This window comes from Trichomycterus rosablanca, chromosome 10 (assembly GCF_030014385.1).
Source record: "Trichomycterus rosablanca isolate fTriRos1 chromosome 10, fTriRos1.hap1, whole genome shotgun sequence".
In the NCBI taxonomy this organism is placed as follows: domain Eukaryota; kingdom Metazoa; phylum Chordata; class Actinopteri; order Siluriformes; family Trichomycteridae; genus Trichomycterus; species Trichomycterus rosablanca.
The window spans coordinates 21,145,720-21,434,077 of record NC_085997.1 but is presented as its reverse complement, the minus strand read 5'-3'; the positions used below and the strand labels follow the sequence as shown (position 1 = coordinate 21,434,077).

The 288,358-nt window shown below is 39.0% G+C and overlaps 1 protein-coding gene across 1 annotated transcript; it reads right to left on the bottom strand.

Moving 5' to 3' along the window:
* Window positions 1-97,265: 97,265 nt before the first annotated feature.
* cdh12b (cadherin 12b) lies at window positions 97,266-259,145 on the bottom strand. The gene is made up of 11 exons (XM_063002942.1): window positions 258,888-259,145; window positions 218,753-219,047; window positions 198,591-198,710; window positions 190,121-190,288; window positions 189,435-189,622; window positions 145,874-146,127; window positions 137,484-137,620; window positions 115,527-115,648; window positions 112,170-112,287; window positions 106,626-106,877; window positions 97,266-97,980 (listed from the first exon to the last, which is right to left on the bottom strand). Exons 1-11 carry the CDS (start codon window positions 259,143-259,145, stop codon window positions 97,451-97,453), a joined length of 2,442 nt encoding a protein of 813 aa, XP_062859012.1. The 3' UTR covers window positions 97,266-97,450.
* Between the last annotated feature and the right edge of the window lie 29,213 nt (window positions 259,146-288,358).

Below are 288,358 nucleotides of genomic sequence, written 5' to 3'. Positions count from 1 at the left end.
CTCCAGTGTTGTGGCACTTATTGACCATCACAAGTGAACCACCCTGGAGAAATGAGCTGCCTTTAAAAACAGAGTGAGTGGCGTCTTATGAGTGTATGAATTGACGCCGGGCGTAAGCTGGGTCAGTAAGTGGGGTGGCAGCCTCACTCTTTACATAGCCGAGAATTTGGTTGTCGCAAGCTGGTGGACTAAGCAGCTGGCCCTATTGTGACAACCAGTTTTTATTCTGATTCTATCCCTTTTTTGTGTATTTTCTCTACAAGCTGAATGTGAATGTTTTAGGTTTACTGCAGTAAACAGAATAACTGCTGTGATAAATAAAAAGTGTAAAATTATATTCTTTACTATTTTGTAATTAACCATGTTAAAAAGAGAGTATTAATAATCATAATAATAATAATAATAATAATTCAGCTTGGTGCTTGAGTGGTGCAGTGGTCTTTTTTTTTTATTTTTTTTATGCATTTTCTTCCCATTTTCCTCCCGATTTAGTGCACTCAATTTGTCTTCCGCTGCTGAGGGATACCCGATTGCATCTGAGGAGAGTACGTCGCTGTACACACCCTCTTCCAACATGTGTACAGCCCTCCTCTTCTCACCCCTGCATTCTGCACAGGCGTCTCTTCCGCCAATCAGGGTCCTTACACAGCGTATGAAGACCCACCCACCAACACATAGTCCGGCCCTCACCCTGCAGATACCAATTAGTATCTGCTGCAGGCAATGCCAATTATGCCCGCCGGATGCCACCCAGCCGACCGGTGGCGACACCGAGTTTCGAACTGAGGAGTTCAGAATTTCAGTACAGTACGCTGATATCTGGGTTTACATCTCAGCAGTGGCGTCTACACGAACATGATTGACTACATTTGGAAGAGGGTTAGCCGAAGCCCTGGGTATTCCAGGTTATTTCTGCCTCGTGCCCAGTATTTCCTGGTGAAACTAGCCCTGCCATGACCCTCTCCAGGAAAAGAGTGGTTGATGAGGTAAAATGTTTCAATGGCTGTGCCTGTGTACACAAAGTGCTGTCCATTAAGACCTAGTTTGATGAGTTGGGTGTGAAGAGACTCAAGACTTTCACAACATTAAACACATTTTGGGGTGAATTAGAATGCATATCATTGTGTATTATTGTCTGACCTTGCATATGTTCTTCAGACAGAATGGCCTCATCTTGTACGAAGTTTTTCCAGAAGACTCGATGCAGTAATTGCTTCAAAAAAAGATGAAATAGGCTTTGGAATAAAATGTCCAACAAGTCTTACATTGGTGCCCATATTTCTCTAATTTTATAGTGTGTGAGGACACCACACATCACATCCAAAGGTGACAAATGGCACACAACAAATTCGGTCCATTAATTTCTTTTATTTCATTTTTGTTTGGTGGCATTAAAGCATAAAAGAATAAAATGATCTTTCTGTCTAAGGCATAATTCATCACCTTACAGAATCTGTCTCCTTTGTCCTAGAGTCTATTGATCATGTTCTTTACATTGCTGTAGTCAATACTTCATACATGGTGTTCTTAGGTTTAGTGTGTGGCTGCTTGACCATAGAAAACCAAGCCATGATTTGCTGACATTACTCTCTGTCACAGATGATTTTATCACACCATAAGCTTTTGTGTTAGCAGTTGCATCTGAATGTGGACCTGGACAGCTTTAAAGCAAAAACTGTTGATGTGTTAAAATGTTGGAGAAAATGTTGACAGTACAACTCATTGTAAGTGTTAGACCTAAGAAATAACATTGCTCTATTTTACACTTGGTACTAGCTTAATTAGTGAAAAAACACACAGTGTCATAAAGTTTTGTTTAGATTAAACACACACTGGCATCCTTGACTATGGAGCGGAAACTCTGTGCCACTTTGATCTGACCTTCAGCCAGCCACTGAATCACCAGCTTCAAGCAGAGCCCTTGTTCGACTACATCATCGAGCTACAGCAGAAGATAAGGAGTGCATGCACCAGGTAGCAAAGGAAAATGCAGAGGCAGCAAGAAACCACTAGCAAAAACCTTACCCCAGCCAGTGGCGGTCCCAAAAGCACTTTCTTTGTGAGGAACTGGATGTTAGGTGCAACCTAAAGTCACTACACAGACTAAAGTATACTATAGACATAAATCAGGAGAGGAAGAACTTTGTGAATCCCGTATGGGAAAGCACTCATGCAGAAGAGAAGGTCAGTGTTTGAGATGCCTTTGTTCAGTCTGAGTACTACAACAGCTTATATAGACACTGATAGCTCTAAAACAGGCTTAACATTTCGTTAGAGAAAATTAGATAGAAAATTACGTTAAAACATGAACAGAACCAGATTAGAACGGCTCTGTGGTCAGTGTTATCTGCAGGAACAGAAGTATGTGTTGCAAAATGGTATGCTCAGCTTAACGGTCAAAAAGTCCAGCACCACAAGTATATGGACACTCAAAATGTGTAACACTGAACATCAGCGGGATGCTGCCTGGGACTTGAGGGGAGGGCACAGCGATGTCATGCTGACACATATGCTTATTTGTTGTATATAGTTGGTATGCTAATGAATGTTGTGAGTGTTAATGTCAGTTTTGTTAATCTGCCATCTGTGGGTTTGCTGGTGCTTTTGATTAGTCTGTGCATTTTAGTGTGTGTGTGTGTTTGTGTGTGTGTGTGTGAGAAAGAGTGGCTTAGTTCTTAGAAATAGAGCACATTTTTCTTCTGCCATAAAAGAGCATTTTTTTCTCTATCAGCTGCTCAGTAGAAGCAGAAATAAAGTAATTCAGTCATTGACTCTATACAGTCTATTTAATCCTCATGTTATTATATACAGTGGTTCTTTGAAATTCAACATCAATTGGTTCTGGGAGTGTCATTGAGTTTTAAAGACTTTAAGTTTCAAGGTATTTTTCGCATAAGGATGTATGTGAAACCTGTTAATATGTTCCATGGTTCTGTGAAACTGCATATGTTTTATAGTTTAATGTTATATAAAAGTTAATGAAGTTGGAGTAAAAAGAGTCCATGTCTCCAAAGCTCTGTCAGACTCTGTCCATACACATGACAATACCCCTCCCCCATTTCTTCACATCAGCCTTTGAAAAAGCAAACTGAATCACTGAGTAAAAACAACTTAGTAAACGACTCCTTTCAAATGAATTATTCATTGGAATCGAATCAGGGAGCTGTGCTCTTATCTATGGTAAAGATTTATATGTTTTGCTCACTCTATTTCATTATGGTGTCATGCGTGAACAACTCCATGGATCAGTGCATTTGATTCAGAGATTCAGTCGTGGTTCAGGCCTTGATAAACAGCTGTATAAACCAATTAGAACTTCCAAATTCACATTTTAGGTGGCATTTAAGTTGTTCCTCTAATCCAAAGCAATACATGCTAATGATTTTTGGATTTATCCAACGTGTGTTATTTAGGTGAGCTGGTAATGAAAAACTCTCTCTTTATTGGTTGTAGAAGTATAAGCAAAAGCTTAGTTAACAAATTACCAGTTTCAGCTTTTTATCGCAAAAGCTGAGAGAATAAATTATCCAAAGATGTTTTTGTTAGTTAGGTGGAAAAACACAGTTGGATGTGGATTTATATTTTCTGGAAATATTCTGGAAACATACAAGATGGCCACCAAGAAGAAAAACAGGTGGATTATATCCCTAATGGAACAACACACGGATATAGATTTGGTCTCAGTTTGAAGAAGAGAAGCTCAGGTAAGCAGCGGTTATGATTTTGTGCTGCTGTGTGGTTGATCTGGGTCGTGAATAATTTTGACATGGCAGTATGATATCCTGATTTTCTAAATACTACATCATTCTTTTTTGCTGTATTTTAATGTCATGTAATGTTGGCACTTTGTAATGTTGCCATTCCTTTTCACCACACTTAAAAGATGTTTTGGCACAGAGGATACCTAGTGATTTAGTGTTACAGGATTCAAACTGTCTGCAATAAAAAAAAGTCAAAGTAAATGTAAGGAACACTGCATTTTTATTTTATTTGCATTTTCCATACTGTCCCAACTTTTTCTGATTTGGGGTTGTATGTAGGGGTTGAATAATTTTGACATGGCAGTATGATATCCTGATTTTCTAAATACTACATCATTCTTTTTTGCTATATTTTAACGTCATGTTTTACACACTTGGTTAAATTCATGACAGAACAGGTAGCCACTGGTCACACAATACTCATCAGTTCACAAGTTTAGTGTCAAACAGTCATGGCCAATTTTGTATCTCCACCTCACTTGTATGCCTTTGGACTGTGGGAGGAAACCGGAGCTCCCGGAGGAAACCCATGCAGACACGAGGAGAACATTCAAACTCCACCAAGAAAAGACCCAGACCGCCCCACCTGGGGATCAAACCTAGGATCTTCTTGCTGTGAGGCGACAGTGCTACGCACTGAGCCACCATGCCACCCGTTCTACTTGGGTTAAGATTGGTGTGTCGTTGAGTCCATCCATGCTGTCAGTGATAAATGATCTTTTGACTGCTATTGACACAGCTCAAGCACCCCCTTGCACCCTGATTAGGATAAGCGGCTTAGAAAGTGAGTGAGATAATAAATATACTATTAAGTACTTCTAAAAATATTTTACATAATATTATTCACTACTTCAGAGTTTGAACCCAGAATGCAGACAAAACTGAATTCCCAGTGGTAAATGTATGTGTGGTACTTTCAGTATAGATGTAAATCGTTCTGTGCCAGAGGGTTAATGATTTCTAATAGACAATGTTCATGGCATCAATTTTTTTATTTAATTTTTTCTATTTTATTTATGCATTTTCTCCCTTTTTCTCCCGATTTAGCCTAGTCAAATTGTCCTCCGCTGCGGTGGATCCCGATTATGTTCAAGGAGGGTATATTGCTGCTCACACGCCCTCCGACATGTGCACAGCCCTAGCAACCCCCTTCTTTTACACCCGTGCTTTAGTGGATTCGCACATGAGGCTTATCCACTTTCTGCACAGACACCTCGATCTGCTAACCAGGATCCTTGAACAACCTTTGAAGACCCCGTCCACTTAGTTCGATGACCAATTATTGTTTGCTGTTGTAGGAACTGCCAATTGTGTCCGCTAGATGGTGCCCAGCCGACCGGTAGCAAAGCCGAGATTCGAACTGGGGTGTTCAGAATCTCGGCACTGGGGTGCTAGCAGAATATACACTTGGCGCTTGGCATCTATTTTAATTCCTGTGGGTTTGGCTTATACTATGTGTATACGTCTGTGGCTTAATTTGTATAAAATTCTCCTTGCAGCCATGGTGTGGCTTATTCAGATTTTCTTGCTTGCAGGAAAATGAATATGGGTATAAAAACAGACAGTTTATATATTTTTATTCCAGCTAGTGATGAAAGAAGAAATCAAACTTGGCTGGAACATGACACTTGTTGTCCTGCATGGCAAATTCTTGGCTTGTCAACACAGCAGGCACAGCAATTCACGCTATATAAGGCATATGTATCTTGCCAGCGAGTTCTTTTGGATGACTGATTCACTTTAGCATAGACCCCTCAGCTATAGTTAAGTAACAAATCTGTCACAGTTTATATGTTTCATTTTATTCTGTAATCGTTTTAGACATGCACTGACAGTCATATTACACTATACCATGAGACACACATATTCTGTATACCTTCGCTCAAAAAGAAACAGAATCCTTGCAGAGAGACACGTGACTATTAAAGTGCTAAAAAATGTGCCACTGAAACCCCTAGTTGGCAGTTTTACAATGTGTGCCTGGCAGATGGTGTCTAAATTTATATCAATATAAATGTGAAGCTGTCTATTGCCTGTCCTTTTAGGCAGTTCAAATGCTTTGAGTACAATCAAGTATAGCATAATCAATTGGTTATGATCTTCAGGCAAATGACCTATGCAGGCTGGCATATGTGTAAAGATATATATTATATAGTTATATATATAATATATTGTTTTATTTATTTTATTATGATTTTTACATCATGCTTTACACACTTTGGTTACATTCGTAACAGGACAGGTAGTTACTGGTTACACAATTTTCATCAGTTCTAGTCTTTAATGGCAAACACAGTCATGGACGTTTTTTTTTACTCCAATTCACCTCACTTGCATGTCTTTGGACTGTGGGATGCAATCGTAGCTCCTGCAGGAAACCCACACAGACACAGGAAGAACATGCAAACTCCACACAGAAGGGACCTGGACCACTCCACTCGGGAATCAAACCCAGGACCTCGCTGTGAGGAGACCCACCAAGCCACCCTCAATATATTAATATTTTAATCTATTCATCCCACACTGTTTCATCTATCTGTCCTTCTGTTACTTCATTTTATGATGCACGTCCTGTGCCTATGGGCAGCGTCATGTGACCACTGATGAAGATCTCAAAGATGACCAACTCCAACAGCAGCAATAGATGAGTGATCGTCTCTGACAAAGTGGACCAACTAGGTAGGAGTGTCTAATACAGTGGGCAGTGAGTGGACACAGTATTTAAAAACTGGTAGCAGGTGTGTAATGAGGCAGATTACAACTCGCCACTGAGGCATCAAATGCAGCCCTGCAGCTGCATGAATTGAAAATAAACCCAAAATGCTGGCAGTTTGTCTGTCTACGGTAATTTCAGCAAGACAAGTTTTAACCCAGTTAGATCTGGACTGCAGGCAGGCCATTCAAGCACATGCACGGTGTCTATAAATTCACGCTATTGTAGCACATCAGAAGAGGTGAATCATTTAACATTGCCTATGGAATATTGGCCAGCTTAGGTCTTGTATCAAGCACGAATTGACAAAAATTCCACTTCCAATTTCATAAAATGGCAACAATACACATTCTCAGTTCCCAAACCATTAAACAGAATAATTAACAGGAAAGGTGATGTAACACAGTGGTAAACATGCCTGTGCCCTAACTGCCTGTGTGGTGCAAGCATCAAATTCTAAATTTACAAAATACAATTTGGTTATGGAAACACTAGGGATCTTTTACATTTTCAGCATTTAGCAGACACCTTTATCCAAACTGACTTACAGTCGTGTGACAGTATACAGTGTGAGCAATTGAGGGTTAAGGGCCTTGCTCAAGGGCCCAACAGCAGCAACCTGGCAGTGGTGGGGCTTCAGACAGCAACCTTTTGATTACTAGGTCAGTACCTTAACCACTAAGGTACAACTTTTCTTTCTTACCTTTATCTGCTAAACAAATCACATATTCTTATTTTTATTGCATTTTATAAAATGTCCCTACTTTCTTATTTGGAAATAGTGTTTGTACATACTGTATAATTGGATCTAAGCTCATTAGTAAAACACATGCTTAGCATTTTAGATCTGTAGGAGTCTGGGGTGGGAGGAATCTCTAACTGTATCCTTTAATACTTGTCTGTAGGGGCACATGAGTAGTTCATTGTCTTTTGTGTCACCTGACAAATTGTGACAGTGTCAAAACTGCAAACAAATATAAATCAAATATTGAAGTTGCTTTGATATAAAGTGAACAGTTTATCAAGGAATGATGTTTAAACTGTCTGGTAGATTTTGAAAAAGTTTATGTTTTTTTCTGCTTCTTCTCTTAATAGAACCTTTAAAAACACAGTACTTTACCCAAACGCCCTCCCAAAAACTATTTTCCCATCCAATGCTTGCTGGATCAAACAATAAAAGAAAACTGCCAACATGATCTTTTCAGCAACACTGGATTGTGAGGTACAAAGAGAAAATGACTGATTTGTAACAGGTAAAGGGGGAGGAAAATCAATGAGGCTAGTGATTTCACTTCAAGGTGATTCAAGGTAAAAGCAAGGAAACTGAAAATTCACTCAATCACAACCAATATTCCATAAATGCACAGAAATATCACAACTAATGTTCAGTCACAGTAGTTCCAGAACATATCCTGTAAATACTGCAATATTATTTATTTATTAGGATTTTAACGTCATGTTTTACACACTTTGTTTACATCCATGGCAGTAATGGTAGTTATCCATTACACAAGATTCATTAGTTCACAAGTTCAATGTCAAACACAGTCGTGGACAATTTTGTATCTCCTGTATATACCTTACTTGCACGTCTTTGGACTGTGGGAGGAAACCGGAGCTCTCGGAGGAAACCCATGCAGATACAGGGAGAACATGCAAACTCCACACATAAGGGACCCTTACCACTCCACCTGGGGATCAAATCCTGTACCTTCTGGTAAAAGCAAGGAAACAGAAAATTCATTCAATCACAACCAATAATCCATAAATGCACAGAAATATCACAACTAATGTTCAGTCACAGTAGTTCCAGAACATCTATCCTACATTTATCCTGTAAATACTAAACTTTGGGACAAAATCCATTAAGATAAGGCACCAGTCCACTTTAGACACAGCAATATTATTTATTTATTATGATTTAATGTCATGTTTTATACACTTTGGTTACATTCATGACAGAAACGGTAGTTATTCATTACACAAGATTCATTAGTTCACAAGTTCAATGTCAAACACAGTCGTGGACAATTTTGTATCTCCAGTTAACCTCACTTGCACGTCTTTGGACTGTGGGAGGAAACCGGAGCTCCCGGAGGAAACCCATGCAGATACAGGGAAAACGTGCAAACTCCACACAGAAAGGACACGGACTGCTACACCTGGGGATCAAACCCAGGACCTTCTTGCTGTGAGGCGACAGTGCTACCCTCTGAGCCAGCAAGACACAGCAATAATATATTTTACCCATACTCAAAATATGTAACTATGTCTTTCAGTTAGGTTTGAAGATTTATTATGTCTATTTCAGCCACACTTAATGCTTACAAATTTCATGTTCGTCCATTTAAGCCGGAATTTTTAGATACATTGAAGGTGCAGAGACAAGGCTAGAACTGTGAACATGAAACACACACAGTGCACACAGGGAACAAAAGGGGGAGCTACACCACTAACATGGATTGCTAGGCTAAAGGCTATGCTAAGCTAAAAGCTATGCTAAAGCTAAACACTAACTAATACATGGTAACTAAACTATCATGAACTCTTAACTGTGCTAAACAAGGAATGCTAAATTCTACCCAACGTTTAGCTAATTGCTAATATGAACACGAGGGGCAAGACACAATGGGAAACACCAAAACAAGGACAAGTTTATACTAAGGTCAGGCTAGTACAAGGAATATGGATATCCAGAGCACTCAATGTCTAGGCTACAACAAGGAACAGTAATCTATGTCAGGCTAGAACAAGGCACATGGACTGAGACTATTATAACAAAGGACATAAATCTTAAGGTCAGGGTACAAACGTGGACTTGAACATCAAGGTAGTGATGGGTCGTACTGTGCCGAGGCTTCGGAGCGTGTGTCGAGAAATCTAGGAAGTCTTTCGTGAAGCGCGTATCGAGGCTTGCTTCTTTAAGAACAAGTGACGTCACGGATGATGTGTGAAGCCTCGCCGGTTCAGGAAGTGGTTCGAGTACTGGCGCGATTTATGAGCATATTTAAAGCGCCATGAGTCCCAGGAAAATGTGGGTGTTAGTTCTGGAGTTTTGCAAATTTATCTGTGACAGAATTTTTTTTTCATGGAGCCTGCTAAGAGGAGAAGGATTTCCCCTGTATGGCAACACTTTGACCAGATTTCTCCAAACAAGGTATTTAAAAATGCTTGTTAATATAGAAATGTGTTACTACTGTAATATTCACAAGTATTATTTTTTTCTATTCCAAGGTGAAGTGTTTGCTGTGTGCCAAGGAACTGGGGTACAACAACAACACATCATCTATGCTGCGACATTTTCGTGCTTGTCATGAAAATAATGAGGGAAATACAGTTGGACCCAGCCAAGGTGGGTATGCCTTTCCATTTCCTATTTATTCTAGACAACCATGATAATAAATACAATGACATTGCTGATACAATATTTATTAGACATGACTATTGCACATGATTATGTAATTACGTTTTTATAAATAACTTTATACATTTGTGAAATTACATATATACAGGTATACAGCTATTTTATTGGTGATTACTTTTTTCTAAGACAATGAGATAATTCTAATCTAATCTACCATGCAGTGAACAGAAAGGAGGTGCTGGATGAGGCTTTGGTCTCCATGATTGTTAGAGACACACAGCCATTCAGCATAGTCGAGGATAAAGGTTTCAGGGACTTTGTTGCAAAATTGGATTCAACTTATGTCCTTCCTAGTAGAAAGGTACATGTGAGCATATAGATAAAGTATGGGTGTAGCAATTAAATAAACCTTTAAATAAAAAAATTTTTCTTACTTTCTTCATTTAGACTATAAAGGCTATGGTTGAGGCCAGATACAAGCAAGAGAAAGAGAAGGCCAAAGCTGAAGTCCAGAAAGTTCCTGCAGTCAGTTTGACAGCAGACATGTGGACATCACTAAATATGGATGCCTACTTAGCTGTAACATGCCATTTTATAGATGGTAACACATGTCTGAAGTCTACACTACTTAGTGTAGCAAAATTCCCACAGGCACACACAGCTGAAAATTTGGCATGTGTAAAATCGTCCCTTATTGAACAGTGGGGAATAAAATCTAAAATCACTTGTCTAGTTACTGATGGTGCATCTAATATGATTGCCTGTGGCAAAGAGCTGAAGTTGCGTCATGCTGTGTGCATTGCTCACACCCTAAATCTGATTGTTAAAAAGGCTCTTGAACAAACCCCAGTGCTGGCCACCATCCGTTCAAAAGCAAGGAAGCTGGTGGGCTATTTTAGAAGCAGCACAACTGCTAAAGTTAGTAACATAATTTTTGTTTTAATTTGTTACACATTGATTTGAATTGCTACATATGTAATGTTGTTTTTTATCTTTAAAGGAGAAGCTGGACCTTGTTCAAGAGCACATGGGAAAACAAAAAAAGAAACTTATTCAAGAAGTAGAAACAAGGTGGAACAGCACTTTTCAAATGTTGGAGCGATTAGAAGAACTCAGGGAGCCTGTGGGGGCAGCTTTGGCAGGCTTACAAACTGATAATACTGCACTGACCTCTGAGGAGTACAGTCATGTCTCTGAGTGCCTGTCCATACTGTCTCCTTTTCATGAGGCCACTTTGGAGTTGTCAGAAGAAAAACAGATATCTGGCTCCAAAGTGGTGCCTTTGTTCAAAATGATTGAGAACATGCTCCAGAAAGAGGCAGCAAAGACAACAGGCCCAGTAGCTAAGGAACTGGGCGAGCACCTCATCAGGCTACTTAGGGAAAAGCTCTACAAATGTCAAAGCATGAGCATTTTTTCACTGGCAACACTGTTAGACCCTAGGTATAAGACACTCGGCTTCTTTAGCCCAACAAAGGCAGATGAAGCAGTTAAACGACTTACTTCTGAATGTGCAAATATAATAGGGTCTACACAACCACTGTCATCTCCAGCTGCAGCTTCAACTTCACATGATACTGTATCTGAAAGACCTGGTAAGTATGTATTTTGGTTTAAAAAATTTTTTTGCAGTTATGACATTATTGATATATTTCATTTTTGCTTCTCAGGTAACAAACTGTGGTGTCATTTTGATGCATTGTTGATGGAGTCCAGAACAACTCATAATGTCACTGCTGATGCCACAGTTGAAGTGCAGAGGTACCTGGCAGAACCGAACATCAGCAGAGCAGAGAATCCTCTCGAGTACTGGGAGAGGCAGAGGGGCATACATCCACACCTTTATAGGCTTGCTGTGGGATATTTGTGCACCCCTGCATCCTCAGTACCATGTGAAAGGGTTTTTTCAAAAGCTGGAGAGGTCCTATCAAAAAAGAGAAACCGCCTGAGTCCAAGCACAGTGGAAAAAATACTGTTTCTAAATAAAAATGAATAAAGTCCATCTCACCAATATTCACAAACACAATCCTATAAAAACACCACTAAAATTTAAACATGAATAGACCTATATTACTTTTTCCCACTTAACAAAAATCATGTATGAAATCATGAATGAATGGATGGATGGATGGATGAATTAACCACAGAAAATCATATTAATATGTTTTTATTTCTATTCTTGGCAGTGATTATTCCCATGTTAACACTTGCATGGGAGGCAGGGGTCATCACATCAGTTGAAATGACAATAATAGTTTTGACCAGTAGGGGGGTTTGTGTGCAAATGAAGCCTCGAGAAATGAACCTTTTCTCGAACCAATTTGATGGAAAGCGTCAAGGCTTCACGAGGCTTCATCAGCCCATCACTACATCAAGGTTATATTAGAGCAAGCTACAACAAGGAAGGTTGTATCAACTTTATACCAACAACTGTCAACCTTGAGTATGGGCACACTAACTTATACACTAGACAATGATTATCTAACAAGGAACAGGCGATCATCATGAGCGTGAAGGCAAATTATAAGGCAGGGGTGGAGACTGAGGGGGCATGGAGCATAAACAATAAACAAAAGTCCATGTGCTCTGGGAGCCAGGCATGGCTGGAGCTGAAACAACGACGAAGTAGCCTAGTGGTTAAGGTACAGGCTAGTAATTGAAAGGTTCAAGGTTCAAGCCCCACCACTGTAGGGCTGCATAGCCGCAGACCAGTCAGGGTGCCCATGCTGACCCCTCTCCACTGCTGAAAGCGACAACAATGGGTGCATAAGCATCGGAACTGGACCACAGAGCAATGGAAGAAGGTGGCCTGGTCTGATGAATCAAGTTTTCTTTTAAATCACATGGATGGCCGGGTGCGTGTGCGTCGCTTACCTGTGGAACACATGGCACCAGGATGCACTATGGGAAGAAGGCAAGCCGGCGGAGGCAGTGTGATGCTGTAGACAATGTTGCTGGGAAACCTTGGGTCCTGTCATCCATGTGGATGTTACTTTGACACGTACCACCTACCTAAGCATTGTTGCAGACCATGTACACCCTTTCATGGAAACGGTATTCCCTGATGGCTGTGGCCTCTTTCAGCAGGATAATGCGCCCTGCCACGAAGCAAAAATGGTTCAGGAATGGTTTGAGGAGCACAGCAATGAGTCTGAGGTGTTGACAAGTAATTGAAAGGTAGCTGGTTCAAGCCCCACCACTGTCAAGTTGCCACTGTTGGCCCTTAAGCAAAGCTTTTAACCCACAATTGCTTAGATAACACACTGTTACAGTACTGTAAGTTGCTTTTTCAGTAAAACAGCTCATATATAAACAGTAATTTCCATTAATATTCTTTTATACAGTATTACCAGTTTAAATTAACCTCTCTGATGCTAATATAGATATTTAATAATATATTTATGCTTGTATCCTTTTTTTTTTTTTAGTTTTAACAAACCTCTGTACATACAGTATTGCTGTTTTAAAGTTTCTTCTTTTTTACTGATTAGATCCACGTGTCCAAGCTACAATTCAAAATCTACAATTTATTATTACTAAACAATGTTTAATTCGGTGAACAACAAGTGGTAGTCCTGCTAAGAGGATGTAGACATTTAATTCAGATGCTCGCACTCTGCATGATGCCCCCAATTACTGTCATTGCCACTCTTGTTTTACCACAATCATTCTTGCATTCAGCTTTTTCAGCATCCCCAATCTGTCTCTGGGATTGTCTGCTCTGAGAATTAGCGCAGCACTTTTAATTTATCACCTGAAGTCTGCCAGCAGGCGACAGTCATTTTGACCATGGCCATGTGGCGTTGGCACTGTGGGGGTGAGAAGTGAAGGATGATGGAATGGTGCTAGAGAGGTAAATGAGGCTTGCTGTGGCCGTACAAGTGCAGAGTTGTGGAATGACTTGACTAATCATGTCCTGTCCACTGGGTATTCTTGAGATCCTCTTGCAATTTTGACTGACAGACTTTTGCACCATCTGTGCTTTTGTACTTTCCTTAAAAATCTCTAATTAAATGTTTTTCATTCAACTTTTGCCAAAAGTGGCATCCTAGGGCTTTAGCTTGATTCTTATACAAAATGTAAACATTTAACACAGATTCTTTCCAAAAAGTGCCAAACAGATGGCCTTGTTAGGTTGCATAGAGGCTGATGGTTATTTATTAAATTATTTAAGTTTTAGTTTATGAGAGGATTTGTGGAAAAAACAATACAATAAATCATGCAATATACCGTATATATTAAAAAAATACATTAAAATTACATAATAACATTAATTTTTTTCAGCCACTAAAATAATGGGGCTCATTGGAAGAAATAGTTTTTAGAGCATTGAAATAAAATAATGACTTTTGTTTAAACAAACAAACAAAACGATCATCATCCAAAACTACTTATTTTTGGCTAAGGTTATTTTTGCAAAACATAGCGTCCTTGATGCATTCCTATTTGGCTTAACCATAAACCAAACTAACCCAACTGTCTTTCTAATTGTAATGCTAATTGTTTAGCGTTATGAAATTAAATACAAGAGAAAAATTTAAAAACAAAATAAGGAAAAATAACAAAAACTGAAAAACGAATAAAAAATTTTTTTTCTTTAGATATTTACTGCTAATGATGTACCTTGTTTATAAAATGTTCACATTAAAGTTCCACATAATTTATAGTTTTAAAGGTGTTACACACATTATTATTATTATTATTATTATTATGATTATCATTATTATTATTATTATCATTATTATTATTATTATTAGTAGTAGTAGTACTAGGTGGCACGGTGGCTCAGTGGGTAGCACTGTCGCCTCAAAGCAAGAAGGTCCTGGGTTTGATCCCCAGGTGGGGCGGTCCGGATCCTTTCTGTGTGGAGTTTGCATGTTATATACAAAATTGTCCATGACTGTGTTTGATATAACCTTGTGAACTGATGAATCTTGTGTAATGAGTAACTACAGTTTCTGTCATGAAAGTAATCAAAGTGTAAAACATGACATTAAAATCCTAATAAATAAATATTATTATTAACTTCACTAAACTTGCTTTATAATGATAGCTAGTGTAGGACTTGACTAGACACCTACTTTTTTCTTTTTTACGTCTGTAGTTATAATAGATAAATTAAAGATGTTTCCTCAAAACATTTTTCAAGCTTTTCTTTTTATATTATGTATATATGTAATATATGGTCAAACCTTATGAGAATACAATATATCATCTTATAAATACTGTATACAGTATACAATGCAGTCTATTTTCTGTAGCATTTTGCTAATGCAGGGAAGTTTCTAAACCTTACCAAGCAAAGCTTAACTGAAAAACTTGAGCTTCTTTGAAATAAGGCTGCAGTTGCCATTACTATGTAAATTCAATGACAGAGCTGCAGGCAAAAAGCCAACAATTGATCTGGAAATTGACATGCTGCCACAGCAAGTGCCCTTCACTCCCTCTGAGATAAACAAACTTGAGCTGGAGAAGAAAAGAAAACTTACAATTTTTAACGATGGTAAATTCACTGGGTGCATTGCTTTTAGCTGTGATTTTTGTTTCTTTTATAATATGATAAATGTTATGAAGTTATTTTAAAAAGTAACGTGTGTTTTCTTCACTGCCCTGGTAAGATTGCTATGGCCTTTTGATAAATGTTTGGACATTCTCCCACAGCCAGGTAGGTTTGCTGCTGTGCCATAAGTGTGGAACTTTTGTAGACTATTTCCAATGGTGTCTCTCGGAATCTTTAAGGCAGTGGTGGGCAAACTACGGCCAGCGGGCCACATACTGGCTGTTTGGCTGTTTAATCCGGCCTGCTGAGTATTTACAAAATTGTCCTAAAACCGCATGAATTTTACCTTTTTCCTGCCATACCCTGCGTTTTAAATTGATTCCACTATATGGCGCACGCCAAACACTACCGACCTTTGCTAAAGCCGAGTCTATCTGGTCTACACACAGATTCGTCACATCTGCCATCGCACTGAGCCCTACTACCCCTCTGGAGTCACCTATCGCGCCAGCGTGATCTAACCACTTGGCTGGTTTAAAACGTCACACATAAACCATTAACTTATGTCGAAAGTGCTGCTTTAAATGCTGAATGGTTTTGTTTAGACGGCGATACACCAAGTAAAAACAATGATAAAAATAATAAAAAATACATAAAAAAAATCACATTCACGCATGTGTAAACATGCACATAATATGGTGACTCTGGCATTTCATTTATATTCAAAAATTCATCCTTTAATCACGAAAATAAAGGTTTGAATGTCACCAAAATTCGATACACTGGCAAAAAAGGGTGACCAACAACACTGTTCCCACTGAAACTGAAAAGGTAGGTGGGCAATCTTCTTAGATTTCACATGAGTTTCACATGTAATTTATATTAGTTCCAAACCCCCACCCCCGCACCCACCCAGCCCATCTGTCAAATTTTAAAACCCAGTGTGGCCCTTGAGCCGAAAAGTTTGCCCACCCCTGTTTTAAGGTCTTGGAAATCTTATACACATTACCCTTTTGGTGCAATGACACTTCCTCCTCTCTCAGCTTTTGTGACGGCTGCTTGGTTTTCACCGTGTTTGTAAGACACTTTGAACACTTGGATCTCTGGGTAGTGTTTCTATAACACATCACAGCTGAAGCAAATTAAGTGTCATCATCGATTTTAGCACGTCCAGTTTTTTACCCAATTGCTTTATGCTTCCTCTCCACTGAGCTGACCCCCACCCCAATTGAAGAGAGCGAGACGAGGCGAGTTCATATGCCGATCAGCTTTGTGCACGGAGAGTCATACACTGATCAGCATTATTCGTCGACTCTGTGTAGACGCCATCAACCAGCCAGCAAAGGTTGTAATTCGCTCAGTTATGAGGATTCCCTATCCAGCTTTATCCTACCCTATGAACAACAGCTAATTGTTGTTCATGCAGCCTCCCAGCCCAGCTGGATGGCAGAGCTTAGATTCGATACAATGCATTTGAAATCCTAGCTCTGGTGTGCTAGTGTGCTTTACTGCTGCACCACCTGACCGGCCACTCAAATTTTGTTTAAAATACACTTTACACATTTTATTTTATTTTATTTATTTATTTATTTTTATTCTTGTTACAACACTGAATTTCAGAGATCAGTTACAAAATCTCCGAACTTACTTGTGCTTTCATGTGTGGATAAACTATAAAATTATTTGCATTAAATTCCATTTTATAACCTGAACCAATGTTTAACACCTTAATAATGTGAAATTTAAATGTGCTTAGCCACCCACTGTTTTCTATTATAAATCTACTCTGTTACAAGTCTGTTGCATCAGGAGACAGAATATAGAATTTTTGTGTTAGACTATCTCTCTCTCTCTTTATTTAATAATTTTAATAATGATTTTAATAGTCTAAATTTTTTAATTTGTGGGTTTAATTTGTCATGTTCATCAAGTAGTTTTGAGTAATTTGTTTTACTCTTGGCAAAGAATGCTTAAAACAGCAGATCCAACGATGATTTACATAGTGTCACTTTTTTTAGTTGACCTTTATTGCTTTAATTTAGCAAAGTTTAAAGCAGATACTGGTTTCTAATTAACAACAGTATAAAGATAATGTGTTAAATGTTTTAACTATATAACTTTTTGTTTGTTTGTATGTATATGTATTTAATTAGAACTTTATTAGGTACACCTATCTGCTCAGTGCAATTATTGGTCATTTTAAAGCGTAATCCTACTGTACAGATAAACTATGGGTGCACAGTTACTGAATGCAGCTTTTTGTTACACTTGTCACCTCCCTGTATCTCATTTATCAATGAAAGTGGCCTCTGTAAGATGTGCTTGGCTGGTGAATGATTCTCAGCACTGCAAAGACACTAACATGGTAATAACATGGTACAGTGTGTTGTTCTGCTATGCATTTATTAAATGCAGCAGTGTTTTGGAATTTTTAACTACTGATTGCACTTACTGAGCATTTTTTTGTATAACAAAATATTTATTTATTATACAAACCTTTTCTTTAAGTTTGTTAACTGGTAAATGTTTGTTAACTTTTGCTAAATGATTTGAAGTTCAGTCAAAAAAATAATCATGTAATTGAATGTGTACCTTTATGAACAAGTTACAATTATTATTATAAATATATCTGCTATACTTATATACTTCACTTTATTTATTCTCATTCATTACCCATTCATGTAGCCACTTTAGTCACCTTCATTACTCTGTAAATACATATTACTCTATACACTGTACAATCATCATTATCTGTTTAATATCAACATTATCTGTTTAATATTCTTATATGTCTCTTAATTTCACTACCTGGTTACTTCTGCACTGAACTGTATTATATGTATATAATCTCTATCTTGCACTTCTGGTTAGATGCTACTGCATTTCGTTGGCTTTGTACTTGCTTACTTTGCACAATGACAATAATGTTGAATCTAATCTACCTGCAGGGGTCTAGTGGAGTTCATGCCTCAGCGGGTCAGGGCTGTTTTGGCAGCAAAGGGGGACCAACACAATATACATGTGTATACAATGTATACATGTATGGTATATATATATATATATATATATATATATATATATATATATATATATACAGTGTATCACAAAAGTGAGTACACCCCTCACATTTCTGCAAATATTTTATTATATCTTTTCATGGGACAACACTATAGACATGAAACTTGGATATAACTTAGAGTAGTCAGTGTACAGCTTGTATAGCAGTGTAGATTTACTGTCTTCTGAAAATAACTCAACACACAGCCATTAATGTCTAAATGGCTGGCAACATAAGTGAGTACACCCCACAGTGAACATGTCCAAATTGTGCCCAAAGTGTCAATATTTTGTGTGACCACCATTATTATCCAGCACTGCCTTAACCCTCCTGGGCATGGAATTCACCAGAGCTGCACAGGTTGCTACTGGAATCCTCTTCCACTCCTCCATGATGACATCACGGAGCTGGTGGATGTTAGACACCTTGAACTCCTCCACCTTCCACTTGAGGATGTGCCACAGGTGCTCAATTGGGTTTAGTCCATCACCTTTACCTTCAGCTTCCTCAGCAAGGCAGTTGTCATCTTGGAGGTTGTGTTTGGGGTCATTATCCTGTTGGAAAACTGCCATGAGGCCCAGTTTTCGAAGGGAGGGGATCATGCTCTGTTTCAGAATGTCACAGTACATGTTGGAATTCGTGCTTCCCTCAATGAACTGCAGCTCCCCAGTGCCAGCAACACTCATGCAGCCCAAGACCATGATGCTACCACCACCATGCTTGACTGTAGGCAAGATACAGTTGTCTTGGTACTTCTCACCAGGGCGCCGCCACACATGCTGGACACCATCTGAGCCAAACAAGTTTATCTTGGTCTCGTCAGACCACAGGGCATTCCAGTAATCCATGTTCTTGGACTGCTTGTCTTCAGCAAACTGTTTGCGGGCTTTCTTGTGCGTCAGCTTCCTTCTGGGGTGACGACCATGCAGACCGAGTTGATGCAGTGTGCGGCGTATGGTCTTAGCACTGACAGGCTGACCTCCCACGTCTTCAACTTCTGCAGCAATGCTGGCAGCACTCATGTGTCTATTTTTTAAAGCCAACCTCTGGATATGACGCCGAACACGTGGACTCAACTTCTTTGGTCGACCCTGGCGAAGCCTGTTCCGAGTGAAACCTGTCCTGGAAAACCGCTGTATGACCTTGGCCACCATGCTGTAGCTCAGTTTCAGAGTGTTAGCAATCTTCTTATAGCCCAGGCCATCTTTGTGGAGAGCAACAATTCTATTTCTCACATCCTCAGAGAGTTCTTTGCCATGAGGTGCCATGTTGAATATCCAGTGGCCAGTATGAGAGAATTGTACCCAAAACACCAAATTTAACAGCCCTGCTCCCCATTTACACCTGGGACCTTGACACATGACACCAGGGAGGGACAACGATGGGGTGTACTCACTTATGTTGTCAGCTATTTAGACATTAATGGCTGTGTGTTGAGTTATTTTCAGAAGACAATAAATCTACACTGCTATACAAGCTGTACACTGACTACTCTTAAGTTATATCCAAGTTTCATGTCTATAGTGTTGTCCCATGAAAAGATACAATGAAATATTTGCAGAAATGTGAGGGGTGTACTCACTTTTGTGATACACTGTACAAGCTGTACACTGACTACTCTAAGTTATATCCAAGTTTCATGTCTATATTGTTGTCCCATGAAGAGATATATTGAAATATTTGCAGAAATGTGAGGGGTGTACTCACTTTTGTGATACACTGTATATATAGTATATATATATATATATATATATATATATATATACAGGTATATACAGTATATATATATATATATATATATATATATATATATATATATATACAGTATATACACATACACACACACACATACACGTATACCAAAAAAACCCAGACTGTTGCTAACATTATTCAGGGGTTTGTTGATAAACACCAGAATAAAGTTACGCTCCTTCCGTGGCTTTTTCAGTAATCAGATACAAACATCAATGACCTTTGCATTAAGTTCTAGAGTACAGACTGTGAAATAGATCTCTACTTTTGGCAATTCCACTGTGCACTTATTTGCTGCTTCAATAGGAAATAGAAGCCGCTAACAACCCTGCTTTCAGTGTGCTTGTATGTTTAGAACACTTAATGCGATGTCAAATATGCTGTTAGAGAAAGGCTCCTTTATTATAGCAGGGTACCTTTAAAGGTCAATCTCCTTCTGTTCTGGGTAATTACCGGTCAGAAATACCTTTGTATAAAAAAGCAATAATGCTTTTTATAAAGACTGTAAAATGAGTATGAGGTGAAATATTTTTTTATTTGTACTAACTGGGACTCAAAAACTACTGATACAGATGTTGCAGATGTTTAAAATAAGTCAATGTGGAAATTATTTATAAAGGTTTAATTGAATGACAGTTACACATTAGAAGCAACTTACAACTGAACAGAACCCAAGCAATCATTAGGTCTGTCTAAAAACCTAGGAAGCTCTCTACACAGACTGCATTTCACGTCTTCCTGTGCACACTCCCGAAAAGAAGGCTGTCAAAATTTTTTAATACCTTAAAATGCTGCCTACTGAGGTGCCTTAATTCTAAGTGATAATCTGACTGAATAATGAGGAAGCATCCAATGCTTCCTTAGCGGTAAAGGAAGGCCCAGAATTCAGTGCGGCACAATGTGTGTCTCACAAAAAATTACAAATATGTAAAAAATGTTAGCTGGCATGGCAGCGGGTTGTGCCACCTCAGCCCATTGGTTTGAATGGCCTTAGGCTAACTGTATTAGTTTAGTTAGCGATCGTAATTGCTGTCTAAGTATTGCATCTAAATAATCTGCCTTATAAGTTTGATGTCTTATTAGAATCCTTTTAACTTAGACAGCTGCCTAAGTAGGCAGCAAGGCAGCTCACTACTGTTTTTAGATAGACCCTTTAGACAGTGCATCCAGAAAGTATTTACAGTGCTGTGACTTTTCCACATTTTATGTTACAGCCTTATTCCAAAATGGATTTTTTGGAGTCCGATCATTGCTCAGGCACCGCTCATCACCTGGCTAATGCCATCCCTACAGTGAAGCATGGCGGTGGCAGCATCATGATGTGGGGATGTTTTTCAGCAGTGGGACTGGGGCGACTAGTCCTGATAGAGGGAAAGATGAATGCAGCTAAGTACACCGAGATCCTTGATGATAACCTGCTCCAGAGCGTTCTGGACCTCAGAATGGGGCGAAGGTTTACCTTTCAACATAACAACGACCCAAAGTACACAGCCAAGAGAACGAAGGAGTGGCTTCAACTCTGTTGAGTGGGACAACTCTGTGAATGTCCTTGAGTGGCCCAGCCAGAGCCCAGACTTGAGCCTGATTGAACATCTCTGGAGAGATCTGAAAATGACTGTGCACCGATGCTCCCCATTCAACCTGATGGAGCTTGAGAGGTTCTGCAAAGAAGAATGGGAAAAACTGCCCAAGCTTGTAGCATCATAGTTATGTACATGTTATATTTTTGTGTTTTATTTTTAATAGATTTGCACAAAATTTCAAACAAACTTTTCCACTTTGTCATCATGGGGTACTGTGTGTAGAATTGTTTATGGAAAAAATGAATGTAATCCATTTTGGAATAAGGATGTAACATAACAAAATGTAAAAAAATTGAAACGCTGTATATATATACAGCGGGGAAAATAAGTATTGAACACATCAACATTTTTTATCAACATGCTTTTTCTTCAGAAATGGAGTCTTGCGTGGTGAGCATGCATAAAGGCCATGGCGGTTGAGTGCATTACTTATACTTTTCTTTGAAACAACTGTACCTGCTAATTCCAGGTCTTTCTGAAGCTCTACGCGAGTGGTCCTTGGCTCTTGGACAACTCTTCTGATTATTCTTTTGACTCCTCTGTCAGAAATCTTGCGAGGAGCACCTGGCCGTGGCCGGTTTATGGTGAAATGATGTTCTGCCCCAACGGTGCTCACTGGAACATTCAGAAGTTTAGAAATACGTCTGTAACCAATACCATCAGTATGTTTTGCAACAATAAGGTTGCGAAGGTCTTGAGAGAGCTCTTTGCTTTTATCCATCAAGAGATGCTTCTTCTGTGACACCTTGGTAATAAGAAACCTTTTTGTAGGCCATCAATTAGGACTAAACCAGCTGATATTAATTTGCACTGATAGGGGCAGGATTGCTTTTTAAATACTGACAGATTTCAGCTGGTGTTTTGGCTTTTTATGCCTTTTTGCACCTCCTTTTCTTCATGTGTTCAATACTTTGTCCCTGTGTCATTTCACTTTATTACACATAACTTAATTTTTGGACTTATTTGTTTTGACTGCTTTATATGTGTGGATTACTTGGGTTGTTACCAACATCTGGTGAAAATTTCATGTCAATAGTCCCATTAGAAATACATTTACTGAGAAAAATGTTGATGTGTTCAATACTTATTTTCCCTGCTGTACAATATATATATATATATATATATATATATATATATAGATAATAGGTAGATAATTGGCCACTCTAATTTGGCCTTTGGTGTAGGTAATTCAGTTAATAGATGAGTATATGGTGTCCTGCAATAGACTGGCCCTGGTCCAAGGTGTGTCCTAGCCTTACACCAAGTGTTTCCAAGTGCCACCACATTTACTGTGACCTTAAACAGACTTAATTGCCCTTTACATAATAATTATAAAAATATATAATGATTGGATGCATGTATAATCTGCTTTAGACCAAAAAAGTCCAAGATAATTATTTATCCATAAAAGGTACTTTATCAGCTCAATACCAGTTTAAATTCACATTAAAGCTCTTCTTGTCTTTGATGTGGCTCTCTAATGGGCTATTAATGACAAGGACATTAGTACGTTTATAGAGACAGCATTGGGATTGAGATGCAGGTCTTGTCTGTATGGAGAAAACAGTTTGAACAGAGTTTGCTGAAGTGATGCTGAATTGAATTGACAGTTTTGATGACAGAGGAAGTGAGTGGAGCTAATCAAATAATGATGACCATTCTCACCTTGAACTTCCCCCAGAAAAATGACATTCCAGCCAAGACCTTGGCATGCCTGTTTATACATGACACAATTAGTGTAAAAGTATTGAATCAATTATTTCTTAATTCATGTAATTAGATAGGCGATTTATCTCTTTTTTACACAGGCATGACTATGGGGATTCATTCAATCAAATATTGCACCAGTGCTTTCACTAACAGCAGATGACTACATATGAGATTTATTTATTTATTTATTTATCTCAATGTACTAATATGCTATTAAGTTCTATACTTAAAGTCTAGAGCTTTAGGTGTGGGAGTCATTACATCTAACAAATATCCTGTTAGCTCTCATGGCTTTTTTTGAAGATGATTAATTTCCAAGAACTACTTATCCAAGCCATTGTATTGGGCCTATGTTGATTAACCCAATGTTTTATGTTTTATGCTTTAAGCTGGTTCTTTTACAGCTCCTAAACCCCCCACCCTCAATCCTCCACTACCTTGACTAGTTGCCAGTGTTCCAGATTACACCATTAAATGAATCCTTGATGTGTGTCAGATCAAAGGCTTCATATAGTACCCCGTCAATTTGGAATGATCTTCCAGCCAAGCACATTCTGGACCAGGATCTTATCCTGGAGTTCCGCCACAATCAGGCAGGTCTTGGAACACTGAGAGAAGTTCCTGGGGAAAGAGTGGGGAGGGGGTTAGTTGGGGCTCTGTAATGGGTTGTTAACCTTTGTCTGCTTTATCTTATAGCATGAAGCATAGACTGGCCATAGGGGCTATTTAAGGAAACCCAGGTGACCAGTGCAATGCTGAGTCATTGAATTAATCATTCTAGTCTTACCATTTTTGATGTCAATTGTGTACATTAAGCTTGTTTCGCAGCTGGAGAAGTAATTTTGTAAGACCGATTAAATCCTAAGGATGTGTCAGTTCCTTGATTCCTCCCTCCTTGTAAGCGGTGTGCCTGGTTGCCATTTAAAAAAAGCTGTAAATTGTTCAAAGCTCTACAGTCTAGCATTAAATCCTGCCCCAGACAGTGCATTCACATTTTCATTCTTCAAGTTTTGTTCTATTCCCCCTATAGTCTCCCTATTTGTTTTTGATTGGGACCACAATCAGTCCGGTGTTGAATCTGTCAACCCGTGTTACAGTCATAGGGTGTCAGAACTGCTCAGCCTTGATATTTGTCTCTATGCCTTATATGAAGCCTCCCAAATGGGAAATGTTAAATCCCCCTTTGAGCTATTGCATTTTCTTTTAAATCATTAAAGTTTAAACCAGGCCTTCAGGGAAATTAACAGTGGGAAAGTCCACTGAGCTTTGGCCCAATGCCAAGAGATTTATAGTAAAATTCCGGCAGAGTAATAAGGAGAGCAAAAATATTAAACCTACTTAATGATACACTTGAAATTAAATGTAAAAAAATGAAACTTTCATTTATATATTTATTTTATTTTATTTATTTATTTTATGTATATAACAAATATGAATAAATAAAAATATATTACATTTTAATTTTTAATTTAATTTTTGTATTTAATTTTTCACTTTTAGTAAACTGTGAACTGTGGCTGTACAGTATATGTATGTGCATGAAGAAATATCTTAAATACAGCACTTGCTTTTTGTTATAGCTATCTTTGAGATGTTTCAGTCTGTTTCAGTCAGTCTTCGTTGCTTTCTCTTTTTCTTAAAACTACTATACAAATTCACCAAATATTACAGACATTACCAAAGTAACCCCAAAGGTATGTGGATGTCTGACCATAAGCCTGTTAGACATCCTGTTCCAGGATATATATGCTCTTCTGAGAAGGTTTTCTACTTTTCTACAAAAGTGTGCCAGGCCGCTCAGGTGGCACAGCGATAAAAACACATGCTAGAACACCATAGCTGGGATCTTGAATACATTGTATCGAAAGGCTGAGAATCCGCATGAAAAACGATTGACCTGTTGTTCATATAGGGGTGGGATATTAGGCTGGATAGGGACTCTCTCATGACTGATGCAGCTACGACTTCTGCTGGCTGACTGGGGCGCCTGCACAGAGAGGAGGAAAGAGTGCGCTGATCAGGGTCTCTCCGTACACAGTGCTGATTCGCATATGCACTTGTCAAGTGTATGTGACAAGATACATACGGCTGCTACGGCTGTGTCAGAGGGGGGGTAAGTTAGCTTTGTTCTCCTCAATTAGAGCCGGGGTGGCATTAGTGGAGAGGAACCATGACGCAATCGGGCAATTGGACGCACTAAAATTGAGAGAAAAGAGGGAGTAAATGCATAAAAAAAATACAGAAGTGTGTAGAGTGTCTGTTACAATATGTACCCACCGTATTAAAACAAAATCTATGAGATCAGGCAGTGATGCTGGATAAGACATCCTACCTTGCCATCAACATTCCAAAAAATGCTCATTGTGGTTTAGATTAGGATTTTTAGTACAGGGGCAAAATCATGTTGAAATAAAAAGTGCCCTTTCCAAGCTCTTGGCACAAAGTTTAAAGCATATAATTTATTTATATAATTGATTTTATGCATAGGTTAACAAACAATGTGGCTGAAACACCTAAACTTAAAAATTGTAAGTGGCAGTATAGTGTATCTTAATAAATCTTAATAAATGAGAAATGTAGTGCCGCTCAGGTGGCACAGCGGTAAAAACACACGCTGCAACCAGAGCTGGGATCTCGAATACATCGTATCGAATCTCAGCTCTGCCTTGCCGGCTGAGGCTGAGCGGCCACATGAACAACGATTGGCCTGTTGTTCAGATGGGCGGGAATAAGCCAGATATGGGTCTCTCTCTGTCAGACTGGCGCCTACACAGAGATGAGGAAAGAGTGCTCTTAGGGTGTGTCTCTCTGTACACAACGCTAAGTGGCACAACACTCATCAATGTGTGGGTGATAAGATGCATACGGCTTGCTGCCCATGTGTCGGAGGAGGCATGGGTTAGCTTCGATCTCCTCAGTCAGAGCAGGGATCGGCATAGGCAGAGAGGAAGCATGATGCAATTGGGCAATTGGACGTGCTAAAGGGGGGAGAAATGCATAAAAAAATTAGAAATGTATTTGAGACAATTAAATGATGTAAACCTGATTACTTTTGTTAGCATTTAGCATCATTTCCCACTGTGCAGGGCACGATAAACTGCATTGTCAGTTCATTTGTCTTTCACTGACTTTTCTTGTGATAGAGAAAGATGACATTAGGAACAAGAACCTGCTTTACAACAAGCAGAGACATTGGCTGGTTGGGGCCAAACATCAGTTGCAGGTCAGAATCGACTGATAAATGTTTTTAACCCATGCCAGACTAGGTGGACTTTGTTTTTTGGCCAAGTTGTCTTGGTTTTATCATGCTGGCCTAATAACATTAGGTCGGATCCCCACTCAGACAATGGGAGCGTCTCATCTCCTCTAGCAGGCCTATTATTCCGTGGTCCCATATTGTGCCCCCCTCCCTTAATGGAGCCTGGATCAGTTAATTCGGGAGGCTCAGTGGCCAGAGCCTAACTCCAGAAATGGGCCCCCATGACAAGACACCACTCACCTTTTTATCAAAGATTAAACAGGGGCAAGTATCCAACCCAGAACCCCAGAAGCTGTGCAGCACCAACAATACCTGCTGCATCACTCATACACTGTACTTTATTAAAAAAGAACATGCTTGTCACCTAAGGGATTGTGTTTACATTTCATACAACAGTATGTACCGTATTAACACTACAGGAGCTTCTGTTATGTATAAGCACATGTTAAATATAGTGAAAAGCTATTCTTGATCTCTTTGTTATTTATTTCTTCTTTTCATGTTCTTTAGGTGAAAGGTCACTGTATTGATTTATTTTAAAGCATGATTTAAGTTGAATATTGATGAGTGTGGTCTTCCCTGGCAAGAAGTGACCTTAAAGGTTTTTATCCTTTTTTTTTTTTTTTCTTTTTTTTTTTTTTACTCTGTATAAAAATATGCTGATATTAAATGTACAATCAGCCACATTAGAGAATTATGTGATACTGGTTGCTGTATCAATAAATAATTTGTACAGAGCATAATATTTCGCAAGATGCTACACTGGACATTGGATATGTATAGACCAGTAATGGAATCCATGTAATAAACGGCAAGGTCATTCCACTAATGTAAAAGACGGTACAAAACCAACCCATGAAACTATTTATATGGTTTATTATTTAGGTCTTGGTGCAAGCATGCAATATTTGGAAGGATAAATAAGATACAAGATTAATTACTTTATAAGCACACAATAAATATCCAAAATTATGTGAACTCCTCTAATTAGTTACTTTTGGTATTCTGGCAAAAGCATTGCTTGGTATTTTCCAAATTCAAGTTTTGCTAAAGCATTCCTTTTTAGCTGTATGTGCTGCTATTGTAAAGTTCAAATGTTTATATTTATGACAACGCAATAGTAAAGCAATAATCCATTGCAACACAATAAGAAATTTGCAACACAATAAAAAACTTGGGCTGCTACTGTGTATGGCACAACACTTTTGGACTCTAGAGCAGTGCAGTGATACATTAAGCTTTGCAATGTATGGTATATTGAATAGGGCGGCATGATGGCTCGGTGGGTAGCCTCACAGCAAGAAGGTCCTGGTCCTTTCTGTGCAGAGTTTGCATGTTCTCCCTGTGTCTGCGTGGGTTTCCTCTGGGAGCTCCTGTTTCCACCCACAGTCCAAAAACATGCAGCCAAGTTAATTGGAGACACTGAATTGCCGTAAAGGTGTATGGGTGTGTGTATGGATGTGTGTGTGTATGTGTGTCTGCCCTGTACTGGCGATGGACTGTTTAGGGCATCTAGGGTGTTACTGTGTGCCTTGCACCCATTGAAAAGCTTGGATAGGCTCCAGCACAACCCGATAAGCGGTTAAGAAAGTGAGTGGTTTTTGAATATTAGAATATTTACTTAGTGCCAAGCACTTCCATTAAAATTGTATTGATCCATTGACTAGATAAAAATAATGGCACCTCTTTCACAAAAGTTCACGATGTTTTGTCAGAGTCTCAATGTACAACATCTCAAAGATATTTTTAATGCCTTTTTTTTTGACAAACTGCTTTTCAGGTACTTTATCTAGTAGTCATGGAAGCTGATAGGAGACGAGCATAAGTAACTGCATTCCAATACATTGTGTTATAAATATGTGACAAATTAGGGATTTGACTGATCCAACACTTATCCCAATATACTTTATAACTGTTGGCCATAAAAAATAACTACATTTGTTTAAAAAAAAAAAAAAAAGTAAATAAAAAAATAAATAATAGTAATATGGGCACTCAAGCTCTAAAACACACTAGCCCACTGGGCAGGCACCTATACAGACTGTCACGTAGGTTCTCACACAGAGCCCGTACAAGTCCCACAATCAACAAAACAAAATGATGGCGAAGTCTTTTATATTCTTTAAGGATGATTTATTGAACCACAGCCCTTAATCCACAGTGAGTTGTGTAGTCCAAGGTGAAAAATTAATCCAGTGAAAAACACAACACTACACTAGTTACAACACTAGTTACAACACTAGTTACAACACTAGTTACAACACTAGTTACAACACTAGTTACAACACTAGTTACAACACTAGTTACAACACTAGTTACAAAAATATATACAAAAATCCACTGCGTACAACCAACTGTCTATTGTTAGCTTCACTTAACTCCAACTAATCAAAAAAAAATCTTCTCCTAGGTTGGTGGCCTTTTATATCCTCTCCCCTCCCCTGGAAGAGTCCAAAAGTCCAACAATTAATTATCCTTAAACTAACAAACATAATCTCAGTTATCACATAACATATATTCATACACATAATATACTTAATTAAGTGTGGTGATTACATCATACCGCCATTTACACATCAATAAAACAGTCTTTTAATATGGGCATAAAATTTCCCCCTCCAAATGGAATTGCCCAAACCCCTATTTCCAATCAGGCAGTTATTAATACAGCCCAGCTCCCCAGCTCGGGTCCTTTAGTTGAAAACCCGGAAGTTGCCTGCACAGATGAGGAGTAACACAACCAAACAACTGGCACTGCACTGACAGGATAAGTGAAATAAACTGTTTCTTTGTTATCAGCATGTGTGGTGTGGTTTCTTTATGTCTATAATATTTATTGTTGGTATTGCTGTGAAGTTATCACCGATGTAGCCGATAGCAGCTAGTCCATGTGTGCACCCATGTTACTGCTAATGCTAACAGCTAGTGTGTTTGCCAGGGACTGTGATAGCCTCTCTGTCACACAGACACATGGCAGAACAAGGTTCAAGTCGAGAGACCTGCACAGGGGGTGGCTAATCGCAGATAGCAGTGCGTGGCTCATCACACATGACACTGCACTTTGTGAGATCCTGCGGTGGCAGGTAAAAATAAGCGATCTGCAAATGCATGCATCGAAGGAGGTATGCGACAGCCTCGGCCCTCCCTGATGGGGGTTGGGGTGGCAGCAGTGACGAGAGAGATAAACTCCAATTGGCCACGACTGGATTGGGAGAAAAAGCAAAACAAATTATGATTTACTACAGCTAGTGATTTTTCTGTGTTTGTATGAAACAAAAATGTGAGAAGAGAACCCAAACTGTCAAATATTGCTAAAGATATATTTTCAGACGGAAACGTTTGTATCAGCATAGACTTAAAGACTGCTGTGCAAAAATTTAGCTTCTGCTGCTGCTTTTTCTTGGTCCATGATCTGCGTAAAAGTTTAATCATGCTTTACAATTGTGATTTTAGAGCAGATTTGTCTGTTTAATAGCTTAATTGACTATGTATATGTACACCCATGGTCTTGTGGTTATTTATTTATTTATTAGGATTTCATGTCATGTTTTACACACTTTGACAGGACAGGTAATTACTGGTTACACAAGATTCAATAGTTTACATGTTTTTAATGTCAAACACAGTCATGGATGATTTTGTATCTCCAATTCCCCTCACTTGCATGTCTTTTGACAGTGGCAGGAAACCGGAACTCCTGGCGGAAACCTACACAGACATGGAGAGAACATGCAAACTCCATACAGACAAAGTCCAGACCACTCCACCTGGAAATCGAACCCAGGTCTGCTGTGAGGCGACAGTGCTACCCACTGACCCACCGTGCCACCCTGTTCTGTGGTTAAACTGAATCAGAGGATCATGCTACGAAATTAAATTAAAGTACACCACACCACACCAAAGACACATTTACTGGAGCTGTGCAGCACCTACATTACTAGGCTTGTACCTGAACAATTTCTTTTAATCTTAATCCATCCACCAGTCAGATTATTGACAGGTTATTAAACTGCAGGTAAATTAGGCTATTTAGAGCTAAAATTATTTTGCTGTTGCTGTTGTGCTATTCAAAGTGCTTCATTACAGCTGAGGATTTAGAGGAGTATCAAATAGTCAGCGCACACAAAAGGAGGTAAATGAGTTGAGCGTATCCTGCTGGCTCGCCCATTGAACACCTCTGCTACACACAAGGGCAAATAAATGGAAGAGTAGGGGGTGGAATAACCTAATTATGTGAACACAACTTAATTCACGTCCAACAAAAGGGCAATCGATGATAAGGAAGTGCCAGAGAGTGGCTTTGACACCAGTCAATTGGTCAGTGTCCAGCACAGATGGTGCGTGTTGGCACACAGTCAATTGAATTAGGTAGTACAGTACCTCGTTCTCTCACTTTTATCTGTATTTTCTTTTTTTAAAAAGAGAAGGTGGAATGAAGAGACAGACTGGTGTTATGCAGGAGCAGAATACTAAAGTCAGACACCTCATTGTGAAATCTTACGCCTGTATGGAGGTTGTGATTCTGCACCGCTCCTATACATACGCATAGACACGTTTGCTGAGAGGGATATTGTAATATGCAGCACCACCAGCATTACATTCATCTATTACATTAGAAAACTGTCAAATGGGTGGAAATCATATTTGGCTTATACCAAAACTTTTATCATTGTGTGGAAAAGCCAAATTAATTAAGACAGTATTAAATTACAGAAATCTGAATAAGGTGCAGCGATGTCAGGAAATAAAATTCAATAGAGAATAATGATGCTTCAAATCTAATTATACCAAAGCCACAAAAAATCCTCATTTCTAAATGGCTTGCAGGTGTGTATTAATTCATATTAATGTGTCATAATAATGCCATGGATTTAAACCTAAGTTTCTTGTTTATTTAATTTGTTAAATAAATAAATAGATAAATAATAAGTAGGCTTGTACAACCCCAAATCAGCAAAAGTTGGGACAGCATGGAAAATGCAAATAATAATAAAAAAATGCTGCTCTAATGTTGCTCTAAGATCTCAATGTACTTTTCTGCATTAATGCTGCCATCACAGAAGTGTAAATGACCTTTGCCAAGGGCACTGACACACCCCATACCATGACACACCCTGGCTTTTGGACTTGTTGCTGATGACAGTCTGGATGGTCCTTTTCATCTTTGGTCTGGAGCACACAGTGTCCATTGTTTCCAAAAAAGACCTGGAATGCTGATTCATCTGACCACAATACATGTTTCCACTGTGCGATGGTCCATTCTAGATGCCTCTGAGCCCAGAGAAGTTGACACCGCTTCTGGACATGGTTAACATAAGGCTTCTTTTTTGCACAGTAAAGTTTTAAGCTGCATTTGTGCATGTGACTCTGTATTGTAGTGCTTGGCAAAGGTTTGCCAAAGTAATCCCTTGCCCATGTGGTTATATCAGCTATTGTTGAGTGGCGGTTCTTGATGCAGTGCCGTCTGAGGGATCAAAGATCATGGGCGTTTAGCTTAAGCTTGTGTCTTTGGCCTTTACGCACCGAAATTCCTCCCGATTCCTTGAATGGTTTAATGATATTATGCACTGTAGAGGGAGAAATATGCAAATCCCTTTCAATCTTTCTTTGAGGTACATTGTTTTTAAACATTTCAATCATTTTCTCACACATTTGTTGACAAACTGGAGATCCTCTGATCATCTTTGCTCATCAAAGACTCAGCCTTTCTTGGATGCTGCTTTTGTACTAAACCATGATTACAATCACCTGTTGACATCACCTGTTGACATCACCTGTTTGGAATCACATAATTATTCAGTTTTTTCACCTCATTACTAGCACCAAATTGCCCCTGTCCCAACTTTTTTTGGAATGTGTTGCAGGCCTGAAATGCAGGAATGGAGGTATATTAACAAATCAAATGAAGTTGAGCAGATAAAACATGAAATATCTTGAGTTCAAACTGTCTGCAATCAAATAAAAGTCAAAGTTATATTTAAGTTTAAGTTTTATTTTATTTGCATTTTCCATACTTTCCCAACTTTTTCTGATTTGGGGTTGTACATCTATTTTCTGCTGGGATTTGCAAATGGTAGGCTATAAACAGCATGTGTTTGGTATTTGATTGACAAGAGTGAAATCTGATCTGTTCTTCTGTCCTTATAGCAAATACGCCTTAAGGTTTTGGTGTGGTAAATTGAGAAAAGGTCTTAATAAATTAGGTGATTAAAGAAATATTATCAAAGCCCTGTTTTAATAAAGTTAACCTTGTAAGGTAAAGGACTAAGGCCTTAGGCGAACTCCAGTATCTCTGAGTGAGACTGAAATGCAGTCTGTGCCTGTTGGTGTATTAAGACGCCTGGTACGGATGAGATCATTGCACCTTTTTTTTTTTTTTTTAATAAAACATTTTCTGGCTGAAAATCATGGTGTCTAAATAGGGATGAAGTTATGATGTATAGAAACTGTTTCTTGTATATAATGGTATTGAAATGTATGAGAAAGGAGGTGCGATTATCTTACCCCACTAGAAAGGCTATAAAAATAGGTGTTTTCTGACCAGTACTTTGCATTTCTCCAGATTGATGCCCATGTTGTATTTATACTTGAAATAAAGTTTGGAGCTTTTTTTTCTCTTTAACTAAATCTAGTTTCTGGAATTTTTATGTAATAAATGCGTTATTTTATTAAGTGTGGCGTAAGTAATTGGTGTCTTTGTGCCATGACAGTTTCAACACTAAAATGCTTTTCCACTTAGTACAGATATAAAAAAGTTTTTTTATTCGAGTATTTTTAGCTTTAAGCTTGATCCAGTCTGGCCATTATTATTTGACTTTAGATCAACAAGGCATGTTTACCTGTTTCATTTACAAGTTTCATTTACTGAGGGCGCTAGCGCACCAGAGCTGACATTTTGAACTCGTCGGTTCGAAACTCAGCTCTGCCATCCGGCAGGATGGGTGCCTACACAAACAACAATTGGCTGTTGTTAAAGGGGGTGCTGGACAGGACCTCATAAGTGATGCAATTATGACCTCTGCTGGCTGATTGATGGTGCCTGCACAGAGACAAGGGATAATGTGTTGATCAGGGTGTGTCTCTCTGTACTCCGTAAACAAAGCTGATCCACATATGAACTCGCCTCGTGCAGGTGACAAGATGCAGTCGGCTACTGCACACGTGTCGGAGGAGGCGTGTGACAGTCTGGCTCTCCTCAATCAGGGCAGGGGTCAGCACCAGTAGAGAAGAAACATAACGCAATTAGGTAAAAATTGAACGTGCTAAAATTGGGAGAAAAAGGGACAAAATGCATAAAAAAGTGATACAATTATGACCTCTGCTGGCTGATTGATGGTGCCACAGAGATGAGGGATAATGCGTTGATCAGAGTGTGGCTCTCCATACACAAAGCTGATCCACATATGAACTCGCCTCGTGTAGGTGAAAAGATGCAGTCGGCTACTGCACACGTGTCGGAGGGGTCGTGTGTCAGTCTCAGCTCTCCTCAACCAGGGTGGAGATCAACATTAGTAATGTGGAAGCATAGTGCAATTGGGTAATTGGATACGACTAGATTAGAAGGAGACTTGGGAAAAATGCAACAAAAAGTTTCATTTACTAAATGTTTTATTTGTTTTTAATATGATGTGTAACCCCAAGAGATCAATACTTCATTTGTAGTTTAAATTAGCCTTAATTACATCAATACATTAATCTATTAGTACATTGCTATTTGATGCAAATATTAAATAAAGCTTTTGATTGGAAATTCCCATAGAAATTCCCTCAAATTCCCACACAAACATACCAAAATGCTGTAAAAAACTTTCCCAGAAGAGTAAAGGCTGTTATAGCCGCAATGGGGGGTCCATATTATATTAATCTGTGCTGTAACTGTGCTTTGTTCACTGCATGTCAAGCTCTCACAGCTTAGTGCTGTGTGTATAAAGTGGTGTGTGTGTATAAAGTAGCAGCTCAGGGTTGATAGCTTCAGGGGTGCAGCTAAGATGGCATTTTTATCAGTGATGTGTTATGCATGCAAAACTTTCAAACTCAGGCAGAATATCAAACACAGGCACAGACAGCATATTCCTTTTCAAAAACTAATTCAACTTAGAATGTCACAGTAATACTAATGCTGTTGTTGAGTTGTATACCATTTTACCAAAACTGGTAAACGAAATAAATAGACATAACCCACAGCCGTGGCTATACAAATAATCACAACTGTAGTGGGGGTGGGAATGGCAATCTGGCAACCACTGGAGGAATAAACATAAAATAGAATACAATGCCTTTATTTGTCATATATACATATACATGCGTACAGTACATTGATTTTTTTTTTTTAGTATATCCCAGCTTGTTTGGAAGCTGGGGTCTGAGCAAAGGGTCAGACATTGTATGGCGCCCCTGGAGCAGACTGGATTAAGGGCCTTACTCAAGGGCCCAACACTGGCTGCAAAGCACAACCTGGATTTAGACAGACAACCTCTAAACTTAGCCATGCACTTTAATGCTCATTATGATTTAGTAGTACAAAATGTAGTGTGTATGTGGGTACCAGCAGCTCAGTACTGCCAGTACTGCACTCACAGCTGGGACAGATTAGCATGCATCAGCAAAGCACAACAACACTAGTTGAAAAGTAAAAAAAAACAGATGAATCAGCAATATGACAAAAATACAAAGTTAAAACAGTATTCACTATCTATGCTGAATTATTCCAGCACTGTATCCAGAAAAACAAAAAACAAAACATTTTGGAAGGTGGATGAAAACTAAGGTACCCAAAGGGAATCCATGCACATATAGGGACTTGTAGACATTGTTTGGATTTGAGGATCGAATCCAGGTTCATGTTTCTGCAGCACTCACTCTACTAATAGCAGCTGTTACTGGTAACTCAGTAAATAATAATATTTTTTTTATTGGAGAAAAAAAGTATGACTTGGGTGAACGTGTGGCTGCTGAGATCCGAGTTTGAATCTGTTGGTAGGGATTTTTTAATTCTGCTGCAATTGATGGTTCTGCTGGCTGGTGGAATTCATCTGCACAGATGGTGAATAATATGCAATAATGTGCTATGTGCATACCAGTTTAACAGGTGAAAAAAGTGGTTGGCAACTGTGCATGTGTCAAAGGGTGTGTGTGTGTTTGGTACAGGGTAAAGCCAGGATAAAGGCCTGTAGTAGTGGAGGAAAGACACAGCTGGGTAAATGGACTAGATTGGAAGAAAAAGGAAAAAAATGCAGAAATAAAAAAGGACATGACAGGGTGGCACAGTGGATAGCACCGTCGCCTCACAGCAAGAAAGCTTTGGTTTGATTCCCAGGTGGAGCGGTCCAGGACCTTTCTGTGTGAAGTTTGCATGTTCTCCCCATGTTTGTTAGGGTATTCTCCAAGTGCTTCAGGTTTCCTCCCACAGGTCAAACACATGTAGTCAGGTTATTTGAAAATACTAAATTACCCCTAGGTATTAGTGTCTGTGAGTGTGTTTGCTTTGTGACAGACTGGCAACCCTTGTACCCACCGCAGCCCTTTAACGCAGGGGCGTCAAACTAATTTTCACCAAGGGCCACATCTGCATTATGGTGGCCCTCAAAGGGCTGATTGTAACGTATCCTCTGTGATTGCAGTCTGCCTTTTAAGTCCTGGACAAGTTATTGTTTTTCTTGGAGGCTAAATTCTGTGTTTGGTGTCAAAATGCCAAATTTATACTGTATATTTATAATGTATATCTACATTCATCACTTGTCACCACTTGGAAAACCACCTCAGTTAAACACTAATGTGGAAACACCATCTCTAGTGGTGGGATGTGGTCACTTTGTGGGTCACAAAATCGGTATGCATTGTGAGAGATGCAGTTTATGTACGATTTTACAGTGTATTTTAAGACAATCATTTGTGTTTAAAGCTCTCGCAGGCCACATAAAATGACATTGCGGGCTGGATTTGGCCCGCAGGCCCCGAGTTTAACACATGTGCTCCAACGGATAAAGTGGTGGTAAAACAGACAATGAATGAATGAATATTTATTTATTTATTTATTAGGATTTTAACATGTTCTTCACATCTTGATTACACCCATGACAGGACAGGTAGTTACTGGTTTCACAAGATTTAATGTCAAATTCACCTCACCCAGGACCTTCTTGCTGTGAGGCGACAGTACTACCCACTGAGCCACCGTGCTGCTCAAATGAATGAATAAAATCCTGCAAATGCTTTTATTTTCCAATATTTTTTTGATTTGTAGTTTAGGAATCAATTTACTGAAAACAAAGAAATGCATTGTAAATGTGTAAGAAAATATGCACATTAATCGTTAAAAAACTGACAAAAATAAACTAGTTAGTAAAATAAATTCATTAATAAATAAATGAGTTTTAAGAAACCACTGATGCAGTGTTCTGGGAGGCTCTGGCCCTTTTTGTTTTGGGATCATTTTGTCTGATCTCTCACTAATATAAAGGTTCTGAATCCAGTAGAAATAGCCCCCTCACTCTCTCTCTCACTCACACACACACACACACACACACACACACACACACACACACACACACACACACACACACACACAGGAAAACCTGAATCAAGAGTTGTTTCTTACTCTCTAGTGCATTCTACTCAATGCACAAAGACATTTGAAGTAAACAGCTCTTGACGAACACAATGACATTTATTTTGTGCTATGAAAAGCTAATTACATTTTTTCATAAGCAGTTCAACTTTGCTTTGGCATTTGAATTTGCCACCCGCTGCATTTGATAAAATAGAATCTGGAAAAGAGCCACTACAACACTGTAATATGTATCTGTTTCACCAAAGAGCTGCTCTCTCATTAATTTTGTAAGGAAACAAGAGGCATAAGAGGCACAGTAAATGAACCAGCTCAATTAAATGTACTTTTCTAACACATCAGGTTATGTTGATAAGTATGTGCTAAAGTAACAAGTTGTGGCTATTAATAAATTGGGTAAATTTCAGTTTGAGGTAAAAATTCAAGCAACCAATAAAGAGCACGATTCATTAGCAGTGGTACTCAGTTTTTTCACAGAGTGCTGGATGCAATTTTTATACCAACCATGCTTAAGCTTTGATATATAGATAGATGGATGGATGGATAGACAGACAGACAGATAGATAGATGGACAGATAGATAGGTAGATAGATAGATAGATAGATAGATAGACAGACAGACAGACAGACAGACAGATAGATCCACCGCCGAAAGCCCCAACAATGGGCACATGAGCATCGGAACTGGACCATGGAGCAATGGAAGAAGGTGGCCTGGTCTGATGAATCACGTTTTCTTTTACATCACGTGGATGGTTGGGTGCGTGTGCGTCACTTACCTGGGGAACACATGGCACCAGGATGCACAATGGGAAGAAGGCAAGCCGGCAAAGGCAGTGTGATGCTTTGGGCAATGTTCTGCTGGGAAACCTTGTGTCCTGCTATCTATGTGAATATTACTTTGACACATACCACCTACCTAAGCATTGTTGCAGACCATGTACACCCTTTCATGGAACGGTATTCTCTGATGGCTGTGGCCTCTTTCAGCAGGATAATGCCCTCTGCCACAAAGCAAAAATGCTTCAGGAATGGTTTGAGGAGCACAACAACCAGTTTGAGGTGTCAACTTGGCCTCCAAATTCCCCAGATCCACAAACAAGTCCGATCCATGGAGGCCCCACCTTGCAACTTACAGGAGTTAAAGGATCTGCTGCTAACATCTTGGTGCCAGATACCACAGCTACCTTCAGGGTTCTAGTGGAGTCCATGCCTCGATGGGTCAGAGCTGTTTCGGCAGCAAAAGCGGGACCAAGACAATATTAGGAAGGTGGTCATAATGTTATACCATATATGTAAATATGTAAATCTATCTATTTTAGCTGATTGACTAAACAAGGTGCTAATTCTTGGCAGTAATGCTTACACACTCTCTAATTAAAACCCAGGGACATTTATGATTAGCCCGTCAACCTACTGGAATTATTTTGGATGAAAGGAAACTAGAGTACCTTGTGGAAACACAGACATGCCAAATCTATAGGCAGTAACTGCAGATTATTAAACCCCAGTCCCCGAAGCTGTGCAGAATCAATTGTAACTGCCGTGCCAACACACCACCCACAAAGCAAACAAATACAGTACAATGTTAACAAAGGTAAGTTTTCCAAAAGCACTCATTACTGTTTTCACATATGCTGTCCTTCTCATTTTTATAAAAGCTAGGTAGCAGGCATATTTGTTGAAAATATCCTTTTTTTCATGAAGGATGAAATACACAAAGCAAGGCAGCATAATTTAACTTAATGAGGCACAAAATGACAGGTGTGCATACACAAAGGTTTTTCCCCACTTTGGCGTGACATAACACCCTCTTAAGCTAGCATTTTGCTGTTAATGTTTTGCTCTGGCTGTCACACTCCATTTTGTGACACATGAGAAGACTCTTAAGAGCTAAACAAGAAAGAAATCTTGAATTTTAATGCAGCCATAAAACTGATAAATGTTGGTTGTGCAAACATATGAATGTTCTGAAAGTTACATTTACTATTCATTTTGCTGAAGACTCTGGGGGGTGTTTGCCTAAGAAAGCTTTTAAAATGATTTGAATTGTAGGACAGATAGACATATTTAAATACAGTAGACCCTTGGGTTACGAACGGTTTACCATATGAACATTTTGGGTTCCGAACGATCTGTTTCAACTTAATGTACGAACAAATTTCGGATTACGAACCGAAATTTGCGAAACACGTGACGTCACGAAGAAGTTGACTCCAAACGTCTCTCTCTCTCTCTCTCTCTCTCTCTCTCTCTCTCTCTCTCTCTCTCCCTATATATATATATATATATATATATATATATATATATATATACATACTGGTGCTGGTCATAAAATTAGAATATCATGAAAAAGTTGATTTATTTCAGTAATTCCATTCAAAAAGTGAAACTTGTATATTATATTCATTCATTACACACAGACTGATATATTTCAAATGTTTATTTCTTTTAATGTTGATGATTATAACTGACAACTAATGAAAACCCAAAATTCAGTATCTCAGAAATTACTTAAGACCAATACAGAAAAAGGATTTTTAGAAATGTTGGCCAACTGAAAAGTATGAAGATGAAAAGTATGAGCATGTACAGCACTCAATACTTAGTTGGGGCTCCTTTTGCCTGGATTACTGCAGCAGTGCGGCGTGGCATGGAGTCCATCAGTCTGTGGCACTGCTCAGGTGTTATGAGAGCCCAGGTTGCTCTGATAGTGGCCTTCAGCTCTTCTGAATTGTTGGGTCTGGCGTATCGCATCTTCCTCTTCACAATACCCCATAGATTTTCTATGGGGTTAAGGTCAGGCGAGTTTGCTGGCCAATTAAGAACAGGGATACCATGGTCCTTAAACCAGGTACTGGTAGCTTTGGCACTGTGTGCAGGTGCCAAGTCCTGTTGGAAAATGAAATCTGCATTTCCATAAAGTTGGTCAGCAGCAGGAAGCATGAAGTGCTCTAAAACTTCCTGGTAGACGGCTGCGTTGACCTTGGACCTCAGAAAACTGAGTGGACAAACACCAGCAGATGACATGGCACTCCAAACCATCACTGACTGTGGAAACTTTACACTGGACCTCAAGCAACATGGATTCTGTGCCTCTCCTCTCTTCCTCCAGACTCTGGGACCTTGATTTCCAAAGGTAATGCAAAGTTTACTTTCATCAGAGAACATAACTTTGGACCACTCAGCAGTCCTTTTTGTCTTTAGCCCAGGCGAGACGCTTCTGACGCTGTCTCTTGTTCAAGAGTGGCTTGACACAAGGAATGTGACAGCTGAAACCCATGTCTTGCATACGTCTGTGCGTGGTGGTTCTTGAAGCACTGACTCCAGCTGCAGTCCACTCTTTGTGAATCTCCCCCACATTTTTGAATGGGTTTTGTTTCACAATCCTCTCCAGGGTGCGGTTATCCCTATTGCTTGTACACTTTTTTCTACCACATCTTTTCCTTCCCTTCGCCTCTCTATTAATGTGCTTGGACACAGAGCTCTGTGAACAGCCAGCCTCTTTAGCAATGGCCTTTTGTGTCTTGCCCTCCTTGTGCAAGGTGTCAATGGTCATCTTTTGGACAACTGTCAAGTCAGCAGTCTTCACCATGATTGTGTAGCCTACAGAACTAGACTGAGAGACCATTTAAAGGCCTTTGCAGGTGTTTTGAGTTAATTAGCTGATTAGAGTGTGGCACCAGGTGTCTTCAATATTGTACCTTGTCACAATATTCTAATTTTCTGAGATACTGAATTTGGGGTTTTCATTAGTTGTCAGTTATAATCATCAATATTAAAAGAAATAAACATTTGAAATATATCAGTCTGTGTGTAATGAATGAATATAATATACAAGTTTCACTTTTTGAATGGAATTACTGAAATAAATCAACTTTTTCATGATATTCTAATTTTATGACCAGCACCAGTATATATATACAGTGAGCCAACATTCGGACAGCGGGCGGTGTTTTTTCGGTGTTGTCTTTATATTTTGTAAAATTCAATATTAAAATAGCCCCAGATAAGGTGCAGAGAAAGCTTAGTGGTGAGAAAATGATGAACTCTATTACATTTGTTGTTGTATAATTACTCCTGCCAGTAGCTGCCACTGTGTATCAAACAGAGGGGACAGTGAGTGAGAGAGAAGAAGGAAGTCCGCTGAGTAAAGTATTCTTTCTTTCATGCAATTACACCTACAAAATACAACACTATTGAAATAAAGAAGGAAATAATAGAGAAATATGAGAGTTATTGTTGTTTCTGGTAGATACATTTTATAAAAAAAGAAGGAAATTTATTATGGTGTATGATATAGCACATGTACTGTACTAAGATGTGTGTTTTTTATGTACAGTACTGTGTATTGTTGTTTATTATTATTTATTACAGTATTATATATTCTATAATTTAAGATTAAGGGAAAATATAGTTGCATTTATAACAAAAAAGACCATTTAAGACATTAGAAGGGTTAGGTAAGAGGGTGGTTTGGGAGGTCTGGCACGGATTAATTCTACTGACATGATTTCTTATGGGAAAAATAGGTTTAACTAATGAACATTTTGACTTAAGAACAGCCCTTTGGAACCATATAAATTCGTAAGTCAAGGATCTACTGTACTTACATTTGTGGTCAACATTATCGAGACCTTTGATTATTTAGTATAAAAAAGGCAATATCTTCAGAGATAAGTGAATATGTACCAACTTTATTTCATTTGAATATTTTAATGGCATGTCCAAATACATTCCAAAAGTTGACCTGTCTAAATACATGTAGTCAATAAAACATAAATAATAAAAAATACATAGATAAAAAAATATAGTATGACATGGACATGATGAAATTCACCCTTCCTTAATACTTTGTTGCCCAAACTTATGGCAGTAATGAACATTATTATTATTATTTTCTTTTTTCTTGCGCAATAGTTTCTTCCACTTGTTTACCACAATTCTCTCACACTCTAATGCCTGTAGGGTTCCTTTTCCCATAGCAGATTACAGTTCTCTTCAAAGATTTTAATTTGGATTGAGATCAGAACTTTCCAAAAAGTTGCATTTTTTTCCAAATATCCTCCCAATCTAGTCATATCCAATTACCCAACTGCATTACACTGCATTCTACTGATGCTGATCTCCACTTCTAAATGGGGGAGCCAGACTGACCCCCCACAATGGGAGCACATTTTTGTTCTAAAATGCATCTGATTTAATTGTACCTGTTACACATTCAAGGCTTCCAGTCCTGGCAAAGCAGCCTCATAACATTATGGATCATCCACAATGTTTTCCTGAAGGTAGGGTGCATTTTTATTTTGGTTGTCTATAGATTTAACACTGGTGAACATTGCCAAAGAACCTAAGTTTGGTTTCATCTGTCCATAAAACATATTCCCAGAAGGAGTGTGTTTTTGTATATGTAAGTTTGGCCTCTTTGGCTTTTGCCCACAGAGCCCTGTTTTGTTCAGTAATCAGCATGACATACTTTGGATGTTGTATGTGGTTTTACCACATTTCAGACCACTTTTTGTAGAGTTATCTTATCAATGTTACTCTTTCCACCATGTCCTGAAAGGTCCTTGACTGTTCCATGAGTAGCAAACCTCTTGATAACATTTAGAACTGTTGAAGCCAGGATGACATGGTCTTTGGAGATAGTCTTGTACCATTTAAACTGCTTGTGCTTGGTGATCGCAACATTACTGGACAGCTCAGACAGCTCTCTTATGTTTGCCATTATGAACAAAGAACATGAATAAAATTGCCCTTTAAGCATTAAAGCCACCATTTCTAGACTAATTAAAGTCCTGTGAGCACTGACAATGTGGGAACAGGTGAGTCTAATTTCTAATTAATCACAGGTTAGTCTGATTTTGTTGTAATGTTTTAAACTCAACAAAGGGTGGCATTATTTATGTCCTAGCATGGCTTTTAATTCTGTATCCTTTTTTTCCCCACCACATTTTTTGTATCAAACATGAGTATTAAATGATCTATTTAATATTCAGAAGTGATAACTATGCAAACTTTACAGATTTTTGGTAAATTATGTGACATTTTGATCAAATTTGCTGCAAATGTACAACCCCACAATGACACCTTAGGTTAAAGAGATGAAATTTGTATAGGCCTCTGGGCCACACAAGTAAATTGCCCTAACCACTAAAAGATATCATTAATCATGTGCTAGACTTTCTCTTTCCCATTGGCCATGAGAACACAGGTCAGAGCTATAAATTTCACCATACTGCAGTCACTTCAGACAAAATTTATTCCACTGGGTGCTCCGGTAGCCACTCACCTTTCAAAAACACGCTTGCATGTTGTGAGTGAGTGATTTGATAGGTGAGTGTGTGACGCCCTGCAGTGGACTGGTGTCATGTTAAGTTTCAGTCTTGCAGTCGGGACCAAACTAAATAGTAAAACTATTAGGCACCCTGAGGAGACCAATGTGCAAACATAAACCCTAATACACAATATACACGATAAGCGTATTAAGAAAATATTTGTAGTGCTTTTAATGACAAACTATATTTGTTAAATATAAGCAAATTTAGGAACTGCTGCATGTTCACCACTAAGGCTTATCACCTTTTATTCAAATTACACTTTTAATTATACTAATACTTGCAGTTTTACAAGTGAAAATTTTGCTGTATATAGGACTTGTGCTGCTCAGTAGTCTGTTGTCGCCTGTAACGAATGGCAAACACATGACCTATGCTAAACACTAAGCTAACCACTAACACTAATCTAAACCTATGCTAATGCTAAACATGAACTAGACTACCACAAGACATGAACAAGACTAAACAAGACTTCTGAGCAAGGGCAAGAGCACGAACGTGAGCACAAACCCATGACCAGCAAAATCATGACATGAGCCAAGATATAAGTGTGAAAACCAAAATAGTCTCCACCAAAGGAGTCACAGCTGCTTGCTTAACTGCTCTGAGCATTTCACGTACAGTGAGGTGCAGCTGTGGATCATTAGCAGTAGACCAATCCTAATGAGGGGGCGTTGGCTTGACACTGAAAACAAACACTCCACCAACATGTGCTCCCAGAGAGAGGGGCGTGGCACATAAACAATATGGGAGCACAAAGAGGCTTGATTTGTGACATCACCATTGTCTGATTGTGTTCTTCATGATGCACCATATATTTTTAATAGGAGAGTCTGGACTGTAGGCAGGCCACTCAAGCACACACACTCTGTGTCTACGAAGGCACGAAGGTTCTAACTTTTGCAGAATGAGGTGTGGCATTGTTCTGCTAAAATAAACATGGGGTTCCTGCAAAAAAGACAGCATATGTCTCTCCAAAATACCATAGAAAGCCAAAATGATACTTCACGTATTTGCAGATCGCTCATGCCACGGACACTGATACATCCTCATGCCATCAGTTTTTTATTATTATTTTTGGTTGTTTGCAGTCTTGCATTGAGAGGCAATGTTTTTATCTGTATGATTATATATGATTATATATGATTATATATGATTATATGTGATTAGGCTTGTCCCTTCTGAATAAAAGTTTAAGCGATGTAACAAATTACAGTTTTTTGTTTTATTAATTGCATGTTTAGAAAGTGTCCCAACTTTTCTGAAAATGGGCTTTGTATATACAGATACAAATTCTAGCATTTTAAAAGAATAAGTTTAAATAAATATTAACATAAATTACATTTATAAAATATTATCCATTCTTTTGGGCCCTCTTGTGGTTATCAGGCCCAGTGCAACTGCCTGTATTGCCAATGGCTAGATGTAGTTTTACAAAATGTGTTAGCTTAAATGTTTTATTTATTTAATAATAATGTGGAAAAACATGCAATAATAAAGAAAAACAATTAGTTATTTTATAGCACTATATCTGTTAAATGTAAAATGTTTCTTTTTGGTTCTAAATACAATAAATAAATAAATAATTTAAAAAAAAATAATAATAATAAAAAAAATAGTTACTATAGTAACTATTGAATTTTTTTTTTAATTTTTTTTTTTATTATTATTATCATCATTATTTTTTATAATGACACATATGTGCACTAGCCTGGGATCACAGATCACAGTGCAATGCCAAGCATCAACTGAAATGGTTCAAAGCACATCACTGGACTTACTGTACACTCTAACAGTACAGTGGTACCTTGAAACTCGACGTTAATTGGTTCTGGGACTGGTGTTGAGTTTAAAAGGCGTTGAGTTTCAAGGTATTTTTTCCCATAAGGATATATGGGAAACCTGTTAATGCGTTCCGTGGTCCCATGGAACTGCATATATTTTAGGCAAATGTAAAATAATAGGGTTGTTTTGGACACTTATATACTGAAAATAACACAAATATAAAACAGTTCAAAATCAATATAAAAAAACAATAAAACCAGCACTTTACTTCTTTAGTGTTTCCTTACGCTTCTTAATACCATATTATGTGCAGTAAAGGCGCATTTAAATGAGTAGTGACAAAATAGCTTTTGCGCTTTTTCGCTTTTTTTCACCGTTTGTGCACCGCCTGTAAATGTGCCTTTACTAAACGGAAAACGGTATTCCAAGAGCGTCTCCACATTAAGAAGCGTAAGGAAACAATAAAGAAGTAAAGGTAAAGTGCGGGTTTTATAGTATTTTTATATTGATTTTAACTGTTTTTCATTTGTATTTCAACTTCATAATAATTACGTTTAATGTTCCTGTGTTGTTCTTTTAGTACATTAATCCACGTTAAGCTTTATTTTTTTACGTTAAGCATTTTAAACTTGGAAAAGGTGATTCTCACTGAACCCCCAGCTATAATGCAGATTCTCATATTTGCATTCTGATGATGTTTCACCGCACCGAGCGCTGAACAAAGCGGCTGTTCATTGTTAATTTAAAATTAAAGAAATAAATGTTTTAAGGCTGAACACGTCGAGTTTAAGGGTACAGATTTCTCCACGAAGGGTGTCGAGTTTCAAATATTTCGAGTTTAGGGGGCATCGAGTTACAAGGTACCACTGTATATATGTTCTCTGGCAAGTTATAATCACCGTTTGGCAGGATAAACTTGATGTAAGCAATTGTATACTCTGGGCATGAATTGGAATGTCTATTGTGAAACATGCTTTTTGTGCTGCCCAACCTTACAAATGCACTTTGGACTAAATTGTGTGTAAATCTATTTAGGTAAGGAAGATACAGCATGTATAAACTATACATGTACACGTAACATGAAACTGTTACAGGAGGAAAAGCTTTAAAAATGCAGTCATATGCTTAAAATATGAGACCTTATACCACCTTACAGGTTGATCGTTTTAGAGGTGTTAAGCTAAAATCGGGAGATGCATTTGACTGACAGCAATTTTAAAATCATAAAAAAACAGAAGTGAGTTTATATGTAATCAGTGTAAAAGGTGACTAATGAGCCAGCTGTGCAAACTGACATTACAGACTTATCAAGGTTTTGAAAAATACTCATATTAAAACACATTATATGTCTTACTAAATCCAACAAACATGTAAATATGATAAAAATCTGGGGTCAAAATGAAGTGTATGCCATTACAGTTGTAACACCTGGGGCCTAACAGTGGCTTGCTTGGTTGAAGCCTTGTGATTAATTTGTGTCCTGTCCTTGGTACTACTGCCTTGTGCCCAGTGTGTCTTGGTGGAACCAGACCAGGACAGAGTGGTTGATGAAAATAAAATGAAAAAAAGCAACACCCATATTTGATCCTGAAAAGCAAGGGCAGTGGTAGCTTAGTGGTCAAGGTAAAGGACGCGCAATCCGAAGGTCACTGGTGCAAGCCTTGAGCAAAGCCCTTAACCACAAAAATGCTCAAATAGAGCATGTATTTTGTCTCAATTGTAATTTGCTTTGATTAAAAGTGTCTGCTAAATGCTGTAAATTAAAAAATACATAAAAATAGATATATCAGAATAGAATTAATAAGCAATAATAAATAAATGTTAAAAATACATTATATGATGTGTTTAAAAGGAATCAGCATGGAAAACAACTGAGATAATGGCATTCATCAACAAACAAGCAAATTCCATTAGTGACACAATGAAGTCTCTTTTTGCTCAGCCAGCGGCTATATGTATTTAGGGTGTGTACACATAAAAATCAGCATTTAATGAAGTGAAACTTGACAATGCTTGCATTTTTTTTCACATACACCATAGTTGGTTTAGACATTGTTTTTTGGGAAAATGACAATCTGACAATCATTTACTGACAATCATTGGGGGACAAAATGTGCAAAATTGATTGTATTTCTAATTCTAGGTCTAACCTGATCATGCCTATTATATTCAATAAATTTTTCCAATTAAAGTACAAAGCAGGCCGCTTAGGTGGTGCAGCGGTAAAACACACTAGCACACCAGACTTGACATTTCAAACTCGAAACTCAGCTCTGCCATTCGGCTGGGCTGGACGGCTATATGAACAACGATTGGCTTGTTGTTCATACAGGGAGGGAAAAGCCGAACAGGGACCTCATAACTGATGCAATTACAACCTCTGCTGGCTGATTGATGGCGTTTGCACAGAGTTGAGGGATAATGCGTTGATCAGGGTGTGGCTCTCCGTACACAAAGCTGATCCGCATATGAACTCACCTCGTGCGGGTGAAAAGATGCAGTCTGCTACTGCACACATGTCGGAGGGGGCGTGTGTCAGTTCGCTCTCCTCAATCGGGGCGGGGGTCAGCACCAGTAGAGAAGAAGCATAATGTAATTGGGTAAAAATTGGACATGCTAAAAATCAGGAGAAAATGCATTGGAAAAAAAATTTAAGTGCAAAGCACTATTAAAGATTTATACATGATTATTAAACTTCAACCCACAGCCAGCGGAAGATCCAGTCCCCTGTACATGGCACCCTACCTATATAAGTATCGGTATTCTATTTTTAAACATCCAAAATTATTCTATTATAATAAATTTAGTAAAAACTCCTAAAGAAAGTGTGAAACTATACAAATGACAAAAGAGGGTTGGTCATTTGGCTACCAACCCAAGCCGACAAAAACACTACATAAAGAATAAGCAAACACCAATGAAAATAATAAAGGTGCAAATACTACAACACAAATTTGATTAACACAAAGACACAGCATATAAGGAGCAGTGACTTTGTGTTAAACAAAGAAGTGACAAAATTGATGGAAATCTTTTAATTGCCATATTGTTACTGCACAGTTTTGAGCCCAATATGAAACATCACAGTTATTAAAGTATATGAGATAGTCAAAGATGCAAGCCATGCAGAGAAGAATGCATTCTATGAGCAACAAGAGGATGCCATTAATAAAAGTTCTGGTCACAACATTTTTATGGTGTCAAATTTGTGGTGTCATAAATGCATAATGCATAAAATCCAAGGTTTAAAGTATGTAATTGGCTGTCATGGATTACTTCTTTTAAACAAACTACAATTTAGCTACTTCTATTGATTTGCATAATTAACTTCTGTGTGGGAAACATGTAATTTACCAACAAAAATATCCCTAAGAAGTCCAGGCAAACACCTACTTACTTACTATCAACCACTTAAAAATTAGTAAACTATGGCAATTAGCTTTTTAGATGTAATATGTGACCACTAACTTCTGATGACATCTGATGATTATCTTTGGTTGAAAGGCAAGTGCAAGCAAAAACCACCTTGTCCTCATGTGGAAAAGATCAAAGATCATAAATCTGCTTTACAATTTCAAAGACAATCACTGAAGTTCAAGCAAGCTATGACCATAAGTGCAGATGAGGTGGACAGATGGCAAAGCAGTTGACATAAACATTTTCCTAGCAGTTGAGCATAAACATTTTCCTGTACATCAACATTGTCTTGTAATACACACTCTTGCCATATAAATCATCATGGGGCAAATGTTACAGTATCATGCCCACTTGCCATGGCGGATAAATGAATTGGTGTTAATTCGCTGCAGCTGGGGGAGATCTTTAAATACTGTCTTTTTTGGCTACCTAGCTGCTATGACATTGTAGCATGTATGGATAGACTGGATGATGTTTGTGTATCTAAGACACCTGCATACTCTGTGGTGGCATTTTTATTTCCTCTTTCCTTTCTCTTTTTTTAATGGAGGTTGGAGGCTCAGCTGGTATTGCAGTGACTCTCGTCAGAGCAGAGTCTACCAACTGACGCAGCCCACAAAACAGTGTACATCCATCCCTTGGGTCCTCTCATAAAGGTTTTGCCTCTGTGGGGCAAGCACATGGCCACTTGAGTTTTTTCTTAATACATCATTTACTACATTAAGACGAACATGCATTTTAATTTTCTTTAATTATGATCAGTAAATCAGGACCTTAGTGTAGGCACTTGCATCTTCTGTCAACATTAGGCACAAGTGGTGTGAAAAGGCATTTATACCAGATGAGCCGTTAAGACAATAAAGACAGCATTTGCATGCTGGAACCAATGCAATTGCAATGCAATATGATTTTTTTTTCTCCTGTTTCCATGTTCGAGGAGATGGCAGGTAGCAGCTGGCTAATCATGTCTGCCATGCTAAGGGCATTTTAATCAACAAGAATGAGCTTCACAGGCATGCACATGATAAAAGAGTGTGAAACAACATGCACATGCACACACTCATCCCCACACTCAGTGCTATCTAGGGTCTGCTTATTTGCATGGCTAATGTCCAGTCGTGATTTCCTCAAGTGCTTTTTTGTAGGCCACTAGGGCATGTTGTGTTTTTTTTTCACCCACAGTCGTTGAGCACAGGCTTTCTCTGACTTTTCCCTTTTGCCTGCTATGAAATTAGAATTCAGGATTTTTTAGCAATTGCATAATTTTGTCACGCAAAAGGTTCCAAAGTTCATATGCAAACCTTAAGGAACCTTATGTTTCTTCTTACTATTTTTTATTTTATTTTATATTTATGTATTCCTTAAAATACAAGAGGAGGACAGATGGCAAATCAGTTGACAGTGTGCAAAGAGATTCAGAGATGAGACACAATGGCATCCCTCAACCAACATTTTCCTGTACATCAACATAAAACAGCAAAGGACACATGTTACAGTACCATGCCCACTTACCATGCCATAATTCGCTGAAGCTGGGGGAGATCTTTAAATACTGTCTTTGTTGGCCACCTAGCTGCTATGACATTGTATTGTACTGTATGCTATTCACTGCTATGCAGATGACACACAGCTGTATATATCAGCCAAACCAAATGATACTGACACAATCAGTAAGATAGAAGATTGTGTAAACGACATAAAAAACTGGATGTCGTGTAATTTTCTTTTACTTAATTCAGATAAAACTGAGGTTTTACTTGTTGGCTCTAAAGCTGCAAGAGACAAGTTGTCTAACCTGGTGCTAAACTTAAACACGTTCTCTGTTCACTCCCAGCCCAGATGTAAAAAACTTAGGTGTCACAATAGATTCAGATCTCTCATTTGATACATACGTTAATAATATTACTAGAGTTGCTTTCTATCATTTGCGTAACATTTCTAAAATAAGAAATATACTATCTGTTAATGACGCCGAAAAACTGATCCATGCGTTTATAACTTCTCGGTTAGATTATTGTAATGCTCTTCTAACAGGATGCTCTGGTAGATCCTTAAACAAACTCCAGTTAGTTCAAAATGCAGCAGCTCGAGTGCTAACTAGAACTAAAAAATTTGACCATATTACTCCTGTTCTATCATCTCTACACTGGCTGCCAGTTAAATTTCGCATTGATTACAAAATACTTTTACTAACTTATAAAGCGCTACATGGTCTGGCTCCACAGTATCTGAGTGAACTTATTAATTACTACAACCCAGCGCATCCACTTCGTTCACAAGATGCAGGGTTACTTATAGTTCCTAGAATTAAAAAGGTCACGGCTGGTGGAAGAGCGTTTTCTTACAAAGCTCCACAACTTTGGAATAATCTTCCTGCCTCTGTTCGGGATTCGGACACAGTCTCAATGTTTAAGTCTAGACTGAAAACATATTTATTTTCTCAGGCTTTTGATTAGTATAGACAAAGACGCAGAGCTTGGGGGTTCTTGGTCATAGAAACTTGTGGTGATCAGGGATGTTGGGTTGCTGTCGTCCTGCCTCTCTTGTCCGATCACTCAGGTTTGATGACGGTGGGGAGATGGGCGCTGATGTCCTGTGAAAGCCTTCATGACCTTGTTACCTGCTTGCTCTCCCTTTTAGTTATGCTGTAATAATTAGGGCTGCCGGAGTCTAAAACTCTCTGTAAAACTGTTTGTCAACTAGCATTGTACATTATTAACTACATTCTATGTTGTTTTACCCCGAGGGCATTCTGATGGAAACCTGTTTACCCGCCGAGGTTAAGGATTAAAGTCGAGACTGCCGGGACAACGATGCTGCTCCTGTCAGATGTGATGGGTCTGGAGTAATTGCAACGACAAGAAATCACTACAGACTTTATTGAAGACTAGAGCGGATAACAACTCTATTATTATTTAATTGTTTATTTATCTATTTATTACCAGTTATAACTTTTAGATCATTTAATTCTGTGTTTGTATGATTTGTGTAAATCGTGGATTTATTTAAAGTATCCTCCAGGCCACCCAAGAAGGATGGGCCCTGCTGAGTCTGGTTCCTCTCAAGGTTTCTTCCTGTAATTTTCAGGGAGTTTTTCCTTGCTACAGTCGCCCTCGGCTTGCTCAACAGGGGTTTTTGTATCTGTTGGTCCTGGATTTTGTAAAGTTGCTTTGAGACAATGTATATTGTAAAAAGCGCTATATAAATAAAGTTGACTTGACTTGACTTGTATGATGTTTGATATCTAACACACCTGCATACATACACTGATCAGCCATAACATCAAAACCACCTCCTTGTTTCTACACTCTGTCCATTTTATCAGCTCCACTTACCATATAGAAGCACTTTGAAGTTCTACAATTACTGACTGTAGTCCATCTGTTTCTCTACATATCTTTTTAGTTTGCTTTCACTCTGTTCTTCAATGGTCAGGACTCTCCCAGGACCACCACCGAGCAGGTATTATTTAGGTGGTGGATGACTCTCAGCACTGCAGTGACACTGACATGGTGGTGGTGTGTTAGTGTGTGTTGTGCTGGTATGAGTGGATCAGACACAGCAGCACTGCTGGAGTTTTTATTTACCGTGTCCACTCTATTAGACACTCCTACCTTGTTGGTCCACCTCGTAGATGTAAAGTCAGAGACGGTTGCACATCTATTGCTGCTGTTTGAGTTGGTCATTTTCTAGACCTTCATCAGTTTTCATAGGTTGCTGCCCACGGGGCGCTGTTGGCTAAATATATATTTATTATTATACTATCCTCAGTCCAGCAGTGACAGTGAGGTGTTTAAAAACTCTATCAGCGCTGCTGTGTCTTATCCACTCATACCAGCACAACACACACTAACACACCACCACCATGTAACTGTCACTGCAGTGGTAAGAATGATCCACCACCCAAATAATGGAAGAGTCCTGACCATTGAAGAACAGCATGGAAGGGGGGTAACAAAGCATGCAGAGAAACAGATGGACTACAATCAGTAATTGTAGAACTACAAAGTGCTCCTGTATGGTAAGTGGAGCTGATAAAATGGACAGTGAGTGTAGAAACAAGGTGGTGGTTTTAGTGGTATGGCTGATCAGTGTATATATATTCCTGAATTTACACTGATCAGCCATAATAAAACCACCTCCTTGTTTCTACACACATTGTCCAGTTTATCAGCTCTACTTACCATATAGGAGCACTTTGTAGTTCTACAATTACTGACTAAAACAACCAACATTTTTATTAAAAGAGAAAACTAACCTGGCACATTTTCCTTTACTATTTCTGCACTGTGTTGTGCAGTGTGCAATGCATCCAAAAGACCACCACCAGTTTGCCAACTCAATAAATGGACATTTACTTTCTGCACAGAGTTTAAACAAAGCACACATGGTACTCTGTGTAGACTATCTCATATTTCTGCTGCACCTGGTCTTGGCGTGGATTTTGATTGTGGATTAACATACTTTCACAGAGGGTACACAAAGGTGGGAGACGTACTTAGAGTAAACATATTTAAACACATGGAAAATGTATGAGAAGTGAGGTATATCTATCTATCTATCTATCTATCTATCTATCTATCTATCTATCTATCTATATGCTACAGTATATACAGTATATGCTGGTTTTGACAGAACATTCAGTTCTCTGTAAAAACATTTTTACTTGCTTTGTAGATAAGCACTGTAAAAGCTTTTTAATTACAAGGCAGCTACCTAACTAGTCATTATTCATGTTTTTCTTTTTACCAACCACTTATCTCTAACCTTGCAAGGCAGAAAGACACTGGTCGGCATGCCACTCTGGGTAACACACACTCATTGCTCACTTGTATCAAAAAGCAATTTAGAGAAGCCAATACAATTATCAATTATCAATTATCGAAAGGTGCAAAAGCCAACATCTATCCTGGTATAGAGGTGCATGAGTGTCAATAGCATGGGTGACCTTCATATGTGTAAAGGTACTATTGACATGGAGGCGTATATTGAAATATTAGAGTGACATATGCTGTTGTCTTTTACCTGAAATGTGCATATTTCAGCAAGACAATGCTGGGCCTCATTCTGCATGTGCTACAACAACATGGCTTTGTAGACATAGTGTGTGTGTGTATCCTCCTGAACTTGTATGGCTAATCATGAAGAGTAGAATCAGACAACTGTGAACACAGACTGTTGTTCAGCTAAAGCCTTGTATTAATAAAGAGGGGGCAAACATGTCACTTGCAAAACTGCACAATTAGTGTCATCAGTTCCCGAACAATTAAAAAGTGTAATTAATAAGGCAAGTAATGTAACACAGTGAAAAACATGTCTCTTGTCCTAACATTTGTGTGTGTTGCGGACTGCAAAGTCTTAATCTGTTCATTTTTACAAAATAAAATTAAGTTGTTCAGTTTACTTTTATTAGTGTAAAAGAATTAGAAATTAGAATAAGAAAATTATTTCTTGTTTTTTACTGGCTCACAATGTGGCCTAACTTTAAGAAGAATTATAGGTAGTCAGCATTGTGTAAAATGCTGATTTGTTCAATTAAAAGCTCATCCTTCTATGGGACACAGTATAACAATAATTATACCATATATAACATACAATTGCGTAATTTATTTAAAACCCTCTCAGTGTTAGGGGTTGCTCCTTGAGACATTATAGCACTTTTCACATGCATATTCTCTTTGTACAATGTGTTCATTTATATTTTATTGTTCTTTTGAACACTTAAGTAAATACCAGAATGTAGACTTTGGTAAGTCGATTGAAGTCTATACTTCAAACCCTAACCCCCTGTTGTGCACTTTAGGTATGCATCAGAGGCTTGTCGGGGAATTTGGCCATGACACAGAAAAATGAGTGAGTGGGGAAAGTGATGCTTGGTAGCTTCTCATTAAATTAAACAACGCTGTTCAGTTCTGACTAAATAAATTTGTCAATATATGCATCCCAGTTCCTCCCAGCCAGCCTTCAGCTGGTACATAAACATCAGATTTCACAGCAACGCACATTCACAGTTAGATGCACACAATTAATATGAATAGACTGACAATACAGGTCAAAGTGCTTGTGATTACTGAGGTCATTCCAAGCTGCCACTTGAGATGTGAATCAGTCTGAATTAGCCAGACAAAATTCAAACCAATTGCTGTTCAATTTGGATTTTACATGCTTTTCAGTGATAGTGGACTGATGTACAGTATGTTATATTAACCAGATGTTTGTTTCTGTATGATACAACAATCATTAGATAATACACAGAATGGTTAAAAATATCAACAGCAACAACAACAAAATATAAAAAAGAGTGAACAGCTGGACTTGTTATAGTGAACTGTGATGGTACAGTAACACAACTGACCAGTTCAAAACTGTGATGAGCAAACAAATAGATGGATGGATGGACGGACGGACGGACAGACAGATAGATAGATAATTGTATGGGTGGATAGATTGAGTGAACAGCTGGACTGGTTATAGTGAACTGTGATGGTACAGTAACTTAACTGACCAGTTCAAAACTGTGGTGAGCGGATGGATGGATGGATGGATGGATGGAAAGATAGATAGGTGGATAATTGGATGGATGGATGGGTAGATGGATGGATATATGGATGGACTGACAGAGAGGTAGATAGTTCTAAACAGAATATTTCAGTTGGACAATCTAGGGTGTAACTGTATCCAAATTGTCTTCAACCCCAGTTGTAGTCATTTAGTTAGCCTGGCTTGAGTAAGAATGGATGGATGGATGGATGGATGGATGGATGAACAGACACATAAAAAGCACACCCAAATCTTTTTTTTTTCTTTTTACATACCCTCTCTCCCATTTTCTTCACATCAGAACTACTAGCTGAAATGTTGAGTGTATCCTGTTAGTATTCTCTGCCTTCCATCTTTTCCATTAAGAGCTAAAAATAAACTGCACCCATGTGGTCAACTATTTGACCAGCAGATTGGTTCAGAATTACAAGTGCATTGGGGGTGAAATGTTTAACTTTTTGGAATCTCATTCCCTGAGCTGTAAGACAGTTGACAATTGGGGCCTGTCTTGGTGTCCTTTTCTAAATCTCCTGCCACAAGAGCATTCAGTTTGAAGACACGCTTTCTTCTGTCCCAATTTCTTTGGATAATGGCTTGTTATTAAGGTTTTATATAACGTGTGGGGGTTTTGTACGTGTGAAGTGGGAGAAAGGAAAACACTGTTTGGAAAGAAGTAAGCTGTCAATCACTGTCAATAGTACTAAGTAATTGTTACATGCTGAATGACTGTGGTGTTCCATTACATACTATTGTTGTCATCTGTCATTTAATTCATAAATTATTTCAGTAAAATAAGACACAAAATAAATGCTTATAACATAAGGCAGGGACAGATAAATTAAACATGAAGAAAATTTAGCAAGCTAGACCCCTGTCTCTAGTTGTCTTGGGGTAAAACCCTCCATCATGCTTGCTTCCAATAACTATTTGTGATTGAGGCCAATCAGAGCCATCAAAAGGTCAAAAGTGCAAAGGAGAGACAGATGCTTTTCTGCACTCTATCACTGCTTTATCAGCCGAGTATTTCTCTTGTAATACCCCCATAACAACCCTCTTCAGCCATCATCAGGTCCCTCCTCCACACCCATACACACTGCCTGGAATGCTTGATTTAGTCCTCTTGATGGACAAAGCTCAATCATCGTTGGAGGAGTGAGATAGTAAACATGCAACATTATTGACGTGTGTGTGTGTATGTGTGTGCGCGAGTGTGCAAGGGGTGATAGAAAAAACAATAAGGCATGTCAGGATCTTGTGATTCACAACAATGATTACACATACAGTGTATCACAAAAGTGAGTACACCCCTTAAATTTCTGCAGATATTTAAGTATATCTTTTCATGGGACAACACTGACAAAATGACACTTTGACACAATGAAAAGTAGTCTGTGTGCAGCTTATATAACAGTGTAAATTTATTCTTCCCTCAAAATAACTCAATATACAGCCATTAATGTCTAAACCACCGGCAACAAAAGTGAGTACACCCCTAAGAGACTACACCCCTAAATGTCCAAATTGAGCACTGCTTGTCATTTTCCCTCCAAAATGTCATGTGATTTGTTAGTGTTACTAGGTCTCAGGTGTGCATAGGGAGCAGGTGTGTTCAATTTAGTAGTACAGCTCTCACACTCTCTCATACTGGTCACTGAAAGTTCCAACATGGCACCTCATGGCAAAGAACTCTCTGAGGATCTTAAAAGACGAATTGTTGCGCTACATGAAGATGGCCAAGGCTACAAGAAGATTGCCAACACCCTGAAACTGAGCTGCAGCACAGTGGCCAAGATCATCCAGCATTTTAAAAGAGCAGGGTCCACTCAGAACAGACCTCGCGTTGGTCGTCCAAAGAAGCTGAGTGCACGTGCTCAGCGTCACATCCAACTGCTGTCTTTGAAAGATAGGTGCAGGAGTGCTGTCAGCATTGCTGCAGAGATTGAAAAGGTGGGGGGTCAGCCTGTCAGTGCTCAGACCATACGCCGCACACTACATCAAATTGGTCTGCATGGCTGTCACCCCAGAAGGAAGCCTCTTCTGAAGTCTCTACACAAGAAAGCCCGCAAACAGTTTGCTGAAGACATGTCAACAAAGGACATGGATTACTGAAACCATGTCCTATGGTCTGATGAGATTGTTTGGTTCAGATGGTCTCAAGCATGTGTGGCGGCAATCATGTGAGGAGTACAAAGATAAGTGTGTCATGCCTACAGTCAAGCATGGTGGTGGGAATGCCATAATCTGGGGCTGCATGAGTGCAGCAGGTGTTGGGGAGTTACATTTCATTGAGGGACACATGAACTCCAATATGTACTGTGAAATACTGAAGCAGAGCATGATCCCCTCCCTCCGGAAACTGGGTCGCAGGGCAGTGTTCCAGCATGATAATGACCCCAAACACACCTCTAAGACGGCCACTGCTTTATTGAAGAGGCTGAGGGTAAAGGTGATGGACTGGCCAAGCATGTCTCCAGACCTAAACCCAATAGAACATCTTTGGGGCATCCTCAACCGGAAGGTGGAGGAGCGCAAAGTCTCGAATATCCGCCAGCTCCGTGATGTCGTCATGGAGGAGTGGAAAAGCATTCCAGTGGCAACCTGTGAAGCTCTGGTAAACTCCATGCCCAGGAGAGTTAAGGCAGTTCTGGGAAATAATGGTGGCCACACAAAATATTGACACTTCAGGAACTTTCACTAAGGGGTGTACTCACTTTTGTTGCCGGTGGTTTAGACATTAATGGCTGTATATTGAGTTATTTTGAGGGAAGAATAAATTTACACTGTTATATAAGCTGCACACAGGCTACTTTTCATTGTGTCAAAGTATCATTTTGTCAGTGTTGTCCCATGAAAAGATATACTTAAATATCTGCAGAAATGTGAGGGGTGTACTCACTTTTGTGATACACTGTACATTAAAGTCCGGATTAAGAAGACTTGGTGATTACAATTATGTTTAAGGTGTTTAAGAGAAGGGGGTGGCACTGCATTCTAATACCCTGGCCAACCAAAATAAATACCTGAGTCTTGAGGTGCCACAGATTCTTGTCTAAGGAAGGGAAGGCTTGATGGGAGGTTGACGGAAGCCAGATGACAAAGAAAAAAATGGACATTGGGGTGCAAAACTACTGAATAATTTCTTGATGCAGCGGTAGACTGTGTTAAGTAACAAAAGTTTTCCAAAGTTCTCCTGAGCTCATGGCTATATTTATCACAGTAGAATGAGGGTTTCTCATGCAATGCAGTTTGAGATCTCAAAGGTCATGCAAATCCAACAGTGGATCAGGCTTTGCCCTACATAGACTGAGATGTCTCCTGATTCGTGGAATCATTTCACAGTATTATGAACAGTAGATCCTGAAAGCAATTTAGCAATGTTCTTTTTGAACTGAAACACAAAAGTGGTGAGGCATGGCCATTCATTGCTTGTAAAGCCTGATCCTTTGGTGGATCCTTATTTTATACCCAATCATGATTCCCTCACCTGTTACCGGTTTACATGCTTATTGTGGAACACTGTAGCTTGATTATTCTATAAACGTTTCACTCTTGTTTAGTTTCTGTCCCAACTTTTATGGGGTGTGTTGCAGGCATCAAATTCTAAATGTGTTTCTATTAACAAAATACAAAAAAGACAATTAAAAACATTGGAAATACCGTTAAATAAAGATTCAAGAGAATTAACAAATTACATATGCTTATTTTTTTTACTGCATTTTGTCCAAACTTTTTAGAATTATTAGAGTCAGATTTATGAATGGTTTAAACAATTGCACATTCCTAATGTCTCTTAAATCACATATCATTTTAACACTTAGATTAAGGAACAGGCTAATCATAGACTTAACTATGGCAGAATTACCACCTTGGTTATTCATTTGCATACTGGTAAACATTTCTAAAGGGGTGATTAATATAGTTATTCAGATAGCAGTTACTGGTCAGTAGTAGCATGAGGGCTATAGATACAGCATGTTCACTTTTCTTACACTTCCCTTTCTAATATGTAATTTCTAGGGGTGCAACATAGTTTAGTTAATTCTAATAACCAAAAATTACCATGTTTTAAAACAGTATGCACATATTTTTACACATCCAAACACAGGTCGTGTGTAATTTATGTCATTTAAAGGTTGGTGCATGTAAAACAGGATTTCAGGCAGCTGCACCTGTGTTAATTTCCTCACATGTTTTTAGTAATTTGGCTTCACTTACCATGGCAAATGATCACTAAAGGGTCTAAAATTAGCAATGCTTTTTATAAATATGACCCTCATGGGAAATCTGGCTACTGTATGATTTTGTCATGCCTAATTTAAAAGTGTCACAAATGTTTAACTGCACAGTGATCATAAAGCTAATGACCTTGACTCATCCTCAGTAAATGGCCCAAAAAAGAACCCCAAATCCAACTTATGGTTTTTTTTTTGTATGTGTTTTAGCTGTAAGAAAGAAACCACACAAATACGGTAACCCTGTAACTGGAGGTAAGGATCATACCCTTGTTTCAGGAGCTTTTTAGGACTAACACCACACTACTTGCTGCAGCAACATGCAAGATTATTATTGTATTACAGGTTTACATAGCCAGTATGTGGTGTCAGGTAGTGTTTAATAAACTGAAACTATTCATTACTAATATGCTATAATAGAAAAAATAAATTAATGAAATTACATTTTAACACAATAGTGTTAACATTGTAGTGTTGAGCCTGCCATTAACTGACCTCCAAGCAAGAAAGGACAAGAATTAATGTGTATAATCAGAACTGGTGTGATCAAAACCATTTCCATCAAGATAAGAATTTACAATTTGCTATTGTTACTGTGGGCAACTCGGTTGGTAGCACTGTCGCCTCACAGCAAGAAGGTCCTGGGGACGATCCCCAGGCGGGGTGGTCGTGTCCTTTCTGTGCGGAGTTTGCATGTTTTCCCCGTGTCTGTGTGGGTTTCCTCCGGGAGCTCCGGTTTTCTCCCACAGTCCAAAAACATGCAGTCAGGTTAATTGGAGACACTGAATTGCTCTATAGGTGAATGAGTGTATGTGTATGTGTGTCTGCCCTGCGATGGACTGCCGCCCTGTCCAGGGTGTTACTGTGTGCCCATTGAAAAGTTGGGATAGGCTCCAGCACGCCCCGGCGACCCTAACTGGATAAGCGGTTAAGAAAGTGAGTGAGTGAGTATTGTTACTGTTTGCTAAGTGCATTTAGGTTAATCTTACAAAAAAATCTAAAACACTGTAGTATTACCATGATCCCTAGATCCCATAGATTTAGCACTCATAAAACACAATACCTTGCAGTCTGCTCTTTCAAAGCTCACAGTCTGTTACAGTACTACAGGGGAAAAGGCAGCACATGCCACAAATAGGATTTTATAAGCTTATTTGAATTTCAGCAGTACAACTGTTAGTCTCATTGGATAAAAGCGTCATGCCAAAATGCCAAAAATGTAAATGACTTAAACCCTGTGACAGTATACTGTCTAAGCAATTAAAGCTTAAGGGCCATGTTCAAGAGCCCAACAGTGACAACCTGGGTGGGGCTTGAACCAGCAACCTTTTGATTACTAGTCCAGTACCTTTACCGCTTGGCTACAACTGCCCGCCAGAAACTGGTATTCCTAGTAGTATATAACTGTTCCAGTTACAGTGTGATAATCCAAATATCTGTAGCTATGGCCCATCAGCATTAGATGTCACATGATTTGCTTAGTATGTTTTCTGCCTTATCAGATTATAACGCAGTGCAATGTTGCATGTATAAAGAGATATGATTTTTTTTTTACTTAAAGTCTGTTCTGTTTATAGTAATAATCACAGAGAATAAAAAAAGGAAAATGTGTGGTAACTGTGTTTTTAATAAAAATAATTAGGTCATTCATCCAAAGCACCAGTATGAATAGTATTAGCATTAACTGGAAATAAAGAGGCACCTATAGATTGTGTTAATCCTCTCTACAAGCACGAAAACAAACGTGTGAAAGTCTGGACTTGCTAAGAGGTAATCAGTAGATTTTGTCTTTATTCTTCGTATAATTTTTACAGTGCTGATGATTACTTTAAACTTGTTTCAACAGTATATTTTAATCAGTATTCAGTGTCTTTGTGAACAACCTTAATTATGCTAAAATGGTGCTACATAAATCTTTGCAGTCTTTTGTGCAGTTTATAGTAATAATAATGTACAGAATGTGGTGCATTGTGAGACAGCACGGTCAAATTATAATACCAGAAGGCACTTTGTGTCTGGTGTCATAGCAGTAAATGTTATTCTGGGTCTTAGGTCAGACACATAGAGAACATCGATTACAGGGTCAGTAGATACATGGCAGTGATTTTTGAGAGCTGGGGCACAGGGCTGACCTTCAGTTCAACTATTTGTCGCTTCTGTTAAACACTTTCCAGATAGAAGTGTGGCAAGGATTCATAACAAAGCCGGTTACTCTACGGAAATAATAATTTGTAGAAGGATTATCTGGGAAGGTGTTGGTATGTACTTATTGTCTGTTGTAGGCTTGTGTTGCTAGATCGTAACATTTACCAGGTTTTATATAAATAATAACACTGATAAATTAAGGATAAATGCATAGATCTTAAATACTCAATCCCATATATTCTTATTACTCTTATGCAGATCTATGCTATGGTACTTGAACAACACCCAATAAACCAGTAAATTGGCATAAAGAAGAGTGACTTTTTTGGACAGCATTTGAACATTATTAGACTCTACTAATTCTAGTTGTTGCTAGTATATCAATAGTTTTTCCAACTGCAATTGCATTGTGCACAATCCGCACAAAGCCACCGTGCCACCCTACATTCATCTTTAGTAACCATTTCATCCAGGCTAAAGCTGCAGTGGGTCCTAACCTGGAAATGCCAGTGATCAAGGTTTGATAAAGCCAGTTCACAATGCTAATCCATCGCAGGACATCTCAAACTCCTTTGCTTATTTATACTCAATTACACATACTGTAGGCTTTATATTGGGAAGCCAACACACAAACTAGTATAGATGCCAAACAGGGTAACTAGAGGAGACACCATTCATTCATTTATTCATAGTCTGTTTTACCACTGCTTTATCCTATTCAGGGGTTGCAGTGGGTCCGATTCACTGGGCAAAAGGTAGGAAACACGTCGGACACACACACACACACACACACACACACACACATTCATACCTAGGGGGGCTTCAGGCGACAGTGCTACCCACCAAGCCACTATGCTGCCCAAAAAAGAGACACCATGCTAACCCTAATTATGCTGTAGATAAAGGAGGAAATCAAGCACCAAACACATTCATTTGTAAATTAACAGCTTTGCTTATGAATATATTGCCTGCCAAAAATGTACTATAAATATTAAATACATATTGGTACAGCCTTGTAGTATAGCCTTGAATACATCTTGAACCAAGTTTGTTTGTTTGTTTATTGGGATTTTAACGTCATGTTTTACACTTTGGTTACATTCACGACAGGAACGGTAGTTACTCATTACACAAGATTCATCAGTTCACAAAGTTATATCAAACACAGGCCTGGACAATTTTGTATCTCCAATTCACCTCACTTGCATGTCTTTGGACTGTGGGAGGAAACTGGAGCACCCGGAGGAAACCCACGCAGACACAGGGAGAACTTGCAAACTCCACACAGAAAGGACCCAGACCGCCCCACCTGGGGATCAAACCCAGGACCTTCTTGCTGTGAGGCAACAGTGCTACCCACTGAGCCACCGTGCCGCCCTCGAACGAAGTAGCTCACTTTCTTCACATAGCATACAAAAAAATACATAAAGGAGGAACCCTGAGTTCTCTGAGTTGTGAGACACCAACAATATCTTCAGGGCTGCCCTGAAGTCTTAGAAGTTCACCCAATTACGTTATTTTCTGTTCAAATTTAAAAGTACCTTTCAGTAAATATATAAGACTTTCCTAAAATAAGATAAGGTGAAAAAAATGGTGAGAAAAATGCGACAAAAAACATATTACAAAACATATTTACTGAAAGAAAAACAAAGGAGGGACAAACAGATGGTGAGCTGTCATTAGGACCGCCTGACTTAAATATATAATAAAATCACATTGGATAAATGCACTGTATGTTCGCTGAATAATTGTAATATCTGCAAAATGGAAAGTCATTTTTAACAAGAATTTATTTATTAGAAGTATTGGGACATCTTTTATAATTGTAATTTAATGTTGTAGCCACAACAGTTGCTAACAGGTGTAATAAATCAATAAAACAAAGGAAATTATTATACTTTGCAGCAATAGTTAAAGGAAGCACCTGTCCTGTTCCAGTGTTACTGTGCCCCTGTGCACAAAGCTTGGTACTGGTCTATAAAGATATAGAAAAGGCTGGTTTAAACAAACTAGTGGCCTGCACATATCCCTGACCTCAGCCCCATTTTAAACAACACAACATAAAATAAGCAGTGATGTATGTATTTTATGAGCGATCTCTGATTGTGTTTTGAAGGACTTCAACTATGCACTGTTTTGAATTTTTCTTTTTTTGCATTGTTCCCCCAATTTTCCTCCCAATCTAGTCGCATCCAATTACCCGATTGCATTATGCTTCCTCTCTACTGATGATGATCTTGAGGCACTCTGACTGAGGAGAGCTGTGACTAACACATGCCCCCTCCGACACGTGTGCTGTAGCCGACTGCATCTTTTCAACTGCATGAGGCGAGTTCATATGTGGACCAGCTTTGTTTATGGAGAGACACACCCTGATCAACGCATTATCCCTCGTCTCTGTGCAGGCGGCATCAATCAGCCAGCAGAGGTCATAATTGCATCAGATATGACATCTAGTCCAACATCCAATTGTTGTTCGTGAAGGCGCTCAGCCTGCCGGTAGCAAATCTGAGATTCAAACCGACGAGTTCAATATATCAGCTATGATGTGCTGTGTGTTTTACCTCTGCACCACCTGAGCGCCCCTGTTTTGAATTTGAATGTGTTTGAATTTTGTCAGTAGTAATTGATTCAAAAGTATTCAACTGAAAGTAATAAGGGTGATCATTCCATGCAGTTCAAAAACCACCAGTTTTGACTCAGTCCCTGAACATGGACCAGGGAAAGCTGCAACTGTTGTGGCCTGTTGTTGACCAATGTGCCCTATGAAAGTGAATGTTTTGGACCTGAATTTCTGTAGAGTTGCTTTGAGACGTGCTAAACAAGTACATTTGACTTGATAATCATTATTTATTTATTAGGATTTTAACGTCATGTTTTTACACATTTATGACAGGACAGATGGATTAGATATGATTCATCACTCCAAGTTCAGTGTCAACACCGTCACAGATGTTTTGTATCTCCAGTTCACCTTATTTCCATGTCTTTGCTGTGGGGGAAACTAGAGCTCCCAGAGGAAACCCACACAGACATGGGAAGAACATGCACACTCCACACTAGGAATCGAACTCCGGACCTTCTTGCTGTGAGACAACATCGCTACCCACCAAGACACTGTGCCAACCCTTGACAGTCATAATCCTGAAAGAAGACCTGATTTAAAAAAAAATATGTTAAGCAGATTGGCTTAAACCAGGAAGGGAAAGGCCTTATTAGGGCAGTTCAACATTTATAAGCCAACTCAATACTTTCGAAAGGTGGTGCTTAATGTAACAACAATTAGCACAGGGAATTTAACTATAATTAACAGTACTAAAGAGTTTGTCAAATTAGTGCACTACTAATGGAGACATTAGTTGAAGCAGAAAATTGCTCAGGATTGTAAACACTGCATGATATTAACACTGTTGTAAGCTAGCACAGCCAAAAAGTTACCAAATTTTATTGCAGTTAAGTGTGAAAGTTGCACCACATTACATATTGTACAAGAAACCATAGAACATAGTAGACCACAGTAGGTACTGTTTACAGGTAATGGAAAATAATTGTATTGGAGTTATACGTGCTGTTAACATTTGCAAGGTGCCTTGCTTTAGCTAGTATTAGTATTAGCAATTAAAAACATTTAAAAAATGTATGGGTTATGCAGATAATGCATTAAAATGCTACTACTACATCTACTACTAAGACTACTACTACTAATAATAAAAATAATGATAACTAAAAAATGACAGTGACAAGGACATGGTAAGTGCGGCCAGCCATGCTACATGTCACCTCTGCAAACAATATAAGCACTTTCAGACCCTTTGCTTAATCGTGACTCAGACAAGGGGGCAGGCCAACCCATGGGCGTAGGGGAGAAAATGCCTGCAAGGAACACATTCTCCTCTGCGGGAATCAGACGTCTGGGCGACCAAGAGCAGCTGATCACCCCATGCACTTCTGATAACACCGGGTTGACCATCAGTCTCATTTAACCTGGCATCCATCTACACTGCTGCCACTGGAAATCAGATGATTGAAACGTAACCAGAAAAGCTGTAAAAGTAAGAGGGAAACAACAGCTGCTGCTAGAACTCACTGGATAACAGCTCAAGCATGACTTCATGATAATGGACATTGGAGACAAGTGCATCAAAATCACTGCACTGAGAAGGCAGAGGGCGAACCTAACTGACACAGTGATGTACACACTCTCATGCTCCAATGTAGCAGGAACGCCAGCAACTGTCAGCCCTCAATTACTGCTACCACCAGGTCTTTGCCACCAATGACAGCAACTGCCAATTCGCTGACCAGAGAGCTGCCCAGATGGACTCGTCAAGGAGGTTTTGCATGGATTACAACCTTTTAAATGCGGTAACATGTGAAGACTCCATTCCCCATTCACTGCATTGATAAATCACTGGACTGGCTGGATCCACCTGGTACAGCTCACTGGACCTGAGAAGTGGATACTAGCAGGTGCTGCTATTTCCCTCTGCCATGCCAAAATGGCATTTTCATTGGCAAACGACTTTTTTCTCTGGCGAGAATTTACTGTTTTTTTTTCCATTGGGTCTTTGTAATAGCCCATCAACATGTAAATGGTTTAAGGAGAAAATCTTTAATGCCATACTACACACCGAATGTACTGTGTACTTAGATAACCCTTGGTACACTCTACAGACTTTCCCACAGCACTTTAGAGACTCAAAGCCATGTTTCAAAAAATTGAGTGCACTAACCTGTTTTTGAACCCAAAAAGTGCATCCTGATGCAGGAGGTTACATTTCTAGGTCATTGGGTTAATTTGGAAGGATAGCCAAACAAACCAAATTTAGGACTGGCCCACTCCCACCAGCACCCACCAGGTCCAGAGCTTTAATTTTGCTACATTTTTTACCCATAATGGACCTTCAATAGGAGGTCTTTACTGATCATCATGTACTGTGAAATACACTATATGGCCAGAAGTATTTGGACACCTGACCCTGAGCTTGTTAATAACAAACTGTATCAAAACAGAGTGACCTGTATGTGAACCTTTCAGCAATAACACTGCAAGTGACTATAAGTTAAAGGCCTTGCTCATTGGCCCAAGAATGGCAAACTGGCAGGGGTGAATCACTGACCTTCAGATTGCTAGTCCAGTAACTTAACGACTGAGCTACCACTGCCCAGTCTCAAAAAGGTCCTGTATAATAAATCTCAAAGTATTAAATTCTTCAATAGACAGAAAATAACAACAACAATAATAACAAGAAAAAAATAAAGTGACTAAACATTTTGTTGCCTTTTCAAAATTGTGGTCTAAACCATCAAATGTCTACAGTCCACAAGAGAATCACACAGGTCTTAGCAACCACAATTCACTATCAGTACACCAATAAAAACTCCTGATTTTGTTAGAGTGGGATTCCTCCCGTGGCTGCTTGCTTAGTGAACTCAAGCCTGGAAAAAATATAATCTTTTAAAAGATTTGTAGCTCAAATGACTTGTGACAGTGGAGGTCCTGTGTGATTGTAAAGAAAATAGGTTTTACAGCTTACATCTTCTCGAATGAAAAAAGATAGCAAATGATAAGAGTACTGCTATGTTAGATGTTATGGATTCTGTAGGATATGTATAGAATATTAAAATGTGCACTTGGTAATTTGCTTTTAACTGTTCTTTGCTCCAATATTACTGCATTGCTGTTTGAATAGTTCAAAAACGACGTTTGTGTTTAATATACTGTACAACCCCAAATCTGAAAAAGTTGGGACAGCGTGGAAAATGCAAATAATAATAAAAAAAAACACAGTTTCTTACATTTACTTTGACTTTTATTTGATTGCAGACAGAATAAACCTGAGATATTTCATGTTTTATCTGCTCAACTTCATTTCATTTATTAATAAACCTCCATTCCTGCATTCAGGCCTGCAACACATTCCAACAAAGTTGGGACAGTAAAGCATTTACCACTTTGTAATGAGGCCATTCCTTTTCACCACACTTTAAAGAGGTTTTGGCACCGAGGATACCAAGCGATTTAGTGTTTCAGGTTCTATTTTGTCCCATTTTTCCTGCAAAAAAAGGTTTGCCATGTGGTTATATCAGCTATTGTTGAGTGGTGGTTCTTGATGCAGTGCCGTCTGAGTGATCAAAGATCACGGGCGTTCAGCTTAAGCTTGCCTTTATGCCCTGAAATTCTTCCTGATTCCTTGAATCGTTTAATGATATTATGCACTGTAGAGGGAGAAATATGCAAATCTCTTCCAATCTTTCTTTGAGGTACATTGTTGTTAAACATTTTAATAATTTTCTTACACATTTGTTGACAAACTGGAGATCCTCTGGCCATCTTTGCTCATCAGAGACTCAGCCTTTCCTGGATGCTGCTTTTGTACCAAACCATGATTACAATCACCTGTTGACATCACCTGTTTGAAATCACATCATTGTTTAGTTTTTTCACCTCATTACTAGCCATAAATTGCCCCGTCCCAACATTTTTTTAAATGTGTTGCAGGCCTGAAATGCAGGAATGGAGGTTTATTAACAAATGAAATGAAGTTGAGCAGACAAAACATGAAATAACTTGAGTTCAAACTGTCTGCAATCAAATAAAAGTCAAAGTAAATGTAAGAAACACTGCATTTTTATTTTATTTGCATTTTCCATACTGTCCCAAGTTTTTCTGATTTGGGTAATTAAACACAATGTATAATTATTTAAGCTATAAATAATTCATTTGTAATGCATTTTCAATTTCAGCATTGTCAATTTTGTCTTCCGCTGCTGAGGGATACCCAATTGCATCCGAGGAGAGCATGTCGCTGCTCACGCCTCTTCCGACATGTGCACAGCCCTCTTCTTCTCGCTCCTGCATTCTGCACGGGCGATCAGGGTCCTTACGCAGCTTATGAAGATCCCACCCACACATAGTCCATTCGTCCCGCCCTAGCAGGTACGGTGGCCAATTAGTATCTGTTGCAGGCAATGCCAATTATGTCCACCAGCCGAGCAGGTGGCAATGCCAAGTTTTGAACCGAGGAGTTCAGAATCTCAGTGCTGGTGTGCTAGCAGAATATCCCACTGTCCCACTTTTCTGGGAACGCTTTTTACAAGAGTTTGTTTTTTAGGGGGGAAATGAGTGCCTATTTAGTCAAAAGAAAGCATAATGTTAAATAAGCCTGGTTTACAATCACTGTTTCCATTTATCTTCAAAGTCTTCAATGAGGTTGAGGTCATGGCTCCGTGCAGGCCACTGGATTTCCCTTTAACCAAATTTTTCAAACCTCATCTTTAAGGACTTGGCTTAACTAAAACAGATGAAGGTCTTCCTCCCAACAAACAGCTATTATCTATGCTGCAAATTAATTATATCTGCTACAAACAATATGTCTGTTTCAAGTGAACTATTTGATCTGAGATGTGGCTGAAAATAGCAGAAATAAAAAAAGCCAGTTAATTAAAATGTGTGCATTAAAAATGTACAAATGTCCTCAGTTAAACAGTCAGCTCGCTGCCGTGAACTTAGAAACAAGAATGCATTAAGGAAGTTTAAACTTAACATTACTGTTAAGAACTTAATGTTCCCGTGTTCACTGTGAGCTATTAAGAAGTTTACAACCCATGACACTGTAGCTGACCTCCCTGGATGTGGATGTAAAAAGTTTGAAACAAAAGGTTATTCGAATGGTGGATAAAGAACTTCAGTTAACCCCAAACAAATGTAAGCTGACCTGCAGACACAATGTACAACAGTGCCAGCTTGCATTATCTGTCATCATATAAATTTAATGTGATGCTATCATAGCCGATCGCAATGCTGACACTGAGACATAAATTGGATTTTGCCAAAACTTACCTGAAGAAGCCACAATCATTCTGGGAGAGAAAATAGAGCTTTTGGTAAAGAATATCCTTATACTGTTAAAAATAATAATAATAAAGTCATTAAAGAAAAGAACACGTCCATACAATAAGCATAATGTAAAGCCCAATGTCAAAAAGCTGAGTCTTTACCCAGGGTCATGGGACTACCAGCAGCACAATGATCCAAGGCACACTTCAAAAAATATGTGGAGAAATTAATGAATGCTGGAGAGCTTTAAAGTGGGCATCATGAGTCCAGATCTAAATTATATCAAACACCTGTGGAAAGGTCTCAGAACAGCATTAGGAGAAGGCACCCTTCAACTCTGAGCTGGCAAAAGAAGAAATACAGTTACAGAAAGAGGTTTATTTTAACATTTTTACAGGTTGTTTTTATTTAGAATGTTTTTTTTATCTGATAAAAATGATTTATTTTATTTATTAATTATTTATTTATATATTTATTATTTTATTTATTATTTTATTTATTATTTTATTTACATATTTATTATTTTATTTATGTATTTATTACTTTATTTATATATTTATTATTTTATTTATATATATATTAAATTAGAAGATACAAATAACCGATCAGAAATTATTCAATGTTTTATAAATAATAAATTAATAAAAATAAAAATAATTCATGAGTTTTTCTTTTTCTCTTTTTCTCAGATTTCCCCCCCCCAATTTTCTCCCCTAATCTAGTCGTATCCAATTACCCTTGTTGCGTTACGCTTCACCTCTACCGATACAACCCTCCACTGCTGACTGAGAAGCTTCGCAACTGACACATGCTCCCTTCAACACGTGAGCTGTACCAACTGCCTCTTTTCACCTGCACGAGGTGAGTTCATATGCAGATCAGCTTTGTGCACGGAGAGCCACACCCTGATCAGCATTTATCCCAACTCTGCACAGGGGCCATCAATCAGCCAGCAGAGGTCGTAATTGCACCAGTTATGAGGAACCCTGGTCCGGCTTTCCCATCTCTGAACAACAGCCAATCGTTGTTCATGTGGCCACCCAGCCCAGCCGGTTGGCAGAGCTGAGATTCTATACAATGTATTCAAATCCCAGCTCTGGTGTGCTAGCGTATTTTACCACTGCACCATCTGATCATTTATGAGGTTTGGTTTATAAGGTTTGATGAGGACAGTTTTCGTGTAGTTTCAATGCAAATAAAAAAAAAGAAAAGAAATAAACATGCAATTACCAAAGCATTTGTACATTTTAACAGTTTTTGGGATAAATGGTGAGTTGTGCAGGGGTGTCAGTATTGTGGCGTGCAGCTAGCTCGTGGCATTCTCAGATAAAAACAAGCAGTCATCATGACCTCACCCAGGATGCACTGATGTTTACGTCAACAGCCAGCGATGCTCTAAATTCCCAGAATACGACACATTGATGGCTGTAATTGTAATTAAGAAGGTCAGATGTGTCATTTGTACAATTATGTACTGTGAAGGATTTATCTGTGCTGTTGATTTGTGTTATGATGGTGATCATGATGGTTATGTGATTCTGCCTATTTATGCTTTTCGTGTGTGATAGTGTGTTTAGTGGCCTTAGCCCTAAACCATAGCATAGCCACTTAGATCTGGTTTTCCTTACACCTTGATCTCACCAAGAGCAATTTCCTTAATAAAAGAGCGCAAAATGTTTCCTTTTGCCTCGTCCTTCTCTTCATTAATGCTACTAATGCTATTTTTTTGCTATATCTATTTATTTATGCATTTTCTCCCATTTTTCTCCCGATTTATTGTAGTCTATTTGTCTTCCGCTGCTGGGGATCCCTGATTGCATTCAAGGAAGGTATAGTTCCTGCTCACACCTCCTCAAACCCGTGCGCAGTCCTTCACGGAACCTTTCTTTTCACCCATGCACTCTGCACAGGAGCCTCTATCTGCTAATCAGGGTCCTTGCACAGCGTTAGAAGACCCCACCCACATAGTTCGGTCATCCCGCCTTAGCAGACACGGTAGCCAATTATGCCCACTAGATGGCGCCCAGCCGACCGGTGGCAACTCTGCAGTATTTTTGTCCATGACTATGCATGTATAAGCCTAAACCCAGAATGATGCTGTTTAGGGCTTATTTATTTATTTTACTTATTAGGATTTTAACATCATGTTTTACACACTTTGGTGTACACTCATTACACAAGATTCATCAGGTCACAAGTTCACAGACTGTCAAACAGTCATGGACAGTTTAGTGTCTCCAGTTAACCTCACTTGCATGCCTTTGGACTGTGGGAGGAAACTGGAGCTTCCGAAGGAAACCCACACAGACACATATTTAGGGCTCCATCATTGACTAGTGGTTCTCACATGGTTTTTATGCATACAACATGTTTAATATTCTACTACTGCATTATAATTATGTACAGTACACTGTTCTTTTTTAAGGTTGTGAATTACATAGACAAATTAGGTTATTAAAAAAGCTTATTTCTTGGTTGGATCATTAAACAGGTAGATGAAAAATACTCTGCTTGATGTGAATATGTAAATAGGTGGCTGAAGCATGCACTGGACACTACAGCCTTCTCCACTATGATTTATGGCATGACCTTGTTTTGGTATAAGCTGAATATTTATGTAATCCTTCAAATTTTACAGAATGTAATAAGAAATCCTTAATACATAGATATAGATAGACGGAAACTGTTAAGTGAGCAGCCCAAGACTGAGCCAGCTTTCTTGATCAGTTTGTTCAGATTCTTTACATCCCCTGCTCTGAGGCTGCCTCCCCATGAAGATGGATGAATGGATGGTGTCAAGCCAGACACTTAAGTACTTGTAGGTGTCTATCAGTTTTGACCCATGATGGTAACAGGTCCGACTGTGGTCCTCTTCCTCCTGAAGTCCACTAACATTTCCTTAGTTTTGGACACATTTGGGAGCACCTTCCTGCCCATCCTTGATACACCGACCACTACACAATCATCAGAAATTTCTGAAGTTGGCAGAGGTCTGACCTGTACTGGAAGTCAGTGGTGAACAGGGTGAAGAGGAAAGAACAGAGCACAGTTACTTGTGGTGCTCCAATGTTACTAATCAGGCAATCAGACTGGCAGGTTCCCAGCTGCACATACTGGGGTCTTTCAGAGTAGTAATCCAAGACCCAGGTGATCATCGCTTTGTCCATCTGCATGTTCTCCATCTTTTCCCTCATATTACAAGTACACATTATTTTTTACTAAATATAATTTCTGCCTTTCTTAAGGGTTTGGTTTGTTTTTTGGGATTGTACCGTCATGTTTAACACTTTGGTTACATTCATGACAGAAACAGTAGTTACTCATTACACAAGGTTCATCATTTCACAAGTATAATGTCAAACACAGTCATGGACAATTTAGTGTCTCTAATTCACCTCACTTGCATGTCTTTGGACTGTGGAAGAAAACCGCTCCTGGATGAAACACACGCAGACATGGGGAGAACATGCAAACACCACACAGAAAGGACCTGGACCACCCTACCTGGGGATCGAACCCAGGATCTTCTTGTAGTGAGGCAACAGTGCTACCCACTAAGCCATCGTGCCACCCTAAGGGTTTGGTAAAAATCACAATGCAACCTAGTATTAAAGCATCATTAATATTAGATTTAAAGCTTTAGATTTTCCAAATGCTCAAAGCTCTAGGTTTTGTGTACATTATACTTTCTAATCCCAAAACTTCTGTCACTTATTTGTACAGTTTTCAGCATATTGGAGCTGACTTTTCTTGTGATTTTTGGTCAGTAGATGTGGATATCTTGGAGTTTGGACATGTAGACATTCAGCATTTGGAATGTGCCTTACTGTGCAAACTGAAACCTTAGAAACTGCTGCTACAAATCTTGCTGCAGGTCTTTTGCAGCCACTCGGGGGGTTTTGATCACCTGCTTGCTCAGGAATCTGCTGGCAGCTGGTGATAGTTTGCAGGTTCAAAGTTAAAAGAACACTGGCTTCACTACCTGGACGTGAGAGAAAGAGGAAGATGTGCTTCCAACTGTATCTCTACTAACATTCAGTGCCTTTCCTATCTTTTTAAATTATTTTCCCTGTTTGTTAAAGCACACACACGCATTTGTAAACACTTATTGTGTGTTTGATTTGGTCTTTTTTACTTTGAGTTTGAGCTAAATAGAATACGTTTATTTGTCATTTATACACAGGGTTAAGGGCCTTGCTCGGGGGCTCAACAGTGGCTGCATGGCAGAGCTGGAATTCGAACTCTCCAGCTTTCAGTTGATAGCCCAAAGCCCTACCCACAAGGCTACTACTGTCCCTGTACCAATATCCTTCAGTCATATATAAAATAATCTTTTTTCTCCATTAGCCAAATAAAAGCCAAATAAAAGCCAAGATTGGGTAATTCAGACCTTGATTTTGTCCAGTCTATTAACCCCCTCATTACATTTTTGTGTAAGATGGACTGTTGATAGAAAGAATACAGGCTGGTACTTAATGTGACCGACAGAAGCAGTGGGTAAGCTTGGGCAGTGAAGAGAGGCCATTCTAGCAGAGGATATAAACACTCCAGTGCTACAAAGAACCGGGCTACAATGCATGATTGTAGCATGATTGCCCACAGGGTGTTCCAAATGTGTCCCAAGGGAAGAGTTTACTCCCCCGAAGACAGTTGATGTGAAGCGGTGCGGCATCCCTCTCCACACATATAGGTTAGTATCTGAGACATACAACTTGCAGCAGCAACTAGGCTATTTAGCAGAATTTTTTTTTTGCTCAAGGTGTCCTCGCTGATTGCCGCTAATGCTCTGGATTTAAGTCCACCACCGCTAAGCGCTTCAGTCAATTATGTGGAACCGGCAAATCTATATACGAAACAAATGGCACTATGACAAAAAGCAATGGCAGCTGAATGGTGTATTTAAGGCAGTTTCAGCTGGTGGCAACGAGGGCTAAGATGGTGCAGCTAGCTCCTACCTTAGAAGGAGCAGTGCTGCAGACACTCATGGGTCTCCCACCAAATAGGAGCAACAACATGGGGGCTGCTAATCAAGGACAGGACAGGATATGACACACACTACATCAAACATTACACCATAAAGATCAACAGCAAGGTGAGAAACAGGGACTAAGGCTGCCGACCTAGAGAGTATGAAGAAGGTGGCCTGTGGATAATTAGCTGCATTTGTCAGAGAAATAACCTCTATCTGGATGCCATGTCTGAAGCAGGAGCAAACATTGGCAAATTCAAGTATACTTCCAAGAAGCACTAGTTTCAGAAAATCAGGGTGATCCTGCAGGATTGTGACAGTCCTGAAATCAGGGAAGAGCCCAATGTCAGAGCGAGGGTAATTCGAAGGTGGATAGCTGAACAGTGGGCTAAGAAGGGCTGGCAAACAGTTAGTGTAAAAGAGAAGCACCTCTTAAACCAGCAGAAATGACTCTGGGTTTGCCAGTTGTAGCCTAGCGGTTAAGGTACTGAACTACTAATCAGAAGGTTGCTGGTTCAAACCCCACCACTGCCAGGTTACCACTGTTGGGCCCTTGAGCAAGGTCCTTAACTCTCAGTTGCAGTTGCAGACTGTATATTGTAAGTCACTATGGATAAAAGTGTCTGCTAAATGCTGAAATGTAAATGTTTGCCAGGGTGACAACGGAGCAGTGACAGACTTAAAAAAAAAAAAAAAAAAAAAAAAAAAAAGAACACCACCTTTTCTGGTGGAGGTGACCAGGGCTGTGGTTTGGTCAGATGGAACTGGTCTGTTTCCGCATGGCGAAGCTTCAGGACATCTGCAAGGGCCATGGAGTGTGCTGGCCAGATGGCATGTGGTCCTGTACTGGTGAGGGAGAAACCCACAGCAGCTTGAGGTCCCAGGGGCAGGTTCAGCAATTGAGGCGATGTATGCACCAGCGAGAGTGGACCCTCTGGCGAGCCTTGTTATGCTAATGAGTGTTTCAGGTACAGTAGTTACTGGTAATATCAGTTTCGTTAATTAACCATCTGTGTGAGTGCTGTAGCTTTTAGTTAGTATCTGTGATTTGTATGTGTGTTTGATCTGGCCTTGGCATGAAAAAAGCTTGTAGCAGCTTTTCTAATAGAAAATCTTCACTTCATATATTTAGTTTTAATCCTAAACTGTAATTAAAATTAGAACATTCTATTCACTTCTTACTGTGCATATTGTAAGCAGAAATATACTAGTGGTGTTGATGTATTCTGCAGGGAACCAGTCTTATAATTGTGAACAGTAAGTAATAAAGATCAAATTCCAGGAGCCAAAATCATTTTATGTTGCTAGCGCAACAACATGCTAATGAGATTTTGCTAATGGCTCGGCTTTCCCACAGGTGTATTAATGGAATTTTCTTCAGACACATTAAATACAGGCTAGAAATTGTTTAGCCGTAGTGTTCTCACTATTAATGAGCTTTGATTTCTTCTAAATGCTGTCTTAGTGGCTTTTAGAACTTGATTGGTTGTGTTTTTGTTTACAAAGCTGAGAGTTGTGCTTTAGGATAGTGGTAGCCTAGTGGGTAGAGCTTTGGGCTATCAATTGGAAGATTGTCGGTTCAAATCCAGGTCCCTAACCCTGTCTGCTCCAGGGCTGACCCTGTGCTCTGACCCCAGCTCTCCAAAGAAGCTGGGATATGTGGAAAAATAATTTCATTGTACTATACACATGTATATATGACAAATAAGAGCATTCATAATTTTTATATGCTATTTTTTTTTTTATCCCATCCTTGATACACCCGACCACTACACAATCATCAGAACATTTCTGAAGGTGGCAGAACCGTACCGGACTGTACCGGAAGTCAGTGGTGTACAGGGTAAGGAGGAAGGGGGAAAGCACAGTTACTTATGGTGCTCCAGTGTTACTAATCAGGTAATTAGAGTGGCAAGTTCCCAGCTGCACATACTGGGGTCTTTCAGAGATTTGGGATTATGTGTCAAGAAATTCAAAACTTTACATTATTCTTTTACTTTCCAGTTAATTCTGAGCAAAATTCTACCTGTATGTAACTGTCAATGTCTTTTAAACATGCTGTAATAAAATCATATTAATTTAAGTAATTTGAGGTATTTTGTTGTTAAACAAAACTAGTTACCCCAGCTGTATTTTTATAATATATGCACAAATAGATATCTGATAAAACCTTGACATTTTTTAAATGTTGAGGAACGTTCACTCTTGAAAGTACATTATTTAAAAGCAATTTTCAAGTTCAGACTGGGTCTAAACCCACATATTTGGAGAAAAAATAGTGCCCCCCCAATGGCACTATGACAAAAAGCATTGGCAGCTGAATGGTGTATTTAAGGCAGTTTCAACATGAACAAAAATACATTTATAGCGCTTTTCCACCAAAAGAACCATGGTTCTTGAACCGGTTCTGTTCAGGTTATTTCGAACCTTGGTGTTTTGTAAAGAACCGACCCGCATTTCCACCAGTTTTTGGGAGCCAAGCCTGCATCATTAATGGTGGGTGTTACACAGCGAAAGTAAAGAGTAGTGATGTGATGGTGGAGCATGTAGATTACCTGTGAGCATTTGTGCTGCTGTTACAGATGTTCGTTTTTATACAAAAAGCATTGATCAGCTATTGGTGAAAAGAAAATGTAGACGTGTTTGTTGCAGTTGTTGTTTTCTTTAGTTCATTGACATGAGAAGTGTTTTGTGCTTCGCTTTCACCGCGACTCTCTGCGTAAATAGCCGATTAGCTCAGCGCTCGGCTTGACCGATAAACATCATTAAAGTTCCATGACACAAACATCCATCTGAGTGAAATAACCATCAAACCCAGCCTAAAAGCTCCACATGTATCTGTGTTAAGCTGTATTAACTTCATGTGAGGTGGTTCTGCAGCTCGGGGTTTTGAGTCCGTAAAAAGCTTCACCTAAAAAAAGCGTAACGTGGCTGAATATACTAAAAGTACCACACAGGAACACTCAAATTCTCTCCGTTATTACTGGTTATAAGTGCTCTGTGCTGCCCAGATTTATCAGTCATTGTTTTAATACAACAAGCCATGTGTCACTTTTACCACGTTATATCACACAGTTCATCGCTTTGAAAATATCAGCGAATATCAGCGGCAAACTGGCTGAAAATTTAATCAGGTGAACTTTAAAATATTGTAGCGTCGCCAGTGGGAGGGGCCGGCATGGGCTTTACCCAGAAAGCCTTGCGGCCGTGGTATCCAGGCTTACCGTCAGCGTGTATCCCAGTGAAGGGGCCTGGGTGGCTGCGGTGAGGGCTGGATAGGCAGCTTATATATTTGTCTGTTGTATGAATGTATGTGTGTGTGAATGAGTGTATGTCCTAAACCACTGAATGAACTGCCAAAGGCAGCTCACTCGCGGCCCCGACGCTCGCCTTTCTGCTCGCCGGCGCCACAATATGAAACTGCAGCACAAACCCGGTTTTGCAGTTTCTCAAACCTCTACACTGTGAGACGCCCACAGATGATGTCAAGGTTCGCGCTGAAAAACCAAGTATTCTGTGGTGCCAGATTAGAACGCTAGTTCTTTGTCTGGAACCTCTTTTTTCAGTGAAAACACGTGGAAACGGTTCAAAATCAAGTTTGGGAACCGGAACGGAACCGGAACCGCGTCGGTGGAAAAGGGGTATTATCAAATACATATTAAATATGTATCAAATACATAATTATAAATAAAGGGCAGTTGTAGCCGAGTGGAAAAGGTACTGGACTAGTCACTGAAAGGTGGCTGGTTCAAGCCACACCACTGCCAGGTTGCCACTGTTGGGCCCTTGAGCTAGGCTCCTAACCCTCAATATACTGTCACAGTACTGTAATTGAATAAAAGCGTATGCTAAATGCCAAAAATGTGAACATAAATAACTCTCTTTGTTTAATCTGTGAATTAAAATCTAATTTTGTATATGGACACCCTCCTAATTTTAGGTTTAGGTGTTACATTTACACCCATTGCTAACTGTATAAAGAAAATGAAGACTGGAAAGGCTCTATCCTGTTCCAGCATGATTATGTGCCTGTCCCTAAAGAAATGGTTGGACAAGTTTGGCATGGTCAAACTCCAGAGGTCTTCACAAAGCTCTGAATTTAAGCCGGTTAAAAACTTTTGGATTGAATTGGACCATCACTTGAAAGCCAAAAATTCTTGTCCAGCATCACTGATTGACCACTTCTCTTTTGATTGAATGTAAACTCAGAGACTTCAAATCACTGTGTAAAGCCTTTCCAGAAGAGTGGAAGTTGAAATAGCACAAATGCTACTTTGGCAGGATATGATATTGCTTGTAGACTAACTGTCAGAGTCAAAAGCCTAGTTTGGGAGTTTGGCATGCAGCAGATGTGTGTGTGTATATATACAGTGTATCACAAAAGTGAGTACACCCCTCACATTTCTGCAAATATTTCATTATATCTTTTCATGGGACAACACTATAGACATGAAACTTGGATATAACTTAGAGTAGTCAGTGTACAGCTTGTATAGCAGTGTAGATTTACTGTCTTCTGAAAATAACTCAACACACAGCCATTAATGTCTAAATGGCTGGCAACATAAGTGAGTACACCCCACAGTGAACATGTCCAAATTGTGCCCAAATGTGTCGTTGTCCCTCCCTGGTGTCATGTGTCAAGGTCCCAGGTGTAAATGGGGAGCAGGGCTGTTAAATTAGGTGTTTTGGGTACAATTCTCTCATACTGGCCACTGGATATTCAACATGGCACCTCATGGCAAAGAACCCTCTGAGGATGTGAGAAATAGAATTGTTACTCTCCACAAAGATGGCCTGGGCTATAAGAAGATTGCTAACACCCTGAAACTGAGCTACAGCATGGTGGCCAAGGTCATACAGCGGTTTTCCAGGACAGGTTCCACTCGGAACAGGCTTCGCCAGGGTCGACCAAAGAAGTTGAGTCCACGTGTTCGGCGTCATATCCAGAGGTTGGCTTTAAAAAATAGACACATGAGTGCTGCCAGCATTGCTGAGAGGTTGAAGACGTGGGAGGTCAGCCTGTCAGTGCTCAGACCATACGCCGCACACTGCATCAACTCGGTCTGCATGGTCGTCATCCCAGAAGGAAGCTGACGCACAAGAAAGCCCGCAAACAGTTTGCTGAAGACAAGCAGTCCAAGAACATGGATTACTGGAATGCCCTGTGGTCTGACGAGACCAAGATAAACTTGTTTGGCTCAGATGGTGTCCAGCATGTGTGGCGGCGCCCTGGTGAGAAGTACCAAGACAACTGTATCTTGCCTACAGTCAAGCATGGTGGTGGTAGCATCATGGTCTTGGGCTGCATGAGTGTTGCTGGCACTGGGGAGCTGCGGTTCATTGAGGGAAACATGAATTCCAACATGTTCTGCGACATTCTGAAACAGAGCATGATCCCCTCCCTTCGAAAACTGGGCCTCATGGCAGTTTTCCAACAGGATAACGACCCCAAACACAACCTCCAAGATGACAACTGCCTTGCTGAGGAAGCTGAAGGTAAAGGTGATGGACTAAACCCAATTGAGCACCTGTGGCGCATCCTCAAGTGGCAGGTGGAGGAGTTCAAGGTGTCTAACATCCACCAGCTCCGTGATGTCATCATGGAGGAGTGGAAGAGGATTCCAGTAGCAACCTGTGCAGCTCTGGTGAATTCCATGCCCAGGAGGGTTAAGGCAGTGCTGGATAATAATGGTGGTCACACAAAATATTGACACTTTGGGCACAATTTGGACATGTTCACTGTGGGATGTACTCACTTATGTTGCCAGCCATTTAGACATTAATGGCTGTGTGTTGAGTTATTTTCAGAAGACAGTAAATCTACACTGCTATACAAGCTGTACACTGACTACTCTAAGTTATATCCAAGTTTTATTTCTATAGTGTTGTCCCATGAAAAGATATAATAAAATATTTGCAGAAATGTGAGGGGTGTACTTACTTTTGTGATACACTGTATATATACAGTGCCTTGCAAAAGTATTCAGCCCCCTTGAACTTTTCAACCTTTTGCCACATTTCAGGCTTCAAACATAACGATATGAAATTGTAATTTTTTGTGAAGAATCAACAACAAGTGGGACACAATCGTGAAGTGGAACGAAATTTATTGGATATTTTAAACTTTTTTTAGAAATAAAAAACTGAAAAGTGGGGCGTGCAATATTATTCAGCCCCCTTGCGTTAATACTTTGTAGCGCCACCTTTTGCTGCGATTACAGCTGCAAGTCGCTTGGGGTATGTCTCTATCAGTTTTGCACATCGAGAGACAGAAATTTTTGCCCATTCTTCCTTGCAAAACAGCTCGAGCTCAGTGAGGTTGGATGGAGAGCGTTTGTGAACAGCAGTTTTCAGCTCTTTGCACAGATTCTCGATGGGATTCAGGTCTGGACTTTGACTTGGCCATTCTAACACCTGGATACGTTTATTTGTGAACCATTCCATTGTAGATTTTGCTTTATGTTTTGGATCATTGTCTTGTTGGAAGATAAATCTCCGTTCCAGTCTCAGGTCTTTTGCAGACTGCAACAGGTTTTCTTCCAGAATGGTCCTGTATTTGGCTCCATCCATCTTCCCATCAATTTTAACCATCTTCCCTGTCCCTGCTGAAGAAAAGCAGGCCCAAACCATGATGCTGCCACCACCATGTTTGACAGTGGGGATGGTGTGTTCAGGGTGATGAGCTGTGTTGCTTTTACGCCAAACATAACGTTTTGCATTGTGGCCAAAAAGTTCGATTTTGGTTTCATCTGACCAGAGCACCTTCTTCCACATGTTTGGTGTGTCTCCCAGGTGACTTTTTATAGATATCTTTGAGAAATGGCTTTCTTCTTGCCACTCTTCCATAAAGGCCAGATTTGTGCAGTGTACGACTGATTGTGTTCTATGGACAGAGTCTCCCACCTCAGCTGTAGATCTCTGCAGTTCATTCAGAGTGATCATGGGCCTCTTGGCTGCATCTCTGATCAGTCTTCTCCTTGTTTGAGCTGAAAGTTTAGAGGGACGGCCGGGTCTTGGTAGATTTGCAGTGGTCTGATACTCCTTCCATTTCAATATGATCGCTTGCACAGTGCTCCTTGAGATGTTTAAAGCTTGGGAAATCTTTTTGTATCCCAATCCGGCTTTAAACTTCTCCACAACAGTATCTCGGACCTGCCTGGTGTGTTCCTTGGTCTTCATGATGCTCTCTGCGCTTTAAACAGAACTCTGAGACTGTCACAGAGCAGGTGCATTTATACGGAGACTTGATTACACACAGGTGGATTCTATTTATCACCATCAGTCATTTAGGTCAACATTGGATCATTCAGAGATCCTCACTGAACTTCTGGAGTGAGTTTGCTGCACTGAAAGTAAAGGGGCTGAATAATATTGCACGCCCCACTTTTTAGTTTTTTATTTCTAAAAAAAGTTTAAAATATCCAATAAATTTCGTTCTACTTCACGATTGTGTCCCACTTGTTGTTGATTCTTCACAAAAAATTACAATTTCATATCGTTATGTTTGAAGCCTGAAATGTGGCAAAAGTTTGAAAAGTTCAAGGGGGCTGAATACTTTTGCAAGGCACTGTATATATACATACTGTATATATATATATATATATATATATATATATATATATATATATATATATATTGTGTGTATACATGATTATGTGTACTTATATCATTGTGTAAATGTCTTTGTGTTAGAGGGTTGGTCACGGCTGAGCTCCCTAATCTCCATATCTGCCCTGCACAGCATAGTCTCAGGAGTCACCTTTCCCTCCCTGCTGCTCCCCTCTGTCACTCGCAGCACTTTAACCATTATCACCTATTCATTCCTGCATAGACACCATTTGCAGTTGAGTGACAAAAACTTGCAGCACGCAAAAAAGCAGACCCTGTATTTTTGTTCTTTTGTGTGGATTTAGGTACAGATGGATTAAACAAAGTAACCAAAAATGTAGGATTATATCAGTATTGATAAAGCAGGTCACAAGTAGAGTGATGATACAAACCACAACATTTTAGTCAAGTCCAAAGATATTGGCACTCTCACACTTCTTTCAGTTTCTCCCAGAAAACTGTTGCAATTAAGAATGCATTGGTAATTCACATGTTTATTTCTTTCTAGCATTGGATCAACTTAAAACAAAGCTGGCACAAAAAAGTCAAATATGGGCGCTCAGGTGGTGCAGCGTTAAACTCGAAACTCGGTTCGAAACTCAGCTCTGCCATCCGCCTACATGAACAACGATTGACTGTCGTTCATACAGGGTGGGAGCCGCAAGGGACTTCATGACTGATGCAATTACGACCTTTGCTGGCTGAATGATGGCGCCTGCACAGAGAAGGGGATAATGGAGATTAGTGTGTGAGAGCAAGCCCCATATGAACTCGTCTTGTGCAAGTGAAAAGATGCAGTCGGCTACTGCACACGTGTCCGAGAGGGGGGGGTGTTAGTCACGACTCTCTTTGGTCAAAGTGGAAGTCAGCTTCAGTAGAGAGGTAGCGAAATGCAATCGGATAATTGGATATGACTAGATTGGGAGGAAAATTGGGGGGAAAAATAACTCATTGTCAGGTGTACACATACTTTCGTTTATATAGTTAACTACATGTTGTTGTGTGGTCAGAGGAGGGACAAACCACTAACTGCTGGAAAGTCACTGGACAGCCAACTCAATACCACAGGGGATTAAGGGTATGGTTTCTCGTACAGACCAACAAATAACTTGTGTAACAAATGTATAAAAATAGAGCAAACTCTATGTGATCTTTCAGCTTTAACAACAGTCACTCCTCTGAGAAGGCTTCTCACAAGACGTTCAAGTATTTTTGTGGGAATTTGTAACCCATACAGTCAAAAGTGCATTTGTATAGCTGGGAACTGATGTTGGTCAGGGCTCTGTTCAGGCCTCTGGAGTTTCTTTAAAACAAGCTTTTCTTTATGTCTTTATAGATCTTGCTTTGTGCGAAGGGGCACAGTCATGTCAGACAATAAATAAATACAATGAGTGTAACATGACTCACAAACTTTATTGTTAAACAATTAACTTTATTATATAATACTTTATCCTAATTTTTAGGTATGTTAAATGTTGTTTGTCACCATATTAACTAATTTCACCTGACAGAGTTTATAAAATGCAAATAAGGGAAAAAGGTATTAAGAAACAAAGGTTCCTTAATAATAATCTCTATACCCTTGGTTGAAAGCTTTAAATTATTCATGGGATCTATCGACTCAGCCCTAAAGACAGGTGTACAGAGACAAGCTCAATGAATAGAAACACCACAAGGAGCTAAAGCGTTATTGAAACTTTCGATAACAACTGCCACAAGCCCCCTAAGCCAATTTGTAAGATAGAATGAAGGCTTCCTTGCATCAGTTAGCAGGTGTTTAACATCAGAGTGCCTTACTTTGTGTTTCTTTTATTCAGGTGGTTGAGTGTACTTTGGAAGCATATTCCAAATATGCTGTTTCAAGGGTAAACATGAATACAAATATAAAGTCATAGAATGTTTTTCCCAATTTTCCTCTCAATCTAGTCATCCAATTATCCGATTGTATTTTGCTTCGTCTCTACTGCTGCTAACCTCCACTCCTGACCGAGGAGAGTCATCAATAACACACACCCCCTCTGACGCATGTGCATTAGCTGACTGCATCTCTTCACCTGCACAAATCGAGTTAATATAAGGCTTAGTCTCACACGGATCTCCATTATCCCCCGTTTCTGTGCAGGCTCCATCAATCGGCCAGCAGATGTCGGAATTGCATCAGTTGTTAGGACTCCCCTTCGGCATCCATCTGCTGGTAGCAGAGCTGAGTTTCAAACTCACGAGTTTGAGATGTTAGCTCAGATTGCTGAATTATTTAACAATTAATACTCTGTTATGTTGTGTACATTAACAGTTTTCAGTGCTGAGTTTTTAAAGGGTGCTGATTGCCACAATTTGTGTCTCCTTTACTGAAATAAATGACTGAAGCTCCGGGTCAGATTGGCTAGCATGACTGTCAAGTTACCCTTAACTAATTTTCTGTCATTTCTGAGCTGAACTTTTTTAATGAATGACAAAGCATTATTGTAATGCATGGTAATGCATCATTGTGAGTCAATGTCATTACTGTTTTTTTAAAAGAATTAATTAAATAGAATTAATTATGTGGCCCCAAATTAGTGGCAACAGTTTGGAAAGATCACCTTTAGGATGAAGTAAAACACTGATCATGAGCCAGGCCTTCTCGCTCGAAATAAATGCTCATCAGACCTCACGAATGCTCTTTGTCTAAAAGGGCACAAATTCTCATTATTTGTGTGCGTCCACTTTTTTGTAAGTGTCATTAAATCTACTGCAACCCTGACCTAACCATTTATAAAGTACTGAAACAAATATACTACCTTGCTACAGGACTGCATAGTAAAGCTTTGATATGATTTACCACAGGCTGGTATCCATTTCATATTAATGCTTAAGTTACTTCCAACAAAAAGTCATTTCTAGGCTAAACTATTTATTTATTTATTGCTATCTTGTTTATGCATTTTTCCCCTTTTTTCCCAATTTAGCATAGTCAATTCGTCTTCCGCTGCTGGAGACTCCAATCGTGTCCGAGGAGGTTATATTTGCCCACTGACCCCTTCTTATTCGCCCACATATTCAGTGAATTCACGCATGAGGCCAGTATTCGTGCGCGGAGAGCCACGCTGCTCCACTTCCTGTACAGGTGCCTCAGGCTACTAACCAAGGTTCTTACACAGTGTTGAAGATCCCACCCACATTAGTTTGGTCTATTACCCCGCTGGCAGACTTTTAAGTGGCCAATTATGCCTGCTAGAGGGCACCCAGCCAACCAGTAGCAGAGCTGAGGTTCGAACTCGGGAGTTCAGAATCCCAGTGCTGGTGCACTAGCGGATTATCCCACTGCCTAGGCTAAACTATTGCTCATTAATGACAAAGCACTTAGCCTTAACCCTATATTAACCATATGAATTAGACAAAGCATGGACAGACTGGTTAGATTTTGTTGATTTAACATGTCACAATGAATTGAATGTCCTAATTTTGTACTTATTAATATAAAAAGTAGGAATGTGTAATGTCTGGTTGGCAGAAGAGACTGGATGCATGTGCATAACATCTCGCTATTAGGGCAAACATGTAGATCCTAGTAAATTTCCAAAGCATGGGCCAATAAACAGGTGGACAACAGGAGTTAACAGTTGGATTCATAATCAGAAGTCTAGAGAACAGACAGGACTCAAAAGCAGAAAAACAATACACACAGAAGTTTACAGGATGCTAGATGTTTAAAAATATAGATAGTGTGACAATGCTGCAACAAAAGACGATGGCTGTTCGGGTGGCTTCATTTCCCACTACAAAGCTTTAAAAGCTCACTTTACACTTCAAAACCTGGTAAGCTGTCTCTTTCTGACACTGCCACACTTCAGATCCATCTATCTTCCATTATCCCGAAAAAAAAGGCACCCCATCACTACATGATGGGCATTTCACCCTGAAACATCTTAAAACTCATTGCCAAGTATGAACTTTTATGTTCAACTTTTAAGTATGACAGGTATACATACATTTGTGAAATCAAACCTTGAAAAACTTTTTGGAGGGGAGAGCACAAGAGTTCTGGAAGTTCCTACATCTGGAAAGACTGTCCTGCTGACGGTAATGTAGCCACTGCTCTCCTTGCTTGTGCTGAGGTTGCCACGCTCTGCCTGTTGGCACAAAGTCTGCCCTCTCTGATGCCACATAGGTCGCCATTGCTCTACCAGCACACCCAAGCCTTTTGCTGCTTCCAGATGTTCCTCAACTTCTGTCTGGAAAAAAAATACTTGTGATGTCTGTGCTTCCAGGCAAAACCAGACCCAAGTTGTCCAATCAAATAAACACATTCTGCTTCAAACAGAACACATCACTCTATTGATGAACTCATGTCTCATGAACATTTAGATTTATCTGTTAATATATATTATGTGTGTAACATTAAAATGAATATATGTACTACAAGTAAATCGAGGGTGGGACAGTGGCACAGTGGGCAAATTTGTCGCCTTATAGCAAGAAGGGCTCGGGTTTGATTTCATAGCCCAGGGTCCTTTCTGTATGGAGTTTGCATGTTCTTCTTGTGTCTGCATGGGTTTCCTCCTGATGCTCCAGTTTTCATCCACAGATATCAAATAGCTAAAATAAAAATAATTGAATACCTAAAAATGTAAAGCCTTTGCCCCAACCCTAACCTACACCCATTACTTTTAAAATTTCAATTTCATGACTCAGTATCAATTCATGTACTGTAACTTTTTGCAAAGTATTCTACAGCTATGTTGCGGTGTAATGTGCAAATATTCACAAGGTGAGGGGAAATCATGTGACAAAAAGGTAGATTTGATTATCTATGCAAGGTTTAAGAGAGACAAGTTCCTCAGCTAGAACTGAACTTTCGTAGAACTCTTTGAGGTCCCCCCCACTCTCTGCCTTAGAGATTTGTGAACTATGACTCAACTGATGGCATTTAAGCAGACGCCGATCCACAATGTCATGCTGTCAGCACTGCAAATCAATTCTGCCACTTCCTATAGAATCACACCATTTCCTCCGACGCTAGTGATGCATACAAATGTGCACTCTCACACAGAATCTTGGCACCGTCAGGGTGTAAAGAAGCCTGCCAGATCTAAATGAAAGCAAGTGAAGAAAAGAGAAAGAAGAAGATAAGGAAGAATTAAACTGCGCTAGGGTGAAACAAAGAAATGAGCGTCCTCTTCATAGCAGGAAATAAGAAGTAAAACACATGGCCTTCAAACAGTGAGGCTACTGCTGAGCTATAATTTTAGAAAAGAAAAAAAGATCCCACAATTCTTGAAGGAAGTCCTGAGTACCTGGGTTCAATACTGAGCAATGCATGTTCTTGCAGTCAAGAGTTTGTCCTATTAAAGTAAAGGAGCTACAGTTACAATGTTCAGTAATCATTATTCAATATTACACAGTCGAGTCACATTATCATAACCACCAGCTAATATCCAGAGTAACCACCATGTGCAGCACAGACAGCAGCTAGACGGGCTGGAAGTGACTCAATAAGGACCTGGTAGGTTGTCACAGGTATCGGGAGCCATGCTGATTGCAGTGCATCCCACAGCTGCTGGAGGGTGCGTGGGGGAGAATCCATAAAGCAAACACGACAGTCGAGGTGGTCCCACAGATGCCAGTTGAGTTCAGAAGTCAAGGGAAATACATTTACATTTTTGGCATTTAGCAGACGCCTTTATCCATAGTGACTTACAGCAGTGTGAGAGTATTCATTCTGAGCAATTGAAGGTTAAGGGCCTTGCTCAAGGGCCCAACAGCAGCAACCTGGCAGTGGTGGGGCTTGAACCAGCGGCCTTCTGATTACTAGTCCAGTACCTTAACTATTGCCTACAAATCCCTACAGTTGTAAAAGAACTAGGGGGCAAGGGTAGTACTTGGAAGTCTTGGTCGTGCTCTTCCAACCAATGATGGACATTTCTAGCCGTGTGACATGTCGCATTGTCCTGCTGGAAGATCCCATCTGCCCCAGGGAGGGCAATTTTACCCATGGTACTTTTACCCTTGATAGCAACGAGGGATATACAGTATGTGCAGACAGCCTATCGCACACCTTATAAACCCACCAAGCCAGCTCACGAAAGACTTCATTCTTGAGTTACGTGCTGCTGATGTCGAAAGATGGAAGTGGTCATAATAATGTGACTCAAATCTGTATGACAATTAAATATATTCAGTATATGGCTAAAAGAATGTGGACTAATGTATTTAGTGACACCCACTTCTAATAGGTGTGTAAAATCAATTATATAGAGTAAATTGTGTGAGCCCAACTGAATGGAAAAAATGCCTTTAGGACAAAGTGAAACACTGATCATGAGCCAGGCCTTCTCGCCCAAAATCATTGCCTTATCAGATCTCAGGACACACATTCTCATTATTTCTGTGTGTGTCCAGTTTTTGTGGGTAGCGTCAGATCCACTGCAACCCTGACCTAACCATTTATAAAGTCAAGGAACAAATCTAACACCTTGCTGAAGGGCAGGATACCAAATCTTTGATATGATTTACCATTTCATGACACTATAGGCTGCATCCCATTCCATAGTAATATTCATTAAAATGGAACAGTATGTCCAACAAGCTTATGGCAAGGTGTCCATATACTTTTGGCCATATAGTGTAGAATGTTAAAAGTACTGAAAGTTTGCACCTACACATTTTGATGTGCTGTACATAAAGCAGTAGCTTATGTTTTTAATTTTCATCTGACAGTTTTAGTGATTTTTTTGGGTGTGCCCTGGTTGTCAAATTAGTCAAGGCTGTTTAATGCAAAAGCTGTCTGAGAAATAATTCAAAGCAAATCTCATTGTCCATGACTAAATTTCTACAGCTACAAGAGTAATTACTGTCATCAGACTGTCAGACTGTCATTCTTTTTATTTTACAGTAAGGGTTTTGTCATTAGACAACAAAGATTGTAGAGACTGTACTGCACCAGTGCCGATGGTAGAACTGTATATAAGTTTTCACATTAGATGTGATGCTATGTAGCTGCGACATGCCGTGCTCCCTGTAGAACCCCTTTAAAAATAATTAGACACATATTTTAGGACATCTTTGTAAACCACAATAAACTTAATTTTGACAGTTTAACCCTGAACATTAATTAGTGAGGTCTGTACAGCAAAGAGCTGTTTGCTATCAGACTTCACATGGTACCTAATTAGTACACTTGTGCAATTAAAAAAAAAAAACTTTTAAACAGGGTGGAATTAAATGTGTTTTTAAAGTTGGACATCTTAGTTTTGTGTTTTCTTTTTAAAGTTCTAGAGATGTTTAAGCCAGGGTCATAGTCTATGTGTGGCCACCCCATTATACAAAGTGAATTATGATTAATAAGTGATCATTCAAAATTGGCAAAAAGTAGACTGGATGTATCATTATATGAAGAAAAAAAAATATTCATTTATTCTCTATTTTACCACTGCTTTATCCTAGTTAGGACTGTAGTGTGTCTGATTTAGTGGGCGAAAGGCAGGAAACACCCTAAACAGGATAAATTGGTGGTAAAACAGCCAGACAGACAGCCAGACAGACAGGGTCTGTTTGAAAACCTATTGAGCTGCCTTGCTGTCTACTGCCTACATAGGCCGCTGCCTAAGTAGAGAGCATTCTAATAAGTCATCAACTTATAAATCAGGTTATTCTGACGCGCTACTTAGACAATGATTACAGTGATTACACCAGTTTTCGCTTACTAAGCTAAGACAGTTAGCCTCATGCCATTCAACCCAATGAAATGAGGTGGCACAACGCACTAGCATGTCAACTAACATCTCCCTCCGTGCACCGAAAATGATTAAACTGTCACTGAGAAGCCCAAATTTGCAAATAAATGACACTTTTACACGTTTATACAAATTAAAAATCAATGATAATTTATTTACATTTAAAAATAACTCCACATTTGTCTGCCATATTTGTAATCTTTTTGTGAGAAAAGTTGTGCCTCACTGAATGCTGGGATTGCCTTCACCACCTAGGAAGCATCGAATGCTCCCTCATTATTCAGTCAAAACACAGTTCAAATTTAAGGTACTTTACTAGGCAGCATTTTAAGGCATCTAAGAATTCGAACAGCCTTCTTCTTTTGATCGCGTGTAGGATGACGTAAAATGCTGTCTATGTAGGGAGCTCACTAGGTTTTCGAACACACCCACAGACTGTCCAGGTACCTAATTTGACCTGGTGGCCAGCTCCAGTAAGAAACAGGGTTGTTCCAAGCTTACTTACATTTTTTAATTATGGATGTCACTCTGGTCCTGGGAACAGTTAAAACCTGATTTATTGTTTTAGATCATTGCCTTGATGCCTTGTCATAATTTAAAAACAGAAAACCATTACTGAAAACCGTTCCTTAATCTTCATGGTTTAACCATTTGACCTTATAACACCGTGCCACTCAAAGTACTAATAAAATCCAGCATTCTGAAGACATTTGAATGTGTTAGTCCTCGACAGGAGATGCTTTCATCTGGCAGCTCTTCTAAAGTCATGTCATGTCACTATGCCATCATCTCTTTGCGATGGTTGGCTGCACAGATGGGTCACCTTTCTCCAATGCCCTCTGTCTGATGTCACTTTTAGCAGACTAGCCCCTAGTACTGCAATCCACGCCATGATAAACAACTCTTTTATTATGTATGTGGCTTCTGGTTGTAGTTAGGGAGATATTTTGACCCCAAGTCATGACTAATGTTTTCAAATTCAGTCTCGATTCAGTCTCAGTCTCGATTTCCCAGATTCTTCAGCCACTTAAAGCATCCTCCTTACTGTGTGTGTGGTCAATATACACATATGTCCTCTACCAAGCAGATTCTTAACATTTTTACTTTGGCCCTGATACTGGAATTTGACATTTTAACTGTTTATGTTGTCTTGTAGGCATTTTTTGATTTGTTCAGGTAAGCAACGCTATCTTTCTCTCTCTCTCTCTCTCTTTTAATTATAGTAAAACTAAAGAAATGGCTGACAAATGAAATTTCTTTAATCACTCAGGTAAACTCTAAAACATAAAAGATAAATTGCAAAATACTACAGATGGTTTTGTTTACAATGTTTTAGTGTACATTTACTGCCCACTTGCTACTATGATACTGATGATCACAAATTGCAAGCTCAGTAAGAGAACATAATCTTTAAAGAGTATCATGTTGAGAATCATGTATGTTGTGAAAATATGCTACAAATATAGACAACAAAACAAACTTGTGAACTATTGGTCCAATCAAACTTAAACACCATAGTGGAGTCAGTTTTATATAACCTATCTGTCCCTTATTTCTCCTCTCTGTGTGTTCTATTCTCTTTTTTGTGTGTGTTCTAGTGGTAATGACACAATGAATAAATCCAATTTCCAAAAAAGTTGGGATGTTGGGTTTTGTAAAACATGATAAAAAGAAGAATCTGTGATTTTATTGGTTAATTATCTTAAATGTTTATTTAACTGACAAAAAGAAATACAGAGGTACCTCTGATCTTTGTAACTCGACGCCCTTCCTCAAGAAATTTGTACCTTTAAACTCAACGTTTACCTTAAACTCGAAGTGTGTGCAACTGTTCCTTTGTTGACATTTATGCTGTCCGTTTTATTTCAAATAAATGAGCATTAAAAAACCCAGAAAAAGTTCAATATTTGATTATGCTTTGCTATCAATGCAAAATGAAAGCGCACGATAAACAGCAGCACCGTGACCCAGATCAACCACACAGCAGGATAAAAGCATAACAGCTGTTTACCTGAGCTTCTCTTCTTCAAATTAAGACCAAATCAGTGTGTTGTTCCATTAGGTATATAATCCACTTGCTTTTCTTATTGGTGGCCATCTTGTACGTTCCAGAATATTTCCAGAATATCTCACGATTGGATTAGAGGAACAAATGAAATTCCGCCCACAATCTGAATTTGGAAGCTCTGATTGGTTTATACAGCTGTTTATCAAGGCCTGGACCAAGACTGAATCTCTGGATGATCCACTGAGTTGTTTACGCACGACACCATAATGAAATAGAGTGAGCAAAACGAATGAATCTTTACCATAGATAAGAGCACAGCTCACTGATTCGAGTCCAATGAATAACTTGTTTCAAAAGAGTCGTTTACGAGTTATTCAGTTTGCTTCTGCACAGACTGATGTGAAAAAATGGGGGAGGGGTAAATTTCATGTGTATGGACAGAGTCTGACAGAGCTTAAGAGCCAAAAATGTATTGAATAGTGACACTATGAAGTACAAATAATTTATCTTACAATTTTTTTCTGCAACATAATCTGTTTTTTTGTGTTGAAAAGCTTTGGAGACCAACATGGACTCTTTTTACTCAACTTCAATAACTCCAAATCAGAATTAGTTAAAAGCTAAATTGGTGTGGTGATTGTAAACAACATTTGCCACAGGAATAAATTGTTGGTAATGAAATATATATATATAGAAGCACTTTGTAGTTCTACAATTATTGACTGTAGTCCACCCATTTCTTTGCATACCTTTTTATCCTGCTTTCACCCTGTTCTTCAATGGTCAGGACCCCCACAGAGCAGGTATTATTTAGGTGGTGGGTCATTCTCAGCACTGCAGTGACACTGACATGGTGGTGGTGTGTTAGTGTGTGTTGCGCTGGTATGAGTGAATCAGACACAGCAGCACTGTGCCTTTCATTCGGCTTATTTTGTACACAGTTTATGTTTATTTCCTTAATACCAAATACCTTCTTAAATTTACCAAATCTTTTGTTTTTATTTTTTTTGTTGAATCTTATGATAAGTGCACTTTGTCTAGCCCTTATTAGTATCTGGTAGCGTAAATAATTGTTAGGTTCTTATGCCGTTTGATAGGTGAATGTACATCAGTATCAGAACTGCTCAGATGTCCAATAACAGTTTTTTTTTCTTCTGAATTTTAGCCACTTAAAAGACACAGTTAACATGAATTTAAATTCCTATCTCAATTAGCTATACATTCTTTATTCATTTTCCAAGTGGTGTTTATTTAAGAAACTGTATTTTACATGACTCAATCATATTAACTCAGGTTCAGCCCTAAAGAGATTTTACAACATGTACAAGTCCTTATAGTTCCTCACAAAAGATCAATGTCCATGTCCATGTGAGGAGTGAGTAGTTACAAAATCCCCAAGTGTAGTAAAAAAAAAAAAAAAAAAAAAGGTTTACGATAGAGATTAATACACCAACAACCAAGCAGCCTCACAAACAAATAAATAGAAGTATAAATAACATTTAAATAAAAATCTTTGGGCAAACTTGGGCATGTAAAGATTTTTGATATATGTCCCTTCACAAACCCTTACTAAAACTATTTGTCTACCATAGTAATTTAGGTGAAGCCTTAAACCTGCTTTTCATTTATGGGAAGGAAAATTGTTTAGTTTTGTGTGAGCATAAAACAGAATAAAATAAAAGTCGAGGCACTTTTTAGCGAGGTTTTCTTTTCTTTCTGGAGCTTAATCTGTTCTCAAGCACTCAAATCAATCAAAGCAGAATAAAAAAGAGGAAAACTCATTCGTAAACTTAAATGCTCCACAGTGCTCTTTCTATTTTCCTTTGTTTAGTTATTCTTTGATTGTAATAAGACAAATTGGTGTGTGTTTTAGGACATCCTCAGACCTCAGTAGTTTGCACTGTTTAGTAGATTATTTGCCAGGTTGCTTTATGGGTCATTCTTGAAAAAGGTCCAGTGGGTCACACAAACAATTGGTTTACACTTTGCATACCTAGATTTGATCTTACAATAAACTATACAAAAGGACAAAAAGTAGGCTTTTTCCCCTTTGCTTAAAATCATTATATAATCCACTGAAAATAAGATTACCAATGTTTTAAAAATGCACCATATATGTAAAAAAAAAAAAAAAAAAACACTCATTACAAAATCTGTCCCCAACAACCTATGAACAAAGATGGCATAAATCGGTTATTTGATCATCAAACTCTGTTTAGTCGTAGGTTTTTTTTTAGGTTCTTAGTTTTCTATATTTGTCTAGATTAATTCATAATAATCTAATAATAATTTGTAAATCACAACTACATTTAGACTACAATGCAGTAACAGGCTGTCGGTTTTGTGTTTATAAACTTTCTGATGATTATCATTTTAGTTGCATGGGGTATAAAAACTAGAAAACTATGACTAAGATTTTAACTGACAAATTGTTATCAATTGTATTTTGCAAGGGTGCAATATGGTGTTCCTCAAGGTTCTGCTTTGGGGTCCTTATTGTTCTAGTTTTGATTTTTTTTTTAATGTATGTTTTTTGTTGTTGTATCTAGATCCTTTTGCAGTGACACTACAAATTGTGGTCAGCTGCATTCTATTTGCTTTAGTTATTCTACTCCACCTGTTGAATTTGAATTACCTGGACATTAGTTTGTAAAGACACACATCTGGGTCTGTAAGGGTCCACAGTTTACAATTCATTGTCAAGATGAAAAAAACTAGGAACTCAATGAAGTATGGGAAAAACTGCCCAAATCCAGTTGTGTAAAGCTTGTAGAAATGTATTCCAAAATACAAAGTACTGTAATTACTGCCTTAATTAAGGGTCTTAACAATCGTACTATTATAATATGGGTGATTAGGTGTAAACTGATGGGTGAAAATCAGTTACATCTATTCAAAATAAAATTTACAACAAAGTGATGTGGTGATATGTACAAAAAGTCAAAGGGTCTACTACTAAAATCTTGAATTATAATAAAACATAAGAACAAAAGATATAATATATTTCTGGGAATTAAGTTACCTGCAATTAGGTTAATGATTGTTCTGTAAAACCAAAAGCATAATTAAGGACATTGGTATAACACTTGATGCTGTCTCAAAGTTTCATTTCTGTATTATTATTATTATTAATAAATTATTGTTATTAATAATAAATACATATAACCTACTAAGACTTGACAAACCACCTTAAAAGGCAAAAAATAATGCAACATAATGCTGAGAAACTAGTGTATGTTTTTATAACCTCTTATTGCAGTATGTTGCTAGCTGGCTATCCTGCAATTTCTAAATAATTCAGAATGATATAGTTTAGGTTCTTGTGGGGAAAATTAAGTCTGATCATTTTACTCTAGTCTTCTTCAGTTTACACTGGCTTCCTGTTAACGTTTGTATTGACTACAAAGCCCTGCTTACAACCTTTAAGGCCCTACATGGTCTAGCTGTTGCATAGCTCATTTTAATCACTTTTATGCAGGGACTGTTAATTCCTAAGATTTATGCACAGATCAACCAATTTCTAAACACTGTTACATACTGATTTAATGAAAGATTATGCCAGATAATGTTCATGTGTACTGCATCCCTTCCATTCCCCTTTTTACAGTCATGGTAAAAGAGATGTTTACAATCTTATATAAGTAATTTCTTGTGGTGTCTTTAAATATGTGTACATACTAAATAAGGTGTAAATATAGTTTTGTAGTGCACAGACATTTTTACAGCTCAGGCTGTGTAGATACCCTCTGGGTTGACCAAGTAAAAGTATTGCTTTGCACAGTCCAGAGGGTCATATATTTTGTTGATTTTATATGGACCTTACATTCAGTATGTCCAGGCTTGTGTTATATCAGATTTTTAGCACAATCTCTGGTTGGGCTGGAGTTTGCCTAAGGCAAGCTTAGTTATAGGCATATTTGTGATCTGCTTCCCAGGCTGGACGTGGAGTTTTGTGACTGGACAAACTTCTCATGGTTAAGTTTGAATTTTTACACTGGCAAAGAAAGAGACTATTCAACCAACCACTTGATGCATATAAAGCAATTAAGGCATTACACACAAATATCTAGAATAGATTGCATATATATCCAAGTAGCCACGTCTCAAAAATAAGCCTTCTTCACATTCTTCTTCTTCATTTTTGTACATACTCAAAGGCTTTAAATTAAAGCTGTGTCACAAGAGGGTAACTTGTGCCAAAGAATCAATTGTAAATTAGTGCCAAATTAACAACAATCAACTGCAAATTAGCAAATCATATATTTAATATACATTAATAATAATAGTTACTAATGTAGGTGGCATGGTGACACAGTGGGTAGTGCTTTCGCCTTACAGCAAGAAGGACCAGGGTCCTTTTGTGTGGAGTTTGCATGTTCTCCCTGTGTCCACATGGGTTACTTTCCCACAACAGCTCCTAAAATTGTGTGTGTGTGTGTGTGGAGTGCTTTATGCCTTTCGCCCAATGCAACAAAGTTGAATCAGTTCATCTGGACAGAAGTTTGTTGTCGAGATACATTTCGTCACTCATCCAAGTGTCTGAGCTGGTAGTGAATACAACCACCCTTATATGCAGGCAATTTGCATAACGACCGAAGCCGGCCCATTGCTTAGCGATGGAACCGGTGATCAGGTCTATATGCAAATCACAATGTGGGGGTGGCTGAGAGTACATCTCTTACCATCTTACAATGCCGTGACTGGAGTTATACCCCAATCATATGTGAAAGGCACACATGGCCACTGTAATTAATGGTCATTGTGATTTGCATATAGACCTGATCACCGGTTGTTATGCAATAGGCCGGCTTCGACCGTTATGCAAATTGCCTGCATATAAGGTTGGGGTTATTCACCACCAGCTCAGACTGAAGAAGTCACTTGGATGAGTGATGAAACGTATCTCTACAACAAACTTGTGTCCAGATAAACTGATTCAACTTTGTGGATTTGTGTACCTGGATTATTGAGCATGCATGCATAAAGAAAGAATCAGACCCACCATGAACCTGACCAGGATAAAGCAGTGGTAAAACAGACAATGCATGAATGAATTACTAATGTATATGTATGATTATGATGTGTGATTAATTCATAGTTCATAGACACACCTGTTATGGGCAGTGGTATTTCAGTAGGTTCCTGGCTCAAGCCCCGACTCTGCCAAGTTAAGGCCCCACTGTTGGGCCCCTGAGCATGGATTCAAACTCTCATTTGCTTGCATTGTGTTTAATCTTGTTTAACTGTAAGTTGCTTTGGATAAGAGTGTTTGCTGAGTGTCATAAGTGTAAATAAATGCTTTGCCCAAACCTATACATTATATTGTGTGGACTGGAGTATTTTTACCAAGTGTAAAAAATAACCCAAGTCATGACATTTTGAGACATGAACCCATTTTTTTTCTCAGGAATAATGTTTTTTTTGAATACAAACTCAGCACTGAGGTCTGATTATGTCCCATAACACACACTGTAAAGGGAACCGTAACTATAAGAAAATATTACAAAATAAAATATTAAAACAATGACAAGAAAATTACGTTAATAAATAAACATCTGTGTATAAGTCTGAAAAGCAGTCAGCATCAATGTTTGTTTTCAGTGGTGGTGGTGCTGGTGGACGTGATATCTGTCTGACTTTGTGAACATTCTCCAAAAATCCCTGCGAGGGTTTTAAAGCGAGGTCCCCACTCATTGAGGTAATTGTAATCCTCCTCTGTCTCACCGTGTAACGACTCTATTGAACTTAGGCTCTCGGCTACAGATCCCTCACCCTCGTAAGCGTAGGTGGCCAGTGAGTCATAAGGAGGAGCGGAGTTATCTCCGTCATATGTTTGCAACTTTTGGCTGATGAACTTCTGGAGGTCTGAACTGTCCTGTGAGACCACCGGTGGCTGAGGAACAGAGCTGGCCTCTGGTTTAACATCACGCCGAAAGCGGTTCTCTTTGACAGCTTTAGGGTTTCGAAGTGTGCTGATGTCGAAAGCATGGGTGTCCTCCTCGCCCCCACCTTCGTCGTCATAGTGGATAACGTTGTCCCGGATGTCCTCTTTCGAGGTCATTAGCGTCTCCTTTTTCTTCTGCTTGCGCACCCCCATGTACAGCACAACAATCACTGTGGGAAGACAGAAGCGTGTAAACACACACACACATTTTCACATGCAATTTGATGAAATATGTCATCTTTAGGGCTGCCATCAGTGATTATTAAAAAATGACAGAAAATGTGCTTCTCTCTTCTAAACGCAGGCAACAGTCTTGCTTTGTTCTATATTGTTTACAGCAATTTACAAACAATTTCTAGCAGCTTCCCACATTACAAACAGATTGACAGCAGCTGCAATCTTGCCAAGCCTACTCATGATTTGCACTTGTCGTGACTGCTTTGAAGCAGTGCCGCTCCACTTCTCTACATCTTATAAAAACAAACAAACAACAAACTTGATTTTCTTAATCTTAGAATAAATATTAGCTGTGTTTAAAACCACCTGGATAACCAATACCTCACTGAGAACTTGCATGTAAAACTTCTCATTAACAGTAGGCAGAACCAAGAAATATATGTGTATACACCGATCAGCCATAACATTAAAACCACCTCCTTACCACGCTCCACTTACCATATTGAAGCACTTTGTAGTTCTACAATTACTGCCTGTAGTCCATCTGTTTCTCTGCATGCTTTGTTAGCCCCCTTTCATACTGTTCTTCAATGGTCAGGACCCCACAGGACCACCACAGAGCAGGTATTATTTGGGTGGTGGATCATTCTTACCACTGCAGTGACAGTGACACTGATGGTGGTGGTGTGTTAGTGTGTGTTATGCTGGTATGAGTGGATAAGACACAGCAGTGCTGATGGAGTTTTTAAACATCTCACTGTCACTGCTGGACTGAGAATAGTCCATCAACCAAAAAAAAAACAGCCAACAGCGCCCTGTGACCACTGATGAAAGTCTAGAAGATGACCAACTCAAACGGCAGCAAAAGGTGAGTGATCGTCTCTGACTTTACATCTACAAGGTGGACCAGCTAGGTAGGAGTGTCTAATAAAGTGGACAGTGAGTGGACACGGTATTTAAAAACTCCAGCAGCGCTGCTGTGTCTGATCCACTCATACCAGCACAACACACACTAACACACCACCACCATGTCAGTGTCACTGCAGTGCTGAGAATGATCCACCACCTAAATAATACCTGCTCTGTGGTGGTCCTGTGGGGGCCCTGACCATTGAAGAACAGGGTGAAAACAGGCTAAAAAGGTATGTAGAGAAATAGATGGATTACAGTCAGTAATTGTAGAACTACAAAGTGCTTCTATATGGTAAGTGGAGCTGATAAAATGGACAAACAAGGAGGTGGTTTTATTATTATTTTATGGATGATATATATATACACTAAATATAAAACTAGTTAAAACTAAACATTTAACTTACATGTCAAACTTGCATGAGTGCACATGAGCACAACAGTGGTTGTGGTTAAATGGTGGCTTAGTGGTTGCAGTAACTGGACTTCTTCATTAAAAGGTCTACCACTATTAGCCTCTTAAGCAAGGCCTTAAGCAACCCTAGGTTACTTGGATTGTATTATTCACATTGTTGCCTTACAGCAAAAAGGGTCTGGGTTTAATTATTTTGTGTTAAGTTTGCATGTTCTCCTTGTGTCCACATGGGTTTTCTCCAAGTGTTTTGGTTTACTCCCACAACAGCTACTAAAATAGTACTAAGTGTGTGTGTGTGTGTGTGTGTGTGTGTGTGTGTGTGGAGTGCTCCATGCCTTCTGCCCAATAAATCAGACCTACCATGACCCTAACCAGGGTAAAGCAATGGTAAATTTAATATTACCTGGATAATCAATACCCCACTGTGAACTTGCATGTAAAACCTCCTATTAAAAGTAGGCAGAACCCAGAAATATAAGTTTTTTTTCTGGTTAATATAAAACTAGTTAAAACAAGAGAATTGAATATTTTACTTACATGCCAAACCAGCATTACTACTATAACCATGAACCTGAGCACACCATGAACCTGAGTGGTTGTGGCTAAGTGGTGGCTTATGCCCAGTTCACACTACATGATTTTTGCCCTTATTTTCGCTTGCCGACTGGTTGCCGCTAGATGTGGCAGCTCTGAGGCAACTCAGCTCTCGATCTCTATATGTGAACTGCTCAACAACTCGATCCGAGCGGCTCGCTGAGCGCTCGGCGAGCAGACTCAAGAAAAATATCTAGCATGTTAAATATCTGGACCAGTCGGCGACTCAAAATTGTGAAGTGTGAAAGGCGTTGCAAGTGGCAGCGAGTACTATGTCGGAACTACAGCCAATGAGAACGCAAGATACAGGGTGAGGGAAAACCCGGGGGAGGAGTTGTAAAAACATGGGACGGGGCATAATATAGTTTCTATCAGGATACATCGGCACACACACAAGCTTTACAGTTTTTGTGACTTATCGTCCATGGCAAACCATAATACCAACGCTGCATTGCAAAAAAAATATTTATTTGATTTCCAGCTCTCTATGCAGAACAGACAATCCCCGCTGGAGCCTATCCCAGCTTTTCAATGGGCGCAAGGCACACAGTAACACTCTGGACAGGACACCAGTCCATCGCAGGGCAGACACACATATACACACACACACACCCACCCATTCACCTATAGGGCAATTCAGAGTCTCAAATTAACCTGACTGCATGTTTTTGGACTGTTTTGGGAGGAAACCGGAGCTCCTGGAGGAAACCGACACCGACACGGGAAGAACATGCATCTGGAGCCTAAACGCATCACTTTGTAATCCTTTAACCCTTTCCCTACATCTCTTATGTTTGGTCCATTGTGTGCTGCTACTTAAGATTGTCCAGCCTACATATAAAAATTCTGATTAAGTAATAGTTAGATTTAACAGGGCTGTCAGTAATTAAGCCTGGGTGTGTCTGGCTTATCTAATAATTATTTTAATTTAAGGACAAAATTAAAAATGCATATTTTTTGGGTGGACAGTTTGGCTTGCATTAATATAAATATATTTAAAACACAAATACGTTTTTTGAGATTAATGTGAATATTGTGAGGTATAAAACACAGTGGGTTTTGCTTTTCTATTTTTATGTGAGACAACAGCCCCACCAAGTGAAAGATACAGCAATTCTGACTTGCATTGCATACCGTACCTTTGTAGGAGTATAAACGCAAGGTTAGGTAAATAATAATAATAATAATGATGATGATGATGATGGATGATGATGATAATAATAATAATAATGATAACAATAATAATAATAATAATGATAACAATAATAATAATAACACTAATAATAATACTACTACTAATAATAATAATAATAAATTAATGCATCATTTGAAATGTTACAAAGAGTTTTAAATGTAAATATAACCCCTGACAGTGTTATTTGCACTGTCAAGGGTTCTATGGAGTGGATGGAAGACCCAATGCCTCTATAAAAAGACTAAATTACCTGCACATCCTAATACATCCAAAATTCATACCTTATGTTAACAATATAAACATCATGGGCACACCCCCTCACTTGTGCAATTATCTGTCCTAAGTTAATATTCAGTTTCATAAAAGCAGACTTAAAATCCAACGTAATCATATTTGATCATGCTAGATGTTAAAAAGAAACATTAAAACAAAGTAAATAAGTGCACGCAAAGGGCATAATGTGTGCATGTAATTAACCTATATTGTATACATATGGATTGCATCAAAATTACAAATTGCCTTGTAATGTATTGTCACTATGCTTATTTAGTGTGTAGTTTATGTGTGTATGGTTTGGACGTGACAGACATGAAGCTGATGATGTTTTTAATTTGATTGCATGGTACTTTAGTTGAGTCTGTCACAAATGCTGCTGCAAAACTGGAACTGCGTCAGACTCACTAATAGAACATCTATAATAGAGTTGCCCCCCCCCCCTTCCTATTTTGATCTCTCTCTCGCTTTTAATGCAATTGAATTCAAATTCAGTTTAAATCAAAGATAGCTTCACTGGCATGACAAATATGGACATTCGTATTGCCGAAAGCACAATTCAAGATTTAAGAAACAAATAAAAAAAGAAAATAATAATAATAACACAATAATAGCAGTGCAAAAAGTCTCTGGCATGCACCATGTGAGAGGAGCATGTGAGTTTGTGGCAGCTTTGCTACATGAATTCTAAACTTTCCCTTTTTTCTATTCTTATCTAATAATTTAGTTTAGTTACAGGATCAAAAACTGCTACATTTGTGTTTTCATAAGCAACATTATGGTGACAATAGAATAGAATGCCTTTATTTGTCATATATACATATACAGGTGTACGGTACAATGAAATTCTCTTTCCACATATCCCAGCTCATTTGGAAGCTGGGGTCAGAGCGGAGGGTCAACTGTTGTTGCGACCTTGCCCAACAGTGGCCCCTCAACCTTTGGATTAATTGCTCTTTGGATTGCCCAAAGCTCTACCCACTAGGCTACCACTGTCCAATTGTCCAGTGTCAGCAATGGAGTGAAAAATGAATGGTTTTACTGATCTTACAGCCCAGCATCATTGTAAATGTATGTCAGATCAAGCTGTCTCAGTGTAGGACTGTTTACTAGCAGTTGGAAGTGAAATTGGTGTAGGAAGCGTCATGTCTGCTTTACAAATAAGTAAAGCCATTGTTATCTTTCTTAAAGAGGAACATATGGTAAACTGTTTATTTGAAACTGGTCTAACAATAAGTGATTTGTTTTCCCTTGTACTGTCATTGTTTAATTCTTTAACAAAAAAAGTGATCCTGTCAAATGTTCCACCATTTACGAGGGTTCTTCAAAAAGTTTTCTGCACTTTTTTAAAACTCTTATTTATTTAGAATTTTAAAAACACATTACATCACTTTTCTACAGTCACCTTCCGAAGCATACCAGTTTTTAATGCCATCAGCAAAACATGTTTTTGGTTGAGCACATAGCCACTGATGCAGCGCTGCTTTCACATCATCATCATCACATGAAAATCTTCTTCCCCTTAAAACTTCTTTGAGCGTCCAAAAAGGTGGAAATCAAATGGCGCTAAATCCGGACTATAAGCTCTCTCTCAGTCTCTCAGACACGACCAATTACTACTCCTCCCACCCTCACCGTTTCCAACGAAAATGTAAAAGTACTGAAACTTTTTGAAGATCCCTCGTATATGAAATGGAACACTTGAACGTATACTACGAATACAGCCAAACAGTCTGCCTTGATAAACAAGGCATCGGTCTTGATAAACAACTGTTTTAATCAAAAAAAGAATGGACACATTTCACACTTTTATGCATCATTTAAACTAACTAAAGTAATGTCTCCACTGTACTGCAACTATACAGATTTTTCTTTTCTCTTTTCGCTGCTTGGAAATGTTCTCAGTAGGTTAGTTCTTGTATTTAACAAGACTATTTTTGGGTGCAATTATAGAAAAGAACGGAGAGGGAAGTGCACTCCGACCGATTTTCTGCTAGGTCAAGCTAAATAAGCTATCTTCAAAACCCACACGTATAAAACAGAGGAGAGGTTAGTTATAATGGTACATCTTTTAAATGTTGGTGTTTTAAATAGTGTCTGAGCACGCTTTGTACGAAAATAACTTATTTTATTGTTAAACCTCTCTCTCTCTCTCTCTCTCTCTCTCTGATATTCTCCTCATTTTTCTCCTGTCCATGTGTGTGCTGTTGTTGAGTGATTGTGACTGGCAACATTCACAAGGACATAACTGAAAGAGCCTATGGGGCCTGTCTCATTCTCACAGGCACAGAGGCAGTAAGGCATGCCAGCCATTAAACACCTGTGCTGGGAGCCTCTCATCAGGCTGTCAGTCTTTCACAGGAAGACAATGTGATAGTTTGTACTTGATGTAAATCTTTGCTAGGCTACTTTTTTTTACACTGATATACACTGATCAACCATAACATTAAAACCACCTCCTTGATTCTACACACATTGTCCATTTTATCGGCTTCACTTACCATATAGGAGCACTTTGTAGTTCTACAATTACTGACTGTAGTCCATCTGTTTCTCTGCATGCTTTGTTAGCCCCCTTTCATGCTGTTCTTCAATGGTCAGGACTCTCCCAGGACCACTACAGAGTAGGTATTATTTAGGTGGTGGATCATTCTCAGCACTGCCGTGACACTGACATGGTGGTGGTGTGTTAGTGTGTGTTGTGCTGGTATGAGTGGATGCCGATGGAGTTTTTAAATACTGTGCCGATGGAGTTATTAAATACCGTGTCCACTCACTGTCCACTCTATTAGACACTCCTACCTAGTTGGTCCACCTTGTAGATGTAAAGTCAGAGACGATCGCTTTTCTATTTCTGCTGTTTGAGTTGGTCATCTTCTAGACCTTCATCAGTGGTCATAGGACGCTGCCCAAGGGTGAGCTGTCGGCTGGATGTTTTTGGTTGGTGGACTATTCTCAGTTCAGCAATGACAGTGAGGTGTTTAAAAACTCCATAAGCATTGCTGTGTCTTATCCACTTATACCAGCACAACACTGGGAGAGTCCTGACCAGTATGTAGAGAAACAGATGGACTACAGTCAGTAGTTGTAGAAGTACAAAGTGCTTCTATATGGTAAGTGGCGCTGATAAAATGGACAATGAGTGTAGGAGGTGGTTTTAATATCTTATGGCTGATCAGTTTATATATATACAGTATATACTGTATATATACAGTACATTTACATTTTCAGCATTTAGCAGACGCTTTTATCCAAAGCGACTTACACAGTGAGCGGAACACAATGAGCAATTGAGGGTTAAGGGCCTTGCTCAGGGACCCAACAATGACAACTTGGTGGTGGCGGGGCTTGAACCGGCAACCTTCTGTTTACTAGTCCAGTACCTTAACCACTAAGCTATCATATACAGTATATATATATATATATACAGTATATACCGTATATATCTATATACCTAATTCCTGCAAGATCATAAGTTTTAGCAGTGACAATGCCACATCCATTAATGACCCAGAGTCAATGAGGGTGTGATATGTCATGTTCTCTGGGTGAGAGGAATAGCACTTCTCTCTCACCAATCAATGTGAATAAACATGTGACTAGGCACATTCAGCTGATGTATAACACTGCATAAGCAGCAATTGTGAAATGAGAAAGCAGCTGCCTTCACATGACTTATAGCAGGGTTTTTCAACCCTGGGTCGCGACCCTTGGATGGGTCATAAGCCAAAAAAATGATTTGCAAAAAAAAAAAAAAAAAAGCCAGAAATAAAGTCATTTTAAAAGGTACATAAAAACAAAATAAACCTGTACATGAACACCCCCTTGTGGAGGCTTTATTTTACATCTTGTAAAACCACTGTGGGACCAGATCGCCACAATTTTTACTTATGTAATTTTTACTAATTACATACATTTCATTTTGTGTTTGAACTAATGCATTGTTTGTGTTGCATGTGCTTGCCATGTGAATCAGTGGGCGGGAGAACTGGTACAGAACCCGAGGTTTTCAAACACATGCAACATGGGGTGAGGTCCTCAAGTTTGGACAGATGGTTATTAAACAAAACTGCATGAATTGAAACATTATACACATGAATCAACTCTTCTCTACTTACAGATAACACTAATACATTCAGTTTCTCATATAGTCACTCATTGTTGAAGATATTTGTGCCCTCTCCACCCATTTTGGTCCTCTGGAAAGACTTTGCTTACCGGCCACCACAAGTAGACAGTAAAGAATACAGAGTGCACCCCGGGAAGCAACATGGCACTTTGTTTACATTGGTGGAGTGCGTCAGGTAATGCCTAGTTCACACTACACAATTTTTGCACTGATTTGCCGACAGGTTGCCGCTAGATGAGGCAAATCGGAGGCAAATCAGACAAACTGCTGGCCTCAAAGCCACTCCTTCAGGCAGATTCATTCCTTTTTCCTACTTGCTTTTACGCTGCATATCAGCACACAAACAACTTTGACCACTCGCTTCTTGTGTATTTTTGGACATGGTATCATTAAACCACTTGTCGCTTCTTGCATGTGTTTTCATGACAAAACATGATTTGGGAGACCAGACAGACTCGTCTGAGATTCCTCCTGGTGGCAGATTGTGTAGTGTGTGACCCACTATTGCAGATCAGTCGTGTAGTGTGAAAACCACAATGACTTAAAAGACTCCCGATTACAAGAGATCAGGTTGTGTAGTGTGAACTGTACAGCGATCTGAACAACTTGAAAGTCATGTAGCATGAACTTGGGATAAGCCAGAGCTCCACAATTATTTGGGGCTAGTGGGTAGGAGCTAAGAAGAAATAGCATTTAACATACAGTAAACCTGTCAAAGCTAGTGAGTGTAAGGATGTGATTTGCATGTCTGGAACTCCTACCAGACAACCACTTGTAATTAATAAGTTTAGGTCTTCCAGCCATACTCGCTCTTTCTAATATTTCTGGTTTTACTATTTTTTTTCTTTCTTTCTTTTTTTATTATGAAGCCTGAAATTATACCTGCAATCACTATTTTTTATTACCAGTAAGTCAAAGTTATAAATTTAATAAAATTCAGCTCAGTTGATTTAATTCCTAAGCATTATATAAATCTCTTCAAGAGATCAAGAGGTTCATTTTGTAATTTTGTCCTGTAATTGTGCAGTGCAAACACAGCGCTATATAAAGCTGTAATCCTTAGTAATACAAATTTACAGACAGGCTTTTGTCCTTCTTTGGAGATGTCTTACAGTGTACTTACCCAATAGTATAATAATGCAAAGCAGGATTGCAATTAGTGCTCCAGTACTGAGTCCCACTGGGAGGAAGATGGCTTCTGCACTACAGGTCAGCAGGAAGCCATTAGAATCACAGCCACATACACGAATGGTCAGAGTGCTCGTACTGCTCTGTGTTGGGTAACCACTGTCCTCAATTATCACGGGGAGGTGGTAGATCTCCTGAGCACGGCGCCGGAAACCGCTACGTAAGGTTACAATCCCTGCTGTGTTGTCTGAGTGGATACAAGGAAAAAATACATTTACAACAGGTCATTATTAAACAGTGTGAAATATGGCATATATTAAACCTTGCATATTGCATATATGAATCTTTGGTTTGTTAATTCTTATGAATCTCTATTTAACTGGAAAAAATGGAAAATTTTACAATGCTTTCACTGATCAACTTCATTGTATTTTGTAAATATAAACATTTAGAATTCACTGCCTGCAACTAAAAAGGCAAAAAAAGCATTTTGATTGAAACTTACAGAGTCAAGTTACAGTGTTTTGACACATTCCACAATAAGCAGGTGAGTTAATAACAGGTGAGGGTATCATCATTGGGTTTAAAAGTAAGATCTACCAAAGGCTCAGTCTGTGCAAGCAATAATTGGTCGTTATTAACCACCTTGTGCCAAACTTCATGACTGAACTTTGGCTGCAAATAATTTAAGTGTTTTACTACCTACTGTACATAATATTGTGAAGAAACAGAAACCACTGTTAATTGTGAGTGACTATTGGGCCTTTAAACAGCATTGCATGAGTAACTGTGAGCTACTGTGAAAAATATAGGTACATGGGCTCAGGAGTACTTAACACAGTTTGTCTCAGCTTTAAGAAATTAAACCTGAAAATCTATTACACAAAAAGAAAACCATACATCAGTTCTACACAGAAACACTGCTAAGTTCTCTGGGCCTGAGCTCATCTTAGATGGACCAAAAGTGAGTTGTGGTCAAACAAGGATTAAGACATTAATCAGAGACAGGGGCAAAATCTGTCATGTTTCTAATCTTACTATAACTCTAAGTATAAAAAAAAGACAATAAAACCATATTATTATTATTATTATTATTATTATTATTATTATTATTATTATTATTATTATTATTATTATTATTATTATTATTATTATTATTATTATTATTATTATTATTATATGGATAATCAGAAATATGTTATATTTGTATAAATTGAGCAATACATTATAAACTTCAAAAATTTATATAAAAAACTTGGGCGGCACAGTGGCTCGGTGGGTAGCACTGTCGCCTCACAGCAAGAAAGTCCTGGTTTCTATTCCTAATTGGGCGAGCCGGGTGCTTTCAGTGTGGAGTTTGCATGTTCTCCCCGTGTCTGCGTGGGTTTCCTCCGGGAGCTCCGGTTTCCTCCCACAGTCCACAGACATAAAGTCAGGTGAATTGGAAATACAAAATTGTCCATGATTGTGTTGGAGATTAAAACTTGAACTGATAAATCTTGTGTAACCAGCAATTACCTGAATGTAATCAAAGTGTGTAAAACATGACATTAAAATCTTAATTAATAAATAAATAACATTAAAAAACTGACCTGGCTTTCACAATAAACCACAGTTAAGAGTTTTTTTAATTTTTTGCTAAATTATTTTATTTTTAGACTTTAAACTGTGTTTTATTTGGATGTGTGGGGTTAAATCTAGTAAATGCTAGTAAATCTTTAACCTGCATTATCCAATTTATGTGACTGGCATATAGCTCTCTCAGCATAAAAGGTTCTAGAAGAGTTAGCTCAGGCAATGACATCAACCGAGGATTTATTTAGATCTAGGGAAGGAGAAGTCAGACTGTGGCTGAGCAACCCTTTTTAATTAACTTCAAATTATTTTTTCATTAAATCATTTCCAAATCTTGTTAAACATTTAATTCAGTTTGAACTGCCCTCTATTTCTAAAAACATCTGGCTCTTTCCCTGCATAGGGAATAGCATTACCTTTCCTTTCAATGTGACATTACTTATAATGTGATAACATTTTAAAACTGGCACATCAAATGTTCCCTTGTAGGATAAAACAGGAATAAGAATTAGTTTAGTCAAAAAAAATAAATCAAATGTGTGTTGAAGTAATAAAAAGGTGATTTTTTTCCATTGCATCACACCAACATATCATCGATTATTTTCTTATAAACACACCGATCAACCATAACATTAAAAACCACCTCCTTGTTTCTACACTCACTGTCCATTTTATCAGCTCCACTTAGCATATAGTTGCAATTTATAGTTCTACAATTACTGACTGTAGTCCATCTGTTTCTTTGCATGCTTTGTTAGTCTCATTTCATGCTGTTCTTCAATGGTCAGGACCCCACAGGACCACTACAGAGTAAGTATTATTTTGGTGGTGGATCATTCTCAGCACTGCAGTGACACTGCCATGGTGGTGGTGTGTTAGTGTGTGTTGTGCTGGTATGAGTGGATTAGACACAGCAATGCTGATGGAGTTTGCTCCATAGAATAGTCCACCAACCAAAAATATCCAGCCAACAGCACCCCATGGGCAGCGTCCTGTGACCACTGATAAAGGTCTAGAAGATGACCAACTCAAACAGCAGCAATAGATGAGCGATCGTCTCTGACTTAACATCTACAAGGTGGACCAACTAGGTAGGAGTGTCTAATAGAGTGGACAGTGAGTGGACACGGTATTTAAAAACTCCAGCAGCGCTGCTGTGTCTGATCCACTCATACCAGCACAACACACACTAACACACCACCACCATGTCAGTGTCACTTCAGTGCTGAGAATGATCCACCATCCAAATAATACCTACTCTGTGGTGGTCCTGTGGGGGTCCTGACCATTGAAGAACAGAATGAAAGGGGGCTAACAAAGCATGCACAGAAACAGATGTACTACAGTCAGTAATTGTAGAACTACAAAGTGATTCTATATGCTAAGTGGAGCTGATAAAATGTACAGTGAGTGTAGAAACAGGGAGGTGGTTTTAATGTTATGGCTGATCGGTGTAGCTACTTTTACACTGCACATTTTCTCTCAGTGTAGAAATGGTAGCATCTTATTTCTGTTTAAAATGATACTATTATCTTTTAAACGTAGAAGTCATTCCACTTATAGGACATAAAGATGAGAACCATCATCACCGTCACACCTAAGTTACTTTCCCTGCTTTACAGGTGCATTTCACATCATTTTAGACCACCATATAACATCTTTATCAATACATGTGGGGATGTACAGTTTTTATGAGGGCCCATGTCCTCTTTCTGACCTCACAGATGCTTCAACTTACACCTAATGTACAACCCCAAGTTAGAAAAGATTGGGACAGCATGGAAAAAGCAAATGAAGAAGAAAAAAACTTTCATACTGTTATTTCACTGCGGACAGGATGAACCTGAGATATTTCATGTTTTGCCTGCTCAAGTTCATTTTATTTGTGAATATACATTCATTCCTGCATTTCAGGCCTGCAACACATTGGAATGATGGCAATTTAGGGTTAGTAATAAGGTAAGAAAAATAAATATGATTTTAAACAGTTAATGTCAACAGGTGATTGAAATGATTAAGTAAAAAAAAGCAATTATCCAGAAAAGGCTGAAACTTTAAAGGGCAAAGATGGGCAAAGGATATCCAGTTTGTTAACAAATAAAGGAGAGAATTACTGAAATGATAATGTATAAACAATTGTTCTCAATAAAAGATTCAATTCACTTATGAGAGAAGATTTTATGAAAACACTGCTGCACCTGATTCACTCATATTAGTACAACATAGACTACTAAGTTATTACCACTTTATATATATATATATATATATATATATATATATACAGTGTATCACAAAAGTGAGTACACCCCTCACATTTCTGCAGATATTTAAGTATATCTTTTCATGGGACAACACTGACAAAATGACACTTTGACACAATGAAAAGTAGTCTGTGTGCAGCTTATATAACAGTGTAAATTTATTCTTCCCTCAAAATAACTCAATATACAGCCATTAATGTCTAAACCACCGGCAACAAAAGTGAGTACATCCCTTAGTGAAAGTTTGTGAAGTGTCAATATTTTGTGTGGCCACCATTATTTGCCAGAACTGCCTTAACTCTCCTGGGCATGGAGTTTACCAGAGCTTCACAGGTTGCCACTGGAATGCTTTTCCACTCCTCCATGACGACATCACGGAGCTGGCGGATATTTGAGACTTTGCGCTCCTCCACCTTCCGCTTGAGGATGCCCCAAAGATGTTCTATTGGGTTTAGGTCTGGAGACATGCTTGGCCAGTCCATCACCTTTACCCTCAGCCTCTTCAATAAAGCCGTGGTCGTCTTAGAGGTGTGTTTGGGGTCATTATCATGCTGGAACACTGCCCTGCGACCCAGTTTCCGGAGGGGGGGGTTCATGCTCTGCTTCAGTATTTCACAGTACATATTGGAGTTCATGTGTCCCTCAATGAAATGTAACTCCCCAACACCTGCTGCACTCATGCAGCCCCAGACCATGGCATTCCCACCACCATGCTTGACTGTAGGCATGACACACTTATCTTTGTACTCCTCACCTGATTGCCGTCACACATGCTTGAGACCATCTGAACCAAACAAATTAATCTTGGTCTCATCAGACCATAGGACATGGTTCCAGTAATCCATGTCCTTTGTTGACATGTCTTCAGCAAACTGTTTGCGGGCTTTCTTGTGTAGAGACTTCAGAAGAGGCTTCCTTCTGGGGTGACAGCCATGCAGACCAATTTGATGTAGTGTGCGGCGTATGGTCTGAGCACTGACAGGCTGACCCCCCACCTTTTCAATCTCTGCAGCAATGCTGACAGCACTCCTGCGCCTATCTTTCAAAGACAGCAGTTGGATGTGACGCTGAGCATGTGCACTCAGCTTCTTTGGACGACCAACGCGAGGTCTGTTCTGAGTGGACCCTGCTCTTTTAAAACGCTGGATGATTTTGGCCACTTGTGCTGCAGCTCAGTTTCAGGGTGTTGGCAATCTTCTTGTAGCCTTGGCCATCTTCATGTAGCGCAACAATTCGTCTTTTAAGATGCTTAGAGAGTTCTTTGCCATGAGGTGCCATGTTGGAACTTTCAGTGACCAGTATGAGAGAGTGTGAGAGCTGTACTACTAAATTGAACACACCTGCTCCCTATGCACACCTGAGACCTAGTAACACTAACAAATCACATGACATTTTGGAGGGAAAATGACAAGCAGTGCTCAATTTGGACATTTAGGGGTGTAGTCTCTTAGGGGTGTACTCACTTTTGTTGCCGGTGGTTTAGACATTAATGGCTGTATATTGAGTTATTTTGAGGGAAGAATAAATTTACACTGTTATATAAGCTGCACACAGACTACTTTTCATTGTGTCAAAGTGTCATTTTGTCAGTGTTGTCCCATGAAAAGATATACTTAAATATCTGCAGAAATGTGAGGGGTGTACTCACTTCTGTGATACACTGTATATATATACACGTATATACTGTATATAAAGAGACTTACTTCTGAAATCTTTGATGGTAAAGTTCTTGTTGTTTATCTCTTCTGGTGGCAGTTTGAAGGAGAATTTTTGTTCCACCATTGGAAGGTCCTGGTCTTGTGCACTGATGACCTGAATCACCTGTAAATACACCACAGTTTTTTAAGATATAATAGTTGTGGATAGGACTGGGCAGTATGGCCAAAATTTTTTTTTCAAGATTCTGACGGTTTCACTGTATTATTTTTTTTTTTTGTATGACAGAGTGTGGCTTATTCTACTGTCATAAGTACATAGAATATAAAGTTTTAATTTCACCATGTACAGTGTATCACAAAAGTGAGTACACCCCTCACATTTCTGCAAATATTTCATTATATCTTTTCATGGGACAACACTATAGACATGAAACTTGGATATAACTTAGAGTAGTCAGTGTACAGCTTGTATAGCAGTGTAGATTTATTGTCTTCTGAAAATAACTCAACACACAGCCATTAATGTCTAAATAGCTGGCAACATAAGTGAGTACACCCCACAGTGAACATGTCCAAATTGTGCCCAAATGTGTCATTGTCCCTCCCTGGTGTCAGGTGTCAAGGTCCCAGGTGTAAATGGGGAGCAGGGCTGTTAAATTTGGTGTTTTGGGTACAATTCTCTCATACTGGCCACTGGATATTCAACATGGCACCTCATGGCAAAGAACTCTCTGAGGATGTGAGAAATAGAATTGTTGCTCTCCACAAAGATGGCCTGGGCTATAAGAAGATTGCTAACACCCTGAAACTGAGCTACAGCATGGTGGCCAAGGTCATACAGCGGTTTTCCAGGACAGGTTCCACTCGGAACAGGCTTCGCCAGGGTCGACCAAAGAAGTTGAGTCCACGTGTTTGGCGTCATATCCAGAGGTTGGCTTTAAAAAATAGACACGAGTGCTGCCAGCATTGCTGCAGAGGTTGAAGACGTGGGAGGTCAGCCTGTCAGTGCTCAGACCATACGCCGCACACTGCATCAACTCGGTCTGCACGGTCGTCATCCCAGAAGGAAGCTGACGCACAAGAAAGCCCGCAAACAGTTTGCTGAAGACAAGCAGTCCAAGAACATGGATTACTGGAATGCCCTGTGGTCTGACGAGACCAAGATAAACTTGTTTGGCTCAGATGGTGTCCAGCATGTGTGGCGGCGCCCTGGTGAGAAGTACCAAGACAACTGTATCTTGCCTACAGTCAAGCATGGTGGTGGTAGCATCATGGTCTTGGGCTGCATGAGTGTTGCTGGCACTGGGGAGCTGCGGTTCATTGAGGGAAACATGAATTCCAACATGTACTGTGACATTCTGAAACAGAGCATGATCCCCTCCCTTCGAAAACTGGGCCTCATGGCAGTTTTCCAACAGGATAACGACCCCAAACACAACCTCCAAGTTGACAACTGCCTTGCTGAGGAAGCTGAAGGTAAAGGTGATGGACTAAACCCAATTGAGCACCTGTGGCGCATCCTTAAGTGGAAGGTGGAGGAGTTCAAGGTGTCTAACATCCACCAGCTCCGTGATGTCATCATGGAGGAGTGGAAGAGGATTCCAGTAGCAACCTGTGCAGCTCTGGTGAATTCCATGCCCAGGAGGGTTAAGGCAGTGCTGGATAATAATGGTGGTCACACAAAATATTGACACTTTGGGCACAATTTGGACATGTTCACTGTGGGGTGTACTCACTTATGTTGCCAGCTATTTAGACATTAATGGCTGTGTGTTGAGTTATTTTCAGAAGACAGTAAATCTACACTGCTATACAAGCTGTACACTGACTACTCTAAGTTATATCCAAGTTTCATGTCTATAGTGTTGTCCCATGAAAAGATATAATAAAATATTTGCAGAAATGTGAGGGGTGTACTCACTTTTGTGATACACTGTATGTAATAAAGGTTTTGAGTACTATAAGCTTTACTTGGCCCCACAAAATGACACAATATATGATGGAATCAGTACACGTGAAACAGGTGCAATAAATACAATTTTTATTGTTTGTTTAATATTTAAGTATTGTGCAATTACTCTTAACTGTCCCTTTAACTAATAAAATGACATCTGAAAAGTGGACGACTTTAAATAGCTCCGATTCCAGTTTGCTTATAACGTTGAAAGATCGACTAACATGAAGTATTTCTGCCCCGTAAGACCTGAAATCCACTTTTTCTCAACTGTCTATAGAGGAATCGCGTTCTTGCATATGTGGATTGTTACTATGTTCGTAATGTCGTTATATATTATATGATCTGCTGCCTTTTGAAGCCTACAGCTGTTAAAATGAACTATGTTACGGTATGGCAGTATATGAAAAATCCATACTGTATGAGGAATTGAAGACAATATACCGAATATACCATCATACCGCCCAGCCCTGGTTGTGCAGATATTTGATAAAATGTGCATGTGTCAATTACTATTGTGTTGAATTAAATTCATGATTATGGAATCGAAATCATTTTGGGGATCATAACATGTTATGTATAAAGAAATTAAATGAGTGATTTAATGTAGTTACAATTACAATCTAAAACATGTAGGGTTAATCTAATTGAGACAAAATTTAGCTTTAAAACTTGTATGGTACTCTGTCATAATTCTAAGATGCTTTGGATGAGAAAAAAAAAAGCATTTGCTTATTGCTGTAAATACACATCTAAGATAAAAATTTTACTAAAAGATATTAGACTCTGTCCTGAGCTTGGTTTATTATTATTATTATTATTATTATTATTATCATCCTTATTATTTAATTTTTTTTTGTTTTTCAACCATTTCATGCAACAGTAAGCCTCATCTCAGGTTTTGTACATTGCTACGCGTTCATGCTCAGACACTGTTCCACCTCTTTATCAACATCACCTGCTGCAACATAACTGTGAGAACCACAAGTGCATGTAAAACAAAACAATTAGCACCACGCTAATGCATCACTTACGCACACATGACTAACCCATAATGAACACCCATCAGCCCATGCTGCTCCAGCACTTGATCGCTGCCATGTACTTTATCTTCTCGGTGTGCTACGTAAATGTATCAGATACCCCAGAAATTCACCAACAGCTAGAGCTAATTAATCAGAATCCAGACAGAAACCAGACACAGTTAATGCTACATTTAATCAGTGTTATGGTGTGTAAAGTGCTAATGTTTTGCTCACTATATTCAGATGCACTGAGTACATTATAGCTGTTTTGCTCATACAGCAGGTAGGTGTTAACACATGCAAATAATTTGACTGACAAATATGTTTTTGACAGGAAAAGATGCACGTTTCTTCACTCTTCTTTTTTTGTGTGTGGGTGTGTGTGTATAGAATAAACCATTGGAGCCATTGAAGCACACTCACCTGACCTACTTTAGCACCTTCACACACATAGGTCTCGTATGGTATCGCCAACTCTGGAGGAAACTCATTAACATCCAGCACTTGAACATTGACGGACACTTTGCTGGACAGGACTGGATTATCTATAAAAGGAGGAATGGAATAAAGGTTAATTTTACACATTGAGCACATAATTTTAAAATGTATATGTCCAGAGCCATGATTATAATTTTCGGGTATTATTGGGTATTATACTTTTTGACAAAATACATTATAGATATAGAATTTCTCGCAGTAAAAGCAGATCAGTTATATACTGTTACTGATGAGAAGCACTCATGTTACTGGTTCCATTGCACAAACTACAGCAGTGCCTTTATTCCCCATTGTGGAGAATAATAATAATAATTGTGTGTGTTTGTGTTTGTGTGTGTGTGTGTGGGGGGGGGGGGGGGGGGGGTTGATAAAAAGAAACTATCAATAATAATAATAACTTGGTATGGTTGCCCCTATAATGTGGTTAGTGACATGTGAGTGCTCTGTGATAAACTGCTGCCCTGTTTGAAGGGTATTTTTGCCTTGTGAATGGTGTTACACTGTATTTTGTGGCTCTGAACGAGTTAAAATTGTTAGCAAGATTCAATAATGCAAATAAATAATTTAGAAATAGGCACCCAGGTGGCACAGCACACCAGCTCTGCTACCGGTCGGCTGGGCTACAACTAGCGGGCACAACTGGCAGTGCCTGCAGCAGACAAAAAATGGCCACAGAGTCTGCTGTGTGGGGAAAAAAGGGCAGAATAAGCGAATGCAATAGGATCCCCAGCAGTGGAAGACCAACTGGCTAAGCTAAAATCAAGAGAAAAGGGGAGAAATTGCATAAATTAATAAATGAATAATAATTTAGCTATTTTGTTTAATTTGTTACGTTTCAAAAGCAATATTGCCCTGTGAGGTCAGAAACCCATGGTGATCAACATTCCAAATGTCAGAATAGTCCTAATGGCTCTGTGCAGTCCACTCAAGTTTTTTTTTATATAAAACTTATCAAACTATATTTTTATGGAAATCATTTTGTGCACACAGACACAGTCATACTGGAATACAAAAGGGTGTAACTTTATGTTTAAATGGTGTGATTTTATGCATCTTTTACTTTTCATACTCTGTTCTAATAACTGGACTTGCAACATGTCTTGGTGACATGTAAACCTTGTGATTGCTAGCTGATAAACACACTGGACAATATTAAAGGCTTAATAACTGATCAACGACAGTTAACTGCACACCAGATAAGTGTTTGTTACACTGACGCTTGATTATATACATCTAAAGGAACATTTAAAGGAACGGTACAAGAGATCGCTTATACCAGCAGCGATCACGCTGTATAATGCTTCACTAGCTCGGGACACTGAACACTAAACTACTATCAGGACAGACTCATGAAGCATGTTCTAGCACTCTGTTTATAAAGACTATACTACATATTGTTATTATTTACCTGGGGACAGATTGTAGCCCAGTGGTTAAGGAACTGGACTAGTAATAGAAAGGTCAATGGTTCAAGCCCGACAACTGCCAGGTTGCCACTGTTGGGCCCTTGAGCAAGGCCCTTAACCCCTAATTGCTTAGACTGTATACTGTCCTAGTACTGTTAGTCTATCCATCCATTCATCCATCCATCTATCCGCTACTGGGTGTGGATAAAACGACTAAACTAAATTATTAGCGGTTTTATATCCCACTTTTGTGTATGTGTAGAGCCCAAAAGCAGTGCCAGTGTTGCTCAAGTCATTTCTTAAAATTAAATAATACACAAATAAAAGGTGAGAAATAACTAGTATATACATGAAGGAAGTATCAGATGAGTAGGCTCAGGCAAGTACATCATGTGCTATTGTAATACTGACACCATGTGGTCATATGGAGAAAGCTCAGTAAAAAAACACTGTAATGTACTGAACCAGCAACTTTCTGATCACCACTTCAGTACCGTAACCACTACGTTACCACTGTCCTGTATTTATAATAGTGTCTTAAAGTTAGATTTAGTACGCATGCTCCTTCTAGATAAGGCTTATTTCCAAGTAAATGTCCTAACCCTTTCAAGGGGTACAAACTTTGAATAGCTAAATCTAAAGGGGGTTGAAAATACAGCCATTTGGAACAACAATGTAATGTACAATGTAAGTAAAACTGCTATTTTTAACCCTAAATAATAAAGGTAAGTCAGAAGACAGTAGTCAAGAGCTGCTGGACAGACTGAAAACAGCAAAAACAACAGTTACACTATAAACAAAGGCAAAAATTGCAAAACAAGCACCTCTGTTTCATCACCTGGCGCAAAAACACATTTATAAATAAATAAATAAATAGGGCAGATTCACATAAACATTAAGACAAATCAAATATACTGTAGATAGATAGACATACAGACACAGTAGATATTATCATGTTTGTAAGTACCAAACTAATTTAGCACATTATTTATTATATGATGTTCTGATGTGCCCAGATGGTTTATGCTGATACATTTCATTAATTTATTCATTCAGTCATTTATCACTCATTGTCTGTTTTACCACTGCTTTATCTTGGCCAGGGTCATGGTGGGTTACCAGTTACCAGTACATCACAGGACAAACACACACACACTTACATTTCCTCCCACAAGTCCGAATACTGCATGTCTTTGGACTTGTCAGAGGAAACCAGAGTACCTGGAGGAAATTTACGCGGACACAGGAAGAACATGCAAAGCCCACACAAAAAGGACCCTGGCCACACAGCCAGAAAATCAAATCTATGCAATTCTAACCAATGCACCACCCTAATAAATTGCATGCACAGTGTCTTGTGACTGATCAATGAGGCTGAATTACAAGTACACATATTCTACTTTAATATCATTTACAGAATATAATACACATATGTACCTTACATTACTTGATGAACTTTTCCAAGTAAAATATAACCATATAACTACTTAAAGTACAAAACACATGCCTTTGGGAAGGAGGGGTACCCATTTAGCAAAAAATCAAATATACAGTTATGAACTCATAGTTCTGAGTTGGCATTAAGAAGACCTATGTTTGGCCTTGCATTTAATGGTTTGCTGGCACTGCTTTTTTGCTGTATGAATGGTTAATATATAAATCCATTATGCAAACTCCTTGCTTTAGCTACAGACTGCACCTAATGTCACCCTGGTGAGAATAAGAATTTTACATAGAAGCTGAGGTTATTCTATAAGACATGCACTGGTGAACTTGATTACTTACATCTGTGATGCTGTTTGATTCGGAGTGTGTGTGGTGCAGCGGGGGCATGAGTGAGGAATGAACTTTTATAGATTTGATCCGTGATATGAGCTTGTGGTGGCTAAAGGTAGCTTAAAAGAAGAAAAAGATCTATACTCATTCCCGCTGGGGTCCCATATACAGCTAGGACCTTTGGCTGACCTTGATGGAGAAAAGCAATTTTCTTGACAAGATAGAAATGTGTTTGTGAGTTTGTGTTTGTGTGTGTGTTTGTGTGTGTGTGTGCATGTGCTTTTAGTAGTCTTGCCATAACGGAGAAGTATTAGAATCACTTATTTATATCATTATGTCTTTTAATCTTTCCATAATAATATGCATGGTAAATGGTAAAATCACTACCTAAATCACCTAAATTATTTACAATTCTGATTTAATAAACTCATTCACCATGTTTGGCCCAAATTGTGTAAATTTAAATTTAGACATGCCCAACTCTTCCCAGACAGTGGACTCCCCCACATTCATTAGTTGTCAGTTATAATCATCAACATTAAAAGAAATAAACATTTGAAATATATCAGTCTGTGTGTAATAAATGAATATAATATACAAGTTTCACTTTTTGAATGGAATTACTGAAATAAATCAACCTTTTCATGATCTTCTAATTTTATGACCAGCACCAGTATAGAGCTATAACATGCAGAGGAACACGCTAGACCAGCAGTCCCCAACCTTTTTTGCACCACAGACCGGTTTCATATAAGATATAATTTTACGGACCTGCGGAGGTAGGAGGATTTAAAATACAATAACAATACTACTCACAAATGAGCTTTTTTTTCTCTGCAATGAAACGCTGCTCCCACCTAGGGGTGATAGGAGACAATAACACCTGAAATGTGTTGGAAATTGAAACGGTGTTTTCATTGCTTTTTTAGCAATTTATAGATTTTGCGGCCCGGTAATAAATTACCCAGTCCGTGGCCCGGTGGTTGGGGACCACTGCACTAGACTGCAGTATTCCTTCACCACTTGTGCAGGCTCCTCGAGACACCAGGAGTCGCTAATAAATTGGCAGAAAGCTGATACCTGATTGACCTTTCCTTACTTTAGACATAGCAAAATGTGTCTGTGGAGCATATGAGCATGTCATTGTCATTTCTAATACGTAAATCTGGAATTTAGCTATACTAATAATGTATCATTAAATTATAATATTAATATTTGACTTCACTGTGGAGGAAATATAAGTCCACTCTGGAACAGAACTGCTTAAAATCAGACATTAAAAAAACAATCAGGTTTTATATTGAATTCAATTTTGGAAATCAAATGATTATAAGAAGATTTCGGTACAGGATATGTAAAAAGAAACCTGTCACCAGAAATGTCTGTTCCATCTTCCAACCAAACAATAATATGTTTGTGGTGAAGCTCAGTGCCAGCAGTCTGCCAGATCCATTAAAAAGCTGTCAACCCAGGTTATTGGTGCAGTTTGTCACCAGTTTATCAGATATTTCAGACAGATCATAACTCTCTAATGGCTTCACTGTGTTCCTTTCTTTTTTCCTTTTTGGGGAACAGATAATAAAGTTTAAAGCAAACTACAAAAAATTTTTTGATTGTAAAATAAATTTGGTTATACACTGAAAACTGTTTATAAAATATTAAAATAAATATAAGAAAATGTATTTCACATTCTATACATAGAAATTTACAGAATTATTGTGAAAACATACTTAAGTTCAAGGTCAAAATTAAGACCTGCTAAAAACTTAAAAATGTAATAATTTACCTGTAAATACTGGACAAGCTACTTATAGAAACATCATCTTTGGCATTATTTCATGATGTTGTGAATATTCCAAATACTAAATAGTCACTTTACATTTACTCACAATGACTTTGTACTTATAAATGTGAACAAATACCAGATCTAGACAAATATTTTAAACATAAACAAAAATAAATGACAATTAATATGGATTTATGTAAGGGTTAAATTAAATTATTTACAAAGCCATAACAAAAACAAGTGAAAGGTTAATTGAACCACAAATCGTACCCGGACAGGTGCTCCAAGCAACATTATCGTAGACTATTGATAATAAAGTAAGAAAGAAGCCAACAGTTTCTTTAAAATAGCAGTGGAAACAACTGACAACAGCAGAAACAACAGTTATCCAGTAAACAATACACAATTTTACATTTTCAGCATTTAGCAGACGCATTTATCCAAAGCGATTTACAGTACTGTGCCAGTATGTCATCTAAGCAATTGAGGGTTAAGGGCCTCACTCAAGGGCTCAACAATGGCAACCTGACAGTAGTGGGGCTTGAACCAGCGACCTTTTGATTACTAGTCCAGTACCTTGACCGCTAGGCTACAACTGCCCTAAACACAGTACCATGTCACTATCAAGTTAGTTTACATTTAGCAGACGCCTTTATTCAAAGCGACTTACAGTAGTGTGTCAGTATTCATTCTGAGCAATAGAGGGTTAAGGGCCTTACTCAAAGGCCTAACAGTGACAACCTGGCAGTGGTGGGGCTTGAACTAGCGACCTTTTGATTACTAGTCCAGTACCTTAACCGCTAGGCTACAACTGTACACAATAAACTGCACCACAATTATCTTAATCCATACACCCCACAAAGCTAATAAATAAATAAATTAATTAATTAATTGATAAACACGTTTCCAATAGAGTACTGCTCCTTTGCATATGGGACTACAGCATCATAGATATAAAAAAAAGACATTTATGCAATAGTATACTGGAACAAATCAGAGGAAAATTTAAACAGTGTTTGTCCCTCAGAGGCACCTTTGTAAACTTAAAAAACAATTTCTTACTATAGATGGTATAAAGCTGCAATTGTCAAGTTACGGTTTGTTTATCCTTTTTTTTTTTTGAGAGTTACAAAGTCAAAAAAGTCAAATGGGAATATTTTTGTCTGTATATGTTATTTATTATGTATTTATTAGGATTTTAATGTCATGTTTTACACACCTTGGTTACATTCATGACAGAAATGGTAGTCAAACATGTCAAGCAGTCATTGACAATTTTGTATCTCCAATTCACCTGACTGCATGTCTTTGGACTGTGGGAGGAAACCTGAGCTCCCATTGGAAACCCATGCAGACACAGGGAGAACATGCAAACTCCACACAGAAAGGACCCAGACTGCCCCACCTGAAGATGGAACACCCAGGACCTCCTTGCTGTGAGGTGGCAGTGCTACCCACTGAGCCACCGTGCCGCCCCATTATCTGTATATGCACTGCATAAAATACAAACATTTACTACTTGCTTACCCTTGCTCTATCTGTGGCAGCAGGTCCTGGGCATTCGGGTTTAAAACTCAAATGTAGTCACTGTGAGGAATTTGATATGATTTCTTTCCTGGGTGGTTCAGTTTTCTGCCGCCTCCCAGAAACATGCAAAAAGTGGTTTGGCTACTCTAAATTTATCCCAGACATGATGATATATTGAACAGGTCATTGTGTAGTGCAATGACATTTAAATAAGTGTGATATCGACCCACCACAATCCTGATCAGGACGGAGCAGTTACTAAGGAAACAAAATAAATCAATCAACCTGAGTATTAGTATAATCTGTACATTAGTATATTTTAAATATGTATTAATTCCAAGCTGGATTTTAAATAGAGCTTTAACAGCTTTATCTCTGTGCTTTTGAGACAGCGAATATGGTTACACTATAACATCCACTAGATGGTGCAATTATCCGCTGTACTAATATTTTTTTTAATAAATTAAAAAAGAGAACACTGTTAACCTGAAGTCATACAGTACATAGATGGAAAATTAAATAATGGCTTTCCAATGCTATATACAAACAATAGGATCACTTTTTGGCATTTTATTTTCACCATCTCTCTTTCCTCATCGTATTAGTGAGCTATTTTGTATCATAGCAAGATGATACAAGATGTAAGATCATGTACCTGTATATCTTGGCAGCTCAGGGAATTTTACAGCATTGCCAACTATATTTAGCGTGTTTTCAGACCCCTCTAGCGACTTTTTTTTTTTTTTTTTTTAAGCGACTAGCAACAAATCTAGCGACTTTTTCTGGTGTTATTGGACTTTTGAAGACTCTAGAAGATATTCCTTATAGGGTTAATATATTATTTACTACAAAATGTTTTGTATATTGGCTAATATTAAATTTAATTTAATTAAAATCCTACTAAATACATTTGAAATATACAGTGTATCACAAAAGTGAGTACACCCCTCACATTTCTGCAGATATTTAAGTATATCTTTTCATGGGACAACACTGACAAAATGACACTTTGACACAATGAAAAGTAGTTTGTGTGCAGCTTATATAACAGTGTAAATTTATTCTTCCCTCAAAATAACTCAATATACAGCCATTAATGTCTAAACCACCGGCAACAAAAGTGAGTACACCCCTAAGAGACTACACCCCTAAATGTCCAAATTGAGCACTGCTTGTCATTTTCCCTCCAAAATGTCATGTGATTTGTTAGTGTTACTAGGTCTCAGGTTTGCATAGGGAGCAGGTGTGTTCAATTTAGTAGTACAGCTCTCACACTCTCTCATACTGGTCACTGAAAGTTCCAACATGGCACCTCATGGCAAAGAACTCTCTGAGGATCATAAAAGACGAATTGTTGCGCTACATGAAGATGGCCAAGGCTACAAGAAGATTGCCAACACCCTGAAACTGAGCTGCAGCACAGTGGCCAAGATCATCCAGCTTTTTAAAAGAGCAGGGTCCACTCAGAACAGACCTCGCGTTGGTCGTCCAAAGAAGCTGAGTGCACGTGCTCAGCGTCACATCCAACTGCTGTCTTTGAAAGATAGGTGCAGGAGTGCTGTCAGCATTGCTGCAGAGATTGAAAAGGTGGGGGGTCAGCCTGTCAGTGCTCAGACCATACGCCGCACACTACATCAAATTGGTCTGCATGGCTGTCACCCCAGAAGGAAGCCTCTTCTGAAGTCTCTACACAAGAAAGCCCGCAAACAGTTTGCTGAAGACATGTCAACAAAGGACATGGATTACTGGAACCATGTCCTATGGTCTGATGAGACCAAGATTAATTTGTTTGGTTCAGATGGTCTCAAGCATGTGTGGCGGCAATCAGGTGAGAAGTACAAAGATAAGTGTGTCATGCCTACAGTCAAGCATGGTGGTGGGAATGCCATGGTCTGGGGCTGCATGAGTGCAGCAGGTGTTGGGGAGTTACATTTCATTGAGGGACACATGAACTCCAATATGTACTGTGAAATACTGAAGCAGAGCATGATCCCCTCCCTCCGGAAACTGGGTCGCAGGGCAGTGTTCCAGCATGATAATGACCCCAAACACACCTCTAAGACGACCACTGCTTTATTGAAGAGGCTGAGGGTAAAGGTGATGGACTGGCCAAGCATGTCTCCAGACCTAAACCTAATAGAACATCTTTGGGGCATCCTCAAGCGGAAGGTGGAGGAGCGCAAAGTCTCGAATATCCGCCAGCTCCGTGATGTCGTCATGGAGGAGTGGAAAAGCATTCCAGTGGCAACCTGTGAAGCTCTGGTAAACTCCATGCCCAGGAGAGTTAAGGCAGTTCTGGGAAATAATGGTGGCCACACAAAATATTGACACTTCAGGAACTTTCACTAAGGGGTGTACTCACTTTTGTTGCCGGTGGTTTAGACATTAATGGCTGTATATTGAGTTATTTTGAGGGAAGAATAAATTTACACCGTTATATAAGCTGCACACAGACTACTTTTCATTGTGTCAAAGTGTCATTTTGTCAGTGTTGTCCCATGAAAAGATATACTTAAATATCTGCAGAAATGTGAGGGGTGTACTCACTTTTGTGATACACTGTATGTCTGAGATACAGATCAATGGATCTTTCGCTACCTATAGTTTAAAATAATATATAAACCTATTGAGATGTGCTACCACTATTTATAAGAGATAGACCTATCAACATGTGCTAGTACTTATGCAAATTAGGCGATGACGTCATTTAGCGACTTTTAGGGCAGCCAATAGCTACCTTCCTTACTGAGGAGTTGGCAACACTGGAATTATACAATTTTTGATACTTATGCCTAGTTCACACTACACAATTTTGCCCTGATTTTGGCTCGGCGACTGGTCAGCGCTAAATTTGCCGGCTCGGGAGCAACTTGGCGTTTGCTCGTCGATCAAAACTCAGCTCTCAATCGCTATGTGTGAACTACTCAACAACTCAGTCTGAGCGGCTCGCTGAGCACTCGGCGACCGGATCGAGATTTCTAGCATGTCAGATATCTGATCTGAGTTGCACGATTGGCAATGAGTGTTATGTCGAACAGCCAATGAGAACGCAAGATACGGGGTGAGGGGAAACGCAGGAGAGGAGCGTAAACAGGTGGGACAGGGGCGTAATATAGTTTATATCAGAATACATCAGCACACACACGTTTTACAGTATTTCTGACTTGATCGTCCTCTACAAAACATAACACCAACACTGCATTGCAAAAATATTAATTAACCTCCAACTTACTGTAGAACAATCCATACTGTTCGTGTTGCCAAATCCACTTAGATTCATTTATTTTTTCTTCTTGATTTTACGCTGCACATCAGCGCACAAACACTTTGATCACTCGCTACTTGTTGATGTGCATTTTTGGACGTGGTATCATTAAACCTTTCGTCGTTTATCACGTGTTTTTGTAAAAAAAAAAATAAAATAAAAAAATAAAAATAAAAAAAAAATAGTTTGGGAGATCAGAGAAGCTCGCCTGCGATTCCAGTTGGTAATAGATCATGTAGTGTGAAACCCCCTATCACCGATCAGTCGTGTAGTGTGAAATATACACCGACTGAAAGACTCCAGAGTGCAAAAGATTCAGTCATGTAGTGTGAACTTGGCATTATTGGTATCTGTGACTGAACATTCTGCTTTGTTAAAAATAAACACCAACTTATATCATTAATTTATTGTTGTCGAAAGCTCTAATTTTATTTAACATTAACTTAGCTTAAGACCCTTAAATCCCTAAAAAGCTTGGAGTGCTGTGTGTATTCAATACAGTCTTACCAAATTTGTATTATTTAAGCAGAACTGTTTTATGACGATGTATTATTATTTGTAGGTACCATGCAATGCATTGTAAGGAGAAACATATTTACTTGTGTAGTATATTTTCAGTGCACATATCAGAAATGAACATATATTTATTAAAAAAACAAATTATGGGAGGGGGGGTACAATTAAAGTAATTAATACTTTATTGTAAAGTCATTGTTGGCGATTACAACTTTAAGAGACCTGAGCAGCATAACCGAGGTGATTCGGTGGCTGTTCACATTCACTTAAAGTTAGGGAAAACTATAGTTAGATTTATTAACATAACTTTGAGACACCTGCTGTGAAAAATACTTAGCTTTTTGCAGCATCGTGGATGAAGTATAACCAGGTCCTGATGGTATTTCTGTACTACCAAAAGGTTACCAACATCCCTTTGATGGCCTGCAATTATATATTGTTCATGAATTCTTAATAAGACTCTTAATAATGTCTTTTCAAACTGCAGGAGGCAGCACTCTTTATTTAGTTACTTCAAAAGCCCAAAGAAGTGGCTCGATCTCAAAACACAGACCATTCTCGCTATCGAAACATGCACAGGAAAGGTTCACCACATCAAACGCAAAGTAAAACTTAAAAACTGTAACTTAAAAACTTATTCCACACCTTATTCAAGCCATTAAGCCCGCTTTAAAAAAACACACATGCCTGCTTTCACCCTGTTCTTTAATGGTCAGAACCCCCACAGGACCACCACAGAGCAGGTATTATTTGGGTGGTGGATCATTCTCAGCACTGCAGTGACACTGACATGGTGGTGGTGTGTTAGTGTGTGTTGTGCTGGTATGAGTGGATCAGACACAGCAGTGCTGCTGAAGTCTTTAAATACCGTGTCCACTCACTGTCCACTCTATTAGACACTCCTACTTAGTTGGTCCACCTTAGATGTAAAGTCAGAGACGATCGTTCATCTATTGCTGCTGTTTGAGTTGGTCATCTTCTAGACCTTCATCAGTGGTCACAGGACGCTGCCCACGGGGCGCTGTTGGCTGGATTTAGTTTTTGTTGGTGGACTATTCTCAGTCCAGCAGTGACAGTGAGGTGTTTGAAAACTCCATCAGCATTGCTGTGTCTGATCCACTCATACCAGCACAACACACACTAACACACCACCACCATGTCAGTGTCACTGCAGTGTTGAGAATGATCCACCACCCAAATAATACCTACTCTGTAGTTGTAAAGAAACAAATGGACTACAGTCAGTAATTGTAGAACTACAAAGTGCTTGTATATGGTAAGTGGAGCTGATAAAATAAACAATGTGTGTAGAAACAAGGAGGTGGTTTTAAGGTTATGGTTGATCGGTATATACATATACAGTGTATCACAAAAGTGAGTACACCCCTCACATTTCTGCAAATATTTCATTATATCTTTTCATGGGACAACACTATAGACATGAAACTTGGATATAACTTAGAGTAGTCAGTGTACAGCTTGTATAGCAGTGTAGATTTACTGTCTTCTGAAAATAACTCAACACACAGCCATTAATGTCTAAATGGCTGGCAACATAAGTGAGTACACCCCACAGTGAACATGTCCAAATTGTGCCCAAATGTGTCGTTGTCCCTCCCTGGTGTCATGTGTCAAGGTCCCAGGTGTAAATGGGGAGCAGGGCTGTTAAATTTGGTGTTTTGGGTACAATTCTCTCATACTGGCCACTGGATATTCAACATGGCACCTCATGGCAAAGAACTCTCTGAGGATGTGAGAAATAGAATTGTTGCTCTCCACAAAGATGGCCTGGGCTATAAGAAGATTGCTAACACCCTGAAACTGAGCTACAGCATGGTGGCCAAGGTCATACAGCGGTTTTCCAGGACAGGTTCCACTCGGAACAGGCTTCGCCAGGGTCGACCAAAGAAGTTGAGTCCACGCGTTCGGCGTCATATCCAGAGGTTGGCTTTAAAAAATAGACACATGAGTGCTGCCAGCATTGCTGCAGAGGTTGAAGACGTGGGAGGTCAGCCTGTCAGTGCTCAGACCATACGCCGCACACTGCATCAACTCGGTCTGCATGGTCGTCATCCCAGAAGGAAGCTGACGCACAAGAAAGCCCGCAAACAGTTTGCTGAAGACAAGCAGTCCAAGAACATGGATTACTGGAATGCCCTGTGGTCTGACGAGACCAAGATAAACTTGTTTGGCTCAGATGGTGTCCAGCATGTGTGGCGGCGCCCTGGTGAGAAGTACCAAGACAACTGTATCTTGCCTACAGTCAAGCATGGTGGTGGTAGCATCATGGTCTTGGGCTGCATGAGTGTTGCTGGCACTGGGGAGCTGCAGTTCATTGAGGGAAACATGAATTCCAACATGTACTGTGACATTCTGAAACAGAGCATGATCCCCTCCCTTCGAAAACTGGGCCTCATGGCAGTTTTCCAACAGGATAACGACCCCAAACACAACCTCCAAGATGACAACTGCCTTGCTGAGGAAGCTGAAGGTAAAGGTGATGGACTAAACCCAATTGAGCACCTGTGGCGCATCCTCAAGTGGAAGGTGGAGGAGTTCAAGGTGTCTAACATCCAACAGCTCCGTGATGTCATCATGGAGGAGTGGAAGAGGATTCCAGTAGCAACCTGTGCAGCTCTGGTGAATTCCATGCCCAGGAGGGTTAAGGCAGTGCTGGATAATAATGGTGGTCACACAAAATATTGACACTTTGGGCACAATTTGGACATGTTCACTGTGGGGTGTACTCACTTATGTTGCCAGCCATTTAGACATTAATGGCTGTGTGTTGAGTTATTTTCAGAAGACAGTAAATCTACACTGCTATACAAGCTGTACACTGACTACTCTAAGTTATATCCAAGTTTCATGTCTATAGTGTTGTCCCATGAAAAGATATAATAAAATATTTGCAGAAATGTGAGGGATGTACTCACTTTTGTGATACACTGTATATATATATATATATACACACATTTATATATATTTAGGGGTGCACACTCACACACACCCACACACATAATGACATATATACAGTAACAAGGTGAACAGCTTCTGCTGTTACAGTGGCAAAGAGGAAGCATCAAACAGTGCACTGTAATTATAGAACTTCTGCATTGCCCACCATGCACTGCGCTCATCACTGAGTATTGGTCTCACCTAGACTCGGCACTACTTTATAGTAAGTGTGCGAGCGTGCGATGCTGTGTCTCTGATACTCGTTGACTGAGCCAGTTTGCTAAATGGTATGCTAAACACTATTTCAGAGAAAGAGAAAAGAAACTAAAAGAACACTTTCTGCACAGAACTTTAAAGAATCACATAATTAATTTTTAACGTGAGCAGTGTTACCGGGGAGGATTAGGAGGCTGTTTACGTTCACTTAGATTTAGAGAAAACTATAATTAGATTTACTAACCATGCATGCGATTACACTTGTTTTTGGACTCTCCTGAAGCCTAATCTTTTGCTTAGTACAGTGGTACCTTGAAACTCAACGTCAATTGGTTCTGGGAGTGGCATTGAATTTAAAAGACGTCAAGTTTTAAGGTATTTTTTATAGGATGTTTGGGAAACCTGTTAATGTGTTCCATGGTCCTGTGGAACTGCATATAATTTAGGCTTATGTAAAATAATGGGGTTGTTTTTGACACTGAAATACAATTGAAATCAGTTAAAAATAAATAAAAATACAATAAACTTGATCTTTACTTCTTTATTGTTTCCTTGTGTTTCTTAATTGTGAAGATGCTTGATTTTGGAATACCGTATTCCGTTCAGTAAAGACACATTCACATGAGAAGCGGAACAATAGCTTTTGCACTGGCTGTGCCGTTATTTCCTACGGAGTGTGGCGGTGCACAAAGCTTAACGTGAATTCTTGTACTAAAACAACGAGTGAGAAACTTATTAGTGGACAGAACTTAAGCAGAAATAAAAAAGAAAGGTTTAGCGTTTGTATGTCGTTCTTTTAATACATTAAGTCACGTTAAGTCAAGCTTTTTTTTATTGATAAGCATTTTAGAAGTGTTTTAGGTAAAACTGCTTCTTACAAATTCCCAGCAACTCGAGCTATAACACTAGTTTAAAAATGAAAAAGTAGAAAAATCCAGCTAAACATAGATACATGTGGATGCTTTCAGAGTGGATTTGATGATTATTCCACACAAATGCAGATTCGTCTTATATTCACACTTTGATGACGTCTTACTGCACCGCTCAAACAAAGCGCTGAACAAAGCGGCTGTTCATTGTTAATTTAAAATTTAAATAAATCAATTTTTTAAAAAGCTGAACACGTTGAGTTTAAGGGTACAAATTTCTCGACGAAGGGCGTTGATTTTTAAAGATTTTGAGTGTAGGGGATGTTGAGTTACAAGATACCACTGTATTAGAGATATACTGTATTACTCTAGTGAATCTGAGTGCTCCTAGTATTTAGTGTTTGTGTTCAGAATCGTAGGTGCATTCACTCCTACGCCCTCAGTTCGAATCCGGCTCAGGGCGATTCACTCAAGTACTGAAGTAACACAAGCACTCACACGATAAATTTATATTTATCTACATTTCACAGCAGTCATTAAATTACACTCATGAATTGAATGGAAGCCACAATACACAGTGTAGCCTACCTTAATAGTTGAATGTAAACCTAGAACATCCATAAATGATGCAAGGCTCTGTCTCAAAGAGGAAAATTCTTGTCAGTTTTTGACACTCCTCTCCCTCTTACCTGAGTGGTGTTTTAGCCACTTTACACTACGACATCTTGGACATGTTGACTAACTGATTGCCGTAGGATTGCTAGGACCGCCTCATATTGCAAATGAACCAGTAAACGTGAGGCACTTGTATGCTATGTGAATGAAAAATGTTAAATCGCTAAACACAAAACCTATATTTCACAGCAAATTGCATATTACATAGGAAACGGCTCATTTCATGGTCTGTGACGTGATTTTTATTGCTGTGAATTAGGTAGGGTCTTATTTAAATTTGTCTGCACATTGGGTCCAAATCTCATGGTGTGGAATATCATCATTAAGGAAATAAAAGGCCACTCTACATATTCACCACTTTTGTACTATTTATACAAAGATTCTTTAAAAAGTTTCCACACTTTTTTTAACTCCATTTATTAAAGATTTCAAAAATAAATGACATCACTTTTCTACATAATCTTTGTGATGCATTTTTCCCAGCGTCGTATTATTTTAATGCCATCAGCAAAAAATGTTTTTGGTTGAGCGTGTAGCCACTGATGCAGCGCTGCTTTCACATCATCATCACATGAAAATCTTCTTCCCCTTAAAGCTTCTTTGAGCGGTCCAAAAAGGTGGAAATCAGATGGCGCTAAATCCGGACTATAAGCTCTCTCTCAGTTTGTCAGACACGACCAATTACTACTCCTCCCACCCTCACCGTTTCCAACCAAATAATAAAAGTGCAGAAACTTTCTGAAGATCCCTCGTATATATACGATATTTATATATGTATATATAGCCATGATTGCTAATGGTTTTGCTAAAAGGACCATAAAGTAGCAGCTTCACAGAACTATGATTCACACACTCAACTTTCCAACTGACAGGTCAGAACATTTACCTCTGAGCTAACACTGTACTTTCTCATCTGAGATGATTCAATTTTTCTCTCATGATCCGGTTCATTATTTTGTTTATGTTTCCCTTAATAATGAGTAAGGCAACAGTAACATTTTCAGAAATAGGGCACTAGGCTGGTGCTGCAGTAAATCACTGATTGGCTATGTCTGCAAGCAGTGAAAATTCAGAAATAGAGCCACATTCAATAATGTTCATACCTTCATACATTGTAAGTATATCATGTTTGGGCTCAAAAGAGCAGCCCTCCAAACATGGTGAAGTTATCAAAAGCAACTGTACTGACAAGAAGGCTTTGCTTTGGGTCTGTAACATTTTTCATTCAAGCATGGTTTGATTCTGCAAACCTCTGGGAATCTGGACTGATAATTATTGCATGAGTTCTTCACAGCCATTTTCTAATAAAACCAGGCAGACAGGACATTCCCCTACACAAAGTTCATCAGCATTTATATTGTGTTTTAATCATATTTTATTTTGACCACATTTGGTTTCTCTCTATGGCACAGTCTTAATTAAGTCTTGATTAATTCACATCTATAATCTAAATGAATTTACTGATAGTTTTTAAAGGATGATGTCCCAATATTTCAAAGAAAAAAAATAATCAATTCAATAAAAAGAGCAAGAACAAGAAAGGCTCACTTGTTTTTCATTTTCACCATTTGTTTGACTCCCCACACATTTGCTGAACTAACAAGAAAGGTCTCACAAGCATGGTTTCATTAGCAGCAACAAGTATGCTATTTTAGGAAACAGTGCTGACTCATAGGCTCATATTCTACCCTCAGCATTATTATTTGTTATCCTCTAATCTTGCAGCATCTGGGGCTGCACCTGACTTGTGGGGGAAAAAAAAGATAAAATGGGAAGCACAGAAGAGACAGAAAAAAAGAAAAAAACAGAAAGAAAGAATTCAGCAGGTTTTAAGGACACACCACATGCTGCATGACTTTCTGCATTGTAGAGTGGGTGTGAATGAGTGCTTACTGCTAGTTCTTAATTTTAAAGTCTGTTTAATATATATATATATATACATATATATATACATATATATATATATATATATATATATATATATATATATGTGTGTGTGTGTGTGTGTGTGTGTGTGTGAATATGTAATGTAAAACATTGTAATGTAAAATACATTTTAAAATTTAAAAACACATTAAAATAATTTACAAAATAATTTACAAAACAAATAAAAAAAATAAAAAAACACTTTTACCTTGTGTGGTAGAGATGTTTTTTTTTAATTTTTTTTATTTGCTGTGATCATATAGTGTATAGTGTATCTGTTATTGTGCATAACTAAGCACCAGAACTTGCAAAAATGAAGCATAAAAAGCGCCGGCTAGTGGACAATTACTGAACTACTGGTCTAGGTACGCTCCTCTTTTATTAATCAGAATCATCAGAATCAGAATACTTTATTGATCCCAGAGGGAAATTGCAGTTTTTGTTTCTTTTTTAATCAATATGACCAGACATTTGGTTTACCAGATTTTGTCTGTTAAATCCGAAATCCGGTAAATTGTCCGTCAAATCAAGGTTCCACTGTGTGTGTGTCTGTCTATCTATCTATCTATCTATCTATCTATCTATCTATCTATCTATCTATCTATCTATCTATCTGTCTATCTGTCTATCTATCTATCTATCTATCTATCTATCTATCTATCTATCTATCTATCTATCTATCGATACATACATGCATACATACATACATACATGATATTTTTTACTATACACCTGGTAAAAATAAAAGTTCAGTTTGGCCATTGCTAATTTTCCATATATAGTATCCTACAATGTAGAATTTAAATTTAAGTTTGTGTAAGTTTTTTAAATTAAGCCAGACTGTAATGTACATGGTATTATACTAATATATGATACCTTAGTATAATACAATATATAATAAACCAAGCTTACTATTGATGCTGTGTGTTCCACCCCGGTGGGAATCAGACGACGCTGTGTGATACCGTCTGCCCCATAGTACTAGAAAAGGTGACGCTGTGTGTTCCACCTGACCTGTAGTTTAAGGATTAACAGTAAAGACGTCTGGGACGCCTGTCTATGTAAGACAGAGATATCACCATGGACTGTACTATTGGTGACGACCGGTAGTATAAGTTACTTTGTCTGCTGTCAGTCTGTGGGATAGTCTTAGTATTTAGTACTGTAATTTCCCCGTTAATATGTATAATTAATCCCTTATAATAACGTGTATCTCTCTTGTTTTAATTTCTAATTCTCTAAATTGTAGGGTATATTTTACTATATTTTCTTTTAGTTTTCATGTTCTTAATTGCTTATCTCTCTTGTTTTAATTTCATATTTCCTAAATTGTAGGGTATATTTTACTATATTTTCTTAAAATTTTTCATGTTCTTAACTTTTTATCTCTCTTGTTTGAATTTCATTTTGTCTTAATTGTAACTAAATGTTTGCAAGAAGTCTTTCTGAGGTTCTAGATCTCAGGAATGTTTTAATGCTTTTAATTATTATTTTTTTTTTTTTCCTTGCCTTGCCTTGCCTTGCCTTACTTTGAACAGACTTAAGGTGGTTGCAAAGAGCCCTGATCTTACCCTCAATCAACTGTTCTTATAAAACTAAGCCAGACCGTAATGCCCATGGTATTATATTAATATATATTACCATAATATATAATACAATATACAAACAATGATATAGTCATTTGTATTTTACCTGATGTGGTCTGAAACAAGTTTACCTAGATCTTAAGTTTTGGAGTTGGACTTTGGAGCTGGTGGGATTCCTTTTAAGGCATGAGACATTCATGTGATTTTTTATTCATTCACTATCAGTGTCAAGACTAATAAGAAAAAGTAAATATTAATAAATGTGAGCTCCTGACACTGAATGAACAAGTCTCAGTGTAACAGAACTTATACAGACTTGCCTCATGAGTCAAGCAAAGTCTCCCTTCAACCTTTCAAATTAGCATTAGCAAGCCGTAATTAGCATATCAGTGCTATGGGCATAAGAGACAATTAGCAGTACGTGTTATCATGGTGATAAGAGCTCAACTTATAATGACCTCACTGCAATATTCTGGGTTAATAATTGAGGGGTGCTGCATTTGTAATTTTGATTGAGCATAACTACTTTCAAACATAAGAACTTTCTTGACTTCTTAGAGTACTTGAGGAGTGAATGTCACTAAATCTGTATTTATTTTTTATTTTTTTACTTGGTGAGACTGAACTGCAACCCTGTTTCTAATAGCTTTAAAGTTAGCTCTGTGATGTCTAAACATATGACAAGTTAAGTTTGTTTTGTAATTAACATGTGATAGCTGTCTGGAAAGGTGATCATTTCTTTCATAATGTGTACAGGAGAAAGTTGCAGAATGGAGGAAAGTGCATTTTAAACTGCACTTTAAAGCATTCTCTGCACTTAATCAGAAATTCTAAGGCAACTCATCATTATGCCTGGGAAATAGTTCAGGCTAAGTGCTTTTCCAGCTTTGTTCATTAGCTTTGTTTGAGAGACCTTTGTTTGCCTGCCTGGCTTCTTTGGTTTCTGACTCACTGGTGGATTGAGTAGCTCATTGAGTTGCACTCAAGCATTCTTAGGTTTCTTCTTCTAGACTATCTTGTTTTATTTGTTTTTCGTGTTTTCTAGGGTGATCACATGGAGTGCAATGTTTCTGCTCTAGTGTTGCAATCACCTGTCCTCTCTATTATTTTATTAGTTTTATTAGTTAGCTTATTTAGTAATTATTGTTTTCCTGTATTTTGTAGTTGTGAATTTTAATCAAAATATTGTAATATATAATCTGCCTTGGTGAAGTCTCGTGCAGTTGGATTGACTCTCTGATACTGCATGTTTGGGGTTACATGTAGCACCTCTGTCACGGTGTGGTGAATTTTCTGCAAAATAATCACAATATACAGTATATGATGACTATATCATCCATATAGGCTCCAGCATAAAGCTTAGTGAGTGTATAGGGCCTAGCAGGATGTTCTTTGATGTGGGTTTTCTTCCTGGTACTTTTCTACCTCCCGAAAACAAGCGAAAGGAAAACCTGCTGACTATGGCATGTTTGTTGACAAAAAGCTCTATTTTTTTTTAGCAGATCTGTGAGCAGTATGACCAGTTTTACGCTGAAATACTTAAAAACTTAAAAGACAGTACCACAAATAACCTAAAATAATTCTGTACAACCATGGTATGCAGAAAAGTATAAGACATTAAACGATGATGCAAATAGGTTAGAACAGTAGACAACCATATGAGGATCAACTTCAGTCAGACACATGTATACTGAAGTAGAAATTGTGATTCATCTGACCTGGCAACATTTTTTCAATTTTTAACTGTCCTGTTATAGTGAACCTGTACCCACTGTATACACCAGTAGCCTGTTTTGGGCTGATGGGATTGAAATTTGATGTGGTCTTCTGCTGTAGTAACCAGGTTTCAATCCTCTTTTTGCTCAGTCAATCTTGTATCAAACGTATGTGAACATCTGACCATGAGCTTGAGGAATATTGCATCCCTACCACAAGTGGATTTATTTTATTATGTCCGTTGGAATTTGTGCTCATTCAGTCAAACCAGCATTTTTGAAGTTATATAGTAATGCTAGATCAAAAACGGCCTGGCATGTAATTAATGTATCGATTCATCCCAAGGGTTTCACTGGACGTCCTTTACTCCACACTAGTCAAACCATGTCCCTATGTACCTTGCTTTGCAAGCAGATGCACAATAACACATGAGTGTGGTTGGTACACAGGAACTCAATAGTTAGGTGGGGTGTTCACATACTTTTGGCCATATAGTGTATATTTTGAGGGGCATTATTTTGAACAATTCTGTTTTCCTGCACACCTTTCATGCACATTCAGGCTATTTGTTTTATAAATCATTTATACTTTAGCCATGAATAGGATAGCAGACACAAAAATGGATGGATAATGCTGATACACACATTTAATGTGTACAGAATATATAATTATTTTATCAGGGTTTTTTCCCTAAAAATTGTAAATCTAATAAGAGTGTAAGGTAATTAAGGAAGAGGACAGAAAGCAACATGATGGATGGATACAGTTACAGAAACAGTGGAAAAGACATTAAGAAGCTTAAAGACCAAAGGGAAAGTCACAATCTTCTGAAGAAACACTATCAATATGGTTGAGTTGGAAGAGTTGGAATTAAATAACAATACTACTACTACTAATAATAATATGACCAGATTTAAGCTGAAATAAAGGCAGTAACTCAAGAATATTACCACAAATAAATATGCAACCATGGTAAGCAGAACAATATATCACATCAAACCATAAGAACAGTGGGTTAAAACAGCAGACTACCACATCAGGTCTCACTTCACTCAATTATCTGCATGTTGGAGTAGAAATTGTGATTCATCAGACCTGGCAACATTTTTCCAATTTTCAACTGTCCAGTTTCAGTGAGCCTGTGCCCACTGTAACACCAGTTGCCTGTTTTGGGATAATGGGGTTAAAATCTAACGTGTTCAGTCAATCTTGTATCAAAAGTATGTGGACACCTGACCCACCTTGTGGGACATTGCATCACTCTACTTGTAAGGTCTACCACAATCATTTATACTTTGGCCAGTGACTAATAGGATAGTAGACACAATAAGGGATGGATAATGCTGATACACACATTTAATAGTGTAAAAAAAGTCTATAAATAGTCTAAAAAGAGTGTAAGGTATTTGAGGAAGAGGACAGCCAGCAACATGATGGATAGATACAGATAGAGAAACAAAGAAAAAGCCATTAAGATGCCTGAAGACCAAAAGTCACTATCCATATGGTCGGCAAGAGTTGGAATTGATGACAGAGAATAATAATAATAATAATAATAATAATAATAATAATAATAATAATAATAGTAATAGTAATAGTAATAATAATAATAATAATAATAATAATAATAATAATAATAATAATGTTAAGGCATACTTACTAACTTTGGTTGCCACAACTGAAATGTTATGTTGGGCTCTGTTCTCTCTGTCCAAAAGCTCGTTGGTGGAGATCGTGCCAATCACAGGGTCAATGTCAAAATAGCTATCCAAGTCACTCTTCCAGTCAATCGAATACCTATAGACATTAAAAATACTCATTACATTAGGAATTGTTATATACTTATTACCATAAAATGGTAAAAAATGTCTTACACTGAAAACACGAAGAAAAAAAATCATTTATCTAAGTTTGTTAAAAATAAAAATGACACTATAAAGTAAATAATTATGGGAGCATGTTTTAGTAATAGTGAGCTGATTTCTATTACTGTCAGTATTTAAGACCTATGTGGTTTCATGCGACCTGTCATAAATCCTACAAATCTCTAAAGGTGTGTGCTTGAGCTTCAACTGTGGGTAAAACTTAAATCAGTCTAGCAGCTGTGAAAGCCAAAGTGTATAAATTACATATTTTTATACTCATTAAAACCTTTCGTAACCTCTTGTGCCCTGTTAATTGAATCATTAGCATTATGGAAGAGACTATGTTCATCAGGATAGACATGTTACATTATATAAAAAAATTAGGGGATTGATCACACTGTTACCTCAATCTATAGTATACAAAGTTATTCTGAATGATCACATCAATAGACTTTGCCAAATGTTTGGTATCTTTAATAATTGCGCTGAGCAAGTATTAAAAAGGTGCACACAACTTAATATACCATGACAAGTTGGTTAAAAATGGTATTTTCCAAATTAGGGAGACAATAATATACAGTATATACAGATGTAGGAATGGGATGTCCGACAAGCTGTGAAAGCTGTTATACATAAACACCACCCAGAGATATGCTCAAGGTGTGTTGTATCTATGATGAAAACTAAGAAGCTGTTACAAAAGCTGAGGGAGATCCTTTCATTGCATCAAAAGGACAATGGATATAGGAAGATTTCCTAAACCTTAAACACTCCTAGAGACACTAGTGGAACTATTTTCTGGAAATTCTAAACATATTATGCAGCAGCAAACTTGCCGGGCCATGAAAGAACGCCCAAAACATTGTCCAGAGGCCATAATCTTACTAGGATAACAAAGAAAAACCTCCATGTTCCAGCAAAAGACTTACAGGATGACATGATGACTGGAAAAAATTATGATTTAAGAACTTCATGGCCATGAAGCTCTTTCCCAAAAACAGTTGGGTCGGGTCAACCCGAATATGCATTTACATTTACAGCATTTAGCAGACACTTTTATAACAGTGGCAACCTGGCAGTGCATGAGTCTTGAACTGGCAACCTTCTGCTCACTGGTCCAGTACCGTAACCACTATGCTACAACTGTCCTACCAGAATGCCATAATGAATATATGCCAGAATGAATTTGGATTGGCCTGCAGAGTTCTGGAACACAGTTCTCTGGAGTAATGAATTAAAACTGGAACTGTTTGGCCATATGAATCAGCTTTTTTTCATCATGGATCTTAAGCACACTTCTAAGTAAACCAAAGCTTGTTTGAGTACTCAGCCTGGAATATCCTGGAGTGGCCCTTGGTCTTCAAATGTAAATCCAATAGAAAACCTTTGGTGGGATTGAAAGAAACCAATTGCGCAATAAACACAACAGCAATCAAACTTTATTAAGGTTGAAGCTTTTGCACAAAACAAATGTGCAAAAATTCCACAAGAGATGTAACAGAAGCTTGTTGGCATGTACCGAAATCGCTACTTATAAAACAATGTTCCACTATATGACCCTAATGTTTTAGTTCAATATTGTTGTGGCTGTGCTCTCATTTTTTAATTTGTCAGCTCACCATTTCTCCATCAGATATCAATCTACAGTGCTCTAGCTTAATGGTTGTAGGGCTTCAAATGATGAATGTTATACAACACATGCTCATGAAAAATGTAAAAAGAAAATGTTCCTAGAGCAAGTACAAGGATTGTAATCTAATTTTGGAGTTTCTAAATTTCTCTTAAGCACTGGATCAGTCTAATATTTATATAAATGTAATGGGCAAATGGGTCCAACACAGATTTGACTAATTCCTAATTAAATCTGCTTTAAGGATAGTATTTTGATTTCATTAACATTAGCCTTTTGGTTTGGGTAGGGGAGGGGGGTCGCTAATTCATCCGATTTAGTTCCTAATCTGTCATTTATTAACCGCTATTGGGACATCTCTTTAAGCTTTAGTAGAAAAGGTTACATTACCTGTGAGTAAAATTTTAAATTAGTTGTGAATTGTTTGTTCAGCTACTAAACAGATTATATTGTAGTATAAACCATAACTATGTACTTCCCAGGAGAAGACGTTGCCTTGATAGCAACATATGTCTTTTAGTATCTGCTTCTGCATCTATGGTACCTTCAAACATATGCAAGGCACTGACGCACCCCCCTACCATGACAGATGTTGTGTTTTTTTATGTTTTGTTGGTCCTTTTTTGTCTTTATCATAGAAAACATCTGCTTTTTCCAAAAACAAGCTGTAACATGGACTCATCTGATCACAGTGCATGTCTTTCTGTTCATCTGTGATGAACTTGAGACCAAAGAGTTCAGTAGCTTATCTTAAAGAATGAATGATTGGCTTTCTCTTTGATTTAACGGGAACCTGACGTGTTTGCACCAAAAATGTCAGGAACTCACTACACACTTTATCACAGACTGGACTGAATAATGAAGAACTCCAATTATTATTTTGCTAGTTATAACTTTTAGTTTAATTTAATTTTGTGTATGTATGATTTGTGTAAATCCGATTTATTTAAATTATCCTCCAGGCCACCCAAGGAGGTTGGGGGTCCCTGCTGAGTCTGGTTCCTCTCAAGATTTGTTCTTGTAATTTAAAGGGAGTTTTTCCTTGCCACTGTCGCCCTCAGCTTGCTCAACAGGGGTTTTTGGTCTGTTGTTCCTGGATTCTGTAAAGTTGCTTTGAGACAATGTCCATTGTAAAAAGTGCTATATAAATAAAATTGACGACTTAACTCTTTGCACGTTTTAATTTGCATTGCAATGGTTTTCCGAAGTACTCCCAAGCTCATACATCGTTCAGCCATAACATTAAAACCACCTTGTTTCTACACTCACTGTCCATTTTATTAGCTCCACTTACCATATAGAAGCACTTTGTAGTTCTACAACTACTGACTGTAGTCCATCTATTTCTCTGCATGCTTTGTTAGCCCCCTTTCACCCTGTTCTTCAATGGTCAGGACCCCCACAGGACCACCACAGAGTAGGTATTATTTGGGTGGTGGATCATTCTCAGCACTGCAGTGACAATAACATGGTGATGGTGTGTTAGTGTGTGTTGTGCTGGTATGAGTGGATCAGACACAGCAATGCTGCTGGAGTTTTTAAACACCTCACTGTCACTGCTGGACTGAGAATAGTCCACCAATCAAAAATATATCCAGCCAACAGCGCCCTGTGGGCAGCGTCCTGTGCCCACTGATGAAGGTCTAGAAGATGTCCGACTCAAACAGCAGCAATAGATGAGCGATCGTCTCTGACTTTACATCTACAAGGTGGACCAACTAGGTAGAAGTGTCTAATAGAGTGGACAGTGAATGGACACAGTATTTAAAAACTTCAGCAGTGCTGCTGTGTCTGATCCACTCATACCAGCACAACACACACTAACACACCACCACCATGTCATGTGTCAGTGCAGTGCTGAGAATCATCCACCACCTAAATAATACCTACTCTGTGGTGGTCCTTTGGGGCTCCTGATCATTGAAGAACAGAGTGAAAGCAGGCTTAAAAAAGTATGTAAAGAAACAGATGGACTACAGTCAGTAATTGTAGAACTACAAAGTGCTCCCATTTGGTAAGTGGAGCTGATAAAATAGACAGTGAGTGTAGAAACAAGGAGGTGGATTTAATGTTATGGCTGATCGGTGTATGTTAATATTTATCACATGGCTGTTTTTTCTTTAATGCCGACTGAGGTCCCAAGGTCACTTAAATCCACAAGTGATTCCCGGACATTGCCTTATATTATTTGTAAAAAAAAGAAAAAAATAGGAATTAGGAGAAAACATAAAAGTTTACTGAGTCTGTTAGATTCTTACACCATCAAAAAGCACCTGGTAAAAACTGGGTGGGTGCTGACAAAAAGAGATCTGGTAAAAATATCTTTAAAACACTTACAAATCAAAAGTTAGCATGACAGGTGGCTTACAGTACAACAGCTTCAAGCATAACTTAACACTAGTGGAATTAAGTATGTCTCAGTTTTCACAGTGAATATTTCTAGTTGCATCTTTAGTTCATCCCACCGTTTTGTTTACACAACAAAACACAAGTTTGTATCTTTTTAGCTCCGGTTGATTTCTTGTCAGTCTTAGTCACAGAACAGCAATTACATAGCCATGCTAATTATCATCACTAGATGTACAACTTTCATTTACTTCTTAGTGGTTCCCTTCTATTACACCTGGGCATTGTACGGCTCCAGGGCCACATCCAGCCTTTTGGCTGTCCCCAACTGGCCCGCATGAGGCCAGTGGTAATTAGAAATCAGACTTAAATAAGTGTACATCATACATGCAATACAAAAGCATAGTTTTTATTTTAAAGGGACTGTTCTTTATTTTTCAGTTTGTTTGTGTATGAGAGTATCCAGCTTCACCATAATGTGTTGGCAAACAGAAGTGTGAGTGCGATTGATACAAAATGTATGAGTTTTTAACAAGACATAGACTAGACAAGACAAGTATTTATTTATTTATTTTTATTTTTTTGTATTTTCTCTCCTTTTTCTCCTCCTTTAGCAAGTCCAATTGTCCAGTTTGCATCGTGCTTCCTCTCTGTCTATGCCGAACCCTGCCCTGACTGAGGAGATCGAAGCAAACCCACATCCCCTCCGACATACTGTATGAACAGCAAGCCGGATGCATTTTTGCCACCCACACATTGATGAATTTGGCGCCACCTAGCGTTGCATGCGGAGAGACACACCCTAAGGGCACCCTTTCCTCATCTCTGTGCAGGCACCTCTAATCAGCCAGCAGAGGTTGTAATTGCATTCTGACAGAGAGAGACCCACATCTGGCTCTTTGTCCCGCCCCCCCAACTGAACAACCGGCCAATCGTTGCTTATACAGCCACTCAGCATCGAGCCGTCATGGCAGATCTGGATTCGATACGACGTATTCGAAATCCAGCTCTGGTTGCAGCGTGTGTTTTTACCGCTGCGCCACCTGAGCAACAACAAGTATTTATTTACTGGAGTCAGATGTACAGCAGTGTGTTCAGTTTGTGGAGAACAGACCACTGTAGTTAAGGATTAGATTTTGAACTGCCATTACGGTACTAAACAGACAGAGAAATGCAAGAACTTGGACAATGGAGTCACATCGGTCACATCTTGCAGGATGACATGATGGCTGGGGAAATTATAATTTAAGAACTTCATGGCCAGTTACTGTAAAGCCATTCTTTACCAAGAAGCACATGTGTCGGGTTAACTAGAATATGCCAGAATGAATTTGGATTGGCCTGCAGAGTTCTGGAACACAGTTCTCTGGAACCAAAGCTTGTTTAAGTAATCAGCCTTGAACATCCTGGAGTGGCCTTCGGTCTCTAAATTTAAATCCAACAGAAACTCTTTGGTGAGATTGAAAGAAACCAATTGCAACACAATAGCAATCATACTTCAGCATCAGAGCAGGGGATGTTAAGAAACTCAACAAACTGATAAAGAAGGCTGGATCAGTCGTGGGCTGCTCACTTGACAGTTTTGAGTTGGTGGTTGGAAGGAGGTTACTGAACAAACTCACAACCATACCTGACAACTCATCACACCCCCTCCATGACCTGCTAGTCAGACAGCGGAGCACTTTCAGCAACAGACTCATCCAACTCCACTGTATTAAGTAACGGTACAGGAGATCGTTTGTACCAGCAGCGATCATGCTGTATAACACTTCACTGGTTCGGGACATCATTATCGAACACTGAGCTACTATCAGGATAGACTCATGGAGAATTATCTAGCACTTATCTGACAAGATTTATTTGTACTTTAATAATTTTGTACTTTAATACTTTCTGCTTTAATGTATTTTGAGCTGCTGTAATAGCTGACTTTCCCTATGTGATTAATAAAGTTATCCATCCATCCATCCATCCGTCTAACTATCCATCCATCCATCTACCCGCCCGCCCGTCCGCCCGTTAGTCCGTCCGCCTGCCCGCCCGCCCGCCCGCCCATCCATCCATCCATCCATCCATCCATCCATCTATCCATCTATCCATCCGTCTAACTATCCATCCATCTATTCATCCATCTGTCCGTCCGTCCGTCCATCTATCTGTCTGTCTATCTATCTATCCATTCATCTGTCTAACTATCCATCCATCTATTCATCCGTCCGTCTGTCCGTCCATCCATCTATCTATCCATCTGTCTAACTATCCATCCGTCTAACTATCCATCCATCTATTCCTCCATCCATCCATCCATCCACCCATCCATCTATTCATCCATCCACCCATCTATCCATCCATCCGTCTAACCATCCATCCATCCATCCATCCATCCATCCATCCATCCATCCATCCATCTATCTATCTAACTAGCCGTCCGTCCGCCCGCCCGCCCGTCCGCCCGCCCGTCCGCCCGCCCATCCATCCATCCATCCATCTATCCATCTATCTATAATGAGGTTGAAGGTTGGAAAACAGTGTTCCACCATATGATCCACATCTGATGCTTTGCTGGCTAAACTGCAAAGGAACAACTTTTACAGATCCAGGACTGAAGCAGTCCAGACCAGCTTTGTGACATCCAACAAGAATATCCAACAAGGGCTGAAAATCAGCAAATACTGTAATTAAACTCCAAACAAAATAGCAATAGCACTTTGTGTAAAGTTAATTTAAAACCTGCACATTTTGTTCACAATTTTTTCATGAAAGTTGATTAAATACAGAAATGATGTTTTTTTTACTCTGCCTGCTTCTAATTTATACTGGCTGATTGTAAAATCTATTCTTAACACTAACAGCTTATTGAGTGAAATTAAGTTTAGCCTATTGGTCTGGCCTTTCACAACTGTCCCAGTTTCTCATGTGGCCCCATGCAAAATTTAATTGCCCACCCCTGTGCTAAATCATGCTTTATTTATTGCAAGTATATTTGAATATTAAATATTAGTTAATGGGCAGCACGGTGGCTCGGTGGGTAGCAGTGTTGCCTCACAGCACGAAGGTCCTGGGTTCGATCCCCAGACGGGGCAGTCCGGGTCCTTTCTTTGCGGAGTTTGCATGTCTATGTGGGTTTCCAAAAACATGCAGTGAGGTTAATTGGAGACACTGGATTGCTTTATAGGTGAATGGGTGTACAGTATGTATGGGTGTGTGTGTGGCGCCCCCGTCCAGGGTGTTACTGTGTGCCTTGCACCCATTTAAAAGCTGGGTAGGCTCCAGCATCAAGCGACCATAATTGGATAAGCGGTTAAGAAGGTGAGTGAGTGAATAACCAAAACATTAGTTAATTTTTATACCATTTTGCTTGTGTACTAGGTTGTTAATCAACAGCATGGCATAATTTATAGTAATATGTGTGCAAGTGGAAGAGCATTTCTGTTAAACTAAGATAAACCAAGATCTTCTGCTACGGTACAATGTGGCTTTTGCAAGACACCCATATCTGTGGAAAAACCTGGTATTTATACTTTAGTAAAGTTGTTTGCTACCTTACCCACTTTTGTAAGTACGTTTGAGCAAAATACTTTCAGGGATAACGTAGTATGCAAATGGTCTTTCAAACAAAACTGTCCCTCTTTGTTCCGAACCCCAAGGTGAAAGACAAAATGCCTAAAAAGGCTTTTAAAAAACTTGCAATTTTCAGAGCTAGCACAAACTTTTTATCCTTTATCATTTTCTTTCCCACTTTTAGACAGCATGTGGTGGCCAAGCGCACTACGGCATTACTTTAAAAGCTTTGTTCTCCATGGGGGTACATTCAGGACCATTGCATTGTGAAGAGTAAGTGCATCGTCCGAGAACAATGCCAAATGTTTTGTTTCTAAATAATTCAGCATCTGAAAAGAAAACAAAGGGGTCCAGGCATGCACTTATCCTCTCCGTGTCCATTCTGTGCTTTTAAATTAAATGAAAAAGTAATATTGAGGGGAATCTTGTCAATGCATCAGAGCCATTACTAAATTACTTATACCCTGGTCAGGATGGAGGAAACAAAAACAATCTTTTAAAGTTAGAAGGCAGAAATATAGGAATGGCAATAAGAGCGCTGCAGTGGCCTAAGAAAGGTACATTTTTAAACAAGTCAGCACTTATCCCCATATGAATAGCTTTTGTTTGCACTTACAAGAATTCCTGTGTGGATTTATGAATACGTACCTGACCGGGCTGCTTCCTGCATCCAGATCTTGAGCGGTCACTGCTCCTATAATAGTGCCCGCTGGTGTGTCCTCATAAACATCCATCGTGTAGGAGAACTTACTGAATACAGGAGGCTCATCCACATCCAGAACATTAATCTTGACTGTTGCGGTGTCTTTAAATGGACCAAAGCTATGAAAGCGGGGATCTATGTGTGCATTTGATGCCTCCACTGTGAATGTATAGGCCTTTTTTGTCTCATAGTCGAGAGGCTGTAAAGGAAAAAAAAGAAAAACATATTAAAAGATACGTTATTAAAAAGAAATATGGAAACATACAAGTGTTCTTCAAAAAGTTTCTGCACTTTTTTAACTCTATTAAAAATTTCAAAAACAAATTACATCACTTTTTTACAGTCACCCATCGATGCACTTTTCCCAGCGTCGTACCAACTTAATGTTACACTATGTGACCAAAAGTATGTAGACATCCCTTCTCATTATTAAGTTCAGGTGTTCCTGCCACAGCCATTGCTATTAAGCTTAGTGTGTAAGAACTTTAGTAGCCTTTATAAAGCCTTGATGTTGACCTCACTGAATGTCAATTGTGCATACTTGACCCTACAAATGCACTTTTGAATTGGTTGAAATTCTAATAGGCACACTTGTGTAGTGAAAAGCCTTTCTAAAAGAGTGGAGGCTGTTGCAGCTGCAAAGATGGTCAACTTTCTAACACATTGTTTCGAATCTCAGCTCTGCCATCCGGCTTGACTGGGTGCCTACACTCTCACTCACTCACTTTCTTAACCGCTTATCCAGTTAGGGTCACAGGGGGGCTTAAGCTGAGGCTCCCAGCTTTTCAATGGGCGCAAGGCACACAGTAACACCCTGGACGAGGCACCAGTCCATCGCAGGGCAGACACACATGCACAGACACACACACATGCACACTAGTGGTGGTAAAGTCAGTTCATTTTATGGACTCGGGTTAATCTGAGTCACTCAGTAATGTGATCTGGTTCACTTGAGTCACTTGTACTGACATTTTGATTGCAATTGATTTACTGCATGAAAATACATCCAAATATCACTTGTCGTCCGTGCACTCATCTTCTGTAAATAAATCCTCTCTTAATTCTCTTGGCACCTCACACTTCTCTTGTCAGTGACAAGTTGAAACTTTTTTCTAAGTGGAATCTTGATCATGAGGGATAGGGACAAGGAGGGGAGGAGGGGGTGGACTCACCTACCAATCAGATGGGTATATATTAATGGGTCCAGGGTTCTAGGAGGATGGTCAACAACAAATTGCCATGTTAACTTGACCCAGTCAGGCAGCCACAGTGGCACCAAAACAAACAGTCAATAAATTACCATGGGGGAAGGACTATGATACTCCTTAAGTGGTACAGTCCTAAAGTAGCCTGTAAGCATTTGCATTTTAATAATAATACAACTATATTTTGTTGTTGTTTTGCTAATCTATACCACTACTACTGATAATAATAATAATAATAATAATAATAATAATAATAATAATAATAGCATGTGCATAAAATCAGCCACATAACAAACACCAGTGTGTTTAACCGCTTATTACTTAGATTCACAGACTGGAGTGAAGCCAGTGAGCCCAGAGTGTTTCCGGTGAGTCTACTCACTTGCCTTGTGTACTTAGCAGCAGCCAGTCAGAGGACTTATAGGATCCGGGTTAATTGAGACCTCGGACTCGTGATTCCTGATTCAGTACGAAGATTCGAATCATTAACCTGGGTGATTCAGGAACCGCCCAGCTCTAATACACACACCCATTTACCTATAGGGCAATTCAGTGTCTCCAATTAACCTGAATGCATGTTTTTGGACTGTGGGAGGAAACCGGGACTGCCAGAGGAACCCTACACGGACACGGGGAGAACATGCAAACTCCACAAGGAAAGGACCCGGAAAGCCATGTGACTTTTACGGCAAAAGAACACGGGGTAGCGTAGTCAATAATGTAAATAATAATAATAAATACAAATAATTATCTTGCAATATAATACCAAAGCATCGTCTGTAAGTAGTGACGTTTATATTCTCAGTTGTTTGTAAATGTTTAGTGAGTATATCACAGCATTTTAGTTACAAATTTACCGTAATTAAATACAATTGTTACTGTTACTATAGCAATTAGTATCTTTACACAAAATGCTAACTCGTTAGCGCTATTTTACGTTTGGGTAAATCTTATATTGTACCAGATGTAACACTTAACTACAGCTGTGTGCTTTTACTGTATTGAGTTCTTTATTGTTTTTATTGTTTGTATTTTTACTTTATTTTGATGCACAGTGTATCACACAGCTGGGAAGCAAATAAAACCAACTGTATTCTGAAGAGAGCTGTCTGTCTGTCTGTCTGTCTAGCTGAGAAAGGGGGATAAACTATTAGTGAGGGCAAAACACATTTTGTGACCTGCAAAGTGACACATCCCGCCAGTAGATGATGTTAAGAAATATTTACACATAATCCCAAAATGTACAAGAAGATAAGTAAGAAAATTAAGCAGAAGGAGGAAATGTAATGAAAGTGAATACAAGTTTGTGCTTCAGGAAGGGAAACCGGTGCATCTCTTGTGTTATGAGGCCGTGTCTGTAGTAAAGGAGGACAATATAAATGCAGAATTCAGCCTCTAAGAAAAACAGCAGACTGCAATCACAGCAGGATACGTTACAATCGGCCCTTTGAGGGCCACCATAATGCTGATGTGGCCCTCGGTGAAAATGAGTTTGACACCCCTGCTTTAGATGAACTAGATTTCAATAAGCTAATTCATTTTTATTTATTTTTTGTGGAGTTGAGAAAGTAGATTATTTTATTTATCCTAAGTGAAATGTTTGTGCCATAAAGTATACAGAGAAATAACAACATTAAACAACCAAACAGTAATAAACAGTGCCTAATAAAATAAATATAAAAATATACATTTGGTAAGAGCATGTCCATCCGTTTACATGAGTGATAGGCTTTGTTTTGACAGGAGGCTCGCTTTGTTCTAGCCTTTTTCTCCATGTTTTATGCTGAATTTTTGCACTTCTAGTGCTTAGCTATGCACCAGCATTGTAGCCACCAGCAGTGCTTTAGATTAAGAATCATAGATATTCTGAGTCCCTACTATACAAACACGGCAAAAAATAAATAAATAAATAAATAAAAACAACAACATCTCCATCACCACACATTTTTTTCCAGTAGTACAATATAACAATATCATCAATATTTATGTAATAATTTAATTTATTTCATTTAATATATACTAGTATATACTGGTAGAAAAGAACTTCTGTGACAATCTATAGTGCACCCACAGTGGTCTCAATCTACAGCTAAAGGTTCTCTGATATTAATGATTAACATTGGCATGCAGGGACAGAGAGGAATGGTCCATAATACTAAGTAGTTCTCCCAGCGTCCTCCCCTCTGCCACCTCCACCAAAGACTTCAGTTCCACTCTCTGGACAGAACCAGCTTTCCAGATTAGCTTATTGAGTCTCATCAGCTGTCTTCACCCTGCTGCCCCAGCACACTACAGTGTAGATCACACTAGTCACCAAGGAGTGATGAAACATCTTCAGTATGGTTCTGCAGCTGTTAAAAGATCTGAGTCTCTGGGGGAAAAAAAACAGGCCTGTGTGTTTTAGCCCTTGTCATTCTGACTGGATTCGGACAGGTCCTCCATTTTTTTGAAATCCACCACCACCTTCTTATTCCCTGTGATGTTGAGATGCAGATGATTTAGTTCACACCACTCCACAAAGCTGTTCACCGCACTCCTGTACTCAGCCTATTCTTCCCTGCAGATATAACCTTACAAAGGCAGATTCATCTAAAAAAAAAATCTGCAGATTTCAGAACTGTGAGCAGTATCTAAATCTAATCTGATGTATAGAGTGTGAATAGAAAGGGAGACAGGATTGTAATGTGAGGTGTCCCCATGCTGCTTACTATTATGTCCGACATATTGCTTTGCAGCCTTACATACTGTGGCCGACCTGTGAGGTAGTTGGTCAGTTGTAGCCTAGAAGTTAAGGTACTGGACTAGTAATCAAAAGCCCTGGTTCAAGCCCTACCTTTGCCAGATTGCCAATGTTGGGCCCTTGAGCAAGGCCCTTAACCTTCAATTGCTTAGACAATACACTGATCAGCCATAACAGTAAAACCACCTCATTGTTTTTACACTCACTGTCCATTTTATTAGCTTCACTTACCATAGAGAAGCACTTTGAAGGTCTACAATTACTGACTGTAGTCCATCTATTTCTATGCATACTTTTTTTAGCCTGCTTTCACCCTGTTCTTCAATGGTCAGGACCCCCACAGAGCAGGTATTATTTAGGTGGTGGATCATTCTCAGCACTGCAGTGACAATGACATGGTGGTGGTGTGTTAGTGTGTGTTGTGCTGGTATGTGTGGATCAGACACAGCAGCGCTGCTGGAGTTTTTAAATACTGTGTCCACTCACTGTCCACTCTATTAGACACTCCTACCTAGTTGTTCCACCTTGTAGACGTAAAGTCAGAGACGATCGCTCATCTATTGCTGCTGTTTGAGTATGTCATCTACTAGACCTTCATGTGTGGTCACAGGATGCTGACCACGAGGCACTGTTGGCTGGATATATTTTTGGTTGGTGGACTATTCTCAGTCCAGCAGTGACAGTGAGGTGTTTAAAAACTCCAGCAGCACTGCTGTGTCTTATCCACTCATACCAGCACAACACACACTAACACACCAGCACCATGTCAGTGTCACTGCAGTGCTGAGAATGATCCGCCACCTAAATAATACCTACTCTGTAAAAAAAAGTATGCAGAGAAACAGATGGACTACAGTCAGTAATTGTAGAACTACAAAGTGCTCCCATATGGTAAGTGGAGATGATAAAATGGACAGTAAGTGTAGAAACAAGGAGGTGGTTTTAATGTTATGACTGATCAGTGTACTGTCACAGTACTGTAAATCGCTTTGGATAAAAGCGTTAGCTAAATGTCGAAAATGTAAATGTACTAAATGGCCAAATATATGTGAACATCTACTGAACTAGTAATCAGGTTGCTGGTTCAAGCCCTGCCAATGCCAGGTTGCTGCGGTTGGGCCCTTGAGCAAGGCCCTTAACCCTCAGTTGCTCAGACTGTATACTGGCATAGTAATGTAAATCACTTTGGATAAAGGCATCTGCTAAATGCCGAAGATGTAAATTAGGCAACACGTGGATAATCCACTTGCATGTCCAGACTCTTAGTCCTGAGCAGGGCAGGTCAAATGGTTTTAAACACACTTGAAAAGTAAAATAAACATGGTTCTCACACTGCTGGCTGCCAAATCTAGGTGAGATTGAGCACTGTGCAGCAGAAAGATGATAAACACTTCAATTCTGGGCTGGTAGGCGAACTGCAGAGGCTCAAGTGATGGTTTAACTAATGACTAGATGTGCTTCAGGATAAACCTCTTCCGTGACTTCATGATATGTGTAGTCAAAGCCACTGGTCTGTAGTTAATTGAGGTGATTGGGTGCTTTTTCTTGGGACAGGAACAGGGCACGGTGTCTTTCACTGTACAGGAGTGGTCATCAGGCTGAGGCTCATGCTAAAGATGTGCTGAAAAATCCTGTTCAGCTAAGCGGCACATCCTTTGATCTTCTGAACTCTCTTTTCACATCCTCCTATGTGATAGTGGTTAACTCTGAAACACTGTTAGAAGACCCTGATGGAGGAGGAGGAGGGAGAAAGAGCTGATGGTAATGCGAGGAAGCCAAAAGGGGTGTCAGAGTAGAATCTGGGGCAAGGGTGGAAAGAAGCCACGTCATCAAATCTGTTCAAGTACAGATTTACCTCATTGGCCTTATCCAGGTCACCTTTTATCCCCTGGTTGATCTTTTTTCATGGTCTGTAATGGTTTTCATGCAGTTCCACACCTCCATAATGTCCTTTTGCTGAAGTTTCCTTTACGGATTTCTACTTCTTACCCTCTGTGACCTTTTGCCTCAGTTATTCCAGCACCTTCTTCATCTCTTCCTTGTCTATACTCCTGAAAGCCACCTTCCTCCTGTTTAGTGCTGCCTTAATGTTCTTAGTCATCTAGGGTTTATTGTTGGAGAAACAGTGCTCAGTCTTTGTAAGGATTATGTTGTCCCCAAAATTGAGCTTATGCAGTCTGTAAATCCATCTAAGTCATCACAGACAACATCCCAGTCTGTCACCTCAAAACAGCCCTGGTCTCCTCTGCCTCCTGAGTCCAACTCTGTACAGTTCTGGTGATCATTGTTTGCTGCTGGACTACCGTTTTATAGATGGGCTTAAGGTAGACCAGGTTGTGATCTGATCTGCCCAGATGAGAAAGAGCTATGCAGCCATGGAGCTGTACATTAGCATACAGCAGGTATAGTGTTTTCCTTGCCTAGTCTTGAATTCCACAAACTCTTTAAAAGTGTGCAGGGTTGTTGTCAAGGTGGCATACTTAAAATCCCCAGAGATTACTATAAAGGCATTTGAATGCAGTCTTTGTAGACCCACAGTCACAAAGTTGATTACGTCAGCAGGCAGCAACGCATCAGCGGCAGGAGGAATGCAAGCAAAAATAAAGATTATAATAATAGCCTAGGAAAACTCTCTAGGCAAATAATATGGATGAAGACTTACTGCTAGCAGTTCAATGCCCAGGGTGGCATTTACACCGACCAGACATAACATTATGACCACTGACAGATGAAGTGAATAACACTGATTACCTCGTCATCATGGCACCTCTTAGTGGGTGGGATATACTGTATCATTTTATCCTCAAAGTTTATGTGTTAGAAGCAGGAAAAATGGGCGAGTTTGACAAGGGCCAAATTGTGATGGCTAGATAACTGGGTCAGAGCATGTCCAAAACTGCAGCTCTTGTGGGGTGTCCCCGGTCTGCAGTGGTCAGTATCTCTCAAAAGTGGTCCAAGGAAGGAACAGTGTTAAACCGGCGACAGGGTCATGGGCGACCAAGGCTCATTGATGCACGTGGGGAGCGAAGGCTGGCCCGTGTGGTTCGATCCAACAGACGAGCTACTGTAGCTGAAATTGCTGAAGAAGTTAATGCTGGTTCTGATAGAAAGATGTCAAAATACACAGTGCATCATAGTTTGTTGTGTATGGGGCATGTGAGCGTCGGAACTGGACCACGGAGCAATGGAAGAAGGTGGTCTGTGTTCTTTTACATAACGTGGATGGCCGGGTGCGTGTGCATTGCTTACCTGGGGAACACATGGCACCAGGATGCACTCACTACTTACAGTAGTTAAAGGATCTGCTGCTATTATCTTGGTGCCAGACACCACAGCACACCATCAGGGGTCTAGTGAAGTCCATGCCTCGACGGTTCAGGGCTGTTTTGGCAGCAAAAGGGGGACCAACACAATATTAGGAAGGATTGGTGTATATGCTTTTATCTGTAATGTGTCCAGGGTTGCACCACCAGTTGTTCACCTAAATAGCGACTTCCTCTTCTTTCTTCCTGCTGCCCTCACTGCAACTCCTGTCCGTCCGCACTAGGTGCAAGCTGGCTAAACTCACAATAGAGTCTGGTATACCGTCATGGAGCCATGACCCCATAAAGCATGTTAAAGATCCTTCATGAAATACATTCTCGTCCATCTTATTCAGCAATGATCTTACGTTCAGGGAAGATACAGTCGCTATCTGCTTTTCCTTAGTCATCAACTCCTACCGGCTCTGCAGCCCCGGTATTTCCTCCTCACCACCTTGGGGATTTCAGGTCTCTCACCGACCACACCGCACTGTCACAGGCTCATCAACTGAGCCCTGGAGTAAACAATAGAGCCTCGGGTCTCCTCCGCCAGGATGCTACATGATAAAAAATAATCAAAAAGCGAGAAAAACAAAAAGAGAGCGTGCAAGCAGGCTGCTGCCCGAGACGTCTCTGGAAAAATATATAATAAAATAGATGTAGATGTGGAAGAAAGAATGCAGTAGATGTAGTCTTATGATGATCACGATGATGATGATGTTAAGGGAGGCAGCTACTTCATTCAGTGTCTGTCCAATCTTCTCGGAAGACATGAATGCTGATTAAATGTCAGAAGAAGCTGTTGAGTTATTAAAGGTTGTAAGGGTTAGCCAAGAAGAATGTCAAAACCTTCATTGCCCTTTTTGCATGTGATACTGCCCATATAACAGAAATATACCCTGTTAATTACTTTACAGAGAGATGAACAGAGAAGAGTAGAGAAAGAGAGAATGAGAGAGAGAGAATAAAGTTAGAAAATGAAACAATTTAATCCTAATAAAAGTGGCTTTTGAGCTAATGTGGGCATTCACACCTGAACATTGAACGTCCGGCAGCCAGATAAGTCATTGCCAGCCATCCTTTCGCCTTGATAACCTCTGACCAATTTCGGTAAGGTCTAACAAGCTGACACCTCTCTTGAGGAATCTTTACCCATTGTTCTCATACAAAAGATTTCAGGTCATTAAAGCTTGAGTGGTTTTTTGTTGCACCTGCTTTCTTTATATCCCACCAATGATTTTTTATGGAATTTAAATCTAGAGAATGAGAAGGTCTCTACAGGACATTCCAGGACTGATTCCTTAACCAAGCTTTGGTTGACTTAGAGTTTGCATAACATGGATTTACGAGCATGGATTTCCACTTTCCCAGGGCAGTTCTGTCGTGAAGCCCAAAAACGCTGCAACATTGGGTGAGTACCCAGAAAACCAGCATGCCTGGTATCATGGCTTAAGAGATTTATTATGTCTGGCAACAAAAGCTGCTGGCAAGTCTGAGATGGAGAAACTGTATTGTATAGAAAAAACTTCATCCTGGAGCAATTAGGGTGATTGTCATTAATCATATGTGCCTCTGTGCTCCCTTTGCTGGCCAGAAAGGCAATGCAGAAGGACACAACTTAAAGTGGCTTACTGCTGAACTAATTCAGGAGTCGCCACATTACAGGATCATTGTCACAGGAATATTGTGTGGGCAGTGGTAGCTCAGCGGTTAAGGTACATGACTAGTAATCATAAGATTGCAGGTTCAAGCCCCACCACTGCCTAGTTGCTACTGTTGGGGCCCCTGAGCAAGGCCCTCAACCCTCAGTTGCTTGAACTGTATTCAGTGATGAGTGTAAGTCGCTTTGGATAAAAGCCTCTGCTAAATGCCTTAAATGCTGGAAAGCCCAACTACCACAACCAGGTTTAAATCTCAACAGTGAGACATGATTGGCTGTGATGGATTGGTGCCTTGTCCAGAGTATTCCTGCATTGCACCCAGACCCGCTGCAAACCAGAGCAGGATACAGCAGCTGGTAAAAATGGAATAAAAATAAAATCATAGATTTTTAAGCCAAATCAATATTAAATTTTTGTACCTCGCCTATTTTTAAAAAATCCACAATAACCACACAAATTACCACACAGGACTTTTTAATTGGATTGTGCTGTTGAATTGAATTCATTTATTACTCATTTTTACTAACTGCTAGTATGGGTCTGTTCAGGTAGTGCATGTTATTCATGGCCGAAGTAGTTGCCATGGTGATGGTGGACGCTGGCGCATTTGGCTGCCGCTACCGTTACCGTATTTTACCGTATTTTACCGTATTTTATTGTATTTTTACCACTTGAAAATGGCATTGCTTAATGTTCGTTCACTCAACACAAAAAGTACTGTACTTAGTGAATTTATATCTGACAGTGAACTAGACTTTTTCTGTCTCACTGAAACTTGGCATAAACCCTTGGATTATTTTACGTTAAATCAGACCACGCCAATGGGATACTCGTATATTGATGAACCTCGTATGGAAGGGCGAGGTGGTGGTGTTGCTGCAGTCTATAGGGATGATATTAAACTAACCACTTTGTCTTTTCCTGCTGCTCTTTCTTTTGAACACCTGGCTTTCAAGTTGTCAGGGCCTACTCCTCTGGTCACTGCTGTAGTTTATCGTCCGCCAAAGCCAAACGCTTCCTTTCTCTCTGATTTTTCAGATTTTTTAACCCAGCTTAGTGCCCTCTCATCCTCTGTACTGCTTATGGGTGATTTTAACATCCATATTGATGACAACAACTGTAAATTTGCCAGGGAATTTTTGGAATTGTTACAGTGTTTTAATTTCACACAACATATACATTTTCCAACTCATAAAAAAGGTCATACTCTTGACCTTGTCTGCTCTACTGGTGTCCTAGTTCATCAGCCGTCCAGCCATGACCTTACTGTCTCTGATCATTTGACAATCATCATGGACATTGAGGTCACTAAGCCCATCACTAGAGCTAAACGTAAAATATCCTTCAGGAATCTTCAATATATCTCTCCCTCTGCTTTCTCAGATTCTCTTGTTAAAAAGATGTCTGTCTGTCCTGTACTGTCTAGTAATTCATCTGACCTTGTCGATTACTATAATGACATACTCGCCTCATGTCTTGATGAGCTGGCTCCTTTGAGAACCAAATTTGTTTCATTTAGTCATTCTGCACCATGGTACACAATTGAGCTTCACCAAATGAAATCCTGTAAACGCCAGCTTGAAAGACTTTATAAGAAAACCGGTCTAACAGTACATTATCAGATTTATTCTGATTATCTTCAACATTACAAAGACGCTCTTACGGCAGCCCGATCCACTTACTATTCCGAACTCATACATGCTGGATCAACAAATCCTAAGACTCTCTTTTCCACAATAAATAAACTTCTCAAACCAGTTGACAATACTACCAATTCCTTTACAGTTGACAAGTGTAACTCTTACCTCTCATTTTTTCAAACAAAAGTTGAGAATATCCACAATTTTCTGACAGTTTCCCCTGTCATCTCTGTTTCTCCGCCTATCTCATCTCAATTTATTACCCAGCCTCTGTCTCAGTTCTCACCTGTGTCTCATTTGGACCTATCTGAGATCTTAACAGGGATGCGAAGCTCCACTTGTGTTTTGGATCCTGCTCCATCAAAACTTGTTAAGGGTTGTTTTCCAGTTATCTCATCACTTATCACAGAGATAATCAATTCCTCTCTTAGTTCTGGCTCAGTCCCTCAATCACTCAAATTGGCTGCTGTTACTCCCATACTTAAAAAACCTGGACTTGACTCTAACATTATGAGTAACTTTCGGCCCATTTCCAATCTTCCATTTCTGTCGAAAATACTGGAACGTGTTGTTGCCTCACAGCTCAAAGATCACCTAAATTCCAATAATCTATTTGAATCATTTCAGTCTGGTTTCCGCCCCGCAGCACAGCACTGAGTCAGCCCTCCTCAAAGTCACAAATGACCTTCTTCTTTCCTCAGACTCTGGACAAATTAATATTCTCGTCCTCCTTGATCTTACTGCAGCTTTTGACACCATTAATCACTCCATTCTTCTGTCCCGCCTTGAATCCTCTGTCAACATCACTGGTACTGCCCTTTTGTGGTTAAGGTCATATCTCGTAAACAGACAACAGTTTGTTAATATCAACAATTGTAGTTCTGCCATTGCTCCACTGTCCCAAGGCGTTCCCCAAGGCTCAGTGTTAGGTCCCCTTTTGTTTATTCTTTATATGCTCCCCCTTGGTGACATCATACGTCGGCATGGTTTACATTTCCACTGCTATGCTGATGATATTCAGCTTTACATCTCCTCCAAATCCATTAATACTGAACTTCACTCCACTCTGACAAATTGCATCACTGAAATGAAATTGTGGATGAAAGCTAATTTCCTCAAATTAAACTGTGAAAAATCAGATATGATCATCGTAGGTCCTACAACCCTGGCAAAAACCACAAAAAATTTTCAAATTACCATTGATAATGACACTTTGTCTCCGTCTTCTAACATCCGAAATCTTGGTGTAATTTTTGATAGCAACCTCTCTTTTGACCGCCATGTAAATCACATCACCAAAACTGCTTTCTTTCATCTAAAAAACATAGCACGTCTACGTCCATCACTCTCCTTTTCTGCCGCCGAAACCTTGATTCATGCTTTTATTACATCCAGAATTGATTATTGCAATAGCATCCTTTATGGTACATCTAACAAAATCCTAAAAAAACTTCAGTATATCCAGAATTCAGCTGCTCGCCTCCTTACTCATACTCGCTCCCGTGATCATATTACACCTGTTCTACAAAAACTTCATTGGCTTCCCGTTGCTCAACGCATTCAATTCAAAATTCTTCTATTCACTCACAAAGCTCTCCATAATCAGGCCCCATCCTACCTCACCGACCTGCTCCATCAGCACATTCCCTCCCGTAGCCTTCGCTCTTCTGAGGCTAACCTACTGTCCATACCCTCTAGGACCAAGCACCGGACCTGGGGTGACAGGGCCTTTTCCATAGCTGCTCCATCTTTATGGAATGCTCTCCCCAAACACCTACGAGATTGTCCTGACCTGTCCAAATTCAAGTCACTTCTCAAAACTCATCTATTCAATATGGCATTTAACTTGTAACAACACGAAATAAATGCTTTTATTTTTGCTATTCTTTTTAATAGTTTTTATACTTAGATCACGACAGAAATGTGAAGTCCTAGATCCTAAAACTTGTAAAGTTTTCAGTTTCCTGATTGCATGTGAATCTGTCCTGTTTCTGTCTAATTTTAAGAAATTGTTCTATATTTGTTGTTCTCTCTCATAATTTAGCTAATTTTTAATGAACTGTCTTATGCTGCTCTCGTTGTTTTTATCTTAATTATTCTTGATGTTGATGTACTATTTTGATTTTGTACTATGATTTGTATGGTGTATGTACGTATTTGTTTTGATTATTTGTCTTATGTAAAGCGTCTTTGAGTATCTTGAAAAGCGCTATATAAATAAAATGTATTATTATTATTATTATTATCTTAGCTTGTTGGACATCTTTTTCTAAAACCATGAGGATTATTATGAAGAGCACTCTTCAGAGAAGGCTTTCCACAATATTTTGGAGTGTGTCTTTTGATCATTCAGACAAAAGAGCATTTGTAAGGTCACACACTGATGTTGAACGAAGGTTGAAGGTCTGGCTTGCAATTGACGACCAAACTTCTCAAACCAGTCATTATAGGCCTCTCTTTGTGCAGTGGCACAGTCATGCTGGGACAGGGGTCATTCATATGGGTGTGACTGAAGGACCTGAATTTAATAGAAATGCACTATATGGTATGTAGATATCCATCCTGTTTTGGCATTCTGCTATTGAGATAGATAGATAGATAGATAGATAGATAGATAGATAGATAGATAGATAGATAGATAGATAGATAGATAGATAGATAGATAGATAGATAGATAGATAGATAGATAGATAGATAGATAGATAGATAGATAGATAGACAGACAGACAGACAGACAGACAGACAGACAGACAGACAGACAGATAGATAGATAGACTCACTGTCCATTTCATCAGCTCCACTTACCAGAAAGGAGCACTTTGTAGTTCTACAATTACTGACTATTTCTCTACATACTTTGTTAGCCCCCCTTCATACTGTTCTTCAGTGGTCAGCACCACCACAGGACCACTACAGAGTAGGTATTATTTGAATGGTGGGTCATTCTCAGCACTGCAGCGACACTGACATGGTGGTGGTGTGTTAGTGTGTGTTGTGCTGGTATGAGTGGATAAAAGTTTTTAAACACCTTACTGTCACTGCTGGATTCAGAATAGTCCACCAACCAAAAATATCCCGCCAACAGTGCCCTGTGGGCAGCGTCCTGTGACCACACATGAAGGCCTAGAAGATGACCAACTCAAACAGAAGCAATAGATGAGCGATCGTCTCTGACTTTACGTCTACAAGATGGACCAACTAGGGAGGAGTGTCTAATAGAGTGGACAGTGAGTGGACACAACATTTAAAAACTCCATCAGCGCTGCTGTGTCTGATCCACTCATACCAGTACAACACACACTAACACACCACCACCATGTCATTGTCACTACAGTGCTGAAAATGATCCACCACCAAAATAATACCTGCTCTGTGGGAGTCCTGTCCATTGAAGAACAGAATGAAAGGGGGCTAACAAAGCATGCAGAAAAATAGATGGACTGCAGTCAGTAATTGTAGAACTACAAAGTGCTTCTATATGGTAAGTGGAGCTGATAAAATGGACAGTGAGTGTAGAAACAAGGAGGTGGTTTTAATGTTATGGCTGATCAGTGTATGTCAGAGCAGGCCTCAGATTTGAATGCCCAATGGGTATTTAAATGCTGCAATGTAATGCTTTTTCCATTTGCAGCTTACACAAAAGCTTCTTATGGGAGTGATTTTAAATCATTCCATCTATGTGAGCACAAATGAAATACACCCTGTAAAGGGCACAAGTCCATAGCAGGGCATCAATGAGTTTCCATGTTTTTGTCACTGTAGTTACTCAAAGGAACACACACAAAGACATGGTAAAATAAAATAAAGAGGAACCTGTCAGGCATAACAACAGGAGCTGGCACTCACACACCTACAACGATTTCTCTTCTACACATTCTACTCTAGGAAATAAACACAATGACCAAAAGTGCTCAGTCAAACAAACACTGAAGTAGTTTAGAGTGCTTCTTTGTTTGAGAATCAGTGTCTGATTCAACAACTGTTCCAAAAAGTACCAGGTTATTAACATCATTTAGATGTTGGATGATGAATACTTTTTTAATATACTGTGTCAGAATCAGAAAGCAAGTCAGATCCATTTCACAGCTGTGTTTGTGTGATTGTGGGTGTGTATGAAAGAGAGCGAGATAGCCAAAAAAAAACCGGTGGAAATTCACCAGATTTTGTCCAACCCCATGAACACCAAGTGTGTGAATTAAATGGGTGTGCATCAAATGACAAAACAGCAGTGGAACAGGTACAGTTTCTGCATAGGTACAGATTTTCAGAGCAACAAACTTGCAGTGTGTGTATCACATTGAGCACAGTTTTCAAGAAACAATAAATGTTTGTTTGATTGGGATTTGAACATCATGTTTTACACTTTGGTTACATTCATGACAGGAACGGTAGTTACTCATTACACAAGGTCCTTCAGTTTACAAGGTTATATCAAACACAGTCCTGGACAATTTTGTATCTCCAATTCACCTCACTTGCATGTCTTTGGACTGCGGGAGAAAACCGGAGCTCCTGGAGGAAACCCAAACAGACACGGGAAGAACATGCAAACTCCACACAGAAAGGACACAGACCACCCCTCTTGCTGTGAGGCGACAGTGCTACCCACCGAGCCACCATGCCGCCCAAACTATAAATGAGTTAGAAAAAAAATCAATATTAAATGATCATGTGTTTGATGAACTACAGTCGTGTGATAAACAGGTGACCAGTCCAGGGTGTTTTTTGTCTTTCGCCCAATAAATCAGACCCACTGTGACCCTGACAGGGATAAAGCGGTGGTAATGTATCACTTTCTGTTTTTACAAATGTGAATCAGTTATAAACCCCCAAGACATTTTCTATTTGTGAGGCCCTTACTATGCATAATGATTTTAAAAACTACTTACTAAATTAACCACTACAGTAGATTCAGAAACTATTCAAACACTCTGAATTTATGCACAGTTTATAGTGTGAATTTGAAATTAAATTACTAATATTTGGCGCTCAGGTGGCGCAGTGGTAAAACACTCGTCGGTTCTAAACTCAGCTCTGCCATCCGGCAGGCTGGGCGCTTACATGAACAACGATTGGCTGTTGTTTAAGAGGGGTGCCAGAGGGGACCTCATAACTGATGCAATTACGACCTCTGATGGGTGATTAAGTCGAGGGATAATGAGGATCAGGGTGTGTCTCTCTGTACACAAAGCTGATTCATATATGAACTCGCCTCGTGCAGGTTAAAAAAAGCAGTCGGCTACTGCACACATGTCGGAGGGGGTGTGCGTCAGTCTAGGCTCTCCTCAACCAGGGTGGAGGTCAACATCAGTAGAGAGGATTTGTTTGTTTTATTAGGATTTTAACGTCATGTTTTACACTTTTTGTTTACATTCATGACAGGAAACGGTAGTTTATCTTCACACAAGGTTCATCAGTTCACAAGGTTATATCAAACACAGTCATAGACAATTTAGTATCTCCAATTCACCTCACTTGCATGTTTCTGGACTGTGGGACGAAACCGGAGCTCCCGGAGGAAACCCACGCAGACACGGGGAGAACATGCAAACTCCACACAGAAAGGACCCAGACCGCCCCACCTGGGGATCGAACCCAGGACCTTCTTGCTTTGAGGCGACAGTGCTACCCACCGAGCCACCGTGCCGCCCCAGTAGAGAGGAAGCGAAATGCAAAAGGGTAATTGGACGACTAGATTGGGAGGAAAATTAGGGGAAAAATGCAAAAAAAAAAATACTTTTAACCATTAATGTATACTTAATCATGAAGGATTTGTGCAGTTTATCTCACTCCTCATGGTAGATCACGTCAACCATCCATCATTCTGGAAGACATGTATTTGAGTTTCCATGTTTTTGTCACTGTAGTTACTCAAAGAAACACACACAAAGACATGGTAAAATAAAATAAAGAGGAACCTGTCAGGCATAACAACAGGAGCTGGCACTCACACACCTACAACGATTTCTCTTCTACACATTCTACTCTAGGAAATAAACACAATGACCAAAAGTGCTCAGTCAAACAAACACTGAAGTAGTTTAGAGTGCTTCTTTGTTTGAGAATCAGTGTCTGATTCAACAACTGTTCCAAAAAGTACCAGGTTATTAACATCATTTAGATGTTGGATGATGAATACTTTTTTAATATACTGTGTCAGAATCAGAAAGCAAGTCAGATCCATTTCACAGCTGTGTTTGTGTGATTGTGGGTGTGTATGAAAGAGAGCGAGATAGCCAAAAAAAAAAAAAAAACTACCCAAGGACTTCACAAGAAAAGAGTCTTTGATATGGTAATGGGCTCTCTCCTTGAACCGGTGGAAATTCACCAGATTTTGTCCCACCCCATGAACACCAAGTGTGTGAATTAAATGGGTGTGCATCAAATGACAAAACAGCAGTGGAACAGGTACAGTTTCTGCATAGGTACAGATTTTCAGAGCAACAAACTTGCAGTGTGTGTATCACATTGAGCACAGTTTTCAAGAAACAATAAATGTTTGTTTGATTGGGATTTGAACATCATGTTTTACACTTTGGTTACATTCATGACAGGAACGGTAGTTACTCATTACACAAGGTCCTTCAGTTTACAAGGTTATATCAAACACAGTCCTGGACAATTTTGTATCTCCAATTCACCTCACTTGCATGTCTTTGGACTGCGGGAGAAAACCGGAGCTCCTGGAGGAAACCCAAACAGACACGGGAAGAACATGCAAACTCCACACAGAAAGGACACAGACCACCCCTCTTGCTGTGAGGCGACAGTGCTACCCACCGAGCCACCATGCCGCCCAAACTATAAATGAGTTAGAAAAAAAATCAATATTAAATGATCATGTGTTTGATGAACTACAGTCGTGTGATAAACAGGTGACCAGTCCAGGGTGTTTTTTGTCTTTCGCCCAATAAATCAGACCCACTGTGACCCTGACAGGGATAAAGCGGTGGTAATGTATCACTTTCTGTTTTTACAAATGTGAATCAGTTATAAACCCCCAAGACATTTTCTATTTGTGAGGCCCTTACTATGCATAATGATTTTAAAAACTACTTACTAAATTAACCACTACAGTAGATTCAGAAACTATTCAAACACTCTGAATTTATGCACAGTTTATAGTGTGAATTTGAAATTAAATTACTAATATTTGGCGCTCAGGTGGCGCAGTGGTAAAACACTCGTCGGTTCTAAACTCAGCTCTGCCATCCGGCAGGCTGGGCGCTTACATGAACAACGATTGGCTGTTGTTTAAGAGGGGTGCCAGAGGGGACCTCATAACTGATGCAATTACGACCTCTGATGGGTGATTAAGTCGAGGGATAATGAGGATCAGGGTGTGTCTCTCTGTACACAAAGCTGATTCATATATGAACTCGCCTCGTGCAGGTTAAAAAAAGCAGTCGGCTACTGCACACATGTCGGAGGGGGTGTGCGTCAGTCTAGGCTCTCCTCAACCAGGGTGGAGGTCAACATCAGTAGAGAGGATTTGTTTGTTTTATTAGGATTTTAACGTCATGTTTTACACTTTTTGGTTACATTCATGACAGGAAACGGTAGTTCATCTTCACACAAGGTTCATCAGTTCACAAGGTTATATCAAACACAGTCATAGACAATTTAGTATCTCCAATTCACCTCACTTGCATGTTTCTGGACTGTGGGACGAAACCGGAGCTCCCGGAGGAAACCCACGCAGACACGGGGAGAACATGCAAACTCCACACAGAAAGGACCCAGACCGCTCCACCTGGGGATCGAACCCAGGACCTTCTTGCTGTGAGGCGACAGTGCTACCCACCGAGCCACCGTGCCGCCCCAGTAGAGAGGAAGCGAAATGCGAAAGGGTAATTGGACGACTACATTGGGAGGAAAATTAGGGGAAAAATGCAAAAAAAAAAAAATACTTTTAACCATTAATGTATACTTAATCATGAAGGATTTGTGCAGTTTATCTCACTCCTCATGGTAGATCACGTCAACCATCCATCATTCTGGAAGACATGTATTTGTGAACTGTCATCGTTTGCCATCTCTTATCAAACGTTTAAGGTTTAATTCTGGGCTTTGACTAGTCCACTTAAGAACATATAGAGGCTTACTTCAATGCCACATAAGTGTTGTCTTGGATGCATGCTTCGAGTCATGGCTGTGTCGAAACTGAAGCTGCTGCCTTAGTCTGAGTTGGTGAGGATATTCCATTCAAATAAGTATCTGTATTTGGCAGAATGTATCTGTTCCTCAGTCCTTTCCTGCCTCCCTGTCACTTGCTATCACCAGGTTTTACCGTAGGAATGATATTTGCTATGTGATTGCCTTTTTGCCAGACATAGTGCTTGCCATACTGCCAATCAGACCAGAGAATCTGTTCATCAGATCAGATCATCTTTTTCCATTTTACCAAACAACAAGCAGGATGTTATATGCCATCTACTTAACAGTGGCTTCTATTTTGACACCCTGCCAGAAAAACCTAGATTATGGAGTGTTGCAGAGATGCTTGTCTGTTCAAAAAGGATTTTTGGAGCTCTTTTATGGTGACAGTTTTTCCTAACCTTAATGACCAATATTATTTTAAGCCAAATGCCCATTTTGGCCAGATGGTCTACTCTAGAAAGTTTTAGTTTTGTGCCAAGCTTCTACTGTTTCAGAATTATTGAGGCCACTGTGTTCCATGCATGTTCTGCATCTACAGACAATTATTGGACTTTATGTCTTCCTTTTTGTCCTGACAATGCAGTGTAAATTGTGGGCCCTTTTAGTGACTCACCAAACAATTTAAATTGCAACAAGTTCTAGATGCATGTTACTGATAATAAAAGCAAACAAGACGCACCTTAAACCATATTTGCGTTTTTAGAAGGATGGCCTTTCATTACTACATTTCATTTTGTCATTCTGTGATCCTTCAGGCAAATTCATGGGAAATTAAGCTTGATCTGCTATATGGGCTAATATTAATGTTAATATTAATTAATAAAATTATTTTGAGATATTTAGTGTGGCATTTTTTTTATTTAATGTACAAACCCCATTTCCACAAAAATGGGGGCATTTAGTAAAACGCAGTACAAAGAAAATTCTGTAATTTGACAAAAGTAGAAAGGAAAAAAATTCCAATATTTTCACTGATTAAGCCTCAGATGTCAATGCAAGAGTACTTATAAATTTGACAAAAAATTACAAAAAATACATACAGCATTTAAAATTAAAAACAAATATATACACTGATCAGCCATAACATTAAAACCACCTCCTTGTTTCTACACTCATTGTGTACTCATTGTCAATTTTATCAGCTCCACTTACCATATAGGAGCACTTTGTAGTTCTACAATTACTGACTGTAGTCCATCTATTTCTCTACATGCTTTTTAGCCTGTTTCACCCTGTTCTACAATGGTCAGGACCACCACAGAGTAGGTATTATTTGGGTGGTGAATGATCTTAGCACTGCAGTGACACTGACATGGTGCTGGTATGAGTGGATCAGACACAGCAGCGCTGCTGGAGTTTTTAAATACTGTGTCCACTTACTGTCCACTCTATTAGACACTACCTAGTTGATCTACCTTGTAGATGTAAAGTCAGAGACGATCGCTCATCTATTGCTGCTGTTTGAGTTGGTCATCTTCGAGACCTTCATCAGAGGTCACAGGACACTGTTGGCTGGATATTTTTGGTTGGTGGACTATTCTCAGTCCAGCAGTGACAGTGAGGTGTGTAAAAACTCCATAAGCATTACTGTGTCTGATCCACTCATACCAGCACAACACACACTAAAACACCACCACCATGTCAGTGTCACTGCAGTGCTGAGAATGATCCACCACCCAAATAATACCTGCACTGTGGTGGTCCTGATGAAAATATCCATATACTTTATTATATAGCTGTGAGCACTAGGTATGGCTGAAACATCTAAACTTTATAATTAGAGAATTGTCCAAATATATTTGGTTATTTAATAAACACTCAAGCCTGCAAAAAAAAAAAAAAAAAATCCTTAGCAAAAAAAAAACTGTGTGTTATGATCATTTAAGAATCAAAGCTATCTAGTTGCAGAAACACATGTATAAGGGTTCCACTGTGATGCAGCTCCTGGTTCATTTGGCTCTTGTCTTTAAAAGGCTGTTCACACTGTGGAGACCCATTTGCTTCTCCCTGGTGCTTCTCTTTTTTTAAAACTGAAAAAAGGATTATGCATTTTTAATAAGCGCTGGATTTGTTTGTGTCGAGTGTGCTATAACAATAACTCGGATGCACTCTTGTCTTTTTTCTTTCAGTCTCTTTGTGTCTAAAGTGGATCAACAGAGGGATTAAAAAGCTCCTAAGTGAAAGTTCACATTGCTTCCTGTGGAGCATCATTGGCACATTGTTGAGAGGACCGTGTGTGTGGGCAGCCTTGTGTTTATATGTATTACAGCAATGAGCTGAGACAGATTGAAGCACGCTGTTTAAACAGGCATGCTAAATCTTTTATTAGAATTTTAAACCTTGTGCTGGCTTTTTATTGCTGTAAAGTTAAATGTCACGTATCCATTATCATTATTTTACAGTAAGCTATGCTAAGTAACTTCTAAGCCTAATATTTGTGAAAATTGCCTTTGTTCCAGAGTTTCCCATAGGAAATTACTGTACCTAAGTAAGAGGGGAAATTAAAGTAGCTAAACTGATTTTTAAAAATTACCCAGCATTAAGTGACTTTCTTAAAACATACTGTATGCAGTAAGTAAACACTGCAGATTGGGTGTTTATTCTCCAGTACAGTAGGAATCATACATACATACAGTGAGCCATCCTAAATCTGCCTTAAACACATTATGCTGTGCAAACTGCTTTTTATAATATGATTATTTATGCTGCAGTTTTATAATGCATAACTTCTATTAAGTCGAGCAAAAAGCACATTTTCATTTAATTCTCACATCAAGGTAAGTCAGGTTCCATTGGGAAACACTGGGCACAAGGCAGAGATACCCTAGACAGGGCACCAGTCCATTACAGGATTTTAACCCCATCTTCAGACACAGCCAATCGTGTTTGTTTGGACACCTGGCCGGCCAACAGCTTAGTGGTGCAAAATAAAATGTTTAATTTTGCTGGTAAATATAAAATTATATTTTGTTAATAGGTCCTACAGTATGACCTCCCAGACCACATGCAATGGAATTTCCATTCCACTGATTTACACCGATTAGGCATAACATTATGACCACTGACAGGTGAAGTGAATAACGCTGATTATCTCTTCATCACAGCACCTGTTAGTGAGTGGGATACATTAGGCAGCAAGTGAACATTTTATCCTTAAAGTTGATGTGTTAGAAGCAGGAAAAATGGGCAAGCGTAAGGATTTGAGCAAGTTTGACAAGGGTAAAATTGTGATGGCTAGACGACTGGGTCAGAGCATCTCCAAAACTGCAGCTCATGTGGGGTGTTTCCGGTCTGCAGTAGTCAGTATCTAACAGTGGTAAACCGATGACAGGGTCATGGGCGGCTAAGGCTTATTGATGCACATGGGAAGCAAAGGCTGGCCATACACAGTGCATTGCAGTTGCAGGGCTGTTTTGGCAGCAAAAGGGGGACCAACACAATAGTAGGAAGGTGGTCATAATGATATGCCTGATCGGTGTATACCAAACATGGTTATAATTCAACCTGGCTTATGACACATCTATGTAAACACCACTTCTATTTTTAGTTGTTTTAGCCATATACATTGGTAACCAGTGCAAAATATAAAGCTTACACTCATGTCCTGTCAATATTAAAACGTTAAATTAAAACAATAAAATGGTTTATTCCAAACAGTTTGGTGACTTTATTGATGATAAACAAGTAAGCTCTCAAATTTCTGTCCTCCTAAAGCCACCCTGGTGAACTGCAAGCTCTGCCGTAGTGAGATTGAGATGTCTAGTAGCAACAACAATGAAGTGATAGTCCACACAATCTCACAGAACGTGATGATAACATAGACATGCCATATTAGGGATAAAAATTTCATAAATATGCCTATTAGGAGCAAATCGTGACTAGGTTTATCATAAGTTTGTTTAAAAGATAATTTTAGATCCTGATGATGTTGTTCTCCACTAACTTCAGTCATTAACTTTCTTTGCCCCAGAGAAAATACCTAATAAAGACCAACACACTGCTAGCAGTTAACGTGCTGTCCAAGGATTTACAGTTCAAACGGCAAATTAATGACTTTTTTTAATAGATGAGTAAAATGATTCAGTGACATCTCTAAAATGAAGAGCACTTAAATGATGGCCATTACTTTGATAGGGTTATTTGTCCAGCCCTGACTTTGAAAAGTCAATTCAGCAGTTTGAAATAGTTTTGAAGGTCAGAAAAGGCTACCACGAGTTTTACCTGAACATTGCTGCAGTCTTTCCCTTTTTTCTAACATGAATAGCTTATTCAGGCTAGAATTGAAGCCATAGCTTTTTGCTAATTAAATGCTCAGGTTTCTCTATATGCTAGCATTCTCACACAGAAGATGGGGAAATGTGACTTCTCTTGTAGCCTAATTGTTTCATTTGGGTGCTAGTGGGAGGAAGAAGAAGCATGCTTAAAAGTGATGAAATTTCTGGGGAAAGACACAGAGCCCCGGCATCTGAGCCAGCTGAAAACTGGACAGGATCAAGCCTGGCATCACTGTTTCAGGAGAAAGCAAATTGCCAACATCTGGAGCTGGCAACTCGGTGAGCAAGAAACCATGATAAATAGAAACACTTAAATCTGGAATGGACCACTGCATTATGTAATAACACTAATTTATTAGAATACGAGGGTTCTTAAAAAAGTTTCCACACTTTTTTAAAACTCTATTTATTAAGAATTCCAAAAACAAATAACATCACTTTACATTTTTGCATTTTTCCCAGCATCGTACCAACTTTTTAATGCCATCAGCAAAAAAATGTTTTTGGTTGAGCGTGTAGCCACTGATGCACCACTGCTTTCACATCATCATCACATGAAAATCTTCTTCCCCTTAAAGCTTCTTTGAGCAGTCTAAAAAGGTTGAAATCAGATGCCACTAAATCCGGACTCTCTCTCTAAAGCTCTCTCTCAGCCTCTCAGACATGACCAATTACTACTCCTCCCGCCCTCACCATTTCCAACAAAAGTATAAAAGTGCGGAAACTTTCTGAAGATCCCTCGAATATTTGTCTGTGTGCTGTTTGCACTGTTTAATAGAACACAAGTCAAAAATATAATCACAAATTATTTACATTTTACTGCTTTTTTGTGGAATTTAGTTTTATTGTTTTGTATTATTCTTACTGTGTAATGCAGGACTTCTCAATATGAATCATCGATTAAAAAAAACAACACATCTTCCAAAGTAAATTTGCGCTCAGGTGGCACAGCGGTAAAATACGCTAGCACACCAGAGCTGGGATTTCAAATACATTGTATCGAATCTCAGCTCTGCCATCCAACTGGGCTGGGCGGCAACATGAACAATGATTGGCTGTTGTTCACAGGGTGGGATGAGCCGGATCAAGGTTTCTCATAATTGATGCAGCTACAACCTCTGCTGGCTGATTGATGGCGCCTGCACTGAGTCAAGGAATAATGCTGATCAGGGTGTGGCTCTCCGTGCACAAAGCTGATCCGCATATGAACTCGCTTCGTGCCGGTGAAAAGAAGCAGTCGGTACTGCAGACGTGTTGGAGGGGGCGTGTGCCTATACATTATATATAAAGAAAACAACAAATAAAATGTATTCTATTAACTAGCAATCAAACAAGGAAAAAAGGAGAAATGAACATCAAACTTTTTTCTAACTGCAAATCCCACACTGATCACTCATCACCGGAGCTCTAGTTTTATAGTTGTATATATATATATAAATGTATATATATATATATACATATACATAATATATGTATTATACTTATATATATACTGTATATATATATATAAATATATACTGTATATATATACAGTATATATAGATAAATAGATAGATAGATAGATAGATAGATAGATAGATAGATAGATAGATAGATAGATAGATAGATAGATAGAGTGCCTTGCAAAAGTATTCGGCCCCCTTGAACTTTTCAACCTTTTGCCACATTTCAGGCTTCAAACATAACGATATGAAATTGTAATTTTTTGTGAAGAATCAACAACAAGTGGGACACAATCGTGAAGTGGAACGAAATTTATTGGATATTTTAAACTTTTTTTAGAAATAAAAAACTAAAAAGTGGGGCGTGCAATATTATTCGGCCCCTTTACTTTCAGTGCAGCAAACTCACTCCAGAAGTTCAGTGAGGATCTCTGAATGATCCAATGTTGACCTAAATGACAGATGGTGATAAATAGAATCCACCTGTGTGTAATCAAGTCTCCGTATAAATGCACCTGTCTCAGAGTTCTGTTTAAAGCGCAGAGAGCATCATGAAGACCAAGGAACACACCAGGCAGGTCCGAGATACTGTTGTGGAGAAGTTTAAAGCCGGATTTGGATACAAAAAGATTTCCCAAGCTTTAAACATCTCAAGGAGCACTGTGCAAGCGATCATATTGAAATGGAAGGAGTATCAGACCACTGCAAATCTACCAAGACCCGGCCGTCCCTCTAAACTTTCAGCTCAAACAAGGAGAAGACTGATCAGAGATGCAGCCAAGAGGCCCATGATCACTCTGAATGAACTGCAGAGATCTACAGCTGAGGTGGGAGACTCTGTCCATAGGACACAATCAGTCGTACACTGCACAAATCTGGCCTTTATGGAAGAGTGGCAAGAAGAAAGCCATTTCTCAAAGATATCCATAAAAAGTCACCTGGGAGACACACCAAACATGTGGAAGAAGGTGCTCTGGTCAGATGAAACCAAAATCGAACTTTTTGGCCACAATGCAAAACGTTATGTTTGGCGTAAAAGCAACACAGCTCATCACCCTGAACACACCATCCCCACTGTCAAACATGGTGGTGGCAGCATCATGGTTTGGGCCTGCTTTTCTTCAGCAGGGACAGGGAAGATGGTTAAAATTGATGGGAAGATGGATGGAGCCAAATACAGGACCATTCTGGAAGAAAACCTGTTGCAGTCTGCAAAAGACCTGAGACTGGGACGGAGATTTATCTTCCAACAAGACAATGATCCAAAACATAAAGCAAAATCTACAATGGAATGGTTCACAAATAAACGTATCCAGGTGTTAGAATGGCCAAGTCAAAGTCCAGACCTGAATCCCATCGAGAATCTGTGGAAAGAGCTGAAAACTGCTGTTCACAAACGCTCTCCATCCAACCTCACTGAGCTCGAGCTGTTTTGCAAGGAAGAATGGGCAAAAATTTCTGTCTCTCGATGTGCAAAACTGATAGAGACATACCCCAAGCGACTTGCAGCTGTAATCGCAGCAAAAGGTGGCGCTACAAAGTATTAACGCAAGGGGGCCGAATAATATTGCACGCCCCACTTTTCAGTTTTTTATTTCTAAAAAAAGTTTAAAATATCCAATAAATTTCGTTCCACTTCACGATTGTGTCCCACTTGTTGTTGATTCTTCACAAAAAATTAAAATTTCATATCGTTATGCTTGAAGCCTGAAATGTGGCAAAAGGTTGAAAAGTTCAAGGGGGCCGAATACTTTTGCAAGGCACTGTAGATAGTTAGATTTTTTTTGCATTTCTTCCCCAATTTTCCTCTCAATATAGTCATATCCAATCACACTATTGCATTATGCTTCCTCTCTAATGATGTTGATCTCCACCCAGGTTGAGGAGAGCCGAGACTAACACACGCCCCCTCCGACACGTGTGCAGTAGCCGACTGCATCTTTTTACCTGCACGAGTTCATGTGTGGAACAGCTTCGTGTACGGAGAGACACACCCTGATCCTCATTATTCCTCGTCCCTGTGCAGGCACCATAAATCAGCCAGCAGAGCTTGTAATTGCATTCTCTTCCTCAAGCTTGGTTTGCATTAATTTTAGGATTACTTGCAACAGGAACTTGCTAGCATGTGAGACCAGTGCAATAATTGGCATTGAGACATTGAAATGAAGACTGGTTGTGTCAATTTATCTGTCCAGATCCCAGTTTCCTACATTTTCCTGGTGACCTTATGGTTGTCCAGTCATCTCTTCAACTAGCTTGAGCAGTTCAACTGCTATGTCATCTGGACCATCTGCCTTTCTCTTAGCCAGTTCTAGAATAGCACACTTCACCTATTCCTATAGTGGTGGGTCTTTTTCTTGAACATCAGTCCTCACCACTGTACAATTATTCATAGCAGTCTTTCCATCATTGAGATGCCTTCTTTGGTTTGACAAGTTCCTTCCAGTTTAGGCTGTAGGTCAAGGCTGGAATGCTTTGGTGATCTTCTTCACTATCTGGAACACAGATCTGCTGTTGCCCTTCTTTGCATTTTCTTCTAGCGTCACTGAATAATGAATCCAACTTAGCTTGTTTATCCCTTCTGCATTCATCTAGGATTCATCTCGCTTCATTTTTCTTTCTTCTCCACCCAGAGGTGTCACCAACAGCAATCCTTGCAATTGTTGCAGTTCTTCTCTTAGCTTGTTTATCTCTATTGTATCCTTACAAGCTTTCAGCCTGACATATTTCATCTGCTACTACAGTCCGTCTGGTGTGCGTGTGATTCCTCAAGTGTCTTTATCTCTTCAAATCCGTTGGTAACCTCCACTTGGTACTGCTGCTTGAAGTGTTAATTTCTTATTTTTTAAGGTTCAACAACAGTCGCTTTCTGATTTGTTTTCTTTTAAATTTGAGCTTCATAGTTAATAATACAAGATTGTGATCAGAGTCACAATCTGCACCGAGGCATGTGTGCGCATTATTAACCGACTGTTTCTACTGCTGACTGATCAGGATGTAGTCTGACTTCTGGTCTCTCTAGACTCTTTCAACCAAATCTGTGCCTGTTGTGTAGGCGGAACAGTGTGGTGATAACCAAATTATGTTCAGCACAGAAATCCACCAGTGTTTGACCCCTAGTGTTTCTCACAGCAAGACCATATTTCCCAAGGACTTTACTTTCTTCTGCATCTCTCCAGACTCTTCAATTATAATCACCAGTGATCACAAGAAGGTTTTACTTGAAAGTCACTTTAAGTACAGGTTCAATCTTGTGGAGAATTGTTATATCTCTTTATCTTGGTTGTCAGCAGTTGGTGAATAACACTCGATAATAGTCAAATCTCCTGGCTTTGGGGTAAATGTGGCTAATATGGCTCATTGGATTACAGGATATTAGGCATGAAGCAATGTTTCTGTGTACCCAGACAGCAAGTCCATGATGTTTGTAGTCATCTTTGCTTGAGTGCAGCATTGTGTGACCATCCAACATCTTTAAGTGCCCAATGCCTGACCACTTAGTCTCAGGCAACCCACAAATGCTGATATTCAGCCTCTTCAATTCATCTTCTCTCTCTTATACTTTATGTTTTCTCTCTGTTACAAACCTTGATAAGGGAAACCGTAATGATTAGTGTATGTGGTTGGGGCTTGGTGAAAAGGGTTTAGTCCTGATGCTCTGACTTGAAAACAGATGACCTTATCCTGGTTTGCTTTCTTTCCTAAGTGAAAGTCTTAGGGCACATTCCCCACATATATCACCACCACTCTCCAACTTTAAACATATTCACAAACACAAGTACACATCCCTTCACTGCATAGCCAGAAGTACACTACAGCTAAATAGTGTACCTCCCGACACCTGGCCATGTTCTATTTTATCCCAGAGATGTTCAGTGGGATTAGGGTCAAAATTTCCAAACCATGACTTGATAGACTTTGGCTGTGTTCGAAATCACATACTTCCATACTAAACAGTATGCAAAAGCAGTACCTGAGAGCAAGTAGTGTGTCTGAATACGTAGTATTCATTAAACAGTACGCGAAAAGTACCCGGATGACCTACTGCATGGGCGATCATTTTTGAGTATGCAAACCCGGCACAGTTTGTGGTCAAATAAATTATCCCATCATTAACTGAAGTTGCAAAGGCATTCAAAAGGCGTTCAAAGTGGAAAAAATGGCGGAGAGTCAGAGTAAGACAACTGTGGCGATGTGACGTAATGCATCACGTAAGTAAGCATATGTAAGTTTATTGAATATAATTTATTGTATATAGCTGCTTACAATGGGTTTGGCTCAAACACCTATAAAGTAGGTATCTACTTACTTTTGACACTATACACCGATCAGCCTTAACATTAAAACCACCTCCTTGTTTCTACACTCACTGTCCATTTTATCAGCTCCACTTACCATATAGAAGCACTTTGTAGTTCTACAATTACTGACTGTAGTCCATCTGTTTCTCTGCATGCTTTGTTAGACCCCTTAAATGCTGTTCTTCAATGATCAGGGCTCTCCCAGGACCACTACAAAGCAGGCATTATTTGGGTGGTGGGTCATTCTCAGCACTGCAGTGACACTGACATGTGTTGTGCTGGTATGAGTGGATAAGACACAGCAGCGCTGCTGGAGTTTTTAAAAAGCTTACTGAGAATAGTCCACCAACCAAAAATATCCAGCGCCATGTAGGCAGCATCCTGTGACCTCTGAAGAAGGTCTAGAAGATGACCAACTCAAACAACAACAATAGATGAGCGATCGTCTCTGACTTTACATCTACAAGAAGGACCAACTAGGTAGGAGTGTCTTATAGAGTGGACAGTGAGTGGACACGGTATTTAAAAACTCCAGCAGCGCTGCTGTGTCTGATCCACTCATACCAGCACAACACACACTAACACACCACCACCATGTCAGTGTCACTGCAGTGCTGAAAATCATCCACCACCTAAATAATACCTGCTCTGTAGTTGTCCTGTGGGGGTCCTGACCATTGAAGAACAGGGTGAAAGCAGGCTAAAAAGTAAGTAGAGAAACAGATAGACTACAGTCAGTAATTGTAGAAGTACAAAGTGCTTTTATATGGTAAGTGGAGCTGATAAAATGAACAGTGAGTAGAAATGAGGAGGTGGTTTTAATGTTATGGCTGATCAGTGTATAGTAGATTCAGAAAGTGTTCAGTATTCAGAGTTTGCATACTTTGTGTTTTACATTTTCATTTACATTTACATTTTCAGTTGTGGATTTGATTTTAAAAACTACATTTGATCACCAATAACAAAATGAACCAAACATAAAATAAAACAAATAAATAAAGAAAGAAATAATGAAATCTCATCCACAACCTTTATACCATGAAAACTTTATAAAAGTTTTTTGGCAGCAATTACAGGGAGTGTTCTGTACAAGTTTTCTCAGCTGGATTTTGGCAGTCTATAAAATTCTTTAGGGCAGAGCCTTTGAAGCTCTGTCAGATTGAATGATGTGCGTCTGTGAACTGCAGTCTTCAAATCTCTCCACAAATGTTTGATGGGGTTTAAGTCTGGGCTTTGGCTAGGGCCACTTAAGGAGATTCTTCAAGGATGGTATTTGGCTGCACTCCTCTTTCCATCCATTTTTACCAGTCTCTCTGCCTGTGCCATAAAGAAGCACCCTCATATCATGACACGTCCTCTTTATTTTTTTACTTTTTACTCCCTGAATCTTGTCATAATATTATGTAAGGTAGATGGTGAAGAAAGTTTGAAACATAGTGGTGAGCCACAACTCATCCTGTTACCAATTCACCTGCTTATTGTGAACTGTTTTACATTTTACATTGTCAATATATTTAAGAATTTCACAATCTCAAGGTCACTTTACAGGAAAGGAAGGACAGAAATATTGTCTTCAAATGCGATTTAAAAGAGGAAACAGCAGAACAGTCACACAGAGATTGAGACAGAATGTTCCAGAGCTTAGGGGCATAAGCACTGTAAGATCTGTTACCCATTGAGGATTGTCTAGTGAGAGGTGTAGAGAGGAACCTGCCACCAGAGGACCTTAAGAAATGAGAGGGAATGTATGAGCTCTCTGAGATAGACCAGGGCCATAATGATAATGATAATAATAATAATAATAATAATAATAATAATAATAATAATAATAATAATAATAATAATATTAATAATAATAACAAAACAATAATAATTATCAATAATAATTATTATTATTATAATAATAATAATAACAATAATAATAATAATAACAAAACAATAATAATAATAATAATAATAACAATAATAATAATAACAAAACAATAATAACAATATTAATATCAATAATAACAATAATAATAATAATAACAATAATTGCAATGATAATAATAATAATATCAATAATAATGATAATAACAAAACAATAATAATAATAATAATAACAAAACAATAATAATAATAATAATATTAATAATAATAGTAATAACAATAATAACAATGATAATAATAATAATAATAATAATAATAATAATAATAATAATAATAATAATAATAATATGAGGGTTCTTCAAAAAGTGTCTGCACTTTTTTAACTCTATTTATTAGGAATTTCAAAAACAAATTACATCACTTTTCTACATAGTCACCTTCTGATGCATTTTTCCAGCGTCGTACCAACTTTTTAATGTCATCAGCAAAAAATGTTTTTGGATGAGTGCGTAACCACTGATGCACCGCTGCTTTCACATCAACATCACATGAAAACCTTCTTCTCCCTTAAAGCTTTTTCTGAGCGTCCAAAAAGGTGGAAATCAGATGGTGCTAAATCCGGACTATAAGCTCTCTCTCAGACACGACCAATTACTACTCCTCCCACCTTCACTGTTTCCAACAAAAATATAAAAGTGCGGAAACTTTTTTGAAGATCCCTTATAATAATACTAATAATACTAATAATAATAAACCATTCAACCACAGAGTTGCTAAGCATCAGGTGAAGTGGTGTAACGCATCTGCGACTTTTGTCATTTTTATCATCATAAAAAAGTGTGTTACAGTTCTATAGTCAAAGAGAGCAGCTGACTGTCATGATTTACAGAAAATGTCTCTTATAAATGTATGTACCCTTTTTAACCGTAGCTGTGATTTGTAATTATGTCACAATCTACCTGAATAAATAAATTTTCTAGACTCTATCTTGAGTGTTATTCAAACAAATAAACAGTTCTCTGTTTTTTGTCCTTAGTTTGACATTTCAGTAGCACATTAAATCGTCAAAGTCAGTCAGTAGTACAGCCGAGACAGACTGAAAGGAATTAGAGGGGAAAAAATGCCCGGCTGCCAGCAGCTCATTAATGGCCTTTTGAAATCCATTTGTCCACCTCCTGCATCTCAGTTAATGCCCATTCTAGTGTAGTTTCTTATAAAATTCTTCCAAGTCCTACGGTGTGGTTGCCAGGTTTACTGTGTGAGGCTTTATCCAACCAACACTGCCTGTACAATCAGCTTCTTATTCTCTGATAAAACAAAACGCACAGACCGAACCGTAAGTCATCAACCATGAGACTTGGTCAACAGGTAGTAGTCCCTCCTGCTATTCAAGTCCTCAAGCTTAGTCTGATTGGCCTGATGGTGGCTCTATAGTGAAGCGTCAAACTTTAGGGTCCATATCTCCTACCCCATACGACGTAGGGACAAAATTCCTTTTACCCCTGATTATGTCTCATGCCCTATGAAAAAGCCTCAAAATGCCACTTAGATTTTCAGCTAATTTGTATAATATGCAAAATCAGAAGCATATAGTTCCACCCACTTAGATTCTGAGATAATTTGCATAATGTACAAAATCAGAAGCATATAGCTCCACCCACTTAGATTCTGAGCTAAATCAAACAATGCATATACATGCAAAATCACACAATGCACAAATGTGATATCAAAATAACCCTAAAAGCTTAAACAGTTCCATTTCTATACAGTGTTGCCAGAGCCAATCAAAAACATGGGTGGAGCAAGTCAACCATAAAGAACACACATAATGCTTTAACTTAAAGCACTGCACTGATTGTCACCAAACTTCAGCGGCACATAGCATAGAAGGTTTGTATGCTATTAAAAAATATGGTATAACTCCAGTGCTAGATGGTTGATTCAAATTTTTAACTACACATGTAGACACAACTGTATATTTGCGTTTTGTTTTACCAAATAAATATATCTAGAAAAATATATATTAGTGTGTAGATTTAGTAAATGAATATCAGAAGATCATGCAGAAGAGAAGGTTACTGGAGGTGAGATTCAAACCTTCAGTACCTGTGTTGTTTTGCCGCACTTACTCTACTGGTTGTGTACTGGTGGTATTATTATTATTATTCTCATTCTCATTATTATTATTATTATTACTATTATTACTATTATTATTATTATTATTATTATTATTATTATTATTATTATTAATATTAAATTGTTTGGTTGCTTGAGTGGCACAGTGGTAAATCGTAGACCACTCTAGACCACTACTGCTGAGATTCAGGGTTTGAATCCCCAGCGGTGCTATTGGTTGTTCAAACATCTACATGCAGATAATGATGGGCTGTGTCTGAGGGGTGGATGTTTGAGCCATCCTGTCTGGTTAGGTGTGTGTTACTGCATTAATGCAGTAATTAGGGGAAAAACTGAACCCAGTCCAACTCTGACCAGGAAAAAGTGGTGGTAAAACATAAAAGAGGAAATTAATGAAATTAATGATAATAATAATAATAATAATAATTATAATTATTATTATTATTATTATTATACAGTAATAGTAGCTGGTATTTTTTATATTATATTATTTATATGTGAATATGTGAATTATTTACTGATCAGTGTCCTGTTTCCCCAAGTGTAAAACTTAGTAATGTAAATGGTAAATGTAAATTCACTTAAAATGTGGTACATACACAATCACACTTAAAGCATAAAAAGTATAATCATACCTAAAATATATATAGCCAAACAAGTTTCACTTGCCTTGCCAGATCATTTAAATAAATAAATAAATACTTATAAAGACATGAGTGTAGCACCACACTTAATATCCTGTGTTTAAATTCTGTTACAATAGATGTCAAGGGATTGCAAAGGCACTCAATAAGTCTCTGTAAACACACTGCCATGCCAAAGTAAACTTTAATTAAAAACCCATTATAGAGACTTATAAACTGTTTCCTCTTTAACTTGGCTGTAACCTTATCAGATGCCTGCTCATTCAGCACATTAGTAAATCACAGGCGCAAAATGAGAAAACCAAATCATAGGCACAGTTTATTTGGAGAGCTTGAAATGGCAAATTGAGCAAATTGACCATCATGTAGTATTTTATGCTCATATTATATTATACACAAAAATAAAAAATAAATAAATAAATATAGCCATAAACCACTGTTAAATGTGTGTGATCTTAAAGATCTCAAATGGCATTACATAAGGAACCATCATGCTGCCGTGATACATATAGCCACATGGGCTTAGAAGTACATCATAAAATCACTGTCACTAAACACAGTCTACCGCTACATTAAAAAATTAAGAAAGCACCATGAAACTCCACATTACATAAAGAGAAAGCCATACATTGATTCTATTCAAAAATGCTGCAGAGTTTCCTGGGCCCAAGCTCATCTCAGATGGACCAAAAGATTTGTTTTCGGGAAAAAATAGACATCGAGTTCTCTAAGCCAAAGATGAAAAGGACCATCCAAACTGTTATCACTAGAAGATGAAAAAGCCAACATCTGTCATTGTATGCGGGCATTAGTACCCGCGGCATGGATGACTTGCATACTTGTGAAAGTACCACTGAGACAGAGGTGTATATTGGGATTTTATTTATACCTTAGCTGCCACAAGGCGATGTCTTTTACTGGATGTCCATAAATATTTCAGCAGCACAATGCCAAGCCTTGCCCTATAGACACAGACTGTTTGTGCTCGGCTGGCCTGATTGTAATCCAGATCTGTTTTCTATTGAATATGTTTGGTGCATCATGAAGAGGTAAATAAGACAACAGCGACCAGAGACTGTTTAACAGCTGAAGTGGAAAAAAAAAACTGCAATAATTTGTAAGCTTAGTCCCCAAACAATTACAATGTGTAATTAATTGGAAAGGTAATACATTCCTTTGTCCAAACTTTGTTGCATATGCTGCAGGAAACAAATTCTGAATTGGTATATTTACAAAACACAATAAAGCTGATCAGTAAAAAAACTTTTGAAAGTACTTTTGTTACTTAAGAAATAATAAATCAAAGTAGCCAATCAGTTGCAAAGGTACAATTATTGGCCAAATTATTATTATTGTTATTGTTGTTGTTGCTGTGTTAAATATTATTATTGTGTTTGTTATTATTATTGTGTTTATTATTATTATTATTATTATTATTATTATTATTATTATTGTTATTGTTATTGTGTTTGTTACTAGTATTATGTTTATTATTATTATTATTGTTTTTTATTATTATTATTATTATTATTATTATTATTATTGTGTTTTTTATTATTATTATTGTGTTTATTATTATTATTATATTATTATTGTGTTTGTTACTAGGATTATGTTTATTATTATTATTATTATTATTATTATTATTATTACTATTATTATTGTGTTTATTATTATTATTATTATTGTGTTTGTTACTAGTATTATGTTTATTATAATTATTATTATTGTTGTGTTTTTTATTATTATTACTGTGTTTATTATTATTATTGTGTTTATTGTTATTATTATTATTATTATTATTATTATTATTGTGTTTGTTACTAGCATTATGTTTATTATTATTATTATTATTGTGTTTTTTATTATTATTATTATTGTGTTTATTATTATTATTGTGTTTTTTATTATTATTATTATTATTATCATTATTATTATTATTGTGTTTGTTACTAGTATTATGTTTATTATTATTATTATTATTGTGTTTTTTTTATTGTTATTATTGTGTTTATTATTCGATCCTCAGGCGGGGCGGTCCGGGTCCTTTCTGTGTGGAGTTTGCATGTTCTCCCTGTGTCTGCGTGGGTTTCCTCCCACAGTCCAAAAACACTGAATTGCCCTATAGGTGAATGAGTGTGTGTATGTGTGTCTGCCCTGCAATGGACTGGCCAGGGTGTTACTGTGTGCCTTGCGCCCATTGAAAAGCTGGGATAGGCTCCCCCACCGGGACCCTAATTGGATAAGCGGTTAAGAAAGTGAGTGTTTATTATTATTATTGTTGTTATTATTATTGTATTTATTATTATTATTTACTCTTTTTTTTATTATAAACCATGACAGAACAAATTTTAAATACAGAAAAGACATCCCTGCTGTTTCTTATTTGATCCTGGCATTTAAAGGTTCATTAATTTTCACTAACGTCTTAATTCTATCTAGAGTTGTGGGTGGTTCAGTGCCACTTGGTCAAAATGCTTATAATTTTGACTGGAAAACCAATCTAGAGCCATACATTCCATATTTCATTAATTCATTTATTCACCTGTTTGCTCCGGAGGGGGAAATTTGAAGCAGAAACCCATTTTCTGAATTGCCCAAAAGAAACCCACATGGACACAGCAAGAAAAAGCTAAACCAGTTCTAGACAATAACTGGAGGCAAAGGTTAAGGCTGCTTGGTGCCCATTGCTTGGTGCTTGGTGCTCAGCCACTGTGTTACCTTTATAGTTCATGTGATTTCATAAATGACACTTTGAGTCAGTGTATGGTAATTAATTTTCTACTATTTGTAAATGAATGACTAAGGTTACATTCAGAGTGGAATATTTAGTTTAATCAGATTTTAGTTTCACATAAATATATATGGTTTTATATGCCTTTTTTTGTCATATATACATATACACGTGTTCAGTACAACAAAAATCCTTCTTCACATATCCCCGCTTGTTTAAAAGCTGGGGTCAGAGCGCAGGGTCAGCCATTGTATAGCACTCATGGATCATTGTACGGTGCATCTACTTTCTGACCCCAGCTTCCAAACAAGGTCAAGAAATAATTTTGTTGAACTGTACACATGTACTGTATATGTATATATGACAATTAAAGGCATATAAAGACATTATATATACATACAGTGCCTTGCAAAAGTATTCAGCCCCCTTGAACTTTTCAACCTTTTGCCACATTTCAGGCTTCAAACATAACGATATGAAATTGTAATTTTTTGTGAAGAATCAACAACAAGTGGGACACAATCGTGAAGTGGAACGAAATTTATTGGATATTTTAAACTTTTTTTAAAAATAAAAAACTAAAAAGTGGGGCGTGCAATATTATTCGGCCCCTTTACTTTCAGTGCAGCAAACTCACTCCAGAAGTTCAGTGAGGATCTCTGAATGATCCAATGTTGACCTAAATGACTGATGGTGATAAATAGAATCCACCTGTGTGTAATCAAGTCTCCGTATAAATGCACCTGCTCTGTGACAGTCTCAGAGTTCTGTTTAAAGCGCAGAGAGCATCATGAAGACCAAGGAACACACCAGGCAGGTCCGAGATACTGTTGTGGAGAAGTTTAAAGCCGGATTTGGATACAAAAAGATTTCCCAAGCTTTAAACATCTCAAGGAGCACTGTGCAAGCGATCATATTGAAATGGAAGGAGTATCAGACCACTGCAAATCTACCAAGACCCGGCCGTCCCTCTAAACTTTCAGCTCAAACAAGGAGAAGACTGATCAGAGATGCAGCCAAGAGGCCCATGATCACTCTGAATGAACTGCAGAGATCTACAGCTGAGGTGGGAGACTCTGTCCATAGGACACAATCAGTCGTACACTGCACAAATCTGGCCTTTATGGAAGAGTGGCAAGAAGAAAGCCATTTCTCAAAGATATCCATAAAAAGTCACCTGGGAGACACACCAAACATGTGGAAGAAGGTGCTCTGGTCAGATGAAACCAAAATCGAACTTTTTGGCCACAATGCAAAACGTTATGTTTGGCGTAAAAGCAACACAGCTCATCACCCTGAACACACCATCCCCACTGTCAAACATGGTGGTGGCAGCATCATGGTTTGGGCCTGCTTTTCTTCAGCAGGGACAGGGAAGATGGTTAAAATTGATGGGAAGATGGATGGAGCCAAATACAGGACCATTCTGGAAGAAAACCTGTTGCAGTCTGCAAAAGACCTGAGACTGGGACGGAGATTTATCTTCCAACAAGACAATGATCCAAAACATAAAGCAAAATCTACAATGGAATGGTTCACAAATAAACGTATCCAGGTGTTAGAATGGCCAAGTCAAAGTCCAGACCTGAATCCCATTGAGAATCTGTGGAAAGAGCTGAAAACTGCTGTTCACAAACGCTCTCCATCCAACCTCACTGAGCTCGAGCTGTTTTGCAAGGAAGAATGGGCAAAAATTCTCTCTCGATGTGCAAAACTGATAGAGACATACCCCAAGCGACTTGCAGCTGTAATCGCAGCAAAAGGTGGCGCTACAAAGTATTAACGCAAGGGGGCTGAATAATATTGCACGCCCCACTTTTCAGTTTTTTATTTCTAAAAAAAGTTTAAAATATCCAATAAATTTCGTTCCACTTCACGACTGTGTCCCACTTGTTGTTGATTCTTCACAAAAAATTACAATTTCATATCGTTATGCTTGAAGCCTGAAATGTGGCAAAAGGTTGAAAAGTTCAAGGGGGCTGAATACTTTTGCAAGGCACTGTATATAATGCCTTTGTGTGTGTGTGTGTGTGTGTGTGTGAGGCCTGTAAAAAAGCAGTGGTAAAACAATGAATGAATAAATGAATGAATGGATAAAATGTCACTTTCCATGAAATTTTTGCTATTCACACTGAACTGAAATTGATCATTTTCAACTTCATTTAAATTTTTTCATTTTAATAACTGATCCTAATACCTATCTGGTAACTAAACTTTAGTTTCCTTGGTCTCCTGAGATTTACTTTAAGTAAAAGATCAGAATCTAAATACACAACACATTTTTGGAAGGTTACTTGGGAGAACACTATTTGACAAATTATGGACAGGCAAACCTAGAACTTCTGTTTAAAGTTCAAATATGAAATAAATAATCTACACTACCTTTATTTGTTTGTTTATTAGGATTTTAACGTCATGTTTTACACACTTTGGTTACATTCATGACAGAAACGTTAGTTAGACAGTTTACAAGGTTATATCAAACACAGTTATGGACAATTTAGTATCTCCAATTCACCTCACTTGCATGTTTTTGGACTGTGGGAGGAAACCGCAGCACCCGTAGTAAACCCACGTAGACTCAGGGAGAACATGCAAACTCCACACAGAAAGGACCCAGACCGCCCCACCTGGGGATCGAACCCAGGACCTTCTTGCAGTAAGGCGACAGTGCTACGCACTTAGCCACTGTGCCGCCCCTACACTACCTTTATAACATTCTACTATTACAATGTTTAAATGCTTTTAGGACATGTTGCGTTGTTTCAGTTTACTCAGAGCAAGAGAGAGAGAGAGGGAGAAAGGAAAAAAAAATAATCAGGAAACAATAAGATCCATTCCTCTAGGTTTAATCTTTTTGTTTATATTCCACAAAGGGAGCAAACAATAATAATAAAAAAAAAAAAATTCTTAGACTTATCCAGGTGCAGGAGTCCTGTAATGTCTTCTATCTGCTTTCATCAGTAAAAACAAGACATTTTATGAGAAAGACAAAGAAAATATGTGATCTTTTATGGCTTGAGGCAAGAAGGAGCGATGCCGGAGTCGAGATTTGACACTAATCTTTTGACTTTTTAGATTAAAATAGCATTTTCTGCGTGGATGGCTGTTGTTTTATGCAAGCGTTCCCAGCTTTACTTTTTATTTATTTAATAATTTATTTCTTTTTACCATTTTTTTCTCATGAATCTTTATAGCTGTTTGTTGACAAATTCTTTTTGAATTGACAATGTGTGTATGTGTGTATGTGTGTGTATGTGTGTGTGTGTGTATGTGTGTGTGTGTGTGTGTGTGTGTGTGTGTGTGTGTGTGTGTGTGTGGTTGTGTGACTATTCCCATGACCCTAATCAGGATTTAGTGGTCAAATAACTGACTGAACTGAATAAATGAATGAATGAATGAATGAATGAATGATTTTTTGGACAACAGGTAGAAAAAACCTCGGACAGGCCGCCAGTCCATCACACACTCACAAATACACACACACACACCTAGGGCAATTTTGGTGGCTCCTATTAACCTGCATGCCTTTAGACTGTGGGAGGAAACTGAATCACCCGGAGAAATCCCACGCAGACATGGAGAGAACATGCAAGCTTTTTAGAGAAAGGACCGGACCACTCCACCTGGGAATCGAACCAGTGCTACCCACTGAGCCACTGTGGCTAAAACACCTTAACTTTAAACAGAAGAGGTGTCCACATGCTTTTTATAAATGAATCTCAGTTACACTAAAGACTTAACAGTGTATAACAACAGTATTTCACAGTTATGGATAACATGGTATATTTAGATGTACTGATAATATCTTATTACCATGCTTATGCTGCAGATAAGGTAATATAATAGCACTGCATAGTGTAAGCAAAAGCATTTTCTTTATATATATCCTTTTCTCTCTTAAAGGGTGTCCAAGCTTTCGTTATGATTCACACACCGGAACATCACTGTGTGATTTAGGTGTGCATGCTGGGAACAGTATGAGGAAAGCACAGGAACCATATGTTCTCTCAGATACGCTTGTACAAATTCGTCTTCTGCCTGCATTTTAAAACTGTTAATGATATGATTTTTAAATATTTTATGATTATGGGATGAATTTTTGAAAGTAGTTTTATCACAGTGAAAGTATTTGCCTTGTTTAATAATCCCAGCAGCAGCGGCATCACAGATCTATGTTGCTTTATACAAATCAGCACTGCAGTTGCAGTTTGCCTGCCTGTAATTCTGTGACTTTGCATACACAAAATGAACAAAAGAAAGTACACCCCTGACCCTGAGCTTGTTGGACATTTTACTCTAAATTATTACGCATTGATTTGCAATATATATAAAAAGCATTCATGAGAATAGGCACTGGTTGGACCAGGACTGGCGTTCCAATTCATTCCAAAGCTGTTAACCAAAGTAGGGTTAATATCAACATCAGTCAATAATAATATCAAACAGTAAAGGGCAATTTCCTTAATTATTGCCACAAATTTGAAAACATGAAAAATTATGTTAAAGATTTTATATTTACAACCCCAATTTCAAAAAAGTTGGGATGCTGTGTAAAATGTAAATGAATGTAAATAAAAATAGAATGCAATGATTTGCAAATATCATAGACCCATATTTTATTCACAATAGAACATAGAACACATATCAGATGTTGACAATTATTAACTCATTTAGAACTTGATGGCAGCAACACATCTAATGCCTAGTTCACACTACACAATTTTTGCCCTGATGTTCGCTCGCCAACCGGTCGTCGCTAGATGTGGCAGCTCGGGAGCAACTCGGCGTTCGCTCGGGGATCGAAACTCGGTTCTCAATCGCTATGTGTGAACTACTCAACAACTCGATCAGAGCGGCTCGCCGAGCATTCGGCGACTGAGGAGAGATATTTAGCATGTTGAATATCTGGATCATTGGTTGCGACTGGCAATGAGTGTGGTGAGGGGGACAATATAGTTTCTATCAGAATATATGGGCACACACACAAGCTTTGCAATATTTGTGAACTTATCATCCACGCCAAACCATAATACCAACACTGCATTACAAAAAATATGTATTAACCTCCAACTCGCTACAGAACAAAACAATCCCTGCTGGTCGTTGCCAAATCCACTCAGATTAATTTATTTTTCTCTTTGATTTTACGCTGCACATCAGCGCACAAACAACTTTGATCGCTCGCTACTTGTTGACGTGCATTTTTGGACGTGGTATCATTAAACCACATTAAATCGTTTGCTTTCGTGACAAAACGTAGTTTGGAAGACCAGAGAAGCTCGCCTGCGATTCCAGTTGGTGATAGATCGTGTAGTGTGAAACCCCCATCGCTGATCAGTCATGTAGTGTAAAAAAGCCACACTGACTTGAAAGCATCCAGATTACAAGAGATCCAGTTATGTAGTGTGAACTGTACAGCAACCTGACGACTTGAAAAGTCGTGTAGTGTGAACCTGGCATAAAAAAATTGGGACAGGCCATGTCTACTATTGTGTAGCATCCCCTCTTTTTCTCTGTTTCTAACTATATTTATACTCTATTTATAACTTAGTAATATACTTTTGGCCACATAGTTAGTCTTGTTTTCTTTTATGAAGCGTCATTAAGCACTAATGCCTTTTATTCGTTTTTATACCAGCTGTTATTAGGTACTAGAGTGTGACATGCACGTTTTATTTTTTCCTAATACTTTCTTGTCACTTTAGGTTTTCTTCCTAATTATCTCCTAATCTGGTTGTATCAAATTACCCGATCATAATTTTCCTCTACTGCTACACACCTCCGCTTCTGATTTAGGAGGACTGTAATCATCACATGTCCCCTTCCGACATGTATGCGATACTGACTACATCTTTTCACCTGCACAGTGTGTTTATACGAGAAACCTATCTCTATTATTCTCTGTCCCACTGTGCAGGCGCCATCGATCAGCCAGCAGAGGCCACAACTGAAGCAGTCATGAGAAAACCCTGTTCAGCCATTGTCCCGCCCCGTACGGACACAAAACCAATGGTGTGACTTTGTTAGCTTCTGTCCAGAAGATTCAGACTCGAGAGCTTGAGGTCTCAGCACTGGTGGACTAGCATGTTTGACCAAACGTACTGGGGACGCCTATGGTTTATAATGTGTTTATTATTTTATTTATTTATTAGGTTTTTTATGCATTTTCTCCCTTTCTCCAATTTTTACCTAATTGCGTTATGCTTTCTCTCCACCGACCCTGATTGAGGAGAGCAAGACCGTCACGTGTGCAGTAGCCGACTCCATCTGTGCACCTGCATGAGGTGAGTTCATATGCCGATCAGCTTTGTGCACAGAGAGCCACACCCTGATCAGCATTATTTCTGTGCAGACGCCATCAACCAGCCAGCAGAAGTCGTAATTTGCTTAGTTATGAGGAGTCCCTATCCGGCTCATCCTACCCTATGAACAACAGCCAATCGTTGTTCCTGCAGCCACCCAGCCCAGCCGGATGCAGAGCTGAGATTCGATACAATGTACACTTGCATGTCTTTGGACTGTGGGAGGAAACCGGAGATCTCGGAGGAAACCCACACAGACATGAAGAGAACATGCAAACTCCACAGAGAAAGGACCTGGACCACCCCACCTTGGAATCAAACCCAGGACCTTCTTGCTATGAGACGACAGTGCTACCCACTGAGCCACCGTGCCGCCCATTCATATTCTGGATGTTTAATAAGTATAGTATATTTTTACATAGGAAAGTACATCAGAGTTTTATGTTGACTATATATAATGTAAAATTGTTCATTACAATCTATAATAACAGTGTATTTGTTATACGTCATTAACATTTTCGAAAATCAGCACATGCTTCTATTTAAAGCGACTTACAATTGTGACCAAATACAATGCAAGCAATTGAGGGTTAAGGGCCTTGTTTAGGGCCCCACCCGTGGCAACCTGACAGATGTGGGGATTGAACCAGCGACCTTCTGATTATATGTCCTAGTACTAGTGTTCGTATTTGCATTTAATTGTTTTTTTGACTGACATAACATAGAATACTGAAAAAATTAACACTTAACCTACATACAGTAAGAGCTTTTAATAGCCATACACCTTTAATAGCAGTAAACTGCTTTTATACTGTTTAATTATGTTACCTGGTAAAAACTAAAGCGTTAAGATAGTAATTGCAACATTTTAAATACACTTTCAAATTAAAAGTATTCTAAATGTAATAAGTGAATGTTTAACGTCCCAAAAATAATACATTACGCAACATGTTGATGATCATTAGAATGTCACTGTGTGTGTGTGTGTGTGTGTGTGTGTGTGTGTGTGTGGGTGGATGGTTGGGGGGTCAGAACTCGTTAGTGTGTCTCTGTGTGTGTGTGTGTTTGTGTGTTTTCAATAATTAATACTCACCCGTCTGAGAATAATGATGCCCTCCTGGTTGTGTTCATTAGTCACGATGTCAAACATGACTCCTCCATCCCCGGGGACAATTGTATATTCTACCTCAGCATTCTTGCCAATGTCGAGATCGTGGGCTTGGATCTTGCCAACCGAAGAGCCCACCACTGAGGACTCGGGCACACGCAAGTGGAACGTATCTAATGAACAAAATCACATGATTAAAAAATCATTACATACGTCCAACTACTGTAAATGTAATTTATATTTTCAGGTAAGAGTTGTAATGTGATATTGTCAGTGTATATGACACAATAATAAAAATATTTGTACTACCGATGATACCCAGTGCTAATTAGCTGACCATGCCGGGGCAAAAAAAACACATCAGCTAATTGCAAAGTCATTAGATGCATTAGGGCAATGCAGCAGAAGAGACAAACAAGGTGAGGAGAAGCGAGAGAGAAAAAATATACACAAGGGATGAAGTCAGGATGCAGTTACTGTCAAAGTGTCCTCTCCTGACCTTATTACAGAAATATGAAACGCTCCCGGTGTGTGAGCCACGCTCACATATTTAAAGGTATACGTTTCTTACACATAACACATACAGACATTAATTTGAAACTAAATCGTTTTACTTTGTTAGTAATAAAAGCTTAAGATCAGCTATGGAATAAAAAAGTGCAGAATCTTACTTTTGGAGAATCTGGGTGGGTTGTCATTGACGTCACTTAGGGTGATGTTGATGGTGGTGGTTCCAGCCAGACCTCCCAACTGGCCTCCCATGTCTTTGGCCTGGATGAGAACCTGATAGAGCTCCTTCACTTCTCGATCCATTTTGGGTAGAGCAGTTCTGATAATCCCTTTACAATAAGAGGAAGAGAACAGGCTTTAAGTATTGGTTACAAACACAATCAGATTAGAGTGCAGACAAAGCAAGTGAAATATGAAAGAAGAATGAAAACCAAATTGCATTCATTAATGACCAGGATGAAGTGTGTTGTGCAAATGAATAAACATATTATTCAACAATATACACTGGCCAAAAGTATATAGACACCATAAGGTTGTTATGGTGACATTTGATGTCAGCTCATCATCTTAAACTTAATCCCAGCAAGACAGAGCTGTTACTTATTCCTGGAGATCAATCTCCAACCCAAGACCTAGTCATTCCTCTTGATGACTCCCAGATCAAACCATCTGACAATGTACGAAACCTTGGTGTTGTCCTGGATAACCAGCTGTCCTTCTGTGCCGGTTCCTCCTCTACAACATAAAGAAGATTCTGCCATTTCTGTCCATGGAAGCCACTCAGATTCTTGTCCAGTCACTTATAATCTCACGGCTGGACTACTGCAACTCCCTCCTGGCAGGTGCTCCTATATCCACTATTAAACCCTTACAAGTCATCCAAAATGCAGCTGCTCGCCTGGTTTTTAACCAACCTAAACACTGTCGAATCACCCCACTGCTGTGTTCTCTTCACTGGCTTCCTGTAGCTGCACGCATTCAGTTTAAAACAATGATGCTCGCCTACAAAGCCAAAAATGGACCAGCCACAAGCTACCTTCGAGGTCTAATAAAACCCCGCTCTGTACCACGCAACCTCCAAGCCACTAGTCTAGCTCAACTTGATCCTCCACCCAGAACTCAAGGAAGACAAGCATCAAGGCTCCTCTCTGTACTTGCACCCAAGTGGTGGATCAAACTTGCCTTGTTTGTCCAAACATCTAAGTCTCTTACTGTCTCACTGTCACCACCTAAATAATACCTATTCTGTAGTGGTCCTGACCATTAAAGAACAGGGTGAAAGCAGACTAAAAAGGTATGTAGAGACACAGATGGACTACAGTAAGTAATTCTATATGGTCAGTGGAGTAGAAACAAGGAGGTGGTTTTAATGCTATGGCTGAACTGTGTATATAGTTATATAATATAGTATAACATAGTTTATAAGTATATAGTACATAATATAAGTATACAGTATATAATATAATACAATATAATATACAGGTAGTTTATTAGTATAAACTTGCTGCTACAGGTTGCTTGTTATATAATTACAATACATAATTTAGGGATTAATAATAAAAAAAATGAACAAGATCAATTACATTCTGAAGAAGTTTGATTTCAAGAGCTTAAACTTTAAAGGTTGGGGGCTTATTCTTTGCAATCTGAGAAAAGTATAAATGACAAGATTTATGAAATATTGTGTCTCTTGCTTGCAGCTAGTTTAAAATGATATTGCAGTGTCTCCTTTCATTTGAAATATTGTTCTACTGATATGTTATAAGCTAACTTAATAGTGAAAAATCACATGAATAGCAAAATGTTAAAGACTTGTCTCTAGTGAGTCAGGGAACAGCATTAAATACAGCTTTCATTATGTCAGGTGACAACAGGTAGTAATTCAGTCACAATTTTGCTTTACAAGTAAATATGATCAGCACTGAACAGTTTTACATCACCTACATTTGTACATTTACATTTTCGGCATTTAGCAAATGCTTTTATCTAAAGCGACTTACAATTATGACTAGAGATGGGACGATCGATCGGCTACGAATCGGTATCGGCCGATTTTTAATCAAAATATGCTATCGGCGATCGGCCGATATTTCCTAAAAGTAGCCGATCCGATCGTGTGATATATAAAAGATCACATTAAGTTAACAGCTCAGTGGATTGATCCAGACTTTGAGCTACAAAGCACCAACCATCACATCACCATTCATCAACCATCGCACAGAAACCATCGTGAAAGCTCTTCATGACCTAAAATAACATCATTAACGTTGTGCATCATACATACGATGTAATTTTGCTGATTGTAATATTTACTTTAAAAAGATAATTCAACCCGGTCACATCTGAGTCGATTCTATCAGCACGTTATATAAACTCCTGGTTCACTTTGGTAAATCGTGAGCGGTTCTTACTTGTGATGTAGATGAGAACAGAAGACGTTACAGAGCCAATCAGAGGCAAAAGTTTATTCATTAGCAAATTCGTTAGTTCAGGATCATCTGCTGAACTTTTAGGATCAGAAAACTTTTAGCTCCTTAGACGGAACGAGTCTGACGGTCGGTTACAGATCTGTGGTAATAGCAGTTTAATGAAGCTTTTTAATGAAGCTTTTTAATGTAAGAGAGTCACACAAAATGTTCTGTAGTAGCTGATGTTTATTTAAAACCACGACATTTAATTAATAACAGTAAACACGGAGAGATAACTGAGAAGAGAAACTTACGCTTCACATAAAACGAATCGACTCAGAATCAATGAATCACTTATAGCGATACTGTGAACAAAGCGTCTCTTCTAAAGGCACAAACACGCGCGCGCGCTGCTCCGGTTTATCTTCACTGTAAGGCTCTTTTTAAGTTTATTAATTTTATTTACTGCTAACCCCCCCCCCCCCCCCCCCCCCCGATCGGAATCGGCTATCGGCCGATGTCCCTGAAAGGAGATCGGACATCGGAATCGGTGCCAAAAACCCCGATCGGTACATCTCTAATTATGACTAAACACGATTTTGAGCAGTTGAGGGTTAGGGGTCTTGCTCAGAGGCCAACTTGGCAGTGGTGGAGCTTGAACTGGCAACCTTCTGATTACTAGTCCAGTACCTTAACCACTGAGCTACCACTGCCCTGTACAGCAGATATCATGTTTATATCATTGTGTTCATTTCTAATTACAAAAATGGAACATTAGCATAATGGGACTCTAATTTTAACAAGTCTTTTGTACAAGGGTTCTTCAAAAAGTTTCCGCACTCTTTAAACTCTATTTATTAAGAATTTCAAAAATAAATGACATCACTTTTCTACATAGTAACCTTCTCATGCATTTTTTCCAGAGTCGTACCAACTTTTAAATGCCATCAGCAAAAAAGGTTTTGGTTGAGTGTGTAGCCACTGATGCACCGCGGCTTTCACATCATCATCACATGAAAATCTTTTTCCTCTTAAAGCTTCGAACGGTCCAAAAAGGTGGAAATCAGATTGCACTAAATCCGGACTATAAGCTCTCTCAGTCTCTCGGACACGACCAATAACTACTCCTCCCACCCTCACCGTTCCCAACAAAAATATAAAAGTGTGGAAACTTTTTGAAGATTGCTCATATTAATTCTATCATTCTAGTCAGGGTCAGGTTAGGTCCAGCATTATCTAAAAAACAACCATCCTGAAACATATCACAGGGCAACACTCATTTTTACATTTACTAGCTCTCTCACAACTGGAAGAAATTTATGTGAAACCAGAATACCCAGACATACCCAAACAAACTCACACAGAAATATAAAAAACATCTGAAACTTCTCACAGACAGTGACTGAAAGTATGAATTGAACTTAGGCCTAAGTTGACTAAGTTCTGTGCTGCTGTGTTGTTGTGCAGCACCCACACTAACAGAACTTCTAAGAAATAAAGGACATTCGGTTGAGAGTTCAGTTTGCCTATATGGGAAATGTTGCTGTTAGTCAAATAAATAGCTTCATAAATTAATCCAGTCTAATGTATGTCCTAATGCTATAAAAGCTTTTACAAATCAAGCCAGTACCTTGTATATCAGACACCAAAGTGGCTGGCTAAAAGGTTAACAAGGGTGTTTCATGCAACACTGGTATCAGGTAATATGAAAAAAGGATGCCACATTTGATCTGCTGGGTTTATGTTTCTGGGTGTACCATCAAAGGCACCCTTTTTAACGCCTTACAGCTCTGTGAAGTGCAAAGTAATTGAGGTTTCTGTTTTCTTTTTATGCCCTACCTACACGGAAATGTAATATGTGACATAAATGCCCTTATATCACTAATGTTAGCTATAGGGTAACATATTATTATATATGTATCCTCTGAATATATGTAGATATAGGTTTATAACATATGTGAATAACCCATAACATAATAATGTATGTATAATGTATAATAATATATGTATGTACATATATTAAATACTATATATCTATAGGATTAATTTTATATGGTATTATATGTTGTATTCTTATATGTTAGCATATATATTTAATTTGTATATGCAATTTTATTAACATAACATGGGCAGCATCCTATGACCACTGATGAAGGTCTAGAAGATGACCAACTCAAACAGCAGCAATAGATGAGCGGTCATCTCTGACTTTACATCTACAAGGTGGACCAACTAGGTAGGAGTGTCTAATAGAGTGGACAGTGAGTGGACACAGTATTTGAAAACTCCAGCAGCGCTGCTGTGTCTGATCCACTCATACCAGCACAACACACACTAACACACCACCACCATGTCAGTGTCACTGCAGTGCTGAGAATGATCCACCACTCAAATGATATCTGCTCTGTGGTGGTCCTGCAGGGGGTCCTGACCATTGAAGAACAGGGTGAGAGCAGGCTAAAAAGGTATGTAGAGAAATATATGGACTACAGTCAGTAATTGTAGAACTACAAAGTGCTTCTATATGGTTAGTGGAGCTGATAAAATGGACAGTGAGTGTAGAAATAAGGAGGTGGTTTTAATGTTATGGCTGATCAGTGTATATGCCCCTATATCAGTAATGTTACCTGTAAAGTGATATATTATTATATATGTATCTTCTGAATATATGTAGATAGGCTTATAACATATATGAAAAACCCATAACTTACTAAAATGTGTGTATGTACATATATTAAATATATTTGTAGAATTAATTTATATATTATATATATATTTTTTTTTAGGCATTCATGTATGTTTTATATGGGTGGAAAGACCGGACTAATGGGGTTGGGTTATTTAATGTATTGAGTAACTTATAGAAATAATATGTTAAATATATGTCAGAAAAATGTATTACACATACATCAGCATACATATTTCTATGGGCCACACATATGTCAATATATGAAATTGTTCCAATTTCTAAAAAGTTTCATGTATAGTTTGCACAAATATGGGCGTGGAAATTGTATATATTACATTTGTGTATGGGTTCTTTTTCCATTTTTATCCCTCTTTGTTTATACTTCTTGTTGGGTGTGATGGGGTTTGTACAGGAATTATCAATAATAATAAAGCACTGCATTCTGCTTTCACAGTATATTTAATATGGTTCTTCTCTCCGAATTATAGATTTTGCTGTGTTACCGAGTGGACGCATTACGCTGAACAAGTTATTCCATTACAGGATATTGAATGAGGACTGTGTGAACTCCCAGCGGTAGTGATATAGTGTCCTTCCATTTCCTAATGAAGACATAAAGGATATTAGACTGATGATGAGTGAAGATATTCATGATTATTTACAGCTCTTAATCTAATCAATGTGAGCAGTGGTTTAATTGAATTGCCTGACACTGTTTGAATGTTGCACACTATTAATTGCAAGTTCAGTCATTTATTTTTTTTCCCTTAACACCTTTATTTATATGCATTGTGCACAGCAGCTCACATTTCCTGCTTCATTTAATAATCATGATGTAAAATAAAAATAAAAACAAGACAAAATCTATGTGTTTTTAAACCAAGTTAACTTTGCACTTGCTGGATTATTGGTCTGTGTGAAATGTAGCACCTGCTAACATGGATATTGATCTTTGTGGCTATTAAGCTGACAGGATATCTATCCCTTCCCCACTTTTCAAAATGAGTTAGAGTTCAGAATTGGCTCATGATCTAAATCTATTGCTCAGACCAGCCACAGCATAATAAAAATAGGCAGCCTTTCTTTAATTGTTTAATGGCGTTGATGTGTTGTAATTCAATTTTATACCTCGCATTGACTTCATATTGTCATAAATAAATTCTCCAACATTTATTTAAGCTGTTTTACACTAGTCATACATAACAATTGTTTTTATGCCTCCTCTGTGCACTTTAAATTAGCTCACATTATAATAAGTATGTGTTTTCACACCCAGCTGCACTTGCCACATTGGTTCACATCTGATTGCAGAAGAGACATCTAATTTGTGAAAAAATATCCAAATAATTTACTATATGTTCATGAAATTAAAGTAAAAATGTACAGTAGACCCTTGAGTTACGAACGGTTTACCATATGAACATTTTGGGTTACAAACGATCATTTTCAACTTAACGTACAAACACATTTGGGATTACGAACCGAAATTCGCAAAACACGTGACGTCACGAACAAGTTGACTCTGACCGTTTCTCTCTCTCTCTCTCTCTTTATATATATATATACAGTGAGCGAACATTCAGACAGCGGACAGTGTTTTTTTCGGTGTTTTCTTTATATTTTGTAAAATTCTATATTAAATTGTCAACAGAGAAGGTGCAGAGAAAGCACAGTTTTTTGTTGTTGTATAATCACTCCTGCCAGTAGATGTCACTGTGTATCAGACAAAGGGGATATTGAGTAAGAGAGAAGAAGGAAGTTATTCTTTCCTGAACTTACACCTACAAAATACAAAGCTATTTATAAAGAAGAAAATAATAGAGAAATATGAGAGTTATTGTTGTTTCTGGTAGATACAATGTATTATGGTGTATGGTACAGCACATGTACTGTACTGAAATGTGATGTGTACAGTACTACTGTGTATTGTTGCTTATTATTGTTTATTACAGTAATGTCTATTCTATAATTTAAGATTTAAGGGCAAATATATACTTGTATTTATAACAAAAAAGACCATTTAAGACATTTAAGGTTAGGTAAGGGGGTGGTTTGGAAGGTCTGGCACGAATTAAATCTATTTACATGATCTTTTGGGAAAAATAGGTTTAACTAACAAACATTTTGACTTAAGAACAGCCTTTCCGAACCAATAAAATTTGTAAGTCAAGGGTCCACTGTATTTCTGTTGTCACATACAGAAAAATGGAACAAAATCTAAAGTATGTGGAGGTCTTCCCAAGTTGTTGCAGATTTGTCTGCATCAGCATTTATTTGTGTCCATTTAATCAAAAGGGCTTTGGTGAGGTCAGCCACTGATGCTAAACAAGAAGACTTGGGAATCAATATTCCAATTCTGACAACATCAACCTGTTCAATAGAGTTAAGATTAAGGTTCTGTGAAGGCCACTGCACACCAAACTCATTATGCCAAAACAGCAAATGGCAAGTTTTATATACAGTGGTACCTTGAAACTTAACATCAATTGGTTCTGGGAGTGGAGTTGAGTTAAAAAATCGGTGAGTTTCAAGGTATTTTTTTCCCATACGGATGTATGGGAAATCTGTTAATGTGTTCCATGGTCCTGTGGAACTGCATATACACCGATCAGGCATAACATTATGACCACCTTCCTAATATTGTGTTGGTCCCTCTATTGCTGTCCCATACGCAACACTTATACACTGAAAACACCACAAATATAATATAAAAACACTGAAATACAATTGAAAACAGTTAAACACCAATAAAAATACAATAAAACCTGCACTTTACCATTACTTCTTTATTGTTTCCTTATGCTTCTTAATTGTGGAGATGCTTAAACTTGGAATACTGTATTCTGTTCAGTAAAGGTGCATTAACATGAGAAGTGGCACAATAGCTTTTGCGCTGACTGTGTCGGTGCACAAAGTGACTTATTGTAATAAAACAATGAGCAAGGAATTTCATTAGTGGAGAGAACTTATGAGCAGTAATAATTAAGAGAGGGTAAGTGTTATTATGTTGTTTTTTTAATACATTAAACCACGTTAAATGTTTTTTTGTTTTTTTAACAATAAGCGTTTAAGACTCTCTCAGAAAAAAGCTGATTCTCACAGGTTGATTCTTGAGCTATAAAACTAGTTTAAAAGTGATACATGAGAAAAATGTAGCTAAACACAGATACACATGGAGCTTTCACAGTGAATCTTATGGTTATTCAACACAAATGCAGATTCTTCTTATATGCGCACTTTGATGACGTTTTACTTCACCACTTAAGCCAAGTGCTGAAAAAAGCGGCTGTTTATTGTTAATTTGAAATTAAATCAATAAATCATAATTAAAAAAGCTGAATCCGTTGGGTTTAAGGTAAACGTCGAGTTTAAGGGGGCAAATTTCTTGACAAAGGGCATCAAGTTTCCAAGATTTTGAGTTTAGGGGACGTCGAGTTACAAAGTACCACTGTAGTTGAATTAATAATCCTGCTGGCAGTGAGTGTGGCTAAAACACATGATCTCAAAAATGCTTTCTTTAAGTACAGTGCCTACCTGTTTCAGGATCCACAGAGAAGTATGGCTGGCCATAGAGGATGCTGTACACCACTTTCGCACTGTTGCCATAAGTTGGATCGTCTGCATCCGTTGCTGTTACTTTTGTCACATATGTGCCTGCAAAAACACATAAGGTGTTAACTGGCGTCTTGTTTAAAATTATGGTGCATTATTGCACTTTTTTTTAATAATAAAAAAAAAATTAAAATAAACATTATTATTATTATTATTTCACATTATTTGAAAGCTACAAGTAAAGAGTAATTTATTTGACACCAACGTGGTCAATCTGTTGGTTATTTGAAAAAAGATGTAGTTCTTTAATACATCAAACTAATCCACTTATGAGCCGTAACATTTCATTTATTAGCATGACACCCTGTAGCTAGCAGGTGGTTGACAATAGCAGTAAAGTGTATGACTGAGCAGGATCAAGGCTTTAATCCAATAAACAAAGGCCAGCCATGTTTGATGGTGTAGCAGCACTGTGGGGATGCTGGAAGGAGGCCACGGACATCTAGCAGATAGAGTGCAGAATTAAAATGAGCACACTGGTGACATTGAGATCTGACAGGCTGATCGTAGCTGGAGTTAAATGCAGTTTGCTCTGCACCACATCAATCACCGTATTTGCCAACTGTAAAAAGTGTTATTTTTCTGACCTAACTGTAATTCCTATATTTTTAATTGATAATTAGATAAAGGCAAAACAAATTGTCCACAAGCTTTAGCAATCTTAGAAAACAATGAAAAAACCCTATGATACAGCAAAGGACTTTCAGGGTGACCTGATAAAGACTGGTACAAATGGATCAGTGGCAGACATAAAAAGATGACTAAACAATCAAAGACTTCATGGCCGGACTTTATGACACACGCTCCACTAGACCAAGAAGCAAAGGAAAGGTCAACTGGAACACACTAGGAGGAATTCTGATAGATCTGGGACACAATTCTATTGAGTGGCAAATCAAAACTGAAACTGTTTGGTCATATGGATCAGCAATTTGTCTGGCACATTAAAGAATAGCTCATGACCAGAAAAATACCATCCCCATGGTCAAGCATGGAGGTGGGTCACTGATAATGTGGGGATGTTTTACTGCTACAGGATCTGACTATCTTGACCATGTGACTTTGGATATACTGGATTACCCTACGTTATGGTGGCACAGTGGCTCAGTGGGTAGCACTGTTGCCTCACAGCAAGAAAGTCCTGGGTTTGATCCGCAGGTAGGGCGGTCCAGGTCCTTTCTGTGTGGGGTTTGCATGTTCTCCCGCGTCTGCGTGGGTTTCCTCCTGGAGCTCCGGTTCCTCCCACAGTCCAAAGACATGCAAGTGAGGTGAATTGGAGATACAAAATTGTCCAGGACTGTTTTCGATATAACCTTGTGAACTTATGAACCTTGTGTAATGAGTAACTACCGTTCCTGTCATGAATGTAACCAAAGTGTAAAACATGACATTAAAATTCCAATAAACAAACAAACAAACCCTACATTACAGATTTACTGAATTACCACTCCATTTTAAGGTATTCTGATTCACTACATCAGGCATGCCCAAAGTCCGGCCCGGATCGGATTTCATACGGCCCGCCTTCTGTCTTAAATTGTATTACTTGTGGCCCGCCAGTACAGTCAAACAGAAAAAAAATATATCGTCGCTGTCTGATTAAAAACACTTTTAGCGGTTTTCACTTTTTTACACGTGTTGATTTGGGTATAAATCTGTCTGTCCATAGCAGCGAATATCAAAATGATTAATGAAAAGATGAATGAAATCACTCAATCTCTTTAACAAGTATATCCATTGGCTGCTGGACCTGTCCATCAAACCGCTTATCTCCTCCTCCCTCCCCTGCGGTATTGTTTGAGAAAGAAGTGAAACTCGTTTGCTCTCCACAGTTTATTCAGGTTATTGAATCACATGGTTGTAAACATGATTTATATTTGTGATGTTTGTAGTTTTTTAAAAACACATTTGTATCTGATATTTATATGGACTAAGCATTTACACGGACTGTATTAATTTACATTTACATTTTCAGCATTTAGCAGACGCTTTTATCCAAAGCGACTTACACAGTGAGCGGAACACAATGAGCAATTGAGGGTTAAGGGCCTTGCTCAGGGACCCAACAGTGGCTACTTGGTGGTGGCGGGGCTTGAACCGGCAACCTTCTGTTTACTAGTCCAGTACCTTAACCACTGAACTAAATAACATGATTTACAAAGTAAAGATATTGTCTGGTAACTTGATTGTTTCAGGTATTTATAGGTATTTAAATGATAATTTAGAACAGTATTTCCCAGTCTTGTTTCTGCACATTACAGTATTAAAAGGTTTTCTTAATAGATCTATGAAATAATCCTATCTGTGTTTTGATGTTTTATTGATGCATTATATTAGATCAAAATATTTTGAAAAGCATGATTCCTGAGTTAGCCAGATAACTTAAGCACAGTGTCAAGGATTGTTCAATATGAACATCTTTTTTCTCTTTTGTCTTATGGTTCTGTATGCTAGGAAATACTCTAAAGGTAGCCATGCATTGTTATAGTTTAAACCCAAACCATGTTTGGCACCTGAATGTTTACATTTGGTTGTTGTTCGCTGTGTGAAAATAAAATGATTACATGCTTTTTTATTTATTTATTTATATTTTTTCTTCTCTCCCCCCAATTTTTATCCCCCAGTCTAGTCGTGTCCAATTACCGTGAATGCGTCCTCTATACTGATTCGACCCTTCACCACTGACTGAGGACACCTCTTAACTGACTTGCACCCCCTCCGGTACGCAATCAGTACAGATAGTACATTTTTCCCCTGCACAAGTCGAGTTCATACACTTGACGGGCACTGTGTATGGAGGGCCACACCCCCATCAGCATTATTCCTCAGCCCTGTGCAGGCGCCATCAGTCAGCCAGCAGGGGCCACAGTTGCGAGGACCTATGATCCAACTTTCTTACCCTCTAACCCTGAAAAACAGTCAATCATTGTTCATACAGCCGCCCAGCCTAGTCGGAAGGCAGAGCTAGCGTACTTTACCGCTGCGCCACCTGAGCGGCCTGCATATTTTATTGTTTAAAATAATGTCATCAGAGACTGTTGGCCCTTGGGCACTTTCACATTATCACATCTGGCCCTCCTAGAAAAAAGTTTGGACACCACTGCAGTACATGGTGTGGTTATACAGTGGAACCTTGATTTAACGTACCTTCATTTAACAGATTTTGGATTTAATGGACAAAATCTGGTAACCAAATGTCCGGTCTGATTAATTAAAATTCCTGCAAAAAGCGTACCAGGACCAGTAGTTCAGTAATTGTTCACTAGCCGGGTCACGTCTCTCTGTTTACATGGGTGATAGGCTTTGTTTTGTCTGTAGGCTTGTTTTGTTCTCGCCTTTTTCTCAGTGTTTTATGCTTAATTTTTGCAGTTCTAGTGCTTAGTTATGCACCATCACTGCTCCAGTAGCCACCAGCAGTGCTTCAGACTCAGAATAATAAATACGCGAGTCCCCACTATCTCCTCCACCACATATGGTATATGAAATGTATCCCCAGTAGTACAGAACACCAATTTTAATATTTATTTACAGGTTTTACATTACATATTTACATATCTATTTATGTTGTTCATTTTATTGTTTATCAAATGTGCATGTTTAGCACGTTTGTGGACCTTAGAATATTTTCGCACCCCCTGGGAAAAAAAAAAACCTTGCTGTTTTAGACAGTGGCATTTTACTGACCAGTGCAATTTTAGTCCATTAAATCGAGGTTTCACTGTACTTTTTTTAAAATTATTTAAACAAACCCTGGTGTGATTGCTCTGTTAGTGTGGTTCATTACAGTAGGTGTTAACGTTTCCTTTCAAACTCTATTGCACATTAAATAAGCAGATCGAGAGCGCTTGAGCGGGAGCGGGGGGTCTCGGTTAGTTTCTGAAAAAAATTCTGGTGTGATTCGTTTCAGGGATGATTCCAATACAAACCAAAGACATCTAAACAAACACAACACATAAAATGATGTCACAAGATTCGACACTAAACAATTCTAAAGGTAAATGTGCAGAGGAGGAATTATTAGATTATATGTTTTAACTCATTTATCCATTTCATCACCATCATTTTCTTTGTTGATCCAGACAAAGAGAATCAAACTAGAAGTATGCATACAGCCTGAACAAAGGATCCAACCAAAGTTAGGAGGAACTTTGCATGGTACATGATGAAGAGAACAATCAGAAAACAGCAACCATGGGCTGTTGAGAAGTCGTATATCAGTTCCCAACCATTAAAAAAGTGTAATTAAGTGGAAAGGTGATGTAACACAGTGGTAAATATGACTGTCTCAGCTTTTTAAAGTGTATTTCAGTTGTCATGTTCTAAATAAAAAACGTTACTGACAACACGAACATTTGGGTAATATTAATATTAATATTAATATTAATTAATATTTCAAAAAGGTTCAAGTGAATTTAGATTCATCAGGTGTCCACACACACTTTTGGCCATAAAGTGTTACAATGTATAGAAAATAAAAGACCAGTAGACTCTTTTTTACTGCTCCGATGTCCAGTTCAGATGCATTCGTGGTCATTGTAGGTGCTTTCTATGGTGGACAGAAATGAGCAAAGGCACTTTGACTGGTCTGTGACTGCACGGCCACATACACAGGAGGGTTCTATGCACTGTGATGTGACCCTTTTTTCCATCAGCAGTACTGAAATTATCAGCAATTTAAGCCACAATAGCTCCTCTGTTGGTCCATACCAGACTCCTTAATAATGTCTATATTTTTGTAATGGGATGTCTGACAGGCCTACAGTCAGATGTCCACATACTTTTGGCTATAAAGTGCAAATATCAAATCATGCTAAATTAGAGTAAATAAATAAGTGAATTAATTAATCTACTAACCAAATGAGTGTCAATATGATTACAGCATTCTTTATATGCAGAAGACTTCATTTGTTATGCATTTGATTTTTAATTTTCAGACACATGTATAGTTAATATATTAAAAAATTGAAGTAATTAAAATACAGATTCACAGTTTCTGGCAGTTCTCTTCCAAAGGAATAGCCATGTACTCCCTAAAGAAGTCTCTTAGATTTACAAAAGCAACATCGTAACAAATTGTTCAAGCAATGTGTTTGGGACAAACTGATGGTTTTGACGCATATATTCAAATTTCACTATACATGTTAACAAAAAATACAAATAATAATAAAAGAAAAAATAATTATGAAAAATACAATATTAAACTCTTATAGGGGGGGGGGGCAGGAATACATCAAATCTTAAAATTTAAGGACATAGTGCGTAGTTTGCGTAGATCTGTATTAAGTGATAGTAGTTTAGAGGCAAATGGATAAAGAAAGGGCTAATTTGCTACACCTGAACCTTATTTCTCAAATTTTTATTATAAATAATATAATAAATCATTGTTTCTACTTCATATGAGATTACATACTGAGTATGACATACTAAGCACAATACTCATCTATTGGAATTCAGCCCTGATTCAAGACATGGAATGTGGTGCTCAGGTGGTACATTAGTCTGATATGCTGGCCCACCATTCTGGCAAGGCTCTCAACAGACAAACTTGGCCATGTCTGAGAAATGGATCACTGGATGGTAAATTCGTCCTTGCTGCTACAACCTACTGTGTGGTGCAGCATTGCCATGGTTGGTGGAAAAATACAGAGAGAGTAGCATGATCCTCCATATGTGCTGAAACTTACTCTAGTGTAACTTACTCTTTACACTTAGCTGTCTAGTGTAAAGATATGACTAGTGGCTTCACATGTCAAAGGAGGCTTGTGGAATTTAAGGATTAAAACTAATTAACTAAATTCACTTGGAAATTTGCTTAATTTCATGAACCTCGTTAAACGTTAGAATAAATAGAAGTTACAATACACTGCACAGCCTACAATTCAAGGACATAGTGCATGGTCTAGCATAGATCTGTATTAAGTGGTCATAGTTTAGAAGCAAATTGATAAATGGATGCTACACCTCAACTTTATTTTACAAACTTTGGTTATAAATAATACAACAAATCATTGTATCTATCTAATATTACATACTAAGTACAGCACAATATTTATCAAAAAATCTATTGGAATTCAGTCCTGATTCAAGACATGGAATTTGGTGCTCAGGTGGTACATTAGTCTGATATGCTGGCCCACCATTCTGGCCAGGTTCTCAACAGACATACTTAGCCGTGTCTGAGAAATGGAAGGCTGGGTGGTAAATTGCATCCTTGATCCTTGATGCAGCATTGTCAGAATTGGTTGAGGAATATGGAAAGGGTAGCATGATCCTCTATATGAGTTGCTAGGTTATATAATGTTATCAGCCGTAACATTAAAACCACCTCCTTGTTTCTACACTCACTGTTTATTTTATCAGCTCCACTTACCATATAAAAGCACTTTGTAGTTCTACAATTACTGACTGTAGTCTATCTGTTTATCTACATGCTTTTTTAGCCTGCTTTCACCCTGTTCTTCAATGATCAGGACCCCCACAGGACCACTACAGAGCAGGTATTATTTAGATGTTTAACACATTATTTAACATACACTAACACACCTCCACCATGTCTTTGTCACTGCAGTGCCGAGAATGATCCACCACCCAAATAATACCTACTTTGTGCTGGTCCTGACCATTGAAGAACAGCATGAAAGGGTGCTAACAAAGCATGCAGAGAAACAGATGGACTACAGTCAGTAATGCTTCTATAAGGTAAGTGGAGTTATGGCTGATCTATATACTGTATATATAAGGGGTTGGACAATGAAACTGAAACACCTGGTTTTAGACCACAATAATTTATTAGTATGGTGTAGGGCCTCCTTTTGCGGCCAATACAGCATCAATTCGTCTTGGAAATGACATATACAAGTCCTGCACAGTGGTCAGAGGGATTTTAAGCCATTCTTCTTGCAGGATAGTGGCCAGGTCACTACGTGATGCTGGTGGAGGAAAACGTTTCCTGACTCGCTTCTTCAAAACACCCCAAAGTGGCTCAATAAAATTTAGATGCGCAGGCCATAGGAGATGTTCAACTTCACTTTCATGTTCATCAAACCTCTCTTTCACCAGTCTTGCTGTGTGTATTGGTGCATTGTCATCCTGATACACGGCACCGCCTTCAGGATACAATGTTTGAACCATTGGATGCACATGGTCCTCCAGAATGGTTCGGTAGTCCTTGGCAGTGACGCGCCCATCTAGCACAAGTATTGGGCCAAGGGAATGCCATGATATGGCAGCCCAAACCATCACTGATCCACCCCCATGCTTCACTCTGGGCATGCAACAGTCTGGGTGGTATGCTTCTTTGGGGCTTCTCCACACCGTAACTCTCCCGGATGTGGGGAAAACAGTAAAGGTGGACTCATCAGAGAACAATACATGTTTCACATTGTCCACAGCCCAAGATTTGCGCTCCTTGCACCATTGAAACCGACGTTTGGCATTGGCACGAGTGACCAAAGGTTTGGCTATAGCAGCCCGGCCGTGTATATTGACCCTGTGGAGCTCCCGACGGACAGTTCTGGTGGAAACAGGAGAGTTGAGGTGCACATTTAATTCTGCCGTGATTTGGGCAGCCGTGGTTTTATGTTTTTTGGATACAATCCGGGTTAGCACCCGAACATCCCTTTCAGACAGCTTCCTCTTGCGTCCACAGTTAATCCTGTTGGATGTGGTTTGTCCTTCTTGGTGGTATGCTGACATTACCCTGGATACCGTGGCTCTTGATACATCACAAAGACTTGCTGTCTTGGTCACAGATGCGCCAGCAAGACGTGCACCAACAATTTGTCCTCTTTTGAACTCTGGTATGTCACCCATAATGTTGTGTGCATTGCAATATTTTGAGCAAAACTGTGCTCTTACCCTGCTAATTGAACCTTCACACTCTGCTCTTACTGGTGCAATGTGCAATTAATGAAGATTGGCCACCAGACTGGTCCAATTTAGCCATGAAACCTCCCACAATAAAATGACAGGTGTTTCAGTTTCATTGTCCAACCCCTGTATATATACTGTATATATATATAGTAGCCTAGCGGTTACAGTATTGGACTAGTAAGCAGAAGGTTGCTGGTTCAAACCCACCACTGCCAGGTTGCCACTGTTGGGCCCTTGAGCAAGGCCCTTAACCCTCAATTTCTTAGAATGTACAATGTAAGTTGCTTTGAATAAAAGTGTCTGCTAAATGCTGAAAATGTAAATGTGGAAACTCATTCTGAGAATCTGCAGCTGGCTAGTGGCTACACATTTCAAAGGAGGCTTGTAGAATTTAGGGATTAAGGGGTGGGGGTGGGGGTGGCTGAAACTAAAAAGAATTGGGTGTCCTATTTAAAAGGCATGGTTACATGGGAACATTAAAAAAGTGCGCACAGGTGAACAACTGTCTTAACATGGATTATGAGACATCCCAGAAGACCTGCAAATGTGACTTGGGCCCTGTAAGAATTGGGCCCTGTAGAGCTAAGTCACCTCTAGTTATACCTAAAGCGCCTTTCTGAGTGACATGGTGAACCTGGATTTGACTGTATGCAATATACAGATTCCAATATTATTAGTGGGAATATTACCCTGTTAAGTTTAAGTTAACAGACCTGAATGCTCACTGCCCTTTTTTAACTAACTAAGCTACTTATCAAAGCTTCAAATTCAGCTGTGATAGAAAAAGGGAAAACTTTGATCATTGTGAGGGTCCAGGAGTCCAGGCATTTACAAAGTCATCATACGTCAACTGGGCTTTTTGATGTACCAGACAGCCTCAAGGACTAGATTCTTTGGTCCATGATATATTTTTCTTTATTTTTTGTCATCTACTGAAACAGCAATAAATCTTCAGTGTCTAAACTATCCTATGCAGATGTGTGACCTGTACCCCGCTTGTCCTTCTCAAAAAGACTATAATTTACGCCTATTCACAAATCCCACTGTTCAACTCACCAATCACTGTTTCACACCTCAGTCTATATTCATTTGCATTTTTATCTGTTTCCTTCATGTTGACAGGTGACATGCTGCTGCAAATGGTTAGTTAAGGCATCTGTCAGGATAACCTAATGAATACTTCATCTTCTACACTTCTAGGGTCTACAGAGTGATAAATGTCTATGATCAGGAAGATAAAGAAAACTAACAAGACAGGTGGAAAAAAGAATTAGGAATATCATTTAGTCATTCAATTTATTAACCATAGTTCTGATGAAAAACTTATTTGGACAAAACATAAATATAAAACTTCACAGATATACAGCCATGACATTAAAACCACCTCTTTGTTTCTAAACTCACTGCCCATTTTATCAGCTCCACTTACCATATAGGAGCACTTTGTAGTTCTACAATTACTGACTGTAGTCTCTGTTTCTCTGCATGCTTTGTTAGCCCCCTTTCATGCTGTTCGTCAATGGTCAGGACTCTCCCAGGACCACTACAGAGTAGGTATTATTTGGGTGGTGGATCATTCTTAGCACTGCAGTGTTTGCTCCAATTCACCTCACTTGCATGTCTTTGGACTGTGGGAGGAAACTGGAGCACCCGGAGTAAACCCACACAGACACGGGGAGAACATGCAAACTCCACACAGAAAGGACCCGGACCGCCCCACCTGGGGATTGAACCCAGGACCTTCTTGCTTTAAGGGGACAGTGCAACCCACTTGGCCACCGTGCAGGCCCCAGCACTGCAGTGACACTGACATGGTGGTGGTGTGTTAGTGTGTGTTGTGCTGGTATGAGTGGATAAGACACAGCAGCACTGATAAAGTTTTTAAACACCTCACTGTCACTGCTGGACTGAGAATAGTCCACCAACCAAAAATATCCAGTCTACAGTGCCCCGTGTGTGATCAACTCAAACAGCAGCAACAGAAGAGCGATCGTCTCTGACTTTACATCTACAAGGTGGACCAACTAGGTAGGAGTGTCTAATAGAGTGGACAGTGAGTGGACACGGTATTTAAAAACTCCAGCAGTGCTGCTTTGTCTGATCCACTCATACCAGCACAACACACACTAACACACCACCACCATGTCAGTGTCACTGCAGTGCTGAGAATGATCCACCACCCAAATAATACCTGCTCTGAGGTGGTTCTGTGGGGGTCCTGACCATTGAAGAACAGGATGAAAGCAGGCTAAAACAGTATGTAAAGAAATAGATGGACTACAGTCAGTAATTGTAGAACTATAAAGTGCTTCTACATGGTAAGTGGAGCTGATAAAATGGACAGTGAGTGTAGAAACAAGAAGGTGGTTTTAATGTTATGGCTGATCAGTGTGTATTTCTTTTCATTAAGTGCTTTATCATGGTCAGGGTCACAGCGGGTCTGGTTTAAAGGCAGGAATACACAGGACAAAGTCAGTCCATGGTAAGGTTTCAGCCATCTTCCCCACAACCCTCAAGACAAAGCAAATCATGTCTGCATGGCAACTCATTGCCCGGCAAACCATAGAGATGCTGACATTTAAGCCTGCCAGGGCTAGCTGAATAATATAGAATATAATATAACAGAATAGAATAGAATAAAATAGAATAGAACAGAATGCCTTTATTTGTCATATATACATATACAGGTGTACAGTACAACAAATTTTTTTTCCACGCATCCCAGCTTGTTTGGAAGCTAGGGTCAGAGCACAGGGTTAGCCATTGTACTGTGCCCCGGAGCAAAATGCATGTGAGTGCATGGCAGAGATTCAAAAATCGCAATCTTTGGATCGATAACCCAAAGCTCTACCCACTAGGCTACCACTGTCCAAAACACTGAAATTATTATTAACAATCATTTCATGTTCATGTTTTATAACCACTTCCAGGTCAGGGTAACGTGGGTGTGGTTAGTTAATTATGTCTGTAATTAGAAGCAACCCTTGAGATTCAAACCCTGGAGCCTAGTGGTATTGGGTTAGCAAACTTATTACTATAATGATTATTTTTAAGAACAACAATAATAATAATAATAAAAATGATAACAATAACAATATTAATAATACTCATACTCTACTACTAATAATAATAATACTACTAAAAATTAATAATAATAATAAAAATTATTATTATAATTATTATAATAATATTAATGAGTATTATTATTATTATTATTATACAAAATTATTATAAAATATAAATCATTCTCATCATTCTGCCTATTGTTTTTTGGAAAGTAAATCCTGTTCACAGAACCAAATAAATTATTGGGCAGGTTTCTTGCTGGCCAGTTTTAATATAACAAAAGGTGTCATAATTCCTTTGCCATGGCAACAGCATATTCCTCTAATATAACAATATAATTGCCAAATGTGAATGCCCTACTTTAATCATAACAAAAAAAAGCACAGAAATAATAATGACAAAATCATTTAGGCATATAAAGAAAGTCAGCACCAAATATCACACTTCCAAACCACCAACTGATGCAATTAGCTTTGATTTTCATGGCTTTTCAACACATTCTAACGTTTCAGTGTGCTACTGAGGTATTTCAACACTCACATAGAGAAACAGTCATTTACTAAACAATCACACAGCATCACAAAGCATTTACTCAATCCAGACAAGACACAGGGAGCTGGGGATTTGAGAACGCTGATGAAAAGCAATGAAATCCTCCAATTGTCTGTGGACATGACAGCTAAATTTGGTTACGACTCCCTACATTTTAGAAAGGGCTGAGCTCCAACAGTTGAAATTGCTTTACAATGCAATATGCTGAGCCGAGCTAGGTGGCGGGAAATGAAGTGTATACAGTACATCAACTTCCAATGAAAGAAGACTAGTGGTGGGAGAAAGTGCCTTTGATTTCTTTGTTTGTTGAAAAGGATTTCATTTAGTTTTGTTGCCTTTCAGATCAAGAGTAATGCAATCTCTACTGAATTACCTTGATCTCTTTTCCTTACAGGGAAGAGCATTAAAAGTGGTTCAGATCAATGCAGGGCACACTGGGTATTGTGCTCAAACACTGGCAGGTTGGTGTGTGGTGTGCCCTACGTTTCTGTTAATTTATCTTCAGCTGTATTTTATTGTACATATTTGTTAATTAGAAAAGTTTCTGATAAATAAACACAGTATGCTTTAAAAAGTGGGTTTTCTGCATATCAAAATATATTAAAATTCATTTATTCATTTATTAAAAACACTGTATGAACAAAAGTATGTGTTCTTCCAAGAGACATTGATTGCATGTGTCTGTGTGTATAGAATAAATTATATCCTCTAACCCCCCCCACAACAATTTTCTCCCCTAACCTAGTCATATCCAGTTACCCTGGTTTTGCTTCACCTCTACCGATACAACCCTCCACTGCTGACTGAGGAGCTTCGCAACTGACTCACGCCCCCTCTGACACGTGAGCAGTACCGACTGCCTCTTTTCACCTGCATGAGGCGAGTTCATATGCGGATCAGTCTTGTGTATGGAGAGCCACACCCTGAACAGGCGCCATCAATCAGCCAGCAGAGTTCGTAATTGCACCAGTTATGAGGAACCCTGGTCGGCTTTCCTATCCCTGAACAACAGCCAATCGTTGTTCATGTGCCATCCAGCTGGATGGCAGAGCTGAGATTCGATACAGTGTATTCAAAATCCCAGCGCCACCTGAGCGGCCCGGGGAAGACCCATTTCTGTTTCAGCATAAACACATGGTTTGACAGATTTGATGTGAAATTTCAGAGGTTTGCACTAAACCCTGTCTTGAACCACACTGAACCCATTTGGGATTGATTATTGTGGCAATTGTGAGTCTTCTCACTCAATATCAGTGTCTGACCCTACAAATGGACACAAATTCAGACCCACAGACACACTACAAAATGTTGAGGAAAGTCTTCATAGATTAGTGAAAGCTATTATAGATGCAACTGTGGTAATGGGGTGGCTTATTGGGTTGCAACTCCATATTAATGTGTGTGGCTTGAAATGACATGCCTATGTAACTCATAGTCAGGTGTCCACATAGTTTTGGTTATAAATGATATGTGCACATTGTGGGTATACAATCACTGTGTGAATTAAGTGAACAATGTCAATGACCCTTTATCCCATCTATAAGTAGAATAAACCACCAAATAACAATGACCAGAATTTTATATTGTTTGTTTAAGGGTCATTCCTACAATTCGGTGCCTTTTGTGTCCCCAGTACTGATTATTGTATTTATTAAATAAAATTTTAAACAATACAATTTCTAAACATCTTACTGAAATAATTAACACTTTCAAATACTAAACACAATGTATTTTACACCCCCCCTATCACTTAGATACCAGAGGTTTTCCCATGTCCCATGTGCTGTACAGCTTAAGTCCCTCTAAACCTTGGATTATTTTTTTTCTTTATGAGTTTCATTTTATTGTTGATTATAAGGGTTTTTCACATGTCCCTCAAGTTGCTGTCCACCATGTTATTTCTTACTACTGTATCTTAAAATGAAGAGCTGTTTTGCATACTGACATTATTTCCTGGAGCTCTCATGCTCTTTTTGGAGGGAAAACAACTGTGGAAGATGAGTGGCTTATTAAACTCCTCATTTTAATGTTGTTTTTTTCCACATTTTATCCTAAAAGTCTTATATGGTCAACCATAACATGTCCACCCTGTTATGGGATATATGAGAAAAAGCAATACGATTTGATCATTTTAAAAATAATCATACTAAAAAGCAGAGAATTCTTTGTCTGAATTCACTTTTATGCTAGCATGGTTTTGCTCACTCGCTAGCTAATGGCTAATTTTATGTCAGAATGTCCACCCTGTTATGGTCCACCCTGTTACAACCTAATACGTAACAGGGTGGACGTCACAGTGTATATGAGGTGCATATGTAATTCATATGGCTTTATTATTCAGTTTGGTTATAATAATAACAGAAATATTGATATTGTGTGTGCATCCTTTAAAGAATGGCCTTAAGTGCAGCTGAAAGACAGAAACACAACAGTTATGCATTTGTCCGTAACAGGGTGGACATCCTGGGTCAGAGACTGCATAAAAATGTTTTAATAAAACCTACAGTTTGTGTGCTTGAGCTTTATAATAAAACATGAAAAACAAATAAAAACAGTGTTTCATTTTCAAAAAGTTTTAAGGTCCAAAAGGCACCCAATCCCAGGAATGACCCATTATTATTATTTTTTTGGACTAATTAAAGCACAACAGGGATTTCTACAGTTATATGGTAGAGTTTGGAAGCATAGCATAGAATTTCCGGGTAACACGTGCTTGTCACTTTAGATATGTCCACGTTGTTGCTATGTTGAATCCATGTACAAGTCATACCTGTCATTTATTTGCATTGGCAGCCCTTTAATGGCTGTATGTTACTCCTACTGACATATTTCGAGTTGGCAGACAGTTCTCCACTTAGCAGTGTCTTTTATGCTTTGATTGTGTCCCTGGCAATACTGCTACCTATTACCAACAAACTTTCTAAACCATTAAATAATGATTTGTTTAAGAAATTTATCAGTATATAGCCAGAAAGAACATGGACACCCCTTCTGACTATTTTATTATTGTGTTGTTGCTAGCTGTGCCAAATTAAATGGCAAGTGAGCCTAGCTGCAAGGTAAGTGCATATAATATTGGGCAACTGTGTATACTCAATCTTTCTTTGCTACATATTTATCGTTTCTTTCTTAAAGCCTCACAGGCTTAATTCTCTCAAATAACAGGCCACCTACTCAGTGTAATTAAAGTTAGAGTACAGATTGTTATATGCTTGTGACACCAGAGCCCGTCTTAAAAATGATAATGTGCAATGATGTCACCCTCTTTAACCACAGGCAGCCAAGTTGTGTGGTCGTAAAGTAAATTACACCTCATAAATTTCGACTCCACGACGGTGCTAGAGCAGTATAAACACTAAATCAGGGCACAGAATAAACTGGAGGAAACAAAGAAACAATCACATTTAGATTGCAATCTCTCTGTTAACACTTTACAATTTGCACTGGATTTTAATCAATGTTTTGAGATATTTCTTCACTTGCTATAGACTCCCATTTTGGACAATCAATCTCATTTTTCACTCTATAACCTCCCAATTACACAAAAACAACCATCAAGGGAGAGAAAGGAGTCTAATTGCTTTAGGACATATCGAGCCAACCACTGCCTTAATGACAAAGTCTACAGAAAGACTAGTCTGAGACTGGATAGTGTCACTTTGATCTAGAGCAGGGGTGTCAAACTCATTTTCATTATGGTGGCCCTCAAAGGGCTGATTGTAACGTATCCTGCTGTGATTGCAGTCTGCCTTTTAAGTCTTGGACAATTTGTTGTTTTTCTTGGAGGCGAAATTCTGTGTTTGGTGTCAAAATGCCACATTTAAACTGTATATTTATAATGTATAACATTAAAACCACCTTCATTGTCCATTTTATAAGCTTCACTTACCATATAGAAGCACTTTGTAGTTCTACAATTACTGACTGTAGTCCAACTGTTTCTCTCCATGCTATGTTTGTCTCCTTTCACCCTATTCTTCAATGATCAGGACTCTCCCAGGACCACCACAGAGCAGGTATTATTTAGGTGGTGGATGATTCTCAGCACTGCAGTGACACTGACATGGTGGTGGTGTGTTAGTGTGTGTTGTGCTAATATGAGTGGGTAAGACACAGCAGTGCTGCTGGAGTTTTTAAAATACCGTGTCCACTCACTGTCCATTCTATCAGACACTTCTACCTAGTTGGTTCACCTTATAGATGTAAAGTCAGAGACGATCGCTCATCTATTGCTACTGTTTGAGTTGGCCATCTTCGAGAACCTTCATCAGTGGTCACACGACGCTGCCCATGGGCCGCTGTTGGCTGGATATTTTTGGTTAGTGGACTATTTTTAGTCCAGCAGTGACAGTGAGGTGTTTAAAAACTCCATAAGCACTGCTGTGTCTGATCCACTCATACCAGCACAACACACACTAACACACCACCACCATGTCATTGTCAATGCAGTGCTGAGAATGATCCACCACCTGAATAATACCTGCTCTGTGGTGGTCCTGGGAGAGTCCTGACCATTCAAGAACAGCATGTTAGGGTGCTAACAAAGCATGTAGAAAAACAACTGGACTACACTCAGTATTTGTAGAACTACAAAATGCATCTATATGATAAGTGGAGCTGATAAAATGGACAGTAAGTGTAGAAAAACAGTGAAATAATCTGTAAAATAACTTCCATATTATTGTCCTTGGTTTTCAAATAGATTGTCCAAAAATCTCTGGTCAGGTGCCACATGTTTAATCATATACTGCCTGTAAGTTACTGTAATATTACATAAATTATTTAGTGTGGTTGCCTTTAAAATGTCATTATAGTTTTAATGATGGAGGGTTCAGCGGCAGAATGTAATGTGCTAATTTTCTACCATGGTATTAACAGGATTAACATGTTTAGTTAGGGTCTAATGTAATTAATTATTTTCTTTACACATTTCTTTATTTAGTAGCTACTGCAGGCTTAAGGAAGATTTTAGGAAGCCCAGTTAGACTCAATGTGACATAGTGGCTTGGTGGATAGCACTGTCGCCTTACAGAAAGAAGGTCCAGGGTTCGATTCTCAGGTGGAGTGATCGGGTCCTTTCTGTGTGGACTTTGTGTTGTGTTTTCTTCGTGTCTGTGTGGATTTCATTTGGGTGCTTAATTTCCTCCCATATTCCAAAGACATGCCACCAGGTTAATTGAAGCTACTAAAGGCTATAATGAGGATGTAGGAATGTGTGATTGACTGGGCGAAAGGCAGGAATCAGCAGTCTATCGGACCCACCGCATCCCTTAACCAATGAGATTGTTGGGCACAGACTCTACAAACTAATCCACTTTGCGGACTGATATTTTGCTACCTCTCACTCTGTGTCACGCATTTACATTTACATTTATTTCATGATTTGTTTTAAAATGTAAAATGTGTTAATGCTCTTTCTTCAAGGCCATAAATTTACAAATTTTAAAACAGAGGCTTCTGTAGTAAACCTTAAAAAAAGCTTTCATAAATGCATACAGAGTGGTTTAAATTAATATGTCCCTGCGTGCCGCTCAGGTGGCGCAGCGGTAAAACGCGCTAGCACACCAGAGCTGACATTTTGAACTCGTCAGTTTGAAACGTAGCTCTGCCACGTTTGGCTGTTGTTCATACAGGGTGAGAAAAGCCGGATAGGGACCTCATAACTCAATGCCTCTGCTGGCTGATTGATGGTGTCTGCACAGAGTCGAGGGATAATGCGATCAGGGTGTGGCTCTCCGTGCACAAAAAAGCTGATCTGCATATGAACTCGCCTCGTGCAGGTAAAAAGATGTTGGAGGGGACGTGTGTCAGTTCGCTCTCCTCAATCGGGGCGGTAGTCAGCACCAGTAGAGACGAAGCATAACGCAATTGGGTAAAAATTGGACGCGCTAAAAAAACTGGAGAAAATGCATCAAAAAGAAAAGGTCCCCGTGTTAGATTCAATTGCTTATTAAGTAGTTCTGGTAATGTCATCCACTGTGATTCCCTCTGTCTATTATACAGTATACAGTATACTCTTATACAGTATATGCTGTAAAGCAGTCAGCTATATACTGGTGACTCTCTGTCTTAAGATATGTAAATATGTGACAACCTAAAATTAAGTTATCACTAAGCCATTTGATTTAATTGCAGGATTCTTATCAGACAGATCAAATTAAGTAATTCACAATATTGCCCAGTCGAACATTTCTATGTGAAAATATAATGGAATACATTTTCCACTGCTATTCTTATTGCTTATTATTTGACAAGATAATAAATTAAATATTCGTCTAAAATGTTCAGACCCTGATTTAATAAGGACTCGTGCTTGTAAACAGTGTAGTAGACATCTTTTTTTACTGGTCAGTGTTAAATGGACTTAGTAATATCACAGGCCAAAATGTCAATATACAGTATTTTATATACCTTATACCTTGTGTGGAAAGATCTCAAAAGATAAGGACAACCTAGAATAAGCTGGCTTGACAACATCTCGACATGGATTGCATTATCAACGGCTAGTCAGCTACAAGCCACACGAGACAGGGGGCACTGGAGAAAGCCGATCCATCTGTGCAGCCGACCATCTCAAAGTGATGACATGTATTGCCATGACATATTGACATGACATGACCACCAATGTGTGTAGTCATGAAATGAAAGACATTTCATTATTTTTTAGTATTCTGTAGGTGGTTCTACTTGCGCTGAGTCAATTCCTGTAATGGGTCAGGTCAAACCTTGCTATTGAGGCGCCTTAACCAAGGAAAAATAATACAGTGGCTAGAAAGCCACTAAATAAAAAGAGAGATGAAGTGAAAAAACAAGGTGGCCAAAATAACAGAAACAAAGAAACAAATGAAAGATACTAAAACATCTGGAGCCCACAACAGGATTGTGGACAGAACAGAGATAACTGAAAAATATGACATGCTGCTCCAGCTGTCTAAGACATCTGAAATAAAGAGAAAGAAAACGGAGCCTTAAAAACAAGCTGGGTATGGCAATACACAGGAGGCACTCCAAGCCCACCGAGCTACATGGATTTACAGGTAGCGCCCATTCATGCCATCTCTAGGTCGGCTTGCTCAATCAAGACCATGTGGCAAAAAATACCTCAACGCAGTGAGTTTACAGAAGGAGATAAAACTGTGCTAGTATCCCTCACCAGTGGATGACCAGACCAGAGCAAGCCTGATATCACAGTTTCAGAAAAACTGTTTCCCAACAGAGGAACTGACAAATCTGATGATACGTAGAAACACTCATACCTGGAAGAAATGAATGTTAAACAAGGTGCAGATGTCTTGTCAGTTAAGAGAAACTGACAAATCAATCATCTACTACTCCATGTCTGTACAGGAGTGGTGTGCTGGCTGCATGCTGACCGGCTACAACTCCTACTCCTCCCACCCTCACCGTTACCGAAATAAAATATAAAAGTGCGAAAACATTTTAAAGATGGGCTTTTTATGAACATGGGGTTTGTAAATAAAACACATAAAAGCATTCCATCTGCCCTTTATTATTATTATTATTATTATTATTATTATTATTATTATTATTATTATTATTAGTATCACCATTATTATTATTATTATTATTATTAATATTATTATTATTATTATCATTATTTGTATTATTATTATTATTATTATTATTATTATTATTATTATTATTATTAATATTATTATTATTATTATCATTATTTGTATTATTATTATTATTATTATTATTATTATTAATATTATTATTATTATTATCATTATTTGTATTATTATTATTATTATTATTATTATTAATATTATTATTATTATTATCATTATTTGTATTATTATTATTATTATTAGTAGTAGTAGTAGTAGTAGTAGTATCACCATTATTATTATTATTATTATTATTAATATTATTATTATTATTATCATTATTTGTATTATTATTATTATTATTATTATTATTATAATTACTACTTTTATCATTATTATTATTATCATTATCATTATTATCATAATTATTATCATCATCATCATCATCATTATTATTATTATCATCATTATTATTATCATTATTATTTTCATTATTATTATTATTATTATTATTATTAAGAAGCAGCAACTTACTGCATCTTTGGAGGAGGTATGAAGACACCAACATGGACAAGAAAAATGCCAAACTCTTTACAATAAGCAAAGAAAAAGACACTCCAGTGACACAGCTGTAAATTATGATAGTCCACTACCACTGGCATCCAGGGTTTAAAACTCTAGCTGTGCTATGGGCCAGTCGAGTCCCCACAATAGGGAGCCAAACTTTGACCCTGACCAGGATAAAACAGTGGTAAAACATTAAAATAAATGAATGAATTATAATATGTATTTAAAAGTATAAGCACTTTTTTTGTTTACTTTTTAAACCAGTATTAGAAAACATTGTGCAGTTTTCCTTATTGTTTACAGCCCTCATGTTTCTTTCACAATTCACTTCATTTTTCATTCATTCATTTTTTTTGGCATATTTTGTTTATCACTGTTTTACCTAGTTGAGAATTGTATGTTTTAATAAAACTCCAACTATAATATTATGTCAAACAAATGTGAGAATATCCTTACCCACAGGAGACATTTCAGGTACGCTGGCCGTGTTAGGGCCCTCCAGAAACTTCGGTTCATTGTCATTGATGTCCTGCACCTTGATAATGAACTCAGACTCAGGCTCCAGGGGCCGGTTGGTGTGGATATCCACAGCCTGGGCTCGAAGCGTGTAATAAGGCTTCTCCTCTCTGTCCAGGCTGCGTAAGGCATGAATGTCTCCAGTTGTCTGATCAATGGTGAAGATGGTGCCGGCTCCGTCTCCTGAGAGAGTGTATTTCACCACGCTGTCCCCTTTATCCAGATCTGTGTGTAGCTGAGCAGAGAAATATCATACGATTAAATAATTAATGAGAATAATAGGAAACAAGGTTTCAGTTATTTTGTTTATGTTTAGTAGGTTTTTCTCTAAGATTATTATATTATATTATTATATTTATTATATTATTATTATTATAGCAGTTATTTTACAGAGATACTAGATGGAAGTCTATGGCTGCAAGGTAATGCATTATTAATGTTCCTTTTATTACCCAAATTAAATCTTTGATCACATTTTTGCAAATCTAAATTAAACACTTTAATCATAAGTGGATTTAGAATATACAGGACCCACTTTCTCATTCAATGATGGACTTTAATGTGGCTCTTTCTGCTGGCTGAATGGTAAGTTAACCTGACCTGATTCTGTCCAGTGATTCCTCCACTCCATTTTTTCCCCATAAAAATGTTATTTTTAAACCTGAAAGCTAAATGTTCAGGCCAGGTTTCTTACCAGTAAATTCACTTCCAATGCCTTCAGTATTTTCGAGGAAAAAAAAATCTTAGGACAATGTTTTGCGTAGCTCTTGAGGTTTGGTACCATAGCTTACAGTTTTAGAACCTTTAATAACTGTTGAAGTTTGGCACTAACAGGACCCAAGGACATGCTAAGGTTAGTTTCTGTTTGCCTGAAGGTTACACATAGATAACACAACATTTCACACCACATGTGATGTGTTGCTGCAAATAACCTTATGTCTGGCAATGCTCATCACAGGCTAAGCCCATCGCCTGGCTGGTACCATACCTATAATTAAACATAGCAGTGGTAACACCATAGAATGGTGATGATTCTCGGCAGCAGGAAAAAGGAGACTAGAAATAATTGAGGTATGGATAAATAATTGAAAAAGGGACAGTGGTAGCCTAGTGGGTAGAGCTTTGGGCTATCGATCGAAAGGTTAGGAGTTCGAATTCTGGCTCTGCCATGCTGCCACTGTCTGGCCCTTGAGCAAGGCCCTTAACCCTCTCTGCTCCAGGGGCGCCATACAATGGCTGACCCTATGCTTTGACCCCAGCTTCCAAACAAGCTGGGATATGAAAAGATGGAATTGCGTTGTACTGTACATCTGTATAAGTAGTATATATGACACATAAAGGCATTCTATTCTATTCTATTCTATAATAACCAAATACAGCAACATTCTTCTTTTTACTATTTTATTTATGTACTTTCTCCCAATTTACAATAGCCAATTAGTCTCCACTGCTGGGGACCTGGATCGCATTTGTTGGTTGTATTTTCCTGACACATGCCCCCTCTGACACCTGCACAGTCCAAGATCCCTACATATTCCTCCCTACATCAATGGATTCACATGTGAGTCTCACGAATGGAGAGTCATACACTGATCTCTGCATTCCACTTCTGTAGAGGCACCTCGAGCTACTAACAAAGATTCTTACACAGAGTCGAAGACCCCACCCCCTTTTTCGCACCCTGCAGATTAGTGGCCAGTTTTGTCTGCTGCATGCACTGTCAGGTAAGTCTGCAAAGGCCGCCCAGCTGACCGGTTCTTGAGAGTTCAGAATCCAGACGCAAGTGCACTAACAAAGCTGCACCAGCTGAGCACGCCCCAGAGAAACTTTCTTGCAGAAAACTTTTTCAAAGTTACAGTTATACTTCACCTTTCAACACAACAATGAACCAAAGCATAATGCAAAAGCAACACTGAAGTGCCTACGGGTCTTTCTGTTCTTCAGTGATAAAGCTAAAGCCCAGAATTTAACCCCAACACATACAGATGGAAATTTACACTGATTATCTCTTTATCACGGCACCTGTTAGTGGGTGTGATATATTAGGCAGCAAGGGAACATTTTATCCTCATTGTTGATGGGTTAGAAGCAGGATAAATGCAGGAGCGAAGGCTGGCCCGAGTGGTTCGATCCAACAGACAAGCTACTGTAGCTCAACTTGCTGAAGAAGTGAATGCTGGTTCTGATAAAAAGGTGTCAGATACACAGTGCATCATAGTTTGTTGCGTATGGGACTGCATAGCTGCAGACCAGTCAGGGTGCCCATGCTGACCCCTGCCCACAGCCGAAAGCACCAACAATGGGTACGTGAGCATCAGAACTGGACCACGGAGCAATAGAAGAAGGTGGCCTGGTCTGATGAATCATGTTTTCTATTACATCATGTGGATGGCCGGGTGCGTGTGCCTAGCTTACCTGGGGAACACATGGCACCAGGATGCACTATGGGAAGAAGGCAAGCCGGCGGAGGCAGTGTGATGCTTTGGGCAATGTTCTGCTGGAAAACCTTTGGTCCTGTCATCCATGTAGATGTTACTTTGACACGTACCACCTACGTAAGCCTTGTTGCAGACCATGTACACCCTTTCATGAAAACGTCCTTCCCTGATGGCTGTGGCCTCTTTCAGCAGGATAATGCTCCTTGCTATAAAGCAAAAATGGTTCAGGAATGGCTTGAGGAGCACAACAACGAGTTTGAGGTGTTGACTTGGCCTCCAAATTCCCCAGATCTCAATCCAATCCAGCATCTGTGGGATGTGCTGGACAAACAAGTCCGATCCATGGAGGCCCCACCTCGCAACTTACAGGAGTTAAAGGATCTGATATCACAGCACACCTTGTGTCTAGTGGAGTCCATGCCTGAGGGCTGTTTTGGCTGCAAAAGGGGGACCAACACAATATCAGAAAGGTGGTCATAATGTTATGTTTGATCAGTGTATATTATATATATATATACACACACACACACACACATATCAGCCATAACACTAAAACCACCTCCTTGTATCTACACTCACTGTCCATTTTATTAGCTCCACTTACCATATAGAAGCACTTTGTAGTTCTACAATTACTGACTGTAGTCTATCTGTTTCTCTACATACCTTTTTAGCCTGCTTTCACCCTGTTCTTCAATGGTCAGGACCCCCACAGGACCACCACAGAGTAGGTATTATTTGGGTGGTGGATCATTATCAGCACTGCAGTGACAATGACATGGTGGTGGTGTGTTAGTGTGTGTTGTGCTGGTATGAGTGGATCAGACACAGCAGTGCAGCTGGAGTTTTTAAATACCGTGTCCACTCACTGTCCACTCTATTAGACACTCCTACCTAGTTGATCCACCTTGTAGATGTAAAGATGGACTACAGTCAGTAATTGTAGAACTACAAAGTGCTTCTATATGGTAAGGGAAGCTGTGTAGAAACAAGGAGGTGGTTTTTATGGTATGACTGATCTGTGTATATATATATAAGCATTAAAGGTATATTCTTTATGGCCAATCAGTAGACACACACTAGGTATTATCCAGCAATTATCTACACCCTAAGTTTGATAAAGCAAACAACACTTTTCCAATTAACCTGCAGTGGAAAAGTCAAGTGATCCTAATTAAAAATTTCATTAAGCCCAACAAAAGTAATGAATGGCATAAAGGGATTCATTATTTGGGGAGTACCACTAGAGTGCTTTTTCTAATGTCCCGGGTTCTATGAAGCACAAGGGAAAAGCACATCAGCAGCCACAGACAAATACTTGTTTTCTTAACAATGAGTTTAGAAGGGGAAAAAAATCCAAGAAATGAATAGAACACATTAAAAGTCTGCAGTTTGCTTAAATGCTTGGCACACCCTCATCAGTAAGATGTCTTCTGAGTTTGTGCGAATACATCAACACAAAGCAAGGTTAGGAAATATCTGGCAGCCATAAACTAGTAGAAGTGAAAAATAAATAAATAAAATAATCAAGCTATTATCATGCAAATGTAATAGTGGGAAACAGCTTTCAAATGTGCAAACTGAAAAAAAAGAAGAAATAGAGGGAGAGAGAGGAAGCGCACAGGAGCGCAAGACATAATTCAGATTCAACATAAAGCGGTAGACTGATTTTGTGTGTGTGTGTGTGTGTGTGTGCTATTTATGCTCCAACATAATAAGCACTCACATTTACAGCACGATTGGTTAGGATGTTCTACAATTTGAATGGGATCAAACTCTTTTCCCGTTGGAGAGCGTTTATTTTCCTTGTGCACTGTAGTAAAGCAGACAGGTGTTGGAATTCACTATTTAAAACCAGCACGCGTCACATTACAGCAACAATTAGCAAATAAACAGCTGCATGTGGAGGTGGAGTGATCATTATAAAATGCATGAATAATAAGTTGTATTATAAGCACATGGGTGACTACATGAGTGAGTATGAGAAAAAGAGCCTGTTAGATGTAGTGGTTCACAATGGTACATGTTTACCCAAAGATCTTGATGTATCTCCAAGTACTCAGAGGTACTACTGTAAACTTGCCCCAATGTGCGAGTGTGTACATTTATGGGTAAGTGTGTGATACCCTGTCATAAATTGGCACCCTGTTGGACGCCCAGGTGGCGCAGCGGGATATTCCACTAGCACACCAGCGCCGAGATTCTGAACTCCTGGGTTCGAAACTCGGCATTGCCACCGGTCAACTGGGCGCCATCTAGCAACATAATTGGCAGTGCCTGCAGTGAGGGATGACCGGAATATGTAGAAGGGGTCTTCAAATGCTGTGTAAGGACCCTGATTGGCGGATAAAGGCGCCTGTGCAGGGTGCATGGGTGGAAAAGGGGTTGAGGGCTGTGCACGGGTCGGAGGAGGCGTGAGCAGCAATATACCCTCCTCGACTGCAAAAAATCTGCGATCCCCAGCAGCGGAAGACAAATTGACTACAGTAAATTCGGAGAAAATGGGAGAGAAACACATAATATATATATTTAAAAAATAATTGGAAAAATTGGCACCCTGTTTTTGGGTGGCACTGGACCCACAGTGACCAAATTTTTACACAGTTAGTAAATATCAGTTTACGAATAAGTCTGAAATATCTGCTGTCATATATTGTATTTCATAATGCTTCACGTTTTTAACTGGAGACAGCTTTGGACTGTAGTCAGGCCAGTCTAGCACCTGCACTCTCTAACTACAAAGCCTACAAGCAAGGGACCCCCCCTGGACTCTTTTAACAGGACAATGCACTGCCACACATGTCTAGAGATGCCAATTGACTCAGTTTGGGGTTTTGCCATTCCCACCAACACACATCTGGGATGCCATGCAATGTGCTGGGGGACCTAGTACTACAGTGGTGTACCAGTTTTTTTTCTGTCACTTTAGCGTATATATGATGCCCAATTGGCACTTCTGGGGATTCAAACAGCTGTAGCAACAACAAGCTTAATTAACCACAGCGCTATAAAAACATGTTTATAAGATTCTAATATATAAATAAATATATCCAACTTTATTTTGTGTCTGACTGCAAACGCTTGAAGTTACGAATTGATTGTACTCTAGATGGTCTGAATGTCCTTTTTTTTATTTAAATAAAGCTGTGTAGATTTACTGTGTGAGGTCTGACATCATTTTTTAAAAACACATGCATATACACACCCTGACATTTGTTTTGACATGCCATTAAATATTTTGATTTTAAAGTCCACGGGGAAAGTAACTCACATTTATTGATTCAAGTTGTCAAAGCATTAGTTTGTTTGAGCCAGCTAGATACCAGCCTAATTATTTCCCTGATGTACTATACCAAGAAAATTAATAACTGTATGCCAAGATGCAAAATGCTAGCAATCAACTCCCAGAGAATATTTGTATTTAATGTCATGCATCTGACAGGATGAAAAATAACCTTTTGTCCAGGATACAGCAATGTATTTTTGATAGATCATTGCATTAATAATACAATATCAAAAGGAGGAGGCATAAGACCAGGTGTACTTTTATTCACATAAATCTATCCACCACGTTTTAAATTCATGTGGCATTGTGTGGGAAGAGGCTGGTAAGTGATACTGATTGAAGCATTAGCCATTCTATAATTTGCTCCTGCAGGAATTCAGGCAGAAATTCCATTATTATAGAGGATCCATCCAAAATGAGGGTGAAAATGATATTGGCAGTGCAGATAAATGACATTGTTACCCATCATTTTTTTCTTTTTTTAAAGATGATCTTTTTTTGTGTCGCTTTTATGCAGTCATTAACATATACTACAAATGTAAATGTCTTCAGCTTCCTAAATGTATTGTAACGGGCCAGTGGATTATTGGCAAGTAAAATGCATAATTGGAGGCAGAGTAATCCTTACAAATAACTCCACATCTGCAGCCTCAGAATTAGTTTGGCATCAACTAGAAATGCAACAAAGGAAGCAACATGCTGCCAGCCTTTATACTAATGGCTGAATATAACTTTAAATATTCACATTTACAAAGGAAGCAACATGCTGCCAGCCTTTATACTAATGGCCAAATATAAACTTTAATATTACGCACCAAAAAATAAATATAGTAAATAGAACACAAAAAGGGGTGCTCAGGTGGTATGGAAAAGCTGACCCTGAGCTCTGACCCCAGCTTCCAAAACAAGGTGGGATACGTGAAGAAATAATTTCGTTGTACTGTACATCAGAAAAGGCATTCTTGTACACATGTACAGTACGATGATTTTTTCCCCCATATTGTTGGCAAATGCCCAATGTGTGTGTGTGTGTGTGTGTGTGTGTGTGTGTGTGTGGTAAAAACAGCCTAGAAATAAAATAGGACGTTGGGTGTCTGGTAGACCATGTGTCTACTATGGTATCTGGAACAGATCTGCTGCGGTGACCCCTAAAGTAAAGGAGCAGCAAAATAAATAAATAAATAAATAGAACTATGCATTTAATAATAATAATAATAATAATAATAATAATAATAATAATAATAGCAAATACCACATTATAAGGACTGAGCAGGTGAGTTTCTTTACGTTGAGTTACACTTCACAGCTATTAAATAGCCCTGACAATTCACATTCACATTGTAATTGTAAACTTTTGCAAATATGAAGAAGCAGCTACTTGTTCACGTCTAACAGTAAGTTCCTGTTCGTTGATGCTGTTTGGAACTGACACCCCAAATCTACGGCCACAAAACTAACCAAAACATTACACAGTCACCTCTGTGACTCAGTTTTAACAAAAATACATAAATAAAGATATATTATGACAGGGTGACCAACCAATTTGATTGATATCCAAGACCACTGCCATAGCCAATGTCCCGAGCAACTGGAGAAAAAAGGACAATGGTCAATTTTGCATTGTTGTTTAACAGATAATTTTAGGTAAATTTGTTTAAGTGGTAGTTTTACAAGCAGCTCAGGTGGTGCAGCGGTAAAACACGCAAGCACACCAGAGCTGGTATTTCGAAAACATCGTATCAAATCTCAGCTCGGCCATCCGGCTGGGTTGGGCGGCTACTTGAACAACGATTGGCTGTTGCTCAAAGGGTAAGATAAGCCGGATCGGGACTCCTCATAACTGAGTGAATTACAACCTCTGCTAGCTGATTGATGCCGTCTGCACAGAGTCGAGGAATAATGTTGATCAGGGCGTGGCTCTCCGTACACAAAGCTGATCGGCAAACAAACTCGCTTCGTGCAGGTGAAAAGATGCAGTCGGCTACTGCACATGTGTAGGAGGGGGCGTGTGAAAGTCTCGCTCTCTTCAATCATGGCGGGGGTCAGCACCAGTGGAGAGGAAGCATAACGCAATTGGGTAAAAATTGGACGCGCTAAAAAGCAGGAGAAAACGCATAAAAAAGGTAGTTTTGCAGGACCAGGTGCACCCTGTGGTGGAAACACATGTCTCACAATGCCTCCATCTGTAGTGACAGTCATTTCAGATTGGTTTGATGAGCACCAGGGGGCCAAAAAGCTTTTAAAGCCTCCACCCTCTGTATTAGTGATAAATATAATGCTGCTTCAAACCTCATCACAGTCAAGTTGCCACTGCTGGGCCCCTTGGTAGGTCCCTTAACCCCCAATCACTGATGACATTATTATTAGTATTATTAATATTGAATCGAATATTATTATTATTAATATACACTGCCTAGCCAAAAAAAATGTCACACACTCTAATATTTCGCTGGACCGCCTTTAGCTTTGATTACGGCACACATTCGCTGTGGCATCGTTTCCACAAGCTTCTGCAATGTCACAACATTTATTTCTGTCCAGAGTCGCATTCATTTTTCCCCAAGATCTTGAATTGATGATGGGAGATTTGGACCACTGCACAAAGTCTTCTCCAGCACATCCCAAAGATTCTCAATGGGGTTCAGATCTGGACTCTGTGGTGGCCAATCCATGTGTGAAAATTATGTCTCATGCTCCCTGAAGCACTCTTTCACAATTTGAGCCCGATGAATCCTGGCATTGTCATCTTGGAATATGCCCGTGCCATCAGGGAAGAAAAAATCCATTGATGGAATAACCTGGTCGTTCAGTATATTCACTTAGTCAGCTGACCTCATTCTTTGGGCACATAACAATGCTGAACCTAGACCTGACCAACTGCAGCAACCCCAGATCATAGCACTGCCCCCACAGGCTTGTACGGTAGGCATTAGGCATGATGAGCCCATCACTCTGGAACAGGGTAAATCTGGACTCATCAGACCACATGACCTTCTTCCATTGCTCCAGAGTCCAATCCTAATGCTCCCTAGCAAATTGAGGCTGTTTTTGCCGGTTAGCCTCACTGACAAGTGGTTTTCTTAAGGCTACACAGCTGTTTAGTCCCAATCCCTTGAGTTCCCTTCGAATTGTGCGTGTGGAAATGTGGAAATTCTACTGTAGTTTTTCTACCATTTGATTTCACCAAACGTTTAGGTGATCGCCGATCATTCAAGATTTTTTTCCGACCACATTCCTTCCTCGAAGATGATGTTTCCCCACTGTCCTTCCACTTTTTAATAATGCGTTGGAAAGTTCTTAACCCGATTTTAGTATTTTCAGCAATCTCCTTAGATGTTTTCTCTGCTTGATGCATGCCAATAATTTCACCCTTCTGAAACAGATTAACATCTTTTCCACAACCTCAGAAAAAAAAAAAAAAAAAAAAAAATATATATATATATATATATATATATATACAGTATATACAGTGGGGCCAAAAAGTATTTAGTCAGCCACTGATTGTGCAAGTTCTCCTACTATGAGAGACAAAATGAGAAAAAAAATCCAGGAAATCACATTGTAGGACTTTTAAAGAATTTATTTGTATATTATGGTGGAAAATAAGTATTTAGTCAATAAATAAGTTCAACTCAATACTTTGTAACATAACCTTTGTTGGCAATGACAGAGGTCAAACGTTTCCTGTAAGTCTTCACCAGGTTTGCACACACTGTAGCTGGTATTTTGGCCCATTCCTCCATGCAGATCTCCTCTAGAGCAGTGATGTTTTGGGGCTGTCGCTGGGCAACACGGACTCCACAAATTTTCTATGGGGTTGAGGTCTGGTGACTGGCTAGGCCACTCCAGGACCTTGAAATGCTTTTTACGGAGCCACTCCTTCGTTGCCCGAGCGGTGTGTTTGGGATCATTGTCATGCTGGAAGACCCAGCCACGTTCCATCTTCAATGCTCTCACTGATGGAAGGAGGTTTTGGCTTAAAATCTCACGATACATGGCCCCGTTCATTCTTCCCTTAACACGGATCAGTCGTCCTGTCCCCTTTGCAGAAAAACAGCCCCAAAGCATGATGTTTCCACCCCCATGCTTCACAGTAGGTATGGTGTTCTTGGGATGCAACTCAGCATTCTTCTTCCTCCAAACACGACGAGTTGAGTTTTTACCAAAAAGTTCCATTTTGGTTTCATCTGACCACATGATATTCTTCCAATCCTCTTCTGGATCATCCATATGCTCTCTGGCAAACTTCAGACGGGCCTGGACATGTACTGGCTGAAGCAGGGGGACACGCCTGGCACTGCAGGATTTGAGTCCCTCTCGGCGTAGTGTGTTACTGATGGTAGCCTTCGTTACTTTGGTCCCAGGCTCTGCAGGTCATTCATCAGGTCCCTCCGTGTAGTTCTGGGATTTTTGCTCACCGTTCTCATGATCATTTTGACCCCACGGGATGAGATCTTGACCCCAAGGGAGATTATCAATGGTCTTGTATGTCTTCCATTTTCTTACAATTGCTCCCACAGTTGATTTATTTACACCAACCTGCTTGCCTATTGTAGATTCACTCTTCCCAGCCTGGTGCAGGTGTACAATTTTCTTCCTGGTGTCCTTCGACAGCTCTTTGGTCTTGGCCATGGTTGAGTTTGGAGTCTGACTGTTTGAGGCTGTGGACAGGTGTCTTTTATACAGATAATGAGGTAAAACTGGTGCCATAAATACAGGTAACGAGTGGAGGACAGAAAAGCTTCTTACAGAATAAGTTACAGGTCTGTGAGAGCCAGAAATCTTGCTTGTTTGTGGGTGACCAAATACTTATTTTCCACCATAATTTACAAATAAATTCTTTAAAAATCCTACAATGTGATTTCCTGGATTTTTTTCCTCATTTTGTCTCTCATAGTTGAAGTGTACCTATGATGAAAATTACAGACCTCTCTCATCTTTCTAAGTAGGAGAACTTGCACAATCAGTAGCTGACTAAATACTTTTTGGCCCCACTGTATATATATATATATATATATATATATATATATACAGGGGTTGGACAAAATAACTGAAACACCTGGTTTTAGACCACAATAATTTATTAGTATGGTGTAGGGCCTCCTTTTGCGGCCAATACAGCGTCAATTCGTCTTGGAAATGACATATACAAGTCCTGCACAGTGGTCAGAGGGATTTTAAGCCATTCTTCTTGCAGGATAGTGGCCAGGTCACTACGTGATGCTGGTGGAGGAAAACGTTTCCTGACTCGCTTCTCCAAAACACCCCAAAGTGGCTCAATAATATTTAGATCTGGTGACTGTGCAGGCCATGGGAGATGTTCAACTTCACTTTCATGTTCATCAAACCAATCTTTCACCAGTCTTGCTGTGTGTATTGGTGCATTGTCATCCTGATACACGGCACCGCCATTGGATGCACATGGTCCTCCAGAATGGTTCGGTAGTCCTTGGCAGTGACGCGCCCATCTAGCACAAGTATTGGGCCAAGGGAATGCCATGATATGGCAGCCCAAACCATCACTGATCCACCCCCATGCTTCACTCTGGGCATGCAACAGTCTGGGTGGTACGCTGCTTTGGGGCTTCTCCACACCGTAACTCTCCCGGATGTGGGGAAAACAGTAAAGGTGGACTCATCAAAGAACAATACATGTTTCACATTGTCCACAGCCCAAGATTTGCACTCCCTGCACCATTGAAACCGACGTTTGGCATTGGCACGAGTGACCAAAGGTTTGGCTATAGCAGCCCGGCCGTGTATATCGACCCTGTGGAGCTCCCGACGGACAGTTCTGGTGGAAACAGGAGAGTTGAGGTGCACATTTAATTCTGCCGTGATTTGGGCAGCCGTGGTTTTATGTTTTTTGGATACAATCCGGGTTAGCACCCGAACATCCCTTTCAGACAGCTTCCTCTTGCGTCCACAGTTAATCCTGTTGGATGTGGTTTGTCCTTCTTGGTGGTATGCTGACATTACCCTGGATACCGTGGCTCTTGATACATCACAAAGACTTGCTGTCTTGGTCACAGATGCGCCAGCAAGACGTGCACCAATAATTTGTCCTCTTTTGAACTCTGGTATGTCACCCATAATGTTGTGTGCATTGCAATATTTTGAGCAAAACTGTGCTCTTACCCTGCTAATTGAACCTTCACACTCTGCTCTTACTTATATATATATATACAGTATATATATATATATATATATATATATATATATATATATATATATATATATATAATTTTTTTTTTTTTTTTTTTTTTTTTTTTATGTGATTATTTTATTATCAGTGTGCAGGATTTTATGAACATGCCTTCTTTTTTCATAACTTGCCTACCATTAAGATTTGTCTGAATCCATTTAAATTGAATTGTTTGTACCTGTTATGGGTGCACAACTGACTTTAGTGGTAATGATGCTTGTAAATGTTAGGGCAGGCATAATCTTACTACTCACAACCCTAATTCAGCGCAGAAAAAAAAGAAAAAGACAGTAGTTCAATGCTCAGCAGGATAATCTGAGAGTTAGCAATGACTGTTTCCAATCTCAAAGCTTTAGACATGCTTCATAAGCAATCAAGGACAGATAATTGCAGTATGCTTCAGAGGGTATATGGGCATAGTAACCTTGATTATTGTGTAGGTCAGTGGAGAGATTCTCTCTGGTCATTTGAGGCCAATTAGCATGGAATAGAAGCGATGATTGTATTACGCAAGTTAATGGCTTGGTTAGCTTGTAGGTCATGTAGTTATGGAGTGTGTCACACATTTATCTTTGCCCAGTGGTTTAACCCTTAGAGAAGAATGCAATTAAGCAGAACCGGCTCACCCTGCACAACTCATGGATTGTTTAACTCACAGACATCGATGAATGATTTCTATCAGGAGACATCAGACATGGCATGTGAGAGTAGGTTTACATACATTCAGACCGTTGGGAAAGTAATATAGGTTTGTTTTCATTTAATTTCATTTCAATGTCATTGAATACTTTATCACGGTCAGAGCCAAAGAGGATCCAGTTGCACCAGGAAACACTGGACACAAGGCAGGGATACTATGGGTGTGTTCGAAAACCTAGTGAGCTCTCTACATAGACAGCATTTTACGTCATCCTACGCACGCTCCTGAGAAGGAGGTTGTTCGAAATCTTAGATGCCTTAATATGCTGTCTAGTTAGGCATCTTAAAATGTCAACGTTATTTTGACTCAAGTACGGAAGCGTCCTTAGTGATCAAGGCAATCCCGGCATTTAGTGCGGCTGCTCCTATCTCACAGAAAAATTAAAAAAACATGGTGGAAGGTGCGGAACGTATTTTTAAACGTAAATAAATTATTGATTTTTAACTTGTATAAACTTACACAGATGTCATTTATTTGCAAATTCGGGTTTGTCAGCTAATTTAACGAAGGGAGATGTTAGTTGACATGCTAGCGCGCTGTGCCACCCCATCCCATTGGTTTGAAGCGAAACCCCATGGAATCGCTGTCTAAGTAGCGTGTCTAAGGTTTTCAAACACACCCTATGTCTGCACCCTAAATTGCATACTTAAACAGTACGGACTAGATTCAAGGCAGTGTGCACTGCTCGGTCGGTAAAGCAGTAAGTCATTTCAGTACGCAAGTTTAAAGTATGCACGCAACCTCGTATGTACTACGTCCACCATCTTACGTCATGTGATGCATGATGTCACATCGTCACAGTTATAACCCTTTAAAAATCAGACAAAATTAATTTTGTCGTTCTCCACAAAGCTACTCATAATGTTTTTCAGAGTTGTACTTAATCATAACATTTTGATTTTTTGCCATCTTTCTTCATCGCTACGAATGCCTTTGCAGCTCCAGTTAAATTATGGGATAGATTATCCGACTATAAGGGTGCATCGTTTGCATACTCAAAAATAGCTGCCCAGGCAGAAGGTCATCCAGGGACTTTTCGCGTACTGTTTAATGTATACTATTTATTCAGACACACTACCCACTCTCGCGTACTGCTTTCGCGTACTGTTCAGTATGGATGTACGCGACTTCTGACGCATGCCTATGTGCCAATCCATCACAGGGCTTTAACCACCACTTTCTATCAGACATAGCCAATCATGTCTGTGTAGACAACCGACTGGCCAGTAGCACTGATAAAATTCAAACCTGGACCTCAGCAGTGGTGGGCTAGCATAACAGACAGCTGCACCACACACACACACACACACACACACACACACACACACAAAAGCGCCCAATACATATTTAAACAGAACTGTATGTTCTGTTCATAATTATGCAATTTACTTTCTGTTTTTACTGCAACAATGTACCATATTTAATGTACTTTTACTAAATAAAAACACTTACACTGAAGCAAATAAATTAAAACTCCACTACAAATCATTTATTTTTATATCTATATTAATGTTGTTAATAACAACTCCTACTCATAAAAAAAACAGATCATATTTAATTGCAAAGAATGATTACTCTACCCTGCAATCTAATTAAAAAAAAATAATATGTTGTTTAACATTAAAACAAGTGCTAATTTAAGTGCAGTTGATAACATGCTTTAAGTGCTTGGGGTTAACGTATCGCTTATTTACTTATCATTTGCTACCAACACACTAATTTACCATCACTTACATGAATTTGACTTATTTATGCCAAGTTCACACTACATGACTTTCCAAGTCGTCAGGTCGCTGTACAGTTCACACTACATCCACAAACGTTGCATATGGACCTAATCACCAGTCCCATTGTTATGCAATGGGCGGTGATCAGTCGTTATGCAAATCTTCTGCATATAAGGTTGGGGTTATTCACCACCAGCTCAGACTGAAGAAGTCACTTGGATGAGTGGCGAAACATATCTCTACAACAAACTTGTGTCCAGATGAACTGATTCAACTTTGTGGATTTGTGTACCTGGATTATTGAGCATGCATCAACAGAATTCACATTACACAACTGGATCACTTGTAATCGGGAGCCTTTCAAGTTGGTGTGGCTTTCACACTACGATCTATCACCAACTGGAATCGCAGGCGAGCTTCTCTGGTCTCCCAAACTATGTCTTGTCATGAAAACAAACATGAAAAGTGATGAGAGGTTTAATGACACCACGTCCAAAAAAGCACGTCAACAAGTAGCGAGCAATCAAAGTTTGTGCGCTAATGTGCAGCATAAAATCGAGGAGAAAAAATAAATGAATCTGAGTGGATTTGGCTTTGCAAACAGCATGGATTGTTCTATAGTGAGTTGGAGGTTAATAAATATTGTTTGCAATGCAACGTTGGTGTTATGTTTTGTAGAGAACGATAAGGTCAGAAATACTGTAAAACTTGTGTGTGCTGATGTATTCTGATAGAAACTATATTATGCCCCTGTCCCACCTTTTTACAACTCCTCCCCTGCGTTTCCACTTACACCGTATCTTGCGTTCTCATTGGCTGTTCGACATAGCACTCATTGCCAGTTGGGCAACTCGGATCCAGATATTTGACATGCTAGATGTATTTCTTCGGTCGAGCCGCTCGGATCGAGTTGTTGAGCAGTTCACACATAGCAATTGAGAGCCGAGTTTAGATTGCCGAGCGAACGCCGAGTTGCTCCCTAGTGCCGACCAGTCGGCGAGCGAAAATCAGGGCAACAATCGTGTAGTGTGAACTAGACATTACACAAGTGACATTAACAATATAATAGTGTTAACTTTCAGTGGTGAAAAGGAGCCCTCAACAATAGTGCTTTGCAGCACTGTTAGTACTTTATGATGTTAAATAAGTTTGTATAAATATTTTAGTGCAGGGGTGCCCACACTTTCGTGGCTTGAGATCTACTATTTCAGTCTACAGATTCAATCTACTACTTGAGGTTGGCCTCATCATTTTTCAAAAAAGCTTTGTGCTTTTTTAAATGTGCTTCAGTTGTCTATATTGATAATCAGCATTACAGGGCAAGCGACTGAAAAATCACACCAAGCTTATTCTGATGATTTGCACTGAATGGCGTCAGACAGGTTTATGTAGTCTGGACAATAGCTGCTGATGCCAGTTCTTAAGCAGGCTTCCAAGTGTTCATCAGTAAGGGTGGACCGATATTTAGACTTAATTATTTTCTTGTGGGAAAAGGCTGATTCACACAAGTAGGTTGATCCAAAAATGCTGCCAAATATGTGGCACATTTTTATGTTTGAATATTTTTCCTCAGCCAGCAAGTTCCAAAATTGTCCAGCAGAGGCTCTTTACTTCATATGAATGTCAGATTGTAGGGTTAAAATTTCTTCAGCTCTTCAATGTATGAACGAAACAGCCGTCTCTGCAGTGTTCCTGCCAGAATCGAACTGTTTTTGGTTTCTTTGTGCTTGGTTGCACACTCATCTTTACAAACAGTGTAGGTTACAAAGGGAAAAATGCAAAACTGGTGCAAACTGACTACTAATGAATGAAAACTTTCTAGATTCGCAGTGCTTTAGGCAGGCTGAGGCGTAGCTATTGTAACAAACCGCAAATGAAAGAAACAGTGGCCACATTTCTTGTCAATCACGGACTATGTGGGGTCTTTAAACGCCGTGTAAGGACCCTGATTAGCAGATAGAGGCATCTGTGCAGAGTGCATATGAAGATAAGTCTATGAAGAGTGCTGGCATGTTTTTGTACTTCAACTGTAGTTAAAAGCCTAAACATCAAGGCAGTAAACACGCTCCAAAAGTACCTTCATTCCCATTTGAACAGCAAACCATAACTTAAATTTCTTACTGCTGAGTGATAGAACAGATCCATTACATATAAAGTTAACTGTATAAAAGATAACTTTCCTTTTTATTCTAATAATGTATGTAGAACAGTTTATATTATTCTTCAAGTAAATGTGTTTTGATTTCTACATATTTTGTAATAAGTGTTATATGTGCCAAGAAGTAAATCACATATTATAATGCTATTATATTTTATTATACTTTGAATGCTATTACAGTTGGTCACACATGAATTAATAAAGATTATTTGCTTCCCACTGCATCTCTGTATGAGTTCTACTGAGAAGACATAGGGAAGTAAAAGCAAATCTCTCTGTATGGGGTAAAGTACACACAGTTTTAACAATGAATCAACTAGAGATCAAGGGTAGAGGCAAGTGCCACCATAAAAAAAATGTTTAGTACAATGTGTGCTCATTGTTTAGACTAGGGCCATCAGTTTTTATATTTTTATAGCTATATTAATATTAACTGCAGTGATTGCAGTATAATAATAATAATAAAAAACTGTTGTATAACATTAAAAACAAGTGCTGATTTAAGTGCAGTTAATAAAATGCTTCGAGTGCTTGTAGTGAACTTTGGCGGCACTGTCGCCTCACAGCTAGAAGGTCCTGAGTTTGATCCCCAGGTGGAGCGGTCAGAGTCCATTCTGTGTGGAGTTTGCATGTTCTCCCCGTGTCTGTATAGGTTTCCTCCGGGAGCTCCGGTTTCCTCCCACAGTCCAAAAACATGCAAGTGAGGTGAATTGGAGATACAAAATTGTCCATAACTGTGTTTGACATTAAACTTGTGAACTGATGAATCTTGTGTATTGAGTAACTACTGTTCCTGTCATGAATGTAACCAAAGTGTGTAAAACATGCCGTTAAAATCCTAATAAATAAATAAATGTGGTAAACGTACCACTTATTTACCTATAATTTGCTACCAACACACACTTGTCACGAATGCAGCCTCTGTGCTCCTGGAACTCACGCACACCTGCCACGCCCACCTGTCCGCCCCTTTTTGTGGGTCCCTGTTAATGATGCCTCTTGTTTAGGGAGAATGCTCAGTGCATTTGAGGAGGCCTGTGGCTCAGTCAGATGGAGAGTATTTGACGCTGTCATGTCGGTTAGGTCTTTGCTCATGTTATTTTAATTTTGACTTCGACCTGTTATGGTTTGATTTAGTTTTGTCAGGATTTTGGTTTGATTAGCTTTGCCTTTGTAATATGTTTGCTTCCTAGCACATGTTGTTTTTGTTTGATTTTGACTTGGCTCTGTTTGCCCTTGTTCGCATGCTCCTGTCCGTTTGCTCCTGTCCAGTCTTGTTTAGTCTTGTTCCTGTTTGCTCTTATTAGCTTAGGGTCTAGTGTAGTTTAGTTTGGTTGTATTTGCTAGCTTAGCATAGGATTTAGGGTCATTTTCATGTGTGTTTAGATTAGCTTTAGCATTGTAAGCTTAGCATGTTGCATAGGTTGTGTTTTTGCGTCTTGTCTTGTTTAAACCTGTCTTGTGTAACCTTGTCGTGTCTTTTGTTATTAATAAACTTTTGTTATAACGTCTCTGCGTGTGTCCGCCCCTCTTCTCGTCCTACCCCTAACTTGTTACAACACTAATTTACCATAATTACATGAATTTGCTTAATTTAATATGAAGAAACATATTAAATGAGGTGCCAATTAAAATAAATAAATAGTACAATGTGTGTTCATTGGTTAGACTAGGGCCATCAGTTTCCAGTCCTGAAGAGAACACAGGATGGCAAAATTTTGCATTCTACTGAATTTATTTACCTGATTCTACTTATCTGCTAACTCTTAGTAAGATTTAGATCCATGTAATGTAGATTGAAGTTTAAACCATGCTATAGTCATGAGTCTGTGCGCTATTAGCTAATTAATAACATATGTTGCTTGACATTGCTACTACGTGAAGAGATATAAAAGGGCACGTGAAACATATGGAATTCAGATGCTAATCACAGGGTCTGATTTAATGGTGACTGAATGATCAAGCAAGACATGAAAAGTGTGATAAATAGCTTAATTAATGTCAGCTTACGAACCTACCTCATTCAAGCTAGCTATAGCTATTATACTGAGGGCTAGAATGCTCAGATTAACTACTGTTTTCCCCCAGTAAGGCAATTTTATTTCTGTTTATGGTAATACATGTTAAAATGCTGAGGTAATGTAAACGCTTATTGCTGGCATCAAGGGGGCTTCTGTTCTAGCTAATGAATAAGTTAGAAGAAGCACTGCATATAAAACTTTGGCTTTGAATGCATATTTTGTACTGTATAGTGTAAAGCTGAATATATTGCAACATGGCACAGGCATTTAAAATCTCCTGTTGTGATCCATTCATATTTAATAGTGTTCATACAAAGTCATAAATCACTTCATGTTAATTAAATTGGTGTTGAAGTTATTAGTTAAAGTGTTTGATTGAATGGGTTATTGCCAGTCTGTGATGAAATACACTTGAGATGTACATCCATGACAGGCTTATTCATCCATGACAGGCTGTTATAATTTAAAGTTCAGTTTGAACGTCGATCTTTCCATTGTTAAAACGTAAAAGCTATTATCTAAGCTAAGTATGGCTATAAAAAATGGAACAAATCCAATATGATAATGTCATGATTTCTGTCACATGTTTTCTGTTGCTACTCTGGCCTGACAAAACAGCCCATGCAACTGCGACGCACTGTGTATTCTGACACCTTTCTATCAGACCCAACACTAACTTCTCCAGCAATTTGAGCTTGTCTGTTGGATCGGACCACACGGGCCAGCCTTCGCTCCCCACGTGCATCCATGAGCCCTGGCCACCCATGACCCAGTCGCCGGTTTACCACTGTTCCTTCCTTGGACCACTTTTGATAGATACTGACCACTGCAGACCGGGAACACCCCACAAGAGCTGCAGTTTTGGAGATGCTCTGACCCAGTCGTCTTGCCATCACAATTTGGCCCTTGTCAAACTCACTCAAATCCTTACGCTTACCCATTTCTCCTGCTTCTAACACATCAACTTTGAGGATAAATGGTTCACTTGCTGCCTAATATATCCCACCCACTAACAAATGCCGTGATGAAGAGATAATCACAGTGTTATTCACTTCACCTCTCAGTGGTTATAATGTTATGTCTGGTCGGTGTAAGTGATACAGTGAGGAAAGTACTGTACAGCCAAACACAGAGTGGATTTGATTGTTATTCGTCTCATATTCACACTTTGATGACGTTTTACTGCACCGCTCAAGCCGAGCGCTGAACAAAGCATCTGTTCATTGTTAATTTGAAATAAAAAAATAAAAATAAAAAAATAAAAATAATAAATATATATTAGGGCTGTCGAAGTTAACGCGATAATAACGCATTAACGCGACCTCAATTTAACGCGATTAAAAAAATTAGTGCCATTAACGCAAATTCTAGTTCATGTTGACACTTGACTGGTAGAACAAACGTTTTAATGTCGGACTTGCCACCGTTTTTCATTTGCGGTTTGTTAACATAATGTAACCGATCGTGGTAGTGATGCACTTGCATAATAAAGAAATAAATACACGCTATATTCACAAGTTGTCGGGAGCAGAACACTTTATTACACTTAATTAACTTCTTCTTCTGTACCGAATACCGGAAAGCTGAGTCGAGCACGTTAGTTCATGAACTATGGAAGCCCCAAAGGGTCAAAACACACTCACTTCGTGTAGAAACGTCCATCAAACCATCGTCACGATACAACCACAGACAAGTCTGTTACAATAACTACGCCTTATCCCATCTAAAGCACCGCTGATCTACAATGTTTGCTGATGGAGAAATTCTAACCTACAATCTGACATTTACTGCCTAGTATGTGAGTGAATAAAACTCCCTTACAGTTTTCTCTTGTCCCAGCAGTTTTTAACATAAGTACATTTAGCATAAAATGTGTTCACCATTTTAATTGTAACATTTCACTTAAAAATCCTTGTTTTCTATAACATTTACACAGATTTTTTTTAATGCGATTAATCGCGATTAACTATATGAAATTCTGAGATTAATCGCGATTAAAAATTTTAATCGTTTGACAGCCCTAATATACAGTGTATCACAAAAGTGAGTACACCCCTCACATTTCTGCAGATATTTAAGTATATCTTTTCATGGGACAACACTGACAAAATGACACTTTGACACAATGAAAAGTAGTCTGTGTGCAGCTTATATAACAGTGTAAATTTATTCCTCCCTCAAAATAACTCAATATACAGCCATTAATGTCTAAACCACCGGCAACAAAAGTGAGTACACCCCTTAGTGAAAGTTCCTGAAGTGTCAATATTTTGTGTGGCCACCATTATTTCCCAGAACTGCCTTAACTCTCCTGGGCATGGAGTTTACCAGAGCTTTACAGGTTGCCACTGGAATGCTTTTCCACTCCTCCATGACGACATCACGGAGCTGGCGGATATTCGAGACTTTGCGCTCCTCCACCTTCCGCTTGAGGATGCCCCAAAGATGTTCTATTGGGTTTAGGTCTGGAGACATGCTTGGCCAGTCCATCACCTTTACCCTCAGCCTCTTCAATAAAGCAGTGGTCGTCTTAGAGGTGTGTTTGGGGTCATTATCATGCTGGAACACTGCCCTGCGACCCAGTTTCCGGAGGGAGGGGATCATGCTCTGCTTCAGTATTTCACAGTACATATTGGAGTTCATGTGTCCCTCAATGAAATGTAACTCCCCAACACCTGCTGCACTCATGCAGCCCCAGACCATGGCATTCCCACCACCATGCTTGACTGTAGGCATGACACACTTATCTTTGTACTCCTCACCTGATTGCCGCCACACATGCTTGAGACCATCTGAACCAAACAAATTAATCTTGGTCTCATCAGACCATAGGACATGGTTCCAGTAATCCATGTCCTTTGTTGACATGCCTTCAGCAAACTGTTTGCGGGCTTTCTTGTGTAGAGACTTCAGAAGAGGCTTCCTTATGGGGTGACAGCCATGCAGACCAATTTGATGTAGTGTGCGGCGTATGGTCTGAGCACTGACAGGCTGACCCCCCACCTTTTCAATCTCTGCAGCAATGCTGACAGCACTCCTGCGCCTATCTTTCAAAGACAGCAGTTGGATGTGACGCTGAGCACGTGCACTCAGCTTCTTTGGACGACCAACGCGAGGTCTGTTCTGAGTGGACCCTGCTCTTTTAAAACGCTGGATGATCTTGGCCACTGTGCTGCAGCTCAGTTTCAGGGTGTTGGCAATCTTCTTGTAGCCTTGGCCATCTTCATGTAGCGCAACAATTCGTCTTTTAAGATCCTCAGAGAGTTCTTTGCCATGAGGTGCCATGTTGGAACTTTCAGTGACCAGTATGAGAGAGTGTGAGAGCTGTACTACTAAATTGAACACACCTGCTCCCTATGCATACCTGAGACCTAGTAACACTAACGAATCACATGACATTTTGGAGGGAAAATGACAAGCAGTGCTCAATTTGGACATTTAGGGGTGTAGTCTCTTAGGGGTGTACTCACTTTTGTTGCCGGTGGTTTAGACATGAATGGCTGTATATTGAGTTATTTTGAGGGAAGAATAAATTTACACTGTTATATAAGCTGCACACAGACTACTTTTCATTGTGTCAAAGTGTCATTTTGTCAGTGTTGTCCCATGAAAAGATATACTTAAATATCTGCAGAAATGTGAGGGGTGTACTCACTTTTGTGATACACTGTATATATATATATATATTTATTTTTATATTATATATATATATTTTATTTTATATTATATATATATATATATATATATATATATATATATATATATATATACAGTGTATCACAAAAGTGAGTACACCCCTCACATTTCTGCAAATATTTCATTATATCTTTTCATGGGACAACACTATAGACATGAAACTTGGATATAACTTAGAGTAGTCAGTGTACAGCTTGTATAGCAGTGTAGATTTACTGTCTTCTGAAAATAACTCAACACACAGCCATTAATGTCTAAATGGCTGGCAACATAAGTGAGTACACCCCACAGTGAACATGTCCAAATGTGTCGTTGTCCCTCCCTGGTGTCATGTGTCAAGGTCCCAGGTGTAAATGGGGAGCAGGGCTGTTAAATTTGGTGTTTTTGGTACAATTCTCTCATACTGGCCACTGGATATTCAACATGGCACCTCATGGCAAAGAACTCTCTGAGGATGTGAGAAATAGAATTGTTGCTCTCCACAAAGATGGCCTGGGCTATAAGAAGATTGCTAACACCCTGAAACTGAGCTACAGCATGGTGGCCAAGGTCATACAGCGGTTTTCCAGGACAGGTTCCACTCGGAACAGGCTTCCCCAGGGTCAACCAAAGAAGTTGAGTCCACGTGTTCGGCGTCATATCCAGAGGTTGGCTTTAAAAAATAGACACATGAGTGCTGCCAGCATTGCTGCAGAGGTTGAAGACGTGGGAGGTCAGCCTGTCAGTGCTCAGACCATACGCCGCACACTGCATCAACTCGGTCTGCATGGTCGTCATCCCAGAAGGAAGCTGACGCACAAGAAAGCCCGCAAACAGTTTGCTGAAGACAAGCAGTCCAAGAACATGGATTACTGGAATGCCCTGTGGTCTGACGAGACCAAGATAAACTTGTTTGGCTCAGATGGTGTCCAGCATGTGTGGCGGCGCCCTGGTGAGAAGTACCAAGACAACTGTATCTTGCCTACAGTCAAGCATGGTGGTGGTAGCATCATGGTCTTGGGCTGCATGAGTGTTGCTGGCACTGGGGAGCTGCAGTTCATTGAGGGAAACATGAATTCCAACATGTACTGTGACATTCTGAAACAGAGCATGATCCCCTCCCTTCGAAAACTGGGCCTCATGGCAGTTTTCCAACAGGATAACGACCCCAAACACAACCTCCAAGATGACAACTGCCTTGCTGAGGAAGCTGAAGGTAAAGGTGATGGACTAAACCCAATTGAGCACCTGTGGCGCATCCTCAAGTGCAAGGTGGAGGAGTTCAAGGTGTCTAACATCCACCAGCTCCGTGATGTCATCATGGAGGAGTGGAAGAGGATTCCAGTAGCAACCTGTGCAGCTCTGGTGAATTCCATGCCCATGAGGGTTAAGGCAGTGCTGGATAATAATGGTGGTCACACAAAATATTGACACTTTGGGCACAATTTGGACATGTTCACTGTGGGGTGTACTCACTTATGTTGCCAGCCATTTAGACATTAATGGCTGTGTGTTGAGTTATTTTCAGAAGACAGTAAATCTACACTGCTATACAAGTTGTACACTGACTACTCTAAGTTATATCCAAGTTTCATGTCTATAGTGTTGTCCCATGAAAAGATATAGTAAAATATTCAGCCTTTTATATATATATATATATATATATATATAAAAAAGGCTGAACACGTCTAATTTAAGAACATCAAGTTTAAGGGTACAAATTTCTCCCCGAAGTGCGTCGAGTTTCAAATATTTCGAGTTTAGGGGACGTCGAGTTACAAGGTTTCTAACACAAACAGACTGACATGAAGCATCATTTGATGTGTTTGCTTAAACTAAAGACATCTTAAAGCAGCTGGAGAGTGAAACACTCACTAACATGAGTTAGTATGTTTACACACACACACACACAATTAGCATTTTAAGTGTTTAAAATTGCCATATTCACCCAACAATCTAAACTTAATCACCCATAACGGCAAAGTATTTTTCTTCCTTTTTCCTTTGCTGTGGCACTCCAAACTGTGCTCAGGTTCATATTGTTTGCTTTAATTATCTTTGAGATAATTGCAAATTGAATTGATTGGACACAATTTGAAAAGGCACACTCCTAGGCCTATAAAGGCCCACAGTTTAAACTGCTCTGTCAGGACTAAAAACACGCCGTAAAGTTTAATGAACTGTCTCTAGATCACTGCATCAGTTGTGGCAGATGTAGTAAGAAAAAACAGCACTGACTCTAAAAGAGCTTTTAAAGTCCAGCACAGAGAATGGAGAACCTGTTGGTTGGACAAGTTTTTCTGCAGCACTCTATAAATCAGGCCTTTATAGCATGGTGGCTGTGGGTTAGTTAAATTGCATTTGACAGCCCACTAAGAGTTTGCTAAGCAGCAAGTAAAGAACTCTGGAAACATGAAAAAAAAAATCTATAGTTTTATTAACCAAAAAATTAAATTTTTCAGGCAGAATAGCAAGCATCGTGTGAGGAAAACATCATGAGGGTGCCTCTCAGCAGCAGAGATAGGGAGACTGGTATGAATTATGAGACAAATCAATGTAGCCAAATACAGAAACACACTTGAAGAAGACATCTAGACTGACAGTTTTTTCTTTAAAAAGTCGAAACAATACTGGATTCGCTTCCGGCAAGTCCCAATATCCTCGAGTCGGCTAGATCATAATGACAGTTCAAAGACTTTTACCATCCAGTGTGATGAAGCCTAAATAATCTGTCATAAAGAATGGTATAAACTTTTTACATTTAGATACGTAGGCCGCTCAGGGGTTGCAGTGATAAAACCAGCTAGCACACCAGAGCTGGGATTTCGAATACATTGTATCAAATCTCAGCTCTGCCATTTGGCTGGACTGGAAGGCTATATGAACAATGACCTCATGAATGATAAGGACCTCATAACTGATTATGACTGATTGATGGTGTCTGCATAGAGTTGAGAGACAATGTGATCAGGGTGTGGCTCTCTCTGTACACAAAGCTGATCAGCACATGAACTCTCCTTGTGCAGGTGGAAAAAAAAGCAGTCGGCTACTGCACACGTGTTGGGGGGGACATGTGTCAGTTCGCGCTCCTCAGTCGGGGCGGGGGTCAGCTACTGCACGTGTCAGAGGGATCGTGTGTAAGTTTGCTGTCCTCAATCGAGGAGGGGGTCAGCACCAGTAGAGAGGAAGCATAACAAAATTGGGTAAAAATTGGAAGTGCTAAAAATCGTGTGAAAAAGAGAAAAATGATGGCGTCTGCACAGAGTTGAGGGATAATGCGATCAGAGTGTGGCTCTCCGTACACAAAGCTGATCCACATATCAACTCGCCTCGTGCAGGTAAAAAGATGCAGTTGGCTACTGCACGTGTCAGAGGGTTCAAGTGTAAGTTTGCTGTCCTCAATCGAGGAGGGGGTCAGCACCAGTAGAGAGGAGGCATAACGCAATTGGGTAAAAATTGGACGCACTAAAAATCGGGAGAAAAGGGGAGAAATGATGGCGTCTGCACAGAGTTGAGGGATAATGCGATCAGGGTGTGGCTCTCTGTATACAAAGCTGTTCCGCATATGAACTTGCCTTGTGCAGGTAAAAAGATGCAGTTGCCTACTGCACATGTGTCAGAGGGTTTGTGTGTAAGTTTGCTGTCCTCAATCGGAGAGGGGGTCAGCACCAGTAGAGAAGAAGCATAACGTAATTGGGTAAAAATTGGAAGTGCTAAAAATCGGGAGAAACGGGGAGAAATGATGGCGTCTGCACAGAGTTGAAGGATTATGTGATCAGGGTGTGGCTTTCTGTACACAAAGCTGTTCCGCATATGAACTCGCCTTGTGCAGGTAAAAAGATGCAGTTGGGTACTGCACATGTGTCGGAGGGTTCGTGTGTAAGTTTGCTGTCCTCAATCGGGGAGGGGGTCAGCACCAGTAGAGAGGAGGCATAACGCAATTGGGTAAAAATTTGAAGTGCTAAAAATCGTGAGAAAAGGGGAGAAATGATGGCGTCTGCACAGAGTTGAGGGATAATGCAATCAAGGTGTGGCTCTCTGTACACAAAGCTGATCAGCATATGAACTCGCCTCGTGCAGGTAAAAAGATGCAGTTGGGTACTGCACATGTGTCGGAGGGTTCGTGTGTAAGTTTGCTGTCCTCAATCGGGGAGGGGGTCAGCACCAGTAGAGAGCAGGCATAACGTAATTGGGTAAAAATTGGAAGTGCTAAAAATCGGGAGAAAAGGAAAGAAATGATGGCGTCTGCACAGAGTTGAAGGATAATGCAATCAGGGTGTGGCTCTCTGTACACAGAGCTGATCAGCATATGAACTCGCCTCGTGCAGGTAAAAAGATGCAGTTGACTACTGCACATGTGTCGGAGGGTTCGTGTGTAAGTTTGCTGTCCTCAATCGGGGATGGGGTCAGCACCAGTAGAGAAGAAGCATAACGTAATTGGGTAAAAATTTGACGCACTAAAAATCGGGAGAAAAGGGGAAAAATGATGGCGTCTGCACAGAGTTGAGGAATAATGCGATCAGGGTGTGGCTCTCTGTACACAAAGCTGATCCACATATGAACTCGCCTCGTGCAGGTAAAAAGATGCAGTTGGCTACTGCACATGTGTCAGAGGGTTCGTGTGTAAGTTTGCTGTCCTCAATCGGGGAGGGGGTCAGCACCAGTAGAGAAGAAGCATAACGTAATTGGTAAAAATTGGACGCACTAAAAATCGGGAGAAAAGGGGAGAAATGATGGCGTCTGCACAGAGTTAAGGGATAATGCAATCAGGGTGTGGCTCTCTGTACACAAAGCTGATCAGCATATGAACTCGCCTCGTGCAGGTAAAAAGATGCAGTTGGCTACTGCACATGTGTCGGAGGGTTCGTGTGTAAGTTTGCTGTCCTCAATCGGGGATGGGGTCAGCACCAGTAGAGAAGAAGCATAACGTAATTGGGTAAAAATTTGACGCACTAAAAATCGGGAGAAAAGGGGAAAAATGATGGCGTCTGCACAGAGTTGAGGAATAATGCGATCAGGGTGTGGCTCTCTGTACACAAAGCTGATCCACATATGAACTCGCCTCGTGCAGGTAAAAAGATGCAGTTGGCTACTGCACATGTGTCAGAGGGTTCGTGTGTAAGTTTGCTGTCCTCAATCGGGGAGGGGGTCAGCACCAGTAGAGAAGAAGCATAACGTAATTGGGTAAAAATTGGACGCACTAAAAATCGGGAGAAAAGGGGAAAAATGATGGCGTCTGCACAGAGTTGAGGAATAATGCGATCAGGGTGTGGCTTTCTGTACACAAAGCTGTTCCGCATATGAACTCGCCTTGTGCAGGTAAAAAGATGCAGTTGGGTACTGCACATGTGTCGGAGGGTTCGTGTGTAAGTTTGCTGTCCTCAGTCGGGGAGGGGGTCAGCACCAGTAGAGAAGAAGCATAACGTAATTGGGTAAAAATTGGACGCATCAAAAATCGGGAGAAAAGAGGAGAAATGATGGCGTCTGCACAGAGTTGAGGGATAATGCGATCAGGGTGTGGCTCTCCGTACACAAAGCTGATCCGCATATGAACTCGCCTCGTGCAGGTAAAAAGATGCAGTCGGCTACTGCACACGTGTTGGCGGGGGCATGTGTCAGTTCGCTCTCCTCAACCGGGGCGGCGGTCAGTGCCAGTAAAGAGGAAGCATAACGTAACTGGGTAAAAATTAGATACGCCAAAAACCGGGAGAAAATGCATAAAAAAAATAATAATCTGTCATAATGAATTATATAAACTTTTCAAATGTAGGTACGTAAAGTTTGTAGAGATTTAAGAACACTTGAAGCTGTAACTGTTGCATTTTTATTACCAGACATATGAAACTCCCAGTAATGAGACACACTATATTATATGGCATAAAATAATTAGCACTGTTTCTTTGACAATGCAGCAAATTTGTTCCCTCTCTTCCACTATGTTTATTACACTCATGCCTGTGAAAGTGCCAAGTGAACAGTTTTTTTCCCCTTTTGCTTAGTGTTACAGTGGGAAAATGTAGCTTTAGTTTGCATTTATTACATACATTTATCCTAAATAGACACATTCATGCATTTCTAAATAATAAAAAAGTTTTTTGTCTTTTCCTGCTGGGTAAAACTGGGTTCACTGTCAGAATTAAGGCATACAAAAAAGTAAAGTGCAGAAGAAAGTGTTATACACTGATCAGCCATAACTTTAAAACCCCCTCCTTGTTTCTACACTCACTGTCCATTTTATCAGAAGATATAAGATATACTTTATTTGTCACATATACATATACAGGTGTACAGTACAATGAAATTCTTTCTTCGCATATCCCAGCTTGTTTGGAAGCTGGGGTCAGAGCGCAGGGTCAGCCATCGTACGGCGCCCCTGGAGCAGAGAGGGTTAAGGGTCTTGCTCAAGGACCCAACAGTGGCTGCATAGCAGAGCCTGGATTTTTGAACCCCCAATCTTCCGGTTGATAGCCCAAAGCTCTACCCACTAGGCTACTACTGCAGGTATTATTTAGGTGGTGGATCAGCTCCACTTACCATAAAGAAGCACTTTGTAGTTCTACAATTATTGACTGTAGTCCATCTGTTTCTCTACATATTTTTTGAGCCTGCTGTGCAGGTATTATTTAGGTGGTGGATCATTCTCAGCACTGCAGTGACACTGACATGGTGGTGGTGTGTTAGTGTGTGTTGGGCTGGTATGAGTGGATCAGACACAGCAGCGCTGCTGGAGTTTTTAAATACTGTCCACTCACTGCCCACTCTATTAGACACTATCTAGTTGGTCCACCTTCTCATCTATTGCTGCTGTTTGAGCTGGTCATCTTCTAGACCTTCATCAGTGGTCACAGGACGCTGCCCACGGGGGGCTGTTGGCTGGATGTTTTTGGTTGGTGGACTATTCTCAGTCCAGCAGTGACAGTGAGGTGTATAAAAACTCCATCAGCATTATTGTGTCTTATCCACTCATACCAGCACAACACACTAACACACCACCACCATGTCAGTTTCACTGCAGTGCTGAGAATCATCCACCACCTAAATAATACCTACTGTGTAGTGGTCCTGGGAGAGTCCTGACCACTGAAGAACAGCATAAAAAGAAAACAGAATAGAGTACTTCTATATGGTAAGTGGAGCTGATAAAATGGACAGTGAGTGTAGAAACAAGGAGGTGGTTTTAATGTTATAGCTGATCAGTGTATAAGAGTATAAGATTTTTGTTTCAATTGATTGTACTCTAAACATTTGTTCTGTTCTTCACCTTCATGCTTTCTGGGGTCGTTTGTATTCAGTGTCTGTGTATGAGATGTGACAGTAAAAAATAGTGAACAAATGAAATTATATATAGAAAACCATATGGAGCATCAGCATATTAAGATGACAGGCACTGGCAGGTCCAGATTTGCAGTCTAGCTCAAAGGTGAACAGCAAGGACTAATGGATAAAAGTTAATACTTCATTATCGTCTAAAACACTTCTCAATGTGCCAGTGAAAGAGAAACACACCCTGTGATTACTACCCACTCCATAGCTAGTGTGAAATGGAGACAGAAGTGACAACTAGAGGTTATGAATAATAATGTTGAATATTTATCAGATGGATACATTTTTTAAATTTTATTATTTGCATTGATGCCAGCAAAAAAAAAAAAATTCTAATTATCCCTATTCGTATTATTCTTACATTTCTTCTTCCTATTGTTATTATTATTCATATGATAATTAATTATATTAATTCTTATTCTGCTTTTACCACTAATACTACAACTTATACTACTAACAGGAATATTACTACTAATTATTATTATTATTATTCATAATATTATATATATTATTATTAATAATACTAATTCTTTTTCTGCTTTTAGCACTACTACTACAACTTATACTACTAACAGTAATACTAATACTACTACTATTTCTTCTTATTATTATTATTATTATTATTATTATTAATATTAACACTAATTCTTCTGCTTTTACCAGTACTAATACAACATATACTACTAACAGTAATACTACTACTAATTATTATTATTATTATTATTATTATTATTATTATTATTATTATTATTATTATTATTTACATCGATCAGCCATAACATTAAAACCACCTCCTTGTTTCTACACTTACTGTCCATTTTTATCAGCTCCACTTACCATATAGGAGCACTCTGCAGTTCTACAATTACTGACTGTAGTCCATCTGTTTCTCTGCATGCTTTGTTAGCCCCCTTTCATGCTGTTCTTCAATGGTCAGGACTCTCCCAGGACCACAACAGAGTAGGTATTATTTGGGTGGTGGATAATTCTCAGCACTGCAGTGACACTGACATGGTGGTGGTGTGTTAGTGTGTGTTGTGCTGGTATGAGTGGATAAGACACAGCAATGCTAATGGAGTTTTTAAACACCTCACTGTCACTGCTGGACTGAGAATAGTCCACCAAATCAAAAATATCCAGCCAACAGCGCCCCGTAGGTAGCGTCCTGTGACCGCTGATGAAGGTCTAGAAGATAAACTCAAACAGCAGCAATAGATGAGCGATCGTCTCTGAATTTACATCTACAAGGTAGACCAACTAGGTAGGAGTGTCTAATAGAGTGGACAGTGAGTGGACACGGTATTTAAAAACTCCAGCAGTGCTGCTGTGTCTGATCCACTCATACCAGCACAACACACACAAACACACCTCCATCATGTCATTGTCAATGCAGTGCTGAGAATGATCCACCACCTAAATAATACCTGCTCTGTAGTGGTCCTGTGGGGGTCCTGACCATTGAAGAACAGGGTGAAAGCAGGCTAAAAAGGTATGTGAAGAAACTGATGGACTGCAGTCAGTAATTGTAAAACTACAAAGTGCTTCTATATGGTAAGTGGAGCTGATAAAATGGACAGTGAGTGTAGAAACAAGGAGGTGGTTTTAATGTTATGGCTGATCCGTGTATATCAGTCACACTAGGATCTCATGTTGATTTTTTTTTTTTATTTATCTATTTAAAAATTGTTCCGATCACTATTTATTAGTATTTAAGGAAAGTGATTTGCAATAAAATTATAAAATGTGTAATAGTGACTCTTGAGTGACACAGAATAAAAGCAATTAAGCACCAACTATGCCAAATTTGGCCAAAAGCCAGAAGCTGATTGGTTCTGCTCTCTACTTTAGAGAAATGGCACTTCTGTTTTCCCTATCTGTCATGCTCTACCAGCCAAACTCTGGAGTCTGTACGCTTAATTTAATGAATGAGGGCTGTTATTGCCTCTTCCTAGTGCATTGATCTGTACAATGAAATTGAATTTGAAGGCTGAGGAAAATTGTTAAATAAAGGGGGCTGAACATTCTTCATTTACACTTTGTGTTGAGAACAGAGGAGTCAAGTGTTGACACTTGTTTATGTTTTACAACTGTTTTATTTTGGTCAGGGTCATAGTTGGTCTGGTTTTCCCAGAATAATTGGGTGCAATGCAAGTCAATCTATCACTGGGCGTTGGCCTTCCTTTCCCACTCACACATAGCCAATAATGGTTGTATGTAGACACCTGACCAGCTGATAGCACCACGTGGATTCCAGAGGTAGTGCATGTGGAATTGACCACTGTGTCACCCTGTTATTGTTGCATTATGTTATCTGAACACTTAACTGTTGGTCATTAAACGGTTAATAACTGATGCCCCAACTTTAATTAAAGATAATGAACATTTATTTATAAATCAGAGAAAAAAAATACTACTAAATTCACATGAAATTTTGCTTAATTTTACGGACCTCATTTTTCAAAAATCACAGATTTCACAGATTTTTAAAGAAAAGTGACACATTTAAATTACTCTCCTGAATTGAATACTAAATTAAACAGAAGCTAAAATACACAGCATAGCCTACCTTAACAGCTGAATGTAAACCTAGAACATACAGCGACGGTCTCAATGACAAAAACTGTCGTCTGTGTTTTGACACACATCCTTCTGCATCCACGGAATTGGTTGAGAGTTTTCCAAACTCAGTTACCAGAGTAGTGTTTTTATCTGCTTTAGACTTCAACATCTTGGATATTTTGACTAAGCGATTGCTAACTGAATTGCCAAAGGAATGCTAGGACCGCCTCATATTGCAACTATATGAACATAAGGGATGTAAAAATACACTCTACCCACGAGGTGATGCGATTCACGATACTGGGTTCACGATTCGATTTGTTGCCCGATTTATTAAACTGAAATTGAAGACAAATGATGACAAATTGTATTATTTCACTTAAAAAAAGCAAATTTAGCAGTAAATAAAGTACATCAAACAATTATTTTTTTTACCCACAGGAGACATATTTCATTAGTCTAACTGACCACACACACACGCAGGTTTAATGTTATCCAGTTCAGTCTGAAAAAACCTTAAAAAGAGCCTTACAGTGAAGATAAACCGGAGCAGCGCGTGTGCGTGTTTGTGCCTTTAAGAGAAATGATCTGTTCACTGTATCGCTTAAAGTGATTCACGAGTCGATTCATTTTCCGCGAAGCGTAAGTTTCTCTTCTCAGTTATCTCACAAGCAAGAACCACTTACGATTGTGAAGTGAACCAGGAGTTTATATAACGTGCTGATAGAATCGACTCAGATGTGACCGGGTTGAATTATCTTTTTAAAGTAAATATTTCAATCAGCAAAATTACATCGTATGTATGATGCACAACGTTAATGATGTTATTTTAGGTCATGAAGAGCTTTCACGATGGTTTCTGTACGATGGTTGATGAATGGTGATGTGATGGTTGGTGCTTTGTAGCTCAAAGTCTGGATCAATCCACTGAGCTGTTAACTTAACGTGATCTTTTATATATCACACGATCGAATCGGCTACATTTAGGAAATATCGGCCGATCGCCGATAGCATATTTTCATTAAAAATCGGCCGATACCGATTCATAGCCGATCGATCGTTCCATCTCTACTGTTCACCATCCTTTTGATTTAGTACACTTGCATACTAAACTTACAAAGCAATTTTCTAAATATGGAATGTAGAAAAATATACACCGATCAGCCATAACATTAAAACCACCTTGTTTCTACACACACTGTCCATTTTATCAGCTCCACTTACCATATGGAAGCACTTTGTAGTTCTACAATTACTGACTGTAGGTTATCTGTTTCTCTGCATGCTTTGTTAGCCCCCTTTCATGCTGTTCTTCAATGGTCAGGACTCTCCCAGGACCACTACAGAGTAGGTATTATTTGGGTGGTGGATTGACACTGCAGTGTCACTGACATGGTGATGGTGTGTTAGTGTGTGTTGTGCTGGTATGAGTGGATAAGACACAGCAATGCTAATGGAGTTTTTAAACACCTCACTGGCACTGCTGGACTGAGAATAGTCCACCAACCAAAAATATATCCAGCCAACAGCGCCCCGCAGGCAGCGTCCTGTGACCACTGATGAAGGTCTAGAAGATGACCAACTCAAACAGCAGCAATAAATGAGCGACCGTCTCTAATTTTACATCTACAAGGTGGACCAACTAGGTAGGAGTGTCTAATAGAGTGGACAGTGAGTGGACATGGTATGTAAAAACTGCAGCAGCGCTGCTGTGTCTGATCCACTCATACCAGCAAAACACACACTAACACACCTCCACCATGTCATTGTCACTGGACTACAGTCAGTAATTGTAGAACTACAAAGTGGTCCTATATGGTAACTGGAGCTGATAAAATGGACAGTGAGTGTAGAAATAAAGAGGTGGTTTTAATGTTATGGTTGATCAGTGTATACACTCTGCGTAAATGTGTGTGTAAATATGCGTATATATAATAAAGTATGGGCTTCCACATTAGGGCCATGGTTGAGCCATGGTTGTGGCTTAAAATTCAAACAAAAGCAGAAGAGAAATGATATAATTTACACTTTGGCAGTGTTGTTATTGGGAATAATGGCCAGCCCTTCTCATTTATAAATTTACAGAGAGCGGTTGCGCCTATTCAGTTATGATGAATTAGCTCTAAACAGAAATATTTACTCTGCTTTTCCAGTTCTATTTAGAAAATGTGCACAGACATACAGCATGTAAACGACATTCGTGCCACAGAAACCACATCAGCCTAATTGGGTGCATGTTTTAAAGCTCTAAATCCTCTGTTTACTGGTGGTTATTTGTACTGACGGACACTTCCTCGCATGCTTTATGATCGTCTTAAACAGGGCTGGGAGATTTTATCTCTCCTGCTTTTATGTAGCTTAGAATCTGTCAATTATCTTGAAGAGCTGACCGAGACTAAGGATTATGTGACTTGAAGGAAAACAAAGGATTTTCCCTCACTAACAGAGTTGATAACACATGTTTAGAGAGACTGCTGTGGCACGGAGGCAAATAAGCCAGAGCAACTTGCCTATATGCCTGTATCACATTATTGAATAAAAGCAATAGACTCCAAATTACACCCTTAGTACCCCTACGCCCTAGTTTTAAGAGATTTAAGGCACTGTGAGGGATTTGTGTCTGCACTGGAGTGTGTTGCTGCATTGTGCCCAGTGATTAAGGGAAAAAATAGACCCTCTGTGACCCTGACAAGGACAAAGCAGTAGTAAAACATGAAAATAATGATGATAATTTAATGATGATCTATTTTTCTCTTTGTGTACGTGTCCAAACACTGTTTAGCAAGTCTGCATATACACCCATGTCTCAGTGTAAGTCTGGGACTACGGAATTTTAGCTGGAGAGAGACCCCCTATTTTGTCACTGCAGTTTAACTGCTTCATAGCTGACCAACTACCCAAAAATGTAATATTACTCCTGGCAAAATCCTAATACACCAATAACAGCTAGTGTTTAAAAAATATGGCTTGTCATTCTTTCTCCATATGTGTTTTACAAGATTGTAAATCCTCTGTTTTAATAGAAAGCAAAAGCAAAAACAAACATCCAAACTAGGTATAAACTGGCCGAGTCCATTCAGAATCATAAAAATTCAACACAAGAAGCAATGCAATCAAAGTGCTGTGTGCCAAAGGTGAGGCCTAGATGATTCCTGTGGTGAAGTGGCACCACAGTGTCACACAAGACCCTTGGCGAGTGACCAATTTAAACTAGAAAGTCTGATTATCAGCGTTTTTTCCAGAGGTGTTTGGGTGGCACAGCAGTAAATTATGCTAGTCCTCTAACTTTGAGATTTAGGGTTCAAAGAACCAAAGGAGCTATTGGGCGGTCAGGTTTTTATATACAGATTTGATTGGGTTTTGTCAGAAGGGGTGATGGCCAAGGCCCTGGGATGGATTGGTGTCCTGTCCATGGTGTGTATCTGCATTGAACTCTGTGATTCTAGCAAAACCTGACAATTATTCTTCTTTTATTATTATTATTATTATTATTATTATTAATTTATTTTATTTTTATTATTATTATTATTATTAATCCCGCTGTTGTCATTATAATTATTTTTATCATTAATAACATTCATTCAATCAGTCTCAATGTTTTCCTTAAACCCAGACGTGAGTAAAATGTAATAATATTTATATCAAACAACCAGCAAAATCTCAAAATCACATTTAATCTGTCCATTGCACCGCGACACAGATCAACCACACAGCAGCATAAAATAATAACCGCTGCTTACCTGAGCTTCTCTTCTTTAAATTGAGACCAAATCTATAACTGTGTGTTCATTTATTAGGGTTATAATCTACTTGTTTTCCTTCTTGGCAGCCATCTTGGATGTTTCCAGAATATTTCCAGAATATCTAAACATTCATATTCAACCGTGTTTGCCGACCTAACTAACGAAAACTGTCTTAGTCAGATAATTTATTCTCTAGGCTTTCGCGGTAAAAAGCTGAAACTGGTAGTTCGTTAACTAAGCTATAACTTATACCTCTACAACCAATAAAGAGAGAGTTTGTCATTGCCAGCTCACCTAAATTACACACATTGGAGAAATAAAAAATAAAATTAGCATACATTGCTTTGGATTAGAGAAACAACTAAAATGTGAATTCGGAAGCTCTGATTGGTTTATACAGATGTTTTTCAAGGCCTGAACCACGACGAATCTCTGGATCAAATGCACTGATTCATGGAGTTGTTTACGCACAACACCATAATGAAATAAAGTGAGCAAAACAAACTTATAGCGAAATCTTTACCATAGATAAAAGCACAGCTCCCTGATTTGATTCCAATGAATAATTCATTTGAAAAGAGTCGTTTCTGACTTGTTTTTATTCAGTGATTCAGTTTGCTTTTTCAGAGACTGATGTGATGAAATGGGGGAGGAGTAAATTTCAGGTGTATGGACAGAGTCTGACAGAGCTTTAGAGCCAAAAAGGCACAAATGTATTGAATAATGATACTAAGTACAAGTAATTATCTTACATATTTGTTCTGCAAATTACTACAAATACTTCAATGAAAAAGTGTTAAATTGTATTTATATTATATTTGTGGTATGTTCAGTGTATAAGTGTCAAAAACAACCCCATTATTTTACATAAGCCTAAAATATATGCTGTTTCACGGGACCATGGACGCATGAACTCAATTGACGTTGAGTTTCAATATATATTGTACATATATTCCATTTTCATATAGTCATTAATTAGTAGGCTGAACTGTTTAACTTTGGGAATTTTCTTGCAGTCGGTCTCACTTTCCAACCTGTCAAAAACAGCTGCTAATTTAGTTCAACAAATGGGTATAGTAAAAAGCACATGCATAAAAAAACCATTAACAGCCTATAAAATTAACTATAAGTTATTTCACTATTAAACAGTTTCAGTAAGTGCTAACAAGCTCCTGACACCTCGCTTGTGAAATATTCTACCCTTCTTTTCATACCAAAGCCTCCAACTAATTGAAGTTTAGTGGCTTTCATGCTGCAGCTCGTTTATTTAATTTCCATCCAAATTTTTCTGTGTGTACGAATTAAATCCAAAAACTGGGTAGACCAGTGGTCTTCAACCTGTGGGGTGAGTACCTGTCAAGGTCGGCACACGGAAGGGGGCGCATGTCCAAAAAGGTTGTAAACCCATGGGGTTGACCATGCCAGGATAAACCAGGTCCTATTCCCTAACCTAACTTTAGTTGACATAGATGTTTGGTTGACACATTGTCATGCTGGAAAATCCAATAATCACCAAGGTTCAATTTTACAACTGAATGCACAACATTCCACCTCAGAATGCCTTGGTATTTCTGTAAATCCATGATGCCAATCATATAGTTCAGACTGACAATTCCTGCAGCAGAAGAAACAACCCCACATCATCACTGACCCACCTTTAACACTTGAATATACACCGATCAGCCATAACATTAAAACCACCTCCTTGTTTCTACACACTTTGTCCATTTTATCAGCTCCACTTACCATGTAGAAGCACTTTGTAGTTCTACAATTACTGACTGTAGTCCATCTGTTTCTCTACATGCTTTGTTACCCCCCTTTCTTGCTGTTGTTTAATGGTCAGGACCCCCACAGGACCACCACAGAGCAGGTATTATATGGATGTTGGATCATTCTCAGCACTGCAGTGACAATTGGTGGTGTGTTATTGTGTGTTGTGCTGGTATGAGTGGATCAGACACACTCCTACCTAGTTGGTTCACCTTGTAGATGTAAAGTCAGAGACGATAGCTCATCTATTGCTGCTGTTTGAGTTGGTCATCTTCTAGACCTTCATCAATGGTCACAGGACGCTGCCTACGAGGCGCTGTTGGCTGGATATATTTTTGGTTGGTGGACCATTCTCAGTCCTACAGGGACCGTGGAGTTTAAAAACTCCATTAGCGCTGCTGTGTCTTATCCACTCATACCAGCACAACACACACTAACACACCACCACCATGTCAGTGTCACTGCAGTGCTGAGAAAATACCAAAATAATACCTACTCTGTAGTGGTCCTGACCATTAAAGCATGAAAGGGGGATAACAAAGCATGCAGAGAAACAGATGGACTACAGTTAGTAATTGTAGAACTACAAAGTGCTTCTATATGGTAAGTGGAGCTGATAAAATGGACAGTGAGTTGTTATTGAGCTCCCAATGGTTTAATCATGTTGTAACCCAACATTAGGTCATACAGATGATCACCCTGTGTATGGTATTCCTGTCATGACCCTATGTGTGTGTGTGTGTGTGTGTGTGTGTGTGCAGCGATTATATCTACAGTGAACTCTTTTAGTCTGACCACAATCTGAGCTTATGTGGTGTCAGCATCATTTACAGACTTCAAATCCATTCCTGTAAGGACATATTTTAGCTCGCCAACCAGCAAGCCCAAGGGAACGTCCCTATGATAATGCAAGGTCGATATGAAAGTGTCGGCAGGAAGTCAGCGTATGTATTGATTCTACCCTTTATGCCTCTAGAATATTAATGGCACAGAATGAACACACACACACACGCTCACACACACACATGCAAGTAATTCTAATTTTAAAATCAAACACTGTGTTGAGATGGAAAGTGACTTTTTTTGTTAGTTGTGGACAGGGTACATACAATTGCTAGATACTACAACTTAACCTCAATTTTCACACTTTTCTTTTACTGAGTAATAGTTTAGTAGTCACCTCCATACCTTATGTGACTACTAAACTGTATAAAGCTTTTAAAGAGAAAATGGAAATGAAATGTAAAGTGCAGCAAATAGATAACAGAAAAGCTTCCCCCCCAAGTGTGATAGTTTAGAAATGTGTCCCACAAGATTAAGTTCTAAGCCCCCTGTTGTTCAGTTGTTCCTCTTGTGAATTTCTTCTTATGTAAAGCTTTGTGAATTGGCTCACATGTACACAGTATACACCGATCAGCCATAACATTAAAACCATCTCCTGGTTTCTACACTCATTGTCCATTTAATCAGCTCCACTTACCATATAAAAGAACTTTGTAGTTCTACAATTACTGACTGTAGTCCATCTGTTTCTCTGCATGCTTTGGTCAGGACTCTCCCAGGACCACTACAGAGCAGGTATCATCTAGGTCGTGGATGATTCTCAGCACTGCAGTGACAGTGACATGGTGGTGGTGTGTTAGTGTGTTAGTGCAGACACAGCAGCGCTGCTGGAGTTTTTAAATACCGTGTCCACTCACTGTCCACTTTATTAGACACTCCTACCTAGTTGGTCCACCTTGTAGATGTAAAGTCAGAGACGATCGCTCATCTATTGCTGCTGTTTGAGTTGGTCATCTTCTAGACTTTCATCAGTAGTCATAGGACGCTGCCCATGGGGCGCTTTTGGCTAGATGTTTTTGGTTGGTGGACTATTCTCTGTCCAGCAGTGACAGTGAGGTGTTTAAAAACTCCATCAGTGCTGCTGAGTCTGATCTACTCATACCAGCACAACACACACTAACACACCACCACCATGTCATTGTCACTGCAGTGCTGAGAATAACCCACCACCCAAATAATACCTACTCTGTAGTGGTCCTGAGAGTCCTGACCATTGAAGAACAGCATAAAAGGGGGCTAACAAAGCATGCAGAGAAACAGATGGACTACAGTCAGTAATTGTAGAACTACAAAATGCTTCTATATGGTAAGTGGAGCTGATAACATGGACAGTGACAGTGGACAGTGAGTGTTGGCTGATTGGTGTGTATATATACAGTATATATATATAGATGACCAAGACTTTGAAGACAATATTCTAGGTGAAACAGTTTGAAAGACGTGTATACACATTCCAGCATCACCCTGTCCAGAGCAAGCCTTTTGTTAACTCCAAGGATCACTCCAGCTTAGCTATTGGATTTTTTTTATAATGCCTTTAACTTTTGAAATAATATCCTAATGCATATTGGTAACTCAAGCACTTTTAAATCCAGTCAGAAATGAATTATTAATATTGCCTTACCTTGCCCACATACTGTGGGTCGGATCCCATGTACTCCTCCAGGACAAAAAACTGGTTCCATACCCATCCTCTCTTGACCCTCTGGAAACCTCCATTTCCTCCACTGTGCCCCGCTCTTGACATGGAGGCCGAATTATGGGGCCAGTTAGGCACTGGCCTACTCTGGTTTTGAGTTGTGGGCCCTGAGTGGAGAGGAGCAGAAGGGCCCTTCTCAAACAGGAAGCACAGGAACAACAGCAGGCAGTTGCTCTTCAGCATTGGGCGGACTGGCACAGCACACTTGCTTCTGAGTTCCAGAGAAGGGTACGAAAATGAGAGAAACAAGCTAAACCAAGAAGTCTGTAAGTGGAAATAAGAGAGGTGCGTGAAGGAGGCACCAGGGAAAGGGTGAACGGCCTGGCGCTCCTCAACGTCTCTGGGTAGTGTTCATGAGCCAGTCAACGTAGTCATGAAATCATCACCTGAAAGAAAGAGGTATAGAGTATAGAGGAGTTTAGAGTTTGTTTATTTATACTAAGCAGCTTATTAATAAATATTGTAAACCATTTTGTATTATTTTATAATGCTCAAACAAATACAATACACTGATTTTTCCACTACATCAATGCTGGCAACCAAACGGATTCTGTACTCAAGGTATTACGTTTTTATACCATTACCACTTTTAACATAAACAAAGTCATGTAAGCAGTGGTGGCTCAGCGGTTAACGTACTAGACTAGTAATGAGAAGGTTGCTGGTTCATGCCCTGCCACTGTCAAGTTGCCACTGTTGGGCCACTGAGCAAAGCCCATAACCTTTCAGTTGCTCAAATGTATTCAGTAATAATTAGAGATGGACCGATCGGGTTTTTTGGCATCGATTGCGATCTCCGATCTCCTTTCAGGGCAATCGGCCGATAGTCGATTTCGATCGGCTTTATTATTTACTGCAAAATCAGCAGTAAATAATAAAGTAACCAAACAATTATTTTTTTCACCCACAGGAGACATATCTTATTAGTCTAACTGACCACACACACAGGTTTAATGTTATCCAGTTTAGTCTGAAAAAAACTTAAAAAGAGCCTCACAGTGAAGATAAACCGAAAGCAACAGCGTGTGTGTGTTTCTTTAAAAAAACGCTTTGTTCACAGTGTCGCTTTAAATTATTCTGATTCAGGAGTCGAATGTGACGCGTAAGTTTCTCTCTCCGTTTTTACTGTTATTAATAAATGCTGTGGTTTTAAATAAACACCAGCTACTACAGAACATTTTGTGTGACTTTCTTACATTAAAAAGCTTAATTAAAAAGCTTAATTAAACCGCTATTACCACAGAGCGGTCACCGAGTCAGACTCGTTCCGTCTGTGGAGCTAAAAGTTCTGATGATCCTAAAAGTTTAGCAGATGATCCTGAACTAACGAATTTGGTAATGAATAAACTTTTGCCTCTGATTGGCTCTGTAACGTTTTCTGTTCTCATTTACATCAAAAGCAAGAACCACTTACGAGTTACCAAACTGAACACGAGTTTGAATAATGTGCTGATAGAATCGACTCAGATGTGACCGGGTTGAATTATCTTTTTCAAGTAAATATTTCAGTCAGCAAAATTACATCGTATGTATGATGCACAACGTTAATGATGTTATTTTAGGTCGTGAAGAGCTTTCATGATGGTTTCTGTATGATGGTTGATGAATGGTGATGTGATGGTTGGTGTTTTGTAGCGCAAAGTCTGGATCAATTCACTGAGCTGTTAAGCTTAACATGATCTTTATATATCAAGTGATCGGATCGGCTACATTTGGGAAATATCGTCCGATCGTCGATAGCATATTTTGATTGAAAATCGGCCGATATCGATTTAAAGTCGATCGATCGTCCCATCTCTAGTAATAATTGTAAATAATTTTATCCAGTCGCTTTGGATAAAATAATGTATTACAAATGCCACCAAAATGTATTGGGTAGATGAGATATTGTCATAGACAAACAAATTTGAACTGGCTGGTAGTTCTTGTAAAAAAACAGTAACATGGGTGCTTGGGTAGCGCAACAGTAAAACACGTTAGCACACCAAAGCTAAATCTCAACTCTGCTACAGGAAGGTTGCATGCCTATACGGACAATGTAATGCCTAGTTCACACTACATGATTTACCCTGATTTTCCCTCACCAACCGGTCGCCGCTAGATGTGCCGGCCTGGAAGCAGCTCGGCGTTCGCAAGAGGATTAAAATGTGTGAACTGTTCAACGACTCGATCCGAGCAGCTCACCGAGCGCTCGCAGACTCAAGAAAAATATCTAGCATGTCAAATATCTGGACCTGTTGGGTGACTGGCAACGAGTGCTATGTCGAACTACAGCCAATGAGAACGCAAAAACGTCTGCGATTCCTCATGGTGATAGATTGTGTGGTGTGTGACCCACTATAGCAGATCAGTCGTGTAGTGTGAAATACACAATGACTGAAAAGACTCCCGAGTGCAAGAGATCCAGTCATGTGGGGTGAACTGTACAGCGATCTGAACGACTTAAAAGTCGTGTAGTGTGAACTTGGCATAAGTTGAAGATCAGGGCTCACCCTCTTTTACTAGCCACCATTGGTCCAGAAAAAAAGGTTGACACTAATCAGTAACGATAAAAAGTGAAGAAATATAAACAACTAAACAAACAAATAAACCAACAAAATGCTCAATAACATAAGAGTCTATAGATGCTCTCAACTACACACCTCAGCACAGACTCCCCTCAGCCATGTTCAGTTACCCTAATTATATACCCTTGGCATAAATTATTTCACAAAATGATCAGTTATATAATATAGACCTTTTTTGTTAATAAATAGCACAGACTCGTCTAAAAGATGGAAAAGCCAGATCAGAACTGCTGCAGTTATGACTTCTACTGGCTGGTCAATGGCACTTGCACAATGATGGGAGATAATGGAGTTCAGTTCATGACTCTCCATGTTGGAGTGGTCCTCCTTGGTCAGGAGGTAAAATATATAGACTTACTTTATTTGGTCTGCAAAAACATTGCTTGTTATCTCTATTGTCAAGAGACATTAACAGGGAATGCACTGCATATTAAATAGCTGTACAAAACATCCCAGGGCTCTAGAGTGCGACCAATTTGGTCGCACATGCGACCTAATTTCTCAATGGTGCGACAAAAAAAAATCTCAGGTCGCACCGGTGCGACCAGCAGTTCAAGGGGAAAAAAGTCTCCGCTACTCTGAAAGTCTTCCCGTGGTTCAACAACAGATACACATTAGGTCCATATCATGGTCTAAACCAATCAGAGACAGTGAAGAGCGGGACAATATTGTATCGGTGATATGTGAGCGACATTCAGCTCAACCAATCAGAATGCAGCACCGGACGTTCAGTTAGTTTAGTTTTGTATATGAGACTCGCCGGACGGCCAAAGTATAAAAGTTCGGTTTCTGGAGCTAGGCAGGTTAAAGTGTTGTAACGCTTACTGAAGTCCTGACTAAACCGTTACAGTGAAGTCTACCTTGTCGTGTGCTTTTATTCCCACACATTCATCACCACACAGCAAGAGACCCGTAACAGTGGTGAGCCGACCCTCTAGTAGCAATAGGCTAATGCTAGCGGTTAAGTGCGACGATAGCGAAAGTAAAAACACAATAATATTTTCGTTAAGTAAAATATTAAAATAACTAAAAGACAGTGAAGTGTTAGAATACATGTAATCAAAATACACAGTGAGTGCACCGCAATCGATTTTGGGAATCTGTGTAAAAGATCCAGTAAAGCCGATAATATAATGCACTTTATTTAAGATTACACTCTAACACTAGAGCCCCATACACACACACACACACACACACACACAAAAAAAAAAATATATATATATATATATATATATATATATATATATATACATACATACATGAATAGATATACTCTATTATTATTGTTATAATTTTTATAATAGTGTACTATAATGAGACTATAATACTATAATTAACTGTAAAGAGCATGGGAAAACCATGGCCGTCAAAATTGTATTTGTGACTGGTTCTAATACATTTTGAATTGAAAGGATGAAAAGCACAATGCATCTATAAAACACATTACATGCCGCAGTAAATGCACTGCCCATGGGTCCCCTCTCCCCACTGCCTTTCAGCGGCAGACAGCAACAAACATCAACAGACGAGGCCATGTTGACCAGACTGTTATTTAATCATTTACAAGTCAATATTGCCTATATGGACAGCGAAAAAACAAGTGAACCTGTAAAACTAAGGTGTTAAATGCGATGCAGTTGAAAATTAGGGTGCACCTAACTTTTGTGCTGGTGCACCTAAGAAAAAAAGTTAGGCGCACCAGTGCAACCAGTGCAAAAAGTTAGTCTAGAGCCCTGCATCCCCAAACATGTTCACATGTTTTATTAATACTTATGTCCCCAGCTTTTCAACCTGATCTCAAGCAAAATGCATTTCAATTCGAACAAACAGGAACATTTTTCCTAAGCTACATACAAATGAATCTTTAAGCAAGGCCATTAATAATCTGTAAGTTAAGATATAGATATGAATAGATATTTAATTTACATATTTAGAACAGGTTTTTAAACATATTTGTAAGTATTCACAAGTTGATTAAAGGAATTGTAGGATCAGCCTGGGAGGAGACAGTGCTACCCACCGTGCTGCCCAATCAATTAATGTCAATGGGCTGCTTGGGAATTAGGTTAAGTATATATTAAACTTATTAAACGTCTTTGCTGAAATATCCTTGTAAAATTAAATAAAAAATACAAAATAAAACATTATGTGGATAATTATGTAGAATATTGTTGGGTTGTTATCCTATTCAGGGTCACAGTGGCTACAATTATCTGGGTGAATAGGCAGGAAACACCCCGGACAGGTTACCAGTCCATTACAGGGCACACACACACATACAGTGGTACCTTGAAACTCAACGTCAATTGTTTCTGGGACTGGAGTCGAGTTTCAAGGTATTTTTTCCCACAAGGATGTATGGGAAACCTGTTCCATGGTCCCCCTATATTTTAGGCTTATGTAAAATAATGGGGTTGTTTTTGACACTTATACACTGAAAATAACACAAATATAATATAAAAACACTGGAATAAAAAGCTGATTCTTACAATTTCTCAGAACACCGAGCTGTAACACAAGTTTAAAAGTAAAACAGTAAGGAAAATACAAATAAACACAGATACATCTGATCGAGTGGATCTGACGGTTATTTCACACAAATGCAGTTTCGTCTCATATGCACACTTTTATGACGTATTAACGCACCGCTCAGACCCAACGCTGAACAAAGAGACTGTTCATTCTTAATTTGAAATTAAATAAGTCAATTTTTAAAAAACAAAGGGAACACGCTGAGTTTAAGGGAAACATTGAGTTTAAGGGTACAAATTTCTCGACGAAGGGCGTTGAGTTTCAAAGATTTTGAGTTTAGGGGACGTTGAATTACAAGGTACCACTCTATTAAGATCTAGGAGCGATTTTGTAACCTGACTGCACATCATTGGACTGTGAGAGGAAACTGGAGAACCTGGAGAAAACCCCACACAGATCATGCAAACTCTAAACAGAAAGAACCCAGACCGGCTGGAAATCAAACCCAGGACCTTCTTTCTGTGAGGTGACAATGCTACCCACCGAGCCACTGTACTACGCTGGGTTGTTTTTTGTTGAAAAAAAATGACAAAACATTGATTCTTAATGATAACACAAGGGTCTTTTAATGGGTGCAGGGTTTTGGTAACCCTGTTGAGTAATAAAATCATATGTATGCTGTACATAGTATAACTGTATAAGCAATAATTACTTCTTGTGCTTAAACCAAATCACTTGGTCTTCTAAAGAGAGAATTAACAAGAGAATTAACAAATCACACATTCGTCTCCTCATTGCGTTTTACAAAATATCTCAACTTTTCCTGAAATTGGGTCTGTACATATCTGTTTACAGCAAGCAGCATGGGGAATTGATTTGGACTCAGGCAAGCAAATTATGCCCCTAAGGTCTGATTCTTAAATATGATTACTGAGTGCCAGTGCTATCCTGCTCATTTTCAACTAAATAAGCTGCTCCTCTACTACCTTCATCCTTGTCAAGATTCCAACTCAATATACCTCTGCCATGCCTCAGTGCTCCCCCACTCCTCCCCCATGCTTCATTGGCTGCAGGATTGATCGTTGTCACTTTGGGTCAATGTGTTTATCAGGTGGCCTATGCTGAGCCCCACCTGCTAGTGCTCGATGCTGGTACTGTTCAAGTTCATTGAGTGCAAATACTATGAGAACCTTGCCAGGTGCAAATACAGCTACTGTCTACAGAATAACAACCAGCATAGCAATGCCTGGACTAGAAAGACACCTGAAAAATAAAGATGGCATTAAATATCTAGATTCTATTAATGGAAGGTACCAATATTACATAAATAATGTTATTTATTCATGTTTTACACACTTTGGTTACATTTATGACATGACAGGTAGTTACTGGTTACACAAGATTCATCAGTTCAAGTTTAATGTCAAACACAGTCAGGGACAAATTTGTATTTCCAATTCACCTCACTTGCACCTCAGATGCAGTTAAGCCACCTTCTGCCCACAAACTGAAAGTTGTGCATGTAATTGGTTTATGAGTCTCATAATGAAAGTGTGGCTGATTTAGGCGATTGGCAGCAACCAGTTTCACTCCTTCCAAATCAATGATGAAGGCAGGAGTAGTGATGAAAGCTATTTTCTCATTCCTGTTTTCGAGCAGAAGTTGGACAATTTTTTAAGTTACACTGTTTTAATTAGAATATTAAAATTTGGGCATTTTTTTTTTATAAATTAGTGTACTTGTGCTGGTATATTAGGACACACCATTTTCTTCAACATTTTTTCTCAGAAATGGAACAATCCTAATACTGATTTAACTTTATTAAAAATAAATAATGATCAAAATATCATGGTTTTCACACTTAATTTTGATGACCTCACCTTTCACTTTCTGTAGCTTTTTTATTAGCCCTGTACCTGACCAGCTTTATCTGTAAGAAGTTTATTATGCTCTGACATGTCAGTATGGGATCCCCCAAGTACTTCTGGGTTCTTCCTCTCCCTTTAAACATGTGGATTGGCTGTTTTAAATGGAATATAAGTAAATATACACTACATAGCCAAAAGCATTTGAACACCTGACCATGAGCTTGTTGGACATCCCACTCTACAGCCACTCTTCTCAGAAGGCTTCTTACAAAATGTTAAAGTATTTCTGTGGGAATAGCTAGGCACTGATGTTGGTAAAGAAAGCCTCAATTGATGTTCTAGTTTATTCCAAAGCTGTTTATTAGGGCTGAGGTCAAGGCTCTGTGCAGGTCACTGGAGTTTCTTTCAACCAAACTTTTCTTCATGTCTTTATAGACCATGTTTTGGCACAATGTTACAGTTATGTTAGAACATTACTAAAGGCTAGAGCCTTCCTTAAACTATTGCTGCAAAGCTGGAAGCATTTAATTTCCTTTATATCACTAATTAGCAATAGCTAGCGATTGTTGTGGCTGAAGAATATGAATTCAATAATTATAAGGGGTTACATACTGTAGTGTAGGCTGTCAACCCTGATCAGGCTGGTAAAATTAAAAATAAATTAATACTAACAAAAATGAATATTAACAAACAAACAAACAATAAATAAATAAATAAATAAATAAATAACCATTAAGACATTTGGGCTAACCAGTATTTTGAAATGTAGGTATAACAGGCTCTACAGGTACAGTACATATGCTGGCAAATAATACGTAATACTGTCCTTTTTTATAACTTTCATTATTTTGATCCGAAGATGGATTGTCTCAAACAACATAATACCACTTATTATGATTTATGTGTGGTTCAAGAGACAGCCAAAGATGAGCTCTTCTGTACTGTTTTACACATAAACAGTAATATGTAAAAATAAATAAATACATAAATAAATAATAATAAATACTATTAATAATAATAAATACTAATATAAATCCTATACAGTCTGATAACAGCCATACTAATATTTCAGGTGTCAGCGGATGTTGTTTATGACAGCATTCAAGTAATTAGTTAACTGCCTTAATCCGATAATGCTCGGATTAAAATTATTTATGTCAACATAATAGTAAACCTTTCCTAAAATTTTATAATAATCTATATTCCAAGGCAGCAAAAGGCACACTAATACCAGAAAGTAGCATAAACATTATTTCCTTTTTATTCATTGTCCTTCATTGCCTTCATTAGCATTTCCAAATTAGCATAGTTTGACACTTCTGGATATTAAGGGAAGTTGTGATACAGTGTCAGATTGTAAAATCAGATAAGGTAAACCAGGACAAATTGCTGTGGCAGTATGTGAAGAACTGTTTTAGACAACCATATTGATCTGCTCAAGACAATTTCCTCTCCTCTGCCACTCATGCTGATGTGTTCAATGTCAAACTAAAATAACCAAATTGCAACATTTTATTCTTAATTTGGTCATGGAAATGTTAGCAAAAAGTTTATTAAGCGTATTTTTTAGAATGTTTTGGTGATGAGAGCACTTGTGGAATAGCCGGAAATGTAATATATGACATATATGCTCCTATATCAATAATGGTTTTCCTACATATGTTAGGTGATATATTATTATAACATACATATATCCTCTGGATATACAACCCCTGGCAAAAATTATGGAATCACCACTCTTGGAAGATGTTCTGTCAATTGTTTAATTTTGTAGAAAAAAAATAAATCACAGACATGCCACAAAACTATCATTTCTCAAAATGTCAACCTTCTGGCATTAAGAAACAATAAAAAAAAGAAACAAATATAATAGTTGTGGTCAGTCACAATTGCTTTTTTTAGATCAAGTAGAGGAAAAAAATATGGAATCACTCAAATCTGAGGAAAAAATTATGGAATCACTCTGTATTTGCAGTTTAAAAACAAAACATTTGCAGCAGATTAGATTTGCTAATTATTCTTCAGTTTAAAAAGAGTGCTCACACCTCGGAGAGCTGTTGCACAAAGCAGATTGTCATGAATCATGGTTCCAACACAAGATATGTCAGTTGAAACAAATGAGAGGATTATAAAACTCCTTCAAGAAGATAAATCATTGTGGAATGTCGCAAAAGATGTTGGTTGTTCCCAGTAAGCTGTGTTTAAAATCTGGACCAAGTACAAACAAAATGGGAAGGTTGTAAAAGGGAAGCATACTGGTAGACCAAGTAAGACATCAAAGCATCAAGATAGAAAACTTAAAGCAATATGTCTTGAAAACAGAAAATGCACAACAAAACAAATGAGAAACAAGTGGCCGGAAAGTGGAGTCAATGTCTGTGACTGAACTGTAAGAAATCACCTAAAAGAAATGGGATTTACATACAGAAAAGCCAAACAAAAGCCATCATTAACACCTAAAAAGAAAAGAACAAGGTTAAAGTAGGCTAAAGAAAAGCAATCGTGGACTGTGGGTGACTGGATAAAAGTGATCTTCAGTGATGAATCGCGAATCTGCATTGGGCAAGGTGATGATGCTGGAACTTTTGTTTGGTGTCTGTCCAATGAAATTTATGAAGATAACTGCCTAAAGAAAACATGTTAATTTCCACAGTTGTTGGTGATATGGGCCTGCATGTCAGGTAAAGGCACAGGGGAGATGGTCTTCAATAAAAGCAGATTTGAGTGATTCCATATTTTTTTCCTCTACTTGATCTAAAAAAAAGCAATTGTGACTGACCACAACTATTATATTTGTTTCTTTTTTTATTGTTTCTTAATGCCAGAGGGTTGACAGTTTGAGAAATGATAGTTTTGTGGCATGTCTGTGATTTATTTTTTTTCTACAAAATTAAACAATTGAAAGAACATCTTCCAAGAGTGGTGATTCCATAATTTTTGCCAGGGGTTCTAGATGTATAAAGATAAGAAGGCTTAAAATGCTTTACAGTTTTAAAAAACTAATAACAGTTGCCAACCACATCCAGCAAAAGGCTCAAAACTTTAGCAATGCCAGTTGACAAACAATATATTGTAGGGTGGCACAGTAGTGGCACAAAGATGCAGTTGATGGAGTGTGTGCCATAAAGAAACAAGATTTGTTAGGTTATTTTGTTCATTGTTTCCAGTTACAGTAAGTAAGAGGTTTAGCATATTTTATTTTCTGTTTTTTCAGGTCTCTAGTTTTCCTTCACCTCCCATAAACATCCAGACAGTTAATAGTCTAGAATTAATGATATTAATGTATTCATTTAGCTAAAGGCTAAAGGTGGATCTGGCACCATCTAAAAACAAGACACACAAGAGAGGGGACACACCCTAGGCAGTACATCAGTCCTTTGCCAGGTGACAGATTTTCATTACTTATATATGTTTTCACACCTATAGGCAATCTAGAACAGCCAATCCACCTTTTTCATGCTTTTATGAAAAAGAAAACTTGAATACTCATAACCTAGGAACCATAAAGTACTTTAAATATAAAAATGTATGTATAGCTACATATACATACACATTAACACAATACACAAATTCAAACCCCATTGATGAATCTGCACATAAACAATGTCGAAATTGTATTTGAATTGATTAAACACAGGAAACGCACAAACCAGGGTCTTCAAGCACCTACAATTTATACTGCATCTTTAGTACAATAACCAAACTGTCAAGTGGACCTGTGGCAGGCCATGAATTAGGGCTAAGACTTTAATAATATCTAAGGTGTTCGGTGTTCCCAGGACCATAGTGGCCTCAATTTGCAAAGGAAGAAGCTTGGCTCAACCTTGTACTTTCCTAAAGCAAGGTAATGTTGAGTTGGAGTCAGGAGTCTGCTGAACTACTGGTCTTTAGAACAAAGAGCTCTATGTCTGGTAAAAACATGGCATAGCATGACCTGGCTAATACTATCTCTACGCTGAAACATGGTGATGGCAGCATCATGCTATGGGGTGCTTCTTGGTAGCAGGGAAGGAAAGACTGGTAAGATATATAGTAAGAGATGCATCTTTTTTTTAAAACAATCATAACTATAGAATACAATCAAAACAACAGTGAAGTGCCTTTAAATGCCTTTCAAGGTTTCTGAATGTCCTTGAGTGGTGAGTGAACCTCATAAAACATCTGTGGAGAGAACTGAATATTGCATTTACAGCTGCTTGCCATCCAATTTGACAGAGCTTGAGAGGATAAAATCAAATCCACAACACAAAGTACAAAAAGCTTAAGACTGAATGATCAATGTTTGATTTAAGCTGGCTACATATTCCTGTTGGTGGCACCAGTGAATATTCTCCCACTTGGGGTACCTGACCCCACCTGCTTCTTGTATAATGTAAATCATCAGTACACAAATTCAATTAAAGCTTCTCTCACTGACATCAATGTCTTTGGTTAATTGTATTAACTCTTGAAAGAAGCTTGAGAGATGTTCCTTTATCAAGGGTACAAAGCATATCCTGTTTCATTTATTTCCACGAGTGCTACTTAAGAGTCAAAACTCATCAACCTTCAACCAGCTTCCCCACACCTGCATTCATAATCATGACAAGGTGTCAGTCTGCCGCTAGCCTGTGTGATGGCGTGGGTTAGACTTTTCCCCGCTCTGACATAATGGGAGATGACTTTCCCCATAGTTCCTTGAAAGTGCAAAGCAGTCTGCTGGTCTTTTTTCCTGAGATATGTTGGACTGCATGCCGGATGAGAGGAGTTCATTAGCATGTGTCAGAGCCAGTGTATGCTGCATTGACCCACAAATCGGGAGCTGATAATGGGAAGCTGCAGTCTGACAGCATTCCCTGAGCATTACACCAGCCTTGCTTTAGTGTTCCCTTAACTCATCACCTCCAATAATCAGCAAACATATGGCTGGCCAAGCTGCCAGTTCTGATTAAGAGGAGGGAGATGAAACTTATTAGTTGTCAGGCCTGTCGTAAACATAATTAACAGATAAGCAGTTGAAAATGTGGTTAATAAAGGGAAGACGGATGGTGCACATCTGGATAGGATGCTTATTTTGGGTAACATTTTACAGTTTAAAGAGTAATGTATTTGAAACATTTGCATTTTTAGCTTTATATCTGAATCAGATTTTAAAATTGAAAGTTTAGGAAGCTTAGGCTCTGAACTGATACTGTATGTTAGTCTACTGTATATAATGCGTAAAAACTTAAAAATACTCAAAATTCTGTAAAAGAGAATTGGTCGGGATCACTGCACAAACAATAGTAAGAAATTGAAAAGTTAAAAATGTCTTTCATTTATATATCCATTCAGGAAACCAAAGTACGCAGGTAAACCCACAGAGCTATGGAATAAACATGCTTAATGCCACAGAAAAAGTAAACAAACAGACAAAGTTGTTAACAACAAGACCAGCTACACAGAAATTGAATAAATCCTAAGGTACAAAACACAATTGTAAAATCTAAACTACAACTAACCAACAATCTGTTTAATCCTGGTTATATTCAATTGTGTCTAATATTATAGGCCTCTGTCCTCTAAAACCCTTATCATAATACACCGATCAGGCATAACATTATGACCACCCCCTTGTTTCTACACTCACTGTCCATTTAATCAGCTCCACTTTGTAGTTCTACAATTACTCACTGTAGTTAATCTGTTTTTCTACATACCTTATTAACCTGCTTTCACCCTGTTCTTCAATGGTCAGGACCCCCACAGGACCACCACAGAGCAGGTATTATTTGGGTGGTGGATCATTCTCAGCACTGCAGTGACACTGACATAATGGTGGTGTGTTAGTGTGTGTTGTGCTGGTATGAGTGGATAAGACACAGCAGCACTGCTGGAGTTTTTAAACACCTCACTGTCACTGCTGGACTGAGAATAGTCCACCAACCAAAAATATCCAGCCAACAGCTCCCCGTGGGCAGCGTCCTGTGACCACTGATGAAGGTCTAGAAGATGACCAACTCAAACAGCAGCAACATTTTAAGGCACTACTTAACTATTTACTTACTCTAACAGTAACAGAGTGCAGTTTGGAGTTTAGAGTGTTTTTCGGGAGATATTATATACATATACATATAATAATAAAAATAAATAAATAAAAATAATATTAAATGATAATTTTATTATAATAATTTTTTTATTTTTTATTTTATATATTTAATTATTTACTTTTTATTTTATTTATTTATTTATTTTTTAATTAATTATTTATTTTTTTGCCTGCATTGTAACCCTTTTCTTGTGTTGAACAGTAAGTGGTACATTTTAGAAAAACTGATAGCAGAGTATATTTTCCAAGATGTACTCTCAATAACAATGTCCCCTACAACTCTACACAGACAGTAAATTGGTTTGATCTCTGGTCTCCAACACTCTTCTTGCTGTACAACAATGACACCTTAATTTAAAACACCCAACTAGAAAACTATGGAAGGATAACCACTCTAGTCCTCATAAGCCTTTTGACAATTTTGAATCCCTGCATGAGATAAAGTAGCAACGCAAACGAATGCAAAATTGGGAACAATCATTAGCATTGTTTACTTTGGCATGACTGAAGTGAGGATACCCTGGAGCCAAGACCAAGCAAAGAATAAAGAAAGGGAATCAGACGTGTGGTAAATGAGAACAGGAAGGTAAAGCATGATTAAACGGACAAAAGGTGAATTTAGACTAACAGCTAGTGTGGACTGCACTGAGTTTAATAAATAATCAAGTACACATGCATGAATAAAAGATGAGTGGGTAAATAGCTGCTGAGGATGGCTGTATCACTGCCAGCATGCTGTTCCTTCAGTAGAACTACCTAAGCTACATTTTAACACTAGTATCAGTGTAAATGTCACCCTGGAAGTGTCTATATCAGAGCAGAGGCTGTCCTGAGACTGTTGACAGAGCAGCCACAATCCTCTGGAGTTTTTCCCTAAACTACTGGAGTTCACACTCAGCACATTTTTAAATTGCATCACAATCCATATTTTTGCACATGCTCAGCATCTGGATCATTATGGTCTGTTATAAGCTTGAATTAGTGTAAGGTCTACAAATATCTGGAAAATTAAAAAAAGGTCAGATGAGTTCTCCTTCACACATTCACAATGTGGGCAGGGGTATGTGTGGTGTACGACAAGCCTAAATGCTTGACGATAATGATAAGGAGGTCTGTTGGCTACGGGTAGGTTGTGGAAGACATGTTTCTGCCTTGGTATTGGTCCTTTTGTCATCACAATTCATTTATACACCTGTCAACAAGTAATAATGAACCCAATCATTAGAAATCATTAGTCCACATACCTTTAGTCTAGGTAAGGCCCTACCTAATTTATGGCAGTGAAAATTGCATGACGGACAGTGAAATGAGCCGTTTTCTATGTAATATGCAATTTGATGTTTGCGAGTTAATGTTTTTCATTCGTGTAGCTTCCAAGTGCCTCACATTCACTGGTTTATTTGCACTATAAGTTGGTCGTAGAGTAACCGATTGTCTTTAGAATTTGCTGAGTTTAGAAATAAAATAAAATATCGAAATATTTTGTTATATTAAATATAATATTACAAATAAAATAATGCTACATTCCTCAATACCTTAAAATGCTGCCTACTGAGGTGCCTTAATTCTAGGCGATAATCTGGCTGAATAATGAGGGAGCATCCAATGCTTCCTTTGCAATGAAGGCAATCCCAGCATTCAGTGCGGCACAACTTTTCTCACAAAAAATTACAAATATGGTGGGCGAATGCGGAGCAACAAACGAAGTTCTCTTTTAAAATATAAATAAATTCTCATTGGTTTTTAATTTGTATAAAGGTGCACAAGTGTCATTTATTTATTCTTTTAGTTAGTTGACATGCTAGCGCATTGTGCCACCTCATCCCATTGGTTTAATGACCTGAGGCTAACTGTGTTAGCTTAGTAAGCAAAAACTGATGGAATTGCTGTCTTAGTAGTGTGTTCGAATATCCTGACTTATAAGTTAATGACTTATTAGAATCCTCTATACTAGGCAGCTACCTAGTGAGCTCTCTACATAGACAACGAGGGAGCGTCAGATTCTTCCTTAGCAGTAAAGGCAATCCCAGCATTTAGTGCGGCACAATATTTTCTCACAAAAAAACACAAAATTGGCAGACGAATGTGGCGCAACAAACAAGTTCTTTTTAAATGTAAATTAATTTTCATTGATTTTTAATTTGTAGGTGTACAAGTGTAATTTATTTGCATTTTCGGGCTTGTCAGTGACAATGTAATGTTAGCTAGCATGTTAGCGGTTTGTGCTGCCTCAGGCCATTGGTTTAAACGGCCTGAGGCTAACTCTGTAAGCCGCTGTCTAAGTAGTGGGACAAAATAATCTGCCTTATGAGTTTGATGTCTTGTTAGAACCCTCTTCACTTAGGCAGCAAGGCAGCTCACTAGGTTTTCAGACAGACCCATAGACACAAAACCACTCCCTCACCACTACCTCCAAAACCACATACAAATACACATACACACAAAACACCACCACTTAAACCCTATACAAATATACAGAGTCATTAAGAATAGGCTCAGACCAATCATCAAGCCAGCAAAGAAATGCCCTGCTGCTTACACCTTTTAACTAAGTGGTAGCCTAGTGAGTAGAGCTTTGGGCTATCAAATGAAAGGTTGAGAGTTTGAATCCTAGCTCTGCCATACAACCACTGTTGGGCCCTTGAGCAAGGCTTCTAACCCTCTCAGCTCCAAGGATGCTGTAAATTGACTGACCTTAGGCTCTGACCCCAGCGAAGAAAGAATTTAATTGTACTGTACATGTGTATATGGGTATAAGATAAATACAGGCATTCTATTCTATTTTATTCAGTTCCATTCAAAATAATCTGTACAGTGGGGCACTACAGGTAGATATTAAGAAATGTACATTCGTATTGCTTGGGTACATCAAATTCTGTTTTAAAAATATGAAAAAAATAGATGTTAAACTGACTGTTTAACAAGAAAACAAAGAGGTGTAAAATCTGCTAAAAGCATGACAAGCCATACAAGTCTAATAACACAGTAACACACAATGTTGCCAATCTAAAGCGAGGCATCAGATGCACCGAGACAGCATACCGACAGAATATTGAGAACCTATTCACCAGCAATTACCTACATCATGGGTGACGAGGCATAAAATCCATTATGAATTTCAACTGCAGCAACGAATAGCCCTCCAAAGGTGACAGCAGTCTAGTAGAGAAGCTCAGTTCTTTGCTTGTCTTGACAAGTGCAACAACCAGCCAACAACAAACGCTAATGACCCGCAAATGACTACCACTACAAATACATGCCATAAAGTGGGTGTGCTGTAGTGTGAGCTCTGAAATTGCAGCAGGTCATGACAGGATATCAAGATCTGTGGTGTGCTGTTCACCACTATCTTCAACATGCCCCTGTTACAGGCAGTTGCTCTTAGTGTTTCAAAACAACCACCAAAAAAAGAAAACACTTCTAATGACCTCTTCCAGGTCACGCTGTCAATTTCCGTGAAGTGCTCTGAGAAACTGGTGCAGACATCCAACAAAAGCAAGATGTGAGCCCCAATAAATCAAAGGATGCAATCTCTATTGCTTTACACACCGGCCTGACCCAGCTTGAACGCCAGAAAATCTATGTCCGAACGTTGCTTATTGATTACAGCGTACAGTATAATAGAATGACCTCAAGCATGTTGGTTTTCAAAGTTTATGACCTAGTCTTTAACAGGCAGTGTTTTAACTTGATTTTGGACTTTGTGGCTCAGTGTATGTCATGTACAACAGGCATAAATGCTTGACCATTTAAATGAAGAGGTCCAGTTGCTTTATGTTGTGGACAACACATCTTTGGCTTGTTTTAGGTCTATTTGTCCTCCCAATATACACTGATCAGCCATAACATTAAAACCACCTCCTTGTTTCTACACTCACTGTCCATTTTATCAGCTCCACTTACCATATAGAATCACTCTGTAGTTCTACAATTACTGACTGTAGTCCATCTGTTTCTCTGCATGCTTTGTTAGCTCCCTTTCATGCTGTTCTTCAAGGGTCAGGACTCTCCCAGGACCACTACAGAGTAGGTATTATTTAGGTGGTGGTTCATTCTCAGCACTCCAGTGACACTGACATGGTGGTGGTGTGTTAGTGTGTGTTGTGCTGGTATGAGTGGATCAGACACAGCAGCTATGTCACAGCTGGACTGAGAAAAGTCCATCAACCAAAAATACCCAGCCAACAGCGCCCCGTGGGCAGCGTCCTGTGACCACTGATGAAGGTCTAGAACAGAGGTCACTAACAGGCGGACCGCGGTCCGGGTCCGGACCCAGAAGCTGTCCCATACGGACCCGGACCTACAGCCAAAACAGAAAGTTATGATTTGAAACCTGACGGAGCGCTTCCATTTTAACCGGCGCAGCTTCTGTACCATTTACGGTAGCGGTTTAGTGGATGAGAAAACGCACAGACACCAGAGATCACGTGACACCACTCAGCCAATCAAGTCTGTGCATTCCAGCCGGTAAACACTGCGACTCTACAGTGCAGACAGATGAGAGAGTTAGAGGCGAGTTACATGTGAAAAGACGGTGGAAAGAAAAAGAAAGATAGCGAACGTAGAAAAAAGAAGGGAGAGATACAGACGACTGTGCAGGAGAAAGTTGAGAAAAGACGAGTGAGACAGGAGACAAATGACGCTCTCCAAAAAAGAAACGTGTACAGCAAAAATACAGCATTTAATCCGTGATGGAGAGACTCATTTCTGTTCTTACTTCCCACTGGAGCACAATTTATTTTTATTTTCTCTTAATTTGATAAGAGAAAGGTTTGATAAGGTGGGGTGGTCCGGGTCCTCTCTGTGTGGAGTTTGCATGTTCTCCCTGTGTCTGCATGGATTTACTTCGGTGCTCCGGTTTCCTCCCACAGTACAAAGACATGCAAGTAAGGTGAATTGGAGACACTAAATTGTCCATGACTGTGTTGGATATAAACTTGTGACCTGATGAACCTTGTGTAATGAGTAACTACCGTTCCTGTCCTGAATGTAACCAAAGTGTAAAACATGACGTTATAATCCTAATAAATAAACAGACATTTGATTTGACAGTCAGTTATTGATTACATGCAGATGTTGATACAACTACTAGGCTACTTATATATAATATATATCAATATATATATTATATGTTATGCAGTGATAGCTCAGTGGTTAAGGTACTGGACTAATAAACAGAAGGTTGCCGGTTCAAGCCCCACCAACACCAAGTTGCCACTGTTGGGTCCCTGAGTAAGGCCCTTAACCCTCAGTTGCTCATTGTGTAAGTCGCTTTGGATAAAAGTGTCCGCTAAATGCTATATATATATATATACGTATATACACTGTATATATAGTTAAACATTCCGGACCTTTGCTTCAAGAAATTTTCTCTAACTGGACCTCTTCAAATTTTAGTTGAATACCCCTGGTCTAGAAGATGACCAACTCAAACAGCAGCAATAGATGAGCGATCATCTCTGACTTTACATCTACAAGGTGGACCAACTAGGTAGGAGTGTCTAATAGAGTGGACAGTAAGTGGACACCGTATTTAAAAACTCCAGCAGCGCTGCTGTGTCTGATCCGCTCATACCAGCACAACACACACTAACACACCACCACCATGTCAGTGTCACTGCAGTGCTGAGAATGATCCACCACCTAAATAATACCTGCTCTGTGGTGGTCCTGTGGGGGTCCTGACCATTAAAGAACAGGGTGAAAGCAGGCTAAAAAAGTATGTAGAGAAATAGATGGACTACAGTCAGTAATTGTAGAACTACAGAGTGAATTTATATGGTAAGTGGAGCTGATAAAATTGACAGTGAGTGTAGAAACAAGGAGGTGGTTTTAATGTTATGGCTGAACGATGTATTGGCTGAGGTCCATCCACATCAAATTCTGTAGTCATATGAGACTTTAACAAATACAGTTATTTAGGATTTCACCATCCATAAAACTTGAACGAATACAAATTCTGCTTTACACTCTGTCCTGACCCACCTTGGACACCAGGAAATGTATGTTCAAATGTTTACTGATTACAGCAGAGTGTACACCACCAGGACAAAACATTGGTACCCGCTTATCCCTCCAGCTCCCCGTCCTGCCTGATACTGCCTATTTTGTAACAACTGTCCATATCACAGTAAGTGATACAGTATATTAAATATTGGGCTGACTGATGGTAGCTACTTGTAATACATGGAGTGGATGCAGCAGATATGGGCAGCATAAAAAACCTGAGTGACTGTCGTAAGTGCCAAATCATTATAGCCAGACAACTGGCTTGACGTATCTCCTAAACAGCAAGGTGTGCTCAAAGGCAGCTATGTGTGAGGAGGGACAAGAAACAAACCACCAACAGCAACAGGTTGTTGGACAGCCGAGACTCATTGATGCCAGAAGACATACACCGATCAGGCATAACATTACCACCCCCTTGTTTCTACACTCACTGTACATTTTATTAGCTCCACTTACCATATAGAAGCACTTTGTTGTTCTACAATTACTGACTGTTGTCCATCTGTTCTCTACATACTTTTTTTAGCCTGTTTTCACCCTTCTTCAATGGTCAGGACTCTCCCAGGACCACTACAGAGTAGGTATTATTTGGGTGGTGGATGATTCTCAGCACTGCAGTGACACTGACATGGTGGTGGTGTGTTAGTGTGTGTCGTGCTGGTATGCGTGGATCAGACACAGCAGCGCTGATGGAGTTTTTAAACACCTCACTGTCACTGCTGGACTGAGAATAGTCCACCAACCAAATATATCCAGCCAACAGCGTCCTGTGAGCAGCGTCCTGTGACTACTGATGAAGGGCTAGAAGATGACCAACTCAAACGGCAGCAATAGATGAGCGATCTACAAGATGGACCAACTAGGTAGGAGTGTCTAATAGAGTGGACACGGTATTTTAAACTCCAGCAGCGCTGCTGTGTCTGATACACTCATACCAGAACACACACTAAAACACAACCACCATGTCAGTGTCACTGCAGTGCTAAGAATGATCCAACACCTAAATAATACCTGCTCTGTGGTGGTCCTGTGAGGGTCCTGACCATTAAAGAACATGGTAAAAGCAGGCTAAAAAAGTATGTAGAGAAATAGATGGACTACAGTCAGTAATTGTATAACTACAAAATGCTTCTATATGGTAAGTGGAGCTGATAACATGGACAGTGAGTGTAGAAACAAGGAGGTGGTTTTAATGTCATGGTTGATCGGTGTAAGTGTGCATGCCATCTAAACGACCAACAGAAGGGCTACTGTGGCTCAAATTGTACATAATTGTAATACAAGGCATAAGGTAAATATGTCATAACACGAACTGCGTCAAATCCTTTTGTATTAGGTTTTGTTCATTTGCAGGCCAGTCAAAGTACCCATGACTTCTGTCAACTGTTGAAACCACCTACAATGGGCACACAGGCATCAGAAATTGACATCAAAACATTGTATTAAGGGTAAATGATTCAATAAATCTGGTTTTCTTCAAATTCACACGAACAGCCAGGCACATGTGCATCCCTTACATTGCAGTATAGGGCAGCACGGTGGCTCAGTGGATAGTTCTCCCTGTGTCTGTGTGGGTTTCCCCCGGGAGCTCCGGTTTCCTCCCACAGTCCAAAAACATGCAAGTGAGGTGAATTGGAAATACAAAATTGTCTATGACTGTGTTTGACATTGAACCTGTGAGTCTTGTGTAACGAGTGACTACCGGTTCTGTCATGAATATAACCAAGCTGTGTGAAACATGATGTCAAAACCCTAATAAATAAATAGACATTGCATTATACAGAAGTTAAAGGGCCTGCTGGTAATGTCCTGGTAGCAGATACCACAGGACTCCTTCAAATGTATTGTGTATGCATAGTCAATTTCTTTGTGGGTTATAGTTGATTTGACAGCATATTAAACAAGTGTCCTAACATTTTAGCACATCTCTGCATAATACAATAATGCCAAGCATAATGAATTTCAAATTTCATGACATAAGCTTTAACAGACAACTTTTTAAATGGATTTTGGACTTCGTTACCAACCACGTCAGTCAGGCACCATACACATTAATCCTCCAGTCTTACACTCAGAGCTGGTGTCTCACAGGGTGGTACCTACTTTCCTTACTCACCGTTCCTACAGATTTTGGAACAGTTTCTTCCCTGATTGAGTAAGTGCCTGAACTGGGTAATCAGCAGACCCTCTTAAGTAAATCATGCACGATCTTGATATTTAGTAATCCAACAAATTATCTTATAAACGTACAGACACACAACATAAGACTGTACATAGGGGTTGCAAAATATGCTATCCAACCTCTGTTTTGCACCCTGTATGACCTGATCCTTATCAAATGTTTCCTGCTTTTGTGGCAAAACAGAATTAAATTCCTTTAGTCCAAAGTCAAGGTCGTTGCCCTTTTTCCTAAAGACTTACTGCATAATTGCTTATTCACTGGAACAATATTTCTCTCTTTCTCTCTCTCTATACATATATACTGTACACTGATCAACCATAACATTAAAACCACCTCCTTGTATCTACACTCACTGTCTATTAAATCAGCTCCACTTACCATATAGAAGCACTTTGTAGTTCTACAATTACTGACTGTAGTCCATCTATTTCTCTACATACCTTTTAGCCTGCTTTCACCCTGTTCTTTAATGGTCAGGACACCCACAGGACCACCACGGAGCAGGTATTATTTAGGTGGTGGATCATTCTCAGCACTGCAGTGACAATGACATGATGGAGGTGTGTTTGTGTGTGTTGTGCTGGTATGAGTAGATCAGACACAGCAGCGGTGCTGGAGTTTTTAAATACCGTGTCCACTCACTGTCCACTCCATTAGACACTCCTACCTAGTTGGTCCACCTTGTAGATGTAAAGTCAGAGATGATCGCTCATCGATTGCTGCTGTTTGAGTTGGTCATCTTCTAGACCTTCATCAGTGGTCACAGGACGCTGCCCACAGGGTGCTGTTGGCTGGGTATTTTAAGTTGGTGGACTATTCTCTGTCTAGCAGTGACAGTAAAATGTTTAGAAACTCCATCAGTGCTGCTGTGTCTGATCCACTCATACCAGCACAACACACACTAACACACCACCACCATGTCAGTGTCACTGCAGAGCTGAGAATGATCCACCACCCAAATAATGCCTGCTCTGTAGTGGTCCTGGGAGAGTCTTGACCATTGACGAACAGCATGAAAGGGGGCTAACAAAGCATGCAGAGAAATAGATGGACTACAGTCAGTAATTGTAGAACTACAGAGTGATTCTATATGGTAAGTGGAGCTGATAAAATGGACAGTGAGTATAGAAACAAGGAGGTGGTTTTAATGTTATGGCTGATCCGTGTATATATGGATTTTAGATTTTGAAGTTGTGTGTCATGTTCTCCTTTCAACAGGCAGAAAAATAAAGACAGTCTACTTTTTTTTGTTTCTTTACACAATCTGCATACTGATTATTATTACCAGATGCATAAACATGCTCCACATGGACAACATTGTCTATTTCCAATATTCATGATAGGCTGTCTTTGCTAGGGGGATTTAAGGCCTCTTTCTGCTTCATTTTCCAGGCAGTAAAGTGTTGCGGCGCTGTTGGTTTTGGAACTTTCTACACCATACTTTGTCCAAAATAGATAGAGAAAAACATTTTGTTTAAAAAACACCTCTTTTTTTTTTTTTTAAACAAAATATTCCAATAACCAGCACAGCAGTCGGATCTACTGTGTATAGTTGTTTACTTGTTGTTTGTACTGGTTTCAACAAGCTTTGCATAGCAACATGAGAAAAGTTGCCACAAAACCCAACAGACGTGCAGATTATGCCAAAAGAAGATCTGCAGTAGAGTAATTATGTCCAGAATTTATGCCTAGCCTCTAACTGACCCAAAGAAAAAAAAAGTGTGGGAAAAAAATGAAACAAGACATATACTAAATAGAACATATTAATTAAAACATGAATTTGTAGTGCTTTTCAGTAGGTGAGCTAATTTATTATCATTAAAATAGTGGAATAGAAAAGAACCTTAATCAACCTTAATATACACCAATTAGCCATAACATTAAAACCACCTCCTTGTTTCTGCACTCATTGTCCATTTTATCAGCTCCACTTACCATATAGAAGCACTTTGTAGTTCTACAATTACTGACTGTAGTCTATCTTTTTCTCTACATACTTTTTTAACCCTCCTTTTACTCTGTTCTTTAATGGTTAGGACCACTATAGGACCACCACAGAGTAGGTATTATTTAGGTGGTGGATCATTCTCAGCACAGCAGTGACACTGACATGGTGGTGGTGTGTTTGTGTGTGTTGTGCTGGTATGAGTAGATAAGACACAGCAATGCTGATGACGTTTTTAAACACCTCACTGTCACTGCTGGACTGAGAATAGTCCACCAACCAAATATATCCAGCCAACAGCGACCTGTGGGCAGCGTCCTGTGACCACTGATGAAGGTCTAGAAGATGACCAACTCAAACTGCAGCAATAGATGAGCAATCGTCTCTGACTTTACATCTACAAGGTGGACCAACTAGGTAGGAGTGTCTAACAGAGTGGACAGTGAGTGGACATGGTATTTAAAAACTCCAGCAGCGCTGTTGTGTCTTATCCACTCATACCAGCACAACACACACTAACCCACCACCTCCATGTCAGTATCACTGCAGTGCTAAGAATGATCCACCACCCAAATAATATCTATTGTGTCGTGGTCCTGTGGGGGTCCTGACCATTGAAGAAATAGCGGGATAACAAAGCATGCAGAGAAACAGATGTACTACAGTCAGTAAATGTAGAAACAAGGAGGTGGTCATAATGTTATGCCTGATCTGTGTATATTCATTATTTTTTAAGTCTGTTTGAAAATTAAACAGCACCTCTGATGAGACTGGCTGATCAGGTTAATTGTTCACACCTGGAATTGATTGAGCACAAGAGCACAAAGAGAGGTGAGAGGTGTGATGGATGAGATGATTTCTGGGGAGTAATGTTGTGAGAGGTGGCTGTTAACAATGCCTCTGAGGGGTGTCACTGCTAAAGATAAATATAGAAAGTTAGATGGAGGAGGGAGGAGTGGTTGTTTCCTTCTGATAGACAAGACTGGGTGTTAGGTCAATTTTCTTACATACTGAAAACTTATACACTAACCAGGCATAACATTATGACCATTGACAGGTGAAGTGAATAACACTGATTATCTCTTCATCACGGCACCTGTTAGTGGGTGGGATATATTAGGCAGCAAGTGAACATTTTATCCTCAAAGTTGATGTGGAGTTTTAAGCAAGTTTGACAAGGGCCAAATTGTGATGGCTAGACGACTGGGTCAAAGCATCTCCAAAACTGCAGCTCTTGTGGGGTGTTCCCGGTCTGCAGTGGTCAGTATCCATCAAAAGTGTTCCAAGGAAAAAACAGTGGTAAACCGGCGACAGGCTCATGGGCGGCCAAGGCTCAGTGATGCACGTGGGGAGCGAAGGCTGGCCCGTGTGGTCCGATCCAACACATGTAGCTCAAATTTCGGAAGAAGTTAATGCTGGTTCTAATAGAAAGGTGTCAGAATAGACAAAAAAGGGACCAACACAATATTACAGTTTTTCTCAGTCGATTTGGTTCATTTCTCAGATCAGAATTGAAATTCTCAAAACTGTTCATTCAATCTCCACATCTCCTTGTCACTTGTGCACATCATAATAGCATTTCTCATTGTGTTTCACATTTTGCGAATGCTTTTGTACATTCATGCAAATGGTCATGTACAATTGTCTGCTGTTTTTTGCATTATCAATTGCTTATGTCATGTTTATCAAAATGTGTTCTACTGATTGTCTGTTGAATTGTCTTACCCTCCAAAACATTTAAGCTTTGGGTCATTGCCTAGGTCATTACATGCAAAAGTGTTGAACATGTTGTCATAATCTCTCAGGCATAATTTGTACATTTCTATGAAACTTTTTTGGTAAATTTTGGTAATTTATCATAAATTGATTAAATTGTTCTCAGGTGAATCTTGGCTTTCAGTTAAGAAGGGGAATTTGTGAAGGTTTAGATCAACCAATGGTCAAACAGCTCTCAACCATAGGTCAGAGGTGCATCTCATGAACCTTCAATTGACAAACATACAGTATATAGACACAAAACATTGCAGTCTCACAATGGAAAGACAAGGCCGTGTACAGGGTGAACAGCCAAGAAGAGGGGTAAGGCTGCGTGGTGGAAGGCTGAGGGGACAAAACAGAGGAAGAGGTAGGAGAGTCCATGCCACTCTAACACCATCAGGCAATGGTTTGCCAATCATTATAGAATGCTGATGGAATTCCTCCCACCCTACTCCCTATTCCTGAACCTAATTGAGGAGTTCTTCTCAGCCTGGAGATGGAAGGTGTACGATCACCAGCCGCACACCCAGATGAACCTGCTGACTGCCATGGATGCAGCTTGTGAGGATATCACAGATATCCAGAGGCTGGATAAGGCACTCCAGGAGATTCTTTCCACGCTGCATTGCAAGGGAAGATATCCAGTGTGACGTGGATGAAAACATGTGGCCCAACAGAGAGGAGCGTCAGGATGTATAGAAAAGAAAGCACTATAATTCCTTAAGTTGTTGTCTCAAGTTGTTTTGAATGTTTAGAGTAAGTTTCTAATTTTGTAGTTTTTCCTTTGTTATAGAGTGCTGCCAAACAGTTGTCTGTCTTTCCTGAATTTCTATCTGATTTTTTTTGTCAACAAATTGCAGTGTGAACAATACAGTAAAAGAATATTACTGTATAAATTTGATTCCAGTCCAATTTCTTGCGGTCAGTCTCCCATATACAGTCATGTGTAACTTTGTGTTCTGTGTAAGTTTGTATTTTGTGTGTAACACGTACCATTTCAATTGATATGCCACAAAATGTGCAGCGTTCTTGTAATCAAAAGCTTAGCTGCATGGTTTCTATCAGAATATACTGTACTTACAGTGTACACTGTTGCACTGACAACATGACTAAGTATTTTTACTGCCTTGTTCATAGGCAATGACACAAAGACTAGACATTCTGATGGCACTGACAAGTTGATTGACATAAATATTTGCTTTTGAGGCACAAACAAAGAATTGTGAGTGAGGTACGTGCTTTTGCAGGTATTTCATTGAGTTTTGCTGTTTGCACTAACTGTTTTGAGAAATGCACTTGTTGTGATGCCAATGTAAATCATGATGTGAGAAATGTACCAAATCGACTGAGAAAAACTGTAAAAAGGTGGTCATAATGTTATACCTCATCTGTGTATATTTGTATTATCATGGTACATATTGTAGGTTTATTGCTTGACTTAAGCAGTAAATAGGCTTAGATGTTTTACCATTTATCCATCCAGATTATTGCATTTTTAATATTTATTAAGGCTGAATTAGCTTAACTTGCTGGCTACTTTGTATAGGTTGCTAATTTTATTTTTGTTTATTTTAAAATGTGAAGTAGTGGACAATATCTTTGTTCACAAAAACTCAGCAGCTTGGTCTACTAGTTCTTATTACTTTTCATCATTTTAGAGCATTTAAAGTTAAATGTTATCATAACAGCTGTAATGCACCAGTGAAGTGCATTTCTTTTATTGCAAGAACTGAGGCTTTAACCAGAAATGCTTTAATACGTAAATATACACCAATCAGCCATAACATTAAAACCACCTCATTGTTTCTACACTCACTGTCCATTTTATCAGCTCCACTTACCATATAGAAGCACTTTGTAGTTCTACAATTACTAACTGTAGTCCATCTCTTTCTCTACATACCTTTTAGCCTGCTTTTACCCTGTTCTTCAATGGTCAGGACCCCCACAGGACCACCACAGAGCATGTATTATTTGGATGTTGGATCATTCTCAGCACTGCAGTGACACTGACATGGTGGTGGTGTGTTAGTGTGTGTTGTGCTGGTATGAGTGGATCAGACACAGCAGCGCTGCTGGAGTTTTTAAATACCGTGTCCACTCACTGCCCACTCTATTAGACACTCCTACCTAGTTGGTCCAACTTGTAGATGTAAATCTATTGCTGCTGTTTAAGTTGGTCATCTTCTAGCCCTTCATCAGTGGTCACAGGACGCTGCCCACGGGGTGCTGTTGGCTGGATATTTTTGGTTGGTAAACTATTCTCAGTCCAGCAGGGACAATGATGTGTTTAAAAACCCTGATCCACTCATACCAGCACAACACACACTAACACACTACCACCATGTCAGGGTCACTGCTGTGCTGAGAATGATCCAACACCTAAATAATACCTGCTCTGTGGAGGTCCTGTGGGGGTCCTGACCATTGAAGAACAGTGTGAAAGAAGGCTAAAACAGTATGTAGAGAAACAGATGGAATACAGTCAGTAATTGTAGAACTACAAAGTGCTCTATATGGTAAGTGGAGCTGATAAAATGGACAGTGATTGTAGAACAAGGAGATGGTTTTAATGTTATGCCTGATTGGTTTATGTATGCAATGTTAACATGTTTAAGAACTAAGAATTTTGAATAATGAAGCAAAATGCACCTTTAAACATGTTACTCATATTAAGTATGAAGTAATTTTTACTTTTATGGCATTTAGCAGATGGTTCTATCTAAAACGGCTTATAATTTAAGCAATTGAAGGTTAAGGGCCTTGCACAGGGGCTCAGTAGTGGCAACTTGGTAGTGGTGGGGCTTGAACCAGCAACTACTCCAGTACCTAAATTACTGAGCTTCCACTGCCCACTTCTAAAAATACTGCTTTTCCCCACTCACTAACATCTATAATTAAAATCACAGACTTAAGCAACTTTTCACAGTTGTTGTGCCACGTGACGTTGGTTCTCTACATCTTTAATGTCCACATTTAAAGTTAAGCCCTGAGGTGTTTAAATGGAGTGGATGTACTTCTAGTGGATTATTCCACAAGGGGAATTTAAGGTTCTACAGTAGCAAACATTACAGACAGTATGTTCTCACATTAAATACACCCATTTATAAATACTTAAGATTATCACACCTGCAATGGACATGACGCAAAAGAAAAAGTGCAAGACAACATTAAGCATTTAAACTTAGTGTGCTTGTATACACACTTAAAATCTAAAGCGGGTGGCACGGTGACTAAGTGGGTAGCACTGTCGCCTCACAGCAAGAAGGTTCTGGGTTTGATCCCCAGGTGGGGTGGTACGGGTCCTTTCTGTGTGGAGTTTGCCAGTTCTCCCCGTGTCTGTGTGGGTTTCCTCCAGGAGCTCCGGTTTCCTCCCACAGTCCAAAGACATGCAAGTGAGGTGAATTGAAGATACAAAATTGTCCAAGACTGTGTTCGATATAAACTTGTGAACTGATGAATCTTGTGTAACGAATAACTACCGTTCCTGTCATGAATGTAACCAAAGTGTAAAACATGACGTTAAAATCCTAATAAACAAACAAACAACCAAAGATCTTAAGCAGGATATTTTGTATTTCAATATTGTGTTAATACTGCCATGTTGGTGGCTCGGTGGGTAGCACCGTCACCTCACAGCAAGAAGGTCCTGGGTTTGATTCCCAGGTGGAGTTGTCTGGGTCCTTTCAATGTGGAGTTCTGGGTCCGTGTCTGCATGAGTCCAAAGACATGCAGTCAGGTTAATTGGAGGAACAAAATTGTCTGTGACTGTGTTTGACAATAAAACTTGAACTTTCATATGCATCTTACTCAGTCACCGATTTGTGATCTGTGTTCCTCAGGGTAGCCTGGTACTTTTTTACATTACTTTTGGTTTTGTTCTAAGGTCCTCAGTTTCTGTCTTGTCCTCAGATTGTTCTCTCAATCTCTCAGTCCAGCAGAAACGACTGATGCTCTGTACTTTGACAGCCACAAAAAAAAACTGTTAGCCAGCTGATGGATGCGTCCTCATGTTATATTAAGACGACAATGGATTTTGTCTGCACTGGACATTATTTCTTTGGAACTTTCAGTTGCTTGTATACATGGAGCTCAGTCAAGAACTACTGATGCTTGTAAGAAGGCGCTCCAATCAGTGGAGTCTTTACTAGGCTCTCGCTAGAGCTGTTATGTATTTGCCATTTTATTTGTATTTTGTGTCTCTCTTGTATTTTTATGAAGCTAGTGTTCTTATGTATATGCTCTGCTATATGTACTGTCTATATTTTTTTTCAGCCAACACATCCTGGGGGTGGGTGGGGGGGTTCTATGTTTGTATGTGTTCATGATAACATGTATGACAACATATAAGTTTAAAAACAATAAAACAATTGTTCACAAAAAAGACAATAAAACTTGAACTAATGAATCTTGTGTAACCAGTAATTACCTGTTCTGTCATAAATGTAGTCGAAGTGTGTAAAACATGACGTTAAAATCCTAATAAATAAATAAATAATACTGCCATGTCATAATTAGTCAACCCCTA

Excerpts from the sequence above, each read along its gene's own strand:
- cdh12b (XM_063002942.1), bottom strand. The coding sequence starts at position 259,145 with ATGCTGAAGAGCAACTGCCTGCTGTTGTTCCTGTGCTTCCTGTTTGAG. Across the intron at positions 137,621-145,873 it reads GCAGGAAGCAGCCCGGTCAG|GTATTCGATTGACTGGAAGA; the intron begins GTACGTATTCAT and ends TAATGTCTATAG. Across the intron at positions 115,649-137,483 it reads AGTTGTGGCAACCAAAGTTA|ATAATCCAGTCCTGTCCAGC; the intron begins GTAAGTATGCCT and ends CTCCTTTTATAG.